The sequence below is a fragment of the Metopolophium dirhodum genome, chromosome 8 (assembly GCF_019925205.1).
Source record: "Metopolophium dirhodum isolate CAU chromosome 8, ASM1992520v1, whole genome shotgun sequence".
In the NCBI taxonomy this organism is placed as follows: Eukaryota; Metazoa; Arthropoda; class Insecta; order Hemiptera; family Aphididae; genus Metopolophium; species Metopolophium dirhodum.
The window spans coordinates 25,845,850-26,134,207 of record NC_083567.1 but is presented as its reverse complement, the minus strand read 5'-3'; the positions used below and the strand labels follow the sequence as shown (position 1 = coordinate 26,134,207).

At 30.7% G+C, this 288,358-nt stretch overlaps 14 protein-coding genes, 1 long non-coding RNA gene and 1 pseudogene across 19 annotated transcripts in view; 9 read left to right on the top strand and 7 right to left on the bottom strand.

Moving 5' to 3' along the window:
- Positions 1-6,263, bottom strand: part of LOC132951272 (uncharacterized) — a 6,976-nt gene extending 713 nt beyond the window's left edge. The window contains exons 1-2 of the long non-coding RNA XR_009665317.1: positions 5,888-6,263; positions 5,038-5,111 (exon numbers count right to left, since the gene is read on the bottom strand). This is a non-coding gene — a long non-coding RNA (uncharacterized LOC132951272). The remainder of the gene's footprint in view (positions 1-5,037; positions 5,112-5,887) is intronic.
- Positions 6,264-29,884: 23,621 nt separating this feature from the next.
- Positions 29,885-30,202, top strand: LOC132951389 (tigger transposable element-derived protein 4-like). Its single transcript, XM_061023201.1, has one exon. The coding sequence runs from the start codon at positions 29,885-29,887 to the stop codon at positions 30,200-30,202; it is 318 nt and encodes a 105-aa protein (XP_060879184.1).
- A 20,316-nt stretch (positions 30,203-50,518) lies between these two features.
- Positions 50,519-57,806, bottom strand: LOC132951224 (uncharacterized). Of its 3 annotated transcripts, XR_009665310.1 has the most exons (3): positions 57,492-57,806; positions 52,828-53,130; positions 50,519-52,753 (listed from the first exon to the last, which is right to left on the bottom strand). XR_009665310.1 is itself a non-coding variant. In XM_061023004.1 (2 exons), the coding sequence occupies exons 1-2, from the start codon at positions 57,058-57,060 to the stop codon at positions 55,426-55,428; spliced, it is 1,434 nt and encodes a 477-aa protein (XP_060878987.1). In that variant the 5' UTR covers positions 57,061-57,806; the 3' UTR covers positions 55,279-55,425. The 3 variants fall into 3 exon arrangements, 2 of the variants coding, with proteins under 2 accessions (XP_060878987.1, XP_060878988.1); XM_061023004.1 differs by lacking the exons at positions 50,519-52,753; positions 52,828-53,130 and adding an exon at positions 55,279-56,748 and having other exon boundaries at positions 56,950-57,806; XM_061023005.1 differs by lacking the exons at positions 50,519-52,753; positions 52,828-53,130 and adding an exon at positions 55,279-56,748.
- A 23,315-nt stretch (positions 57,807-81,121) lies between these two features.
- On the bottom strand, positions 81,122-224,216 carry LOC132951180 (uncharacterized). Of its 2 annotated transcripts, none has more exons than XM_061022940.1 (5): positions 223,973-224,216; positions 178,735-178,767; positions 116,421-116,617; positions 100,276-100,787; positions 81,122-83,721 (listed from the first exon to the last, which is right to left on the bottom strand). In XM_061022940.1, exons 3-5 carry the CDS (start codon positions 116,567-116,569, stop codon positions 82,838-82,840), a joined length of 1,545 nt encoding a protein of 514 aa, XP_060878923.1. In that variant the 5' UTR covers positions 116,570-116,617; positions 178,735-178,767; positions 223,973-224,216; the 3' UTR covers positions 81,122-82,837. The 2 variants fall into 2 exon arrangements, with proteins under 2 accessions (XP_060878923.1, XP_060878922.1); XM_061022939.1 differs by lacking the exon at positions 223,973-224,216 and adding an exon at positions 194,222-194,890.
- Positions 135,709-147,798, top strand: LOC132951388 (uncharacterized). Its single transcript, XM_061023199.1, has 9 exons — positions 135,709-135,714; positions 135,805-135,883; positions 135,957-136,049; positions 136,706-136,851; positions 137,050-137,239; positions 138,963-139,349; positions 142,670-142,872; positions 144,538-144,663; positions 147,637-147,798. Exons 1-9 carry the CDS (start codon positions 135,709-135,711, stop codon positions 147,793-147,795), a joined length of 1,389 nt encoding a protein of 462 aa, XP_060879182.1. The 3' UTR covers positions 147,796-147,798.
- Positions 150,881-160,614, top strand: LOC132951123 (uncharacterized; annotated as a pseudogene).
- On the top strand, positions 160,917-178,548 carry LOC132951124 (uncharacterized). Its single transcript, XM_061022840.1, has 12 exons — positions 160,917-161,199; positions 161,756-161,906; positions 161,992-162,093; positions 166,368-166,638; positions 168,210-168,420; positions 169,629-169,783; positions 170,468-170,588; positions 170,784-170,987; positions 171,155-171,289; positions 175,022-175,148; positions 175,311-175,419; positions 177,461-178,548. Exons 2-12 carry the CDS (start codon positions 161,876-161,878, stop codon positions 177,552-177,554), a joined length of 1,560 nt encoding a protein of 519 aa, XP_060878823.1. The 5' UTR covers positions 160,917-161,199; positions 161,756-161,875; the 3' UTR covers positions 177,555-178,548.
- Positions 215,473-218,449, bottom strand: LOC132951001 (uncharacterized). Its single transcript, XM_061022657.1, has 2 exons — positions 216,239-218,449; positions 215,473-215,935 (listed from the first exon to the last, which is right to left on the bottom strand). Exons 1-2 carry the CDS (start codon positions 218,364-218,366, stop codon positions 215,793-215,795), a joined length of 2,271 nt encoding a protein of 756 aa, XP_060878640.1. The 5' UTR covers positions 218,367-218,449; the 3' UTR covers positions 215,473-215,792.
- Positions 224,217-233,164: 8,948 nt separating the features above from the next.
- LOC132950142 (oxysterol-binding protein 1) lies at positions 233,165-254,389 on the bottom strand. Its single transcript, XM_061021383.1, has 13 exons — positions 253,928-254,389; positions 243,925-244,130; positions 243,481-243,722; positions 241,142-241,301; positions 239,046-239,194; positions 238,852-238,983; positions 238,574-238,774; positions 238,265-238,510; positions 238,057-238,204; positions 237,804-237,973; positions 237,575-237,741; positions 237,262-237,491; positions 233,165-235,657 (listed from the first exon to the last, which is right to left on the bottom strand). Exons 1-13 carry the CDS (start codon positions 254,086-254,088, stop codon positions 235,488-235,490), a joined length of 2,382 nt encoding a protein of 793 aa, XP_060877366.1. The 5' UTR covers positions 254,089-254,389; the 3' UTR covers positions 233,165-235,487.
- LOC132950144 (alpha-N-acetylgalactosaminidase-like) lies at positions 245,407-248,619 on the top strand. Its single transcript, XM_061021384.1, has 9 exons — positions 245,407-245,790; positions 245,862-246,036; positions 246,489-246,663; positions 246,770-246,864; positions 247,085-247,246; positions 247,335-247,532; positions 247,695-247,859; positions 248,224-248,299; positions 248,400-248,619. Exons 1-9 carry the CDS (start codon positions 245,621-245,623, stop codon positions 248,462-248,464), a joined length of 1,281 nt encoding a protein of 426 aa, XP_060877367.1. The 5' UTR covers positions 245,407-245,620; the 3' UTR covers positions 248,465-248,619.
- Positions 254,390-257,655: 3,266 nt separating the features above from the next.
- LOC132951387 (uncharacterized) lies at positions 257,656-262,536 on the top strand. The gene is made up of 10 exons (XM_061023198.1): positions 257,656-257,695; positions 257,892-257,951; positions 258,009-258,074; positions 258,128-258,184; positions 258,242-258,307; positions 258,381-258,440; positions 258,497-258,571; positions 258,819-261,129; positions 261,175-262,076; positions 262,523-262,536. Exons 1-10 carry the CDS (start codon positions 257,656-257,658, stop codon positions 262,534-262,536), a joined length of 3,651 nt encoding a protein of 1,216 aa, XP_060879181.1.
- A 3,490-nt stretch (positions 262,537-266,026) lies between these two features.
- Positions 266,027-266,922, top strand: LOC132951385 (uncharacterized). The gene is made up of 3 exons (XM_061023197.1): positions 266,027-266,207; positions 266,261-266,581; positions 266,678-266,922. The coding sequence occupies exons 1-3, from the start codon at positions 266,117-266,119 to the stop codon at positions 266,920-266,922; spliced, it is 657 nt and encodes a 218-aa protein (XP_060879180.1). The 5' UTR covers positions 266,027-266,116.
- A 1,192-nt stretch (positions 266,923-268,114) lies between these two features.
- Positions 268,115-268,860, top strand: LOC132951384 (uncharacterized). The gene is made up of 2 exons (XM_061023196.1): positions 268,115-268,753; positions 268,825-268,860. Exons 1-2 carry the CDS (start codon positions 268,115-268,117, stop codon positions 268,858-268,860), a joined length of 675 nt encoding a protein of 224 aa, XP_060879179.1.
- A 699-nt stretch (positions 268,861-269,559) lies between these two features.
- LOC132950033 (uncharacterized) lies at positions 269,560-270,306 on the bottom strand. The gene is made up of 2 exons (XM_061021223.1): positions 269,701-270,306; positions 269,560-269,643 (listed from the first exon to the last, which is right to left on the bottom strand). The coding sequence occupies exons 1-2, from the start codon at positions 270,304-270,306 to the stop codon at positions 269,560-269,562; spliced, it is 690 nt and encodes a 229-aa protein (XP_060877206.1).
- A 194-nt stretch (positions 270,307-270,500) lies between these two features.
- LOC132951132 (uncharacterized) lies at positions 270,501-272,283 on the bottom strand. The gene is made up of 4 exons (XM_061022851.1): positions 271,024-272,283; positions 270,875-270,967; positions 270,761-270,817; positions 270,501-270,698 (listed from the first exon to the last, which is right to left on the bottom strand). Exons 1-4 carry the CDS (start codon positions 271,708-271,710, stop codon positions 270,606-270,608), a joined length of 930 nt encoding a protein of 309 aa, XP_060878834.1. The 5' UTR covers positions 271,711-272,283; the 3' UTR covers positions 270,501-270,605.
- A 1,805-nt stretch (positions 272,284-274,088) lies between these two features.
- LOC132951432 (lysosomal acid phosphatase-like) lies at positions 274,089-286,312 on the top strand. 2 transcript variants are annotated; one of them, XM_061023240.1, is made up of 8 exons: positions 274,089-274,346; positions 274,453-274,549; positions 278,561-278,653; positions 279,367-279,609; positions 280,236-280,412; positions 280,520-280,643; positions 284,340-284,545; positions 286,000-286,312. In XM_061023240.1, the coding sequence occupies exons 3-8, from the start codon at positions 278,588-278,590 to the stop codon at positions 286,144-286,146; spliced, it is 963 nt and encodes a 320-aa protein (XP_060879223.1). In that variant the 5' UTR covers positions 274,089-274,346; positions 274,453-274,549; positions 278,561-278,587; the 3' UTR covers positions 286,147-286,312. The 2 variants fall into 2 exon arrangements, with proteins under 2 accessions (XP_060879223.1, XP_060879222.1); XM_061023239.1 differs by having other exon boundaries at positions 274,089-274,549.
- The last annotated feature ends 2,046 nt before the right edge of the window (positions 286,313-288,358 follow it).

Here is a 288,358-nt window from a genome sequence, read left to right as displayed (position 1 = left end):
ATACGTCATACATTCTAAATCTAAAATGTAAAATAAACTATAGATACCTGAAGCCTACCTAAACATTAACAACATGAAGGAAAATTTATAATATTTCGTGTTTTATTAATTAGTATTAATATTGTACAAAAACGATAATGTGGCAGCTTCAGACGATCCGGAGGTGCAGGGATCGAAATTAAGCCCCTATCCTCTCCCTCCACCAAATTGTCACACTGGTTGTGGTAAAAACCACGATTTTAGAGTTCACCAATTGGTGATGTTCAGATTAGTTATGCCAACTGCAGATTCAGAATTTTGTTACCTCTTGGCAAATTGTGTACCAGCTCTGGTTATTTGACACATGTTGCCGATGGTGGGCGTCAATAAACTTGTCTCATATACATAGACAATATTTAGAGAGAAACCACACATAAACACAAAAATCTCAAGCACAAAAAACAACAATGCACCACTTGTTATCACATATAAAAAACACTTAAAATACTATTTGTTATGACTATTTCTAGGTTTATTAAATTGCATACATACTGTTTTTACATTTTTACCCTCAAGTGAGGTACCACTCCGAGTACCAGTAGTATCACTAATATCAATTCACATTTATCGACATATCTGACTAAGTATCAATGACATGTTTGTTGTTTTCGAAATAGTATAGCTTGATATACTTGTGCAAGGACAAAGGTTTTTTAATAAAAATGATTTATAGGAATATACCTATAATGATATTATTTTGTATTCTACGAATCGAACAAATATTTTCATATTATACGATAGGTACGTTTTACGTGCGATATAATATTATTATTTATTAGTGTTTTTCTGCAATGTTTTTACCCGGCATTATAGAAGTATTCTGCAGCTCACTGTTTGTCTTCCTATCATAATATTATTATTTTCAGTGATGTGTTGTTTTCAATCAGGGACTGCACAATAGAAGAAAATTTACAAAACGAAAAACTACATTGGCCATTAATACGTTATACAATATTAATTATTGGTTCAGACGCTCGGGAGCTAATAATACATCAGTTTCTACTTTCTACAAACAAAGCCATTTCAGAAAAGTTTCCACCCGTGGAATGGGATTATCACAAAAGAAACGGCAGCTTGTTCGCCGAAAGTCGGAATGGTGTCAGCCATCAACACACGTCATTGCAGTATATCACAAAAGTAAACGGTTGCCGGTAAACAGTATATTTATGCCCTTAAAAATCAAAAATATAACCTACAAATCCAAAAATAACAAAATAGGTAGGTAGATATTATGCAAAAAAAATTACTAAAAATTATGATAATTTTATCACAAACTTTGTGATTATCATTTTGTACTTACTAAGTATACGATCATATTAATCATACAAATCTGCAAATGCATGAAAGTGTTTGCTCTACTCATAATCTATAAAGCCATAATTATTTATGGTTTTCAAATCCTAGAACGTTTCAGGCGTTGAAGTCCATTTGTCTTCCTAAAATTGTTTTCCGTATACCTATTTCAAATAATAATCGAAAATTCACTACCTCTCGCTTCACAATAAGAATTAAAAATTAACCTATCGGATGACACCAATCGGTGCAAATAGTGAAAATAAGAGGGGGTAGCCAAGTGTCCCCCAAACATTTCCCACATTTTTTGTAAGTTCATTCATAGGGCTTCAGACCCACCCTCCAAATTTCAAACGCTATTTGCGCCTATGACTGAATAATTAATGATTATCTATCTTATATTATTCTGCTATTGAAAATTCGTTGTCGCCAAAACTAAGTATTATACATAAACTTTTAGATTATAATTTATTATTAGGTAATAACAAAATTAATAAGAATCATATACTTCGTTTATAAAAACTTATTTTAAATGTGAAATTAATATATCGAATTAATTTATGACGTTATTTAATATAATATTCGTTGCATTTACATAATTTAGTTTATTATTGTGATTAAGATTTTGTATTATTTTAAATTATATTATATATGAATGCACTAAGGGCGGAATTGTGGTAAGTATGTACTTATTTTCAACCCAGAACGGGATCGGTTCATGTATGTTCGTATGTTCTTGGGACGGAATTGGTATTAAAAAAAGGTCACTGTGACGAAACTCGGGTGCAGCCCCGACGAGACCGTGATCAGGACGACCAAGCACGCAGGTAAAAATGAAAAGTTTTCATTTGAAGTTGCGAGTTATACACACGAGTATTTGACCGGCATGACTGCACGAATCATTAGATAATTCAAATAGATTTACGACCTTATATGTTATAGGTTTTCTTATATTGATATACTATACGCAATTCACAATATCAAACTTGATTCTGTACTCAGAATTGAGAATTTGCATGTGTGTGTGTGCACAGCTCAAAGCTATACCAAATACGTTTCGAAATGGTCTTCATCTCGATGAATATTGTGACTATATCTGTGCATACTTAAATTTACTAGTATTATATACATGAGAAGAATTCAATAATAAGTATAAACATAAAAGCTCTACCACTACACAAAACCTATTAATTATTAACGTTTATTAAGTTGCCATTGCTTAGTGCGTGTTATTTTATTTTGTCTGAGAGGTGGGGGAATGAAAAAATAAGAGTATCACGAGTAAGGAAAAACTTATGACACATACCTTATAAAATGTCGTAACTGTCAAAAAATGTTTCAAACGTTAGTGCCATCACCGTAATAATTAACGAGTAATAATCGGCCCAAAACATTATACTACATAATTTTGTTTTCTCCACGACTATAACCGTCATATACTATATAATAAGTACTTATATGATAATGATATAGCAGCTGTCGTCTCGAAAACTTATGACAATTATCGGAAAAAGAAAACTGATCAAATTCAATATACCACCAGCTAGAGTTCCAAATATCACGATTTTCTATCGGGTCGGAACGCGAAAAAATAACAAAAACGAAATTACAATTTCGTTCGGGAACGCGAAAGTATATAATAATATAGTGCAGACGGTCGCGTAGGGCTGCGAACGTGTCGACGACGGACGCACACTATAAAACCGAAATAAACGTATCGAAAAATTGGAAACCGATAATAAACGCCATTAAGACGGTGCCGCCCGATTTCCCGTACCGCCCCCGCTTTGCCTGGGCGAACAACAACATAAATATTTATATACGGACCGTTAGTGTTATATAAGGTTTGGCCGTAGTCTGTGTTACTTTTTGGACGAGAAAACCGTTTTCTAGGTACAGTCGCCTTTCACGACGATTTACGGCCAGATATTCGGAACCGTCCGGTTTTAATTGCGTATAGGAAAATTCCGGGTCGGCGGCTGCGCAGCAATGCTTAATAGCTATCTCCCGAAAAGTTTCAACATAAAATGTCCGAAGAAAATTTTGGTTCACGGCCATTTATAGGAAGAGTGACATACATTTTGACGGCAACCGTATTATACGTGGTCACAAATCAACACATAATATTATACATATAAACATTTATCAAAATTACACGTCTTTTAAAAAGATTAAAATCGAATGACTTTCTATAGTTAGTTAGTTCATTGTTCGCACATGGAAACTACACTAAACCTTTTTTTCGTGAAATTTGTTTGTGTTTGCAAAATTCTCAATGTGTATGCGTGAAATATGCTTTCAGAATGTGGTTGTATAATTCGTGGAAGGCTTACAAAATTACAAATATATAGCAAATAGTTTAAAATTTTAAAATATTAATTACCCATACGATAATTGTATACACCAATTTATTGGATTTAATATGTTTTTATATCCGGTAGGTACCTTATTTAAGTTATAATACACTGTCCTTTTTTAAACGGAAACTTTTTACCGAAGTAATATACTAATGTTCCATCCTTTTACCGTGTATAAATCCATCTATTCGTTTATTTTTGAAAACAATGGGTTTACCTCCTTTGAAAGTATAAATAGTTGTTAAAGGGGACAATTTAAATCTAGTGTTGTATAAACTGTAAAACAATATGGTGGTTTCGCTATTACACTTGTCCTCGAGGTTGAGAGTCGTCGCGGTGTACATTGAAAACATTTTTCGAACACAGTAAAACACTTAACCCCCCCCCCCCCCAAAAAAAAAAAAAAAAATAATACAAAAAACATAAAAATAATATTTGAAGTATTCTAAATCTTACCGCGGCAGAAAAACTACGCATTTTCATTATTGCATCAGTATATTACCTATATTATACATAGAAATAAAACGTTTAACCATACGAGCCGTGTACCCAAAGTAATGAATATTCGATTTATAATATAAAACAAAATTATTTAGAATGTATTTTTACGAATACTTAACGATAATAGTATACTATATTGTTGTAATATGCTTTAATAATATATTACATATTTATTTGAATATAAAAAGTTGTCACTAGTAAATTTAAATTGCATTAAAATCAAATCCAATAAGTTTATATTTACCTATACGTACTTTATAATATAACGTAGGTAGGTACTTAAAATGTGAGCTCTTATCCCCTTACGCATACTTCTTTAAGTACCCAATAATACATTTTTTTTTTTTTTTACTTCACTATACCCACTTATAATGTATTGTTCGGAAGGTACTTACAGACTACATATTAAATTTATTCTCCTATTTTTATTTAGTATTACCTACTATCTATATTATAATAGTATTATAAAAACCTTTGATAAAACGGTAGAACAATATTTCAGTTGAATTGTTTGTATTACATTCGATGTGTTTTACTTGTTTTATTGCAATAACAATTATATTAATGCATAATGCAGGTTATTATTGTTAATATTATTGTTATTATACAACATGAAACTAAAACTGAATGAATCCAATATCAAAACCATAAGTATATGATATAAATATTTTAATAAATAAATGAACACAAAATCCTTTTAACTTTTCCATCTTATTTATTATTATTTTTTAGTACTTTCGTACATTTCCCTAGCATCGTCCACTGGAACTTATGTTATCAGGGCAAGTTCTTCGGTCACATAATTTACTACAGAGGACCTATATATGAAACTATATATGTTAATTACCTATTTGTGAAGTTCACAAGACACTCCTTCCAAATCAAAATGATGATTTCAATATTCAAACGTTTACCCAGTCCCTGAAAATAAATACAAAGTTATTATGGCGATTTTTTCGAAAATATTGACAAATTATCACACAAGTTTCGTAAATAAATATTTGTAAGTTTAAACATTTTAAATATACTTATGGTATGTAGGGTATCGTACTTTTTTTTTATTTGGTTAGTGTTTGACAAAATCCATTCTTTTCAAAGGCATACAATACTTAAAAAATACATCCCTATCTAATAAATATTCAAAATATTACTATCAGAGTACAATTTAGTATTTGTATAATATTCTCGGACAAGGTTAGGTACTGTGGTATTTTTTTGTCTCACAACGCTCGTCTCGTCAGTGTGACTTTAGCGACGGCCACCTCTCCCACCACTTATCGGAATAAAAATAATTATATCATTCATAATGTACAGAGTAAAATATTTTAACACAAGACACTCATTATTTCGAAAACTATTCGTGTTTTTAAAAATATATAATGTACCTACCTATTTATATCATACATTTTAGCGCCATTACAAAACAATATTTTTACTATTTTTATCGTTGTCGTTCTTTTTTTAAGCTAAAGCTTTTTTGAACAACAACAGCATACATTTTTAATTTCACACTCCGAATAATGTTTTCCTGAGAATTTCGATGCATAAAATAAACGTTGTACGACGACTTCGACTTCGACGGTGTAGGTAGTGTAAAAAATAAAAATATACCTATTCGAAAAAACTCGTAAATAATAAATAAAGGAATATCGGTGAGTGTCTTGCGTTAAAATAAAACAATATCACCCTGTATGTACCTGTGATAAACGTCGATAACATTCCGGCGGACTACAGTGCGCTCGTCGTGACTCGTCGTCGTCGTCGATGGTGGCGGCGGTGGTGGTGTTAAAAGACGTTCGGCCGGCAGTTGCACCGGTGGCGGGTTTTTTCGTTTGTTCGTGATTGATTGCGTATAAGTGTCGGCTCGGCGTCTCGTTCGGTACCGGAACCGGTGCAATTCGCAAATGATAAAACGGATTATTATCGTGTCGTACGCATTACATATAGGTACCCACCACGTGTATTCGCCTGCAGAGCTCACAATCGGCCAGGTGACACGCGTTCAACGAGATAGTGGCGGTGGTGGCGTGAAATGCGCTCGGTGTTTCGTCCGTATCGCCACCGCCGCGCTTACTATCGTCTCACCGACTGCAGCGGAGTCGAGCCTACGACTTTAGGCTTCGGCAGTCGGCACCCGACTTCAAAGAGAGAGAGAGAGAGATAAAGTGTGTATATTGTACATATTATATTGTTATTGTACCGCAGAGTCACACACGTTTTATACCTACATTATACGCATATACAATACGCGTCGCGTAGTTATAATAATATGATGCAATTATAATAATTATATTAAATTATTATAATATCGTCGGGTGAAATAATTTTCGCGTGTGGTGTGTACTATTATATGTCATGCCAGGTCTCGAGTTTGCGCGCGCCCCTTTTCCCGCTCCGCTCCCGTTGCGCCGCTAATGAAAAGTACTAAAACTTCTCCCCGCGGGCCCGCCAAAAGTTACTTCGCCACCGACGCCGCGGCCGCTCCTAAGGTCACGGCGGCGAGGCGGAGGCAGACGCATAAAATAATAAAGTAGATTTCTCCACCGACAGTGGCGGCAACGACTCCGGCGGCGAGATGTGCTCGGAAACTGTAAAACGGACGCTTAATATTTTGCACTTTACTCCGGAGCCGCCCGTAAACTTTTGCCCAGTACGACGTTAAGCTCGCTCACTCGCCCTCTCCCGCTCTATATTTTCCGTTCCTTATCTACGTGTACTCGCTACTATTCGTATCTCTCTCTATATATATATATATGTGTGTGTGTGTGTGTGTGTGTGTGTGCCCTTCGTGGTATAATCTCGCGCAGCCGTAAATGATGTATTACTATATAGAAATGGACGGACCCGTACTGTTTATCAATGATTCCGGACACGGTGATCCCGTGTTCTCGACTACCACTACCACTCGCTACCCCAATTATAATCCTTTGTAGACTTATAATATAACATTATAACAATGATATGATTGGTCTGCGCACATTTTCTTTGAAGATCAGCAGTAGATTTTTCCGGCTTCGTAGAACACGTCATCTCGAAGTAGGTACCTTATGGCTTGTATAATCATGACGTGTATTATGTGTCCGTTTTCTCAGTCAGAGAAGCGTGTTGCTTGAATTTAATTTTTGTTTACCGTACCAAAAAACTCGTTTTGTTTAGAATATAAATACTTATATAAGATATCGATATGATATACGAACAAAAGTGTTATAATAAACATAAAAGTTAATACTTTTGTCTATTACCTCGATATTTACAGACAAGACAATTGGCCATAAACATAATTATTAGGCGACAACAACCGTTCAAGTCACAAAGTTATATTATTACGTTATAAAATAAAGAATGAATTGATCATAAAATAATTATTGTATATATATATTATACTGCAATAATAAATTTCAACGATCCATTAAACCAAAGTCGATAGATTTCGTACACTACCTAACGCAAGGGTTCCCAACCTTAGGGGGGAGTACATCCCTAAAGAGGGGTGACAATATGTCAGGGGAGTCGTGGAATTCGTAAAACAATGAAATATGAAAATGTTATTTCTGATTATTTATACATAATTTTCTTCGTTCACATAATCGTATCGAATAACAGCTAAAAATAACGAGGATAATACTGATAATTTTTTATATATTATGCGTGTTTTACATATTACACAGAATATTATTCGCAGTAAAAAGTTTAATAATTCTACGTGGTTTTGTCATGACGAGGGTGTGAATTGAACATCGGCGCGGTTTGTGCGTGTGGTTAACACACACGAGTGAGAAGAAAAACGTTTCGTGGTCATCGGTCAATACTAGGCCGAACAAACGACTGTAACGCCCATAAATACGATTGTTTTGTTTTAGAAAAATTGTGCCAATATCAATACGTATAAATGTATAGTGTAGGTAGGTTGTAGGTACAATATACCTATATAAGCTTGGATTTTAAATGCACATTTAAATACGAGACAGGGATTAAACAGAAGAGCTTAGGCGGAGTATGCAAAAACATTTTAAGACCAGGATTTTAACTATTTTGGATAAACATGATATAGTTTCTTCTTTTATTTTTTTACTTAACATTTTATTTACAATCTATACAAAAAAATTAGTACAATAGTTAAATTTGATACATGGTTATTAAATAAAGGAGGTTGCGTTTATGGGCAGGTACTCAGCAGTGCCACCCAACCAGGTACTTTTTATGAATTAGCTACCTATTTTTTTTCATAATTTTTATTTTATTAAGTCTCCTTTATACTGTCTTTTGAGTCTTCTGCGTACATTACTGAGAAGTGAGAGGGAGTATAGTTGTTTAAATAATGAGTTACATTGAGAGTTTAAGTTAGTATGAAATTTAAAGTAATATAATTTTGCTAATTGATTAAGGGTAGGAATTGTTAGGTCTTTGTGAAGATTATTGTTTGTGTAATACCAAGAGAAGACGTCACTATAGTCGTAAGCAGATAGATTGAAACGCTCGAAGCGTGTTTATTGGATAGGTAGGGAGAGTTTTGTTAGATTTCAGGAGTGGTCGTAGGAGGTGAAGTCTAGAGTTAACAGTTTTACGCTTAAGTTTTATGTGTGAGCTTCAGGTGAGATGTTTAGTAACGTAGCATATTATAGTATATGATCTAAGATGGTATCTGTGATTATTAACATGATAAAACAGATAAAATAACATTATAATTTATCATGATTACTTAGTTTGTTTTTAACATATTTAATAAATGTTGATTAATACATTTTTTAAGAATTACATGCAAAAAGGGTGTTTTATATATTTTGTTTAATTGTTATTTGCTATTTATTATAAGATTAAGAGTGGTTAAGTGCTTAGTTAAACTAAAATTTACCAAAAATCATGATAATGTAGTCGTTCTCGCAATTTATTTAAAGTTCCCGTAAATTCCCACGTGTTCCCGAGAATTTCCGTCGAATAACTTCCCAGGAATTGCCCATCCCTAGACCTGAATAATCATTTAGCAATATATTATTTCCGAAAATGGTTGTTTTTTGGTTAAAGTAATAAAAAAATTTGAAATATCAAATCTAAAAATAATTGAAAGTCTTACGTTACCTGAAAATGCAGCAAACAAATTAAATAAAGTTCAATTAAAATCCGGAGTTATAACAAAAAATAAATTAAACTACATACTCATTAAAAACGTTGCTTTACGAAAAAAACAAATAAAACTATTAGAGATATTCTTCTGAATGAAAAGGAAAATACGTCAATATATTTTGAACTAACACCATCTGATGTATCAAGTATGAAATATTTCTCATTATCCTCGGTCAAAGTTGAACGCTCCTTCAGCCACTACAAGTCAATTTTGAGGCCTAACCATCGAACATTTAATTGAAAATCTCCATATGTACGTTGTATCCAATTGTTTTCAAGAAGACAACAATGAAGATGATTTGATGTAAAATCATTAATTAATAATAATTACAAAAAAAAATCTATACATATAATAAACCTATAATAGGTATGGCTCTATCTACAACAGATACTTTTTGACTTTGATCACTGATAAATAATTGAAAATTAAATTAAATCAACTAATCTATTTTTTTGTAAAATAATTATGTAGGTATTTAATAAGTACATATTTTGGCAAAAATAAGAACATAAATATTTACATATTATGTTGACTTTTTTATTACATAAAAATCCGTGCCCTGTTGATATACAATTAGGTACCTACATGCAGTTAAAAATTCCCAGGGGGGGGTGGGAGGTGAAATGGCTTAATATGCCCCCCTCTGCGGGCGCCATTGCAAGCAATGAGTGTATGGAAAGCGTAACAAAATGGAGGGCGCTTCTAGATTACTCGATTACTCAATATGATGGTACTGCGGTGTAGTAAGGTAATATAATATATAGATATAATATATAATATTGTATTTTGTCGTCAAGACAGGCTACATCAGTGCGAGATGTTGTTGCGCCTCTCGTAATGCCGTTGTAATTCTTGTTTAATAGTATAAGGCCTATGATTGTTTCCCATCTTAAAGTTGTATTTTGATTTTTAACCAATACAATATTGTTATCGTGGTCATTAACAATTAAAAAAAGTCCGTTTGTATTCGTTTGTATATCTTTTATCAAGACCTTTGCGTGTTTCAATTACATTTTTCGGTAAATCAGGATGAATTATTGACCGGACATTTCGAATATTTTTTTTAATAAGAGCCGTGTCTGACTCGGAATGTTACCATTTAGAATGTGTGGATGGTCTACTTGAAATATCTCCGAAAGCATTTCTTTTTAAGCGTTAGCCTTTTTTTTTGCCGTTTCTAAGTTTTGTTGCAATCTTTTATTTTTATATACCTACCACTTACGTTATACACGCGTATTGAAGGTGCAAGTCCAACGCTGGTTTTTATTTTTTAACGTTTTATAGAACCGAAACGTGTAACCACTAAGATATATAAAATTGTTTTGTTGCATTTCTTTTTCGTAACGACCATTTTATAAATGGTATAATTTAAGTACAGTCGTAGGAATATGTTTAAACTATAAGCGACACACTTAACGACTATAACAATTGGCAATTATTATATAATATAATAGGTATTACAATAAATTATTCCACTTTTGGTTTAAAATTGTTGACGATTGTTATAGAGCAAATTTCTTCGATTACAGTACATAAATAATATATATTCATTAATATTATTCGTTCATCATGAATAATATTAATTATGACGTCATTATTTATGGTACCCATCTATAATATACGCAGGATAAATTTACCACTACGGGGTGTAGAAATAATCTGCAGGGGACTCAATTTACCATATTATTTTTAAAACGATAAATTTATTTTTGACTCTACTTACATACACCCATAATATATTTTTAGAGCTATCTCGCTGCTTATATTTTTTTCCTGCTGGTCATGTCTCTAAAATCGGTCCGCTTTTTTCTGATTTCGCGTTTCGCAAACCACTCGGTGCGATCGGTCGGCCCAAGGAAATCGCCGCGGAACCTAGTAGTAATAATAATGAGAAATATTAAAATATAGATGGACCCCCGGTAGGTAGGTAGGTACCTATTATTATCAGGACTATTACAAAAAAGGTGGGTAAGTGGATGTCGCTCTGCTGTACAGTAGGTTCCAAGTGGGTCACTGTAATGGATGGTGTTAAATTTGAATTCAATGATATAATATCATTGTATAAGAAAAACGATTCTGAGCGAAAACGGTCAATCAGCCTATGATATTACCAAGCATATTTGATGATATTATTCTGAATAAAGTAATTTATATATAACCTAATACGTGGAGCATAAGAGCCTTGTTTTCAATTTTCAATCCTTAGCTATAAAAGTTGAACATTTTATAAATTTTTATCTACAAAATAATTATTAAATTATAAATTTGATAAATTTTGTCAAAATTTGAACTTTAAATGCTTATAAAAAAAAAATTGTGCCTATGTATTCTTAATATTTTTCAACTGCTATTAGAACGATATATCTGGAGCCCTATATTAAATGTTCACGCTTTTTTACCCAACAAATAAAATTGTATTGATATTTATAGAAAGAGAATTAAAAAAATTGAAAACTGACAATGTCCGTTAACACCTCAAAAAGAGTCAAATTATTTTTAAAATTTTATCGTGTATAGAAAATGCTAATAATATAAACATTCAATGAAATTTTCAAGTATCTACAGTCATACGTTTTTTAATTACAACAAAATAAGAAAATCGTTACATGAGATAGCGAGTGAATATCAAATGTTGTAAAAATATGAATTTCAAACGCTCATGAAAATTTAATTTTACTTTCTCGTAGACATTTTTTTTTTTGATAAAGGTAGACAAACTTATGGATAATCTTGTATTACATTTTCAAATCTTAGATTTAAAAAGAAAAATTTTTATGAATTCTCAACTCAAAATAATTTGCTAATTTTCGTGGTTCTTCCGTATTTTGATTAAGGATTTTTAATTTTTTTCATCTGCCTTTGAAACAATAACCTAGGAGTCTTCTATTAAATTTTTAAACTTTTTTTACCCAACAGATAAAATTGTATTGATATTTATAGGAAAAAAAAACTAAAATGGAAACTGAAAATGTCCGTAAACAGCTCAAAATAAGTCAAAATATTTGGAAAATGTTACGGTGTATAGAAAATGCTAATATAAACGTTCAGTCAAAATTGCATGTACCTACGGTAATTTATTTTAGAGTTACACCAAAAACCAAAATCGATTTTCTCGAAAACAGATTTTGCGTAAAAATTCCCGATTTTCCTTAATTTTTTTTTTGTTTTTCAAGTTTTGTTTGAAAACTACTGAGAAATTTTTACTTTTGACCCCCCAAAGTACCAACTAGATTCACTTTCCTATCAGAAAAAATACTGTTGAAGAAAATCCAAGCACTTTGACTGTCCTAAAAGGTGATGATAGACATAAAAAAAAAAAATAAAAAAAACACACACCATTGTAAAATCAATACATTCATCGCTTCGCTCAGAATCTAAAAATAAACCATTACGTGGTGAGCTAGATGCTGCATCACGTGCATTTTCCGTTCGTGAAATCGTATTGAATTATTATTTAAAATAAATAAATTTATGCAAATATATTTTTTTAATTTTTTTTTTTTTGTTTCGGGTTTTCTGTTGCAATTGTAGTACACACAAATGTTGTATGTAGACTTCGCAGAACGAGCTGGAAACCGCACAAAGAGAACCCGGGAAAAATGGCGTGTTCACGCGTCTGTAAATCCGAACAAATGTAGCTCGCTCACGAAACGGAAACATACCCCTATGGCCCTATTATACATATTATGTATATTTATAAAAAAAAAAAAAGAAAGAGACACGACAATCTGAAACGCGCACGCGACACGGTCATTATTAATATTATCATTTTTATTTGGATGTGTAGAATATTATAATGCTTGCGCGCAGGTTTTCGCAGACGGTTTTTTTTTCTTTCAATATAATAATATGTAAACCAACGGACATGCGCAGATTATTTTTTACCATCGAAATGCCCCGGAAATGTTACGCTAAATATTATGAAAAACGTGGACACCGTGTTACAATGATTATTAATTTATTGTTGAAATGCGCGAGAAAAACGTAGTCACAATTATACGTGGCGAAATCTGCTTCGTAGATGATAATATCACACCACTATATACGTACTCGAATCCCATGTAATAATATCTCTAGGAATATTTATTTACTATATAGTCCATGTTTCCTTAGACGTAATATTGGTTTTTGGACACGGCTAATGGGCGGTACACCACAACCACACCACATCGGACTGTCGGAAACGTCACATTACGATAGTTTTCGTTAAAACTAATATAACATAATGTACAAAATATTATAATAAATACATTTCTATGTAACAATTACTATTGTACACGCAATCAAACATTACAGTAGGTTTAATATTATGTACTTACCTACAATATAGTTTTGTATTAAATATTTAAATCCTAAAAATTGTTGCGTCTTAATAAACATTGTACTTTTTCGAAAACGTTTTAGATAAAGTTATTCCGCGAGGCTGGTATATGTTTATTTTTTAATAGTTGACTATTATTTGGTAAAATAATCATATTATTGACTATATGGATATATTATAAGCCTGGTCTGTGGTAAAAATAAGACGGATTCAGTGTACACGAGTCTTTTTCACACATGAATGTATTATCGTCGTTATATTATTAAAACACATTAAGAATATACTTCTAAACTTTGAACGATCACAAAAAATAAACTACTTATATTGGATCAATACAGACACGGAAAATTGTGTTTATAAAATGACGCAACCCTGTTCGCTATTACGGTCAAAATGTAAACGTTTATTTTTTTTTTCTTGCCGAAAATGATTGTTGTTTTGATATTGAATTCTGAATCAAAACAATCTCTTGAAAGTTGTTACGTACAGATATCAAATAACCCACAAATAGTGGTGCACCATTAATTACTGTATAGACGAAAGTTTAACGTTTAATGTATCAAGAAATGACGTGGGCCGGGCGATACTCTGTGAATATTCTCGTTGTACCTACTGCTACGTCACTGCTCGTCTGAACTTCAAGTCTTCAAACGGTAATTAGATAAAACTTATAAACAATTCACAATATTAGTGATAGCCTACCGGACTTCTAAATTTCTGACGACTGCAGGTGTTATCGGGTGTCAATCACACCGTTTTTGTAGTACGCAAGTGCTATGAACATAGTACTAATTAGGTATATCTTATAGATACCAAATAGTACATACATTTCCAAATGAATAATAATATGCAGGGCGTGTGCTCATCATAGATCTTATTTTGCTGTCGTCAGATCGTTCATATAACAATGAACTTACGCAGAAAAATATTTATTTTTTTTTTAGGGGCGAGGGGAGTTAATTTTTAAAAAACACAATTAGTTGACAATTATATAACTTTATAATATATGTATTAAATTTAAATAATAATTGTTAATCGATGATGGGTGTAATTTGTATTCTAATTAAATTCTTGTTAGAGTATTAAACATATTATATTTTAATATTTATTTAGCCAGTGCTATACAAAAATATACATATTATAATAATATATAATATTATGTATATATTTTATTTCTTTAGAGAACAATATTTAAATGAGAAAAGTATAAATTATATAGAAGTGAATCTTTTGATGGAATAAATCACCCAATTGTGACACTAACCATTTTTAACTGTTATTTAGTGGATTAGTATTATACTTGTAGTATTATTTTAGCTATTAACACAAATTTTTCTTTAAGCGTCTTGAAAGATTTTCCAGAATGGAAATGGACGATCATTTTTCAATAAGAAAGTTGGGATGATGCCATGGTGGGATAGTTTATTGTGGAATATTTTATAGAAAAATTTAGTATCGGCGTGTAAGTAGGTACTGGCATTATTTTTAGATCTCTTTTGAGTGTATGGATAGAAATGTAGAGAGGGGCAGAATAGTTAATTTTCTGAGAGTAATATTTTGAAATGATTGAGGTTTATTAACGTTGAATTTTTTTTAGCACATCCCCAAAGCTGGAGGCCATATTATTTTTAAGAGGGTTTATAAATTAATAATTTGATCTTGACGTTTTTATATGTATTTTTATTTAAAAGAATGCTATCCTGCGAACGCAGTTGTTTGAAGTCTCTTTGATTTTATGTGTTGGACCGGGGTTAGTCAACGATCTAATAAAAATTCTGGGTACTTATTTAAATATTTTGGATGGAAGGATTGGGGTTCTACAAAGATTAACGTTTGGACATGGATAATTTTCTCATGAAGTGAATGTATAATGTAGTAGAATTTATCTTGGATGATTTCGAACTTCAAGTTGGTGTGCCATTATTTTTCCTTACAATTAATATAATAAAAAATAATACTGAACCACCCATTATTTGTAAAAGCCATAAAAAAAATACAAACGTTTCGGGGGAGGGGGTTGAGCATTTAAAATACCCAGCTCCTATACGTGCCTGGTTCGCACACCCCACTTGTTATTATTATATTTTTTTACCTATCGTTAACACATTATAAAAAAAGCTAAATGATAATGGTTTATAGTTTGCCCTGAAGGTGATATCCAGGGTAATGTTTTAATCTTTAAATCGTTTCGCTATTAATGAAAAAATACATAGAGGGTAATTTACTAACTGTGCTCACCCCTATTTTATCCTTTAAAATAGTGAATTTATTTCAATGTTGATTTCTGAAACGGTTAAGTATTCTTAAAGACCATATTTTAAAATACTTAGATCTTATACCTATATCATTTATAAAGACTATCTTGTGGTGATACAAAATACTTTTTTTAATTCTTTATTTTATACTCAATCGAGTAGTTACAAGTTTTGATATTATGAAACTTTATGTACTAAAAACAATTTACAGCACTGAGTGGAAATTATTTTTTAAAAAAATAAGTTTGGAACGCCACAGAAAATTTCTTTTATGGTGTATAATAAAGTTACAAAAATCCAAAAATCAGAATTTTAATAAAAAAATTAAAACTGAAGGAAAAATGTAGGTTGTCACTTGTCAAGATTGTTGAATTACCACATATAATAATATTATGTTGTATTGTTGTATGCCTTATTGATAAATCGACGTAAAAGAGAAAACTTATAAAATTGACAATATTGACCACAAATATGTACATATATTTACACACATATGAAATAAATAGTATATAAAAAATGTCTCTTTTAAAAATTAGTTATAGAAGTATTTTTACATCAGATGGATTTTATAGTGTGAACAATAAATTTTGACGTTTATAGAATAATTTAATTTAGAGCCTAAGTTGATAAGGAGATTAAGATCGATTTATTAATAGAACGTTTGTCTAAATCTATCCAGTATTTAAGGAAATTATCGACTTTATAACCACTTTATATAGAAGTAAAGTATAAAAAAGATAACATTTTCAAAAACATTAAAATCTAGAGATTTTCCTAGGGGCTGCGTCTAGTTTGCAAAAAATTGTTAAATTAATAGAAAAAAAATTTAGTATAATGTTTTGTCATCGTGGATCGTGGATTATGCGTTTGTTGAACGCATTGTTTCGTTTGAATAATAAAACTGTGATGCTCATAATATCTACATAGTATTATGTACATTTTTTACACATTAAGCTAAACCTAGAGTTTACATTAAGCTGAGGTTGTTTAATTATCGAAACACATAAAAAATAATTCAATATACTATATAAGGTACCTCTACTGGAAAAATGGTCTCAGTGTGGATGCTTCTACCAATGCCAACACGAAAAAATTTTAAAGTCACGACGAAAGCGTGCGCGCACTGCACCATCTGCTGCACGGGGTGTACCTATTTGTAGAATTCAGCTTTTATTCCGCAGGATTCACTTTTATATATGTTTAAATGGATTATATTATCGTCGCGCCTACAGGTTTCAATCGTATATAAAAGGAGTTTGCGGGGAGAAAAAAAACGTTTCCATACGAATGTACGTGCTGGATATATTAAACATAATATCGTATATTATAATGGTATATAGGGCCGGATCATCTGCTTTACATGCTTCCGTGTCGTCAGCTAGGTGTAAAGAGTGGCTGCGGTTGTAACGGATTTACAAAATGAATGCTTTACAATTCTGTCATATTTTTATGTGATACGTATATTGTGATGGAAAAAAACAGAAAAAAAAAACTCCGTCAGAGCATCAATTATCCACATATCACACCTATTGTTCGCGACAGAAAAATATAAAAACCAACACTTTTCACGCGGTGTTATTTGTTCCGATTACTTTTTTCCCTAGTTAAACGTGCGGTTTTGTTACAGACCATCACCAGTTCAAAATCCGATACCATCAGTAACAATACAATATAATGATAATATAATACAATCATCATCATAGCACTTTTCGACTACAACTTTTTTCAAACGCCCAGATTGAATTTAAATTCAAACAATTTAATCGTCTATGCATGTTCAAACCCTACTTTGTAATAATAATATGTAGACACGCTTACATTAATATTAAACTTCTATAATATCTAGAAATATCTAGTCAAACTTCATATTTGGACGATATACAAACTTTAATATTGTAGGGATAAGTGTGGAAATATGCGTCTGTAATGAGATACATATTTTGAACCTAATCAAAGTACAATAATTTCCAAATGTTTACTTCGGAAAATCAATGAGAGATTTTCTTATTCGTTGAATTATTCACTAAATATAACTACGGATTTAAGTCTTCAAACGATAAACAAAGAAGCCAATATAATAGTTTTATGGAAGGGTTCGCACTCAGCTTCTCAAAAAATTCTCCTATCTGAAATTTGGCTTCCTTTGCATTTATAAATACTTAGTAGGTGGTATTCATCCTAGACGCTTGAAGAGAAAATTTTACGAAAATAAATAAATAATTATGTATGTATTCTAAGGACTCCTCGATAGCTAAATTTTTTTTCTTCCCCTTGAAGATAAATATTATGTTTTATATTATAACCCAAAAAATACATACTTAGATCGAATTTACTTTTTAACTTTGAAATTTGAATTATTAAGACTCAAGTATAATATATACCAATAAATATATGGAATGGGTCATCAACATGTGGCTATACCTACTTTTTAATTGAATTTAGCCAATATTCTTATCGTGCCAAATAATACATGATATTGTGTGAAACATGAACTGAATCTTTAACAATTAAATGTTATTAACATTTTATTAATATCATTAATTTAACGATGTGTAACATTACCTGTTGTGATTTAACATAACCATAGAAAACATAAATGGATTAGCAGCTATTGGCAGTCGATATAAACTTTAAACGATCATAACTAATAAGCTGTATTGGTACAATAAAAAAACTGTGTTATATAATATATCACTTACTATTCTACTATAAAGATGACTTAACAAATATAAAATTACACAGAAAATAAAAATTCAAATATAAAATATTATGTAATTTTATGTGTCATTTGAATTGTTTTTTTAAATTTTTTTTACAAAACACAATATATTTAATAATATAATACAAATTCTTCTAATATAATGAAATAACTAATTGTTAACGAACGTGAGTTAAACAATATACCTAGAAGGTACGCATATAATGAATTATGTTATATATTAATATATCTATCAACTACACTCTAAAGTCAAAGGATAACAAATTTAATAAATTCATCGTTATACCAGTACCTAGTTGTATATATTTTATACTTGATTAAACATTTTTAGGTTACTTTTACATTAATAATTGCGATTTGCAAGCTGAAGTACAATATAGGGCTGTGTGGATTCGTAACTGATGTTATTTTTTTTTTGATTTTATATTACTTAAATTGTTTCATTTTATGTTTGTAACTAAGAAATTTCTAACGCATATATTATTTTATACGTAGTATTATTTTATGGTAGTAATTATTATGGTATACCACCTGTCTTAAGTACTATAAATTTATATTTATTTATTTTTGTTTTTATGTCACCACACGGAAAAAAAAATTTCTATCTATTATAATAATAGATAAACAAATTATAGTAAATATAACTATTTAATGGGTAAAATAACTAAAAAAATGTACTTATTATTACTATATTTTATAGTAAATGCAGTTTTTAATGTTTGAATTAACTAAAAAATATAGTTAAAATAGCATATTCCAGTTCGAATAACTATAATATTTTAGTAAATCTGATTAACCCTATAGCAATTATAATGTACAGTCAATCCTACTATTTTTATAGTACAAACAATTACTGTTTTGTTTTTCCGTGCATATTATAGTGCATTAAATCAACAAGAATCCATCACCTTTAGAATTTAAAAAAACTTGCTGCTTCAAAGGGTTAAGCACTAATTATATTATCATCAGTCAACCGATCGTGCGAATTATCATTTTAAGTCTTTGAAACCAAACTTATAATTTTTATATTTTTTTCAAACGAATGCATTTTATAATTTGCTACCTAGTCATAATACTAAAATCATTCACGATAACATGGCGAATTATACATATACGCACATAATTAGTTATCACAAAATGTCGGGAGATTTATTGACCATCGACCAGGACGGGTCTGCGCAGAACAGCGAATGACGAACGGCGGGAACGTGGTGTCGAGCCTGGTGAAGTTAACAAGTCTGGTGATTGTTGGGGAGGGGGGGCAGTTTCGAATGCAACAGACACCGCTCAACATCTCGCCGCGACATGAAAGAGCGTTCACAAGAGCGTTGCAATGGTGTCCGATCGTCTGCGGACCTATATAGGCTGGAAGACAATAACTCTATAGAATGGTCGACGGTTCACAACAATCCACCGTGGCCTACACACCTCCACGGTTCTCGCCTTGCGAACGAACGGTTCAACGATTCGTCTTGCTTTTTTTTTTTATTAAATTTCCAACGCACAGACGCTAGAAAGAAACAAAAAGGTTTTCATTTAAAAAACGAATCGCAGGAGTATTTTTTTTTAAAATGCATATTTTTAATGTGCGCACTGTTAACAAACGGTCCTAAATTTTAAAATGCATATAAAACAAATCACCTATACGAAATAATTTACAAATCGTGTAATACGCCGAGATCTAATTCCGACAGTTCTAATCCTATTGTCAAAATCGTATGATTATTATGTTCGCTTGGCGGCCTCTTGTATGTTGTCTGACGAAAAAATCGAATGGACATCACGCAGTAGCTAGCACGGATCCAGACACGTGACTATTCGGACCACCCGGCTCGGTTAGGTCCAAAACCAGCTGTGTGCGCGTCCACCGTCCCCCCCCCCCCCCCCGCTGTGCCCGAGAAGTAAACGTCTCGATCGTCGTAACTCGCACGAGACGAGGTGTAGAAATACAAATTAAATATTTAACGCGCCGGTCGCGAACGGCGAGCCGCGAGAGGGGTTACCATGGTATACATAATACGGTATACAACAATACAACGCGAACTACTATACGCAGTCAGTATATATGTACACAATAATAATATTATTATACAGTTGCATGCACGCTCGTTGTTGTAATATTGAATTATCCGTTTGCCGAATATTATTGTGTTAATAATTCATCGACGGCGGCGGCGCGTCCGCCGACTACGTCTCTCCTCCACGCGCGCCGCACACACACTTTCCATTACGATTATATAATATAATATGCGCTTCGAAAACTAGTCGAATATCATATTATAATATTGTAGATCGTTCGCACGAGTTTTCTCGCGAGCAGTCCCAATAATAATATTGTCGCTGCGGAGTCACGACTGAAAAACAAACGGCCGGAAATCCTAGTAATGTATAATATATACGTTATGTGCATACACGTCTTATATTATGTTCTTCTCGCGGCGAAAAACAAAATAAATGCGAGCGGTATTCGCGATCCACGAGCCGAACTAATATAATATTATATACGCGATTTAACCGGTATGTAGGTAGGTGCCTATAGAGGTTATTATTATTATTATTATTATTATTGTTATTACTTATTAGTATACTATGCAGAGCGCTTCGACGCGTCGCTGCAGCTCGTGAAATATATATTATGTCTATATAAAGGTACCCGCGTCATGCGCCTAAACTTTAAGACTTATACACGTAATAAGTAATAATGCTAATAACTTTATTTTAAAACTTAATGGAAATATTTAATAATTAAACTCTTAAAATATGTATTTAACATCTCGCTGTTTATGAACGAAAAAAGATTTATACATAATATTCTGAGATATTCAAGATCATCGAAAAAAAAAAAATAATACTTTTAACAACATTTAATGCCGTCTTATACAACAAAGCTATATGGTATATTGTATTATTATACGTAAACCAATTACGTACTATTTGAAAAAAAAAATGCTTTTTTTAGCGTTATCATTTTTGAAGGTACATATAGCTATTAATCTACTAGTTCAATATTCAATTTTTAAATACTGAGATTCTCAGAAAAAAATCCCTGTTATAAAATATGAAATTAAAAGTATGTGCTGTTATTATTATTATTTATCGTATGGCAAAAACATTACATCGTTAACAACTAATATATAAATACAAACTATAACTCATACCTAACTCATAAGTAACTATATATAAAAACATAAAACATAAATCAGTCACAAGTGAAAATATAGAATAATGAAATAACATAAACAAAGGATAATAATAGTCTTAAAATACATATTTAAGCTTATATTTATAGAATTTGGTGCAGATAGAGATTGTTTTGTCTTAGATTTTGATGTCCAATTTTGAGATCCACTCAATTGCTTCTGGTGTGACCGTATGGAGGTTGTTCATGCCTTTTTCTGAATAGTCTCCTTGGACATTCTTCAACAATTGTTTGTATCGTACTTCCACAGTCACATTCTGATGTAGGTCTGAGACCCCATATACATAACATTAAGTATTTTTAGTATGTGCTGTAATTTAAGTAAAGTAAAAACTTAAAAAATAATTATATATAATTGTTTTTCAAAAGTGTTGCATTGTTATGACATACGATTAGGTAACCGCTCTGCTGTACAGTAGGTACCGATCGAGTGTACCTCATAATTAAGTACCTAACTAAGTCATTATAACAATATTAATATGTTGAATTTGAATCCAATGATAAAACATTGCTGAATATATTTTATTATGCAAATAATAAATCAAGCATTTCTATTTTAAAGGTGTATATTATTATAAATGAAATCATTTATTTTTTTTATTTTTTTAATAAAACTATTGTTAGTAAAAAGTATTATTTATTTAAGAATTATAATTCATCGATATACTTGTAATTTATATTCATTATCAACTAAACACACTTTCCCGTTATTACTTAATATTACTTTTAGCTCTTGATCAGTGCTTATGAACAAAAGAAGATGTAACGATACAGTTGAAACTTGAAATGTGTAGTAAAGTTTAAACCATTTGTGAGTAACTAAATTAGACACACTGATATTATACACAAAAACAATTTTTTTTCGCAGGACTTCTGAGCTACCAAGAATATTTTTTGTTAGCCCAGGATACCAAGCACAAACCAGTGGTGGTCTAAGTTTTGATGATGTAACATAATATTAATATTATTTATTAAAATAATTTATTCTATGGTTATATTACTTATACTTATACACGCACAAATAAAATAAGACTTCGGTTTAAAATTGCAATTGTATTGGTAATGTGGATGATTCTACAACTTCCAAATTGTAAATAATCCAGCATTTTATCATTTAAATGAGCATTGTATATAATATTGGTAACCGTAATTTCTAATGAATTAACAGTAACACGATGAGTGTCTTATATTACAACAAGCGTTTACAACGTGCGTTATTACTTATACGTAAAATGTCAAATGTCTATAAAGAAGTTCTCAAAAAAAGTCAAAATATTTTGAAATTTTTATAAAGTAGGTATATAAAATAATAAAATAAACAATTGGTGAAATTTAAAACTATCTACGGTCTTGTGAATTACAATAAAATAATATCAAAAATCGATTGAGGAGAAATAATTAATTTACGGGTGAACAACAATACAATGCCGAAAAAATTTTAACTACAAACACTCATTAAAAATGTACGTAACTTTCTAGGAAACTTTTAGTTTTAGGAAGAAAAACTTATGACGAAGAATATGTATTAATTTTATAAAATAATAAATATTAGATATAAAAAAGAAAATGTTTATGACTTTTTTAACTACAAAACAATTTGAACATTTTTGATAAATTTCATCAAATGACAAAACTAAAAAAAAATTGAAATTTTCAAATGTCTTTAAAGTGCTAACAAATATTTTAAAGATGTTATCATGTACGGAAATGTTAATAAGACGTTGGTGAAAATTTTAAGGATTTATACGGTTATTCGTTTTCGCGAGTTACACCAAAAAAACAATATTAATTTTGTAAATAACTGGTCTTAAGTAAAAACTTATGTTTTTTTGTTTTTCCTGATTATTCTGAAAAGTACTGAGAACCTTTTACTTTTTACCCCCCCCCCCCCTCGGAAAAAAAATAATCACTAACTAGATCCAATTTTCTACCAAAAACTACCCTTAAAGTTAATATTAATTGAAGCTTTTGTAACGGTTAAAAACTGAACAAAAAGTTGATGACTGCAGATACACCAAACAAATCATGTAAAATCAATTCACTTATCGCTCGTCTCAGAATCTAAAATTATAAATAATAGTTGGAAATATTTTTTGAGAAAATCGGAAACGGAATTTATTAGGTACCTTGTAGTAAATGCTAAAGAAGAATATGTATTGTGTAGTTGTAGTATATAAGTGTATTGTGTGTAATACAGATTAATGAAATGTAATTCAGATTGTGATATAGATTTGTTTTTGTTTTTTGTTGTAAGCAATATACTTTCCACCGGACGATCGGTCATTCGTGGGTACTGTCGCATGATTAAAAAATAAACTAAATAAATCGTCCCTGCCACGGTCAATCAATGTTTGCATGACATTCGCATTAAAAAAAAAATAACAATAATAATAATAATAATATGACTAATGAGCGCCGTGTTTTTCGTTTTCGTTTTACTGCGCGCCGGCCATTTCCGCCGGAAAATCCGATGTAGGTATAATAATTCGTTGGTTTTTGTTTGTTATTGTTAACGATATTATTGTTACGTAGGTAGGTACCTTTGCGTAACATAAACAATGCGCGGACGACTAACTGCAATTTGCGTAAAACTGTTGTATTTCCGATTAATAAAAAACCAACAACGGTAGGGTTTACGCGGGCAATTGCAATAATACCCGCGAGTCCAATGGCAAATATTATCACCCGTTCGCTTATTTCTCTTTCGATCATTTTCACTGGAGATTTTGTACCGAATAAAATTAGTGTAATGGACGATAATATTCGAATAGGTTCCTCACGCTCACGACAACTAAGGAAGATTTTGTTGGTAATCATCTTCGTTTTACGTAGGTAGGTACCCTACTCATGTATGTGTCTGATGTCAACAGTATAATATTGTATTCTGTGACCAAGGATAAATATTTTATTTTTTACTTAAATTGATGATTTTCATTCCAATAACGCACAATTTATTAAGATTTGAATAATTCTGAAAAATATTTGAATTCTTCATAATATTTACCTGGGATGAACACAAAGCACAATATTTTCAAAATTATATTTATTCGATATAATATTTTAGCTTGACATTTTTCAACCTCATTTACCACAATATTATACAGTGCATAAAAATAAAATAAAATGTGGCTCAGACTTTTCCTAGTTCGTACTACGGATGGCTTTAATGTTTTCGAAAGAATATGAATGTCAAGATGGTCGTTTGAATTAGAATGATCGAGTAGTTTTGACTTAAAACACCAAAGTCAAGAGGCCCCAATTGATACCGCCAACGACGTAAATTAAAAATAATATCTAAAAACATGTTTTAAAAAAAAAAACAACAACCACAAAACGTAAGGGAAGGTGCTTAGGTACTTAATATTATCATTCCTATATGAATATTGGGATAGTACGTGAATGTTATATTGCTACGTCCTATCGCGTTCAGAAAATTAATCGGCAAACAGAATAATTGCGTTCATTAATAAAAGGGCGACGCGGTGGCGGCGGCGACGACGGTGGCCTTTATTTGGTCGAACGTTCGAAAATAATATCACATAATAACATGCACACATAATAATAATAATATGAACGCGTGTATTTATGTGTATAATATACAAAGTCGAACCCTTAACCAGGTTTAAACGCTTGCGCGACTTCCACAAAGGTCTCTCGCACAACCCCGAGCAAACACCGCGTGCGGGTTTAGACATAATACCCACCTATATAATATTATATAGGTACATGCGTGAGGATTACGAATAGTTTTTGAATTAGTTCGAGCGTATAATATTATTATAAACGTTGTGGAGGAGGGCAGGGAGAAGCAAAGTGTAGACTATCATGTACAGCACACACACACACACACATTAAGAATGTGAATACCGAGCTAAAGACGAATAATATTTCTACCTACAATCTATACCTATATCAACGATTATAATACCATCATCGTAATAGACTAACGATAAACCGTTGCTCGTTACGGAGGTAAACAGTATTATTTCGGACGGCGGCGATAACCGTTGATTTTATAATAACATTGTTGTTCAAAGGTTTTGTTTTCTCGCTGTCCGCAACCGTATACATAATATATATTATTATTATACAATACAGCGGCGCAGTATTATTGTCGTCGCGGTACATTAAATACGAAAGTGTCCGACGCCGCCGCCGACGACGGTATACCTCTAGAATTTATAATAGTATAATACTGTGCGAAAAAAATGCAAAAGGTTTGCGAAAAAATAAATGAAATAAAAGAACCAATGTGTTAACGACGACGGCGACCACCGCCGCCACCGCAGTTCGGACCTCTGCACTCTGCGCGAAGTCTATTGTGTATTCATCGACCGGGACTGGACTTCCGCTAAAACGAGCGTGTTAACAACACGCGACGCGCCCTTCGGCCCAACGCAGTGTGATATTATGATAAAGTGGCCGTGCCACTCGGAACCAATTATCCGCGATCTAATTGAATATGAGTATATATATACACAGTACTCACACTCACTCCGACACACACACGCACACACACACACACACACACACACACACACACACGCACTTATTAAATGGACATGTGCAGAGAGACCGTTCGACAACTCAAATGTACAGTGGCGTACGCATTCCATCATAACGATGGCTAGCAGAGAAATCGGATCTTTTAAAATATTCGAAATGATGTTCTACACTGAAGAATCGTTGGTATTTTAACGCGATTTAAACATAAACTTTGAAATAAGATAAAATATAATGCATTTTTTACTTTTAATCCCTAGAGTACCTATATACTAACTGCTGGATTAACTTTCCTACCAGAAAAGATATCGTAGTTGAGCATTTTTACAGCACCGATAATAGTGATGACTGATACAAAAAAATAATAACGAAACACACGTCTTCATTGTAAAATCAATACTTTCAGCGTTCCACTGAAAACGTTTTTAAAGTTTTTAAAATCGTGCTAAATCAAGTAGATTTTATAGTTATGCGAGTCATTATACTTAACCTAATAAAGGTTAAGATTTACAAAAAATAAATTGTAGCACATAGTAGAATAAAAGTAATATTGAAGGTAAATGTAAGTTCAACATAAATGTTTATATTATATTATTATACTTTAAAGGTATATATTATTATTATGCTTTTTTTTTTTTTGCATATAAACTGCCTATACAAACCGCACCAAAGACATATTCAGATAAATATCGGGTAATGTACATACGTGCTGACTACATACCTACGGATAATATAATATAATATTATGTCATACTAATATAACAACACTGTATAGGTATACGACGTATATTATTATCCCAACCATCGATCAGAGGCTTTGGATTTGATTATATTTTTTTATTTATTCCCATCGTTTTGACCGTCAGAATGATCTTAATATTGGTAATATATATATATAGGTTGTATATTTCTGCGTGTGTGATACACATAAGCGATGCGATAACGGGTAGGCGCATTTCACGGGACTGATATTTTAAATTCCGGGCTGGAGATCATAATAATTTTATAGGTTCAGTTCGTCAAAATAAAATAAAATAGAATTTGTGTGCCTATATCACGATATTTCTGACTAAACAATTTTAAGAAATAAAAATAAAAAAACACAATTATTTGAATGTCAAATTATAATTAACTATATTATGTGTTTTTCTACAACCAAAACATAATCTATACATACGCGTTTATAGATTTCATAATATAAAGGTATATTTTATTTTGGTTAGTTTAATATATTATGGTACATTGGTACCTACTTATGCCTGTAGTTTACACTATCAGTCATCATATTAGGTATACATCTTGTGAAGTTTAATGTATCATTTATTTCATAACAATTATAATAGTAATTATTAATTGAATGAATAAAGAATAAACCTATTTTGTACTACATTCGATAAATATTATTTAATATAATGAAAACAAACTAACAATGGAGACACCTGAGTACCTGACACATTTAGATTATCGAATATTATGACACCCAAGTTCATTCAACAAAGAAAATAAAAATGCATTTAAAAATATAAAAAGTATTATAATTAATTGGTAATTTATTAGGGCGTGAATATCAATGTTTTAGGAAAATATTATTTAAAAAAAAAGCACTCAATAAACTGATTTAATGCACCACGAAAAATTAATTTAAATTTTATTTATCGACAATAATAAAAAAAATTTATAAAGGTACTGCTATTGACTTGTGATTAATAATAATTAGTTTAGTTTTCAATTGTCTGACATGTTTCGATAATAGAAACAAAACGATATTTGCATTACGCAGTTGGTTATAAAAAAAAAAAGTATGATATGAAACAATTTGTTACTTCAGATAATATTTTAAAACTAAACGTCGAAACTAAAACTATTTCGATAGTAATTATATAATAGTATAAGTTTATTAAATATTACACGTGTACATCAAATCCATAAAGAGTACTAAAAATTTAAAAAAAAAGTGTGAAACAAAATATACATATTATTTTAAGAATGTTGAATGTAAGAATAGCGGAAGATCTGGTGAAGGGTGATAGGAATACAATGTTTTATAGAAAGAGTAAAAAAAAATATTTTGCATTCAAATACGTGGCCTAAATACAATAACCTTGTGGTATGGAATTGTTTAGTACGAATCGTCTGCATGTATAATACGACATAATGGTGTATAGTGGTCGGTAAAAAAAACTGGTCTAATGATGGGGGTGGTAGCGAAATAATAAATCGTTTGTTTTGGCAGAAGAAAAAACAACTAACGAAATTGTCGTTTTGCAGCAGAACGACGAAATATAATATATTATGCGTTTTTGTTTTATACGAGTTTACGTAATATTGTACTACAAGCAGTGAGTGCATACTACCTTATAGTATACGACGGGTGTCACGGACTTTCCGCACGTGTCTTAGTGACATATTTCTTTCAGAAAGCAAGACAAAAGATTTGGATTTCTGTGATTATCGAACGGAAAGAAGAGCGCGCCGTCACATAAACACACTAAAATAGTAAAATGTCGACAGACGCTGGCTAGGTGGTTTTTATCGGCCCATCGAACTCCGACCAAGTCTCAACGGGACAAGAAATAAAAAAAACCCCCCAAGAAAAACCACGGAGAACGAACGACGTTTGTGCGGTCCAAAATTTAAATTCATGACTATCAAATTTTTCATTTTGAAGTTGGCATGAGTGGTGGGTAGAAGGAGCTGACGGTGACAGGCCGTTGAGATAAGTCTATGGAAATTTATTTATTCACTGCGAACATTTTGAATAACGTCACACGTGAAAAATAGTACGTGTACCTTGTACCTCCTATAAGTTGGCTGTCAAAAACGTCACACGTGATAAGTATAATCTTTAGGGAGTAAAAAAAATATAATCATATTTAAGACGATATTGAGACAATATTGATTATTACAAAATATATAATACCTCCACCTCTCCAAAAGTTGAAATTCTTATAACATCACGTCTTGTTAATTTTCGATAATTTAATACAATATCTTATAATTACGTAAACAAAAATATATTGGCTTAGTAAAAATTTTGGAAACAACTATGTTAGATACGCAGATTGGTGTTGTATTGTCCCCCATGGTCTTAAATATCACACCTTAACTAGAAGCATAATATATAAATATAAAAGTTAGCATGCAAACATAATATTATGGTTATTACACATGCTAAATATTTACCAATATTTTATAAAAATTCTTTGTTGGGGGGGGGGGGCGACACTAGCATAATATAATCAATAATACAGTGGGTTCCGCTTAATGTGATCACTGGTTTATAGAATCAACCGTTTATTAGAATCAAAAATAAAAATCCCGAACCAAATTGTATGTTCCTAATGTTAAATTGACCTTTTATTAGAATCACTAGGTACCGGATAATTGAATCACTTTTATGAACAATCTTATAGTGTTTGTGGTATTTCAAATTGATTAATTTATAAAACCCATTTTATTTTTGAACTTATCAGTATGGCAGTATATCGTTGTACGTTGAATTATGTCATTCAATTTGTGCGTCGTGTACTTGTGTCATTTAGTTTATTCAGTTCATGATCAGACGTGTTTTTTGAATGTCGACCAAACGAAAAGATTTGACAATAAAAGAAAAAAAAAAGTTGGATAAATGTTCTCAAAGAGAAGCTGCATTAGCTCTAAAAATTCCCCAACCAACGTTAAACAACATTTTAAAAAATCGTGAGGAAATTGTTATACACGAAGAACAAAATTTACACATTCCTCGAAAACGAAAACGAAATGAACAAAATGCCGATGTAGAAGAATCTTTGTTACGATGGTTTCAACAAGCTAGACATTTAAACGTACCGGTCAGTAATTCTATTTCATTTGAAAAATCTATAAATTTAGCTTTACAATTAGGCGAATTTTAGTCCAACGATCGGGTGGCTGATTCGTTGGAAAAACAGAAACAATATTGTTTTCAAAAAAACATGTGGAGAAAAAAAGATGCAGATTTTCAAGCTGCAGAGATTACTTAAAGAATTTTATTGCATCGTCTAATTATGCACCTGATGACGTATATAATGTAGACGAAACTGGTCTGTATTATCGAGCTCTACCAGATTATACTTTTGATTTTAAAGGAAATACGGCCAATGGATGTAAAAAACAAATGCAAAGACTTACAATTATGCTGGCAAATACGGATAAACGACGTCCTTTAATTATTCGTAAAAGTAAAAATCCACGCTGTTTTCAGGGCGTTGAGACATTGCTCGTCGATTATTACGCTAATTCAAATGCTTGGATGACTTGTCTAATTTTTACCGAATTTTTACGAAAATGGGATAGAGAAATAAAAAAACCAAGACGTATTTTACTATTTCTTAACAACTGTACGGCTCATCCGAATTTACAAAATTTACAAAACATCGATTTGAAATTTTTACCACCAAACACTACGTCACTCATTCAGACTCTTGACCAGGGAATTATAAAAACAATGAAAACTTACTATCGAAAAGCAATGTGGAATTTTATTGATGAAACTATAGACGTATGTGAAATTCCTGCGTCACAAATAGCTCGTAAAATAACTGTGCTAGAAGCTATACATATAGTGATGACTTCAAAATGCATTTTAAATTGTTTTCGAAAAGCTGGAATTTCACAAATTGAATCAGACGAAGAAGAATTACAGGAGGTTGAATTCATAGATACAAACTTTGAAAATTGGATTTCAATTGATCGCGATTTGCCTACTTTTGGAGCATTATCTGATAAAGAATTAACTGATTTGTAAAAAAAAAAATCAAAAAGAAATTAATATTGATGATGATGATGATGATGATGACGATAACGAAGAGACCACTCAAAAAGATACGAGAATTATTTTGAAAAGTTAAAAGGAGCTGTTCAAAAATACGACGATAACGATACTTTTCACTTGTTTCAAAAGTTACAGGTATGTATAATGTATATATTGTAAACAAATAAACAAAAAAACATGAATATTAATTTAAATTTGATTTTATTTAATTTCAGGCTAATATGGAAATGAAATTGGTAGACTGTCAAGTACAATCAAATGTAGATAGCTTCTTTAATTTGTTTTAAATGTATTTATTTAATTTTAATTGTAATTTAAGCATAAATGTATACCTAAATATAGAACCATTAAATAAAAAAAATGTAAAAATAAATAATTTTATGTGTTTTAAATTATTTAATATGTATGTAAATTTAAATAAAAATGTAATTGTATTAAAAGATTGAATTATGAAAAAAATGTTGTAAATGTTTTATAGAATCGACCGGTTAACAGAATCAAAATGACCTGCACCAAAGTGATCACATTAAGCGGAACCCACTCCTGTATTATGATGTACCTACTTAAAACGACATGAATATAATAAATTATTCTAAATATTAAATTTTAAGTACCTATAGGTTATATTATACATATTATTATATAAGGTATATTTTTTTAGATTTAATCTACATTTATTTGTTATTCATTTTATTTTGTTTTAAAAATAAGATTTCGATATAATATAATTCATCGTTCTATTTAATATTATAATATCGAGCAAAACACATTAATTATCTTTTACAATAATTACATAACACGTGAATAAATGTGATGTCTTGCGTGTACCATTATTTTCTATTATTTTTTATAATATGCTTCAAAGAGTATTTAATTAAGATTTTCATAAGTACAATTATCAAACCTGATACACACATCAGTTAGAACGAATAACTATTCCGTTTTATGTAACTGTCGCGTCGGCGGGACAAAAACTAATAGACCACGCGAGGTCGACGTATCTCTATTGTTTATGTACATTTTTTGTTATTGTTGTTGTTGTAAATAAGTCCCGTTTCTATTTGCAGTGGTTTTTTTCTTCTCTGCTTGACCTTACAACATTACATTATACAAAATATTTTGTCAACGTTAAAATCGCTTTGGGTCTTTTCCGAAAAAAAAAAGACCCCGAAAAAACTATCTGAAAATCAATAACTTATAACGTTGACTTCTGTTAATGTCTCGCAGAAGCTCTAGTCGAATAATGATAATAACAATAGTAGTAATAATAATGAAAAAGAAAACGAACAAAAGGAACGAAAATAGATTTAACAGTATTATTTTTTTCTGTCGTCCTTATGATATTGAAAGATTTACGAGTACGGCAAACCTGTCGAAAATGTTAAAATGAAAATAAAATTAATATTCAGTGAATCGCGTATAAAACATATTACACACCTATATAATCATTGTAAATACAGCCGAAAATGCGAGAACTTATTCCTGGACGAGATCGTATTTATATTTCATTAGGTAATGTAAATTTAGTAGAAAAAATAAAAATTAGTACATACCTCCTATATATTATTATCAGGTCTCGGGACTTATTGCACTTAAAATCATTAAAATAAGCGCTTAAAAACATAATTATAAGCATTTAAATATGCATTTTAAAAACTAAAATTTCAGCAAAAATATTTAATCAAAAAAAAAAAATAAATCTTTATATTATAAAAAATATCAAACTTTACTTTCCAGACATTTTGCATTATTGTTTATGGATTTTTCGAGGGATTATCTAAAAAATAAAATGTAAACGATATTTACAAATAGTTGAATAATTAAACAATTAAATCTTACCGACATTGTTGCATTGAATGATTTAATTTTAATTCTATCAAAAACAACTTTGCATGAGAAAACCATGAAAAAGTAGAAAAACTGGTCAAAAAGCAAAAAAACCCAAAAAAAACTGGAAATAAGGATTTTTTTTTTTTGAAAAATCAAAAAAACCTTTTCAAATTTCATAATATTGAACGTGTTGTAACACGACATACACTTCCATAGCACTCTGCTACATTTATCGTCAGTCCATAAAAATAAGCAAATGCTTTAAGTCCTGAGCCCTGATTATTATATATATTATAAAAAACATAATATTTTCAGAACCAGAAAAAAAAGGAAGCTGGAATATTAACTATAACTTATTTTACGGAAACACATAATCATGTAAATATTGGAAAATAAATTGTGTTCGTAATTAACTGAATATCGTACCTTAGTCAGAAACAGATGGCTTTCTCATCCTCTCCACAAAGTTTAGGGTCGTTTTTCCTGCGCCTGCATATGCAATGAAAAATAATCGGTTTGCATTTTTCTCCCGTGCTCTCCACTCTCTTTTAGCTCATACTCGCAGGTACACACCTCTACGCACAACAAAATGAACCGTCGAAAATCACAATATATAATTAATGGATAGAACATTACATTTGTTCTTGTTAATTTACGATATTTTATATATCATGACAACTGTGGTCGGACAAGAGTTTAAGATAACAAAATGCCGTCGCAGAGTGTCATATTTCCAAGAGTATCAATACAATATTATTATACATTTGTACTTTTTACTTACATAGAGGTACCTAGAAATATAACGTTACGCGCAGTATACTAAATTTAGTAATTTATAGTTTGTTAATATTAATTTAACTATATTAATATTATTTATTAAGTAAGTATTACTTGTTCGCTGTTAAAGACAATATGCAGTAAAGAAAAACTATTATAATATTATTACATTATTACGACATATTATACGGTGGTCTAAAAACTATCCGTATTTACACCCAAAAGTAAAATATCGATTCATCCTAAAACCCCGAACAGGGTGAAAACATTAAATTATACTACTCACAGCTATTCATCATACACTTACCTATATATACTTCACGTTCACTTCTGTGAAGTAATCGATATTTTCACTAACCATACGCGCTGAGGCTATGTTTCGTAGACGGTGTTCTTTAATTTTTTTTCTCTCGTCATATTATGGTATTTTCTACTTATAAATAAGTAAATTTATATAATTATTTTAACATGATTTATTACGCTTGCACCGCAGAAACCAATCATATTCATATAAATTTTAAAAGTGAAATCGTTTAAATAAATTATTATTTGAAAAATGCATTCAAATATCAGCTGTCTGTATGTGTATACCTACCTTCAATACCAGTAGCTCGTCGGGTGAGGCAAGTGAGGCGTAACCTCACATGCAATTTTCCTTTATAATATAATTTATTATACGTATATTATCAGTATCATGGTAATTTTCTTTCTAAAATATATTCAAATTAATTTTATAGAAAATTTAATTAAACAAAAAAACAAAATATATTGATTCAACATCAATATATACCTGAGTAATCTATTGGCTATAATTGAAAGTCATGCGATTCCGTTACACGCTCTCGGTAGAGTTGAACTTTGATACCTACCCAACAAAATCTAATAAGTTTTCGAACTGAAGTCCAAAATAATAATATATAATCCAGTTTATACTGTACCCTGGCTTAGAGATATCACATTATAACATCCGCGAATATGCTCTAGGGTTGTATCGCACGCTTACAGCTGTTGTCGACGAATTCAATTTGGTCATTACTGATTTAGCACAAACGCAATGAGCAAATAATTAAATCTTGAAATATTAGGCTGGAGCTTATATTTAGTGGGTATCTTATGAAATTTTAAAATTCTGTAGCCTATTTTTTGACTGTATTTATTATATAGGTACGACGTATTAACCATGTTTACGTTCGTCAACAATAATTATCCCGACGAATAAACGTAGGTACCCACTATACATGACTACAAAAACATATAATAATATGTAGACGAGCAGAGTCTAAGTAATTTTTGAAAAACCACGAAAAGATCTTCTCGAGTGAATTCTGGCATTATCGTCCAAGTTTTGTGCTTTTTTTTTATCTCCGCGTGTACCCGTCTTACTACGTAATGATATATATATATATACGACCCGGTGGCGCCTTAACGACGTTTCACGGGTTCGACACTCGGATTCTCCGGCCCCCTCTCCACACAATGTGCTCGTGTACAATATTATTCTAGAGATAACGTTATTATAATAACAATGTATAGGTACGACCCGCGTAGGACGTAATACTCGACGAGCCATTTGACTGAATATAGTCTGAACTTTTTGAACGGGACGATGTGCCGGAGAAAATGGCCCGCGTTAACTGTATTATGCGTCGTTATAAGATATTGTACGCATGTTTTTTTTATTATTATTACTATTACTCGTCGTGTAGATAATAATAATATTATAAGGTATATCAGTTCCGGCGGCGCGAGGGCGACGCTGAGCCGAGCAGAAAATAGTTAAGCACGGTTCACTCTCCGTATTTATTTGTAACAATATTATAGGTCACGTCATCTCGGCGATGCCACCCCATCCGAATGGATGGATTTTTTTTTTCCCAAGAATTATGTTATATTTGAAGATATCGCGTCGATACTCGGTGCGGTTTTATGACATCGCTCGTGTAATAATAATAGTATACGAACATATAAAACTATTAATAAGAATACAACTAGATATTTAAATGAATCATTATGCAGTCAAGATAAGACAATGGCTTCAATGTCGGCGACTTAGGCGAGGTGTTCAACAGTTATTATTGAGGCTCGGATTTATATGTATTTATATAACAAAAGTATGTATTTATACATTAAAAATACGTCCGGTGGACCCCGCCGACCACACGATAGTATATACTACACAAGTCGTGAACTATTAAGTATTGGCTAATGGCTTACTCATGATAACCTTTCAATCATTGAAAAGACGTTAAAACAGAAAAATTGTCTAAATATGTGAGAAAAAAATGAACAATAATTGTGAAATATGTAAAAACATGTATTTATGACAAAATATGTAAAAATATGTAAAATCAATTATAGCTCATTTTATCAAAAATCTTGTGAAACGAATTTATCACTTGCCGGAATTAGTTTATCATGTCACAAACAAAAAAATATGTATTTACATATAAATCCGAGCCCTAGTTATTATATTGTACCTACCTATAACCACATACAGGCAGATACTTTTGGGGGTGCACAAATTTTGAAGAGTTCAAAGACTCGTGAGAGCTTTTTCCTCATCCCCGACCCTTTTCACATTCCTTATAATAACATAATATGCATTCAAATCTATATCTATGCGTAGGTACCTACTGTATTTAAACAAAAATAATACAATAGTTAAACAATTTTAGCTTAGCAAAATAAAATGTTAACAACTTACTATTTTACTTGATTTTAAATGATATTTGATTTAACTTGTTGGCATTTTAAAATATTATTTGTAAGATAACTTTTAATATTAATGCATTGGTGTATCGTTATTGTAGCACACTTGTTCGTAGCCAATTTTTTATTCAGCATACAAGTACTGGAAAAACTGAGTTTTTGCGGTACACGAGCTCATTTGAATACAATAGTTTATATGATCATATAAGACATATTGTCTAATCAGTGTTAAAAAAATGAGGTTAAAAATAGCGATAATCTAATTCCTTCTGGTAGTTAAATTAAGTATCAAGTATCTACCGAAATCATAATAATATTTATTAATATTTTAAGTATTATCATAATATCGGATAAATAAATGCCTGCAACATTAATAACATATCAATTCATATCAACATTTTAATTAACATTAACATTTTTATCTCGTCTTTAAATATTACAATACAAAATCTGTCGGTTTTGATTAAAAAATTGTAAAAAACCGTCCACCTATTTATTTGAAATTAATTATTTCCATCTGACCGTTCATCGTTTATGTTTTAAAGTGTTCCACTGTAATAAATAATAATTATTATGAAGAAAAGATCGGCCACTGATACAGCAATACACCATATCGTTGTCACTTCTTCGCTAAGAATAATATTTATCTATGTTATAAGTCTATAGGTATAATTATTATAATATATTATATAAGATTTATACATATTGACATATTATTATTGTATTCATTTTTTACTGGATATTGTTGATATAAGCTAAAACGGAAACTGTATGACTATATTTTACATAATACATGATATACAATATACATATTACATAATATCAACTTAAATATTAATTGTATTATGTTACAAAATATAAACGAGAGATTTTTTTTAAATAATTTTTTTCAAATGGTTATTGTTACAACATAAATCTATAAACTTTTTCCGTTCAAAATGCACTGAATTTTGAATGTTTTGTCTACGGAGAAAAAATAAATTGAAATCGAACTATTAAAAATTAAAAGCTACAATGTCGTGAATTCCATTGCCATTTATCAAATTTGTCGTGGACAAGGCAAAATAACAACTACCTGCGTTCCTACGGCCATCGCGAGTCCAGCGCATATTTTAGTAGGTACCCGGACGGTTACGATCTGAAGTGCTTGTTCGTGTTTTTTCAGTAGTGTTTCGGTACCGTCAACCCTATGTAACCTTCCTAAAAAATGTATGTTTGGTACATATATTATACCTATACATGTTATATACCCACTAGGTGTAACGCGTGTACGTGGATTTTGGACGATATTGTGTGTTTTAGAAGTAGCGGATATAATATATACCTAGGTAGCCTTATAGACTGAAGCTGCGTCCTTTTTTCTACTCGACATTATATATCTTAATATGTATGTAAATAATATAATCGTGTCGAATGTCAAATCAACTACCTATACGTAACTTATACGTAATCAGAAAAATGCTATTACACTGCTATATTGTGTACATAACCTCGCCGAATGTTTTTCGTGTATAGGTAAAATTCAAGTGCACAAAAAATCACGAATCGACTTAATAAAATATAATTATTATAATTCGACGGTTTTTATATTGTTATTATGGGTACCTATTTATGAATTATAATATTATAACGTGTTGGGTGAGGTATATAATACGAGGTAAAATTATTTTTACGATAGTATTTTCGAAATAACAGTCGTCGTATGCATTATTGTTGTTCCCCGTTTTTTTTTTCAGTTTTTCGCAATTTTTTTTTTAAATCATGTTTCAATAGCATATACTACACGGACATAATAAATTACTACGAAATTCGGTATGCATATTATATAGGTATGCACACAACGGTTCTACGCGTATATATAATATTATATTCGCGTACTTTTTTTCCCCGTTTAAGACTCGTCCCGTTTTTTATTTGCTGAACATTATTATTATATCAATACGAGCGTGCATGTTGTATAATAAATGTATATTCCTATGTATATATATACGCACACAAAATGTACCTACCTACACATAAATGCGTATACCTAGGTATATAAAACAATATATTATTATGCTGTATAACGGTATTCGCCATATTTTATATCCTTTTTAGAAATATCTTCAAATGTACATACAAATGTATTGCAATTAAAATTAAACACAACGATATACACTATAGGACATCATATACTCAGTTTTCTGTAAAACGGTGTACAGTTAAATGTTATATTATTATTTCTCGAGAGGATAATGAATGAAAACTTACTGACTTCGAACGTATATTAATGTTTGTAAAATTTAATACCAGCCGCTTATAGGTGCCTAATAAAGATATTGTTGTTTTAAGTCTTTGAGAAATATAATTTAGCGTGATAACATCGTTTCCGACGGCTATTATAATTTCTTTTTTCAATCGCTGCAATTTTGAAATTTTATGAATTTTATACCGCATTCCGAGAAACTTGACGTACATTTTTTTTCGTAATAACTAATAACTATTTGAATCGACTTTGTATGTGGATAAAAAAAGTTGTAATAATGTGCATAAGGCCGAGCAAAATGTCGAGTAATGAAAACGAAAGGCTTGCGAGAAAAAGGGGCAACTCAGCCAATCGAGACACGTTAAGTCTAATTGGAACATTTCATAGAAAAGAGTCTTATTATAACGAATTTGAATCGAAAAAAGTCTTGGGACCATTCCAACGTTTCCGTAAAGCACGTCGTTTCATTAAAACCTTACGCAAGATTTTAAAGGTCGTTTTTTTTTTTTGGTTATTTGGATATCAGATGAAGTACTTAGACTTTTAACGCTTTTGCCATTACCGTTAGAAATAATAGAAAACCGTTTTGAATTAAAGGGTCTTACATAAAAAAAAACTTACCCTTAAAGTATATATAATAAAGTTATAGGACATTTAATGCCCTATTTCAAACACTGCACTCACCAATATCACTTAAGTCGGTTATAAATAGATTTTAATTATATTATTTTATTTTTCAATTAAATAAAAATGTAATAGACGCATTTTGCAAAAAAAAGTGTTCGTTTATTTTGAAAATATAGATACACTATTTCAGCGTTATTTGGTTACACAAATAATAATATTTATTCTCAAATAATTAATAATAATTGTTCATGTAACATATAGTCTGTTGTATCTATATTTTAATATTATATAGTTAACGGGCGGTAGTGAAGTACTCTATACACTTCATTGATTTTTTTCTAATTCTATGAAAATGCAAACGTTTAAACTAGATGACATTATGATATTTTAAAGAAATACAGTAACGAAGTCATTTTTTGTCACTGTTTTTTGCTACTACAATAGTTGATCGTCAATCGTCAATCCTGATATTCAGTAAAACTGTGAAAATTGCAGAAACACATTAATTTTGACTATAATATTTTACCACCCCAAAAATATAAGCTCTTCACAATTTGAGAATTGGAATTCACAGTACCTACCACGCAGTTATATTTTTTAATAGATACATACAAATTTAATTTTAGATTTTGAGCGTATAGTGATCAACGTATAATAATACATTATATTGTATTTACAATGATGTGTGTCTTTTTCTGTCATCAACATTTGTGGTACTTAAAATGCTCCGATTTTCGATATCACCATCTTGTCTGATGGAAAAGTGAATCTAGTTGGTGCATTTGGTAGGGCAAAATTTTAACTCTCAGTAGTTTTTAAAACCATCGGGAAAAACAAAAACGAAATGAAGGAATAATGATGATTCTTACTATTTTGAAAATAACCTGTATATTTCAACCATGGTATAACTCAAAAGCTAATAACTGTAGACACTATTGAAATTTTCACCAAATATATATATTAGCATTTTCTAAATATGGTGACAAAAATATATTTTTACTCTTTTTAAGCTATTTATAGCCTTCAGACATTTTTCAAATTTTGTAATTTTTTTTGAACTATTGCCTATGAAATCTTTTTCACTTAGTAAAGAAGCTTAAAAATTTAATTTAAGGGTCATCGTGAGTTTTTTTAATAGCAGTTCAAAACTATTAAAGATACATAAGCATGATTATTTTTTATATGTATTATTAAAGTTCAAATGTTGACAAAATTCATTAAAATCCCTAAAATTTGCAATTTATTTTTCAGATAGAAATTCATAAAAGTTTTTCTTTTCATAACTAACATTAGAAATTTTAATAGAAGATTCTCTAAAAGTGTTCCTACCTTCAACGAAAAAAAAAGTTTACTGCACCGTAACATTAATTTTTTATGAGGGTTTCATTTTTAATGATACTTGATATTTAGTGATTTTTAATTATTAAATTTGATTATTTATATATGTATGCTAGGATGACATACCGTCTCCGCTCAAAATCATTTTTTGTATGCAATGATTTGTCATTGAATTCAAATCTATAACACATAAATTATAATTATAAAACATAATATTATACATATTCGACCACTTATGTACAGTGTACAGCATAGCGGACCCACTTGTTCACCTTTTTTATTTTGCTTTTACGAATATAGTACCACATGTTAATAATATTGCATCATGTCGTTTAAGCACCTATTCAATGCAAAAAATGAAAATCGTGGGTCTTTGAAAAAACGTCCATCACTATAATATTGCAAGGTCGAGTATAATCATTAAATTCAGTCGGCTTTCACGTGTGGGAATATTGCTGGAGCCTAGAAAAACTATGAGTATAGTATATATCCTTTGCACGTAAACTCATTTAAAGAATTTGTCGCTGCTAGCCAAAAGGTATTATGTTATTAGGGTGATTACAGTCGGTCTACTTCTTGTAATTGAAGGTTTTTAGTTACAACGATTTCTTATACTTATCCGTCAGATTGTGCATCGTTTTATTGAATATATCCTCATCTGCTGCTTCTCTAGTATTTCTACTGTTGCTATTTGATAAGAAAAATAATCATAAACGGGAAGTTAAACAATAATGCTCTGTTCATTTATTATTATTTATTATATTATTATGTCTCCGTATGGATTGTCAAATTTCAATAATTGAAGAGCTACAAGAAATGAAAGGCGTCTTACATGAAAACCACGATGCTCGGTAAAGACATCTGATGACAATAATAATTGTACTTAAGGTTTTTGGTTTATGGGTAGAGCGAACTATTTCACCATAATAATATCTTGACCGATTGATGAGATTTACTTTGTATGCGTATCATCTAGACCAGTGATTCCCAACCTTTTTTACTCAACGCCCCTTTTAGATTTTCAAAAATCTCACACCGCCCCCACCCCGGATTTTTATGTACTAAATTCTTAATCTAATAAAATTAAACGACCCCCTCAAAATTAAAAAATCCCACAAGAGGGTGGTACCGCCCACGCTGGGAATCACTGGTATAGGCTCTAGTGAACCTTTTGATTTCACTGTGTAGTCTGTACACACGCAAAACCCGCTATACTTTTGCAATTAAAAGTTGTTCAAAATAAGTCAAATCTTGAAGTTCAATCGGTACAATCCCTGGATTCATTCTATTTGCTGCAGTAAATTTAGTTGGGTTTTTTATTTGCATTATTTACGCAAATCAAGACTATTGATCGCTGTGTAGATTTGGCAGTATAGATAAATCTAAAGTGTAGTAGCAACAAACAAGTAAATATTGTGCACAGCCACAGAACTCACAAATTGCTATTTTGTTATTATTATAACTAATTTCAATAATAAACATTAATCTTTATTTGAAGGATAATATTTTTAAATAATATATTTAAATAATTATGTAGTATATATAGCTATTTTTTTTTCTATTTGTAAGTTGTATTTAATTTAGCCAAAAACATCCCACATTTTATTGTTATTAACTTTTAACTTATAAGTTAGTACTACACCGTCGTGCATAGGCACGTATAAAAAATAATTCGTTGGAAAAAGGTGAATGTGAATGGGTGGGTTCTCGATGATACAAAAATGTGTAATTGAATAACCAATATTTTACAAACCGTTAGGAACTATTATATTTACATAAGTAAATACAATTAATGACTGAAATCTTTTTATTTTTTAAATGTACTATCCAATTATTGTTTCTATCTCGTTTTTAAAAGATAGATTTTAGAATGTTTCGTGATTATGAATGTGGTCGATTAAAGTCGTAAATACAGTAAAATGACGTAAAATGTCTCACCTCACAATACCATCCACTTCGGGATCTCTAACAGTCCGAATAGACTTCGATTAGGCCGAATGTGATGCTTCCGACTCCGACTGATACATACATCAATCATCAATGTGACATGAATTTATAACGTTTTAGGCACGTCATATTCCTTATATTATAAAAAAAATATAATAATATGACCTAATACTTAACCATTTTTAGACAAACATTAACGATGTTTTTGTGGTAAGCAAGCAAACAATTGAATGGTATAAATTATTTTTGTTATTAATTATTTATAAAATGTGTTTGCTTTCTTTGCTATAATGGTTTTTTTGTTTATATAATATTAAATACGACCACAATACATCACTATTCAGTTTATAATATTACGTCTTCTTATTTAATAACCGATACATCATTGAATTCGTTTAACAATTCCTAGTAGAATATAAAAAAAAAACTGTATTGTGACGTCTTGTTATTAGATCGAGTTTGTGGCTTCAATAACAAAAATGATGTATATTGTTGTTCTATATAATATTGTAAACATCAAAAAACAACATTTCTTTTGCAACTAAAGCTGTATACATTTTTTTTAAAAATAAAAAGAGCGATATCTTGGTACTTTTATCTTGTAAGCTAGCCGTTAGTGATGTATGTTTTTATCTAGATAAGTCTCAACACTGAGATGATGAGCCACAAGTATTTTATACTGCCGAATTCAAGGAATCGTGCTTGGTTAATAAAATATTACAATACAATTTGACTACAATAAAATATATAAGTAGGTGTGGTATGGGTATCATGACTTTTATGATCTATAAAAAAGCAAGTTTGAATTCAATAACCATACAATAATTATAATAGGACGGCAGCACACAGTATACGCACGCAACACATTTCACGGTGGGCTTAGGATCGACATTTGTATGAGTGTCAGCTGTAGACGTGTTTACGGGAGGGGCCGGGTGGGCACTGCCCCCCCCCCCGGCAGACTGTGCCTCCAACAGAATCATGCCAGGATAAAAAAAAAAGTCGTGCGGTGTATACCCTGAAGTACCTATAGATTTTGATTAATTGTAATTTTTTAGCTACACATTTATTAACTAGTGATTATATTATCATATAATATTAATATGTTCATCATATTATGGTTTTATCAGCTGAAAATATCCAATTACCGGTTATAATTTCAAAAATGTTTTTAGATATTTTGCGACTTGTTAAAATAATTTAAATTTCGTCAGGTACTCAAAATATTTATTACCTACTGATTAGTTAATAGTTTTACAATTTGTATGTTGTTTACCTTGTATAATGGATGGGAAAAAAGTATTTTATTGTTTTGACAATAGTTATACTTTTTGATCATAATTAAAAAATACTCCCACCAAGTGAATTTTGTAACATAAAAAATGAATGTTTTTTCATTTCTAAAAAAAAAATATGTCTCACAATTTAAAATTTGTTATGCCCTCTCGGCCACTAAAGTTTGAACACGCCTATGGTGTCAGCTGGATTATTGTAAACGATTATTTACGAAGTGCACCGTAAGCAGATTTTGGAAACTTGAGCATAAATAAAATGATTAATATTTGTAAAAAAAAAAAAATATTTCTCGTTTATATTAATACAATACACAGTTGGCTATAAAAAGCGATAGGCTACCGACACCCAGCCGGCTGCATGCCCGGCGGTGGTGATTAAAACCCATCATTGTGGCGATTCGCCTTTGTCTCTAGGACCCCAGCATAACAGCCAGGCACGTATAAAGGGGGGGTTTTGGGAGTTCAACCCCCCCCCCCCGTTTTTTTGTGCACGTGCCTGATAACAGCAGTATCAACAGTACAGGCGTTATTTGAATAACATAATAATATAATACCTATTAGCTATTACCTATTACCTATGTTTGATCACGTCATATTCGCGACATGTAGAATTGGCATGGTGCAGAATAAATACCGGTTTAATGACCGGTTAGGTTAGATTAAATGACCAATTTAACGTTAAGAGAAAAATACAAAACGCAATATTATAATATTATTTACCAATTTTTAACGTTATCATTTTTACTTTTTTTAATGACAACATGCATTCCTTATTCCAAAGTCAAATGTTTTTCGTAGTACTTCTATTGATAAAAATGTAATTTTTCACGAGTAGTTTATGGTGTTTTAAGTATTTAAATTTTAGTTGAGCGGAATAGAGTGGTACGGGGGTATGTAACACGCAAAATGTTTGTCCACTACTCCGTTCAGCTTAACTTTAAATACTAATTCTAAGTTATAACTTACTAATAATACCTACTTATCCGAAATTTTATTTGTATAGATAAAAATAATATTCTACTTCGGAATATGAAAAATAAATGTATATTCATTCAAAAGAGTAATAAACTTAGAAAATATTTTTTACCAAAAATGTTTTTTTGTAACAGCTTAAAATTACGAAAAACAAATTATTAGTATTTTCTGAAATGGCGAGTGCCATACGTAAAATGAACCAACCAATATTAAATAAAAATGTTGTTAGAAATAAAATGTAATGCAAAAATCAATTACTATACTATTGGCTAGGTTTTAAATTATTTACAGAAGAAAATTAATTAAATTAAATTAATAAATACATATAATTATAATTATAATAGTAGCCCGTGTGGGCGTCCTCGCTTGAGACGGCGTACAGAAGGTGGATCACTTAATTTATAAAATTTCGCACTGTGAGCAGAATTGATGTGGTCGAAGAAATTGATTGATAATTTTTTTATGTACTCGGTTATTGTGGGTAGTTGGAAGTCTTTGTGAAGTGTATCATTATGTACGAACCATGGAGCATTGGAAATGGTTCTCAACACTTTTGATTGGAAAACTTGTATTTTGTGTATGTGGGTTTTTGCACATTTTCCCCACACAGGGACTGCGTATAGAAGTAACGGTCGTAGGATTTGCTTATAAAGCATAAGAGAACATCTCCAGCTTAATGCAGTTTGCCGGTTGATCAATGGGTATAGAACTTTTAGCCTTTGGTAGCCTTGTTGTAGTTTGGAGGTGATATGTGGATTCCATGTTAGTTTTCTGTCCAAAATTACTCCAAGGTATCAGGTATTTGATATTGGGTGACCAAGGAATACTATTACCGTACAATTTTAAGTTACCAGGCGTTTTGGGGCGCCGGTTGGTGAAGAGTACCGCTGTACTCTTTTGAGGGTTTAGTGTTATTTTCCATTTTTCTCACCATTTTTGAAAGTGAGCTTGAATATTTTGGGTTATTGTTTCGGCGTCTTTAGCGCTTGAGTATATAGCACTGTCATCAGCGTATAGAGCTACTTCAGTATTGTTCGTTGTAGGGAAATCCGAGACGTATAAGTTAAAAAGTAGAGGTGAAATTTTTGAACCTTGTGGTACTCCTGCGTTAATTTGTTTTGTTTCTGATGTAGTATCGTTGATTCGAACTTTAAAGCAGCGATCGGAAAGGTAGGATTTAATAAGACTGAATATTGCAGTTGGAGTGTTTAATGTTTTTAATTTATATAAAAGTCCGTCGTGCCAGACCCGATCAAAGGCTTGCAAAAATCAATTAGGTACCTATTACAAATTGTATTTACTGCATACCTACGTACGTGGTTTTATTATTTTTTCATCAGACCCGCGTGACGGCACCGCCGTCGATGAATATTTACTTCCGTTTTCAGATATTATTATGGACTTTTAAGTCGAAACGCGTTTACTGTCGTAGTTGAACGATGTGAAGCGACTACCTAGAATACAGTACAAACTACAAATTACACGCAAAGTCGCAAACAAATCGTGTACTTGGTGTACGTTGTGAATCAAATAAATTATACGTCAGAGATGTGTTTTGTTAGATTATATCATTATCTAAATAAAACGAAAATCGGTGTACCCATATCATGATAACAATATAATATAATATCATACAAAGTGTTCGATCGCAAGAATAACGAAGTATTGACGCATACGGCAAATGTGGCAATAGGTGTTTCAAAGTCCACGTTCTTAAAATTATTATTGTTATTTTTTTTTTTTCGATTGTATAATATTATACCTACATTATTTTATTATTATTATTATTATTATTATAGCGGTTTCGAATTATTCACGGTGCAAAGGTGGTGAAAATGACGAATAAGAAACGTCGACGACGTGGCCGTAACAGCATTTTTCGTATACCCTACAGAGAAATCAATACTTCGTTTGCGTATATATAAATATATAAATATATGACGCGTATTAAGTATAATATATTTATTTTTTCCATCGCTTTAATGGCGAATAAATATTTACACTGTACAAAAGCCGCCGGCAGTATAGTTTTTCTAATTTAAATAATTCGGTTATAAACATTAAGGTACTTACTTAATAATTTGATTATAATATATTAATATTATACGAATATTCTATTAAAATACATTATCGTAGGTACGGTTCTTACTTGGAAAATGTTAAATTAATGATTATTTTGAAAGATCTGTGTATGACGAAAACGAATTATTAATCCAAAAATATCGGGTTAGTATGAAGTCATGCTTCGTGAGCCATTTCACACTACCTCTCATAACAAAATAAAAAAAAAAATAGAAAGTACCGGTTAAGACTGCGTTCGAGATTTACAAAACGATTTTAGTGCGTTTTTTTTCAAATTCCCACGAGAACTAATCAAAAAAAAACATAACGACTGATTATAATAATAATAATCGAAACGCTTATCCGCACGACGGTTTTTGGGTATTTTTTACAAGTTTAAAACGAGGCATACTCATAGTGGTCGAAGGGTGGTGGCTCGTTTACGACCCAAACGACACGCAATATTGTCGCTTTTATGCTCATGTTTCTGTATACCACGGTTGTTGCCACAGGAAGTCGTAATCTCGCAAAGTCGTATTTACGCACGCGTCGGGCAAAATGTTTCCGGTATAGTGTGGAAAATAAACCACGATCGCGTAAAAAATATATAATATCATAATATATTATGCGTATGTATTAACAGGCACTATATTATTATATGTATTGGCTCCTCGGCGGTCTGCCATCCGGAAGTCATATTCTACGGTAGTGGTATTGATATCATGTTTCCGGTTGATCACGAAAACGGTCGACGAAACGCAGATCGCGAATTCGCCGACAAACCATCTAAATCCACGCCATCTCTCGGGTGCCCTCAGAGTATTAAAATCCCGTGGTCTAACTTATCAGCCCTAACCTTACGATGTACATAAAGATTTTTATGGCTAAGCCATTGAGAAACGCTACCACCTCATTTCGGAACTTGGCATAGAACTATTTTCCACCTCAACACTGGTTTTACAACCTTAATCTTCTTAGGAAATGCTTAGTATAATCTCGTTCTCCCGTTTCCGATTTGGCCACACCTCACATCCTTTTCGTTCCCTGCTTACACTTTCGATGAATGCTTACCACCCTAGCTAGCTCTGAACACTCCGTAACAACCTCTCGAACTTTGACATCCCAGCCCCTCGCCACTTCAGCTGCTCTGTAATATTGACACCACAATTCCACTTTTGTCCTTTTATAAATACCCCCCTTCAATATTGAAAATATTATTTCCACTCAAACAAAAGAACATAATATATTCTTTTTTTCATCGTTTTTCAAATAAATAGCCTTAATCATATAATTTCTATATTAATTATTCGTGTTTAAATAAAAATACGAGTAGCTTAAAAAAAGGTAATAGGTATAAAAAAAATATTTAGAAGATATATTTATTTCATTCATCCGGACATTAGAATTGATTGTATTATATTCCGTATCCGGGATATTACCTGTCCGCGCATTAGTTATTATTAATAAATTTAATAGGTATTAACTATTATCACTATTCTAAATAACGATAAACGCACAACTTTTATAACGTTTTAATTCTGAATAAAGATAAACGCAAAACTTATATAACGTTTTAATTCTAAATAACGATAAACCCAAAAATTGTGTAACGTTTTAATCGTAAATAACATACAACAGAATTTTGTTTTCAAATGCAAGCCCTGCTTAATAGTGTTAACAAGATCAAGTTTTTTTTTACCGGAAACCACCCTTGAAATTAATGTATGAAGCATTTTTTTATTTTTATTTTTTTATCAAATATTGTATTGTATTTTTATTTAATTTTATATACAAAGTGATAAATTGAGGATACCCTTTATTTGGACTAATACCTAATTCAGTTTGTCAAAATCTGATTTTTGGAATTTTTTTAATACAGAAAGGTAGGTATTTATTCCAAGAAAACCATATTTTCGAATTCTTGAAATTGTTTGTACCTACTACCTACCACTTAAGAAGTGTCCTGTGGCAATGCAAACTTTTACATTTCTAAAAAGAACCGTCCCTTTTTACTGTAAGCTACTTAGCAAATATTAGATTCTAAGTGGAACGATGAATGTATTAATTTTACAATGAAGTGTGTTTTTTTTTAATTTTTAAAAATTTTTTTTTTGTGTCGGTCATCACGGTTTGTGGCAGTAAAACTGCTTCGATTTTCTTCAACAGTAACTTGTTCGATGAGAGAGTGAATCTAGTTAGTGCGTTCGGGAAGTCAAATTTTAAAGTTCTCAATAGTTTTCAAAAGCACCGTAAAAAACAAAAAAAAAATAAGGAAAAACGGGAATTTTTACGCAAAATCGGTTTTGGTTTTTGGTGTAACTCTAAAACAGATGGACATATATACATGCAATTTTCACTGGTCGTTTATATTTGCATTTTCTATACACGATAAAATGTTCAAAATATTTTGATTTGTTTTGAACTGTTTAGGAACATTTTCAGTTTCCAATTTTATTAGTATTTTTTTCTATGAATGTCAATAAAATTTTGTTTGCTGAATAAAAATACTTGAAAATTGAATACAAGGCTCCTACTATATTGTTACATTGACATTTGAAAAATATTAAAAATCCTTAGACACAGTTTTTTTTATGAGCATTTAAAATTCAAAAATTGACAAAATATTAAAAAATCACGAAAATTAGCAAATTATTTTGAGTTAAGAATTCATAAAAATTTTTCTTTTCAAATCTAAGATTTTAAAATGTAATACAAAATTCCTTATAAGATTATCTACCTTTATCATCAAAAAAAAAATGTCGATAAGAAAGTCAAATTAAAATTTTATGAGCGTTTGAAATTCAAATTTTCACCACATTTGATATTCACTCGATTTCTCATGTAACGATTTTCTTATTTTGTTGTAATTAAAAAACGAATGACTGTAGATACTTGAAAATGTCACTGAATGTTTATATTAGCATTTTCTATACCCGATAATATGACTCTTTTTGAGCTGTTTACGGACATGGTCAGCTTTCAATTTTAGATTCTGAGCGAAGCGATGAATGTATTGATTCTACAATGATGTGTGTTTTTTTTTTTATTTTTTTTTTATTCATTTTTTTTTTTTATTTTTGTGACTGTCGTCACTTTTTAGGACAGTAAAAGTGCTTGGATTTTCTTCAATAGTAACTTTTCTGATAGGAAAGTGAATCTAGTTGGTACTTTAGGGCGTCAAAAGTAAAAATTTCCCAGTAATTTTCACAAGTGACGTGAAAAACGAAAGAAAAATTAAGGAAAAAACGGGAATTTTTACGCAAAATCTGTTTTCGAGAAAATATTTTGACTCTTTTTGAGCTGTTAACGGCCATTGTCAGTTTTCAATTTTTTTAGTTTTTTTTTCTATAAATATCAATAAAATTTTATCTGTTGAGTAAAAAAGCTTGAAAATTTAATAGAAGGCTCCTAGGTTATTGTTACAAAGGCAGATGAAAAAAATTAAAAATCCTTAGTCACTTTAATTATAAGCATTTAAAATTCAAATTTTGACAAAATACGGAAAAATCACGAAAAATAGCAAATTATTTTGATGAGAATTCATAAAAATTTTTCTTTTTAAATCTAAGATTTGAAAATGTAATATAAAATTACTCATAAGTTTGTCTACCTTTATCAAAAAAAAAATGTCTAGAAGAAACTTAAATTAAATTTTTATGAGCGTCTGAAATTTATATTTTTACAACATTTGATATTTATTCGATTTCTCATGTAACAATTTTCTTATTTTATTGTAATTAAAAAACGAATGACTGTAGATACTTGAAAATTTCACTGAATGTTTATATTAGCATTTTCTATACACCATAAAATGTTGAAAATATTTTGACTCTTTTTGAGCTGTTTACGGACATTGTCAGTTTTCAATTTTTTTAGTTTTTTTTTCTATAAATATCAATGAATTTTTATTTGTTGGGTAAAAAAGCGTGAAAATTAAGGCTCCTGATATATCGTTCTAATAGCAGTTGAAAAATATTAAAAATACATAGGCACAATTTTTTTTTATAAGCATTTAAAGTTCAAATTTTGACAACATTTATCAAATTTATAATTTATTAATTATTTTGTGGTTAAAAATTTATAAATTTTTAACTTTTATGGCTAAGGATTGAAAATTTAAAACAAGGCTCCACGTAAATAGGTTATATATAAATTACTTTATTCACAATAATATCATCAAATATACTTGGTAAAATCATAGGCTGACTGACCGTTTTCGCTCAGAATCGTTTTTCTTATACAATGATATTATATCATTGAATTCAAATTTAACACCATCCATTACTAAGGATAATATAAATGTGCTTATATTACCTATATACGTATAACATAAAATATATTATTATGTAAAATTTAGTTGGTCGAGCACTTATTAGGTACTGGTAAAATGTATATGAAATGTTAACTGTTAATATATTAATATAATATCCTTTTTGATGTATTGAACAAGTGATTGGACGGTTATAAATTTGTTTGTAATCAAAATGTATTCATGAATTGGATTTTAGTAGGTATCACATTTACACATTTTAGATTTTAAGATTGGTAACTGTTTAGTTTTTAACTAGGTAACATTAAGAAAACCAAATTACTATTAATTATATTAGTTTATTTGAAAAAATAAGTGAAATCCTAGTGATTGAACACAGAATGCTAGTCTATGAACACTCAATACCCAGTGTATGAACGCCTAAAAATATTTGATAAGACAATTTGTATTTAAATAATTTATGAATAATATGTAGTACCTTAATTAAAAACTAACAAATAACTCAAATATATACATATATACCTTATAACAAACTTTGTAACAGGATTAGAATACAAATTTTAAACAAACATAACTTATGACTTGAGTAAATAAATTAATAAAAACCAACTTGGTAACCATTAAAATATATATCTGTGTAGGAAAGTAACAATTTTACAACTAGACCTAACAGTAGCTGTATATTTAGTATTTAAAAATTAACAATTGTAAGTAAAATAAAAAATTTAACGACAGAAATCACAAATTTTAACATCCGTATTTTCAGAACCAACATAGAGTTCATGGGCCCACTCACAACATTTGATCCATGAAGTGTAAGGTTCTTTAAAGTATATACATCATCTTCAGACCCCGCAGTTAGACTCAATCCTGGTTTAATTTTTTTTGTACATTTTGATTTTCTTGGTTACTGTTTTTGTGGTTTTTTTTAGCAACTTTAAGACATTTTTCTTTTTATATTTCCTCTCTACGTTTTCGTTTTTGTGTAAGTTCTTATTCTTTTCTTAGTTTTTCCTGTTCTTTATTGACATGATATTTCCTTTACTCAATTGCTGTAACAGCAAATGATAACTTTACTTGACTTCTATTTGGTTTCTGTTTAGTGTCATGTTTTGGTCAAAACAAGTGTTTGCTTCACGATTCATCAATTGTTGGAGGACTCAAATTAGATTTATTTACTCTTGATGCTATTTTGCTGGTTTCACTTAAACATTTATCAACTATATTAATTTCTATAACTCCCTCACGTATTATACAATCAGTATCTTCAACATTACAATCTATTATATTTTTAGTTTCTATATCACATAAATCAGTTTCTTTCATATTATGTTCAGTCTTATCAACAGTTTCACATATATTATCAGATCCACACATATTTTCAGTCTCATTTATAGTTTCACATAGGTAATACATTTGCATCTACTGTATATTCAGTTTTGTTTACAGTTTCAAATATAATACTACCAGTCTCATTTTCTTTAAAAACTTTATCTAAATTATTAATTTCCACATCTTCAGTTGTTAAATTAATATTATTTTCAGTGCATGTACTTCCAGTACTAGGTTGTTCAGATTCTAAAACAGAAATTTAATAATTAATTATTAATCTTTAGAATATTAAAAACATTATTCTATTGAAAAATAGTTACCCAAGATAATGTTACAATGCTCCAAAACTTCCAAATCACATTCATACAACTAATAATTACTATTATTATATGCGAGATCATATGTCATTTCAACCATCATATCTTCAATGTTAAGATGTTCAGTATTTGTTTTAGTGTTAACCCAAAAATCAAACAAAGAAGGCATATTTTCAACTTCAAGAAGAGGGTCTTGCATTTTTTTTTCAAATACTTCAGTTTTGGCTCTCCCAATATAATTTTCCAAGAATTTTAATGCAGCTTTATATTCTTCTGATGTAGCCTGTATAGTATTTTGCAAGTATTCTGAAAGTAAAAACGATAAAAATATATTTGACCATCTTTGGTAATATTTAAATAAACTGTATTTAATCCTGTGTAATATTTTTTGTAAGTCCACGCTTAAATATTGTCAGTATTTGTAGAATATATTAATTATTAATATGCCTATATAATTATTAGGTAGGATACCTAGGTACCTAACTAACACAGTAAAAAAGTGTATTATATTAATTTTAATATTAATAAACCTGTCCAATCACTGGATTAAATTATATTCAAGCAATGCTAATAATAATTACTAATTGCTAAAATTTAACAAAACCTAGCAATTTAACACCTAAATAAGTAGATATGATAAGCAACTGTTTTAAATTTTTAAGCAAGAAAATGATACAAAATTAGGTACTTATCATAATAAAATAAATAATTACATTAAATAATGAATATTATATAAGTGATTAAGTTCCCACAAAAAGTAATTCATAGTACTTACAATCACATGTTAACTATCAAACTGAGTTCATACATATGACCACTATATCTAATATTGAAAACAAAAATTATTTATTAAATTAGATACCTAGTACATTGTTGACGCTGTTAAATTACTGGAAGGCGTTCAATAACATCTTAGGGCCGTTCTTGCAATGTCCAGTTGAAGTTAACCGATACTTAACCGGCCGAATTTTGCCGGTAATAAAATCTGGTATCAGTCTGTTAGCGTTAACTGACAGTTTACCGGACACTATAAGAACGGCCCTTAAGTCATAACGGTAACCAAAATTTATGACAACTTCACATATCGTTAATTATAAATTATTACCTACTGTTAACGATGTTTCGAAAAGTTAGTTTATATTAATTACAATATAATCATTATATTCTTATAATATTATCATTACTAAATATTAATTAGGTACAGTCGTACAGACTCGTACAGTACATTATACTTATACGTCTATCGAGACATCGAGCAGATAAGATCTTCACAATAGAATTGTAACCAAATTCAAAGCCAGCTTTTTTTTATATATAACTAGCAAATTTTACGAGGGACCTGTATTACGAAATACAGAGTCATACAAGACGTGTGATACTTTAATAGTAATATTATGTTATTATCCTATATTATTCAGGTTAAGATTGAACCCCTTCGCGCACGTAGACTTTGACGGTGTCTGACCCCCAGGCGGACTCTGTGCTCTCTGTCATTAGTTGACACAATCATCGTCATTGTTCATCGGGACTAACCGTCATTGTCGTCCGTGCTGCCGCCGTGAATAATACAGTGAATAATACAGAAAATATAATTGTGCCGCACACTGGTTCATTAGCGGTTATTAATAGACACCTCATCTTTTAACCTATGATCAGACTGGAATAATATAATATTTATCGAATACGCCAACATAATAATATATGGTCAGTATCATATCTATACCAACAGACCTTAAAAAATACGTCTTTATACCTAACAACATATTTTTATGAAGAAATGGAATTTTGCCGAGACCTTGAAATATTAACGTCGTCGTTATAGATGGTTACTGACGGTATAAAGTATAAACATTATGTGAAGCGTTCCTTTTTTGGGTACCTACCAACTTGTTACTTACTATCACAGATAAAATTATGGAAGTGACACTCGATCGGGTCTCTGTATCCCTACGGTATGAAGTATTGGACTCTAAAGTTGTACCGTATCTGTAATCTGATAGAACGTTGGCAACTTTTCTGTTTTTTTTACGAAATTATATAATCGGAAACAATCCATTGAGCACGGACGACGACCGTTTTAATTTATTCAAAGTTTTTTTATGCATGTATGGTCAGTTTCAGTATAATAATTCTATACATTTTGCTATGAAATATGAATTAAATATTATAATAATGTTATTTGACATTTTTAAAATAATTTATAAAATTGATATGAAGTATTTAATTAATATAAAGTATATCACGTCACCCCTCCCGAGACCGTCTTCAAGAACACAGTTTCCCCGATTGGCCATAACACACAGTGACTATCTACTCGCAGTGGTTAGGTTGTAGGTATATTGAAATCTTCTGCCGTATATAATAATATTGTGAATTGAAATCGATAAATAATTTAATGGTAGGTACTAGGTATAGGTAGACCCTTACATGCAACTGAATAATAAGACATATAAATTATAAATCATGGTTTTTTATTGCTTACATATCAATCTATTCATATTATACAATATACAAACAATACAATTTTTTTTTTAAATATATACAATCTAGGTACAAAACTTTTTTAAAAATGTACCTACCTAAAATAATAAAATAAAACAATTAGTCAGATGTAATGCTGGAGTCGTCTGATGATGTATCTCCGTTTGTCGTCGTTAAAGTTCCTACTTCTGCGGATAAAACGTAATCTACAATGAAGTCAATTTTCCAAAGTTTGTCTTCTTCAGCCTTCGTCTGACTGATTAAATTCTTCCAGATGGTTGGCTTTACACGTTCGGCGCCCTCAATTAATAATTGTTTGACATCGGCTAATTTAAAAGTTGTATTGTTCATACTCACATAATTTTTAACCAATGGCCAAGCCAATTCAATTGCGTTAAGCTCGCAATGATATGGCGGTAGTCTTAATATAATACAATCATATTGTTTTGCTAGTTCGTCGATTACATATTTATCATGGCGAGGTCTAATTTCATTTACCATGTCAAGTAATCGAAATTTTACCATTGGTTTGTCTAAAACCACACCTTTCGACTTCAACCAATTTTGAATGTCCTCTTTTTTCCATGTAGTTGTGGGTACCGGGTCTTTTTTGACAGAATGGTAAGAAGCATTATCCATTACTATCACGCAATTGTCCTTCAATCGGGGCAAAACTCCACAAAACCAGTCGTAAAATGTGTCCCCGTTCATTTCGTCGTGGTAGTCTGCTGTGTTCTTTTTCGACTCAAAACACAATAGACCCCCCTCGACGAAACCATCTGCTGAACCGATATGGACAACTATTAACCGCTTGCCTTCACCTGACGGGTTTTTTGGGCCTGTTGTCAGTCCTTTCAGGAATGCATCAGTATGCGATTTCACAGAAGTATCAATCGATACTTTACTGCTACACTGGCCTGCGTTTACCCATGTCTCGTCTAGAAAATATATTGTACGACCTTCATCCCGATAACGCCTTATGTCCTCGATATACTTTTGTCGCCACACCACAAGATCTGCCCTTTCAGTTAAAGCGCTATTGCGGTTTATTTTTGTAAATTCAAAATTTAATTCTTTTAATACTCGCCGCAAAGAAGTAGAAGGCAAATTCGGAAGATCTGGATCGTCATTTATGGCTTGAACAATTTTTTTGGTTGTGGGAATTTCATTTCTTAACCAAAATCCGTGAATTTTTTGTCGAATCGCATTTTTATTGAAATCGTCAATTTTATCAATGATTGTAGGACGGATTTTGGTTTTATTTGGTGACTTGCATTCACCCGTGTTTTTGTACTCACTTATTGTCTGAATAACTTTACGCATTCCAATCCCAGAATCAGCTGAAATAGACGCCATCAGTTCTTTGTATTTCATGCCCGGCTGTTGTTGCTTTTTCGCCTTGTACAGATTGACAATCATCAATTTTTGCCGTTTTCCAACAAACTGAAACAATAGTTATTAAATTATTTTAAAACTATACGACGTTCAAAGATGAAAATTATTTGATGCGTTCATAATTTAGAATTTACGAATAAAGTAACACATAAATATAAGAAGGTTTTTCTACGAATAAAGTATTAATTATTAAGAATAAAATATTTAAAATTATAATTATTATAATTATCATAATTAAAAAATTCTTACCCGTCCTTTTTCATTTTTTTTAATGGGTGAAGATATTTTTTTTAAGTCGACGTTTGGCTCAGCAGATGTGGTAGGATGATTGGTTGATGGAAATTCGTTTGAAGTATTCATTTTAAAAAAATAACGTGATAAAGTAACGGTAGTAAAAAAATTAAACAGTCAACGGAGTGATCAAAGTAATCGCATAAACGTAGTGACACAAACGTATTGACACCCTGTATCAAGTGCACGGAATAACAAATGATACATACTATACAGCGTTCCCGACCGTTAACGATTGTGATCGAGCAACGACGATATTTCAAATAAGTGGGGATGCGCAGAGTCGGTTGCTATTTGGTCGGGACACGGGTTCCGTGGCGTGGAGTATATATATTATTATATTATAGCATATTGTCCAGGACAATAAATACAAATATATTTTTGTCTAGTGGGGAGTGTGTTTTCCTGTATTTTTTTTTTCAATTACCTACCTATTATTATCAAGTTTGTTTATTGTCCAAGTATTATTAAATAAATTACAAAACTAATTTTTCACTGACCTTTCCCTTTGGGTTTTTTTTTTACGGGAGACGTGGAGCGGCTGGAGTATACAGCTTGCATTTGTTTAATGATCGTCGAACAATTACAAGACGTCATGGTCACACAAATTATGTCATACAAATTTAAACAAAATATAATATTATATAATGTGGAATGTAAATGACAGAAATCGCAAAAGTGAACGTACACGCGGGAGCACGGCGGGAACACGGCTGAACACGGTGACGGTAAGAATGCGCTACACAAGTACACAACACAGCTCACTACGTAGGTATAATATGACTATAAACGCAGCTGCAGTTGTCCCATAGTGGTTACCAACACAGGCACACAATATCACTGTAATAATACAATGCACAGCTGCAGGTTAGTGGCAGCCGATACTATGACCACGCTCGAAGTGGGGCCCTAGTGTCTAGTGGTGGGGATGCGCCGATACTATGAGTTTTGGTCGACCGAGTGGTTCAATCTTTACGGTTCTTAACCTGTATGTCATAATATAATAGTTGGAATAAAATAATACAATGTAGTATAGTATTAATCTTATGTTGTACGTAATATTTTTATCCACTGTATGTCCACGGCCTTATTTACACAAACGCGATTTAAGATAATGTAGTACATGATGGGCAAAATTCGATGTATCGATACATCGAAACTTAAAACATCGATGTGGTCGATACATCGGATTTTCTAGAAAAACATCGATGTTTTTCGATGTTTTAACATAAAACTTTTTCAGAACATGAAAAAATTTAAATAAGCGAAAAAAATCTCAGAATTCAGTATATTATTTGTAATAATAACTTTCATAGACAAAAGTCTACAAAAGAACCTATTTTAGAGATGGGAATCATGGTTCATCTAGGTGATCCGATTACAAAAATTTTGAAACATCGATAAAACATCGAAGCAAAACATCGATATTGTCTTCGATGTATCGATGACTAAACACCGATGTTAAGACATCGATGTATCGACCAAAAACATCGATGTTTTTTGCCCACCTCTAAATGTACGAATAGTACGTACGATTTAACACGTTCACACGTCCGCGTGTATTTATAGAGGTCACGGCCATAGATAAACAATAATATGTTATATAAGGTCTATGGGTCTATGGGTCTATGGGTCTATGGGTCTGCCTGGCCGCGTAAACGTTTATAGTCATAGTCGAGACGTCCGCGGGTCTCACTCGTGTTGATAACACGTTCATAATAAACATAAAAATGCCGGGAAACCGAAATCAGGTGTTTGCCGTTTTTCTCACACAGGCAGGGGCGGATCTTGGATATTTTGATAGGGGGGGCACATATAAATTATATAATGATTCTTTGATGATATAATTAATAATACATACTCTTATTTTTAAACAAAATTGGTAATAATAATAATAATGATAATAATAATGTTGATTACATAATATCACATACCATATAATAATAATTTATACATATATGTAGTCATTAATAAGTAAATAAGTAAAAATATTTTTATAGGTTCTCATATTGCCTCATAGGTCGAATTGAAGTTTTCGTTTATGTTTTTTAGCAAACACATCTAGTACTTTTCCTGGTTTTACTTGAATATCTTTATTTATATGCAACATTGCTAAGCCGTTAAGTCTTTCCTGGCTCATTGTCGATTGTAGGTAAGTTTTAATTCTTTTTAAAGAACTAAATGACCTTTCAGCACTTGCTGTTGTTATAGGTATCACACTAAGAATTGTTAAAAGACATTTAATGTTAGGAAACATAGATGCATATTTAAAAGCTTCCATTGAAGAATCAGCCTTTTCTGGTTTATTTTTCCAAAATTGTTTCCATAAATTTAACTCACCGCGTAGTGCTTTAATACTATGAGGTAAATCTGCTTCATATGTCTTGGCCGCATTCAATATTTTGTCATAGCAGTGTCTAATGTTGTTTCTATATTTTGTATTTTTCCATTCATAACACTTATGAAATTATCAGATTTAAAAACACAATTCTTATGGTAGTCATTATTTTGATGGGCCTTAAAATTTTCTTTTGCTTTTTTGTAAAGAGATAATGGTATTGTAACTAATTTTCCTAGTTTTACACGACTACGACCTCCCTCATCGCTTCCAAATAAAACACATATTCTACAAAAAGCTCCTCCGAGTTTTTGGCTTTAAGACAACCAGGGATACTCATTTATCCAGTGAAGTTTAAAGGAACGATTTTTATCTCCTTGAGAAATTAGAGGAAAAATAAAATTTTCATGTGGAATCCACGGATCACGTAGAATATCATAAAGTTCGTCGTCTTTTATTTTATTAAATTTAAAACCTACATAGTTGCCAATATCTCTTGTATTTGAAATTTCAGTAGCAGTGGAATGAATTGAGTTGGATTGATCGTCTTCATTTTGGGGCATAATTTCATTTTCAGACTTTTTGTGTACAATATTATCATCTAATTTTGTTTTTTTAAAAAACGTTAATATATTTGTATTCTGACGTTTCTTCTCCATGATTTGGATTTATACGTATTATAAGTTTTAATCCCAAAATAAAAATAAATCTAAAAAATACAAATAAAGTTCTATTAAAGAATGTATGAAAGAAAATTACAATTTGGTTAAGCTATTTTTAAATTAATAACTCGATAGTTTTCTATAGGTATGATTAACGATTAGCAGCCGACAATGACGAGCGTACACGCAGTTAATTTTAAAAAATAGAAATAAACTACCCAATATATTAGTATATTTTACCGTATGGACGACGCTGCCTGTCGTCCAAAACTTGAATACATATAAGATGTATAAGCGTCAATAGACAATAAATATAAACATATAATGAAATTAAAAATATAAACTTACATTTAGCGTTGAAGCGTAGCCCTTCGTCTGTAGCAATTTCACAATTACACTATTATTTTATAAAAATTATAGTGTTATAACTTATAACAGTGCTGTGTGCTTGTGTGCAGTACGGCCAGTACGAAATTAAATTGTAAGTACCTATACCACGTCGTTGTCGCGGCGTCGCAGCGGTGTCGCGTGTTAAGATAACGCAAGACGTGTGCTCCGGGCCTAATGGTTATAAATAGAGATCGATAAGATACTAAGCTGTAACTCCTTTTATCAGTTTAAATGTACCTAATTAATGATTTTACTAGTAGGTAAAAGGTAGTATTATTTTTATTTACAACTGTATTTTTATTTATATGATACTCGTAGTAACATAAAAAAAATGTTGATAGAAAATTGACAGGGGGGGCACGTGCCCCTGTGCCCCTCCCCTGGATCCGCCACTGCACACAGGCCATGCCATAATGTATAAATCTATTTTTTCTAAATTTCTAATGCACATACACATACTGATTACTGATCGTTCACCGTCCAGCCAACCATTTTAGATAACATACAAAAATAATTGTGCTATGTCGATTACCTATGGGTCGTCATCGGCTGGTCCGCGCCCGATATCGACTGACGACTACGCGTCGTCATCGGCTTTGGACGTTTGTATTATACGATAATCGGAATAATAAACGGAATCCTCAGGAAAAAAAATCCCTAGACTACAATATTACACACAAGTACACAACCACATGCAAATTGGTTGAACAAATGTTTTTTTAAAACGTTAATTAGTATCTATAATTACCACGTTATTAATATTTAATTACAAATAAGTATATTATATCATTCAAAAAAATTATATATAGTGATAATAGAATATTAATGATAATATAAATAATATTTTGTTTTAAATTACGATAATATATAATGTGTAATTCAACTTAGCGACAAAAATTTGCAAATTATAATATTGTATAAAATTGAAATTTTAGAAAACTATTTATAATATTATATATGTGTATTAATTTTTTGAATGATATAACATAGTATAATATAATATAATATACGTATTTGTATTTAATATTAATAATGTGGTAATTATAGATACTAATTAACGTTTAAAAAACATTTGTTCAACCATTTGCAATGGTTGTGAGTATAATATTGTAGTCTGGAGATTTTTTTTTCCTAGGATCGGGGATTTTTTTCCGGGAATTTTTATTCAGCAATTTATATTATACACATTGTATAAAATTATTTTATGCATTTTACAGACAGCATAAAAAAAAAGTTTATATTATTAGAAAATTAATTTTATATTTAAGAATATAATTTATTATGAATTACTTATTATTACTTGTAATTACTTATTATTTTTAAAGAGTTAGATTAGATTATTTTACACATTAAATTCAACTAGTTAAGTTAGAAAATTAATATGGATTAAAACTAACTAGTTACTGCCAAGCTTTGTCCAATTTATTACAAAGACATTTATTTATTTCCAATTTATATAGCTACTATAGGTTTTATAATATGATGGTAATAATTATTATTTATTACCTGTATATAATAATCATAAGCATGTTTAAGAAAAAAATATAGGTACATAAATTATTATATTATTATATTAATATAATATTACGATATATATTTTTATTCAGAAAAATGTATACAAATGCGCATAAGTAAATGATTGATTAACTTATAGGTTATGATCACTCTGTATATAAATAAAAATATTAGTTAAATTATAAATACAAATATTATTATTATTAAGTAACAATAATCACAGATATAGATTATATATAAGATTATACTATATAAGTACCTAATACAATAAAGGAAAAAGATATTATATCGCAAAAATATTGATTATAATAATTATTATCATTTTGGTTTTTTTCCGTGGTTTTTAATTCCTTGGCTCATGCTAGGTTATACTCCCTTTATACGGTATATTATACGGTTTATAATACGGTGTTATATAAACAAAATAACATAAGGATTATAACTTTAAACTATAACCAATAACTATAGGATTATTTATTAGTAAATTAAAATTAAAATAGTGTAATATATCATATTATACTATGATATGATATGATTGTCATTTAAAATGTAATAATACACAATTCATAAAAAATAATAATAGTACCTACATTGTTTTTCAACAATAATATTAAGAAATTAATTTTCTTTTAACACTGAGAATGATCGTCAGCGATAAAATTTAAAACATCACTTGTAGGAAGGGAGTCAAAACAGGCTAAAATATTTCGGGTTTCGGGTTTCGTGTTAAAAACCGGTTACATTTTTTTGCGTGTTTTGGGTTTCGTGAGCAAACCCGGTACATTTTTTGCGGGTTTCGAGTTCAAAACCAGGTTAAATTTTTGTGGGTTTTGAATTTTGAGTAGGCGTAGCTAATAACTGAAAAAAAGTCCTTTACACCAAAGGCCGTATTTTTTAAGACCCCCCCCCCCCTCACCAATGAAATATTTACATGGTTAAAAAAAAAGTCAGAATTATCTATTTATAATTAATAATCTATAAGATATAAGTACAGTAATTGCAGTAATTTAACTTTAGAAATATCCATATGCAGCCCTGGATTCAGGGAGTCAAAACCGGTTAAAATATTTTGGGTTTCGGGTTTCGTGTTCAAAACCGGGGAAAATTGTTTGCGTGTTTCGGGTTTCGTGTTAAAAACCAGGTAAAATTTTTTGCGGGTTTCGGGTTTCGTGTTAAATACCGAGTAAAATTTTTTGCGGGTAACTCGGGTTCAAACCCGTTTTGACGCCCTACAGTTGTAGGTACTAGTAGGTACTATTTGTCTGTTAAGTAAGGATTTTCTTATCATATATTACCGTTTTAAATGACGATCATAATAATATTATATTATTATATTATGTAGGCATTAAACTAATTTACTTTAGTCTTTAAATAATATTAATGTTGAAAAATTATGTACTATTATTTTTATTATGAATTGTAGGTATATTATTAAATTTAAGATGACGATTGACGATCATAATATACATAATATACTAAACTATTTTACTTTAAATAATATTATTGTTCTGTGTATTATTAAATTTTAAATGACAATCATATTATGTGTGTTAAATTGTTTTACTTTATATGTACTAATAAAAATTAAGAGTATCAAGTATTGATATCAAAAAAGTGTTGGACCACCCAACACCGAAAATTGTATTCGTCTTTGATCTTAGATGATATTATATAAACATAGAGTAGGTACTAGGTAGGTATATACCTATTTGAGATTTAGTTATTACCTGTACCACAGTCGATACACTAAACATGACGTAGTTTTTTTTAAAATTATAATGTCAAAAAAAAAAATTCGTTCAAGCAAAAAAAACAAATATATTGTAATACAAGGTTCATCATAAGTTGTTGTTGGAAACTAAAAAAATGTTGAGTATAAACCTATGATATTTTTTATGAGCCATGAGCGTCTGAATTTAGAATTTTGACAAAATTCGTAAACATCACGAAAATGTGTAAATTATTTTGAGTTAAAAAATTTATAAAATGTTTCTTTTAATATCTAACATTTGAAAAAGTAATACAAAAACCTAAAAGCTTGAAAATAAAATACATGGTTCACATAATGTTTCAAAATTAGTTGAAAAATATTAAAAATACATAGTTAAGATTTTTTTTAATAAGCATTTAAAGTTCAAATGTTGACAAAATTCATCAAATTGAAAATGTATACAAATTATTTTGTAATTGAAAAAGTATCAAATTTGTATCTTCGTGCACGATTCATGACACCCGTCACCCGATAATCAATTATATTCAGGGCTTAGCACCCGAATCATTGTTTCGGGTTTCGGGTGCTGGATGTTTTCGGGTGTTCAAACACCAGAATAAAAAATTTAAACAAACGTTCGAGTTTTAATAACCGTTATTATTCGGGTTAATATTGTTTAATACGGGTGTTAAGTAGTCTAGAAACAACATAACTTTTGAAGGCTGATCCCCTCCAAAAATAATTGTGTGTCTTGAGTTCGTTTTGTATCTGTTGGTAGAGTTGGATTGGTTGGTAAGGTTGGAACGGTTTGTACAGTTGGTTGGCAACACGTGTATGTGTGGCAAGGTTTTTGTCACTATGATAAGTGATAACCTGGGTGGTCACCCATCCGGGAACTAGTGGAAGCAGGTGGTACGTACTCTCAATCACATTGCATGACTGATTGCAGCCATCGCGCCAAACGACAGTTTTTTTTTTTATAGTTATTTTAAGTTCAAATTTAGATGAAATTATATAAAAAACCTAGAATAACGATTTTAGTTTTGTGTTGTAATTTAAAAATATTATTCGTGGGTACTTGAAACATCTAAAAAATATCTAATATATACAAATGTCAAATATGGTAATATGCAAATAATATTAAATTTTCTAAACGGTTTCCGTATATTAATAATAATAATATAAATATGATATAAAATATCCTAGGCTGACAAACCACCTCCACTCAGAATTGTTTATCGTACCTATATTTTATCGTTGAATTAAAAATTTAACACCATCCGTTACAGTGATCCACTTGTAACCTACTGTAGTAGAACCGAGCATAACCCAATTTTTTTGTTGTGCTTTTGATAGTTAAAACAAAAAATATGAAGACCAAACTGCGACATGTGAATGACTGTATATTTTGTTCTGTTGAATCCCGTGGCAACTGCAAGCTGACTGTCGCCGTTCGAAGTTACAGAACTCGACAAAATAAAATATAATATACTATTGGTAATATGATAATTTTTTTAGTATAATCCCTGAAAGTCTGTAATTTTTTTAGTATTTCTATATACGGGTTTAGATTCGTCAAAAGCGTTAATGTCGAATTTTCACGACGTTTCGATTTGGCAAATCGACAACCCAATTCTGAAGAGTAAAGACGCGTATCCACAGCGTCCAGAATAAATATTTCCGCTTTACACTGAATACGCGATTATAAGTAAATCAGTTGGCAGTGAACACGTATATTATATAATATAATATTAATGCGACAATATTATAATATAGTAAATCCCATCTCTGATTATCGATCGCGTAGTGGTTTGTCGGTGACATAATAATAATAGTAATATATTATGTGATATTATAGTACATATTATTAATATTGTTATTCTGTATTATTATACGAATATGACGCATTATTGGCTTGCCCATGTTACAGTGCTTAGCAAAAACAACCGCAGACAACTATAACGCCGCCGCAGAATCAATAAGCCTGCGACAACACACTCCGACGGAAATTTCGATTTTTTTTTCCCATACCCATAAAAACGGTTTCAGGAAGTGTCGTGTGAGTGTATATGTATAGTACACAAATATTTGCGAGTTTGCGTTTATCGTCGGTTTTTATTTATTTGTTATTTTTTTTCGCCGAGACCGTCGTATGCGACGTGGAATTAAAACAAATAATAATAAATTATAACGAGGTCCGTTTGGCAATACCCTATTACAGAAATCGCATTATTTCACCCGGTACCGGTGCTGTGCCCGGTGGTTTTATTTTTCTCATTTTTACTCCGATCATATTATTTATCAGCGAACGCACGACAGTCGTCGGCAATATTAATAAATACAACACACGTGTTTTGGAACGAGTACAAGTATTACTGCAGCAGTGATACCGTCCCGACGAACGAATAACGTTTAATTTAAGACATCGTGCTGGCGGCCATCTCGTATATAGAGCTGGTACCTAGGTCGTAAACTTTGCGGGGGAAAAAAAGCAAAACAATCGACGAAATCGGTATAAAAACAACAACGACGACGACGACGTAACTTTCAGAGCACAACAATTTAGAACTATCGAAATATTACAGTCACCACTCACCACGAGTATAGGGTTAGGTTAGGTTTCAGTGATGAGTCGGATTGGGAGGGCGAATTGAATCCTGCGTGTACGTCCTGTGTATTGCGTGAGTGATTTTATTCGTCCCAAAGTGTTATTAAGTTTTCCGTTTTTAGTGCGAACACTACTTCGGCGAAGTAAAACAGATTTCAAATCATTGTCGTCTGACAAAAAAAGAATTACATATAATAATATTATCTCGACATCAATATATTTCTAGTTTCTACTTTCATATAAAAAAGAATATATGTATATTTCGTTCTCATTTTATTCGATTGCGCATTATTTTTCACTTTCAAAATCCTATTCCGGCAAAATATGTAGATACCTGCGCGTGAAATATTGTATAGTTTTACATAATATTTGTCGTCGTGATCCACACCATTGTCGTGTTTAAATTGAAAATTACATTTAATCGTTTACGTCGATAATAATATTGTCGTACCGTAAATATTCGATCAGACGCACGATACCGGATGAAACAATAGAAATATATTTTTTAAAACAAACCCTGAAAGCCTTATCTCCCGGCTCTGATTTATATTTATTTAATTATAGCAGATAGCACAAGAACAAACCGTTAGACGTTTTTCCCGAGCGTTCTATTTCTACTAATATTAGAATTTCTTATGTAATGAAAATCGAAGATCACGTTGATTATATCTTGGAAATTGTTATGATTCCGCTCATCGTGACAGGGAGGCTTTTCAATACGAAATGTGTCGTAACATTGTACGAAACCCCACGCGGAAAACGAGACCAATTCATATAGGTACCGAAATGTACGTAATCTAATATTAAATTATTATGCAACAAAATTTATAACTTACCTATAAAATAACATACTGAGCTATAAATAATATTATACCGGGTAATTAATAATATAACGATAACATTTTTCCAAAAAAAATATATTTTAACTATTTTAATTTTTTTAACTTTTATTTAGTGACAGAACATAACGTTTTTAATTCCTTATCCCAAAGCTGAGTAACTACTTCAATATACTATAAAAACTAAATTTCAGACGAGTAGTAAATTTATATGAGCTGTATAGATTTAAAGTTTGGTCTGTAAGATAAAGCGGTGTAACAAGGTACCCCACAAAATGTTGGTATAATATTACCTCCTCCAACTCCGCTCATTTGAACTTAAAACTTCAAATAATTATAAACTACTATTGTCTGGAATTCGATTTTTCTAGGTATAAATACTCTAAATAATATTCTGCTTAGGAAAATGAAACGAAAAATGTATATAATATTTTCATACAAAAGTGTTTACAAGTTTGTTAAAGTGTTTATAAACGATAAAAAATATTTTTTTTTCAAAAATGTTGTTTTGTATCAACTTAAAGTTATTTAATGAAATATTTTCAAAATCGTTACTGTTTCCTGGATTTATAACGAGTGTCTTACGTTAAATGGACCACTCCGTATATGGTAATAACACGGTATACGTAGATAATATATGGTATTATCGTGGTACGATGATGGCGTATAATTAATTAATAATTATGATTATCGGCGGACGGAGAAAAACGATTGCCTAATGACAATTATCACACTGTATTACAATATATTATATTACGGTACAGTTATATTATATACCCTATAGTGCACGTGCAGCCGAAGCGTTGGAAGTTTATATTGTTCTGCACAGAGGTAGACACATCTTAACTTTTGAAAACAATTGCGTTCGATTTGATTGAAACCGACGGATTTACATTGTGTGGCGCCTACGACGTGCTCCGAGTCGTAATCATTATGATCGCTCAGGTAGGTCGTAGGTACCAATATTATTATTATAACAATACACTACGTCGTAATATACGGTTACGTCCGCGATATTTTGCGCACATTAAGCATACCATTTTAATTCGATTTTCTCTATTGTCGTAGATAACCGTTTACCGCTGGTTTTCCAGGAAAATCGGCCGAGATCGCTGCGATTCAGACTGGCTGGGATCTATTTATTAAGGGCCGAAAGTTCCGTAAATTTCTAGTCTGCATAATATGTAGGATGGTGGCCGTATATCAATAAGCCGTACGGAAAAATAAAATCAAACCATTTCGACGACGATCAAAAATTACTATAAGGCAAAAAGACCACTGTTCGTATCGATAGTTTATGTTTTTTTTATTTAAAAGAGGAAAACTTTCTTCAGGCCGTGCATCAAACTTTGATTTTTGAATTAACTCAATTAACTTCAGGAAAATATACGCTGCTTACGAATAGCGTCCCGTATAAAAAGGTATAAAACTAATTGCGTCCCGGGCTTTTTTTGAGCACGTCTGAATTGCATCCCCATTACTTGTGATATCTTAAAAGGCGAAATTATTGGTTATTATCAATTTATTATAGATTTAATAAAAACGATTACGTTAAAACTTAGATAATTTTCTAGTGAGTTACGTTCTGTAGACAAACACAATTATTGTCGTAGTGCAGTGTAAACGGTTCACTTATTCACACGTGTTACTTTTTAGAAAAAACCAAATTTTTAACTTTGAATAACTATGGCGAGTGAAATAAAAACTATGTTTAGCGAAAAACAACGGGATTTATTTGTGATTGGTGTGTACAAATTTCGCTCACAAGTATACTTAAAAAACAATTTAGAACGGTGGTGTTGTTGTAAAAAAACTTGTACAGCTTATATTCATTTGAATTCCGATAGTGAAGTAGTCAAAAACGTTATTGATCATATAATCATGATGAAGAAAACGAAATATTGAACCGTCAAATCGTGAGTAATAAATTAAAACGAAAAACTATCGACGATATTTGTGAAAAACCAAGTAAAATCGTTAGTCGTGAATTACTTACACACGATGTAGATACTTTAACTACATATGATTTACAATTGATCAGAAAAAATATGCATTATGCACAATCGTCTATTTTTCCCAAATTACCAAAAAATTTGGACGTATTGCATACTTTATTAGACAATATGAGCGATTTCTTATTAATCAATCGTAGTGAAAACTTTTTGTTGGTAAATGATAAGAAATCGAATATTTTATTATTTTCTTGTAAAAGTAAGTTAATGTTTTTAAGTAATGTTGATACAATTTTTGTTGATAGAACTTTTAAGAGTTGCTCAAGCCTTTTTACTCAAATCTTCACAGTTCATGGCTTGCTAAATGGTAAATATATAGGTACCACTATTATTTTTTCTACTTCCTGATAAGGAATTAAAAACCTACGAAAAGACATTTTTCCACATTTTGTCTGAATGTAATAAAATCAATATTATATTTTCTCCAAAAAGAGTGTTTGCATATTTTAAAAAGCAATACATTTGGCTATTTTATCAGTTCGGCCTTCAATAACACTGAATGGATGCCGATTTCATTTGAGTCAAAGCTGGTATAGGAAAATACAATCAATTGGCCTAAGTTCTGAATATAAAATTGACAGCGATTCAAATAAAAACTTGAATTATTATTTTTGGATTACCGTTTCTTCATCCTGACGAAGTGATCAACTGTTTCACAGACGAGTTAATATCTATTAAACCGTTAGATGAAAAAATTGATATATTCTGATTATATATTAAAAACATATATACTACCAGAATCTAATTTACCGCCTTCATAATGGGCAGAATACTCGGCTACTACTATGAGAACTCCAAACATTTTTCAATTTATCGATACTATGAAGAGGTTACAAACTAATATTTATATAAAACAACGTAGTATTCACTTAAACAACCGCACAACCTCGATAATTAATAGAGAACAATTTTTAAAACAAGCAATGGTAGATTTTAATCAAAAAAAATAAGTAGGTTTGAATTCATTAAAAAGTTATCTTTTACATTTTTACCGGTACTATAATGTTTTTATAAAATTAAAATTCCAAAAAAAAAAAAACAAAAACAATATATTTTTCATCAATAACAATAATATTTTTTATACAGTTACAATTTTATGACAAAATAAAAAAACAAAAATAATATATTAAGCAAAAACAATATTTTTAACCTACCTGTATAGTAGTAACTATTACTACAGCCAGTCCTAAATCTGTATAAAAATGGGAAGGGAAATATTGTTTAGTTTTTATAATATATGAGACTCAATTGGTACCTATAAAAGTTAAAAAAATTCGGGACGCAATTAGTATGACCCCCAGAAAAACCTGGGGCGCATTTCGGAAGGAATTTTTGCCACAGGACGCAATTCGTATGCAGCCAAAATATAGGTACCTATTTAAAAATACTCGGAAATATATGGTATGAATATATATTATGCGATTATTATACGGCACATTGCGATGAAAATACACTTTTTTTTAAATCGTAGTCCAATCCGACCTGCACAAAATCTTCACATCTTTCAAATAAAAACAAAAATGATCAAAATCTGATCATTTCACGTGATGCGATAGTTTTTCCTGTGAGGTAAGAATATATTATAGTTTTTGTACTAAAAAAGGGTCGACTCTGACACCCTTGATTGTCTAAGACCATCGAATAGTCTTTTTCGATGATTCGAAACGAATTGCTATCGGGATTTAATTCTCGAACATTTTAATATTGTCGTCAACGACGGCCGATATTGCAGTGCGCATCTGGTGTTACCGCCAAACGGAGACATCTTTTCAAACGGCCGGACGCGACGAAAATGTGATAGCGGGTGTGTACGATGGACATTATAAAGGTTGGGTTCAAAAGGAAGATAAAAAAAAAAAGAACCGTATAATATAGTATCATCCCACGTATTGGCTATAAACGTATATAGTATAGACCATGTATACCTCACATACGCCTATGCCGTCCATATGTACCGCGTGCGAGTTTGATGCTCAAATAATATCTTTTATTTCGCCGGAAAAAAATGTATACATAAACAAGTGAGAATATCCCACTCGGACGGAATGATAATATATAAATATTTAGGAAAGTTGCCAGATGGATTTTGATTCGGGACATTTCACTATCGTCTCGCGACTGATAAGAACGAGTTACTGCAGGTGGGTGTCGAGAGATGATAATAATATTATTATCAGGCATGATAAAATGTAATGTTTAATGTTTACGCGTGCGAGTTAGCCAAAACTCACAAATCATAGTTTACCGATTAGTATTTAAAAATATTGGTTACCACATTATTGAATGAATAATTTGTATGTTATTATTATTATACGTCGGTACCTACTTGAATTTATATTGGCCAACTTCGAAGAAAAATCTCGAAACGTAAAAGTTTTAAAGTCTTTTAGGAAATGACATTGAAAACGGATGTCCAATATCACCTCCTTATGTAACGTACAAATCATATAAGGTTGATCTTGAAATATAAATCTTATAGTTATTAGAGAACGGAAAGTCATATACAGCTTAAAAACAATTGTCTCTCTATTTTGGGATATTGAAAGCATGTTCCTGTTTTAATGTACAAAAATATTAAAAACTTTGAGGGAAAATTATTATTAATTTTTAAATCGATTTGTTATTCATGTGAATCACTGTATTTAATAACGAAAATAACTAAGGACGTTGGAGCTTATGCGTTTTTAGTACGAAAACATGTCTTACAGGAAAACAATAGGATTTCGATAATTTTGTTTTTATTTAAATTAAGCGAATATTTTGTAAGTCGAATCAAAGCCCAATTTCTAAATTATAATAATTTTAGAACCTAAAATATGCATTCGAATTATGCACAATTTTTTCTTAAACGTATTTTGCTAGCACTATTTAAAATAAAATGTAAATTCAGGCTTTGATACGACATGAAAAAGCTCTCATCTTTCAGATTAAAAAAATAATGAACATTTGACATATCAATAACTATAATGACTAATGAGACATGAGATTTTTTCTGTGAAGTCATTTTTGTTGATATAATACCTAAATAGGTATCGGGCGTTGATTAGTGGAAAAGTATTTTAATTAAGGTACCCAAAATATAAAATATAATTTTCAAATTTTATAGAATTGAAAAAACCAGCACCGACATCGTCAAGTCGAAATATCGTTTAAATTTAAATGACGGCATCTCATAGAATTACTCAGAACTCCTCTTACGTCAATGCAACCGATCTTAATAAGCTCACGAAACAAAAATATTTAACGTATCTAAAAACATTCATGCGTACAATTTAATATTTATATATTATGTAATAGTACTTACTCATATTTGTTCCATTTATCTATACATTAAAAATATTTTTGGTGTCTGGTGTGGCGCGGTGGTTGTCCGCAGTCACTCAGATATTGTGTGCTGCGGTCAAGCATGGTCTGGAAGCGCTGACTCCAGGATGGGCGATGTGTGACCATAACCTGGGTAAGATTGGTGACAAATCCTTGCCCCATAGAAAAAACAAACACGTTTTCCGACCGTACCAACCACAATCCTCCCTCTCCCCTCACACACACACACCCAAAGGCCCATGTCAACGAGAATCAAGAGAACAAAAATTGTATTTTATAAAATGTATACCAAAAACTAAATTAATTCATAATAATAATAATAATAATGCCTCTCTGAGCCTCCGTGGTGTGGACCTAAATAAATAAGTGTAAAGTAGATGTATATGAATTGCGTCCTTATAAAGTGGTGAGTCGGAAATGAACAAGTTACCACCGCAACAGCATTATACAATATTATTGTAATATAATATACTAAAATATGTCAATAAACCACACAGGTATTTACTCGGGGGTACGGATGAAAAACTCAGAGGGACGTACCAACGTATTTACACGTATAACCGTGTGTGATTGCGACCATTACTCGATTAGTACCTCCACACGCCTTTTTGCATTAAATATTTATTTAGACCATGTACGCATTCGAAGCACAGCTTTTTATTGTGCCCGTCAATATTTTCGTATGACTCTCACTCACTCTTCTCCTCTCTCACCAGTCACCACTCTCTATCTCTCTCTCTCTCTGTGTGTGGTCGTTTTCGATCTCTTTCCGAATATTTTTACCTCGCTTCCCATCGAGAGAAAAACGTTCCATCATGTACACACACGTTTGCCGTGCCGCCGGCGGCGGGTTTCAAAAGGAAAAAATCATATTATGAAAAATGCATAGAAAACGACTGGTTGGGAACTTTTTTTTATTTCGTCAACTATCTTTCCTTAATATTGCGGGTAATAGGCAACGCACAGCCCTCGAAGTATATTATAATATTATACAAACAAAATAACACTACAAAAAACGCAACGAAACACACCAAACGACAACTGCAGATCTATATAGTCTCGGTGTATATAATATAATATTATTGTTATGCTGAATAAATGAGGGGATTTTTATTCTTTCAATTCAAGACACTTGCTTCTCCCTTCGGTTTAGTGGAGTTTAAGATGTTATCGGTTTTCAAATTATTTAAGAAACGACCAACCGATATATATTTTATTTAACTATTCGTATTGTGCAGATGTTTTACTATTTTGTTTTAACTGTAAGTCTCATTTTTGATTTAACACACTAAAGCCACAGGTTTTTTTTTTCAACAAGATGAAAATGTGGCTACGTAAATATCAAACTTAAAAAACTAGTAGTTTATTATTTATAAGTATTAGATCAAGACGAACTGAGTATAGTGAAACATCAACAACTCTTATTTAAACTCGCTTAGGTACTTATCTAATCTTGTTGAATCTTTATATTTAAGTGTTTATAAAATAATATAGAGACTATATGAAAATCACAATATATTAATATTATAAACAAGTGCCATTTTAATACGAATCTGCTTTTTACATAAAAGTAATATGCTCAAGGACCTCAATGTAAAATAAAAGTCGTACACAAAACCAAAAAACCACCGTGATGGTAAAAAATATCAAAACATTTAGTGTGCTTAAACTATTATTCATATAAGAAAAACACATCATTTTATCGATAAAATGAGCGTCTCGTGTTAAAAAAAAGTCCTCGGTACAGTTTATCGCTCTCTTTCGCTTCTTCTCTCTCTCGCTCTCTCTCACACTCTCTCTCTTTTTCACTCACTTTCTGTCGCTCTATCTCTTTCTCACTCACTTTCTGTCGCTCTATCTCTTTCTATCTCGGTTCGGCTGAAGTTTGCTTCCGGCGGTCGTTTTCATGGATAATTTAATAATATTTTCACGCGACCTATCGTGCCATCCTCTCTGCAGTCTCTCTGTCCGTCTGTCTATCTCTGTCGTGTGCGCGGCGGTTATCGTACACGACCACACTGCTGCAAAACGACAAAACTGTTTTCGCCGGCGATCGATAGTCTTCCGAGAGCTGCTGCTGTCCTCGCAAACCATGTCCCCTTCCTCTCCACCCACCGAAAACCCACCGAACGGACCGAAACGATGTGGGTGCGCGCGGGCCCTCGGCGATGGTCCCGGCTGATTTTCACACGCGTTATATCACGCTGGTTCCACGCGCGGTTACTCGCCTTCGTGTATAGTAATATGTAATATTTCGAATATGGTCGTGGTAATCGGGTGCCACGGCGACGACGGTTTGGACGAGATAACCGACCTGCATGCGATTCCCTCGTTCGGAAATCATCGATCCGCACGGGGGACCCAAAACACCGCCACTCTGCCGGAAAACTCCCATAAATTAAGTGCTATTATCATCGTCATCATCATCGACATCGACGGACATGGACGCGGCGATGAAATATACCCGTAGGTATGTATACCTATAATACGCGTATAGCACACTTACTCGATCGGACGTTGACCGTAGTCGATGTCAGTTACATCATATAATAATATTGTACATTATATTGCGCACACGGAGTGCCCCGTGTACACGTCCGGACGACATAGTTGTTCGCAAAATATATTATTATTATTATACTGCTGCTGTAGTTGTCGGACATGTATTTTCCGAAGCCCCGTCGCCCGCCCTAATGGAATTCCGTCTACTGCGCGCGTTTTCAAACGCACTGCGTCTACAGCGTATAATAATATAATGTTGTGTATTATTATATAGTATACAATATAATACTACGGTATCGAGACATTATGTGCTGGGACAGACGACGAGGAACGTTAAATATAATAATATTAATGTCGTTCGCACCATTCGGATTTATCGCGACGACTCTGCTGCGATTTATGGTCGTCGTTTTCGTCGAAATATTTGAGTTCTAACCGTCGACGCGTGCTATATATACGGCGGCGGCAGCAGTCGTAAATCTTTCCGAAATCCACTGACCGAGTTTCAATAGTAAAAACGTGCCACCGTAGTTTAGGGTTCGCGTTTTCGGTGTGTGCGCGTGATTTTATGGAAACGCGAAAATTGCGTATATCTCGTCGCGCCACAACATAGCTAGCCGATCGCCACCGGATACTCCCGTGGACTTGTTATTAATATTAATATATATTGTCATTTCAACCGCTTGTCATTCGGACGCATCGTCGTCGTCACAGTATAATTATTATAATAATAATGAGTCTCCGACGACGACGGTTTTGCCGAAGACGCGGTTATCCGTCATCCGAGCCCCCGAAAACTCGAATTTCACCATCATCGTTATGAATAATTATTATATTACTATTGTGTGTCGCCGCCGAGGCCTGTTTGCTGCAGGTAGCACTCTAGACGATTGGGGGTGCAAGAACTACCCACGATACTGCTCCTCGGCGACGGTGGCCGCGAACACAAAAACCGGAAACGTTTGTTATTGTAAACGTCAGTGTACGAATTCGCATTATTATAATAGTGTATGATGATTATTATTCGCAATATGGTTTTATCCAAGTTATTATAATATTATATCGTAACGTATTATTATCATTATTATATTGCACCCGACGACTGTGTAGACGCAAGATGAGCCCGGCGAATTTTCGTATTATTTTTTAACTGTTTTATTTTTTTTACGACATTCGACTACCGTTCAAACAAATTGCACAAACACACGCACAAAACATCCACCGGATGCGGGGCGCCGACTGCGACGATTTTAATGAAACGTTCGATTGACGTTTGATTAGAAACAAAAAAAAAAAAAACTAATTCGTCCTTTATTTTGCACCGCAAACTGCTGCTGCTGCTGGATTCACGAGGGAATAACGTCGTAACGATAAACATCACTATACCTGTGAGTTCTTATACACATATAGTAATATACTCTGCAGTAATAGGTCGGTACACACTTACGTGTTTTTACGCTCTGGTCGGTTTGACGGGAAACGAGAATTCAAAAAGGAAACACGTCTCATGGACCTGACGGTGATCTTATTACATGAATTACTCAAGAGGAAATAAGATCGGACCACGATCAGACTACGTCATCTCGCGTATACCATACAAGTATTTAAACGTAACAAAACTGCACAGGGCTATTGGCTGAGCACGCTCACTGCGATGGAATCCTTTAATTATTATCCATTGTTCATTCAAATTCAAAATGTTGGAATTTTTAAGTACCTGTTTATATTTTTTAATCAAAATACAAATTAATATAATATGCATTATGCACTGAAATTATTTAATACATAATGTGGAATGTGTGGATTAGGACGTATGATATTTAGGTTGAAAAGTATGATTGAAGAAGTCCTTAATTTGTAACCCCTCCCAAGGTCGCCTACATCACAGTGAATCACGTTTATATAGCTATGTTTAAGCCCGCGAAGAGGCTTGTCAGGTGTATTGTAATTTGAAGTCATGTTTAAATAAGGCGTTGTCTATTTGAATATTGAGTTTTGTATGAAATAATTACTAATAGGTGACATGAAAACGTCAGTGTATAAAATATTATATAGGTCAGGTGATCAACATGGCGGTGCTGGGGTAACAGACCTGACAGGTTGGGTTAGGGGCACGTGGACTCCTACTTGATATTATTGAAGGGTGAAGTGGCATAGTTTTATATTTTAATGTTTTACCTATTTTCTTAAATATGATTTGAGAATCATATTTTGTATAGTGATACTGATTTTTACGAGTAGACCCTAGAACTATAAACTATATGGAAACCACATTCCACTCAAACCTGCCATCAACGCGTGGCGAGTATATAACTGAGAGGCAAGTAATATAAGTCATAATGTAACGAATCATGGAGAAAATACTACATTTTTTTTTCTGTTTTCTTTAAATCAGTAATCAGTTATCATCAATAATCACAATTTATCACGTTTTCGATAAAATATAACGATCAACGAAATTAGTATTGTAACTCAATTTTTTTTTTTGGTAGTACACTCTGTATTTCACTACTTTGTTTCTTTTGTCACTCATTGTATATCATCGCCTGACTTCTCTCTCTAAGCGTTGTCCATACCTTATAAATTAAAGGTCCATGGAGTAGACCGTATATAGCAGACCCGTGTGCTTTACTCTATAAAACGCTTGTGCAATTTTAAGAAACAGTCCGGTGCAGTTTTTTTTTCTAGTTAAAAGGCTATCGTATGATCAATTAATCACTATGGTCTTGAGGTATTCCTAATGATTATAGATCTAAATTCAAACTGTGAATTATGAGGACGTGCTACCACCATAAATCTATAAAATAAATATTATAATTACAATATTTTATAGGTCTATGGATACCACGTGCTACCCACATGTGTTGTCTCCGTCTTACAAATGTACAACATACCAAAAACTGTTTTTTCACATAACATTTTTACTTCTTCTGTATTTATAGTAGAATTACCGAAATTCCACAACGCATAGGGAAGAACTTTGTCTGCGACGTAGCGTTATTATTTTTTAAATAACACAAATACAATTAAAGTTATCAGTTTGAGAACATTAGGGTTTTTTTTGTTTTTTTCATTTAATTATTAAAATTTATTATCAAAAAAATTAAATCAATACGTCACAGATAAAGTTCTTTCCTATGCGTTGTGGAATTTTGGTAATAATTCTACTATAAATACAGAGGGAGTAAAGTTGTTACGCGCAAAACAGTTTTCGGCTATGTTGTACCTTGTACACTTGTAAGACAGAGACAACACATGCGGGTAGCACGTGCTAGCACGTCCTCTTAAGTAAAGTATATGTTGTGTGGTGACATAAATTCTTTTTTCCAAACGAGTACCACTTTTTATACTGTACATAAGTAGATGTCTTTTTTTTAAAGTTGCATTGTGTATAAATCGAAAGTTTTGAGGAACTTTATGTATACAAAGGATAACTGTTATTTACAGTAAAAAAGGTGGTTCTCGTTTGAAAAAAAAGAAGTTCGTATATGGTCACAGCAAACTTTAAATAATATACAAAATACATAGAATTCAAAATTATTAATTTGTAATGTTATTTTTCCACGTGTTGATTCTAAAGATATCGTATACGGTCGCACGCCTTAAATTTTAAAGCACAGATTAAAATGTCAAATGTATTAATTGGAAATTGATGAAAAAAAACCAAACACTTAGGGTTTATGTAATATTATGCAGATTCCGGGATTCTCCGCATGACATGCAATTTTGGATTTCAATCGTTTCAAAAACGTAACTACATTCCAAATTCTAACGCGTTAAAAACAAATGTTGGTAAGATACGCCTTCTGCGTTTTTTTACATACACACTGAAAAGAGGTATTCTAATATAAAACTCACTGGATCAGAGACAAAACAAATCGAAACGAACAATCCGAACGTCCAAACAAAAATGTATGCAAAACCACGTTTTTGGTGTGGGGACGAGTGGTTTTTTTCGTTGGTTTCGAGTGGGTGTTCAAATCGTAAACACTCGAGTGGCAAACGCGATATCGCTTTAAGTCCATGTGATAGGCGAGCGCAGACTTTCGAAGATACAGAATACAGTGGCCCATTTTTTTTAGCGACGGCCAAATAAATTTTGAACAGCCAAAATTGATACACAGCCAGCAGGCTGTAATTTTGACTATATTGTACGTACAATATTTGTACTAAGTATAAATTTTATCTAATGGAAAAATTGGTTTAGATCTAATTTATCGACCATATTATAATATATTGAATAATTAGACCTCCGTCTGTGTGGCTATGCGGTTATAACTTGCTCCGCCGCGAGCCCGCTGGCCAATCACTTGCCCCAAAAAATGTTGCACATGCACCACATGAATGTTCTGCTGCACCAGCACTGCACGTCCGTATGAACTTCTATATAATCAATACGATAGTTTTCTAGCAAAACGCGCTTTGCTGCTGTAATCTATGTATTGTACATTATTATTTTAATTGTATTTTCTAAATTAACTATTTAACAACGCGTTTCAAAATGTCAGTGTTCATTTGAAATGTGTTGGGGCCACACTGTGGTGGTCCGAACGGTTTTTTATACCACCGTGCTTTATCATTTCATGGTTATTAGGTTACCGTACAAACAGCTTTTTTTTAATCAACTGAGCTGTACAACGCGGTGGTATCACTGTTCACTACGTCCACCGCGTAAAACCCCGTTCGGACTCTGCGGCAAAATACCGCAGCGTGGCCGTAAACTTAACTAGCTTACAATATTTAAGAACGATTTTTCTAAATTTCCAAATTTGGATATGCTTTGGTGTGGCTATTTAGTCCGTACGTATTTTACTTTTTTCTTAGATAGTTTGACCGATTACCGCTATCGGTATACGCGTTACTATATCGGCGAATATCATCTCGTTTCTGTCGGTTTTCGATACGCTCGTGCGCGCCCCGACACATGCATCTCAGGCCTCAGCCGCCGTGCACCCCATTTTCGTATTACCATATTACTGTGTGTACAATAACAACATTATATTATATGTTCTTATATTCGATTTCACGGACGATCACACACGCGTTCCGTTCAATCGGTTGCGGCGTTTTCACTTTCCCGCCACTTACAATATCTATAGTTTTACCGGTCGTCGAATATCGCGGGGTAGGAAAATAATGATATCCGATAGTACGATATCGCGTTGTACGTCAATGTGCTTTTGTGAAGTAAAATGAAAACACACGAACCGGATCGACCACGGGGCTTATGAAATATTATGCGACATAATATTATACGTCTTACTTTGTATTTTTGTCGTGCGTCAATATTCAACAAGCAATCTGTCCATGCACGCATCGCGTAGCTGCTGGTGCAGCATAATATTATGACGATGATAATATGGGCTCGTCGGACCAATTGATTTATGAGCGTGCATTGTCCATACCATATTGCACACGACGATCTATAAGGTATATTTACGTAATTCGGGTGAATATTAATAAATATACTATTTAAAAATAAGTATTTCATGCTCGATTTTATTGGTTACGTCATCTTATCTTGACAACATTAATTTTCAGCTCAATTTGTTGATTGAAATCAAATCTAATAACCAACATTGGTATACCGTATGTACAACCATGACGCGATAATCGTAAACATGAGTCACGATGCTTGACTTCGACCTAATCTGACAGCAGACGAACTTGGGGAAATCTGACCGCTCTGCGGTCAACTATAAGTCCTCTGAGGGTCCCTAGATAGGGCCTGAACAAGACGTCACGGGAGCAACGGAGAGCTGCGCCGCTTCGACTTTCTATAGTCGATGTATCGGTACCTATTGTTCATTTGTTTTGTTGCCAGCTCAGCACCGCACCTGGTGCAGGACTTGCGTTGTTTTATACCAAGGGTTCCCAAACTTTTGGAATCACGGTAACCCTTAGGAAAAAGTTTCGTGGAACCCCATCCCAATGTCTGTGAAACGAATATTTTATAGTAATATTATACTAGTAACTATTATTTAGGTGAACTTTTGTTCCAAGTAAAATATAAAATAATGTTCTCGATATTTACATACATCTGGCGGAACCCTTGAGATCGACCCACGGAGCCCTTTAGGTTCCGCAGAACACACTTTGGCAATCGCTGCTTTTAAATGATCATAGCCAGAGTCGTCGACCAAAAGATTTGATCGTGCCGCTCGTATTGTAGCGGGAAAACTCGAAAAGGAATAGAAACAGCGAGAGCTTATCACGCATGATGGTTGGTAAAAAAAAAAAATAAAAACAACTCGTCGAATACGTTTTGGATTCAAATGTTATATTATTATTATTATTATTATTCCCAATAACACTAATGTATCAATAAACAGTTTGTAACATTAAAAAAAAAAAAAAAAACAAACGGAAATCCGAACAAATGAATTTCCAAACGGTGCCGACTAAAATCGGCGTACGTATAGTTTTTATGTATATTATAATATTATTCGCGTTTAACAATTTATAGTATACAATATAAAATATTATACTTATAATTTATTACATATTATGGTTCATGGAGTCCCGCGACCGCCGCCTCAAAATATCACACACGTCATGATCTACACGTAATATCGTATAGTATCATATCATTAAACTAACAGTCGGCCCAACCGTGCTGATAAGTAGGTTTTATCATAGGCTAAGAACCCGAAAAAAATATGATTCAGTATAATCTTCAAAAAAATACGGTTACTGCCGTATAATTTTGAGTTGGTGGGTTTGTCTTCTGTATACAGTATATACCTAGGTAATTTCGATTTCAAAGACGCTATAATTATAACGGTTTGGGGGTAGGTTATTATCCGTCGGCCAAACTGTGCTGATAGTTCTATTTTATCATAGGTAATTATAGCTACAAACCTGAATAAAAACTTGATTCTGCTGCCCTTGGATTAACAAACAACATATGGTTTCTGCACAATGTCGAGTTCGTTGGCAAGTCTGCTGCAGTATAGCATATAGGTATAATCTTGGTTCAGAAACGCGGTATAGGTTATAACGTTTGTTGGGGATCTGACACGACCTACCATCACGCAGAGGCGGACGGAACATTATTTGTATACAATAATAATATTAATGTCATAATAATAATATATCAATAATAATAATAATATAATGAGCGACGCGTCACGGCGAGTATTACAAAACTTACTTTACGACAATTAATTATAATAATAATAATAATAATAATAGGTAGATAATAATATATTGTTATAATATTATAATAATATAGTTACATTAACGTTCATATATATATAAATAATTATGTATAAAACGATAACTGTACACGCCGCCTCGAGAAGAAGAGACCACTTACACGATCAAATCTCCACTGGACCTGTGATGTTGCTGTTGCTGCTGCTGATCCTGCTGGTTGTGCGGGTTGTGATGGTTCTGGCGGCGGTGCTGCAGCTGCGATTGGTGGTGGTCGAACGCCGCCCGTTTTTCGTCCTCGAACGTGACCATCTTGTCGCGGCACGTGGCCGGCTGGCGGGGGTGGCCGGGCGAGCGTGGCCGCGGCCGTCCGTAACGCGGACGGCGGCAGCGGCGGCGGGATCTTCTGCATCTCGATGGCCGAGCACAGGTCATGCGCGCTGGCGCTGCGCGGTATGAAGTACTCGGACACGACGCCGCCCGAATAGTGGGCCGTGGTCCGGTGGTGGCCCATCATGGGCTGCTGCACGGAACACCGGCCGGCCGACTGCCGTTGGAACGGTGGCGGGGGGCGCGGGGGAGCGGCAGGCCACCTTCGTCGCCTCCACTGCCACCACCGCCACCGCAACCTCCGTCACAGCTACCGCCGTCGCAGTCGTCGAACGCGGGCGGCGGCAATAACGGCAGTTTAGGGGGCGGAGGTAGAGGCGGCGACGGTGGCGGGGGCAAACGGTTTCAGGTCGATCGCCGCGGCTGTCGCGTCCGACGGCGGTGGCCCAAAGTCCCCGTGTCAGGAACCGGCGGCCACGCCGTTGTTTCGGTTGTGCGGGTGGGGCGGCTGCCGTCCACGGTTCTGCGTGTGAGGCGCTGCGGACGAAATTGCGCCGCCACAGTCGTCGTCGTCGCAGCCACCGCCGCCGTCTACGGCACCGGCCACCGTGCACACGACCATGTTGATGTCCTTGTGCTGCAGTTGCTGCTGGTGCTGCTGCTGCGACCACATCCACCACCAACAGCAGCACCACCGGCAGTTACGCGACATGGCAGCCAGTTCGTCCTGCAACAGCTGGAAACACATGGCCACCACGGCCATGCCGACCAGTATGTAACCGGACGACACGAACACGGATACATCCTTGGTGGACTCGACGCCGCCCGGCACCAGCTCGCCGAACCCGATGGTGCCCAGGCTGGTAAAACAGAAGTACGAGCCCTCCAGCAGCGTCCACCGTTCGAGCTTCTGGTAGATGAACGCACCCAGCGCCACATACGCGGCGACCACGGACAGCGACAGCAGCACGGGGACACGTTTCTGTCCACCACCACCCGACAGGCCTACGTTTGCGACGTCCGAATATGCGGCCGCCCCCGAGACGGTTTCGAACTCGTACGGATGACGGTAATAGTCGCCGCCGCCCACGTGGTTGCTGGACACCGTGTTGGGCGGCGCTCGCTTGCCACCGCCCGGCCTGCCTCGTCCACCACCGCCGCCTCCGTCGTCCCTGTCTTCCCGGTTTCCGGGGGAACACAGTCTCGAGTAGACGCGCCGAAAGTTCTTGGCCAACGTCTCGCCCATCGTGGACAGGTACAGCAACATAAGTGGAATGCCGATCAGCGCGTACACGATGGTGATCACTCGGCCCCAAGGTGTCTGCGGTGTCACGCTGCCGTAACCTGAAAAACAAACAGACCGTTGGTGATCAGAAACGTATATTTAGGGGAGAGAGTTTGGTCGTTATATAATTCCACATTTATGAAATTTTTTTTTAAAAAACTCGTTAACAACATGGCATAAACATCATTGCGTATAGATTTTTCGTCGTCAAAATAATAATATAGGTATGACGCGTATTATTAAGAATATCATAAACTATAATATTACGGTAAAAATGTATGGCTGACTATTATGTTACTCTATTATCATAATAATTCCAACAACATATTTTATAGTTATACTATAGCCTATATAGAATAGCTAAAATGTTAGTATATTATAATATTGTAGTTATAATGCCATGGATAAATATTATGCTAACTATAATTTATAGTATTGTGACAACAGTGACTTTAGAGTAGTGAATACTAAACGTTTTAACTCATCAATCAGACAATCTAACTTTTATATTAGCTTCTACCAGTGGCACCGAATTATGTTTTTTTTTTATTCTGGAAAATAAAAAAAATATAGAACCTACCTATACACTTTTCACTAACGTAAATCGAAAATAGTGGGGGCTTAGCATCTCACACCCTCTTTTAAAATAACTATTTCAATTTTACAATGTTAATACTTATAGTGTATACATATTTTCTAGTATAGAAATCTTTTAATACACGATTCAGTTAGGAACACTTAATATTTAAAGGTCTAAGTAGAAACTACTACCTATAAATGTTTTGATTGATCAATCTATATTTTATATGGCTTCTATTATATTTGTAATTATGTCGTACGTACATTACCACAGCATCTGCACATAATACACTAAATACTAATTTTAGTCGTCGTCAGAATTTTTTTTTCTTTTCATGTATCTAAATCTAAAAAATATGATCTTGTGGTGATGTTCTTGCGGGACAACGGCCGTCGTCCGTCAGCTATAAATATAATATATAATATAAACTACTTAAATTACCGATCTACCCAACTACACTGTAAGTTGTAGTCGTGTTGGGCATTTACAAGAATAAATCGAGTGGCAAAATATTGTTAAGTGTACATGTGAGTGAATATTTTGTATTACATATAATCATATTCATATATTTTCACGAAGCACTCGTCAGCCGGTCGCCCTGATCGGAAATACATAAAGTGTCTCTTGTGGAATTACCAACTTTCTTTACATTTTATAAAATAAAATCGTATATTATAGAGTATTGTAAGTGGTTATCGTTTGATGAAAAAATTATCTTATAACGTTAAACTTTTTAAGGATATTATCAACGCTTTAATTGGCCGCCATCTTAAAAACGTACAATACCTAAAAATAAAAACAGGATATTTTTACTGAAGTTGAGTATACTTTGAACTTTGTTCCTTGAAAACTATAACAACTGAAAATTGAAATATTTTATCAAATTATAGAATCTAAACTCTTCGGAGTTACAGAAATTAGTCAATTCACGTGGCTCATAAAACCGAGAGTGTATTAAAAATGTTAATTATGATATATAACACCACGGCAAATGTCAATAAACGAAAATTGGGTAAAGTATTTAATTTTTTTTAGTAAACGTGGGTTATCTCGGACACGGTGCGTTTTCAATCAATATTTACGGTATTTTTTTTTTTTTAATTCATTACATATTTAGTTCTTCACCGAAGTAATTTAAGTACCCGAACCGCAGTGTCTATAATTACGTTAAGGGCACACACACACACACGTGCGCAATCACATTTATAATATATATGTACTATATACTACCCAATACTGGAAATTGTACCCTGACCGCCATTTTAATTTCGTTATCGATATAGTTTCGTCGTTCACGGTTTTTGTCACGATCGAAAAAATAATATGTTATAATGTCAATATAATATACAATGAGTACTTATATAATATATGTCTACGTGTATTATTAATATTATTATTTACATTGGACGACATCAATATCGCACTGTTCTGTGGCTCAGAATATTATTCTGGTCCCGTGTAGCGCGTGTTCGAGGTATTGTTATATATAATATTATGTATACTAAACACACGATCGTATCATAATTATTACATTTCAATACAACAATAATAAATAGTAACCTATATGATATATAACGACAATAATTATGCACTCTGACCCAGTTTAAAGGTTGTAAAGCCGTGAGTCCTGTTTGCGGACATAGGGATATGATATGTTATAACTATAATATATATTTGTACGAATGTTTAGTGATTATTCGGTGGACGTATTAATTATTATTTACTATATGTATAGAGCTGCGTGCGTATAGGTGACTGTGGGGTGTATAAATTATTATAATTTCCTAAAAAATTATATATTGATGCAATAATAACAAAATTGTGGAATATTTCAATGTATTATTATTATCCCTACGTCATATATTATATAATATAGTTATACCGTTTTAATGTTTAGAGTTTAGAATTTTAGATCATACAAGTTCATTCACTAGCCTCAAAAACACATTCAACCATTCAAATCCCCTAATTTCAAACCTCTCATCCATTACACTTCGTGATAATCCATCATGCCATCTTAAGCGAAATTGGCCCAGAGACCTTCTCAACAAAAAAAACAAAACATGTTCCAACAACATTAAGAATGAAAATCGCAACTCTAAATAATATTTACTAAACAGGATGTTTTCAACCCACACCTGTGCTTTTAGACCTAACTATACATAATATTATTATATAAATAATATTATGTCATATAAACCAATACACACCCGACGACTTTTTAAATGTAAACGGACGTGACTATACTACCCTAACGGACGTATATAACCAAAGCTATGCGAACAAAAAGAGAATATAATATTATACTTAAAATCTTTACTGACTCGACAAGAATGAGCAACCTAATTAATTAAAATTTGATCTTTTTCTTTTTAAACTCTATATACAATATACCATAGTCACAAATACTTGGTATCGCCATAATAATATTATACTATACGCCAGTATATAAATAAAATAGTATTGTACAACTGCATAATATATTATAGTACATAAGAAGCGCACCGACGCCGGTTCGTACCCGGCCACAGGTGACATTTTTCTTCGGACAAGTCACGATGTCCGGAGAGAGATGCCGTCATCCCCCACACGGGCATGGCAGAAACCTACGGGTGCCCAAATTGAAATTCTGTCAAACCTAAAAACACGTGTTTCAAATTTCAATCAACCGTTCCAACCGCCCCCCCCTCCTCCCCCACTACAAAAACGACAATACAGCTATAGTTGCCGGGCTTAAATTTCAATGAAAAAAAAAAAAAAAAATTTAGTACATTTTAGGTATATAATATTATTATATCTATAGTAGTATATACTATTATTATACATAATAATATACTCGAGAGAGAATCGACCACGTCGTCGGGTACCACGGTTTATAATAGAATATTATTATTAAATATTATATTGTGTACAAATGGATGTAGTGTATATCGTGGTCGTGGAAAACGTGTATCGAAATATATGGGGGGGGGGGGGGGATAAAAAAGCAAAAAAATATCAACGAAACGAAGCCCTAAATTTTTTTTTGTATTTACTCCCTACTCACGTATCGAACCGTAAACACGACGTTAATAATGGCATTACATTTATATAATAATAATAAATACGGTGCGTGCCATCGAAGTCATAATATAATATATATAACGAAATTGTTTCACTTGTGCAGTGTAAAACATCGAACGATTCAACAACAAATACACTGCGAAAATGCGTACAAATTTATCGAAACTCTTAAATTAACGATGACGGGGAAAAAAAATTATTGATCATCGAAGAGAACAATGAGAAAAATTAATAAATATAATACAGGCAAGCCTGAGCATTAACGAGTTAAAAAGTTAAAGTTAAGTTAAAAAGTTAATTTTGTTTTAACTTTTTAACTTAACTAGTTACTTTTGGCTTTTCATTAATTTAACTGTAAACTTACTAAATTTCTTTCTTAATTAACGTGAAATTAACGAGTTAATTTTTCATTTTAAGAAGTAAGTTAAGTTAATTTATTGTGTTTTTTAATTTTATAATATTTCACTATTTCAGTCTATATCGTTTTCATGTCAAAAAATATGTATCATAAATTGTTTAAAGTTAAAAATTTATATCATTCGAATCTAACTTATATGGAAATACTGTATGAAGTATTAACATTATATCCTATTATTTAGTTTTGGGTTGAGCAAAAATTAAATACGCTAGCGTTGTATAAACAAATTAACTTTTTTTTAACTTAATAAAAAGTTAACAAAAAGTGTGAATTAACTTTTAACTTAACTGAGTTAACCTATATTTAAATTAACATTTAACTTTTAACTTTTTATTATTGGTGCATATTAACTTAACTTAACTGAGTTAAAAAAAATCATTAACTTGCCCAGCATTGAATATAGGTACCTATATAATAAACATAGTTAACATTTTTCACCAGAAAATTGGTAAATTTTATAATATCGATTTATCATCGTCGTCTCTTTTATAAATTTTATTATTATCATCAGTTATCAGTTATTACCGCCCCTTACCACTTCTTTGCAGCAATTTTCGCTCGCGCCAATTTTCCGAAGAAAGTAGTCGAATTACTACGCTCATCTCCACTTCTTAAAACTAAACCCATACCAATATATGGATAGTATCAAACTTGGACAGTATCTAGTTAGAAAGTTAATGTTGAGCTGAAAAGTTACTTTTAATGTAACGTTCTAACTTAACACCTAGTTGGTATTAATTCGTAATACACTTCTAACCTAACGAGTTTAATTGAATGCATGAAATTATATAATCTATAACTGGTTAAAAACAATAATTAACTCATTTTTGTAATCACTGGATAAATTGTAATCTCCCGTAATACAGATGATTGTCGACTGAATAATACTTAATATACATTTAGTATATGTTCCGGTAGTAAAGATATTTCAAATATTCAAAATTCAATGACTAATAGAAAATGCTAATACCTATAAACTATGATAAAAATCTCATAGTATCTTCAATTATTCGTTTTTATACGTTACACCATAAAAACAAAATCATCGATATTTTCAAAAACTGGTAATGCATAAAAATTCCTTATTTTTCTTAATTGGTTGGGAATTTCAAATTTTCATCCCCTCCTTCTATGTGTCGACTAAATCTAATTTTCTACCAGAAACCATTATCTGCAAAGTTGAATAAAATCTAAGCATTTTTACTTCTGTAAAATAGGTGATGAAAGAAACCAAAAAAACCATTATAGCACCCTACTTGATATTTTTCCTCTACAAGATAAATCTTTGAATCATAAAGATGTTTTTGTTAATAAATAATCCATTAACAACAAAAACATTACGAAAAATCGGCCTGCAGAAAAAAGTTATCGTGTATCCAGCTCAAAAATATTTTATGTTAAGCAATTTAAAAAAACACATTGTAAAACAAATGCATTCATCATCGTTCCGCTTAGAATCTAAAATGTATAACATTCTGTTATGATAAACATTAAGAACAGAGTATTCATAGATGGACACGACTTGCCATTTATATCGGTCATCAACTCCAGCGAGAAAACGGTAGCCTCATTTTTTGAGTTACTTAAGTGCACCGAATTCAATCATCCCTAAACCTATAGGTATGTGGAAAATAGTTGATCACAACAGAAGCCCAATGATCCACGTCACTAAGTACATCAATAATATTATGTATCTAACTTATAATATTCTCCTAATGGTAAAATGCACGTCTATTTTAATTGTAATATTATGTTAGATTGCTGCATAATATAATCTCGAGACGGACATATTTTTAAATAGGCCGATTTTCGGTCACGGATTTCTTATATTATGCCGCTATATAAATCGACTTGGGCGTTTTTTTATTATAATACTATTATCGTACGCCCATACCATATAACACGCGTACAACACCACATTCAACTCTGCAGGTATTCGTAAAAATTATGTTTCTTTACATCGCACATTTGCACATATTATGTATCTATAGACTATAATATAATATAATCTAATAATAGAGTATACATATCCATACATTTTATACCCATGATTGTAGTATGTACGCTGCTGAATCGTATTGAAAAGCTATTCATTCCGCATTCGTATGTATTAGATTTTCCTCTCAGTTTTCTTAGTAAACGACCATTATTTTTGAAATCCGAGATGAATATTATTATATTTATATAATACACGGACGTTTCTCGCACACGCCCTTATAACGTACCACTTAGCTGTCTACTGCTGCAGATGGTACTTATTGGTACCTATATCGAATATGTAGGTTTGATGATAATAATAATATACAAGCCGAATATTATACGCATCTATTATAGTATTGATAAATCCGACGAGTCTATTGTTGCCTACCTTTTTTATAGGCCGTTAGCGCATAACTATTCCAGCTGTTATATTAAGAATTGAAAAATAATTAAAATAATACATAACGTGATTATATTTTAAGTTTGACCAGATCTGTTGAGTGTCTTTATTTAAAAAAAAAAGTAAAATATATAGGCAACTTACCTATATAATATTATGTTAAGTTACTCGTATATAGTCGTATTCATAGATCTATAAACTAAGTTTATAGTTTATGGTCATATTACACTATCGGTTCAGTGTCGTCCTTTCATGACGCCAAAACTAATATATCTACTCATTACAGGTACCGTAAATTGTCATTATTATATTATATTGTTAAAACATGCGGTGCACTAACGTCCGACTGCATTTTTTACCTGGAGGATGCGCAAACGACCGGCTTCGGTTTTCAACGCAGATTGATCTCGTCACTTATTGTGTATGTATGTGAATACGAGACCATCTGTTCGTCTGTGCTATGAACCGTTCTCCGTGGTATATTTTTTTCACTCTGATTTTTTTATAACTGTTATAAGTAATAATATATTCACCCATGTGACTTCTGCAACTTTGTTAGTTTGGGACTTCTTCTATATTTCGGAGAAGATACGTAGTATTTATAAAAAAGTTCACCGCATTAATTAAACACTCGTGTCTCGTATAGTCTTTCTCGAAACCGGAACTCTATTCTCCACGAATCTCCTGACAAAAAAACCATCGCGTATAAATAAATATATGTTTATGTTGCACGATCTGTCGTTTATTTTCCGATAATAAACTTCTGCACACCGAAATTCCTAGTTTGAATGTTAATTTGATTTTTTTCGTACGAAATTATTATTATTGTTATTTTGGTTGCCAATATTTGCGTCCATGTTCTGAAATATTATACAAACATAACTCTCGCACGTCATATTTGTATGACTAAAAAATATTATTATTACACCGGGTGGTTTTATTAACTAAACCCGGCGATAAAAAAATCAAACCCAGACGATTACAATAATAGGTACTTGCTTAAAAATCCATTTTGTTTTGTAATTTTGAGAATTGATTTCTGTTGAAGACAGATAATTTTTGTATCTAATTCAAATAAAATACGAATAATAACGGCGGTTATTCGCAATGAATAACTCTCAGCCAAACACATTCGCAAACAACCACTAAGCTAACTCTTAATGAAAAATTACTAGCCTCCAATAAATAACCAACACAAACCAACAAAACTAATTCCACCACCTCAACTCAAGACAACTCTCAAACCACCTCAAATTCTCCAATAAACCACCTCCAAGGCAAAAACTTCGCAGAAACAACAGCAAACTCCGTTACGTATCGATAATATTGAGATTCCATGTATCTGTATGGAAAAAAGAGTACTAACAATACTCCACTCATGGAAAATAAATGGTAACCTCCTCAACTTAATAAAAAATTTCTTAACAGACCGAACATTTTGCGTCAAAATCTACAACAAGATAATATCATCACCACACACCATTGAAAACGGACTCCCCGAAGGGTCTGTACTTAGTGTCACTCTCTTCCTAGTAGCAATAAACTACATATGCATAAACCTACCCAAACCAGTTAAATTTATACTCATATAATGAGAACATGTGAGAATATATAATCATAAATTGCGCCAAATACACGGAAGCCCGCAAGACCCTCAAAAACCCCATCACACTCCACCAAGCACTCAACGAGGACAATATGGACGCAATCAATTCATTTTTCCATAATATAAACATAAGCCATAAATTGTAATCTATCTAATGTACATTTATGTTTATATTAATTTAATGTAAGCTAAAAACCTTTGTTGTTGAAGCCCTAATAATTTTATAGAAAAAAAAAACATCTATTATTATATAGGTATGAGATTCATGTGACCAAATGTCAACATTCAAGATTTGACGTTAAACTTTATTTATTTATAGCATTATAAATAATTCAGGAAACAATTATTTAGTAAAGTCGAAATGATTATACAATTTATAATATGTATAATATACACAATTCCCACGATAATTTACTATTTTACATTACTTCTACGACAGTCGAAAATCACGTGGGACATTGTCTAATGTCTATTATAGGTACCCCTAACCAAAATATATTATGTAGGTATTTATTTATTTATTCAACTGTACTTATTTACGTGTTATGATAAATATTATATTTTAATATATGTACCTATAGTTATTGTATACATTATTTATTATTGCTTCTTTATTTAGAAAATAGAAAATAAAATCCCATTGTATAATGTATATATTAATGATTTTTTAAGTCTTATAGGTCAGAAACTCGTTGTCTTTAAAAAAACATGTCTGTTATATTCGTGAAAATAATTATATCTACGCATGGTTTTACGGTATAAAAATAACTATCAGTAAACATTAAAAATTATTAGTTTTAAATATGGTTTTCGATGTCATACCTAGTTTAACAATAATATATGTACTTTGTTAAATTAAAATTATGATATTATAATACTTTTTTTGTATTACACACATATAAATTATTATAAACGGGGGCAGCTATATTAAAATATTATGACGGTTCTATAAAATAAACATACATAATATATGTAGGTACTATATAAATAAAGAGGGTAAAAAACAATAGCGTGTATTAAATTGTACAGCTCAGTTAGTATATGTATAATATATATATATATATCACTCATCTACAAATCCAATCTGACCATTAAATTGAAAAAAAAAAGGTTAGTACCGGCGAATTACAAAGAGGGGATACGATAAATGCCAATCATGTGAGAACAAGGCGTGGCCTATGGACATATAAATAACATGCTATACGACAATAGCGATTTTATTATTATTAGACGTAAACTTTGATCCAACCACATAAATTATCGTTATATGTTATTGTTATGAATTGTGGTGATCGATATTATATTATATTGCAGGTCGACAATGAAACAATTTTTTTAGTTTTTGTACGATTCTATCATATAACATTTATATTGTTGTTTATAACCTTTTTTATTTCCAGATCATGATTCGTCTAGATTCGTAATATTATATTCAATAATATATTTTTTAGTTCTAATAATAATAATAATAATAATAAAAAAAACGCAATGAACTCTACGAAAATATCAAAATTGAATGCGTGTATGGGAGAAAACGATGTTTTATTTTTGTTCAGTTTTGAATATAACCGTTTTAATCCAAACGGTGGAACCGTGATAGAATAATAGTCTATGAAAAATAAAACTGGTAATATAATAGTATACAGAACATAATATTATGTCAAATGGCTATAGATTATTTATGAGGGGCTAGCGCGAAGCGTGTTGCTTTATTATAGTTTCCAAGCATATAATATAGACACCTATAGTGCAGTGTAGACGCCCAAAAGGCGTATATAAATTATACTAGCGCGTATTTTTCGGAAATATAAAAACAACAACCTTACACGGAAAAAGTCGCAACAAATTAAGATGAATTATTAAGGGTCGCACCGTCAGGGGGTTGCTTATCCTATATTATATTATAGTATAATATTTATTTATTTTTTCCGACAAAAATATATATTTATTTAAAGAGAGAGAGAGCGAGAGAGAGAGAGAGAAATCCATTCGGCAACTTATGCGCGAGTTTAACTTTCAGAACCGTTTTCACTGAATATAATATTACAACGATAAACTCTCTACCTACCTATACATAATATACATGTGAAGTCTCCAGGTTAGCAGTGTTGTACGCCTACACTCGTTTTAAAAAGACAAACAGTTTGTCTTTTTAAAACGAGTGTAAGTGTATACTGTATAGGTACTTATATAAGCATTATACGCGTGCGTGTGCAGTGTTCTGCTACAACTATTATTATAGATATACCTATATAATAGTACCTATACATTTACACGGCGATACTGAATTATATTAAATATTGCATTTGAAACAAGTTAGGACGCGTTATTATACGTATAATACGCAAAACGTACCATTTTATTAGAATAAATACATTTCCACCGTCGTGTGCCGTTGTGCCAAGAAGTACGCGCGTATATTATATCGGCCAAACACGATCCATATAATATATTATTATAATTATTATTATTTTACGCGTTTGAATTTCGTAGTTAATTAAAAGTCACCGCTACAGCGTCGGGTACGGAATGCACGCGTGGACAAAGGTGGCGGCGTGGTATTCACAATATTTTATACAGTCGAGCATATTGTATTATCGCCATATATATTAAATTATACTATTAAGGAAAACCAAAAAAAATGAATATATTGAAGCGAATTCCGATGGTCACGTTCCGGTGACGGCGTAATGGATACAGAATATTATGTTATGTATTTTCGACGATCGTAATAATAATATACAATATTTAACGATTATAACGATACCACCTTATAGAATTAACCAATTTCCTAATTTTTTTTTTAATTGTTAGAGGGAAATATTCTACAGCCCGCATCGATCTCTGTTTTTCAATAATTTATTCTCAAACTTCATAATATGTCTAAAAAAACACAAGATAAAAAGCATATTTTACAATTTTTTAAAAACAATTATTTGAAATAAAAGACAAAATCAGAGCTCGATGCGGACAGTAGAAAGTTTACTTCTTTCAGATGAAAAAATAGTCATTAAAATCCGACAATTCTACAAAGCCTGAAAGTTATTCCCGTGAAGTATTTTTTTTTGATATAATACACCTTATGAAACCTCCCTAAATAGATATCGGGTAGTGGATTGGTGGAAAAGTATTATAATTGAGGTGGCAACTAAAATATAAAATTTTATTGAATTTCGGAAAATTTGAAAAACTGGCACCGGGCCCTGTATATTGTACGAAAGCGTCGTATAATATAATATAGTAACTATATACCTACGTATACGTATATTATACGATTAGCATACCAACGACGTAGATCAGTCGTACGCAAACGTATACACTACACAATATATACGTTGGTACCTACAACACTGCAGCACGCAGTCGCTCGTCGGGTAATTTATTATTTCCAAATCGATGCTCGTGCGAATGAAAAACGCACAGCAATGCGACGACGAGTTTCATGGAAATTCTTCGGCTTGGTGCAGTTTCAAGAGATTCGTTTGGGGTGTACACAATATAATATATTATCAGGGAGCCAATGGTAACATATTAATATTATTATGGTAAACACGAGGTGATATTCGAGGACTGCGGCTGTCCAAAAACATAACACAGTACAACTACCTACCTACCACTTTTAATATTTTGCAGGAGAACCAGTTTACTAAACTGATAGTTTTTGATAACACGGTCTACGTATATTATACGATTAGCATACCAACGACGTAGATCAGTCGTACGCAAATGTATACACTATATATATACGTTGGTACCTTCAGCTTACACTGCAGCACGGTAGCTGGCCGGGTAATTTATTATTTCCAAATCGATGCTCGTGCGAATGAAAAACGCACAGACATAATACGACGACGAGAACCGTTGAAATTCTACGACTTGGTGCGTTTCGAGAGATTCGTTCGGGGTGTACACAATATAATAAATTATCAGCGCTACAGTGATAACATAATATTATTATGGTAAACATGAGGCGATATTCAAGGACTGCTGCAGTCGTGTACAACAGTGGTGGGTTACTCACCCGAAAGTCGATTATATTGCGAAATACAACAGACGGTGTTTGCCCATCAGCTACGGCGCAGGTTTTGTGGACGGTGTTAGCGCGGGGCGACCCGTATCATAGGGTAGGCATATTATATTATTATTATCGTTTTAAAGTTATTAGCAAATTATTCGTTTCGCGACGAATGCGACGTCTCACGTTTCACGCCAACGTGGCTAGAATTTTAATTTTTATCTAATTTAATTTTGACTTTAATATATTGAACTGTATATTAAATATTATCGCCACTCGAACTGCGAACAAAAAAAAAAAAATACCTGCCCTCTATATTATATTATTATTATGAGCTTGGTTATCGCCATAGTAATTTGTCCGTCGATATACACATATTATGGATACCTACTTATATAATGTATACTGCACTTTGAATACACACGAGTTTGAGAGAGAGAGAAAAATGTAGAAAACATAGAAAAGCATCGTCTCACTGTGGAGATATCCGAATGATATATATACGTGCGTACATTTCCATAAGGTCGAGTAACGTTTTTCTTTTCTCCGCCACCGCCGAACAAATAAACGAGAAAAAAATGTGTTTTTTTCAGCATCACAATATTATTTAAACATACATCGCTGAGTTCGACAGTACGCTGAGTTCATATATACGAATCGAAATTACTGGTTAAACGATCTGAATAATTTTGGGCGGGTAATAATAATATATATTATTATATTCGAGAGAAAATAATTATTACAGCGTTTGCAGGGACTGCATAAATATTATGTTTGACGATTGTTTATTTCTTGAGCTGAAATCATTTTAAAGTGCATAATGTTCCGAGGTTGTTTTGATTTAGTGATCTATATCTAACTTCGATTTCTAAACCGAATAATGTATAGCCATATAGGTGATAGTATCATAATATCAGGGTTGCACTGCACTAGAAATTATAGTTATCACATTGTCTGGAGAAGAGTGTTTTGAAAGTTTCAAAATAGTGTATTACACAATATAATATTATAATCCTACATCTAAATATCATAAATTGGAAACGAATGAATTGTGATGTAGAGTTTTCGGAGGTTTCCTTTAGTTATTATGATATTATAGCTATAGCGATAAGACAGGGCAAAAACTTAAACCTTTTCTGATGGGTCCTTTATAATAAAAACGATTTAGTAACTTAGTTAATTATGTAAGTAAAACCATAATAATACTTGAAACTTAATATTTTTCTGACTAATTAGTGGATCATTTTTCTCTTTACCCTGTATATCAGTCTATTTAAACATTAAAGAGTAATAAATAAAATTCATACGATTTAATATATTATCTATTGATAGTATAGACAATTCGTACACAATATTATAGTATAAAATTGAAGTCTCAGTTTCTTTAAAAGTATTAACTGAAACCTTATTGATACAATAGTTTAAGTCAGTAATAATTCCTCTAACTTAGGCAAAGAAATATTGGTAGGTTACGTTATACTTTGAAGCCATTTTAATTTAATTATACTAAAGACAGTAACAATTTATTACAAACCTATAAAGTTATAATATTTTTATTGAATATGACAGAACAAATTTGTTCTGTCGAAAGATAACGGTATAATATATTATAATATAGTATAATAATTATAAATTCTAGATAATAATAAATTACTTCTACAAACAAAGCGGGATAAAGGGGTCATGAGGTAACTGATTTTATTTTAACCTATATTTTTGGTATTCGCGATGCTAAAGAGGTTTGAGAAATGCTGATCTAGATACAGGCAACGATAAATATTATGCATACCTCGAGATTATGATTGGAAATGAAGCATTTTAAGCACAACCGTAAAACCGTGTCAATACGAATAGCCATTTTTAATATATATTTCTGTATTTTGCACGCCAATGTGGTCTACTTAGTAGCAGTTATGATATGATGACCATTTGTTAATAAATCTAATCAATATCAAGACATTAATTGGCGCTGATAAGTATATAATATTAAAATATCTGTGGTATTCCTTTGATTAAAATTGTACTTTGTTTGATAAATTATTTTTACTTCGTCGTGGTATTTCCATTCAGATCGCGATACAATGCAGTTGTTTGAAAACCTTGCGAGTTGTGACCAATCCAAACGGTATAATTGATAATTAAAATTATGTATTGTAAGGGACGACAGTTTGTCTGACAAACACACGCTTATTCCATTTCATAATTGCCAATAACCGTGCATGCAAGATGGTATGCAATTCCATCACGTAATTAAATCTTTAATATACATATATTATATTTTATAATACGTGTATGTGTATTTTATATTGTCCTACTCGTCTAATATTACCAAGACTGTTTATATGAGCAATTGTTTTCGACATTTTATAACGAAGATGCTCGTAATATTATGATTTACATTAGTGGTGATGGAGGTGATAGGCCCTCACCCACCCTCTTGGTACAAACTATATAGTATTTTATATAAATATAGAAATTATGTCTTAGCCATAGATGGTATAAACTATATTATGTAAAATTATGGTGCCAGTTTTTAATTCATACCATCAAATTTAATTAAATTTTTTAATGACTATCCGGCACCATAATTTTACATAATATAGTTTATAACATCTATGGCTAAGACATAATTTCTATATTTAAATAAAATACTATCTATACTATAGATGATTGAAACTATTAAATAATTGATTTATTTCTACCACAATAACAAGTGCTTACATATAAGGGTATATTAGGTCATTATTTTTCTATGTAAAAAATAAGTCTTGAGTAATATAATTTTTACAAATACATAATATGTACTTAGCTAAATATGTATAATTTAATATTTATGAGTGATACCTAAAACATTTTTTTTTTTTATTATTTCTTAAAATTCAAATTGAAAAAACATATTTTATGGATAACAATTATTGTGGACGTTGGATATAAAATTTTAATTAGCCCAGTTTTTGAATCTGAGTTTATCCCCCTTTTATCACTTGTGAGGTAAAACCCGCCCCTTATTTACGTACACAGAGGTATACTCGAAATGATCAATAAACACATGCGATTTAGTTTGTCTAATATTGTTCCTTCTCCATTAAAATATTTTAATTCGTAGCACACTACAGTGAAAGGGGACATCTTTCAGTTTAATTAATAATTTATCAACGGCGAGCTGACACCGAAAAAGCTTACAAAGATTTGACACGTGTCGGTGAAAGTAAAACGCGCGCGTATACCTTCATAATAATATTTCAAAACAGTCGCAAAATATGGTAAAAAACGTAAAGCATAAAATAATTTACACATTTACGTACAATATCACTTCTATATAATTATTATAAATGTACATAATATGTAAACCACGTTTTATGTAGGTACCCACTCTTTTACAAACGAGTCACTTGACATTGTTTTGAATAAACGTTAAAATGTTACTTTACCTCGGCAACTTGTTCGGCATAATTATGACGAAAAACACGTTGTTGCTGACATAACTCGTTACCGAAAGATTAAGTTTTAATAGCAAATTTAACGCACGGAATATTTAATTTTAATTGGTTTTCGTCTGCCTTATATACACTAAGATATGCTTTGAAATGCACGACGAAAAATTTCAAGATTTGACGTCAAAACAAATAATACCTTATCGTTTGGCGCTTGTAGGTTTCGAAGTGTAAAAAAAATTACGAAAACCGTATTAAAACGACTAACGTAAGAGGTATATTATGGCATTCATCTGAAAAAAACCAATTCCATTTTCCTTCGTGAAATAACATGATATTTTTCAATTATTTTGTTCTATGTCAGTACTAGCGAATATAGTGATATAATTAATATTCGGTCGATCGATACATGAATACAATTATATTTGAATAACATCATAATTACTACATCATTGTGACTGTGTGCAACTCAATTTTCAGATATATGTATATTTATTTTTCAATAACTATAATATTTTGTTCACGGTGTACTACCCGACCAACCTTTTATAATAATATGTTTATACTTCAGACCTTTATTGTATTATACATATATACATGAAACGTACAAATATGTTTCTACGTATTTATATGTTATCTAATTTGATTAAATAATAATCATGCCAAGTTGTATTAAAAAAAATTGATTAGTTTAATGGTGCACTACACGATATTTAATCATGGTCCACTATTCAGGGTGTATCCGAAAGTCTTCATCCGATTGAAAAATGTTTATTTATTTTAAAAATGAAGATATAAGGGTGGAATAAATTAAAATAGATTTTTAAAATTGTCAAATTTATTAATCAGTCAACCATTAATACAAGGGTCGCTAACCTGCGATTAACCGTTGCCGAACTTTTCAGTTCGTAATTAGATGAAGACTTTTGAAAGACTTTTTAGGTCAATATTTATTCGTTAGACTTTAATTTTTCGTATGTAAGTGAAGTAGAATTTTTTCTGTTCGAGGAGAGTACATTTTTTTTGTGGATACACTGTGGTGGTTAGCAGAGGCGGTGTACTTAGATTACATAAATATTTTTGTCATGGTTTTTATGTCACACGATATTGGACTTACCGATAGTGGTGATCAACGTCAACGAGTACAGGAACGACGACGCGAAGTTCCACCGGTGTCTCCGGTCGGTCTGGTTGGGACCCCCGTATTTCCTGATCAACGAGTCCTGGAACTTGAGGATTTCCTCTTCGGCCAGCCTGGTCCAGTTGTCCCGGTATAGGATGTTCAGGTCTTCGGTGATCTTCCACAGCTTCTCGACCGTCTGCGCCCTGAGCTTGTCGTTCCGGGCCAGCTGGTACTGCGACTGCGACTGTTGCTGTTGCTGGTGCTGCTGTTGCTGTTGCTGATGCTGCTGCGGTTGGTTGTGCTGCTGTTGCTGTTGCTGCTGTTGCTGGGTCTGTGGCTGGGGCTGTGGGTGCTGCTGCTGACCACCCCGGATCGATTGCACGCTGTCCCGGCCGCCGTTTTCCAACGTCATGAATGTGAAAGCGCCGAACATCGTATAGCCCAATACTATCAGACATATGCCGGCGCCCGAGAGCACGGTCGGAGCGGGGTCACAACAACTGTGCCTGGAAACAAAACGAAAAAAATGTTTTTGTAATCGTTCGTTTTTATAATATGTTGAAATAAACTTAAGTACCTATTTTACCAGTGCCGTGATAACTTTCATTGGTACCCCAGGGCAATAATATTTGGCACCCCTATTAAACATATAACCATTTAAACATTTGCCGCCCTAAGGCACTTAACCGATTTGCCACCCCTTTGGCATGGCTCTGTATTTGAAAGTTTTTAAATTGTAAGCGTTATAGAGCGGGTCACAGCAAAAATAAAATTATAAGATAACAACTGTCATATTAAAGTCTTAAAATAAAAAAACAATCCTTTTCAAACGTTTTGCATATACCTACCTACGGTTCTTGGTGTCCGCACCTTTGTGTTATTAGATGTTGGCACTTTTTCGAGTGGTCGAAACCATATACATTTTATATACGATGAACAAACATTTCGAAAGAAAAGTATTGCATACCGCCGTGGGACATACGTAGAAACTCGAAAGTATGTATAGTAGTACATGCATGTATTTGTTGGACTTTTTTAGATTTATTAATGGGAAATGTGAAATAATAATATTTATGTGCGTAAACTTTTTTACGGAAAACAAAAAGGAACTTTCATTGAGTCATGTTTTGTTGGAGAGCGGAGATTACATACCTACTGTAAATCCCAGCACATTCGAACAATATATTTCAATTGTGTTTCAGTGTTTGGTGTCAAAAGAAACATAGGCCACAGCCTATGGATAAGCTTTGTCCCTTAACCTCGCGAAGACTGTATACTATACTCAAAATAACTAATAATATTAAGAGTATCACAATAGCATCTGCGCATACGAACGGTTTTAAAAAGTATTGTTATTCTATGTTTATTCAAAATATAAATATAAATATTTTTCTCGTAATTATTTTGAGTCGCCACCGCGGTTTATTATGTATTATTGTACTTAGCCATCTATATACCAGCTGTACATCACGATAAAAATACAATTGTATTTAATAAAATTATAACGTTTCAGATCTATACATATTTACATGCAGGCGTTCAATCGTAGGGCTGTGCGATTATTTTGATTAAGGGTCCCGGTGCCAGTTTTTCAAATTTTCCACAATTCTATAAAATTTTATAATTTAGTATATTTTAGTAGTGCCACTTCAATTTTAAGACTATTCCACTTATCTACTACCCGATACCTATTTAGAGGGGGGGGGGGGGGTTTATAGGGAGTGTTATATTGAAAAAATTACTTTACGGGAATAACTCTCAAGCTTTGAAGAATTGTCTGATTTTGATGACTATTTTTTTATCTGAAAGAAGAAGACTTCCTACAGTCCGCATCCATCTCTGATTTTGTATTTTTATTTCAAATAATTGTATTAAAAAAATTGTAAAAAAATGCTTTTTATCTTGTATTTTTTTAGAGATATTATAAAGTTTGAGAATAAAATATTAAAAAACAGAGATCGATTCGGGCTGCAAAATATTTCCCTCTAGCTATTAAAAACAAAATATGAAATTTAGTTGATTTTACAAGGCCGTATCGTTATTCTCGCAGACTGTATTTTTGAGGACAAAATGGTATCGTCACCGGGCGCCTTAATCGAAAATTTTAATCGATTATTCGACTATTTTAAAGAATAATAAATAATAGCACAGTCCTATTCAAGCATTCAATCGAATATCTTATTGCCTTAACACGATGTGAAATCGTATAATTTAATACGTATTAAACACGATAAATAATAATGGTCATTATTTAAAATCAAAATCACTTTCTGAACCGAACAGTTCACAAAACTCACAAATCATATAAGCAAGTATGAAAAATAATTTAACTCTTATGACACTGTTATTCGATTGAATAACTCATTGAACTTTTAGGAATCGTTTTGCCACCCATTAATTTGGTTTGCCAATTAAACAAATAAAATGTATTTAATAACCATGACAAATTCCAAAAATATTATTCAATATGATTACGCACTAAATACATTTGCTCGATACAGAAATGATATTATGAAAAATTACATTGATGCTCTCCAAACGGCTGGTGGAATGGTGGTGGCGGTGGTGGTGGTGGTGATATGTATCGATGTATTACAACTGTTGTACTCGAGCACGGAAAATTGTTATCAATACGCAAATACGCTTCAAACTGTCATTTCGCACCATTAAAATTGTAAATGGATTTTTCGGGAATGTTCAAATGGAACGACGTGACACTATTCCAATCTCCGATCGCAGTACGAAACGGTTATATTTTAAATCACTTCTGCGCAGAAATGCGTCACAGTGGTGAATGCAGGCGAACATTATACGAAGTTAGACAATATGAGATTTGTTTAACATTTTAAATGAAAAACAAACTTCACATGCAAATGGTACGAAGGGACCAAAAGTGCTAGAACTGTAGGAAAATTAAAAAGATAAATAACAAGGACGAGAAAAATATATATAATAAGAAGCGGAATGTTGAAAGGTGAGTTACGAAATGTGGAATCGTGGAAAGGCACGCAAAAACGAAAAATGACATTTTGCCCATTGCAGGGTTGACGTTCCTACGCGTTCTTGCTTTTAGTCAAGAACTTTGACAAAACGTAGAGTGATACAAAATTCTACTGGTTAACAAACGGAATCCAGTTATAATGGCCTCTCTTCAGTTGGAGTCATTACCAAAAATATATAGAAATGTATTTTTAATCAAATCTCATTGTGCAGCTGGTTCATAGAACGCATTAGGTATAATCATAGGTTGTAATTGGTTGCTTTATTATTTTTAATACTAACGAAAGTGATGTACCTACCATAATATTTGGAAAATGAACATATTGACATCAAATATATTACAACGTTGTAGCTGGACTCTGGAGCATAAGGCGATGCAAAGTGTTTTGGGTTTTGATAAAGCAATATTAATATATTAATTATTGTGTGTAAAATATAATTAAATGTTTAAATTCGTTTTGAAATTAATAATATGTTAACGCAATGTTAAGGTTGTTACTTAACGTATGTATGCGATCGTCGCTAAAATGTAATTGTTAAACACAAACCGTTATTCGAAAAACAATGTGTAGTTAAGTATGTCTATATAACTTTCTAAAACACAATGTTACTACAACAGTATTAGTATAATTGCTTTTACTCCCCTCGTAGGAGGTATCGGAATCTTATTAGTGCATACTTCGATACTCGTATCACAACGAACGTCCGAAGTTTAACAATACGGTCATGCAAGAAGAAGAAACCTACAAACTTTAAATGGTATACGATGAAGACGATACGACGAAATCCAAATGAAAATATGTTGGTCTGGCAAATATTTGCGTGACATTAATCATACACGTTTTAGTTTAAACGAAATAAAAATCATCGGTTCTTACTGGAATATTGCTAAAATGTTGAAATAAAATCCCCGACGAGTAATGCAATCACATTTTCCGACGGATGTTAATGTAAATGTATATGGAAATTAATCAGACTATTAAATGTTAGAGTTAATAACAAAATATGCCCAACGAATGTAATTATATTGATATCTACGCGTTACCTACAATACGTCATAGTACCTTTATAATATGCGCTGCAGTATAATAATATCTAATATACAGTCTGGGTCTGATGCTTTTCAATATAATACTGTAAACATCAATACGGAAAACATTCGCTGTGTTATTTGCTGTGTACATATATGATTCGCCGTGTTATTCAAATTCAGTGCTCCGAGATTAATTGAAAAAGAAACAAATAATTAATCAACCGACCCGTCGTAAAACGTAGGTAGATATCAAATGATTTATACAGTTGTAGTATACAACCGACTGCAGACCGTATCTCGTGGAAGCCTTACTTAATATAATCTGTTAATCTGTTTGTGTGTGTGCGTGTGTGTGTGGGTGGGTGGGTGGGTGGGTGTGTGTGTCCTATATAGCTTGCCGTGTACAAGGAATACGGGCAGACTATAAAATCTCATTTTGGTTTTTCTTAAAACAAACGAGTAATAAAATTATTTTGGTCACGTCCCGCGTACGACTACAACCACACGAAACCGTCGAAACTGCGTGTATACTACCCCAAACCTTAACCGCCGATCCCGTACTGCGGGCTACTTCTACGTTCTGCTGTAGTAGTAGTCGTAGTATATAAGGTAATTGAAAAACATCAAATTATAGAAGTACGGCCATTAGCTAATTTGTGGCGGTCGGTGTATGTTCCGAGGGCGTCGCCAAATTTATAGCGGCGCACACCAAAGCTCGCGGTGACCACCATATTATTATTTTTTGATTTGATATAGGTATAATGTACATATACAAATATAATATGTTTACGAGAGCTGTGCCCTAGTGTTCTCGCGGTGCCCATTTTCCCGTGTTTGGCCAAGAGAAGGTGTAGGAGGGTGCACATTGTATATTATTTTAGTTTTCCAACCTTTCTAGCGAAACTTTCGAATAACTTCACGATTTTTTCCATTCAGTTGTCACCACCTTCCCTCAATTGTCACATCGTCAACTTTTTTTTTTTCATTTCTGTAAGGACAGGGGAGGGAAGGGCACGTTGTATTACAATGTTCATTTTTCCGGAGAGGCATTTGAATAATTCGACGAATTTTTTAACACAGATCGCGAGTTGTTGCAAACACTCCCTCTTCCTTCTCCAGATATCACATCATCACTGCGTTTCCCATATTTGGCCAGGTGTGAGGAGGGGAGGGGATAACACACATTGTATTTCAATGTTCATGTTTTTCGGCGAGGGTATATGTATAATTCCACGATTTTTTTTTTACAGATTGTTGCTGCAAACACCCCTCCCCCACAATCCTTCCACGAGTTCCATGGATGTCATATCATTGCTCTATTTGGCTATTAGGAGAGATGGAACACATGTTTTTTAATGTAGGTATCTACCGATTCTTAGGCGGGACATTTTAATAATTAATCCTTTTTTTTTTGTTTTATTGCCTACGTTGACGGGTTATTCAGCTAGCATACAGGCGTGAAAACTGAATATTAGTTTTTCAGCATGCAAATTAGCATAATATTCTCAAATGTCAAACGTTATACCTTCTCCATTTTATGCAGTTATCTAGAACATCCCATTGTACATAATACGAAATATTCTATTTGCACTTGAAAATAATGGTTATTGGTTATAGTATATAATATAAGTATTTGACATTTTTAGATCAATACTTTATTTTATATTTCATAGTTTTTGACAGGACATCTTGCGATTTGCTATTTAATAGGTATTCATCGCTTAAGAAAAAAATGCGAAATCACACAGGATGTATAAGATGTATAGGATGTATGAATAATTTGACATGTTTAAGCACGGTTTAATAAGTGACAAATAATTAAACGACCACGACGACACGACGACGAAGACATTCATAATTTAATTATTTAGGTAAACCTATTATTTATTTATTTTTTGTCACCCGCACGTAACGTATAGTCACAATAATAATATTGTGTTCATAACGATTTCTATTATTAATTATTCAACCCATTCCGTTGACCGCTCGTGTATAGGTACAAGGACCTATATTTATGCATCTAAACAGAAGTTTAACTCTTTCAAAAATATTTTTTGACATAATTTGAATCTGTTACATAACACATTTTTTATAATTCTTTAAGTTGTGTAGGTACTTAATTGAATGACAACATACATTTTTTTATTTCATACTTCGAAGTAAAATATTTTATAAAGTACTTCGATATATAGATAAGCATCACATTTTTAACGAGTACCTATAGTAAATGTCCAAGTCAGAATCATAACTAATACAATAAGAAAGAATATAGAACATTTAATCTAAATAGTTAAATAATTTAAAGGGATAATTATTTGACTTCCTACCTTGTTGTGGTACCCACTCCGCTTCCCTTAACTTTAAATGCTTATAAGTGATTAAGTGTATAAGAAATTTTAAACTCGAAATTTGATTTTTATGTATGTATTGAAATAGGTACTATGAAAAATATTCTGTTTCTCAATATTAAATTACAAAATTTGCGTTATAGTTGAAAAAAAAGGAAAATACTTTAAAATAAAAAACTATAACGATAATAAATATTACATTTTTTTTCAAATGATTTTAACATAGGTATAAACATGTAATAAAAAAATATTTTCGAAAGAGTTAAAACTTTTTGAAATGGCAAATGTAGACACTTGAATGGATCACCTTGTAGATACGAGTACGTGTGTACGTAAGAGTGTGTGTGTGTGTACGCGCGCACAGGCTCTTAAGTAAGTTATAATATACTATTACTGTGTATATAATATCCCTCTGCCGTTCCGTATTGCGTTTTGAAAACTAATTAATAGAGCTGAACCACTTAAATGGCTCGGGTGAAACACCTGAACCGGAATGAATTCCAAACTACCTCTATATATATATTATATTATTATAATGGTATTTCATATTTACTCGGCGAGCTCCATTATTACCATAATAAATATTTTCGGATTCAAAACGTTTGTCGATTCTGCTGTATTACTACAAAAAAAAAAAATTATAATAATAACGAACTACCCTGTTGCGAATATATATATCGCTATGTGAACAGATTTTATTTTATAGTATACTGTTTTCGACATTGACTAATAATTCAATACATTATAATATTCTTGAACATTATAGTGTTAACATATTGTCTACTGGTCGTTATAAATTACTATGAGTTAGTTAAAAACACTTTGACATTATAATATAGTTTTTTAGAACTCAACACAATCCCGATTAGTTTTACAAGATCATAATAATACAGGCTTTAGACTATATCTTGAATTAATCATCTATATTCTATGCTATGCATACCTACAAACGATTTAACTGATTTACATTTTAAGCATTAGATTTTATATTATTATTATAAATGAACAAAAATAGGTAGATACACAATTAAAAATACAATAGTTGAAGCAATCATCACTACAATGACGTTTTGACAGATTTGATATTGTGTTTAATAATATTTATGGATGTTAAAAAAAAAACTAATATAAAGTTAGATGTTAATACATTTTTAATATCATTCAGCGTGTGTGGCGTGGGCATCAATTATTATTGTAAAAGGTAGATATTTATTTTATTCAAGATATTATGGCGTAAAGTATTTTTCAAAAAAAATGAAAAAGACTATTTGAGCGAGGATACTGAATAAGTACAATATTTATCAGCAAAAATTTAGCAAAAATTTTCTCGTCGAATGAAGTGCTGCGATTATCGGGTTTAGCCCCGTAATCGGGAAGTTTTTCGTAAAACGATGAGTTCGATCTCATAATAATATAGCATTATCTCTGACTACCTACCTAGCTATAGCCATAATCACCGTGTAAATATCAAATTAAATTTAATGTATACTGCTCAAAGTCGTCTATCACAAACTGTTATCAGTAATCGTTTGCGTTATCGTCATTATCCGTACATTAATCTTGTCATAAGCTTAGCATTAATTTACTATAATTATTATGCTAGATGTTTACTGTATGCTAATATAAATAAACACTATGTGAATAAAAAAGTATTATCAATAAACTATATAGTACGCGTATTCCTCGTTTATATTGTTACATTCTGTATAATATAAATTACGCACCAAATAAGTACTGTTTAGATAATTATGGGTGGGGTATGTATGGTACATGTACACGTATTTATTATTTGTATTTTAAATAATTTTCTTTTAATTATTGTTCAATAAACGATGCAATTGAGGTAACTCCGTTGCGATACCGCAAGCCAAAGAAAAGGTATACTAGGTGTATTTGTTATTAAATTTCAAATATTTCGATAACAGTTTTTTGTTTTATTTCTACTCACATATTATCATCCATATTATAAGTAACATCTACAATCAACCTTTTTTGTATTTTGCCATTTTGACCAATTTACAAGTCATTTTTCCACAATTTATCGTCACGTAAATTTTCCATCTCTACTAAATACGCTCTAAAGAACTGACCAACATTAAAATATGTGCTTACTCGAAACGTTTCGCCTCCGCCCAAATATCATTATATTACCCAATATAATAATAAAACGGCAGTTTAGTTCGATATTCACCATCAATATTTGAGTACCTATTGTATTTGACATTTAGCTATAGGGTACCTATGTATTATTACCTGCTATATTGTTCTTTTAAAATATAATATCATGTTTATAAAATGATATTTTTTTTATTATTATTAATAAAATACCCATTAGGCCATTGAAAAACAAGTTATCTTACATAGTAGACTTAGTTCTAAAAAATAACAATAAATTTTATAATAAGTGCCTAAATTGAGACTGTAATATGCAGATATACGTAGGTACTGAGTCTAGATCCTTAGGGTTTGTGCTCCCCCCCCCCCCCCATCGGGTTTCCGTTAAAATGTGTATGGGGACGGCGCACCTGTAATATTATCATTCGTATGGTAACAATATAATACTATGCACATGTTGGCGGGTAAGACAATAAGACCGGTCGTGGTATATAGGAGACATATCTTTGGTCAAACGACGCCGTGGGGTGGCACTGCTTCGGTGCAGATCTGTGTACGATCAGCATGCACACCGCACATAATATAATATGATACTAAACGCGGTGCTTACATATTAATATTATTATTATTCAAATGTATCGATGTTTGTCGCATATAAAACAGTTATCTATAATACGTGTCCTTTGCGCGCAGTATAGGTACCTATAAAAGTACAGGTGAAACGCGTGTAACCACTGCACAGACTATAAATTACTTATGACTACCTATAAATTTTCATATTATAGTCTGCAGTGGTATACAACTGCACACGACTTTGAACTTCACCCCCGCCGCGGTACCGGATATATGGTTAGGGTCGTTTTTGTCCGACGCGGGTCGCCTTTCACGGTGTTGTTGTTGTTATTATTATAGACTCGCGGCTTGCGCCGTTTCCACGCGTTGCAAAAGTCCGGGGGACTTCAGGTCGCATGTAAATCTGCTCATTGTGTGCGCCAAAACGGGTACGGTGCAGAGTGTGTCGGATAACCTGGGCCCGGAGGTGCAGGGCGTGGTGTATATTATTATATTATGCACAATATAGAGTGCTGTACATAATATTATATTATATATAATATATAATTTATTACATCGTTATTGTTATTACAGCGTGCCCATTACGTCGCGCGCTCGAAATGACAAATTTTTCGGCACGTCTCGACATCTGCCGCCACCGCCGCCGCGCCGACGACGACGAACCTCCATTAATTCCGCCTCGAGCGACTGGCGCGGACGTGTATCGCCGTCGTGGGGATCACGGAGTCGCCGGGGGGGGGGGGGGGGGGGCAAAGACTGTTTGTTGACTACCGGATTTCCGCTCACGCGCGCCCGCACGTATTTTTCACGCGCAAAACGATAGCTGCTAGTCTGTTGTAGTTGTACGCGACGACGGCTTTAAAATACGAAACTAGGTCGGTCCAAAGAAAATAAATAAATAAATAAGAGACGAAGACGCGTAGAAACAGCCGAACCGGCCGTAACCCCCTGGCACGAGTCGTCGCGGCCGGTCAGTCGCAGCAGCTGCAGGGCCGGTTGCCAAACGATTTTTCTCGTATTGTGTGTCCGTTATATTTTATGTATTATTATTTTTTTTTCGTTTCTTTTCGTTTTTGTTTCGACCGAAACCGTTTTCATTACGTAAATAGCCTAGATGTGCGTCTCGACGTTATTTGGCATACGCGTACATATCCCTACAAAACGGCGTAGATACAGGTCGTATTGTTACCTCACGGCCCCAGCCTATATACAAATATTATTATAGTATATTCAGTGCAGGTACTGTCTGTAGTACGCCATACGTTGTAAAGAACATATTTAATTTATAAGTAACTTTTTTCCCTTTACAAGGTGTACGGCAGAGACGAATCGATGCGTTAGTCATAATATCATATACATATATAATACAATTTTTCCTGATTAATAATAATTTTTAAACGTGATGTTGAAAGGTTATAAGGGTATTATATTATGTGAGTAGGTATTTTGTATCTTGAGAGCTTTTACTAAACGTTTTCAATCATGTAATTTTATTTTACGTAAAAATTCAATAACACTACGCAAAGTTCTTTGATCATGCTTAGTATGATATTATATGTATGGATATACAATATTTAATAGGTAGGTAACCATAAGTCATAACTATATTACTTGAACATTTTTAATTCAGATCACATTTTATTTAATATAATTATTATAATAAAGTCCTTGAATACGTTTTATAGATTGTTGATTGAAATATACACATATTTTTTGTTTTTCTCATTTTGGTGCACACAAATTCTCACCTACTAGCAACGCAAAAACCTATTACTTTTTGTAATAATTGGAAAAAAATAACCAAAAACTGCGTGTGAACAGGAATATTTATGCAACACCAGTTTTAAAAAAATTCAAAAATTTAATTCCCCATTTTATTTTTTTGTTTGAGGTTGACATTTTGATGAAATTGTGTATTAAAATGTAAATTAATAACAATTTAAGTTAGTTTATTGTAATTCAATAAATATTATTTGTAGAGACTTCATAAATATTCCGCTCAAACTTATGTTACAATTTTCTATACACACGAAAAATGTATTAAAATGATTAAACTAATTTAAGCTATTAATACCACAAACGTTCGAGTAGATAAGTACGCCGATATACCTAATATATTGACAGTAAATTTACTGCGATATTTTAATTTTTATACAAATATTAGTTCTAAATACCGATTTAATAGTATAAAATATATAATTTAACGATAAGTCATCAACTCCCATTAAGATATACAACGAAACCTCTAAATAACGGACACTCTCGGTCATAAACCTACTGTAAATCTCCAGTTTTTTTAATAAATGTATTTAATATTTAAACTTTAGATTTAATATTTTGTTTTAATCTCAAAATGTTTTGTAAATTATGTTTCACACAATACCAAAAATAGTTAAATCATTTTAAGTTCAAATATTATTCCGACGATTGAAAATAAATTACCTAGATTATTTTGAAAAATGGACAAACTCAATCCAAAATGCTGAAACTTTACTTTATTTAACTATATTTAAATCATTTAATCCAAACTGAACAACTTGTTAACCCGGAATTTAATTTTGGACGTTACATCCTATAATATATGCGTTATAATCTTACGAAAACGGGATTACAACTTTTTAAGTATTTTTTGTATTTCTCTCGGTGTTAGTTTGTATTCAGTACGGTTCTCCTTGAGAACGTGCCATAAAAAAACTACCTACACAGTATATAAGCGCTTTTATTTTTTTAAACTAATATTTCGCTGCGCTATTATCCTTTTCATTGTAACCGTATCAACCGCCCTCCGGCCACCCCCAAAACATATCGATACAACCGTAGATTTCTATTTTTTTTACGAGTTCTCATTAAATTTTATGTCCGTGTAACTCTGACATAACGTACCTACACCGTATATAATAATATAGTTGTATACCCACCATACGCTTGTTGTTGTTCTCGTGTCGGTCATTAAATTTTATTATTTTTCATAGTTTAATACAAAACATATAGACGTACACATACATAATATGTATATAAAAAAACCAAACCGAACGATTTGGTTGAGGGTTTCGTGATATCATATTGTGCGTTATTACGATTTTGGTTTTGATACCTTTTGTCCTGTATAAATGGTGGAGATGTCGGGCACGACGCGGCAATATGATGTTATTATTATTATATTTTCGCCCGGTGTTTAAGTCGCATAAATAAAACATAATCGTCGTTTAAGCTCCGCTCGCGTTTTAGTGCAGAAACGCAGCGCAGATATATTTAGTATTGTGCGTGCAAAAGTCTACTGCGTTTATCGGCTTATGCGGTGTAGCGGATACGGTGTTTAAACATGGAGGGAAAAAGATTCGAAAACGTATTCGTTACGATACTTTATACATTATGACTGCGCGTTCACCACTGACGGCTATAATATAATAGCAGGTATTGTAATATAAACGGTCCGGCATAAAGCTCGAGATTTATTCGCCAACCGGCCAACTACAAATGCCGTGTCACGTATAATCGGGAATTTACGGCGCGTGTATATTATTATAATGATAAACTGAAGAAAATAAAATAACAAACGAGGTAACCGCGCAAGAATTCGAGCGGTAAATAAATTATGTTACTATATTATTATATGGCCTCGCGAAGTTGCCAGAGTCACGAGCATTGTCAGATGAAGAATGAAAAACAGCTGTCCCTGCAGATATGGCCAGTTATAATAATGCGTATAATGGGCTAAGACTGGGTCGCTAAGAAAAATTTACCGAAATAAGTTCAATATATTTTAAAGAAAAGTTGTGCAGAGATTGTATGGCCCGGTCAAGGTTAATACTATAACGGGAGAGTGGAGATTAAAAAACAATATATAGAGCTTAGATCATTAGTGAAATATTGAAAGTTATCTGCAGGGGAACATTCTGGCCATTCTCGGAGAAACCACAATTCGCCAAGCGTTTAAACCGAAGTCTGCGTGGAAAAAACCTTTGGGAAGACCAAAAATGCGATGAAAGATGTCTTAAAAAGGATGTCGAACATTTGGGGGTAGCTATAATTGGAGGAACCTATCTTAGGACAGATATGGATGGAGGGTTGGTTATGAGAAGGGATGGTCCTTTTTTTTCTTTTTTTGTTAAATCGAGGACCGGAGGGGGAACCGCGTTAGCATTACTTCCCCTCCGGACCCCAAGAAGGGATGGTCCTAAGCGTTCTTTACCCTCGATAAGAAGAAGAATAAGATATGAGAAAGTATAAGAACGTCGGCAATCATTGTATTTAAAGCGGAACTGTAGCATACACATCGTATTAATGATATCGCAGTGATGCGTTTAATCGCTTCCAGCTTAGCTTCATCAAACAATCATAATATTATTATATTTTCGCTTCGAGTTAAACACCTAACCTGTGTAGTACACATCAAATACATAGCTCAAACCAAACCACCGCTACATCTCCGTTGTTTTCCGATATTATATTATGCGTGACTTGAACAACCCGAGACGTCTCATAATGATTTTTTTTTTCGCTGTTGTTATTAAATAAACATAATAAAACAGGGTCGTTCGGCGTAAAAAACACACCTCAGACATGACAGAGGAATCCACGTCTCCAACCCGCAGCTCCTCAAACGCCTGTAGTGTGGCTTTCATACCGGTCTCGGGGACCCAACTCTGCTGTTCCACCAGCAATATATACGCAATACGCATACACACGTGTTCGGCCGTCACGAGAATATAGTCTTTGAAGAGGGTCGACGTGGAAAACAAAAATAAAGTTTATCCAAAACCACAGACGTTAATGTATATAAATAAAAGGGATGGGAAACAACAACAAAAACAATTTTGCGACTTAATAATAATTTTAAATTGTTGTACGTAGACGGTACGCTATTATTAATATATCCGTATGGGTATGTAGGTACGTGTAGGCGTATGGGAGCTGACGGGTAGGGGTCGAACCGAGTGAGTGCAAAAGATCTTGATTGTCATCGCGGATTTATGTAGGATGGTCATAAGCTTATATATTGTTATGATAATAATATATAATCATTAAATGCCACCAACGGTAAATTATTTTTAAATTAGTTTCGATTTATATTTAATGTATCGAGATAGTGTCCCGTGCAAGCACAGTAAGTTCACGTTGTCCATTTGAGTTCACCTCTTCCGCGTTATTCCCGTCACCGTTAGTCTTCTGGACTTGGTAAAGAAATTTTTTTCCATTGTGCCTTTATATCCGCTCTTTGATTCAATGTCGATTCCTGAGGATATATGTTTATGTATATTGAAAATACACACGATAATGTCTATTACGATTTACAACGAGCACCACATTCCGAATACATTTTTTTTTTAGAGTGGGAGGGACGCTTGCGCAGTAGTACTATAGGAAACATCTCTCTGTTCTTCCGCTCGATCGAGTAATATTATGATCAAATCGCTGCGTTCGTCCACGCGTAAACGGCGTTCGCTTCAAACGTTAACTATATAAACGGTTCACAATTTCCGCATTTCATGTGTGTTAACCTATCTATCTCCCATTTGAGTCCCACGGCTAACATTTACCTACTACATGGCCGGGGCACGTTTTTGGTCGATTTCTTGGCGTAGTTTTACGAAACTCTTACCACCTTGCCGGTCGGACGAAAACCAAGTAAAAATGTTTCACTATTAATTAATTAATTACGGTATGGAGAAAGTAGATTACAGGTAGGGTGAACAAAAATCATCCTTCAGCAAAATAACCATACACGGCAACTTCATGAAACTTGCTCGGGATTCCATGAACACACACAAACTATAATATATTATAGACACTGATCCGCTACATGTATATGTCGTATACGTATATTTATTATAATATGAAGGTATTCTAAATCTAGGGAGGGCCGGAGTCGTAAATAATATTCGATGTCGAATAAACCCAGTGGCGGATCCAGTGGGGGGAGGGGGCAAAAAGAGCACTCCCCTCCAATCACAGTATTTTTCCTTTGTTTTACACTGTATTTAGCCAATTTTTTACTTTTGCCCCCCCCAAAAAAAAAATTAAGCCCTGATTAAACCGTCAGACCTTCTATAATTGGTTTATTTTACAATTCGTTATTTTTTATTTACTTAAATTCATAGAGTTTTGGTTTTATCGTTATATTCATTTTTTAGGTGGGTTGAACAAAAATTGATTTTGAATAATGAAAATAATAACTCCACTGTGATTTACTGCAGTGGTTCCTAATTGGTGGTCCACGAACCCCCAAGGGACCAGGTGTTGATGTTAGGGAGTCCATGGTTGTGTAGCACTGTAGTGATTTTTGATTTTAATTTAGTTTTAGTAAAATTATTAAATTCGAAGTAATTGGAAATTCCGGAATTTTTGGACTATTAAAACTCGATTATCGCGAAAAAGATAGATAGGTAATACATTTATTCAAATTGAAAAGTAAGTATTTACAAAAAAGGCGTCCATGGACCAATTTAAGATTTAGCTAAGGCCTAGGGGTCTGTGGCTGCATACTAATTGGGAACCACTGATCTACTGAATGGTTGACCATTACTACCCAACTCCCATCACCCATCTTAACCTACAATATAAAACTCTCCAATTCTATCAGAAGCAGATACGACCCGTTTCAGGTCGATGGTAATGACGAGAACAGTAAGAGCGGATCTATGCCTAATATAATAGTAGACTAGACATTACTTGTAATAAAATAATTACTTGATTAAATTATGATAAAAATTTAAAATATGTAAAGTTGTTTTATCACACAATGTTATTAGATATTTGTGAAGACAACACAAATATTATTCCTCTATACCTTCCCGTTTAGTATTACCGTATTCTGCATCACATGATATAATATTATGTAGGTTATCAGGTAGGCAATGTTATATCAATTTAACGACGACCTCACTAGACTTTTGTTTCTGATCGCCATAAATATTTTTTTTTCTTACGTTTTAAATTTATGAAAATAATATTATGTTTACGTTATTGTCCCCACGGAAATAAAAAAAAAAACGACACACGACTACGTGACGCGCGAGGGTGTGGTAAAAAAAAAATAAAAATAACGATGTAACAAAAAAAGGTCTTACGGGTCCGCTGGCATGATGTAGTGAGAAGCGTCGGCCTGACTGCGGCGTCCCTGCGCTGTCGTCGACGTAGACGTCGCAGCTGCGTGACCGATGTTACGGTTGTTTTCGGCGGCGGCGGCGGCATGGTAGGCCCCAGGGCTGTTTGTCATTCCGGCACCGCACCGCCGCTACGGCATCGCTCGCAACGACCTCGTGACCTGCAAAACACCAACCGACAAACGGACGTTGAATATCATTAATGTCATTATTATTAATATCGTATATATTATACAGGGCGATCGTGCACATATCTGCACACAGGCCAACTACGGTTATCCGTCGAGATTTCGAATATAAATTCGATTTATCATTTTGTTTTTCTCCTATTCGGTCTATCTGCAATTATGCTGCAGGCGTATGTGCACACAGTCATTTCGTGGAGTATCCCCGGCGCTTTGGTAAGTTCCGCCCACCCGTAATACCTATTTTATCTAAACTCGATTGACTCGAGAATGTTGTTGAAAACACGGATCACCGGGATAAAGTTAAACTGTTGTTTTAAAAATATAATAATAAATAGTGAAATAATAATACGTCTGAACGGTGTAAAGTATGACAGCAATATACTTTATCGGATGTTTCCACATCGAATATTTTCAAAACCTTCGCTGCGGACAATCGATGTTTACAGACGAAACTGGCACGCGTCGTAGGTGTACAATTGTTATGAGATAAAATACCACGTCGATATCTATCGCATCGCGATACTAGACTGCATGACGCGGTAACAACTGCATCAGTCGTCACTCGTGTAAGTATACCGCAGTTAGCTATACGTCATAGAAGTAAAGGACTAGTTTCAAGGGCTGTAATACGCACGCACGACGAACCCTCGATGTACAACTGTCCAGACCTTGATTACGACTAAAAACAGCATAATTGTGGAATTCAAAATATACCACTAATAAAGGCATGCATTTATCTTATCTTAGACTAATGATCCCCATAAACTTGTCAGTTGGGTCTGCCGCACACTAAAATCGCACCTGCGAGATCGTCTACAACAATATATCGATTCTGACGGCCGCCATCTTGAAGATATAATTTTCAAAAAGCAATTTCAAAAATGGGATTTTCTACTTATTTCAATAAAACAAACTGTTTTTCTCTAGTTTTAACTGTTCGTAATTTATAGCCCTTCAAAACGCTTCAGTCGGCTCTGTCGCATCCTGTATAACATAATAATCCTGACCGGTATGCTCTTTATAGTATTATGCTTCACGAATTACGACTGCTTCTCGCACACTTGAATTTATTATTGATCGTATTCTATTGAATACATTTAAATTATAATATAGGTACGATGATTAATGATTTGATAACGATATACCTAGTAACATTATAAAATGTTTGTCTTATTTTTACGAGAATACTCTAATATTATAGTGTATATGTAATACGACGTAGGTGCGAGGGCGCTAACCATTTTATTTTTTCATTATTTATAGTTGTACGAAATAGGTACAATTTAATACTACATTTTAAAATATTTTTCTTTGATCTCACTCGCTCACCGGAATACATTCCTACATTCCTTGGAGGTAGGTAAAATAGTGATTATAATAATTTATATGAATATTATGACCAAACAGCACTAGCCTCGCCCTGTAATGTGCCTATAAAATTTTAAATGTTTGAAATCAATTTTATAAGGTAACAATATGTCACGTTGTCGAAAACGAAAACAAAAAAGATTCAATTAGTTTTATTGACACGTATGCGCATAATATATTTCTATACCTACAACTTATCCTAACACGCGTTGCATAAAACAAAAACAAAAATTTGCTTTGAAATTGATTGCCGATCGCATGCACCGATTGGAACAGTAATTACCATTAAACCATGTGCTATATTATGTAACGGTCTATTGTTCGGATTACATTATGTTATACATTTTCCCGTCCCGTAGACATTAAAAGTAACGATAGTTTAATTAAATTAAAATATACAACATTACAATTGCAGCTATATATTCATTTGAAAATATTATGTTGTTCTAATTAAAAATAATTATTTTGAGTTTTCACTGTTGGTTTTCAAATTACATCATTAAATAATAACGACACGTGAAATTCGTTTGTTTGTAGTTTTGGTACGTGCTATATTGTTATGATATAACATATTATTATGCCTATTATGATATAGGTGGGTAGTTATTATTCAGCCAGAGAAACAAATAACAAGTGATTAATGTTAGTTAATAATATCTATTAATATGTGGGAGAGAGTAACCAATCGTGGTATACTTACGATATTCTATACGATAATATGAAATCAGTTTTACATACTCTTGACTTTTTTACAAAGCTATAACATCGTCTTGCATAATGATAATATAATATCGAGTATTACTCGCGGGATATGATCATTAGTAAATTTTTTTTTTTTTTTTCGTTTGAACCGACAGCAGAGGAGGATCTGTGTGAACACTACTACTCCTCCATTAGTAAATTTAGAATGTCGACTTATTCGCATTACAATATTACAATATATACCTATAATATAGGTACCAAAAGAAAATTGACCTTTTTGCACGTCCTATTATAGTAACGATAATATTGTACAATATTTTTATTTTTTTTTTTATTGATCTTTAAGCCCGTCGACTATGGCCATTAGCTGATTGTAGGTAATAGGGTTTGTAACGGTAGGGTTTTTACACGTGTGTGTTGGGTTTGGCAAAATTTCTAATGGGGCACCCGTAGGTTTTTGCCATGCCCCGGGAGGGGGATGGCGGCACTTGTTCTCTGGACACCGTGACTTGCCCGAAGAAAAATGCCGTTTGCGGCCGAGGTATCGGACCAGCGTCGGCTGCGTCGCAGCCGACGCCTTAGTCCGCTCGGCCACTTCGTCCCCCTAATGTACAATATTATATGCACATTTAACACCATTATAAGAACCCATTCATAGACACTGAATGCGTTCGTATAGCAAACTAATAACAATGATTACATTTACTGCTACTATATATAAGCACAATATGCGTCGAAAACGATTTAGACTAACGCGTTGCAGACGCGTGAATTTGAAATTTTCTCGTGTTCGTATGGACACGCAGTCACACTCGTATATAGGTACATAATAAATTAATACATGCATATAATACATTTACAAGTCGTTTTGAAGTCAATCGGAAGTAAATTTTGACGTCGACGCCGTCAATTTTCGTGTCTCACGGAACGCATCTGATAGATATCACATATCTCAACGCTACCACATTTCCACGAAATTACACAAAATTTCTACAATTTTTCGGTATATAGTTAAAAAGTTAAATAATAATAATATACCACAAGCAGTGCGAATAATCATGGTAACTTCGGTATCCTAACCGAAAGATCAAAATCCCAGAACAAATGTATATTTTATGTATGCGTTTCACGGTATTGTTTGAAAATTATTAAAAAAATAGTTCGAAGAATTTTTTTTTATCTGCCATAATATTATTATGGCGCACTTCGCGGTATCTCGTTTATAGGTGTTCCTATTATACCGGGTGTTATAGGTTGAGTATAAATTGTACTCGAGTGTTTCAGGAAAAGTTATAACTACTTTTTTTAGTAACGCCTACAATGAAATTTGTCGTTGCTTTCGGATCAATTACCAGCGATATATTTAGACCAGAGTAGATTGTTTTCACAGGAAAAACAGAAGTGTTTCACATTGAATAGGGAAAAATTAAAAACAGAATGCCCGTAGACTGTTTGTCTATATTTTATAAAATATATAATACATGCATAACGCCATGCCTACATCAAACATTAAAATATGCTAATAATTGCCAATTTTTTATTAGGTAGTTTAAAACACTACCAATCAAATTCAATAGTCTAGCTGTAAATATAGCGTGTACGAAAAAAAATGCTTATTAATTATTTTACTCGATAACCACAGCTAATATACGTAGGTATATACCTAATAATATGTAAACTGAAGTGTAAAAATAGAAATTTTTTGTATGAAATAAAAAATTAAAAACAAGGAATAAATTCATTTTTGGAATATAATATTATTATGTTAAAATGTCATACTGAACTAAAAAGTTTTTGATTTACGAACAAAAGTACTCGCAAAGTGGGTATATCATTTAAATAAAAACTATTATTTTAGTATTTACAGGAATTCATTGTTACCGAGATTCCAAAAACTTTCATAACTGCAGTATAATAAAATATCAGTCAATGGTAATGGATTATGCGACACGGTGTCATTATAAAAATTTATTTTTCCGGTTAATTGAAATACGATTTATTATCGTACTATTGACAGCAGTTGTTACGAATGTATAGTAATCGTATACACTGTTTTCCGCAGTTTAATTTTTGAATATATTTTACGAGTATGAAATAAATATTTTTTAACGACACTTCATAAGATATATACAAAACGATTTGTGACTTTCATAACTATATTTTATTCGTAATAAATTATGGCAAAACAATATCTAAATATGTTTTATACACACAAATGCACAATATTACTAAATTAAGTCACGATGCTGAATAAAACTTGAGCATAATATTATATCAAAATCGGACACAAATGTGTTAAACAATGTTGATACAAAATCGAATCTTAACGTGACTTAAATTAATTCATCTTTATGGCGTACTGCGCAAATACGTTTTCATATTATAATTGGTAATGCAGTATCTACTGTACGCCAAGTGATGTTGGTTGTTGTGAGTAATGAATTCATTGTAAAAAGCGGGTATACCGAACAAATTTTAAACAACGATTTTCTTTTATTACTCTTAAACTTTCGGTTTATCGGTTCTAAACATATTTAACGACCATACCTCGACCAAAAGATTTTCATCGTAACTTATAAATTAGCGGCAAAGTTCGGTGCTCGATGAATTTTTCGCATCATCCTAGGTACCTATAATGATGATTTAAAACTAATTGATGGGCATATCGCATACGTATATTATGGTATGAAACTTTTATCGTATATATAATGGCTAATATTGATGAAAATCGAAACAAAAACCAGTAATATTTTCCATTAGAATCATAAAAAATAACTGTGCGTGCATTCAAAAACGTAGTTTGGTGTATATTATTATAATTATTATTATTATTACCATATATCTATCCGTTATGGTCGGTTGGACTCAAACACTTTAGGTACTTTCAAACAGATACAGCCCGATCTGCAGTGTTTTTTGTTTTTGTTTTTTATGTACATAGTAATTCACGAAGTATGATCACGTTCCGGTTACCCATTAATAATCTAAACATTAAAACTCTGATTTTTAGAATTTTTAAATACCCATTAAAACCATATTTTCAAACACTTATACTTTAAAGCCATTTAAAGAGTGTATTATGAAGATACAAATTACTTTTTTTTCAATAAAAACTACCTTTTTAGTATGAATTGTTAATCAAAATCTAAGTATTTGAAATTGAAAAATGCATTATTAATGGACAAAAGGCTGTGAGCCCACTTGGTGAATTACTTTTTATAAAATACGTATAAATGTGTAATCACAATATTATGTTTAAAAATGGATTGATGCATTAAAAATAACACTAAGAAAAAACTTGCTAGTGTACCTAATTTGCCTACTCATAGCGCCGTGTTATAAAATAAATGTTACTTTTGAAATATTTGTTAGTATCAAGTTCTAATGAGATACCTTATAGCTACTTAAATAAATAACAGTAAGAGATCTTGGGATTATTGAAGGATAGAGAGCTTAGACTACAAAATATAATTTAATACGTATAACAAATAAAATGCGCTGTCGATAAGAATAAGTACCTCAAAACCGATTATTATTTACCAAGCGTTAAATAATGTAGGTACATTTAGGGATACGTACAACATGACGTGTTAAATGTAAATATTTTAATATTTATTTTGTCGTATAATTTGGTTTTACGAATCAAGTACAAAACACTCAAAAGTAGCAGTTAGAAATCTTAATAATTCAGTTATTAATTGTATGGAAGTAATGATCATATAGTAAAGTTGTCAAAATTATGGCTTTTTTTATTCTGTCGTCCAAGTATGAAAATATTTGGTCATAAAACAGGCGTGGTCGTGACGTACTTTATTTCCAAACTACAGACAACATTTTTCATGCGATTACTCACATAACAATGTTGATAACATCGTGATCGTTTCGTTTTTATTGTTGTTCTTATCTAAATGATAAGGAGATAGCATGACCCGCGTCGAGTGCGAAATACGGAAAATAATAATAATTTATTAGATGTTTAAAAATAGAACGGGGTTGAGTAATTACCCTGGGCACGTCACTGCGAAGGTCGAGTACAAGGATATTATCATACAATTGATAAGACTATATATTATATTTTATTATCGCATAAGATTATTTATGAGGAAATTGTACGTAAAAAAATAAATAAATAAAACCAATGGTTAGTATTATGTACACATATATAGTAGTTTATCAACATGGAACGAGAAAAAAAACGGATAGTAATAATCGCTATTCGGTCTTTTGATTCTCTCTTACAGGACGAGGCTGCAGTGGAAATTGCCATGCACAATCGGCTCAGTCATGTGGAAAATGTTTCAATATCAAACGCGCTCCGCTTATATTCGATTTGTCCGTAATAAATTCTAATGCAGCGGAAATAATTTTACCGGCTTAAAGGTTATTCTGATCGCTACACGTCGTTAAATTTCCATGTATTCATCGGCAATCCGTATGGGAAAAAAGTCGACGGAAAACGCGACGTTCTGCATTTTTTTTTTTTTGTACTAGGCCGTCGATCAATTCCCGTTGAAAAATGTCAGTATTTATAAAATATACCAACCAAGATACTGACGGCGATTGAAAAAGGAAAAATGCTAATGAGAGACATATAATAAGACGTGTGATTCAATGTCTATAAAAATGTGTATAATAATTGATATACAAAATGTGGTTCTCCAATTACTACAGCATTACAAACATTATTTTGCGTTAATAAATCAATGTTACAGGTTTGAAGTACACAATACCTACATTGTATTACAAAATATAAAAAGAACTCATATTATACAACGGCAACAACAAATCAGTAAATGTTTTGGAATGGATAATAGTCTTGGGAACCATTTTAATATTAAATTCATTCTGGTGATTTCTTGGGTTTGTGAGGATGAAATAAAAAACAATATAGCAGGTACCTAGGTAGTAAAGATAAATTTGAAAAGTGCCTAATTTATTTATATAATTTCAAAATAATGCTATGGCCTTATAGCTGTACTAAACTACAATGAATGATAGTATGATAAATAATAAATATTCACGTGTAAAATCCTATTCTAAAAATATATAAATAATTTTTTTTTTTTGTTTTACATACGGTAACTATATTTTAATTTCTTGTCTTAAAAATAAATATATTATATAACAATTAATTGTATACCAAGGAGTTACTGACTTTAAAAACAAAACACAATGCACTAGAATATTTTGTGAATAGTTAACATTAGGTCGAAAATAATGGTCGTTGAGTGGACGTCACTAGCCGCGGAAAGGGTAAAATACTGTAGGTATAGTAAAACACAAAATACAATCTAACAGGATTACGCAGAATGGAAAGGTGTCACGGAGATTATATAATTAGGGCTTTCTGAGCTGCGAAAAACGATTACTAAGTACGGTCGGGACTGCGATTTATAGATGCCCAATGGGATAAACGGTATGGAAGAAAAAGGTGAAGGATAGATCTGTTCCTGGCGTCATCTTAGTTAATGTTCAAAGGGAGGGAGAGAGCGGAGATAAGATGACAAAATAGTGAAGTAGTGGGAAATTTCATAAAAAGGATTTAGCGGGTAAAGGTATCATATGGATAAGCAAAGAATTAAGTATACTGTAAAGCGATCTTTATGATCCGTAGCGAAATCTTAACTCGTCAAAAGAGTGTAAGAAAACATTTTTGAAACATATACTAAAGCAGATTTCCAACCAGAAAATAATCATGAGCCTAAGTTACAAAACCGAACTAAAAATACAATTTACACTCAGGAAGCGTACTAAATTTTTAATTGTGTAGGTATTTTAATACAAAGCAATAAACTATAATTTAATTTACGATTTATTTACAGTAACTACGGACAATAAAGAAATATCTTAATATCGACAATTGTTACTATATTTATCTACTGATATAACTAACAGACAGACTCAATGGGTATATAAGGTGTTCTAAACTTGTGTTGAGTAACCTAAAACGAAACAGCGTAATGATTATTTAGAAACTATAATAGAAAGTAGGAACTAATATTTTTTTTTTTAATAATTTAAAATAATACCTAAAATTATGTAGGTATTAATTGTATAATATAATATGATATATAATTGAGTATATAGTATTAAAGACAGGTTATCAATAAATGATTTATAAAAGAAATCAAATTGTATAAATTATAAAAATTAATAAAGTTAATAAGGCAAATAGTTTTAATACTAATACTAGTTGAACAACTGCATTATAATAAAATACACGCTTTAAAATAAAGTTTTTATATTAACTTATCCCTAGCATGTAACCATAATAAATAACATCAAGATTTGGTTCGTGTATATTAGTAAATTTACTGTCAAATTGATTTTTATTCAACACATGATTTAATTTGATTTTTAATATCATCTATTGTAAAAATGGTTTTTTTCAATTTTAAATACCAATATTTAAAGAAAAAAAAATTATCCACCAATATTTTATTAATTGGCATAATTTACATGTTATTACGATATTTTTGATATTTAGGTACATGGTGATTATAATAATTATCAAAAATCAATTTCAAATGTACACTTGACAACAATCAAATCCTAATCGTATATTTTTTAAAAATCATATTACTTAAATATACAATTGGTATAAAAACATTACTCAAAGAGTTTCTAAATACCCTTAATAGGTTACAAATTGTGTGTGGACGTTACTTTTAAAGGTAATTCTCGATATTATCAAAGTAGTTTTAAAAAGTGTAAAGAAAAACGACTGAGGGTTCAACGTTGTTCATTTTTTAACTAACGGCATTGACACCATCACTACCACACGGTTATTAACCGAAATTCTTATCTTCCGAACATTTTGTTGTAATAAAACAATTTATTATTGCTTATAGATTTATTATCACAACACTTTACACTTTCATTCGCCGAGGTGAGTGAAGCGAAACAATTACACAACACCCGCTCTAGTTGAACCCTGTACGGCAATTGAACAATGAAATCGTTAATTTGAACAATAGAAAAATATTGCGTCGGTTTTTCTCCTTATAAAAATTTTACCGTAGTACAATGACTTGACCCATGAAAGTGTAAATCGTACTGAGAAAAATCGTAACGGATCGTTATTTCTGTACTAGTATATTATTGTCTCGACATAAATAATAAATAAACTAACCCTTGATAGGTATCTTTTACCTTTTATTCAACGAATATCAGATTATTATATTGTGGACACCTTTCCATTCAAGCATTCAGACGATTAACGTTTATCACAAATTCACAATTATATTATATTATATCCAAAAATATTCAAACAAAATATATCAGCGAGGAATGTGACCGAGGCTCTCATTTGAACTAAAAGGCGTATATAATACAACAAATGAGTCAAAAATAATTGTCAACGAAATCGGTTAGTATTGAACGACAGTTCGACATGGGGATGGACAAACAAAAATTTGTTCTGTGCGTCGTCAATATGAAACCCATTTGGGCGTGCAAAACTATGCGAGTCTTTCAACGATGTCGAAACGTCTCCCTCCGGACCACCTTGGCTTAAAAATAACGATAATAATATGCTATTCACCGTGGTACCAATAGATATATCGCGGTATGAAATAGAAAAGCTGCAGTCGTACTCGAGACCATTCGACCGTTCCAAGGGCATCAGACGACCAAAACGACTGAAACCGTATTATACAATCACTGGAGAGCGTTTTTTTACGAATGAAGTTCCGTGAAACACTTCGATGGGAGCGGTCTACTCCATAAAAATATTATATTATCATGTTCTTTTGTATGTGTGCATGTCTATTGATACGTTTCAATATAGTTCGTACGGAAAACCATGCTTTATATAGCTGTACTGATATTATAAAGACCCCTCTCGTTTGGTCATCTATTAATAAAATTATTTTACGGCAATTCGGAAAAATAAAATAAAATGATTCCCGACTACTCTATGCGCGCATACATCCGAATGTTTTTTAATATTATGTACACTGCAGCATAATATTATATATGTATACCGTATATATAGTGTATTATATGCGTTATGAAATATAATATTATGTGATATTGTTATTATTATTTTTTCTTTGAAATATCAAGAGTAATAATGTCGACGTATAAAAGCAGCGGTGGCGCAACGTTGGCGAAGAAATAGGCGTGGTAGGTAGTATACGCTAAGGACGTATGGCTGGGGGTAAGTATGTGTGTGCGTGCACGAGCAATAACCGATGTTTTGCATATTTACACCGTCGGGAACTCGATAATATAAAACTTGATGCCTTCTCTTCCCGGTCCTCTGAAATCCAACCCCGGCACTCCTGCTGCAGACGGGTCGGCGAGCGTGAGGCGCAGATGGTCCGCGAACTCGGCAATTGGATAGTTTACAGTTTTTCCGACGCCATATGTGCTCACCGTTATGCAAACGTATTATTGTTACTTTCGAGGCGAGATCGGCCGATCGGGCGATTTCGACCGACAGGTCTGTCGCGGTCGAGATGATAATAAAGGAGAGTGGAAAAATCGAAGAGAAGTAAAAAAAAAAGGGCTGAGTACTCAAAATCAAAATCAAACATTTTTTTAGTTATTTTTTCAAAAGTTTTTTTTCATACATTTACACTCTAAATGGGTACCTTATACACTGTTTTCGCGATGTGGTTCTCCGCCTTTATATTTTTCCGTGCGAAGATTTCCAATGCGACGCTAATAACAGATATTTATTATTAAACTGGGTAGGTATATAATATGTATATTTATTATGCGTCAAGTCTGCGAAAGGGATATCAGCTGGTCCATCAGTCATAATAAGAGAAATCAGATATTCACCGAAGGGTTAGGGTAGTTACTTTATATTACGCCTGTCAACTCTCTTTTATTATTTTTCAAATAAGTTCGTTCAATCTCGTGCTACTCCCAGGCGGCAGAGTAACAAACGAAAACGTAAAAAAAAAATAAAATAAAATTATACGTAATTTTTGCGTCATAATATATTATATAATATAACGACTAAAGAAGTTAAGTAATATTTAAAAAAAACTGACGGCGTTCAGAGAAGAAATATGTTAACTGAAAAATAAAAATGTGTCTCTTATATGATAGGTAGTCGATTAAATTGTTTTATTATTGTATTATAATATAATATCTCGCAATATATATACCAACTTGAAATTAATTTACCGCTTTTATTGCCGGGAAATGAACAGATAAAAGTCCAAAGTCGATATAGTATTATCGTTTTATTTGCCGACGTGACGTATGTTTAGAAACAAGAAGCCTAAGTGAGGGGGAGCTAATGATATAATAAATTAAATTAAATACTTTGCGACGTACCGCTTGTTAACTACGAACCGCCTAAAACTGTAATTTAATCAAATCGATATAAATACGTATTATTACTATTATGTAGAATACCCTTATCAATTTTATCGTTATAATATTTTTGTGTTCCACCGATTCATGATTATAAGGTTACTCGCTCGCCCATAAATTATATATTACATAAAACACGGAATACCGATATGGCCGTAAACAAATCGAAACACAAACAAATAATATAGGTACAATATAAACAATCATATACATAACTGCGACTCGAGGCGACCGCTTAAGATTTTGGTGGTCCACGGCATGCTGTAAATAATAATAGGAGGGTATAGGTACCATCGCTGGATGATTTCCCTCATTTTATGCTTCATGTGTTGTTTTTATTATGTTTACATATAGTGTTATGTCACATTTTTCCTTTTTGTGTTATGAAATACAGATTGTAAATTTTCAGAAATTAAAAAAATAATAATAATAAACTGTGTGGGTGTGAAAATATATAAACGAGTGCGGCGGATAACGAACGTAGACGGTAACGTAGTCTGCGAAACGTCTCGTGCGATAATAATAATAACAATAATAATAATAAAAATAATAATATTAATTCAAATTGGTTCGTCACACATAAATCACATGATTTGCCGAGACGTTTAGTAGGTAGTTCGTAACGAAAAATACGCCTGCGATGGTTTTGGGTCTTGCCATATTATTATAACGAAGTGTTGGTACTCTCGTAAAAATTAATTTTAAGTAACGTGCTCGGGTGTTGTCGGGTGTCATTAACAATTCACGCGCAATAATGGGATGAGGTACCTCCCCACTGTAGCCTTTAATTATTACGAGATGGTATTACCGCCAGCGACCGCCGTAAATTTATTATTCGTGTAATTCTATAATATAATAATAATAATACGTGTGCGATATTATGACGTGCGCAGAGTGACGGGTACGTTGACAGTAATAATATAATGACACGTTTTGTTGTAATATTAATATAATGTACTGCGTGGGTACTACTTTAATATTGCAGAGTAGGTTGCACACCCAAAATCCTTGGATTGTTACACTATATTATATATTATTAGCACACGATAAAACCAATAGTTCGGAAATGATTTTTTTTCTCTCTTGCGCAATTCACTTTTCGTCTCGCGAACAGGCGTCGAAATGTGTACGACATTTCCGTTGAAAGAACTGATAACAAACTGAAACGTGGCTTATTTAATAATTAATTTTTTTTGATCCTTTAGAAGATGTTATGGACGGTGCCTATATAGTATTATTATATGGGTACGCCCTTCGAGTGCGCTTTGTGCTGGTTACGTTAGTTCCGCCAACGTTCACACGTCTGTATCACGCGTCAAGTGTATTAATTATTATTCTTTGTACGCTATGATATTTTCTGGAATTTTCCTATACCGTACCTATATAATATTATAGTAGTAGTAGTGCCACGGTATGAATCCACTTAAAAAGCCTTTCGAATCGATTTAATTAAAATCAACCATATACACGATTGTACTGACGTCGGTGTCTGCGCAGTGTTTTATATAAGAGGGCCGTCCAGGGCGTTCCACAAACCGATTATATTAATATTATGCATTATACATTATATTATACTATTAAACAGCATCACAAAATTATAAGTCTTAAATCTTAAGCGTATTAAATTTGATTTTATGATATAATATAAAGCGTCTATTTAGTTGAACTCTGCACACCGTTTTCGTATTACAAATTTAACATAAACGAAAAAATCAATAAATTAAATAGACCAGGACGAAAATGAAAATGCACATAAATTATTTATTTTATTTTCAACCCTTCGCCTTTATGTAGTAACAAAACAAAAAAATAAAGTATAACGCAGCAAATTTTTTATAGGTACCGTAATATTTTATTACGTTTACATATTTTTGTTCCGCGCCTTGAATTGTTCGTATTAAAGTTTCAAGAGTTGATATGAACGTACCAAAATGTAGAAAGTGTTTGATAATTATTTTTCACTGAAAAGAAAAATTGGTCAAACACGAGCAATTTAACACGAACAAAATGTTATACCGTTCATAAAAAAGAATATATTATTACGTTGTTCACTGATAAACATACAATTTTCCCATATAAACTACTTTATTTATACAACATATTTATAGTGCTTTAATAGCAGCGCAGACATCCCACGGGAACGTCCTATTTGATTCCTCTGGAAGAGAAGATTAGAAAGGAAGTTACAAGAGAGGTTTTTGATTACCCAGTGGGTTACTTCAAAGCTCGACTTCCCAGTGAAATGTTCCAGTTCACAGTAGTAAAGTTGTATTAATCGAAATAATTCGTCTTAAATTACATTCACCGTACCTTGCATTTGCATTTATAAATAACTGTATGCGCTGATCAAATAGGTTACTGAAATCGTTATGGTGAGATTTGAATAATACGTAAGTACGTACTCATTTCAGAAAAGAGTAAACCCGTAGAATACCATAATAATTAATACTCAAAATGTGTGCAAGTCACCCAAGTTTGTCGTCGGTAGAGCACACATGAAACGGCAATCGACCAATTGGTGTTAGTACGATAAGACTAAATAAGAACAATATAAGGTCACGAACATAATACACTGCAGTCAACCGTGGTATGATAAAGTATGTTAAATCCACTTATAATATTAAGGTACATAATATTCGTTTAGGTATACAAAATAAAAGCTGATAATAGCATATTACGATCTTTAAACGATCTACATAATCTAACTTGACGTACACCAGAAAGTGTATTCGTCGGATAAATGTATTACAAATTACAATCAACGTATAAAATCGTCAAAATGCTTTTAACGTTTCAAATAAAGTCGCGAAAACCGTTTCGGATATCGTCGCGGTTCGGTGCTGCTGTGGCGGTGACGTCAGCGGAGCAGAAGAAAAAATCCCCAACTTCGCGTCACTTAACCCACGATAAGTAGCATGGTATAATGATGTGGGTGCGTTGTCGCATATTTTGTGTACCGTGTGGGTTTGAATAACTAAAGGAAACCGACGACAACGCTCAGTATAATATTTATGCTCCTCCACAAACATCGAAAATGTCGAAACGTTTCATAACACATTTTTTCTCCGTACGAATCAATGAAAACCATAAAAGAGCGAATTCATAGACAGTACTATTATACCATTATTACGGTAAAAAATTGTAAATATAATTATCTGCTGAGAATTTCTTTGTATGGAATTGGTGTTGACATTTTGTTATTTCTGAACGGTGTGTTCTTACTTATGTTCAGCGATAGTTGTGTTGGGAGTTTTGTTTGATTAGGTACGACACTATATTGTCATTATATAATATTATCTTTTACGCATACCTATCTCAAAAATACTTGGAGCATTCGTTGAACGTCTTAAAATTTCTAATAGACATACTTATCGACATAATATTATTATATTAACGTTTCATCTTATCATAGGTACCTACATCTAAGTCACAAGTTACAATTATAGTGTATTAGCATAAATTTTAGCATAAGCCGTATACTCAAGTACCTATAAGTAAACAATACAATCATAAAGTCCTAAAGTTCGATACATCATATTTAATATTTACGGAAAAAAAATCTAACCGCATGTTAAATTTAATTCATAGCAAGACACAGCTGGTGGTCAGAGTGGTGAATCAAAATAAACCCAGATAACCCTGTATATATTAATTTAATATATTTCCGTTTACGTTAAATAGATCCGACCCTCCGTCTTTACACAATTCCAACCTCTTCGTAAAGCAAATATTACCTTCGATTAAAAGCTGACTTAGGACCCACGACTTAAATTGAAAAGAAAAGCGCTCAAGAGCCAATTACATTTACCACGTCCATTTATAAAACCAATACTCACAATCCACACAAAACTCATTATGTACAAATCTCTTTTAAGGCTTATATGATGAGAAGTTATTCGAATTGGAGGTTGTACAAAGCTTTATCAAAAACTATACGGAAGTATTCATTTTAAATTCTCTTTATAGAGTTTAATATTGTAATAATAATATATTAAATACGGCTTGTACCAGGTATGATTTATAATTTGTGTTTGAAGCTTTTTCAGAAGTTAGTATTTGCGAACCTTCTACCCCTTTAATACGTTTCCACTATTAGGAAAAGCTAATGGAATAAAAGAGGCCGACTGCTGCGGGTTAACATACCTACCAACACAGTGTCATTTGATTTTATTTAATTACCATAACTCAGCTCGACATAACGCAGACGGAACGTATAATAATAATAAAATATATTGCTATATATTAAATACGAGATAATGCGAGCGATATAGTGTTAGATGTTGAAAACTAACTATTGCTCATAATAATATTATCTTTAGGTAATAATATTATGTTATTATTTTCTAATAAATTAATTTCTCCGCGTCTCTCGACATAGGTATTCGCCATTTATAATTTCACGCCATTTTTATCGGACGATACGCGCGTATGCACTACAATACAACTACACTATGCACAGCCGAGAAATTAAGCCTAACCGCACATTTTCCCCGTCGTCCGGAAATATTAACCGGAATGTTAGCACGGGGCGCGGTTAGCGAGTGGTAATCGGTTACCGGTCCGGACGCGCACAAAAGCCACCAGCTCGGGTGGGTGGCGTATAGGGGTTGGTGGCGTCCGGTGGGGGCTAAGTACGGTGACGCGTATATTACTGCTGCTGGTAATGGTGGCAAATGTAAAAACCGTGTTTGCGTCGCGGGCCAAGAAGGTTTGCCGCCACGGGTTAATGTCGAATCGATACGGCGCGCCGGCGTCGGTGTCGTGTGTGCCACGACGGTGTGTAGGACGGCTTAAGCCCTACACGCACTCGCTAAGCTGTCGCCATACATATTATTATGATTATATTATTATAATAATATTATAATGGTATTACGGAAATGTGGAATGTGACTTGGACCGCCACCTGACGATTTTCGAACCATCGGGTCCGGCCGATCCGGTGCGATAGGTGTATAATAACTACGTCATTAATATCTATATTTCACGAGTCTCTCTGCACGGCCACTTCGTCCGGTTTCCGGAAAAAACCTCGTTTCCGACCCGCTCGGTCGCGTTTGAACACTACCATACCTACCTATCTATATTTTGTATAACATACCAGTATAATAGTCGTGGTCGTGGTCGTTCGACTAACAACATTTTTTTATGGCGATGTTCTGAGTGCACCTCGCTTTTGATTTTTGTATTTTTATAGCATGGTTACGTCCGTAACGTTATTGAAGTGTGTCGTTTGGTCCTCAGCCAAGGACTTTTAAGAAACAGAACTAACGTTCAACAATAATGATGGTACAATTTATTAATATACAATTTATTATAGAAGTAATTTTTACAATGGTGGCTGTGGAAATGGTGGGGAAACTGCATATTATTTTAACTTCAATAATATGAGAACACAACTACAACTCATTTATAAGTCACTACGTTAGTACATAATAAAAAAAAAACTATAATACATGATTACTCTCGTCCAAACTTAAAATGTGTAAACCAAAATAGTAAAATAAATAATAACAATCCCCTCGTGGTCCACCCTGGGTAACTGTGACGCATTTGGAGTACGTCAAAAATATGATATTTTTTATTGGTTTACTCTCAGGTTATAATTTATTCCGAACAACTCGGATATTAAATAAGGTTCATTTCGGGACCAATCGAGAAATTCCTTTTTTTTATAATTTTCATCCGTACACAAATCGAGTCGAATCAGAGGATAGGTCGACTCGTCATTTATTTTTGTCAATTTCGATTCTACACGAGTATTATAAGTATTACAGCTCGATATTTTTTTTGTCGTTTCTTTTCTATTTCTTTTTGACACTAGGACATCGAATTCTTAATCGGTGCACGAATCGAGCGCGACCAGGCGAACCGATGCGACCCGTCCCCAAAATTGATCGTACTGAAATGGGCACCGACTCAGCACGCGATGCTGTCAAAACGAATCGAGTCAGACGCCATATTATTATTATTATTATTATTATTAAGAGGACCGAAGGAATGAGTTCGGGGAAATATAATCTCCGAAGACAATCGGAAACGTGTGTACAATAATAAATAGCGACAACACGCCGTCCCGTACGGCTCAGACGCACATACAACAATAGTGTGTAATATATTATATCATATAGGTAGTATCATTGGTCCAATGGGAATAATAATATCATAACATTATAATATGGTGTGAATGGCGGTGACTGGGGGTAGGGGTGAGGGTGATGATATATATGGTTCCCCGGGTTGTATATTATATGATTATATAGGAACTCGCAGACAAACGACGCGTATTGCGTATAACTGCACCTAATCAACTCGTTCACAGTGTACTTCCAGTCCTATGTGTGTCGAAAAACGCAATGTTTTTAAGTAGGTAGTTTATAAATACACAACGGTACATATAACGTGTGTAATGTGCCAGAATTTTAAGAGAAACAAAAATATTAACAATATTCGTATTGCTGTTAAATAAACTATATGAAATAAATAATTAAACGGTGTTCGTGTTTAGATAGGTACCTACGTACATTTCATGACCAGCGGCAAATTAATTGAGGCATTAACTAATCTACTATATGCAGTTAAAAAATAAAAACTAAAATGCTTTAATTTTTAATAATTTACATATTAATTAATTTTCTTATTCACTTTAAAGTGTATCTGAAGTAAGGTATCCATTATAATAAGTTTTAACGATTTTTCAGTTAATTCGTTAAATTATACGTCAAGTTAAGTATTCGTATAGGTTGTAGGTATAATTAATACAGCAGTAGGTCATTTAGTACATCATCGGCTGACACGCACAAAGTCGTAAGTCCCAGTTGAATTTCCTATTTTTGTTTGTATCGTTTCACACATCTGTTAACGCGACCGGATTACGTGGTCCCTTTAATGTCACATTAAGCAACTTCTACTGTAGTTAAAGCTAATTAATTAATGGTTCGTCTGATCACGCTGAATACAATGATTTTAAATACCTAGTAAACAAATTCGAGCCCATTCATTTGATAATTTAGACAAAAGCTTTTAATTGCCTTAAGTTAGGGCGTTTATTAAACTAGTAAACACTACCGTGAAGTCCGAACAACTAACGATAGAGAACAATAATAAGGAATAGTAAGAGCATTTTTAACAAAATATTTAGTTATTATTTGAACATTATCTATGCCTGCGACCGGCCAGACGGTAATTATATTAGTAGTTGATCCCGAAAGTTCTTTTAACTGAGTTAAGTTTATATCATAATATTTCCACATTAACATATTTAAACTTTTATAAGAATTAAATAATATTTTCTGTTAACTATGAACTTCTAACTTAACGTGCACAGTGTTGATTTAGATAACTACCTAACTCAAGTTAAATTTTTCATTTTCCATTCTAACTATATAATATGTAGATACACAACATTTTAATTTTACGATTAAAACAATATAGTTGGCCACTGCACATTTACCATATAATATTACATCATCGTACAACAAAACGGTAGCGTTCGACAACTTTAATTCGCTAGGTAATCAAATAAAAAACCATCACATGGCGTAACCTTGGTATTGTGATTTTTTTTTTGACAGTTTTTTCACGTAAAATAGTTGTTTTTTGTACCTACGTCAATAAATTAGTTTTCACTCCTTTCAGTTGTTTTCCACTGATGCCCGTTAAACATGAAGGTAAACATAATCAGTGTTTGATTTTTAGTCATACAAATTCTGTTTGGAACTTTCTATCATTATTATTATTATTATTAATATTTATTTTAGAAAAAATCCAATTCAGAAACATCTGATAAACGACAACGAGACACGGATCAAAGTTCTGTGTTAGATTCTATTTCAAATGGTGACGTTTTTTTTTACATTTAACATAATATTTTAATGAATGACTTAATGACTGTTATTTTGATTATGTTCAGATATCAAAGAGAGTGTTGCAAATTCGTTGAAAGGCGTGCCAGAAGTGAAAGCGTACGTTACAACTTTGAATAAATACAAACAACATATGTCAGGTGAAAATCTTATGTTATTATACTGCAGACGGTTGATGGAAATTGTTTAAAATATGTGTGTCTATCATTAAAATTTAAAATAGTTATGATTGAAAACATTATTGGAACCGTAAACTCTTCGCAAGAAGAAATATGGACGGACGTACTTACCTGGAAAAAAACATCGGGTAGGTTTCGTAAATGGATGAAAAATTTAATAATTATAAGCACGTGTGTTGAGTACAACCCACGAACTTTAGAAAACGTCGGTATGAAATATCACCATAAGAAATTTGTGTTCATTGTAAGAATCAAGTATAATAATTTTAACATTATTTTACTGAACACAAGTACCAATCAATTTTAGAATTAAAATTTCTCATTATAACAGAATAACATCTAAAATGTAATATTTGATTATTAAATGTTAATAGTGCTCACGTTCTAAGTTTTCTAATATTTTAATTTTAACCAAATTATTGAATTAAAATTTTTAAAAGACATGTTAAAAATGATTAAGTTATTGACAAGAAAAAAATCGGAACATTTAATCTGTTTTTTTTTTATAACAATGTTTATAATTCGGCAACCTATCTCTAGTCCCGCTGTTTTATTTTTTTACATTCTCAGCCAGTGCTTATAATTAGTTGATATTTTCGTTTCCAAAATAATAAAAGGGAAACCATCAAAATTGGAGTATGGAGTTCCACTTATCGTTGAACCTCTAACAATGCATGACGTTGGTCATATTGTAAATGATGCGTTTAGAGATTATTTGTGTCGTGAACTTCCTGGGAACAAGAGAAAACTATTTAACTCACTGGTAAGTATATACTTGAAATGAATATATACATACATAACATACTGGTAATAGTATATAATATAAATATGTATATTAGATAAATAATAATATTACTGACAGTAATTTATTGTGATAAAATACTAAGGGAATTGAAAATAACCACTTACAAAAAAGTTATAATTGGCTGAACAGTTAAACGGCATGATAAATGTATTGTAGGAGCTCAAAGAACATTTGTCGTTGATTGAAGACATCCGGTGTGCGGAAAAAGACGTGATGGAAGTTCAAGAGCGTCTTTTAAGGGTTGACGACAAAGGTGATTGGATCGAACTGAAGCCAAGGAACGTTGAAAATTACTCGCTTCTGTGTCCACGGATGTTCGTCTTCAATGCGAACGGAAAAAAAGGAGGTGTGTACTTGCGTTTTTTATTTTTGAAATGTCTTTTGTTACGAGGCTAGCATGTGCATTTTAAATTAGGTGCTTCAAATGACGATATTGTTGTTAAGAAAAAAGTGTACGGCATACATAGTGAAATGAGGCGACTCAGGCTAAGTCTAAATAAAGAACGACGCATGTTAGTGAACTAAGGAGACATGTGTAGGTATAATCCAGAAGATTAACATGACGTCTTGTTTAGGTTGAACTTACATTGTCAACCCAAAATAGCGCGAAAATTACCTATTTTGAATAAAACTACAAAGAGTGACTTGGTCGTAAATACCAATATTGTAAAGTTTGATCGTTTCATACCTGGTGGCATTTACAAGGTAAACATATTAATATAATTTTGTACTAAACCATTAAATGTATTCATTTTTAGGTAAAATATAAATCGTGCATAATATGTATAGCGAAACTCTAGAGTAAAAACATAAACATTTTAATTAACGAAATGTACAAAGAAAAATCACCGTAATATTGCAAATTAAGTAACAATTATTAACAAGTTGTAAAAAAGTTACTTGGATAAGTAGTTTGAGGTTATAATGTAATGGATGTGTTTGAATGCGATTTTAATAGTACAATACTTTTAACTGAAAGTCACAAAATAAACAAAATGTGAATTAGCATTAAAAAAGAGGCTTATACAAACATTTTTTGTGATTCAGTTTCGAATGTATAATTTAAGAATATTTCTTAAAAATATACAAAAGCCATTTTCATTTGAATTATATAACATTATTTGAGCATGAATAACTTATTTAAGTTTTTGGTTAGCGGTAGAAGTTATAAAGTATCAATTTAAGGGAGTAATATTAATGAAAAAACTTGACTTAAATGGTATAAATAGAAAAAAGTTGCCGGTCTGTGGAACTTCAGTTTCAGAATTACCACTTAGGTACCAAGTTACATTCAAATAATAAATGCAAAATGTAGAAATGTAGATGAACTTTTAGTACATTACTTTAATAGTTTTTAACTAAATCAGCATATTATTACACTGAAATTATAAATCCTTCTTGATTTAACTACGTAATATTTTTAAAATAAATTTGAGGAGTGGTTTTATATTAAACTGCTATCATAATATCTATTATATAACACACATTAATATTATTATGCGAGATTAATAACAATAAAACTATTACAATAAATCTGTATAATCTATATCATCATTGAATAATAATACCCAATATATTAAATATTAAAGTACTTATAACTTATAAGTACTATTACAATAGGTACCTACTCCAAATTTAAATGAAAATTTATTTATTTGACATATTGTATTAACTGTGTAGGTAGTAGTTACTAGTCATCTAGATAATAATACTTAAGCTATTACGTCGTAGTCGCTTAATATGTTGTCTCCGTCTTACTAATGCATAATATACCAAAATTAACATCCAGCAGTTCCAATTTTGTATTATAAGCTTAAATATTAAAGTGAATTTGACCTACTATCTAAATGTAAGAGCATTTTATCTGTGTTCTCTCGTAGGTTTCTTACGATATTTTAATTTTTGAGTGAATTATGAACATTTTAAAATATTAATATTTTACATACCCACATAACTCACTTAAAAATTAAAATATACTTTAAAAAAAACCGACGAAAGAACACAACAGATAATGCTCTTACATTTAAGAATTGAGTTTGATAATAGGCCAATTCACTATAATATTTAAGTTAACAACACAAAATTGAACCACTGGACGTACATTTTGAAACTTATATTAATCGTTTGGAAAACGGAGACGATACGTCAATACATAATATTGTGTGGATACGACGTCCTCTTAATATTGTATAAAAATTCTTTTTTTCAGAAAACAGTTATCATTACAAATGCAGGGAAAAAAACGATACCATTCAAATTATTAACAAGCAACTTATGGTTACACTACGATTACAACCCTAGATGTCCGCTTGCACCAGGTATGAACGCCAAACTCATTATAACATTTAAATGTACGTCGATGGAAGATAAATACGAACTGATATCACTAATGACGGCAGATAATAAAAAAACTAACATTCTCGTCGGCGCGGTAAACGCGTCACCGATACTTCACTGTGAGTATAATATTATACTGAAAACCACGCATTTTCTACGACGATATTTCGTCATTTTTTTTAACCATCCTCGGTTTTCTGCCACTGCTGCAGTGCTCTTATTTTAATATTGCAAAATAACTTGTAAATTTTAACATTATTATGCCCGAGGAAAAATAAATCACCGCTATCGCAAAGCGCGCGCACACACAAACACATAATAACAAAAAAAAAATGTTTTTACTTAGCAACAAACAACGATAACTCCGAATCTGCGAGCGAATATATATATTATTGTTTTATAGCCTTAATATTATAATGTTTTATTTAAGTGTTGTTTTTATTGTTTTTTTTTTTTGTGCGATTAAAAATATAGAATATTATTGTGATGTATATAATAATATATTATTATGGTAAATTACGAGAAATAATTATTTACGAAATTTACCGGTAAATGTCATAAACATCCATTTTTAATTCACATGAGAAGGTTCTTAGTAGGAATTACCGGGAAATTTTAAGATCAACAATATTGTACAAATGGTTATTGATGTATCTATTTGTGTCTACTATTTATTTTCACATTTTAAAGACACATGATATTTCAGATTATAAAAAGTACCTGAAGAAGAACATTTCCACAAATTACTTGTATCTTAGTAGGTACTCTTTGTCTTGCGCGAAACCATATTTACATAGGTATATAAGATAAAAACGTGCCACGCTAGCCGTTTGGTGCGCAAAATATAAAAAAAACTTAAGAGCTTATATTATAATAATTCATTAATCAGGTATGAATCTAAATAAGTTTTCACTTATTAAAACATTAAAAATTTAAACATCCTAAACCATTTATTGTTAAAACACACAAATATATTTTCGATATAGTCGTCGGTAGATTACGAATTTTTATAAATTTGGTAATTTACCGTAACGTAATAATATGCGTTAAACGAGTTATCATCGGAATTCGTAACTTGTCAACCTCCTCCCTCCCGCGCTCTCACCAAAACGGGGTTCACGTGACCGCTAGACTACTATTCACTTGGTTATACACGTATAACGGTTAATAATATCGTCATGATATCATTCAAAAATTCGACCGTTTTTCATTTGCGCGTGGACCGCGGTTTTCGGACCGCATCGCATTGAAACCGTATTCTGCAATAATTTCTCCCGGCCCTTGGACGATGGACGATGATATACGCCATAGGCGCAGGTAGGACTAACCGTTCACGCGCACCCTATCGCATTTAACCACGATTCGGGTAAAGCGGCGAGAATTCGCGTTTTAAGCGCGTTGGCCGACAAACTCTTTGGGGGAGGTGCAGGTGACGGAGACTGACGCGCGGGAAATCGCAACCGCGGGCCGAACATACCGTTTTGGACTTGACGCGGTCCCACAGCGATCGCCGAGACGGGATTGTTATAAATAGTCGTCGATATCCCTATACTGCACTATACCTATATACCACATCTACGGTAATGAACACTATTGGACAGCAGAAACTACCCCACGCCGACCCCACCGCCATACCCCCCCCCCTCGTACGGGCCGTGCACGTTAACAGCGGCAGTTTGTCAATATATTTCCGTTAGGTACACAAGTCATAAGTATTCGGACTAGTCATTTCAGACAGTTTCCTATATAATAGTTATTCATAATATATAAGACCCGAGGTGCCAAATACCGACACGGCCACAAACAAACAGCTTGTCCGTGTGTAGGCTGTATTGTTAGATGGAAATTGTAATTAAATTAGAACGTATATTATATATTATTTGTATTATAATACTGTCATTTGGATGAAACCCTGCTCTTAGGTATCCCCAGCCCTTCCCTGCACATTGGAAAAATTCTTGGTGCCACGCCTAAATAAAAATCGTACAAATATTACAAAAGTTAGCACGCAAATATTTTCCGAAAAAAATGTTTAAATTCCAATAAAGTTGGGGGGATTGGGGACGACACGTACGTGATAAATCTGTAAGAATCAGAACGCGGTAATATACTGCACTATAGAAATAGTCTATGGATAATAATATTATAGTAAATTGTACTCAATAGTGTGACTTTCGGGCGACACGTATTTGAAATTATTTAATATAATATAACAATCAAACAGCTGTTGTTACGTTAGGACGGATGAAACAAATTTCATTTTATCGCTTCCACTCAACGGCATGCGCCTATAATATTTCTTATAATATGTACTTAATATTTACTGAAAGCTACAAAAGAAAAAAAACACAATACCCTGCATCCCTATTCAAAAATCGCCATATTTTTCGTTATTACTTTTAAGTTTTAAACGTTATTAAATTTTATTTTTATAATTAATATTTATTAATAACTAGTGGTATTCCACGTTAGGTTAGCTGAGGAATAAATACAACTGAGATGGGCGGATAGTAACAATATCGTGCCAATTGGTTGAAAACTGTAGATTTGCATATGCATCATTTAGGTATAAACCGACTAAAAATATAATATTCTGTATTAGCCTGTTATCTATTATAATCTTTCTAGATCACGTTTTCGTTTTGCTTCAATTTAAATATTCTCAATTGGTTTTTGCCAAGATCGGTCGAATATATTGCCATACACTTTTCCTCCAATATATAATAACTGATACTCAATTTTACATTTATATAGAATAGCATTATTAGCCTAAATGACAAAATATAAAACAATACATAAAATCATATTCAATTAAAATAAATATTTTATTATATGCATCTATTGCGGCAACCCTAAAAATAAACAAATAAAATATTTGATTTTCGTGAGCTAAAACAAAACTCATATGTGAGCATATAGACTATAGTGACCTACATGCGGGTTCAAATACAAACCGTTCTTGAATAATATTGATGTGGGTAACTTTTATTGAAAACTGTGTTAGGTATATATAGTTTTTGAGTCTATAGATAACAAAGAAAGAAACATTCATATGTATATATTCATATGTATATACCTATTGATAAAACGTGAACAAAACCAAAACAAGTTTTAAATAAAAATTAGTGCTTTTCTGTGTGTAATGAGCACTATTAAGAGGATTTAAAAACTTTTGAAGACTTAATTCCAGACATATTGAGTTTTATCTAAACCATTCTGAAAACTGGTGTGTATTTATTAGCCATTGTCACATTTGTAATCAGCATGTCAACAATACATTGATAACTATTTTTAATTGTGTAATACCTACATACCTATTATTTTTTTTTTAAATAATAATTTCTATAGACAAAATTATTATTATCGCATTATATTCACAATGACATAATACAATAAAAAGTGTAATCAAACCACTAAAACACAACTCGCGTATTTCTAGATTTTCTAGAGTGTTATGATGACATGAAAACCAAGGACTGTAAAAAACTATCTCTTCGAAAACCATCAAGTGTCTGCTTGTTCGAGTGCAACGCTTGTCTGGTGGGTGCTCGTAAGACCATGATCATCAAGATAAAAAACGTTGGACGATCATCCAAATTTATTTTAGTTTCCGAAAACGTATGGTACACAAAATCAGTTGAAGTAAGTACAATATTTTTGTAATATTCAGCCCGGGTATGAAAAAGTGAAACCTTTAATTTTAAATGTCGACTTTAATAAACATATTGTTAATAAGTATTAGACAAATGCCTATGCATAACTTTAAATATCCCAACAACGATATAAATGAGATTATATTATGAATATGTAGGTATATGTATACATATTATATATACATTCATTTAATTCAACTTTATCAATTAAATATTAAAATGTGGTATTATTAAACAAATATTATTATGAAAAAAGGCATAGGTTAGGTTAGGTTAGATTTATTGTATTCTTGATATTTGATATATATACTTTTTTTTTCAACAGTTACTGCTAATATACTAGCTTTAAAATATAAAACGTTGATTATGCTAAATTAATAGAAGAAATTGCTTTTACTCCTTAAAACGGTTTTATATTATATTCGGTATTGGAATTGCATTACTTAGTTTAAAAATGTAAATAGTTTAGTGTTACACGATAAGCTTCAAGAGTAATTGACTGTATAAGTGAAGGAATCCAAAGAAACAAGTAAAACTATTTATCAAAATAGTCCTTCTATTTAAATACTGAATAATTAATGTGGTAGTAAATACGTTTGACGCATAGTCAAATATAATATACACTTAGTCGAATATCGCCTTTGCTTTTACGAAGTTCAGCCGTGATGTATACAAAATTATTCACTCAACTAATGGGATTTATTTATCCGCCAAATTTAAATAAGGCACATTAGAAAGTCATACTGCATAAAAAAAAAATAAGCAATTTAAATCACTCAATTAACTTGAGTTTATAATGTAACGTAGCTACATAAATTCAATTCACAGTATACAAATATAAATTAAACATTAAAATGGCCGATATGGATCAATATTATATGAAATAAATCATACTCAAAAATTGTAATAGGATGTTATATGATTACAATAATAAATTAATGTACCGTCACAACATTTAATGGATTGGATTTTCAACTACATATTATGTATAAAATGAACAAAAAGGGTGGCTAACATAAGAGCTCAAGGGAAAGAGCAAAAGAGAAATGTTAAATATAATATAATTATTATAGATTTGTTTAGTTTTCGGTGAAATACATATTAATTCATGTATATAAAACCATGTTGAACATTAGTGTCAAACAGTTTCAATTTGAAAAATGACTAAAAAATATGTAATATTATAAATATCAATAATCATTAATATGAATATTAAGCAATAAATTATTACTCAAATATGAAATTTTCAAAAACCTGAGTGAAATAAAATCATAATTAAATTATTCAAAATTACTCGTCGATTTCGTGCATATTATATATTTTTGTCTGATGTTATGATATCACAAGGGTCATAATTAGCAAAATTGTATTTAATATTTAACTTCTATAAAATATTAATTTTTATAAGGTAGATCAAGGATGAGGAAACCAGTGTTTCATCCCTAGGTTTAATATTTTCTTAACTATTTTGGGCGTACATTGTATACTGCGATGTAAGTATTTATGGTTTATCAGTACCAGACTGCTAATTATAATCCCCAAGCTTAAAAATTCTTAAATCCAGCCCTGAATTTTTATATATCCATAAACAATTTATAAAATGTCAAATGTCTATACGTGTATTATATTATATAATATAATATGTATGTTTTAGGACGTTGAATGGAAACGAACATTGATTTTAGGTGCATTTACAATCACACCGTCAATATTCGAGATTGATTTTGATCAGACAATAGAACTCACTGTTGTATTCGAGCCACGTTTGTCGTCATTTTACGTATGTTTCTACTTTCTTTTAGTATTAAAGTTTAAACTTTCAAAATTGGACAGAAACTTTAACGATTTAAATAATAATAATTAATAATACTAATAACAATAATAATAACTACTCATACAACTGCTTATTCACTTTTGAAACAAATATAAACGTGGAACAAGGTGAAACATTTTGTCAATATTTAACGAAACTGCTAGGCGGGTACCTATATTGTAAATAGCTTAGTAAAAATTGTAGTCAGGTGGGGACTGCGCCGGGCGATGTTTGATTTATATAACTTATATATAATATTATTAACTGAAGTAGTGTGCTTGTCAAAGAGTCGTCAGCGCTGCACTTAAAAAAATATATAATGCAGTCCATTTTACGGAATCAAATCGGAGCGTATTTTATACATGTATTCCTTTTTTGTCCATATAAAGTAAGCCGATCAACCTTTTTAAAATTAATAGCAAGACAAACAAGGTATTTTCGTTAAAATAAAAATAAATGATAACGTTTGTATTCCAGAAGTCTTACAACTCCGAAATGTCCAAGCCTTGTAGGCGCTATTATAAATTTGTATGTGTTTGTCTTAAACGAACTTACTAACACAAAGATATAAAATAAAAAAAACTTTGTAAACAAACTTAAAATTTAAGAAGGTGTTACACCTGCATGCATTATCTCTCTCTAACAAACGCATAACATAGGTTAGTAAATTGTAAGTTCTGAATAATCTGTTATATCTAATATTGGAGCGAATTGACTAATTATCAAATTTAGAAGTAAGAATGTTTTCTAATGAACCTCGTAGGTTTTTTTTTATTTTAATTTTAAAGCAATTTGTGAGTATTTTAAAATGAACAATTTACAGTTTTTAAGTAGAGTTAAATGGATTATCCAGAACGTACAATATTTGCCACGTTACGCATTTGTAAGACGGAGACAGCGCATGCGTAGCGTTCTCTTAACATAAATTTATTCCCAATCAGAAACAAGTAATCAGCTTTCACAAAATAAGACCGATCTTAATATATTGATAATTATTTATAAAAAAAAAAGATTTCCATCAGAATCTTAAGTAGGGTATTCATAATGAAAATATGTCACAATCAAATGTTATAAACTAACAAGTTTTAAAATAAAAACAATCGTTTGTTTCAAATCTCGTATTTTTTGTGATGGTTAAATCGATTTTGTAGTTAATTATGGTGGCCTGAAAAAAGTTGAGATTTTTTTTAATAGTATTTAATAATATTCGCTTGAAAAAAACACACAAATATAATTTGAAATTAACAGATTTAATGTCTAACAAAAAAAGCCACAAAAAAATTAAAACTTTACGAATCTAAGATTTAGTAAAAATACCTTACACTGTGTAAACACTAACAATCAAACAAACGGGGGTTTTTTTTTTTGCAAGAAGTTAAAGGTTTCCATAGATAACATGATCGTGCTTAATTAGTTTTTAGAGTCATAAATCTTAAGTTCAGTCGGTAATTCAATTTAGTTGAAACATTTCACAGTGCGTATCTCTTGAGATGAACTACAAGCATACAATTTATGTTCAAATTCCATTTCATTTTACAATTAATTCAATACTGCCAGTTTGAAAATTAGTATCATTATTTTTTTTGATTATATATTTTAATATTCAAATTACATCAGCCATTTTCAGTTAATCACCGTAATCATTTGATAAGTATTTGGGTTTTATTTTCAAATCTTATACCTATAGCATCAACTATAACTTCAAACTATAATATTAGTACTTTTAAGTTTAGTAAGTTCTCGATAAAATGACAATACAAGTCCCGTAAAAATGTTCTTTTTGCCTAAATATAATAAGTTATTACTTGTTTTTCAATAACTCAAATTTTGTTTGTCCCCATAGACTTTCTACTTTTGGGATTCGAAGGCATATTGACTATTAGAATATGCTTTTTCCCCAAAAGTTACGGTTAGAAACTTGTTATTATTACTATTATTATTACTACTATTCCTATTGGGTTGATACTATTATTCTTCCCTTATTTCGTTTCTATTCAGATCAATGTCGTATGTTGTACGTGTCTATTTTATGAAATATATCCTCATTACATTACAAATATACACATTGTTTCGCCGGTCTTACATGTAGAAGCTATTTACATTTGGCACATGTTCAAAAGCCATTGAGATGTTTCTATCTACTTTGACTTTGTTTACACGTCGAGTGCTTACATAATAATAGTAATATCTACATGCGCTTACCGCCCGTTCCGTTACATAACTTTTCCAAAGATGATCTTTCATCTCGAACCTGAGTCGACTGTATTGTTACATATGAATAATAAAAATAAAAGTTTCCTCGGTTATCCGGTCGAGATTAATCCCAGTATTCGTTCTATATTTGTCTTTGCACACGCTTCACGGCAGTGACGGCCCTATCTGTGCTCCCAGGTGTGCCGGGAAATTATTTGAAACTTTGAGACGTCTGATTTTTGTAATACGCTGTGGTATGGTCTATATTAAAGACGGTCCTTTGCGCACGTATTACACCTGCGTCGTTCTGTTTCAGTGTGAACCCAGCCACTATAAAATCAAAACTCCACACGCACACACACACATTTAGACAAAGAGGGATGGATACTATACTAAGTTGTAAAACGTTTACCGCTTACGTTCGCCTCGAGTTATACGGAAACGTTTTGTCGTCGCACTCGGGTTCGAAGACATAATTCGCCCACGTGAATCCGTAGCGATAAATGTACATAATAACCTACGTATTATATAGACTATAGTAATAAAGTTATACCGATCGTCGGGAGGGACGTCACGTTCAACGCGACGTGGCGTGCCGATTATCTCGGTCGAAGATGCGACGCGCCCTGCCCTGCGATAAACCGCGCCGCCTCCCCCCCCCCCCCCACACACACCATCGACCCACTCAACCAACCAAAAATCGATAACCGACCGTCGTATTCGACGTTGTGTTTTTTGGGTTTGCAGTGTACCAGATTTATAATCGTGTCGGACAATTCGTGCGCGCAAGAAGTGAACGTGTTTGGCGATGGTCAGATGTTTGGCGCTCGGAGCATACGACTCACGGTAAGAAGTCGGACGGGCTGCGGCGGGCAGGGAAAACGAAACAGCTACAAAACTACCTAACCATATACCGTCCACCGGCGTGTGTGTGTGTGTGTATATAATATACATTTTTACCTTTACTGCCTTGTAGGGACCGGGTTTGCTGTGCACCGAGGCAAAGGCAGGAAGTTACGTGCTCGACATGGGAAAAATTGGCGAGGTCGTCCGGTACGTGTACGCGAAAAACACGAGGTACAGCCAAACGCGCTAACGGATAACCCCACGCGACCGGCACGACGACGGTCATTTAGCGATATGTATGTGTGTGCATGTTTGTTGTGTGTAGGTATGTGTGCTGCGTGTGCATATAATCGTTGTAACATTTCGGTTATTATGATACAGTTGTTATAATATTATGATTATCTAGAACCGATTCCCGTGCAGTTGTGAGCTGGGGGGGGGGGGGGGGGGGGGGCGTTAGGATCTAGTGGACGGATGCGTGTGTGCGTGTGTGTTTGACTCGAGAAAATGGATGGGACGCACGTGATAAAGTTAAAACATCGCACGGCGTGTATAGGTATATTGTGCACCGCGGTATACCACTTGCGTGTTCCCTGCAGGCGGACCACACTAAATTTTAAAGCGATCGCTAATCGCAATCGCAAACAAGACTGTATAATAATAACAACGGGGCACTGTACATATACGACACGAAAACCAAAACGGCAGGTAGGTAGGTACGCTGTACGCACACATCATAGGTAGGTATTGTTATATTATAATGTCGCGCAATGAGAAATAGGTGTGTTGTTCGAAAACGTGGTTTTAATCAATCCAACACGATCGCCGTTTAGCAAACTTGATACGTGTAAGCGACGTTTATAACATCGGACAATTACCCATTTATTATATATTTATACATCCCTACGCGTTTAAATTTTTAATGAAGCATCAATTTTTTTTTTTTTTTATCCCGTATATTGGTTTAATTTTTTACGTTCAATGCCATCCAAAGTTATAGCGGACGACGCACAATATTTACCATGATAATTTTGTTGTATACCTATAATACCCCTAACGCCCGCAATTTAATTATATAAACGCAGGACCGCAGTACCGACAAATACAATTGTATCACGTGTATAAATATGGATATTATTAGGTGTGCATTATATAATGCACAAATATGTCAACTCTGAATCGTTAATATTTGCTGTTGCTTTGTAAGCCGAAGTCACAAAAGCCAGCATTGAAAATACTATCTTGTGCGTATAAAATATCGGCATCGATTTTGAGCCACTTACAAAATATATTTTTTGTTATTGTTCGAGATGAGAAAAAATTAAATCTTGTGGACTGTAGATAAATTGTACGTAGTAGAAATCGAAACGATGTTCTGTTTTTGACATGACGAAAAAAAATAACGGCTGTGATATATTTTAAAAAGGAAACTGAATAGATAAAATATAAATACAATGTCAAAACAAGACGAAGTTTTCCTGGTTTTTTCTTCCTCAGTCGTCGTCATAATATTATCTTAATCAATAAATTGCCATATTTAATAATTGGAGAACCAATATGATAAAAAAAACATTATTATTACATTTTTCACCAAGTCAAATATTATAATCCTTCATCGAATACACCAAAACTATACAAATATTTTCTTATTGTACTTTATCAGTATATTAATATTAATACTATTAATACCTACCTCCTAATTTATCCAAATATTTGTTATAATATGCAGTATAGGTATTAGTATAAGACATATTGTCACGGTTTTTCAAGGTTTTAATTTAAATTGTCTGTTACTGAGTTACAGCATCAAAGTTCAGAAATTCTTCCTTGCACTTGAATTATTTTAAAACATTATTCAAACTGAACTTAGATAATTTATACTTTATAGTTCACATGAATATTAAAAACTTTAAAATTTAAGAGATACAATAAGTAAAAAAAAACTATTTTTCCAGTTATACTCATACACTTATTTCAATAATATTATTATTCCACAGCAAGTTGCCCAATTATTTAGTTCAAATAATGTTTCGTGATACGACTAAAAAAGCACACAATGTAATTTAAACATATTTCTTGTACTCTATTAACTATGTCTAATAATTTATTATTTAACACAAATTAATTAAAACAACATTTTCTAAAATTATTTGTACCTGAATGACTGAAATCGAGCTATGATGAGTTTCACATAATCATGTTTAATTAATTATTTTAATAATGATTTTCCAGACAACCATTTTTATAATTATAACCAAGTTTAATGTTATGATTATCGACAATTTTTTTTTTTTAAGACATAATATATTATTTCATTTCTTTTTTTAAAATAAGAGTATTGATCTAACCTCCGATACTGATAATTTAAAAACCGAAATAGATACCCACTAAACTGATAAATATTCGAATAATCAAATAAGAAAATCACATTGCATTGGTATAAGAAGAAACTATCATTAGATTAAAATTGAAAGATATTTATGAAATAAGACTGAATATTACATGCTTATGACCCAATGAATTAGGATTTTTAATTAGTATTTCACTTTAAGTTAAATCGCTTAAAATGTATAAAAACAAAATTGTGTTCTACAAAATAATATTATTAAAATAAAAATATGCATTTAAAGGATTTACGAAAAAAGTTTTGTCTGTCGCTATACGACGTCAATCATGGTAACCATTGAGTTATTTCCATTTTAAACGTGATTTATGATTTTTATGATAAATATTTAAAGAACAAGTACATTAATGAATACGGTCATTACAGTCGTTAACAATAAACTAATAGCGCTTACAAGTTTTTCTTTTTTAATGATTTCTCGCATTGGTCTATATTAATGCTTTGTGCATGGACCGGCTTTAACGTCTCGTTTTTCTTTTTAATCACGTCATTTTTCGAACGTCGGGCTAGTGTATGTAAAAAAAAAAATTATAAAAATATATATTATTAAAAAATGAATTATGAAGTTTTACAACACTTAAATACACGCGGGTGAGAGGAAAATGTGCGATATAAAACGTATCAATTATTAGCTTGTTCGATATAAAATACCATAAATCTCTTTTTTTCGTTGTTGTTCTTTTTTCTTTCGTTTTTTGTCCTCTCAAATAGTCGTATCAGATATCCGTATCGCTGGATCATTAATCATGCAATCGACAATCCAGGTTCAAAAAAACGCCAAAGTAAATTTCAACATTCATCCGTCAACTGGGTTATTAGACAAGTTCTCGGAAACGATGTTTCGAGTAGAATGCGGCGTCTCCGACGAGATAGTCAATGGACAACTTACGGGCAAGTATCATGTAACTGCCACGTAAGTATTACGTGTTTTTACATTGTTTTATACTAGTATCATAAATGCGCACACAACAAAAATTGTTACTAAAAACGAAATAATAAGTCAATCGATAACGTTGAAATGCATACAAATGAAAACGTGTAAAGAGCGTAGTATTGTACAGTTTATACACTGACTGCAAAATGTCGATAGTTAATTATATTATTATTTAGGCTATCGAAAATGTTATTAAATCGCAATTTTTAACCGTCAAAAGCGCCAAGTTAAACCAATATAATGTGTAATGAGTTTGCAAAAATTGTCTTTAGACAATACGTTTCTATATTTTCACAAACTAAATCAAGTTTATATTTAATTACATATTTTAACTACAATAGTAGATTTATCAACCAAACAAAATTAATATATTGTATACGCGTTACTCGATTATTTTTTTGATTCACTGAATCACAAATTCCTAAAAACATGTTAAGGTTTTCAAAATAATATAAAATATATACTTAAATATTGTTCTCAGTTGTGTTACGGTTAACAAAATAATTACTATCGCAGTTAATATAGTTACTATAGATAACATACATTTTTTAACCAAACAAAATGGTTGTTGTTATTATAATATAATGTTACATAGTTTTGGACAACACTGTGTTCAGACAAAATTTAAAAATAAATGTTAATTAAAAACAGGTTAATGAAATTAATTAATTTTTTTTTAGTGTGATAACTAATAAAATGAACAAGGTGCTCTTAATCAGTATTCAGTTAAATCGTTTAGTTGAAAAAACATTTTACCAATGAAAACCATTAAACGCTATTTACATTTACATTCTATTGATCAAACGCATAAATTTATTAAAATGGTTTTAAAAAAAATCCACATAATAAAAACAAAACGCGTATACGTATACCAGGCACGTATACAGGGTGAGATGGGGGTTGATTCACACCAGAAATGTTTTTCTGTTTACGTTTCTGACCTATATTATATAATTCAGTAAAATGATTTGGTGTTTTTATATGTCTTAAATGTCTTATACAATAGTATCAGTGACATCTTCGCCGGTTGAAGATAGTGAGTTACTATCGTGGTACAAATCTCATTTTTAATAAGAGAGAAGGCAAAAATATATAAATATTTAATACATAATATTATTATTAATTTAAATATTACTTCATATTTGAATATTGATTTATATAATTTTTAGTTAACTATAATTATTTGTGTTTTTTTAATTTTTGGACTTTTCAACTAATAAATAAATAATATTAATCCAGACAATTTTAAATAGTATGATAACACAGTGACACTGCTACAGTCGTACAGACCTTAACGTTTACATTCCACCACTAATGAGTCGAAGATAATATATTGTCTAAGAGAATGAATACAAAATAAGTATAAGATAATGGAAAGACCCAACAAATGTATAGTAAAAACAGACAGAAAAAATAATAAATTACTGTTAGCTTGCCTATCAGTTAGTAATACCAAACGACAACATTTCATCTAAAATAAATTGGTGTAATGTCACAATTATTCCAACAATAACTTCTATTACATCGGCCTATTTTGATAGCTCTTCTGATTACATAGTTTTTAGTTGATGGTTTTAGAAACATTGTTTTTTCTCCAACGAATTTTGAAAATAATATCTACTTCATCACTTATTAGGTTGTTAGGTTCACCGCGAACAGTCACTGAATAGTGATGATAAAAATAAATTTAAAAAATTATTTTTGATGCATGTAAATATAATAAATCAGAGTGCCTATACTCTATAGTATACTCAATAGCAATTGAGTGGATTGAATTAATGTTTCTAAAAATTGAAAAATAAAACTATTAAATAAAATAGGGACTTATTATGTTAATTGTGACGTGTGCGGTAAATGTCGACCAATAATAGATTTATAAGATTTATACTAGTACCTTCTATACAAAGATGTTTTAATAGGTATCATTATAAATAGATATGTCATTAATAAGATTCATAGCGTTCTTTATAATGAAAAAAACAGTATTATGGTGAATGTCATAGTCGTTTAACTTAAAACAAAAATAGTTTGAAATTAGAACGTTTAAATGAGAACTCTATATTGTATTTTTATGCTAATTTTGGGTTTGGTACATTAATTTTGATATGTACCATAAATAAAGGTAACTCGCAATTTACATTACACCCCAGTTGTATTAAAACTTATCATAAAAGTTTTATAAATCTCCCTAGAATTTGGTTATGAATGCTTATTTTTTCCAAACAAGCAATAAGAACAATATCAATAAAAATCGCGTAAATCATTATAAAAAATAATTGAAATAAATACCAATATTGGAATTTTATAGGCTGTAGAAATTTTACATCAGCTGTTATCAGGTCAGTTGAAGACTATATTATTTCATTTAAAATATTGATATTGGAACCAGATAAAATTACCGCTGATCTACTTTTAATGTATAATCTAATATTATTATAAATCTCCTACAATACAAATATATTTAGTTTTTAATATGTAAATGAAAATAGTTAGTCAAATGAAAAAATAAATCTTGATCAAATAATCCAATAATTTACAGAGTGCATTTTTAAAAACACAATATGATAAGAATATAATATTATGTATATTTTCTAAAATATAAATCATGCAATTATAAACAATATGTATTAATGCATTTACAAAGATTAATTTTTATCTCGGATGAATTAATTATAAAAATATTTATCTTTCATTTCTGATTTTTAATATATATTTTCGAATGGCAATAATAATTTATTTTTTATTATTATTTATTTGCTCAACACTTTTTTTAAAGTATTATACTAAAGTTTATTTGAAATATTAATATTATATTATAGTGAAAAGTATTGAATATTTTACTGAAAAATTTATTTTGAGTAGTTGCATAAAACTTCCAATCAGTTCCATAAACGTAATGAAAAACTTATACATTTAAGATTAACATTTGAAATATTAGGTACTCATTATAATAAATAATAACAATAATTTTTGTTAAATATAATAAGATAGTTAACTCTTTTCAAAAAAAAGGACTACCTAGGTAGTCCACACAAAATACAATTCGTTGACATTACTTAACATTAATATAATAAAAGCTATAAGATTATTATAATTGACTATGAATTGCGAGGTACCTACATCGGCTGTAGAATATTTACAATAAACTGTGATTTTGGATTCGATATTTTGGAAATCACTTTGGGTAATGTACAAAGAGTTCAATAAGTTGTATTTTACTATATTCTTATGGATTATAAATTAAACACAAATTGAATTTAATGAATGTTAATTTTCAAAATCTTCATTAATTTACGGGATAATAGCAAAAAACATCAAAGATACACTAACCTAACACCAGTTTTTATGAACTTAACCATTTCCCAATAACTCCTTGACTCAATCGCCTATAGGGAGTAGGGACTCTGTCTCGTTAATTGATTAGGTACAATAATTATTGATCGTCATGTACCTCACACAATATTCAAGATACCCTACTCAGTGACTAGTTCGATATATTCTAGTATATTTTTTTATAGTAAGTGCTAGTGTGTTACACATACCAAATACGGCAGTCCGAAATATTATAATAACAAAATATAACTAATTCGTAAATTGTAAATCGTATTAGTAACTATATTAAATTATATTTAACACATAATATATTACATATGCAATTACTATTAATACACAATGTTTAATAATGTTTTTAACGTAAAAAGTTTAAATAGTTAAAAGTAATTTAACTTAACACATTATTTAGTTTATAAGGGGTACACTGGTACACCGTATTAATAAGTTTATTTATGTACATGACATATTATACTCGTTTTATAACGAAATCCACTAGTGCAAATGTAGGTTAGTTACTCGAATTATAATTGACTAATTTCCATTCAATTAGTCTACTCTTGTTTATGTAAATTGAGTTAATATAATTAATTCAGTTATTATTGATTTGTATTTATAAACTGTTTAAAAATTTAATGTGGACAATTCAATAGTTCCCTTTGGGTTAATGAGTTGGAAAAATTTAAAGAGTATTATTTTATAGTTTATTAATAATTATAGTTCATGATCACCAATGATTATTGTTAAAATGTATTTATATAACATTATTCAACTTGATAAACTACGAACAGACAGTAAGAACAGATTAGTCCTGATTAGACAAATGTCATCAAATTAATAATTAAACTTCATAACTTTCTTCGAATAATATAAAATAACGGAATGAAAGCTTATATAGTACCACCAATAAATAATAAATAGTACATAAAACGTTAAAGCATCAGAACTTGTGTAACATTTATCTTTATTTCTTATAAGTTCGTTACACATTATATGGTTACATTTTATGAGTTCCGGTTTACAAAATTATTAGTTTAAAAATATTTTTGGATCAATATTTTGTTAACACTCTACATTATTCGTTTTCACAAAAATATGTTTTATATAAACTCACTAAACCAAAGTATAATTTGGTTTGAATATAAATTTATACCTACGTGTTTGGTTATTTATTTATTATTTTTTTTTATGAAAACAAAAAGCATGATGATTGATGATATCCCCAAAAAAAGTATCGACGATCCAAATATATTTTTCGAAGAACAAGAGGACAACCCAGAGGTAAAATATCCAAGTATAATTAATTAAAAATTAATTAATTATCTAAGATTAATAAGAGTTTATCCATCACATTGTATAATCTCCATCTAGATTAGTGATAAAAATATAAGAAATATAATATAATAATATATAGAGTATATAGTCTATATAATAACATCATAATACGGAAGAGTGAAGGAAAAAAAACATTATTTACTCTTATAATAATATTTGAAAACAGTTAATAATAAACTCACGTGGGTAAAACAAAAAAAAGTTTTAGATAAGAATGATAAAGTTGCATTAATTTATTATCGTTTACTACTTACCTGTAACCTAATCTATAGTAGGTACTTATTATAATTATTACAAAATAAAAAATATCTGTAGCACTTCAAACGAGATTCTTCTTTGATAATTTTTTTCCGAATTTTGGCTAAACAATGCCTAATCTTGGGCTGTGAGAATAAGAATAAAACTAATTCAATTTGACAATTTACTCTGAGCCGAATGAATAAGGACACAACGGTGAGAAATGGCAGTTAATGAATGTATATTATTATGTAGATCGTAGTGTAATTATACTATATTGTAGTATACACAGAATCGTACTAAAACGACAGTGTGCTAGTTTAATATTAGATAGGTTTCCTAGTCGTTTTATCATTTCACCGACGACTTGGACACGGTCATTTCAGTAACTTTGAACATAATATTACTCAATAAAATATAACACGGCAGTAAACCCGTACATAATACATATAATGTCTCCACGCTATACGGAACTACGTGTAGTTAAATTTATGGCGATTGTTCTCTCGTAGAACGAGGACAGTTTTATGAGATGACCGTCTGCATCAAACGCCATTAATAACAATAACTTCAACGTGTAAATAATTAGAGGATGTAATTTTATTTCAAATGTTTTGATTAAAAACGTAGGTATTACAAAATATTATAAATAGTAAGTAATAGCCAATAGGAATAAGAATTATACCTACGTCATGTAACAACATAGTATGCATAATAGATTCTAAGTCAATCTCATTTTTTAAATATGAATAGGTTAAGCCTATTTAAGCCGAACGAATGTTTAATATCTATCAAGTATTAAAATATAATCAATAAAAATAAAAAAATTAAAATTGTATTAAATATAAGTACGGAGGTAAAACTGACATTATTTTTGAAACAGAAATCAGAATAACTAAGATCATTAAATAATTTTTTTTTACTTTCCCATTTACTAGTTATTATCGTAAGTCAATTAATCATTTTAACATAAATAAATGAGTGCGTTCTTTTTCCTAACCTTATAAATAGGTACATATTCTGTTGAACACCAAACATCATAAAACATGAATCTATATCATCAATGAAAATCGTAGAACCTAAATATTACAACAGTTTTTGAATGTTCTTTGCTTAAATGATATTAAAATATTGAAAAATCCATATTTTCATTGAATACCATTAAATAATATAATAGCGATTGGATTATTATGCTTTACCCATACCGAACAAAAACTAAATTAAAACAATATCTCGTCTGATTAAACATTATACAAGCCGATTTTTGTTTCGATATTTCATATGTATGGTATTAGATTTCTGTTATTAGTTTTCTGGTTGTTGTTTGACCAGGATAAAAAAGTAAAGTAAGTTCCGGGTATTTGCAATCAGCTTTGAAATAATAAATGAGAAAAAGTTATCGATATACCTGTTTACAGTTGTAGTCTTTCAAAACTATAACGTTTCCAAACGGCCCTAACGTAATAATCTGTTTTACAGTCGCTGTCAATAGAAATGGCTGAAATCGAAGTGATAGCCGAGTACAATGGCAAAGAACGGATATCATTATGTACCGACCGCATAATAGTGGACCTGAATTGGCACCAGCTAAGGTAGGTAATACCTCTAAATAAAATAATATATACCTACGGACATAGCTTCAATGGCGCACATTAATAATTGTCGCTCACTAAATTTCTTCAAAATGTCTTATTTTCAACCCTCCCCCCCCCCCCCCCCCCCCGAAAACAATTCTGGATACGGCCTTGCGCATATATTATTATTATTGTTGTAGGACCGATCAGTGCGTAAAAGAAACGGTGACCTTTACCAACAACGGGTCATGTCCCGTGCGCGTCTCGTGGATGCCCAGCGCCGATAACGCCAGCGCGGCCGTGGGGGTGGCCCCCCGAGTCGTTCGAAGTCGTGGATCGGGCCAAGATCAGCGTGCAGGTCGAACCCCTGCGTCCGGGTCCCAGTTGCGGGAGACGTTGAGGTTCTCGGCCCAAAACCGGGACGGGTCCACCGGCGAGACGGTGCTATACGTGCGCGGCGCGGTCGAACAGGTGCCCAGAGTGAGCGGCCGGCCGGCGATGGCACCGCTGGGCCACGTCTGCGCCGGTACGCTGGAGTCGTACCACGTTGAATTCGAGGTGACCTCCGACGGGCCGTTTCTAGTGCAAAGGCGTCTGTACGCGTTCGACAGTGCAGGGTTGAGTCCTGCGCGGTGACGCCAAGTCGTTCGGACCGTACGGAAACGGAAGTACGACGCAGATGCAGCATATGGCGACGTTGAACTTTAAGACACCGGTCGACACCGAGGTAAGAGGAAAATGCTAAGGTGGCTCGGTCGGGGAATGGGTTAAACGCGTAGCTGGTAGGAAATTATACTACGCAATTGCAGAATTCTAATGCTATTAAGACATTAAACTTGTCGTCCACCGACGATGAGGATAAAAATAAAAGTAGTAGTGCGATATTCACGACCCCGACTACGTTTCGACCGTATTACCTACTTATTATTTCGTTAGAACGTTTTGAATCCAACACGAAAATATGTTATTATTGAAGGTGTAGACAATTTTACCGTGTAATTTTAGGACGAATTTGAGGTATCTTTCAACACATTTATGCTACAATATTTAGATACTACTGCCATCCAATATTTTTTTTCTAACGTTTTTAACTAGATACATTTATCACACATTATTATGATTACTATACGATTTTAAGATCTGAGAATGATTAACACAATTTTTTTGCTAAACATGTAGTATTCATTTACTATTTCACCATGAAATATTCTCATAATTTAGACAGTTAAATTACTCGAACTCTACTCGTATGAGTAGTAAATATAAGTAAGTATGCTATATAGTATATATATGCATGTTTTTATATAAAAATATAATAACCAGTATAATGCTTATAACTCGAATGGAATACATTTTGAAAAAAGTAATTTATTGGTAATTATTTATAGAAATTTAGTGACGTTAAATAACGCTGTTTCACTTTGTATAGTCAACAATAATCATATTTTTATTTAATTTCCTCAATACAGTTACTTTTTCATGTCGTGAAATATTCTTTAATAAATTAAAGAACTACTCGGTTAGAAGTAAATTCAAGTAATATTCAAAGAGGGAAATTGTACAAATAGAATAACTTATAATTTATCTACCGACATACATAATGTGTTTGCAATAAAATCCAAAACATAATATCAAAAAATAATCTATAATCTGTAATAATTATCAACCCGTCATCGAATAAATACCATACAGTATAATTTTATTGTTGTTGGTTATCAATTTAATACAGGGCAAATTAAATTGTATTAAAATAAAAAGCCTATCGTTTTTGTATAAGACTGAATTTGTAAACCTAAACAACAACAAAAAAAAAACTTAAAAATATTAAATTATATTTTGAAACTTGGTATGCATAAAGTGAAAATCACTTCCAGACTAATGTTTTAATTAAATGGTGTGGAATATCTCAAGTGTTCGTATCTAGTCAAGCGAATAAGTCATTATACGAGCCTGCTTAATTTAGTTTATAGGGACGAGGCGTTTCTTTATTAATTTATAATCACCTACTGCCTGGTGGTAAGGTCGTCCACAATAATATCTTGTCAACCTTCAGGCAACTGGAATCTCGTGTCAATTAGTCGAATGGTCGTTCGCCGGGTCAAAGACGGTCCATACCCAGTCCATGACTTACGCGACACTCCCAGATGTGCGTTTGAACGTTAACACTATTACCATTGCCGAGTCCCTTTACAGGGGCATACCTCACAGCCACAAAGGAATTCGGTTGCTCAATAATACACATTGTGATTTTGTCTACTCTTGGGGCAACCCAATGGGATCGGATGCGGATAAAATAGATTGCGTGTTTAAGCCCAGTAGTGGGACCGTTAATGGTGACGCGGACGTTGAATTTGAATTTATTGTGACGCCGAAAAAAAGCGTAAGGGCTGCTATACACTATGAAACTCTAACGAAGGACACGTTGATCCAAAGGCGTATTGATTTTGTTTAGGGCCATTTAAACAAATGCCATATACCATTCTTTGTACAGTGCAACGCACTTGCACCACAGCAGATAACTGTCGAATGTTGGATATATGAATTCAGTGCTACAGTGACGTATGTCGACGAATGGGACACGGAATGCAGCATTGTATGGCAAGACAAGTACGCATAATAACTTCTTGATATTTTTTTTATCGGTAATCCAATCAATAAATTTAAATATTGCATAAGAGTTTAACGAAACTACACTATTCGTTCTGATTTCCATGATATTGTTTTTTTTTTAATTTGGTATACATTTAATAGGTACCTAGGTATTGTTTTATAATCACATAATAAGATATATCTATAGGCATAGTGGCAGATGCATCAATAATCATTTAATTGTATGAATAAGTAGGTTTGATAATTTAGTTTAGTAAATATTCAAATTTCAATAGTAATTTATTTAATTTTTATCTATACCTTAAATTAACCTTGTTTGACGAAAGTTACTGCACGGTACCTATACTGTCAACGGAAACTTTGAATACAATAAGCATTAACTGAAATCCAACAAAGTTTTCGGAATTTGACTATAATGTACAAACTATGTAACAGTGAGTCCGTGATCATCATTGTTTCCCTTTTATTATGATTAAAATTTCCAATGATTCTTTGTTCAGACAATATACTTTTATTATTTTATTTGAGTATATGAGCCCACGTATTTCTACAACACAATAATTAATTCAGTTTTAATGTTGCAACCACATTAGTTATTACTTCTTACATCTTAACGTTCACATAATTTTATTTAATATATTTTTATCGTGTTTTACTATAATTAGCCATTAGGTATCTAATACCTAAGTTAGTTATCCAACTTAATATGACTTAATTTAAAATATAATTATTTGAAATAAAAGCAGTGGGTATTTTTTTAAATGTATGTACTAAAGACATTGGATATTATGATTTAATTAACACGTCTATAATATACGTCTTTAACTCAAAATCTAATAATAATTTTCAAAAGATTTTATTATTTTAACTTTCTAGCCATCATTGTTTAATTTATCATTTACGTTTGTTAGTAAAAAACAATGATCGTCGATACAGACCAATCGGAATTTGAATTATTAGAATCCCGAAAGCAATCAAACTTCGATAACCAAAAATTTAAATAATTTTGATACAGAAAATGCAGAAGAATATGAAATCGAGTAAAGTTATAATATTAAAAATATGTGTTATATATCAGAAGAGTCATAAAGTTTTAGTTATATAACACCAAAACATCACTGAACCAATATTATATTTCTATAAAACTTACAAATCCTTATAAGATTTTGTAGTCAATTTCAACAGTGAGTTCCTTAACAGCAATAAGTATTATGTACCCTATATTATTATTATGATACTTCATTATCCTTTCTCGGTTTTTAATATTACTTGTTAATTTTAAATGTTTCAACAATGTAATTAAGTACTTCATTAAGCTAATTTTTCAATTCACTTTAGTAGAAAAAAATGAAGGACCTTTATCGTGTGTGTATACTACGCACATTTAAATCAGAAAGTTTGTTTTGCGCTTACATAGTCAAATTGTATGGTATCTTTATTGTATTATAAAAAAATCTTCACATAATAATTATATAACCACGGTAAACAACTAAGCGAGTACGCATAAAAGTTTCTAGCTCGTTGAGCATAAAAGGTCTGATAAAAGCTAACAGGGAAACCATAAAATGACCGGATGCGATTGCCGTGTATATATAGGCCGGAAGACCAGGAACCGACCAAATGGCGTTTTGGAGAATGGCCGAGACGTGACACACACCGTTAAGCGCACCGTTGGTCCAACAAATTGAACAAGATCTGGACTACTACCACCCCGTAATGGCGTTTAAAGACATCGAATGCAATACAGGTACAGAAATTTATAATAATTATATTAAATACAGTTTGGAGACAATCTATATTTTCTGACTGTGTTTTTAAAATAATATGTTTAGCTGTAGAACAGAGCATAACTATTCGAAACCCTACGAAAATTCCTTGTCAAGTCAAAACGAAAGCTAGATATCACGGCTATTCCGTGCCGGGCAAAATAGACAGTAAGTACAAAGCCACGTGGGTATTCATTATAAACCAAACGTATGATCAAATATCTTATCGATTATTGTATCGGTTAAATCGCTATAAAACGTAATAATGGACATTAATGAGAACTACAACAGGCATTAATCAGTGTACGAAGATATCTATAGTTTTGGATTCTAGTCTTATCTAGCGTTTAGAGAAGGGTGCGCGAGGGAGACTATAATAATAACTCCGTACCAAATAAAATGTTATTAAACATGTAAGTGGGACAGACAAAAAATACTGACAAGTTTTTTTATCAGTGGCCAAAAACTGTGTGTCATTCAATATGATTGATGAGAAAGGGTAAATAACATTTTGCGTAAATCGCACCTATATTTTAGACTTACGTCTTAAACATGTATTATATTATAATCACTAAATTATCGGTTATTTAAAATTCCAAACACTTTGTTTTATATTAAATAAATAATATATATAATATATATATATATATATATTTATATTTTTTATTATTATTTTGCGTGTTATGAACGATCGGTATTTAATGTTGGAAAATGTTCGAGTGCCATATTTATGGACCAGGAATCCATATAATGATGTGTAGCTTTTAAGAGAAGTTATATTGTTCGGTAACTTATAAAACCGTAAAAAATTTTGGCAATAAATTATAATTTACCCCAGTTGTAAACTAAATGCATGTAGTTTATTTTGTCGTTATACAGAATATAATAATTTTAAACTTGACATTTGGGGTGGTGATTCGTTTAAGCATAATTATGAATATAGACGTGATTTTTCCATAGTATTTTAAAATACCATAGAATTTTGAAATTTGTTTGTTTGAAAATTGAATATATGGTTATCAATAACTATGTATACGTTGTTTTGTCAATAATTTGAAACTTCAAAAATAGATTTATTAGATTACATTTAATTTCATAAAATATGTACTTACATACATTTAAAATTCATGTCACAATGTAGTATATGTTATTGAATAATAGCTTATTATAATGGGTTTATTATGGCTGATTCATTATTCTCTTTCCATAATATCTTGAAAGTACAATAATAATATAATAAGTAGGTATAACTATCTTAATAATTCAAACTGGGTATGACATTAAGGATTAAGATACAGCCCGTGTAACCATCTTACATGTTCCAGAGCCCACAGAGCCTTACTAATCCAACAGATTACCTTAGGTACCTACAATAACAATTAATTAAATATAAGAACTAACGACCATATTTTTTCGGAAAATATTCTCAAATATGTTAGTTTTTTTAATTTACAATTGATAAAAATATTACAAATGGAAATTTTGAATTTAAAATAAAAGTTTGAGATTTAGATATTATATAAAATAAAATTGTAATATAATCATTATTAGTGGTGTCATAAATCGATAGTAAGTTAGACTAATGGTATATTTTTGTATTCTCTGCACAAGATAGACATTTAAATTTTAAAAATAAGTTAACTAAAATGCACTTTTTTCATTCTTGATCCCAAATGACAACTGTACTAATGAAGATTTAAAATAAAGATGTCAGAAGGTGAAGGGGTTTTAAAGTTAAGAACAAGATGGGTAAAATAATTTGTCGCAGGGGTTTTTGATCAGTAGGTACAGTGGTACACATTGTGTTTCTAACGAAGAAACATAATATTTTTTCCACGGGACAAGTTAAATTTATACTTTGTACTCTATATTTCGAACAGAATAACAAAAAAAAACCTAATGTTCATCAATTTACGCTAATCAAATTCTGTAATATTTCATACACTTACCAAGATTTAAGTATATTTGATATATGTATATAATGTTATTATTCGCAGTAATAATGTTTGGTAATTTTGGGAGAGAGTAATCACCCATGATCCATCATTAACGACTACACTGAATGATATAAATATAATAGTATAATATGATGTATAATCAATACTAAATATAATATTATGTTGAATATAGTTTCACACCTCAAACTAAACAATTTTTATTCCCGCTGTGTTTTATTTACAGAGACACATCATTTCTATGCCATTTTCTGTGAGGGATAAATAATTGCTGTAATTTACCATATCACATGTATTTAAAAATTACATAATGGACTTTAATCATTATTCAAACCACACCACGCAATGACTATGCCCGTCAAGGGTTTTTTTTTTATTGAAAAATTCTACAAATAAACATGGGTCAGAACACTTATATTGTTTATAAAGTATAATACCTGGCACGTTAATATAAATTCTTATTGGATACAATTGAGGAATTTGATTTTGATTTTATATATTTGAGACTTGTATTAAATTACACATTATAATATATTTTTATGGAAAAAATAATTGAAAATTGTACACTGGCTATTAAAACAATATGTCATATTGCTTCATCATAATATAAACTGAGCTATGGGTAAGAGAAGATACACTAATAGAAAAAAATATTATGATAAAAACTCTAAAATTAATTGCTAATGGCTATGAAATAAACAGAGTTCGTTGAATGGACGAAGTTTAGTATCGTTGGATCAAAAAAATTAAGTATCAACGATAAAAATTACACAAAAAAGTTAATTATTAGTATGGTTTACTATTAAATGTTTAAACAATGATAATATTAGTTGCAGCTAAACACACCGTTTAAAGAACTGATAATAAATTGTTAATTTTTTTGATTATCATAATATGTTTAATTTAAAAATATTTTTTTATCTGTTAATATAATAGGGATATTTATAGTAGTTTTGATTGTTATTTTTACTTAAACGTGACAATTATGTAAACGTATTTGTCCACTACCTACGTTTATCATCACAAAAAGAGATGTATAAATATTTAGTACTTATATGAAAATAAAATAGGCATTTCCTTCACCTAATGATAAATTATTTAAATGTATCGTTTATTACAATGCTTAGAAAATATAATTGTTTAGCTGCTCAGAAAAAAATATATACCTATGAGTTGATTCAATTATAGGTAGTGTTTAGTATTCATTAAATTGTGATACTTCTCATTGGGTTTAACATTGTGCAAATTAATTATTGCAGTGATGAACTTTAAAAATATAATTAAATAGGTATATTTAATAAATACAATATTATAATATAATATATTGTATTGTGATGGTTATGTTAGTTTAATAAAATTACTAAGCTCTAGTGTATCTGCTTTTAATATTTAAATAACAAAACTGTAATTTTTAAGATATAATTTTAATTAAGGGCCTGATTATAAGTAAACTTCTAAGAACTAAATCAATAAAGTTACGACTAGGTAACGAGTTTATCTGATTGACTTTATAAAACAAAACAATTAAAGTTGAATAACATTTCCATACCTACTATACGATTTATTAATATATCATCTTTAGTTAGGGATGTTATTATGAGTTTTGATTGTAAATTATAATATATTATTAATAATTGCTTATTTTATTAGTACATTATTACATGTCTACATAAATCTCGTATTTTAACTACCTATATATAAAATTATGTTAATTCATAATATTAATGGAGAAACAAATATTTATAGGTTAGATGAGCAAATAAAATATGAGTGTAACAAATCTTTGCAGTTATTAGTGTTTATGCATAATACTTTATGAATTTGTATTTTCTATTATTGTGTACTTAAACGTATATAGTAACAATGCATAAACAAGAAACAATATGAAAGTTAATTTCGACAACTGTTGTTACAACAAATTAATGTAATTCTCTATTGTGTATTGTTGTGAATAATAATAATATTTCAACTTCAAAGATTCCAATCATATTTACATGTATATAACTATTGTCTATTACTTAGGTTTGAATTTAAATTTGAAAGCTCTTATAACATTTGATAGAATCATAAAACTAAAAAAAAACTATTAATCTTTAAATCATGTTACTATCTATTATTTTGTTTATCCATCTAATTTATATTATTTAATTATTATTCGCTGTACAGTTAGTTTTAAAATTAACAAACAAAATTAAAATATGTCTATTGACATTTTGCTTTTTTGAATTACATAATTTTCTTTAATTTAACTATGTCCACAAAGTTATGTCATTTAGTTATATAAATGTAATTTTACTCTTAGTCTCATCATTATAATTAACACAGATGGTCTCTCTTAATTTCGTGAATACAATTTAGCGAGCTATTTATTTAGACTTTGTCGTGTAGATCTATACCTACAATCTACATATAGCGTATGTAATTATATACGTTTTACTGGGTAGTAAAATAAGCAATTTCAAAATTATAATCTTATTTACTTTGTAGACGCCTATGGAGATGGCACGGAAATTGCATCGATAAAACGTTGTTCGATATGGATAGAAAGAGATGACGAGATTTTGTACGGGCAGGATGAATTCAAAGTGTCCGTATGGGTGTTAGCCACGACTTGGGGTCGGTATGAGGACGTGGTGACTATTGAATTACACGTAGGACTCGATATTCTACCGGCCATCCACATACCACTCATCATCAAAGCTATTACGTTCCCTATAGAATACCCTTTAGCTAAAGACGTTCACAAACCAACCATCAAGTAAGTCACTATACATCGTAATTCAATTTGTAGTCAACTGGGACAACAAACATAGGCCATCGACTACTTATGTGAAATATCTCATAAAAATAAGTAAATCATTAGTCTGTCATATTTCTTTTTTCAAAACTGTGTAGGTTGGTACAGCATCTAAATCACAAATACCGTTATTTTTATTTTTTTTTTAGAAAACACTTTTTTCTACTTACCGTACTATCATTTTTTTTTTTATTAATTTACCTGCGGCAACTTAGGACATTGGGTGGTTTTTAACTGTGTGGGTGTTGTAGGTTTAAATACGTTTACACAGTTTGGCAGATTTTTTAGTGGGTACCCGTAGGTATCTGCCATGCCCAGGTGGGGGATGGCGGCACTTCTTTCAGGACACCATGACTTGCCCGAAGAAAAATGCCGCCCACGGCCGAGGTTTTGAACCGGCATCAGTGCGCGTCACAACCGACGCCTTAATCCGCTCGGCAACTCCATCCCCCGTATATTATAAATTGTTCGACACTAAAAAGTATATCAACCTTATTCAGTTATCCCATGTGAAAACTGTTAAATAATAACCTATTCTTCATCCGATTCATTTTTAACAGTACCTAGGTATAATATGTTGTTAGTTATTGCAACTCTAATGTATATAAACACCATAACTAATGCACATAAAATTGTTAAAATTTACCCAAGACAGTATTGAGTTCAATTAGGGAAACAATTTCGAGATTATCGCAGTATACTCTGGTATTTATAGAACATTTTTCTAGCTTCGAAAAGCCTTTTTTTATTGAAAAGGTGAATATTATATCATTTAGGAGAGTACTTGACTTTTTGAATTCTAAATGTATAGTGTAGTTGAAACGATGATAAAATTTAATATGAATAACAGTTTGATTTTATACAAATTATGTAATGTACAGTTGTTATAAACTTCAATTGTTTGAAGTGCGTTAAATCGACTAACTGATAAATTTCATCAAAATTGTTAAAATATTAAATTGAATAAGTCCTCTTAATTAGGGTTACCTACCTATATTAAATTTAATTTTAAACAATTTAAAGTAGATACAATAGTCATTTCTAGTCTACTGAATTTTCTTACTAAGTAACCAGTAAAAGAAACAATCAAAATACATGTTAGGTAAAGATGGTTGGCCATAAATTTCAAAGTATTTCTACGATTTATTAAAATTTTTTGAATTTCTCTGAAAACTAACACAAAATATAAATAATGACCATTCTAAAGTACCATCTGTGTTCAATACGAACCTATAAAGGGATTATATAAAGGGTTACACAAAGTGTTACACACTCCTACTAAATAAAAAAAAAAAAAATTTTTATTGATATGTATTTTTATTTTACCTATGTATTGACAAAAATACACAAAATCAAAGAAAAAAATGTAAAATTATTATGCTTATTGAGGAAAGTGTGATAAAAAAATGTTTTTTTATATACACGAGTATAATATTGTATAGAAACTTAATGTATTTTATGACAAATATTTCAAGCCACTGTACATGTATTAAGTTGGTAACACATCTGACTTAAGTGAATTGTTTGTTAAGCTTCAGCCTCTACTCGATGGAGTCAGAAAACCGATTACAAATATTGAATAATAGTGAAATTCCGATCAAAATATCTTGGCGCATATATAACGAAAGTAAAGAAAATAAACCGTTTGGAGTATTAATTGACACATTAACTCCCGACTATCCAGACCATTGGTCTTTGAGAATTACCAGTTACGACGGGTTAGAAAATCCTCGATATTTTATAGTAAGTTAATTGACCCCACTTCATCATTCTATAGAATTTAGTACCTAATAAGTTATAAGATATTATGACTTTCTAAATATTATTGACATCACCGACGTGATAGTTTATAAATTTTAATGCGTATATTGAGTTGTTTTCATCAGACAAGATCTATTTGACTGTGTGCTGATTAAATAAATTATAATCGGAATAATGAGCAATTTAAAATGTATCTAATAAAATATGTTTTTTCCTATTGTTAACCTATACGTGTAGTTTACTTTAAAAACCATTCGACTCGAGTTGGAAAACCAATACTGTATTCATATCAGTCATATACTCGATAAATATTTCTAATATTTAATGACGAAACACAACTATATTCGTTCATTTCACCTGTATATTTGTTGAAAATTTAATGTATCTAAAAATAAGAATTTGTTTATCAGTATTATAATAAATTATATTGCTCATAAGTCATAAACAATGTTTATGATACAACTACCCTATTTAAAATAATACTATAGGCGTTTAGCCAAAAAGTACCTAATTAAAATCACGTAAAATGTAATCCATGTTTTAAAAATACAAAAATATTAAATAGAAGAGAACTCAATATACCTACAATATATTATCATTGTATCCAAATAAATAAATACAATTGAGACATTGAGATGATAATTTAACTAGATTTTTAGAGAAAACTGTCCACCAGAATTTAATAGATGAAATTATACGGAACATCCGTTACACGTGATATAAACGTAATATAAAAATACCCAACGTCAAACCTCTTACGCTATAATCATTAAATCCTAATGGCACACATGATTAATCTATTTTCAGAAAATTAAGAACGCTTCACAATACCACAGTTTCCGGCTGAATACGTTAACCTACATTATTTTTTCTTTAAAAGAGCAACGCTTGCCATTATGCAAAATCGCGTGTGTGACGCGAGTGTGTGTGTGTGTATAATAAATAGTAACAATTATTTATAGTATTATAACCAATATTAATATTCCATAATATTTTATGAACAAACTTCAATGCATTTTTCCCAAGCTGTTAAGGATCACACACCAGGATATAAAATATAAAGAATCAACATTGCTTAATGCTGTGATGATGAATATTATATTATATACATAAATTAATTATAACTACTATTTGTATATTTTGATTGAACAATTAACTTTCATTTTCAAAAATGAACTGTTTGTTTTCAGGTCAAGCCTATTATTTTGAAATTAGAACCAAAAACACTAGGATATGTAACGTTTTCTTTAGATCGGACGAAAGAACTAACCATAAACCGAAATGAAAAAAATAATATAGTAAATGGAAAAGCGGTTGGAATAGTGACTGCTCTTGAACCATCTGGGTACATTTAGGATTTTACTTCAATTATAATTTATATTTGACTGTGTAAATTGTTAACACAAAAGTTTAATAAAATTAACGAAGTTTATTATGAACCACAGATTTTATCTAGAAAACAAAACAAATTATTTTGTTGATAGTAATAATTATGATGTCATGCACATTGCACATCACTATAAATAATCTAATTTACCAGAGCGCATACTTAAAAATGTATCACATCAACCTATTTCCATCACTTAGAACTTTTGGGTGTGAAAGTGTAAAAAATTAATTTTTTAATTATAGAAATATCAACATCCAAAATTACAAATATGGTTACCTACAAATAACAATAATATTGTATTATTATAAACGTTCAACATGTATATTATATTTCACTATAAGTTCTATGACGTTCCTCGAGTACAGCTAAATAGAAAGATAAAACATTACAATTTAGCTACCTACCAGTTCATACTTATATTTACTATTATATTCATCTTAAATAATAATAACATTATATTATGCTTATGAGTTTCAAATACTGAAATGTATCAGTCAAATATGATATAATGATATATTTATAAACATTTTCAAATATTTAGATAAGTTGATTGAAATAGGTCCTAACTAAAAAACCTAATAATGGTATTATCTAAGTCATATTTATAGTAGTAAAATAATGTTTCTGTAATTATTTCAGAAAATATTGCATAAGAAGAGACGGATTTAAAATGAAATCCACAGTTGTTAAACTTTACTCGGAAACAAGACATTCGATACAACCAAACTTAGTCATACGAGAGTCGGATAATATTTTCCAAGTAATAAAATATGTTACGTGTCATTAAAAAATAACATAAGAATGATTTTAATGGGATAGAAGGAAACAATCTTGGAGGCATTTGTTATATTGTTTTTTATTGCACGAACGCGTCATTTATTATTTTGCTATTGTTCCTTCCAAGAAAATACATCTTGGTCGATACGTCTGTGGATATAATTATGATAATTTTTAGGTCTCAGCATCGGAAATGTATAACTCTCGATCAGAGAATTATACGGTAACTCGGTTGTTTACCATGTGTAATGATTTACGATATCCTGAAAACATTTCGTTCGAAATCGGTAGTCCGTTCTTCATAAAGAGTTTGAGATCACTAAGATGTGGTATTCGTGCCGGAAAAGATCATATTCATTTGTTTCATAAGGATTTGGTCGAAGTATACAATTTTATTACATAATATTATTATGTTTTATGTTGTTATTATTTATAATATATAATTATTGAATATTATAATATTTTACTACACATATTTGAATAATAATAATATCACTATTATTAGTGTTCCTTCGCATAACATGTTCACTGTTTATGATATGCCTTTAGATCGAACTGCAAGCTATTATAAATATAAAACAAGTTCATCCGCCAAAAATGCCTGCTGAATTAATATCACCCAGAAAATTCGAGAAAACAGGATACTTAAACGCTGTTTATGAAAACAGTTATTTTAAACCTAAGGTATCTAAATTTAAAAAAAAACTAAATCTTAAGTACCAAAAAATAATTTTTGTATTTATTTTAAGTCTTAACATTTATTTCATAGTTAAATTAAAGAAATCAACAAAATAAATGCATTAGTCTGTGCATTAAGTCTGTATAAAAACATTTAAGTTAAATATTATAAGGAGTAACATGATTCATAATTGTATTTTAAATGTTTAATATTTAACTTATTTATAAAATATTTAAAATATTTAGTGCAAAATGTAATAAATATTATATATGATTTATATATGGTTACTAGGGACTCTAAAAAAAATGCCACTCGTTAAATTTAACCCATATCAAGTATTCTTTATGTATTTTGATCTCTGGGGTATACAAATTATTACAAAATATCAGTAGGTTTAGCAGTATACAATTTATGTATTCGATTCTATTGAAGGTTTAAACTTTAGACTTTTTATAGAAACATTTACGTTCAATCCTGGACTATATTATATTTATAATAAAATGATATTATTATAATATTTGGTCCAAAATTCAATTTAAAGCTACTATGACTTTTTCCCAAAACAATCGGTTGTTTTCCAGATTGTCATCCTTTATATCTGCATAAAAAGCATCTGGTCATGGTTGAATTGACCTATGTGGTTTCAAAAAATAATCGTTTACCATAATATGGTATTATATTAATATACATGAGCACATTTAATTTATACGAACGTGTAATAAATTATTATTCCTTAGCAACTATTTTTGAAGGTGTATTATTTATTTTATACTATATAGCATGAAATTACTAAAGACGCCTTATTAAAATTTATGAATTAATTAATAAAAATAATAAAACAAGATCGTTTATAGTTTATAGAATATTACCTATTTTGTTTAATAATTTTAAACTTTTTTTTATTTAAGAAAATTTACAACCTAAATACAAATTTATATAATAAGTAAATATGATGAGATGAATGTTACAAGACATGGAAATCTTGAGGGAAGGGAGTGTCCAGTGACACTACTTCCAATTTAAACTTAGTGGGGAGGTAACTTTATAATAATAGCACTAGGCATTATTTAATAAATCACGCGGCCATTTGCGTTTGAGGCGACGAGGGGGGTTATCAGGTATTGTGCAAGAAGAAAGTTTAGATATGAGTGGGTTTTGATGGTTAAAAGTATTTTTATGAAATTTGTTATAATGATAAGAGGCAAGAGTGGATATTGATGGTATGTTAAGATCATGATGTAGGGTGCGGTTGCTAACGTACCAGGGAGCATTAGAGAGGACACGCAGAGATATTGATTGGAACGCTTGGAATTTGATTAGGTTTGAATTTTTAGTGGTACCCCACAGTTGAATTCCGTAAGTCATTGCTGGACGTAATATTTGTTTATATATTAGTGTTTTGTTATTTAAAGAGATTTTGGATCGAAGAAGTGGTCTTAATTTGTGAAACCTGAGGTTAAGGGAAGTTCTTTTAGCTTTGATGTGATTAGCCCAAGTTAGTCTTTTGTCGAGAAGGAGTCCTAGGTATTTAACGGAATCGACAATGGGAATTATTTGGTTATTTATGTAAACTGGAGGAATTGTTGTAGAGTAAAAGTGATGTGAGAGGATTTATTTTCATTAACTTTAATTTTCCATAAGCTGAACCAATCTTGTAGTTGGGTTAGGTGGTCTTGGAGGTTGTTTGTAATGGTGGCTATTTCGGAGTTGGTTGATATTATGACTGTGTCATCGGCGAAGGTAGCTAGAGTAGTGTTGATAGATTGTGGTAGATCTGCTGTATATATATTATAGAGAGTCGGGGAAAGAATACTGCCTTGAGGGACGCCTGCTTTAATAGGATGTGGGTCAGAAGTTTCGTTTTCACATCTTACTGAAAAAGTACGGTTTGATAGGAAGGATTTGAGTAAGAGGAATAACGGAGTGGGTAAAAATAATAATTTGAACAGTAGTCCTTCATGCCAGACCCGATCAAACGCCTGAGCAACATCAAGAAAGACCCCAGAACAAAATTTTTTTGTTCAAGAGATGAGGCAATAGTGACGACTAGTCTGTGTAGTTGGTGGAGAGAGGAGTGCTTACTCCTAAAGCCGAATTGAGCGTTTGGAATACTTTGTTTCTCGTTAAGTATCGAATAAATTCTTTTTAATATGATTTTTTCTAAAATGTTTGAGAAGGTAGGAAGTAAGCTAATAGGCCTATATGAGGAGGGTTGGTCAGTAGGTTTTCCTGGCTTGTAGATTAGAATGATAACTGAGTGTTTCCAGGTGAGAGGGATATAGGATAGACGAAGAATGCTATTGTAAATATAAGTGAGAAGTAAGATTGCTTTCTTAGGCAGGTATTTAACAATAGTACTGGTTAGGTTAGGTCGTGGCCTGGGGATTTATTATTTTTTAAGTTTTTAATGATATTTAGGACTTCAGAAGGGGAGGTATGTTTTGTAGGGAGACACATTGGGAGAGTGTTTAGAAGTGATGCTTCAATACTAGAGTAGTGGCTTCTAGTGAGAAAGTTTGGATGTGGTGAGAATCTATTTTCAAGATCTGATGCGAATAAGTTTGCTTTGTCAAGATTTGACGAAGCTAGGGAGTTGTCGGGGTACCGTAGGGGAGGTATTTTACTTTTTTCCTTTAGGATATTTTTAGTGGCTTTCCAAAGAGAGTTGTCTGTATTAGAGAGAGATTCCAAGTAGTTGTGAAATTTGTCAGAATTGTATTTTCGAAGAATATTTTTTAAGGAGTTATTGAGAGTGTTGAAATGCTTTTTATCACTCGGCAAGTGTGTTCTTTGCCATATACGGCGGGCTCGACGCTTTTCTGTAATGAGTTGTATTATGTGTGAGGGTAAAACATTGGTTGTGTGAGTGGTGGAAGAGTTGTTTTTAGAAGCATCAAGTTAGGTTAGGTTGTAACCTAACCTAACCTAACCTTGTGAAAGAGTGTACTGCAGTATCTAAGTCAGGTGGGTTCTTTAAGGAGATGTTGAGAGTGATGTCATTTTCTATAGTTTGACTAAATTTTTTCCAGTTTGTTTTGCCCGGAGTGATAGTTGGGTAGTTTTTTGTAGCAGTTGAAGTATCGTTTAGAGTGAGTAATATTGGTGTATGGTCAGAAGAGAGGTCTGGGGAATTGGTAATAGTGTACTTTATGTGGCTATGGAGCGTAGTGATATAAAAGTCTAGAACGTCGGGACGTCTATTGGCATGTGAGGGCCAATATGTAGGGTAAGAAGGAGATATTATTTTAAGATTGTGATCGAGGATTAATCTGTTGAAAGTTCGACCTCTAGTATTAGGTTGACTAAAACCCCACTGGGGATGTTTGGCGTTGAAGTCGGCGTTGAAGTCCCCACCTACCAGGAAGTGAGTACCGAGGGAATTAAAGAATATTTCTACTTAAAAACATTAACTGAACATATTTTAGCACTCAAGGATCATATTATTATCAATATGATTAAAAGCTGATTTATATTTTATATACTATACTATTTATTATATTTTTCTCATAATTCACTAATTTTTTGATGATAACAAAAATCTATCTTTAACAACTATACACATTTCTTCTAGGAATTATTAATCATTGAACGTCCCTTGTGTATTAAAAATAACTATAGATAGATACTATGTATGTATTATATTATTAACGTAAATATCGCTATCCATCCATCAAATTAGCTATTATTATTATTATTATTATTATTCATGGTACATGATATTATGGTATTTTATTTAGACGGTTGCTACGTTCAAAATGCACATATACTTCCCCGTACTAAAGCTGTCGACGAGCTACATAAATTTTGGTCAAGTGGTCGTAGCAGAGACTAAAACCATAAACGTGATGTTATCTTCTTATCCAGGTACATGCATATACATTCACACCACAGACTCACAAGTGAAATAATAAACGTATAGATTAACTTTTGCCGACCCGATTTCCACCTTGTTGGGCATCAAATCGTCTATGAGCTCATCGCTCGACGGTATTCATCGCGTATACGATTTTTTGATTTTGTCTATAGGTCCTGAACGGTTTTTTGCGCGATCCGCAGACGAAGTGTTCACAGTATCACCACCAGATGGTGTTGCATCGACCAGGCCAACCCCAATCGCAATCACGTTTAAACCCAAGTGAGTCCTTTTAACTGAATTCCAAATTTAAAAAAAAAAATAGTTAAATCATATTGATTTAAAATATTTAAGAACATACAATTTAAAAATGAATGCGTATGCTCAAATAATATATTTCAACTAAAAACAGTAAATAAAAATGGTATTGTTTGCACAATTTTTTTAGTGTTTTCAAACCAAAATATCTTAAATATTTTAATTATAAATAAAAATTCAAGAAATAAGCATTTTGTAATTTAATACTTTTATTATTTTATTATATTTGATCATCGTCTTAAGCAAATAACTTTCAGACATCTCGAAATATTTTTGTACTCAAAGTGACTAATATCCATCATCATTCACATGTTTAAAGGAAAATTTAATGACTTGTAAAAAGATTTAATGCTGATTGAATTTATCGAGGGACTCGTGAACAAAGTTTTTATGATTTTCTAAAAAACGTAATTTGTTTTTGACATTTTAGCGTTAAAAAAGTTGCGGAAAAAACTTAAAAGCTTTTTCCAGATCACTCTTTTTCATAAGATTAAAAAGAAAAAGCTATTAGTCAGTATACAAATTTACAGTTACAAACTGGTGTTAATATCTACAAAAATACAATGTAGAATGTCTACTTTAAAGTTTTAATGAATAGTAATTACAAATTCAAACTACCACATATTATGCATTAGTTGAACCGTAAAATGTTTAAATTCATTACATTCACGACTGTCGGACACATATAGAATTAAATAATTTTTAGTGCAACAGATATTTTTATTTAAACTATATCATAATATTATATTTATCTTAATTTGAATCCTTATCAAGTTTAATTCTGAACAATAAAATTTAAGAGAGTTGGAGCGGACCACTTTTAATGAGCTAAACATAGGCTATACTATTATTTGTTTACATGTACGTGCGTGTGAAATATAAATGATCATTAGAGTGTGTGCAATACAGAAGTCCTACATACCATTACTACAACTCTCGCACGCTTTTGCTAAAGTTACCATGGTGGGTGAATTATTATTTGTTGTAGCACGAAAATGATCAAATGTGGAAAAGAATCCGGTTGTTGGTATAAAATCCCAAAAACATAACCTTGTTTCCGTCCAACTTCAATAGAATAATGTTTTCCCCGCGACTGCTTCAAATAAAACTTAATATTATTCTCAGCACGCTCTCACTCTATTATGATGACATTTTGAATAACCTACTATTGTTTTAATCATTGCAAATGGATATATTTTACATCAAAGTATTGTTCAGAAATAAATAATTCAATTCATTATAATACTTCATGATTCTATCATGATTTGAAACTAGAAATTAATCGCAGATAAATTTCCTAAAAATATTATGCCATATAGATTTTTGCGAGAATGGCAAAACATTTCCCACTATCAATTTCAATGATGTTAGCATGTGAAGCTCTAAGGCTAGACTAAAAGAGTGATCAAAACATTTTAATATTTATGATATTCCAATTCTTTTGAATTGTAAAGTTGAAAGAACCTAGGCATAAAATTGAACAGCGATACAAATATTGACGTACCTATCTTTCTTCCGGAATCAGTTAAAAATTTAAAATATTTATGAAATATCAAACTGTGTTAAGCATTCCTGTTAATTGGTTTTCATACTTAAATATATTTTACTTCAAAACTCTTTGGACATAGAGAATTGATTTATAAAAAAAAAAAGTTTATAAAAGACTGACCATATTTCATGTGCATTTGATTTGCTACAATTGTAATGATGTCTACATCATTGTGCCAAATGAAAAAAAAATATTAACAGGGTTTTCTTTAGAGTTGAACAATATATTTTCATACAACGTGTTGTTAAATCAGTATAAGATATAAAGTATAAATATACGTATATATCATGTTAAACACTTATAAAAAAAAATTTCACTGTTTGTAAACAATAGTTTTATAGTCGGATAAGATATTATGTATTATATTAATTACTCTAACAACTCCTGTTCTAACCATTGTAAAATATATTAAGTATATCTTATTTTTACTAAAATAATTAATGTTTTATGTTCAAGAGCTGATGAACTGTACTTTAAAAAGATTGACATTTTGACAACAATACCCAAGGATGTCATTTTTGTCGAAGTATCTGGATTGGGGATCAAATAATTTCAGTGTAATACTAGCTTGTGCAGTATAATAAAATATTTTATTCTTACTATTTACACTTTTGTATTTGACCTAAAAACTTTTAAATGGATATATCTCTGAAGTTTAACAAACATAAAATATAGGGTAATGCAGTTTACTAAAGTTTTTTTTTTCAAATTGTAAGTGCTCGTAGAAAAAAACATAATCAAATCATACGTCACACGAATCTTTTAAAATTCGTTTAATATTTTCTTAATAAAATGTTCTTAAATAAATAAAAAAATTAATTTACCATAATTATCAACGTATTTTGTTTCTAGATAATTTTATCTTGGTTTTTTCGAAAACTAAAAAACTCATTAAAAATGCTTTTAATTAAAATTATTCCTATTGTATATTTGTATTACTTTATATCTTTCAAATCATACATTAAATGCCTCTTATACAATGCATAATATATAATATTATGATTTGTTATTATTATTAAGATAAATATTTTTATGGACCAACCAACTCGGTGTTACACTCAGAATCTAAATCTTGCACTTTACAAACAATTATTTTAACCTATTTTATTTAGAAATGTATACAATTAAAATTCTCTAAATACACATATTATACAATAAGGGTTATTCATTTCAAAAGTTTTTTTTTTTTTTACTATGACTTAATGAAGCCTTAATCCAGTGGTGTTATTTTGGCTTGTATTTAAGAATATAGAAGATATTATGTAGCATTTTGGATTACATTTTGTATTGTTTATACATACGATGATGATGTTACATACCATATATTTTGGTTATAATTTTATTAAAATATTATGCAAATGATAATAAAGTCGTCACCTGATGAGTTGTAACTTGTTTGTAATCACGTAATCATATTATTGGCAACTAAAATTAAATTGTACTAAATTGATAGTATTCAAACAATTGAACTAAATCCCAAATTGTAGTGTCTATAGTTAGACTACTTAATCAATTACTTTAATTAATATAATATTAAACATTCAAACGTGTACTAAAATGTTGTATCTGATAATTTAATGAGTATACGGTATAGGTAACTTATATATATATTGACATGATTAATTTATCGTTGGCATCCAATTAAATCTTAACGGAATTCTGATTCCAAAAAAATTCAAAATCTACTTTCTAAAAATATGAAAAGCTGTGTATTATTACAATGTACTTACCAACCGAAGAGTAGATATCAAAGTAAAAACCACCTAAAACATAATTCAAAATTATTAATATTATTATTTGAGTTATAAAGTTGAATCAACACTTTAATCAACGGGTGGCAGATTGGACAAAGGTGGAACTTACGAACCCAGTCGTGGCATGTCCCTTATTAGTTATTTGGCAGGAAACTGTCTATAGAGTAAAATTTGCATTCACCTAAACCAGACATGGCATAAAATCTACCGAATCCTCTTCAAATATAAATGTTGCCATACAGGTGACCAAGCTAAGACTTTATGCCTACACTACCAGTATTAAGGCGTTATATGAAAAATAAATCAACTAATTATATTATTATACTTTAATACTATAATATAGTATAATTATCATTATTCAATCGGAAATACAAAAATTAATTATTATAAGACTTGTTGATAAAATTTTATTTTAATAAAATTTAAATAATTTATGAAATTTTCACTACCAATTAGGTACAATAATTTAAAATAAATGCTTATCATTCGACTATGATATGATCTTATATTCAAGTCCTCATACATTTCTTTCACATCATTTTTTACCAATCATAAAACATATATTACTTACAAATTTATAAAGTGCACATAACATAATATTATATAAAATGTTTTTCGATAGCTTTATAAATTTATATATTATGCAGTATGCATAGTTATTATTTAAAATATACATTAAGTTCATTAATTATATAAATTATCTACTTGAAACCCTATTTAGTAATTTTAATGGTTTCACAAAATACTTTTCTGCCAACTATTGCTAACCATTGCCAAAAATATTTTGATTGTATAGTTTTTCAGATGTCCGTAAGTTAAAAATGGTATAAAGATAGTTCATGTTATTGGCATTTATTCAATACTCGTAATAACAAATGTGGATGAGTATTAACGGTTATGCGATAGTTATATTATTCAGTTAAAGTTATGAATAAGTATAAATCGAATAAATGCACAATCCAGTGAATATCATCCTTTAGACGTTTTCACACGTAGGTACTGCCATTTATTTGATGATAAAACATTTTTCAAATTAAGTGACAGGCGGATAAGATAATTACCATAAAAGTGACTAATTTTTAAAACTCCGTTCATTAACTATCATTAAAATATGTCATTAATTTAACTTCGATAATTAAGTTTACAGTTTCTTAATTAATTAAATGTACCCACCTAAAAAATCCTTTTCTAAGACATAACCATCATGATAAATAATTTAACCAACTTGTTGAAATAGTGTTTTTTTAATAATAACTGTATTCATAATATTCGCGTTTGTTGTTTTAAAGAATTTTAGGTACCTACCTACGTCTTACTTATTAGTAAAACTAAATTTTAAAAATCAGAATTTTAGTTTATGCGTAACATAAAATCTGAGATCTAAAAAATCGAAATATTTGTATTTTTATATTTTATTCATGTCCTATTATGTGACAGATAAATTAAAAACATTAGTATTTAAACAGTTATGTAAGGTTTAAAGCATTAGAGCAGGTAAATTAAGAGTTGGTAAAAGAAAAAAACAACGTAAGAAATTGGGTATGTACAATTACAAACTCGGAAAGACACCATCATATTGTACATTCCTGTACCTAAAGCTTTATTTACGAGAATCTGTTTCTTCATACATACATTATAACGACTAATATTAACTACGGTTTACACAAAATGTTTCTTTAAATAGGTAGGTATATCAAATATTTTAATGTGAATGGATATATGATACACAAATATAGTTAATTGTGTATTTAATAAATTACTCATGGTCATGAGTAATTTATTATAATCATAAATAGTAGATAGTTACCTTACTATTTAAAAAAAATATACGAAATATGAAAACTGTAAATTTATACTTATTTTTATAAACTGACATAGATACGTCTTGATAATTTAAAAGATAATTCGTTTTTAAATTATAGAATATAATGACTATATAATGGGTGGTATTAAATTTGAATTCAATGATATAATATCATTGTATACGAAAAACGATTCTGAGCGGTGACGGTTTGTCAGTGGGGATATTTTATATTATATTTATATTGTTATTACTATTATTATTAATACGGTAGCTAGTAAGTTGAATTAATATTATAAAATAATATAAAGTATAGGAATTGATAATATAAACATATTATGATATAAATTTCAAGTGACTACGGTTATTCGTGTTTGAATTACAATAAGAATAAATATCCAATGTTATGAACATTTGAACTTCAAACGCTCATAAAAATTTAATTTGACTTTCTTATAGACATTTATTTTTTTGATAAAAGTAGATAACCTTATTTTCAGGATTTTTTACCCAACAAATACAATTTTATTGACATTTATAAAAAAAAAAACTAAAAAAATTGAAATCTGAAAATGTCCGCAAACAGTTCATCACAGATCAATATGACGTTTTAAATATTTTATCGTGTATAGAAAATGTTATTATAAACAACCAGTGAAAATGTCATGTCATGTCATGTACGGTCATTTGTTTTAGAGTTATACCTAAAACCAAAATCGATTTTGTTAAAAACCGATTTTATGTAAAAATCCCCGTTTTTCCTTAATTTTATTTTCTTTTTTCCGGTGCCTTTAAAAACTATTGGGAATTTAAAATTTTGAACAAAATCTAACCATTTTTAGTGTCCTAAAAGGTACGACGGACACAAAACAAAAAAAACGCACTCCATTGTAAAATCAATACATTCATCACTCCGCTGAGAATCTAATATATTATACTATAACCTATAATAGGTACGCTAATGTATATATTTCATGTTATGACCATAATACTATTTAGTACTCAAATTAAAAACAATTATTTTTTATCGAGAAATATTTAAGTGTAATAAAACACATATTCAGTGATAAAATAATATGAAAAACGCACAACAGCAAACAAACGTGTTTTGAATACTAATAAACACCGCGAATGTATGCAAATCAACTTGTTCAAAAAAACAAAATCCCTTATATAAAAGTATTCCATTCCCGAGCTCGTCAGTATCTTATGTAATAACTGGAATATCTGTTTACTGATTCGAATTCTGCCTACGTGTATTGTTGGGGGTAGGTAATTCATAAGACGCAACGTTCTGGGTCATGAATCCTGCATTGTAAATCATCATACAAATATTCACCACTATCGTTCATCTGGATAAATAATTTTTCTGCTTTCCTCCGTGATTTGTAGTCTTATTATGCATTACAAGAACTGAATATGATTATAATATCATGTTTAAAATAAACTCAATTACACGATGAATTGGCAGTTTCAAAATGTACACAATGAATGTATCGAAGAATAATACCGCAAAGACTTTCCACAAACGATATTAAGCAAACAATCGATTCTAAATATTATACAATATATATTAATATTATTTAATACGTTCAGTTTATCAATGTGATTTTATTGTATTGCACATCAGAAAACATTTGTTTTGGATTTAAAAGAATTGATTTAAATATTAAACAATATATTGTATCTCCCCACAAACAAAATGGTTTGTTTGAACCTTTTTTTATTTCAGCCATTTGACAAAAAGTAAACTTTATAGCGTTGCCGAACTCGTGTACAATGTGTGCACGTTAGTAACGTTTGTAATACCTAATTAATCTGCAATTTATCATAGCAAAAAAAAACCAATGCATTGGTCATGACCAAAAAATAAGAAAAACGATTTTCTTAAAAATAAAAGAAAAAGAATTTTAAAAAAACCCGGTTGTATAGTATTTATCTTAGTGGTATTGTGTTTTTAACTTTTCAAGTAGATTTTTGTACTTACATAATATGACATAATATTATAGTATATACCTACCCTAGAATTTAATTCTGTAATAGGGGGGACGGAGTGGCCGAGCGGACTTTATCTTCGGGCAAGTCATGGTGTCCGGAGAACAAGTGCCGCCATTCCCCCCCCACCTGGGGCACTGCAGAAACCTACGGGTGCCCCATTATAAATTCTGCCAAAACACAACACACACGTGTACCAACCTACCCAATTTAAAAACCTACAGTGCCCTCCCCCACACCCAATGGTCTATGTTGCCGCGGGTTACCAATAAAAAAAAAAAAAAAAAATTCTGTAATAATTCAGAATATTTTATTAGTAGAGGAATAAACATTTAAATAATTTCTCAATAACAATTTTGTATTAAAACTAGCGTTTAAAGTTTAAATATTTAAATTTTTTCAACCACTTTCAAATATAATAGGTACTACATTGATATGTGATATACACATTTATGTTGTCACGTCTATATAATATAAGTACCTACCTTGACATTATTAATTAACTATCCTTAGTTTAATTCTACCAAAATGTATTATTAACACAAAGTTTTATGTGAAGTAATGAAATAATGTTTAACCGCATGTCCGCATAATATTAAATAAATGTATGCTATTACATCATTTTATTTTCACTACCTACAAACACATAATATGTTTGTGTTAATCTTTTTAAGTCCAACTCTCACTTACATTGTACTTAAACAACCGTGTTTAATGTATTTTTAAGTAAAGAATAATACGACACTGATATTATATTTTGGTTTTAATAAAGTACAAGTGCAAAATCAATAAACTTAAGTTAAATGTGTAATTATAAATAATGAATTTAAATTTGACATAGAATTACATATTAGTAATCTATTCGTATTTTTAATAAAAATAACTATTGGAATTGTATCCAGTACTCGATGACTGCATTTTATTGAAAATTAATAAAGTATAAGATAATTTAAGCAGTATAATTAAGGTCAACAAAACTTTTATAACCAAATTTTGATAAACTACAGTTTAGAACAAATAAATTATTATTGTTTGAGAATGTTCATCTAGACTATTAATTATATAATTTATAAACTATTATCTAAGATTCATCAAACTTCTATTCAAAAAAAAATTCATTACTATTTTATCGCGCATAAAAGTTGTTGAAATACCAAAAACAAAATATAAAGATAATAATGTAGACGTAAAATAAAATAATTTTCTTCTTAAAGTTTAAAATGTTTAAAATGGTATCAGGCAAAGAATTTATTTTCAACCTTCTTGTTTTAAGTAAGTTTATTTTATAATCATGCATGGCTAGGAATGGATTAATGTGTTATATAAATATTTTATACCTCAGTCTTAGTAAAAGCTAAATTTTAAGTACCCATATATTATGTTAAAATATAAAATTGACACTTTTTTATTATTTATATGTCATCCAAATACAATAGTTATAAGGTCACCGGAAATTAAATAACGTGCTAAATAAATTATTACGATATTGATCCGTATACTAAATATGACTTAGTTAGAATTAACTACATATTTGAAAAATGTATACTGTTATTCATATATGATTGTATTAGCATATTTTCTATACTATAGTGTATAAAGGTATTTTTGCATAGTTAATAATTAGGACAAATGTATTTAGTAGTTTTTACCAATCATCAGCATTTGTTTTGTATGGCTTTAATAATAATCAAAAACATATGAAGTTCCAGAGAAACTTAGGTTTAAAATATCTTTCAGCTTGTTTTTTTTAAATAATTCTGATTTACAACCATATATTTAGACATTTAGTATGGAGTTTATAACAATTTGTACAACAAATTTCTAAATTTTATAAATATTCCTAAATAAAATTTGTATTCATTTGAAGATTGATTTGATTTTAATACATTTATACCGTACAGACTACAATAATTGACAAGAAAATTTTTATAAATATCCTACTCAAAATAAATTTGAAATTCATGGGAAGAATAATATACGTTAATATACGTTCATAATGTTGTTCGTCAAATACTAAGAAATATAGGTACATTTATGAGTAAGTAAAAATGATTAAATTCTAAGAAATCATAAAGTCAGTCAACAATTATATATTCAACACTTGTTTAAAGAACCAATAAACAATATAGTTTTAATAAATGTTTATATCAAATTCCTACTTTCTTTATTTTTTTAAAATAAGCAAGAAACATCCAATTACCATATTAGGTTTTTTTTATATTTCAAAAAATGACGTACTATGTAATATATATGGTTGCTGTTCAATTTATTAAAACAAAATATTATTAATATTTTAGTAAGTTTTAAATTACATAATTGCATTTCGTCGTTTTAAATCGTATTTTTTTATGCTACAATGAATAGTAAATAATTTACTTAACTGCTATACGTTTTAAACATTGTATTCAGACAAATATGGGAGTCAATAGTGGAAATAAATTAAAATCATGCTGGTATTGTTTCAATTTTTAAATAATGTATTAATTATTTAATTATCTTTAATGTATCAACAACATAACAAAATAACCTCGTCCAAACACACAAATTATTATAAAATTCTGTACAGTGACGCTTTCATTGTCGTTTCAACGGATAGTTATCAGAATTTCCTAGCACAGGCGGTAAATAAAAATTAATATCGGTTTATCTTTTACTGCCATAGCCACCGGGTCATAATGGCAAAACTTTTTTCCTCATACTCCTGTCCGATCCATTCCTCCTATCATCGGTTTTCCTATTACTCGATAAAAGGTCGAAGGCTGAAATGAAATAAATGTGGACGGTGGTGACAACGAGGCCAACTTTTTCTTGTCGAAAATAATAGCCTTACACTATCCACACGAGGTGGACGTTTCAAAATCGAATTTATCCTCACGGACCGCTCTATACAACTAACGCGACGACTACGGAAATATAGGTACGGCCATAAACATATAGATTACTTTTAAGATTAAACGAATCAAAAGTTTTACCTAAAGTTTGGATATATTAGTTTACATATCAACTCGTTATAAGTTACGTAATTCTGTAAACCGCTTTTTCAATTTTATAACTTTGTATTATAATATAAAGTTAAAAATATATTATTATACAGATAACTCATCATGTTATTCTACATTTATTCAAATGTATTTTCCATAAACATAATTTTTCCATTTATGTCAATTGATATAACTTTTTGTATAAAATTAAATTTATAAATGCATAACTATCAATTATCATGGTAGTAAGTAGGTATTAAAGGGATATATTTATTTTAACATAATATAGGTATAGACATAATTTTGTCATATTTGTTTGAAAATATATGATTATAAAAATAAGAAATAACATATATTTCAACTGTGATTGTATTAAGTAACAGTGATTATGTCACAAACAATTTAATTTTACATAAATATATTTATATAGTAATGTTTATTATTTTACATAACTCTGTTAATAACACGACTGTTATACCTACCTAATGTTACATTTTACAATTATTATTTGTTAGTAACCTAACCTAACCTACTGTTATCGTATTTCTATAAATTATAATAATATAATCTAATAATATACTTATATTAATTCTTACTTCTTGATTTATACATATTTATAGATATGATTTCATGTTTTTTACGTGAAAAATATAAAATTCTTAGCTATTTTAATAAAACTTAACTAAAATATAATAAATAATAAATAATCTAAACCATGATAATATTCAATGTACCTTAAGTTTGATTATTATAATTAATATTTTCATAATCTTGTATATTTGAATTAGTTTTTAAAGTAAATTATTATTTTTGACAATTCTTAACTGAAATCTCATGCATTTACATTGTATAGTGTTCATTTACCTCCATACCTAATATTGAGATATAAAAACAAAACTTTTCTTGAAAAACACTTTAGAGTTTAAAATGCTGACATAACCTTACATTATTGTTTAGTTTATACAATGAATATGTGCAACGAGCCGTTAGACTTTTATTGGCATTTTCACACGGTTTTTTCATTTGTAAAGAATAAAAACGACATTCCCTAACAAACAAACAAAAACAGAATAAAAATAATATTAAATCTTTTCCATGATCTGTATTTTGCACCCTACAAAACACATATTAGTTTAAGGAAGATATATGTTTATGAGGGAAAAACTTGGCAAGTGGAGACATGCTTTTGCCTGGAACATTTACCTTATCGATAATTCAACCACACGGTGTAATTTTTAACAACTGTTAGATTACATTTTCTTATCAAGTTAAACTAAATGGCCTTTGATAACTCAAAATATAATACATAATTCATCGCCTTATACAATTCAATAACTTACTAATAAAATGTATGAAGTAATGTTGAATTTAGACAAAGAAACTATTTAATTGTTTAATACAAATCATAAAAAAGTATTCAAGTTGGCCATGTGAAAAATAATATTTTGTTTTGGTAGATACTTTCAACATTATGTTTTACAGACATTTTTATTAAAAATGTTAACAAAAAATATACAAATAAAGTATTTTATTTCATAATATTGTTAGTTATTTAAATGTTTAAGAAAAATATGGAATATCTTTTGTTATTACAGCTAAATGAAAAATGTATAAAATATTCTTCGTTTAAACAACGAAATAAGCACAAAATTAAAATTAAATAAGTTGTTAAGAACAAAGATACCATTTTTTTTACCACTAAACTCATGAATGTAGTTTAAAAAACGAAAGACCCAGATTTTAAAATCTACATACAAATCAAATTTAAATTAAAAATATATAAAAAATAATTGTAAATCTAATTTGCATGTATCACAGACAATTTGTACAACGCGGATGTGAAGGACTTATGAAGTTTTACATTTGAAATCCCGAAGGGAATAAACACGAAGAAAATAACTCTCTCCCTTACATAGCTCTTGACTATATCATATTTCAAAATCTTTTGTGACAGGTTATATGACTGTCTGCCAAAACCATGTATTTAAATCGTATTTTGGTATAAAAAACCTGAAACAATTATAACCAAATTGCATAACCCATTTTGGTTATTTATAATAAGTTTAACTTGTGCTGGAATGATAATTTGTTGTAAGAATATTTAAAGTTTTTAATGAAATAAAAAATTGCAATAATAATATAATATACAAAATATACGGTTATACAAACCTAACATAACAAAGAAAACACAGCTTATTAAAAACGTCTGTTTGAGCTTAATGATCGTTGATAAATATTTAAAAATATCTCACTTATTTCTAATATAGCACTAGAACATGGTGTTTTGGAGAGTCAAGTTACAATTTACTCGGCAAATATTTATGTTTTTGATTTTAAAAAAATGTTTGAGTATTTATCTCGTACAATTATTAAATTATATTGTTATACAGAAGTTACTAACTAAACTATCAAAACAATTTACATCTAATGTTATATAAATATGTCTGTCGTTGGTGCACACGTTTGATCAAAAATACATTTACGTAAACTTCAACATCTACTAGAACAACTATTCAAACTAAAAATTTCTAGAGGCATTCAAATTAGAACTTACTCGAGTAAATTATAATTAGAAATCATTGTAATTCTACAGTGAATGTTCTAACAATGCATGTTCTCATTAAACGTTTACTTAACAGTAAATTATGAACACATAAATTCCATAAATATATTTTTGTTATGTTACGCAATACACTAAAATGTATTTCTAACATTCTCGTCACTTACTAATAGTAACATAATTAAGGTATTGTTTTTTCTGTAAAGTAAAACAAATTGATTAAAACCTTTTTAATCTATGTTTTAACTATTTATTTATTTGATTCGTAGTGTGATAAATGGTATATACTAACTTCTGTACTATATTTAAGTTGAAAATTACATTTTTATTTAAAATAAACATATTCTTTACTTAATTTCTTTACATGATTACGATATCATAAATTTAATTTTAGTTATTGAAAAACAATACTCCATAAAAATAAATACTTTTTTATATACCTATCAAAGTTTAGTTATCAAACCATCATATTACCATTATCTAACAAACCCAAATGTATAAAATATTATTCCTTGTGGAATATAATGTTAATAGTACACAATAGTATGGAAGTCTAATTCATTTTTATTTTTTTTTTTTAATACTCTGTGGAAATGGATTACTTTGTAGTTACTTACTGTATATTAAAAATTAAACCTATTGTTATTCCATAAATGTATTAAAATCGTTCAATATTTTAGCATAAACCTTTTTGGTAATTATTTAGATTTGTTAAAATTTACCTATTATTAAAGTTTTATAGTTGAACATGTTTGTATATTATTTTGTAACAAATGTCAAAAATATAAAGCACAGGATGTTGTAAAAACCCGTTTTAATCGTACCGATATCATAAGTTTATATAATATTATGATTTATGAGTTATGACAAACTGATAAAGTTCAAATTAAAAAAAAGTATTGCCATTTATGAATGTAGACTATTATAGTTTTAACAAATGTATAATAACAATTTAGATTATTTAACGTAAGCTAAAAAACATAATATTATTGTACTTTAAAATAATTTTTCTCTCATCTCGTTAAATAAAAATCAATTATTTATACACAATTTTAAATTTTTTAATATCATTCTTGAAATATTTGTGTATTATTATGATATGAATTGTATATTATTGAAAATATTTCATAAATATCAAAAAATAATTTAAACTTTATAAATAACAAATTACAATTTGTTGACGTCTTACTTTTGACTTTTATTAAATAAACAATATTACCTATTTTAACATTATATTATGTGTAATGTGTATTAAATAAAACATTTAATTTTACATACACGAAAGTTTACAGAAAATACAAACGCACCAATACCAAACGTCTGTAGGCAATAAATATTTTATCGCTATTTTTTATCACCAGATTTCAAGAAGAACCACTCCAAACGACCAAATGCCCTCATCTATATCTTCCTAAATGGTAAAACAATGTCGAAAAAAAGAGAAATCCGAAGAATAGATTGGGTGAATAGCCAGAAAAAGAAATATCAGGCCCTATTGTTTATCCAGGCTATTCGTGTGTGACTGTCCTCTCTCTTTGCAATGGCATACACATCTAAATGGTAAGCGAAATTCCAGGGCGATACAAACAGTCGTTGGCTTTAAATTACACCCCCATAACTTCTCCACTCCCTACCATGAAAACAAACGCATACGAAATATTCGGTTCGTAAGTATTTGGTGTTTACGGGTCAAAGAGCAGCTGTTCTGATTTATCGCATTAGTTCGTTTAGAACACGCGTCTAACTCACGGAAATAATAAAATTGTGTACCACATTAAAGTTTAAATGTCACCCGAAGTTTCTTTCGGAAATAAAATATGTAAAATTCGTACACCATACATTCCAAGAGACGAAATATGAACATTTCTGGTCAGAATTCTACGCTTTCCATATTTCGTGGTATAAAAGCTAAACAAAAATCATTAGAACAACTTTTCGAAAAGAATCATTGGTTTTCACAGTAAAAACATTTGTTTGGACTTTTGGAGTTTTTTAATAGTTGTATAGGTGCCTTCATTCTACTTTAACCGTAAGAATGGAATATTCCTCTTAGCGAATTATTGTAAAAAAATAAATCAAACATAGTAATATACGAATATATAACATAATAGTTAAAACAGATTTGAATTTAGATAATAAAAAAAATAATGTTATATCATTAAGTTAAGTTAATAACAAAATCAATCAAAATTAACACTGCACTAAAGGACTATAATAATGTATGATAATAATAATTTTTTCACATTAATTATTATAATTTCTTTTAAGTTCAAACAAATTGTCAAATGTGTGTACTGTTCCATTTATTACTTACAAGCCATAAGAGATTAATTTGAAAAATATAATTAATTTTCATATTATATCCACCTAATGTTAATAATAACTGATCAGTAATTATACTTAAATTATTCATGTTTTGATTGATTAAGTAAATTTCCAGTATAATGTTAATTTATTTAAAACAATAAATTGATAATAGAGAATCGTATTTTAATTATATTATTAGAAATTATAAGCATAGTTTGTACTTTGTACCCACAGGCCGTTAAATAAATATATTATACACAACTACAATTATATAGGTAGATACGTTAAACCAGGGCTTGAAACCGTTTTCAAAACCGATTTCAAAAACCGGTATAAACCGTTTTAAAACCGAAACCGAAACCGTAATCAAAAACGAAACCGAAAAAAAATGGATATTAAAATACTTTAATACTACCGGTATTAAAGTCAAAACCGAAACAGGAAAAAATTGGATACCGGTATTATAAATTAAAACCAAAACCGAAAAAAATTAGATATCAGTATTAAATTCAAAATCAAAACCGTCAGAAATTGGAAACCGGTATTAAATTCAAAACCGAAATCTGAAAAAATTGAATTTTTTTATTTTTTTTTTTTTAATTCACATGTTCTTAAATACGTAAATTTCATTAATACGCATAATTAATACTCATAATAAAATTGAGATCATGATTAAAATGTTGATAACCATTTCATTATTCGCAAAAGAAAATTGGAAACCGGTATACAAAACCAAAACCGAAACTGAAATTTCTTAATACCGGTATTGCTAAGTTGAAACCGAAAAATTTAGAAACCGGTATTCAAAACCGAAACCGAAACCGAAATTTCTTAATACCGGTATTGCTAAGTTGAAACCGAAATCGTAAAATTTCAAAACCAGTATACAAAATCGAAACTGAAACCGAAATTATTTCAATCGGTTTCAAACCCTGCGTTAAACAGTGTTTACATAATATTAACACGTATAAAGATTGTACCTCTAAATATTATAAGATTCTTAAAATAAATTTTACAATGGCAGTTATCAGTGATAAATTAAGTTATCTTACTATAAGGTAGAAGTATATTCCTATATAGGTTTTATTACAAGAATAGGAAAGAATAGTGAACAACTTTATATTATGCAGTACGCGTTTTACGCTCAGGTATTAGACTATATTATAGCAACAAGTGGTAATAGAATTGTGGTTTATGACATTGTGTTACATACTTTTTCGTCAACAAATATAGAAAATGATTTAATATAACTGTTTTAATTTCTTTAAGCATCTAAGTTGTGTTATCTGTTGAATCAAATTAATTTAATGGCCAAATAATGTTTTAGGATAACAATTACATGTTCTCAAATTTTCAATAACTATATTTTTCTCATAGTACCTAACCCAATAAGTTTCATTAAATATAATATATTTTATAATAATAGTTGTTTAAAAATATAATGCATTTAAGCTTATTAAGTTGGGTAAACAGTTATTAAACTATGTCATAATATTTAATTTTTTTGTTTTTATTTATACCTAAAATGTAATAACTCGTAATGCGATAACTATCGTAATGAGATCTTGGGTTAAATACATTCCATGAAAAATTAAAATTTCGTTTCATTATACATATTTTAAAGCATTAGATAAATTGTTTTCTTAAATATAAAAGTATAAACTCAAAAATAGCATCGTAAAATACAGTATTATTCAAAAAATAGAAGTTTTTATATAATATTACAATTTATTGATAAAAAAAAAATGATGAACAGTGATAGAAGGTCGTAACAAGTTTTACGAGGACATTTATTAAGTTGTCAAGAGCTTAAACATCTCGACTACGCCTCCTTTTAACCACTTTATACCCTTTTGGAACACGTAATTGTAATGAATAGAGAAGCACCAGATCAACTTAGGTTTAAAATATCTTTCAGCTTGTTTTTTTTAAATAATTCTGATTTTTCATATAATATTTATAATTACTAGTTTTTTTTTTCATTTTTAATAATATACAATAGAGTTAAAAGATTATTTAGTAATTTATTTTCTCATCACTAAAAAATATTTTTTCAATTGTGGCTCTATAATCTATACATACGATCAGAGAAAGAAACATACAGTGTCATTCAAAATCCCATTTAGGCACCTAATCTAGATCGAATGTCATATAAATATATAATAAATTGTCATATTTGCAAGCAAACTGCTATACTGTTAAAAAGTTATTTTTTAATGAAGTCTTACAGTAGAATAAGACCAAACACGGTGAGTAAATTGATTAATTGAAAATGTGTAGGGTTCTAGGGTTGAGGAATAATAGTTTAACTTGATTTAAATCTTACCAGATAAGAGACAAACACATTTTGGTTTTTGTTTATATGATAAAATAATATATTATATTCCATACATGTACCTACTTACTCTCTATTAATTATTATTTATTATTATTGTACAATTTTGACTTTTAAATAATTATTATACGTATTACTTTATTAGAATATTATATAATATTTATATTTATAATCTATCAATATTATTGTTTCTTCGAAATATTGTCAAATTTGGTGCATTAATAATTACCACGAAAAATAATTATTATTAATTCATAATTGGACACGTATATACGTATAGTGACTCTATCACAATGGTTTTAAAAACTTCTGTCGATTGTGTTTAAAGTTACATATAAATTTACTTGTAAATGTAACGGTACCAAGATAAATTCGATATGGAACAGGCATTCATGCGAAACATTTTCATTGATTCCCATTTTACACACTATTAGCGATTTCCCGATCCGCAATTAAATAGTTACTCGAAAGCTTTATACTGCAGTATACCGCGTATTCGTCTCTGTCACACTAAGTTCACTGCAGACGCGTATTACCGATACTTTTACTTCTGCCTCGTCGAGTCCGTATCCAGAAAACGTTCCCTCTTTTTCTTTTTAAGTCCCCCGGTCCGGGCTTAAACCATAATCGTAGTACATTATTATAAGTGCAGTTGTCTATAATACTTACTATAGTTTTAAACCAAAAGTATATACAATATATAATATATATTTATATACTACACATACACAAACGGTTTTGTCAACGTTATATTAATAATACGGTGGTAGTGGCAACGGCCACCGATGGAGATTGACTATAAACCAATGTTATGCGCGCAACATTGCGATAAAACCGGACAGACGATTTTTTTTTTAATGTACCTATTATATTATAATAAATTTGAACCATACTTAATTGAACCGACCGCGACGTTAGCAATTAGCATTTTTTGGAGTTTTCGTAGATTAAAATGTAACATTCTTTGGCTGGCTATGATAATAACCGAGCACATAACACTTTCCATTGATATAATATGACAGATATAATAATACCAATTAGTAGTACGGTCGTCTCCGTTACTCACAGAACCTAAATACAATGATTTTCGGAACTTAACGATTTCGAAAAGACATCAATTATCGTGATATATATGCATGTAGGCGTCACACGGCACGTCGTCCAACTGATTAATGAATCGGCCCGAAGAGGGGGAAAAGAAACGATAAGACACGGTCGGATGAACGGAGATATCGCAAAGAAACGAATTCCTTTGTGCCCAGACAATCAAACCCGCGAAGACGACCGGCACGAGCACATAGAAAATATTATAATAATATAGTAATATAGTTATGACGTTGTTAAAATTTTAGTCGTTAATAAGAGTGAGTCCTGTTGATTCATGTGCACTCTCAAACCTCGAAGGTCCACGTGATTGGTCACTTTATCTCTCGATCAGGTATATAGGTACTATAATAATATTATTATCGTATGTATTTACTCACATGTCATCGGAAAACGGAAGTGCTCTGCGATGACGTTGCTGTAACACGCTTATGTAGGAGCACACAAAACTTGAAATCGCAAAAACGAACTGATCGTGTGAATCGTACGAGGTCGGTAGGTCAGGGGAGGGTGACGATAATATGTCTTATAATATTATAATTTTTAACGATACGGCTCGCAACGCGTCACGGGGAAGGAACAGTGCACCAAAAAACTTTTTGAAGATCACGATGGACCGCTGGAAACGGTCGCGACGGAGGCGGAATCGGGTGAGGCGGTCGGAAGACTCGGGGCGCAGTGGCGGACCGGTCGACGTTTGAGGCGTCGCAGAACGGGAAAACCGACAGAGTATGCATAAAACGGTCAAATGAGGAACACGTCGCGTTGCGTTTTCGGCGAACAGGTGGGAAGGGGATGAGGGGCGGCCAGCGACGATGGCGAGACCGAGAAAATTCAAATGCGACGGCGGCGGCGACGAGAATGGAAAAAAAAACTATTTGTAACTACACGACGACGGACACTGGATGGCTGGTGGACGCGGCGTGGATGGACGGACGGACGAACAGACGAACGGACAACCACGGCCACGGAGACGTGTGGACACACAGACGGACACGACAGACGGACCGGCCGCCGGCGTACGTACGCGACTGACTGACACACTGCGTGCGTTTTTTGTGGCTGCGGCCGCGGTGGCGGTGCCGGTGGCGGCGGCGGCGTCGTCGTCATCGGTGGCGGCGGCGGCGGCGGTAGCGCATGGCAAGTGGCCACCAGTATCGACCCCCATCGATTGTGCGGCACAGCATCCACTGCCACCGCCACCGCCACCACCACCACCACTGCTATCACCGCAGCAGTGGCGGTAACAGCCGCAGCTGACTTCGCTGACGGACGATGACGATGGACTTGGTCAGAAGACTTGCCGAGCGGCTCATTGGCCCGACACGTCTCAGAGTACCAAGCCGGCTAAATGACGACTCTGATTACCCAGAGATTCACACCATGGCTTAAGGACACTTCACACGGCATCGTGATTTCCAGAAAAAAAATCATATTTAGTTTTTTGGTATTTTTTTTAATGTGATGATAAGTTGTTCAAGTTTTTTCATTTATGTAAATAAATGGAAAGTGGTAACTGGTATAACGTATTGCCGTGAGTAGAATTGGATTCATCTCTCGAGTGTATGAAAGTATATACGTCATTAATAATTATATTTCATACACAGTTACATTGTATGGTATACTAACCACTAGATTCAGCCAATCACAGCAATGATTTTGCTTCCGGAAATATCGGTTCACTGTTCACGAAGCATTTTGAAATCACCTCGTCAGTTACGTCTCGTCTGACGACGTGTAATGTACCTATTATCGTAGTATAATTGCAGGCTATAGTAATATTGTAGTATAGTTCACTGTCACTCCGATCCATCGAGAAATGTCCAGAGTTAGGCCAAGCTCAACTTTCAGATATGACCCTATGACAGACAAAAAACCCGGCTTTATGCGGTCCTTGCTCAGTGCTGCAGCTCCACTTTTCTCAGCGATATAATAAAGACAATACACACGGTTAACCGACATTCCAGTTATGCATTATCATTTGGACACGATAAACACTGCAAATTTCATACCACTACTCTCCCACAATCATTGTACTGGAGCACTTGAATCACCGAGTTTGGTCTGGTTATATATTATAGACTTTATAATATGGATTTATATGACCGGGTCACATACGTATATTTTAATATCATAATTCATAAATCAGGGTGGCGAGATAACTACTCCAAAGAATTGTATTGTTTTTCTATAATAACATTGTATTTGCGCAATATATATAATTTAAGTAATTCCAATTGTCTTTTTAAAATTGTGAAATTCTTTTAATATGATAATATTACCAATGAATGGAGAAAACTAAAACGAATTAATTTTCCCGCGAATTTTGTATGTCTGCGTGTATAATATTATATAAGACCAAGTTGCGGAACAAGAAAAAAAATCCGATTTTAAAACAATTACTTAATTTATTATTTGAATAGTTGTTGAACTAAGATTTTAAATTAATATGATAAAAATTTAAATAAGTTTAATGAAACCATTATAGGGTTGAAGGTTGTTATATATACATGAAATGGTATAAAATGCCACAATAAATGATTAAAAATCTTTAAAAATAATTCATCAATAAAATAATAAGCTCTTTAGTTTTTAATACTGAACCTTAAACCTAACACATTTTAAAATATTTAAAATATTATAAGATTCAAGCATCATAAAATTACCTATTTAATTTAATGTTACGTATTCACTTTTCAGTATATAACTTAATTAAAAGTCTTAACAACTTTTTCTAATTTTAGTGCTTGTAAATTTTTATTTCTAAGAATTTTCTTGTTTTATTTGCAACCCTCTTAGATGTTATCAAATCGGTGACCTTTCCGACATTACAGACACAAAATAATATGTATTGTGACAATAAACCCAGACTACAAATTGAAGTTTTTTTTTAATGAAAAGTCAAGACGAATGTACAAAACACGGACGTGTTTCTTTTATAACGAGAATCGATGCAATAGTTTTGTACACTTTGTTGACGTTATTTAAACAGCATAAATAAATATTAATATATTTAGAAATCAAATTATACTCAAACATTATAAATAACTTTTTATAAGTAAAATTGTTAATAAATAAGTGCGGATGGTCGCTAAATAATGGATCAATTATACTTAAGGCAAACTTATTTAATTGTATTAGGTATTTAATGTAAAATTATTTATATTTTATAACTAATTATTATTTAAGCACCACTACTAACTTTATGTTCTTGTTATTATATTTTATGTTTATACTTTTATATTAGTTTTTAGATTATTAAAGGTTTTTATTTAACTTCAAATCTTGTCTGTTTGTCCGAATGTTTGTCAGCGCGATTTCTCGACAACGGCTAAACGTACAGGGGTAAACTTGGTATATTCTGAACCCGGTTGATCTCTAGTTTTGCATGACGAAGAGCTATTTCTAAAATTTTGATTTAGTTGAATTTTAAAAGACAACCACGTTAACCGTATATTATACCACGTGCAACCATAGCAACCGAGTCAGTATTATTATTGTAAATTAAATTAATTAAAATATAACATGAATTATAATTATAGTTAAATTAAAAAAAATTTTTAGTTTTTTTATAACTATTTTTTTTAGATTCTGAGCGGAGCGAGAAAGCTAGTGGTTTACAATGGTGTTTATTTTTTTTTTATCCTGTATACAAAATCTCTACCAGAAGAAGTGCTTCGATTTCAACATATAGTACATTATATTTTAGCAAATTTGATCAAGATGGTACTTTAGACAGGTCATTTTTCTCAATTGTTATTTAATGCCACCGGAAAAACCACCGAAAAATTACGAATCCATTATACATTGACCCACTTGTAACCTACTGTACAGAAGAGCGACATACTTACCCGCTGTATTTATTCTCTACTTAATAATTTTAACAAAATATGATAGTGGAAAAATTCATCTAAAACATGATGTACCTATATTGCCTATCCAAGACGCCGTGTTACTATATATTTTGTTTTTGTTTTTATAGGATTATTATATAATAATAATAATAATAATAATAATAATAATTACTACACTAATATGAGGTATATAATAAGTATGTTGACTAGATATTTAAATGTGTGCAAATAACTATACTATATTATGACATATGTATATTGTATAATATACTAAATAGTAAATACTTCAATTAGATTTTACATAATAATACATAATACTTTTAGAATTGAAGATCATCTTGAAAAAAATTAAACTATAATAATACATTTATAACTGGACTTGAAATATCTATTTTAGATTTTGAGTGAAACGATGAATGTATTGATTTACAATAATGTGTTTGTTTTTTTTTTAAATTTATTTTTGTGTCTGTCATCACGGTTTGGGGCAGTTAAACTTTTTTGATTTTCTTTAACAGTATATGGTTCGATGTGAAAGTGAATCTAGTTGGTGCATTTGAGAAGTCAAATCTTAAAATTCCCAATAGTTTTCAAAAGCGCCGGGAAAAACAACATAAAAATTAAAAAAAAGCAAAAACAGGAATTTTTATGCAAAATCGGTTTACAACAAAATGGATTTTGCATTTTGGTGTAACTCTTAAACAAATGAACGTATTTACATGAAATTTTCACTGGTTGTTTATATTGACATTTTCTATGCACAATAAAATTTTCAAAATATTTTGATTTGTTTTGAACTGTTTAGGAACATTTTCAGTTTCCAATTGTATTAGTCTTTTAGATTCTGAGCGAAGCGATGAATGTATTGATTTTACAATGATGTGTGTTATTTTTTTATTTTTATTTTTTTTTTTAATTTTTTTCACTTTTAATTTTTTTTTTTGTGTCTGTCATCACCTTTTAGGACAGTAAAAGTGCTTGGATTTTCTTCAGCAGTAACTTTTCTGATAGGAAAGTGAATCTAGTTGGTACTTTGGGGGGTCAAAATTTCCCAGTAATTTTCAAAAGCGACGTGAAAAACAAAAGAAAAATTAAAGAAAAACGGGAATTTTTACGCAAAATCTGTTTTCGAGAAAATCGATTTTGGTTTTTGGTGTAACTCTAAAACAAATGACCGCAGGGACATGAAATTTTGACTGAATATTTATATTAGCATTTTCTATACACTATAAAATTTTAAAAATATTTTGACTCTTTTTGAGCTGTTTTCTATAAATATCAATATAATTTTATCTCTTGAGTAAAAAAGCTTGAAAATGTAATAGAAGGCTCCTAGGTTATTGTTACAAAGGCAGATGAAAAAAATTAAAAATCCTTAGTCACATTTTTTATTGAAAAGCATTTAAAGTTCAAATTTTGACAAAATACGGAAAAATCACGAAAATTAGCAAATTATTTTGAGTTGAGAATTCATAAAAATTTTTCTTTTTAAATCTAAGATTTGAAAATGTAATATAAGATTACTCATAAGTTTGTCTACCTTTATCAAAAAAAAAATGTCTACAAGAAACTTAAATTAAATTTTTATGAGCGTCTGAAATTTATATTTTTACAACATTTGATATTCACTTGATTTCTCATGTAACAATTTTCTTATTTTATTGTAATTGAAAAACGAATGACTGTAGATACTTGAAAATTTCACTGAATGTTTATATTAGCATTTTCTATACACCTAAAATTTTGAAAATATTTTGACTCTTTTTGAGCGGTTTACGGACATTGTCAGTTTTAAATTTTTTTAGTTTTTTTTTCTATAAATATCAATAAAAAAATTTTTGTTGGGTAAAAAAGCGTGAAAATTCAATATAAGGCTCCTGATATATCGTTCTAATAGCAGTTGAAAAATATTAAAAATACATAGGCACAATTTTTTTTTATAAGTATTTCAAGTTCAAATGTTGACAACATTTATCAAATTTATAATTTATTAATTATTTTGTGGTTAAAAATTTATAAATTTATAAATTTATAAATATTTATAAATTTTTAACTTTTATGGCTAAGGATTGAAAATTTAAAACAAGGCTCCACGTAAATAGGTTATATATAAATTACTTTATTCACAATAATATCATCAAATATACTTGGTAAAATCATAGGCTGACTGACCGTTTTCGCTCAGAATCGTTTTTCTTATACAATGATATTCTATCATTGAATTCAAATTTAACACCATCCATTACAGTGACCCACTTGTAACCTACTGTACAGCAGAGCGACATCCACTTATCCACCTTTTTTTCTATGAATGTCAATAAAACTTTATTGTTTGAGTAAAAATACTTGAAAATTTAACACAAGGCTTCTCTACATTGTTACAATGACATTTGAAAAATCCTTAGTCACAGTTTTTTTTTATAAGCATTTAATGTTCAAAAGTTGACATAACATGGAAAAATCACGAAAATTACCGAATTATTTTGAGTTCAAGAATTTTATTTTTCAGAATTCATAACAATTTTTCTTTTTAAATCTAAGATTTGAAAATGATGTAATACAAGATTATTCATAAGTTTGTCTATCTTTTTCAAAAAAAAATGTCTACAAGAAAATCAAATTACATTTTTATGAGCGTTTGAAGTTCATATTTTTACAATATTAGATATTCACTCGATTTCTCTTTTAGCGGTTTTGTTATTTTATTGTTATTCAAAAACGAATAACTGTAAATACATGAAAACTTTACTGAATATTTATATTTTCATTTTCTATACACCATAAAATTTTGAAAATATTTTGACTTTTTTTGAGTTGTTTACGGACATGGTCAGTTTTCAATTTTTTTTAGTTTTTTTCTCTATAAATATCAATAAAATTTTTTTTTTTGGGTAAATAAGCATGAAAATTGTATGGATGGCTCTTGATATATTGTTACAATACATAGGCACAATTTTTTTTTTATAAGCATTTAAAGTTCAAATTTATCACATTTTAAATTTAATAATTATTTTCTAGTTAAAAATTTATAAAATGTTCATCTTTTATAGCTAAGGATTGAAAATTTAAAACAAGATTCCACGTAAATAGGTTAAATATTAATTACTTTATTCACCTTAATATCATAAAATATACTTAGTATTATACTAATATCATAGGCTGACTGACCGTTTTCGCTCAGAATCGTTTTTCTTATACAATATTATATTATTGAATTCAAATTTAACAACATCCATTACAGTGACCCACTATTATAACCTACTGTACGGTAGAGCGACATCCACTTACCCACTTTTTAAATTTACATTATATAGTTACGTTTATATTTGAAGCCAAGAAAAATTAAAATATGATAATTATTTCCGTATCACTAAAACCCTACTAGGTGACTTTCTTTGTGTGACAATTTCACTTAATATTTATTACGTTATTTAATTATTTTACTGTAAATTAAAATTGATGAATGAAAACTTTTCCAACGGCACCCTCAAACTTTTGCTATTGTTTAACCTCACTAAACTTTAAAATCAAGCGATTAATAAAATTGATCGAACAAGTTTTAAAATGTATGAAATAGTTTTCTACATTTAGAAATTTTATTATATTTGTATTATTTCATTATTTTGCTATTTTATTTATTATTCTAAAATTACAACTTAAAAATCCATAAAGCAAAAAATATTTAATCTACCTAATAATAATAAATATTTTTATTTATTCTAATTCAATTGTTTTGTTTTATTTAATAAACTTATCATGTGTATTTGCTTGAAAATCTGACTTAAATGATATAATATTAATTGTTTTATGTTAAAATGAATTTATTTATCAAAACGTGTTAATATACACAGTATCTATCTATCATAGTATCAATCAATATGCATAGTTAACAGTTATATACATAAACTATAATATCATAAATAATATTACAATCGTAAAACCTAAATAGTGTACCTACATTATAAATGTATTATAAATTGTAATAAATAAAACAATTGTACTCAATTTAGAATATTGTATTTCATTATATAATATAATGGGTACTAATTAAAATAGTTCAGATGTATTTGACTAAATACTTAACACAATTCTTAACACTTCGTGTATCCGAACTACGTATAACTATGTATTCCAGTGTTTATCAATGCCCAAATACCAAAACACCAATTTGACATCTCTAATATCTAGCTTAATTCACATAAGCGCGCATATTGTCACATTATTAGCTCAGATTCCATACAATTTATAGTGCTTAACATAATGCCTGTCATATGGAGACAAACATTTTGAGAACGCAATACCAAATATTTAAAGTGGATTGACGTATAATCAATAATGATTAATCACCTATTTTCTATACCTGTTAATTTTAATCAACATTATTACATTTTGAACTACAAAAATATGTAATAAACGTAATAGACATAATAGTCATATCCAGATAAATGTTGAAAATCTATTCATTATGAGTACCGTATTTAAGCGGCTTTTTGTGTTTTTTGAAATTTATAAAATACATATTTTGTTATAATATGTCTCATTCAATTAGTTATGTACTGCACACTTTCATACATAGGCATATAGTACCTACTATACATATAAATACACACATGACTAATATATAAGTATAAAACTTGCCCTAAAACAGGTAACAGTGTTATCTTATGTCCTGCTTTATTAAATCAGTGCTTCTCAACATTTTTTTTTACGACGATACACCTAATTTAGATTTATACAAATGGCGACACGCTTAAAACATTTGATGCATTTATGAAAAAGTAACAATTGTAAACTTACATGTAAATTGAAAATTATACAATATTCACAAATTATTGTTTTATTTATCTGTAGTTTTTACCACAATTTAAAAAAGGTGGAAAAGTGGGTACCGCTCTGCTGTACAGTAGTTGTCAAGTATGTCGTTGTAATGGATGTGTTATATTTGAATTAAATGATAAATCATTTTGACTCGTTTTTATCCATAATAATTTTTTAAAAATGTACACAATTCGAAATATTTTTCAGAGCTAGCTTAAAACGAGTCAAAATATTTCTAAAATGTTACCATTTATTATGGAAAATGCTAATACAAATATTTGGTGAAAACTTTAAGGGTGTAGGATTATTAATTTTTGAGTAAGATACACCAAAAAAATAAAATGTATTTTATTCAAAAATTTTTTTTGCGTAAAAATTACCACTTTTTCACCTTTTTTTCTGTTTTCTTGACGCTTTCTATAACGACTTAGAATTTTCTATTTTTATCTCCCAAAAGTACCAATAAAATTCACTTTTCTATTAGAAAAGATGCGTTTATCTCAAAAATCGGAGCATTTTACTACCCAAAATATTCCTGACAGACAGAAAAAAACCACACATCATTGTAAAATCAATACATTCTTTCACTCCACTCAAAATCTCAAAAGTTAATCCTACATAAAAACACTTCGACCACCGACCACATTGGTTGTTCGAGAATAGTGTTGGTGTAAAATCATCATAGTTATAATCAGCAGTCCACGTTCAAATTAAATACCAAATCAAGTATTATTCACGCACATCCATGATACAAGTAAAAACTCTATAAATAATATGCACACATATATAATATGTAGATTTCACATCAGTCAAATCATAATTTACCCGTACATGTTTTTCTATATTTAAAATTGTATAAAACACTATTTTAATGACTTATATATTAAAAATATTTGTATTATATCATCAAGCTCTGTATGTAGTATAAAGTTATCAATTACTTACCTACTTATTTCAATCAAAGATTATAGCAATTGCATATAGACTCAATATACTGGTAACTTAAACACACGCGCAAGCAGCGGGAAAAAAGTATTTTCCAATTTAAACTGAGAAAAACTGTATATATATATTGTTTTATTATTGGTGAGTTGGGTACATTGAAAATCGATTGGGCCTTTAACACTATACAGATAACACTATACGAACGAAATGATAAATCAGGCGTTAGATTTTTCTCCATCTGAAGTTTTGGTGGTTTTGACGGAAACAAATTTGTTTTGAAAATGTTCGAAATTGAGTTTAGAAAGTCACGAGTGAAAAAACTTTGTGCTTATCTTATTTTGCGGAATACAATACTATACGTAGTAGTTCAATGTTATGGACCCTTGAAGGAAAAATTACCCGGGAAAACTTTGATTATTTTCTAGCCCGCTGTCAACGAGTCTTATAAATGTATAATATATTATATTTACAATATACATGGATATATATGATAATTATTTAATATAATAGATCTATTTAAATATTCACAAGTGTACACAATATAATTTATAAGTACTATGATAAAAAACAACTTAACAGTGTCTAACATTTTAAGTTTTTATGTTAAATTTAAAATTATTACTATAGAGTATAGAGTACAGATATTCACATTTTTTTAAGCTACCCCATCGTGCGTAGTGTTCATAGATAGGTTAATTATTTGGTAAGTATTATGAAACTATAGGAATTTTAAAGAAATATTTCTAGCTTACAAAATATCTCAGTGTAAAAATAAAAACCGACCAACTAATAGGTAAGCAGCTAATATCCATTATACACTATTCATGTTACAAACAATACACATTACACATTTGCATATGAAAACCCAATTGAATAATCAAAATAATATTTTAAAATCGTATACAAAAAATGGACGAAACTTTTCACGAGTTTTCTAGTTATTATTGAAACATGAGGTGTCATACAATATTGTATATAATAGTAAAACAACTTTTAAAGACCTATGTGTGCTATAGTTATTTCCGAGGTTATTTCGGATATTTCTCTTCTCTGTTACAAATAAGTGTAATAATAATAAATATTTATTTAAAAAAAACATTCATTGTTAAAATTTAGTAATTATGTATATTATAAATTCATACATTCTAAAAATCAAAAATGAATCACAAATAAAAAATAATATTACTAATTCCTGTTAAAAATTGCTCTGATATCTTGTTCTTTAGTTTCAAACAGTCACTAATCACGCATAGTGTACATAAAATGTAATAATGAATTAATAAAACTGTTTATTTAATATATCGATATTTGTTACGATAATATTTTTAAATCTTAAGCCATAATAGTGCCTATAATGTTTTCTTATTGTATAATTGTATACTGTAAACTTATATGCAAGTATTTAATGAATAACCTATGGACATTTTACATACATATTGAATGTACATACTTTAAAATGTAATAAAATATGTATTATTTATTTATTTATTTATTTATTTTTATTACTACACGGAGTATATCCAAATCATACAAGATTGTAAATACTAAATATACATACAAAATAATTAAAGTAATAGAGTTGATGGATCCTCATTCGCTATACTCGGCATTCTATTTAATGGTTTATTTTTTAAATAGTCGGTGTTGCATTTAGGTAAAGCAAACATTAACATTATATACCATAATATGTTTGCCTCTATTATAATATAGGCAGTCTAATATATTTATTTAAAATAAAAATTCTATTCCTATCCTTGTACTATTTGTATTACGTTCGTTAATTACAAAACACCTCGTGTTAATAACTGTCTCAAATTTCAATAATTTATAAAATTACGTTTTAATATTAAAAAAAAAGTGAGCCGTCGCGGGATGCCTGGCTGATGGTGAAACAACAAAATTATTTTGTATAGAAAATATGCATGAAGATTGAAAGAATGGTTTATTAAAGGAAATAAATATGACATAATCGAAACATAAATATTCAAATTTTTTTAAGAAAAATCATTCTTTATTTTAAAGGTGAATTCGATGTTTTGAGTGCTTTCCGACCATGCGCGCGTAGAGAGCGTGGCGACGTCACCGCGTCAACATACGGTGTCACATGCCACGTTAGATGTTTCACATCAAAAACATGTAATTTAATTTAAATTAACCATAGACAGTTACAGACCTTTCCGACAGGTCTAGTAATATTACGATTGTTGCCATTCATTTAATTTAACAAGCCATATTATAACATTAGGTAAGTACCTATATGTTTATAACACACATATGAATATTCATAAGAATATAAAGACAGATAAAACATATAAAATGGCTCTTTTATAAATAAAAACGATTTGCTATTCCCAAATGAAAAATAAATTTCACGTTTAAAACCACTTACATCTTCTTTGAATATTATTGTTGTTTTTTTTTTAATTCTTTGTTTGAAAATGTGCAGTACCTAATATGTTATAAAATATAAAAACACAAAATAACGTTTAAACTTAGATAACTATTGTAGCGCATTCGCAAATTCTATTTACCTATTTGTGTAACAAAAATCAGAGGTCGGTTTTATATGATCTATTTTATTTTCCCTATCTATTTATCTCTCTCTCTCTCTTTTTCTTTCGAAATTCGAATACACTGCATGCATACACACCATTAGTCGGAATATGGGTTATGCGACAGTAGCAAAAGGCGTTTACATTTGTATAAATAAATTGATGTTCTACTACAATCCTCTGCCACCGTTGTTTAAAGAAGACGTGGTTAACGGTGGCGGTCTGTTTGATAAATGAATAGGGTAGGTCCGAACACCGGCTGTGCTGCCTAAAACACGTCGTTACGGAGATAAACGCGATAGCGTCGAGTCGGCGAGGGCGATTGCAGTCGTCACGATTTTGTTGTGTACAGAACGCTCGCAGTTTTTGTAACAACTAATATATTTGAAGCCTCCAACTCTCAAAAGAAATTGAAAATATGTCAATGTAACAGTTAAATTTCTCCAATTTTTACAGTTCACTATATTATTATAAAAGCCAGTAAATGTGAAATACCAAATATAGAATGGTACATATTGTATAATATCGTAAATACTATAGACTATTGAGTAATACGCATGGGTGACAATCGAGACTGCAGTTTGAGCTTAGATAGGTACCTGTAATATAATGTTAATGTATAAATGTATAATATAAGCGTTAGTTCATAAAAAATTATAAAATGTCTGACTTAATTTAAACGAAAACAATTCTTCACAATTTCCATTTCCCATACTCAGCTCTACCTGGTTAGGTTATCGTCTGGTCTGGCATCGTGTTTTATATTTCTATCGTTATATTATAAGTCTATTTTTAGTCAAATGTAAGCATTTACGTCACCCGTCGAATGTAATCCACAAAAATATATACATATTAAAGTATAAAATTATTTAAAGTTCAAGCCGCTCGTTTACGACGAATTCCCATACTATATTCACTTAGGCAGAGGGGTGAAAAATTGTCTCGGATATATATATATAATATAAAGGGTAAAATGGTTGTTTTTCAATTCCTATTTGGTCTCTATCGCCACCGCGTGTATTGTTCGTATTGATTGTAATGTCACGTCCTATGCGACGCGTGCTCGCGTTAATTCGCGTTTTTAATGTTTCGATGATGCCACCTCGTATCAAGCGATAATATAAGAAAGTGTTCATCTTGAAATTTTCAGGATGTACTGGAACGGTTAACTACTTTATAATCAAAAACGATAATAATCAATTGTGCACCATTATACATTCGAAAATCAATATTGCGAGGCGTTTTGTTATCCAGTAACTAGTCCGCTTACTAATCACTGCTAGTTTAGTAGTATAGGCTCACCTGTCTATATTATGTGGTATAAAGAAAATGTTGTGACTTATGGATCAAATTATTATTACTTCTATATATACGTAATTATATCTAGTGTTAAATAACATTTTGAGACGCTCAGTAAGCAACAACGGTGACTACTGATTAGTTTTAAAATTGTTATATGGACGTATCGATTTTACTAATGGTGATATGGCGTTACCACGTGGTACCACAACAACGAGAGAACGTACATAATATCATATCAAAATTTAAACTAAAAATTGAGACAGTTTCAAATTCAATTCGAAATATTTTAAAAATTATATCATTTTAAGAATATGCTAATATATAGGTAAATATTTGATGAAAATTTCAAGTACTTACGGTTATTCATTTTTTAATTACATTAAAATAACTAAATACAATTCGTCAAAAGCTGGTTTTCCGTAAAGATTCCAGTTTTTCAGTATTTTATTTTTAGTGATTACTTTGAAAAGTACTGGGTATTTTCTACCTTACACTTCACTAAGTACCAACTAGATCCGATTTTCAACCAGAAACTTCTACCTTCAATGATAAAGTATTATTTTTGCTCCAAAAGGTGATGACAGACAGAAAAATATGGATAAATAAATTAAAAACAGACATAGAGTGAGTTATCATATATATTGATTTCACATATTAGTCGATCCGCTCTGAATCAATCCAAATACATAAACTATAAAAAAAACAATATTTATCGCTCTTAATCTTTAAATCTAAAATTACTCACTCGTAATCATAAAGATCTTATTTTTTTGCTCTCACAAAGATGTAAATCTAAGCATTTTTACTGCTCCAAAAAGTGATGGCAGATACAAGAAAAAAAACACACACTTCATTGTAATAAAATCAATTCATTTATCGCTCGTCATCATAAAGATATTATTTTGTTTTCGTGTTACAAAATTAAATCGAAAAATAATATCGTCGAAACATGTAAAAAAGTTGTAAAATGGGTAATCCAAATACAATTTTTTTCCCCGGTGAACCACTGCTGTCTCCCATGTGACAAAAACTTCGCCGTTTTTTCACAATTTTCTCGAAAACTATTGGGAAATCTTAAAAATGACCTAGCTGGTATCTTAAGTACAACATCTGTGCCCAATGTACAATCTATAAGAAACTTTCAAAGCACTCCTCTGCTCCAAAAAAAAAAAAAAATGATCACCTACCTAAAACAAAAACATCCCAAGGTTTTGCTTGGAATCTAAAATGTAAAATGCGAACACGATAACAAAAATGTTGGCCAAGACGACGAACTCAGCGACCCGACACACGCGGTAAAGGTTGTGCGGCGGAATTCCCGGTATCCCAGTCATTACACACCGGTAGCACACGGTGAAAGCCAGTAGCGTATGGTAACTGCAAGTAGAATAACTTAATATTTACCATCACTGAACCATTACCGTGCCATGCCAGGAAAACTATTCACATACGTGATTTAGAAAGTTTAGAAAGTGTAGAAAATAAAATATTATCTGGACTATATGGTATTATTGTATTCCGTTTTCATAATATATTCGTATACCTATGTACGTAATATAAATATGTTATTTTTACACGGTATTATTCTTCGATGAAATTAACTGCTCCAGAGATTATACTCATATTTTATGAATATATTTAAAAAACGCCCATACACACTGAACTATAGTGTTTAAAATTAATTTTTTGAGTAAAAAAAAAAATTCTGAATACAAATTAGATCAAGAACATTTTAAACAGAATAATATATTAAGTAATGTATTCACATAGTTTATCCAAGAATCAACAATCCTATTGCAGATTTCAGATTTGAAAGAGTTACAAAATCCAGAGAAACGTTGCTTTCAGAATTGAAACAGACATTCTTAGACCTCCATTAAATTGATAAGGATACTAAAAGATTCAAGAATCAAAGTAAGAATTTAAAAATAAATAACACTTAAATTCATTTCAATAATATACAACTTTGTAACTTATAATAATCCTGGAAAAAATTAATGTATTTTTCGAGGTATTTTTTGTCTAACATAAAAATGTACATTACTTCAGATCAAAAATACATGGTACATATAAATGTATTTAAGTATTAAATAATTGCGTAACTTTTATGCATTTATGACCAACCTATATAATATGTTGAGTTGCTATAATTTATATCTGATTAAGAAAAACCTACTTTAACTTATGCATTTGTAACTAAATAATAATGTATACAAGAATATCTTATTTAACTATTATTTTTAATTGTTTTGTACCTATTTACAATTCATTATTACGATGTAAATATATATATTTTTTTTTTTAGGTTTTAGGTCTTAGGGTTTGACGGCTGCAGAAGTCATTAGCTTGTACGTTGGTAGGGTTGGTATAGTAGGGTTGGTATAGTAGGGTTGATATAATAGGGTTGGTACGGTCGGTATGATCGATTAGAGGAACACGTGTATGTGTGGCAAGGTTTTTGCGCACTATGAACCCCGGGTCACCCATCTGAGAACTAGTGGGAGCGGCTGTTGCTTACTCTCAATAACGTTAAGTGATTGATTTTAGCCACTGCACCACGCAGATGGTATATTTGTTTAACTATTCTGTCAAAGTTCAAACAATTTTCATGTTATTTATAAATTGTATGGTAAACGGACAGTAATTGGTCCCCGTATAAAAATGCCTTATTCGACAATCGGTCCCCGTCATAATTTTATACACTTACAATATTAGTCCCTGGTCAACTTTATTTTTGAATAATTTTTTTTTGCAGCAGCAGCAGTAGCATTACAATTCGTTAATTTAAGTTATGTATCATTAAGTATGGATTAGATAGCAATACAACCACAGAATTTGAAACAACGAATTATTGAGACGCAAACTGGTAAACCACCAATTTTTCCACCATTTATCATAATTTTTTTTAAAAATAATTTTATAAAACCAATAAGCGATAAAAAAAAATATATATTCTATTTGAATTAGTTTTAATATTGACTTTTCAGAAGATACGTTTTTAAATATTATTTTTATAGTTGAAGTATTACTATATTAAACATTTTTTTTTTTTTTTTTTTTATAATTTTAACAAGATATATACAATCTGTACCCATTAGGCACAATAAGAATATGTGATATAATATGTTGTACATGAAATCGTGAGGGAAGAAGCCAACCAGTGAAGGCACTACCTAATTGTATTTATATAATATTATAATATAATAATATTATTTATATATATTTTTTTTTTTTTTTTTTTTATTAATTATTTGGATTATTCATTTAGTAAATCACGACACCAATTTCTTTTTAGTCGTCGTGAGGGGTTGCCTGGAATTGTGCGAGAAGCTAAATTGGATATAAGGGGATTAGGATGATGTGGAAGTCTGTTATGAAATCTTTTGTAATAAGTTATGGCTTCAGCATGAACAGTTTTTATGTTTAGATCTGTGTGGAGAGAGTAGTTGGAGACATATGGTGGGGCTTTAGTGATTAATCTTAAAATTTTATTTTGAACGGTTTGGATTTTATTTACATTAGATACTTTCGCATTGCCCCACAATTGTAGGCCATAAGTCCACATGGGCTTGATTAATGACTTATATATGAGAAGTTTGGTGTTTAATTTAGTGTGTTTGTTAGATATTAGTGGTTTAACTGAGCGTAGTCGTTCGTTTAGGGCAAGTTTTTTAGCTTTGATATGGGGTCCCCAGGTCAGGCGACGGTCAAAGATTAGGCCTAAGTACTTAACGGATTGGGATGAAGGGATTGGCATGTTATTAAGAAAGACTTTTGGGCAGGGAGGGAGACGAAGAGTGAATGTAGAATGTATGGATTTTGATTGGTTGACTTTAACTCGCCATTTATCATACCAGACAGACATTAGGTCAAGGTGGTTTTGAAGGTTTAAAGAAGCAATGTGAGGGTCTTCATGTACTGATATAATTGCCTTATCATCCGCAAATTCAGCTACAGATGTTGTTGGAGAGGTAGGTTGGTCTGCTGCATATACATTGTATAGTATAGGTGAAAGAATGCCACCTTGAGGGACTCCTGCGCTAATTTTTTCAATATTTGAAAAGGAAGAGCCAAACTTGACTTGGAAGTGACGATCCGCAAGGTAAGATTTAATGAGCAAGAAATATGCTGTGGGAAGAAAAGCTTTTAGCTTAACTAGTAGCCCTTCATGCCAAACCCTGTCAAAGGCTTGTGAGACATCAAGGAACACGCACGTGCAGTATTTTTTCTTTTCAAGAGAGAACGAAATGGCGTCGACTAGTCTATGCAATTGATGAGTTGTAGCATGAGAGGCACGAAAGCCAAATTGCGTGTTCGGAATTATGTTGTTTGAAAAAATGTATGGCAAAATTCTTTTAAGAATAAGCCTTTCAAAAATTTTTGCGAAAAAGGGCAAAAGACTTATAGGACGATATGAAGAGAGAATATCAGGTGGTTTTTTTGGTTTTGGAAATACAATTATTATTGAAAATTTCCAAAGTTGCGGGAAGTAAGCTAATCTTAGGGAGGCATTTATCAGAACTGTTAGCAGGACAATTGCTCTTTTTGGGAGGCATTTGGCAACTTCCGCAGTTATTAAATCATAACCAGGGGATTTCTTAAGGCTGTAGTTTTGAATTGCATTTTTGATATCATTGGGAGTAAAATATTTCGATGGAAGGGTAGGTGGAAGAGGGCTGTCAAGAAATCTGTTAACTAAAGCTGTGTGATGGGGAATTTGTATATCAGAATGTGGTGTGAAGATTTTTGCTAGGTGATTTTTCAACAATTCAGCTTTATCAGCGTCTGTAGTAGCTAATCCACCGGATGGATTTATTAGTGGAGTATTCGGGGCTTGATGTCGCAGGGACTTTTTTGTGGCTTGCCAGAGGCTACCGTCTTTCGATGACAAATTTGTAAGGTAGTTGGCTTGTGCTTGATTTTTGTGGCTCGAAAGAATTTTTTTTAGAGAGTTTGCCGGGTTGTTGAAATTACGCTTGAGGGATGGGAGGCGATATCGTTGGTATAGGGCCCTTGCTCTGCGTTTGTTAGCTATTAATATGCGAATATATTCAGGGATTGAAGGGGAGTGGTTAAAGTGTTGTCCGTGTGAAGTGCTAGCATCCCATGCTGCGGTTTGAATAACATTCGTGAAATTATTAATGGCATCATCAATTTCTTGGGTGGTTTTAAGACTAATTTTAAGGTTAATGTTTCGATCAACCAAGTCATGGAATTTTTGCTTATCAGTGGTCGAGTGGAAAAGCTTTGGTGGACAGGAACGAATTGGGGGAGCAGCACTAACAGTTAAAAGGACAGCGGAATGGTCCGAACTAGGTTCAAGCAGGTTACTAGTTGTATAGTAAATGTTGCTCGGTGTGTTGGAAACAAAAATGTCAAGTATATCGGGTTTTTTGCGAAGTGAGGTTGGCCAATAAGTTGGTCCAGGGGGAGCAAGAGCTTTGAAGCCTTTCTGAGTTATGAAATTGTGAAGTACATTACCTCTAGGGTTGTTTGCGCGGCAGCCCCAGCTGTGATGTTTGGCGTTATAATCGCCGCCTATTATAAAATTATGGCCAAGTGTGCTAAAGTAGTCAGCGTAATTTTGAAAGTTCATATTATGTCGGGGTGGAGAATATATTGCTGCTATTGTGGTCGGTATGTTGTTGAGGTATATTAATATGGCACAAGACTGTAAATTTGGTTGACAGAAGTTAGGAAGGGCTTGGTATACCAGGGAGGTTTTGATATAAATTGCAGCACCTCCATGGGCAGTATTATCTGGATGGTTGGTTTTTAGCAGATTATACCCAGCTATGGGAATATGGGAATATTTTGTGAAGTGCGTTTCAGATATTAGAGCAATATCAATACGTTTTTCTTGTAGTACTACCTGTAATTCATTTTGGTGATTTTTGAGGCCGTTAGCATTAAAAAGGAGAATTAGAAGTGAGTTACTTGTAGGAGATGACATGTTTTTTAATCTAGAAGTTTTGTGATTACTTTGGTTAGTAGGGCGATTAGAGGATTAATTAATTGTTTAAACTCGTCAATGAAGGTTGACATTATTTTGTTTATGTCTGGAGCAGGTGAAGGTACCGTATGATTGGTATGAGAATTGGAAGTAGCTTGGGCGTAGGTAGGAGTCGACTCTGAAGGGTGTGTTGTGGAGGCTTTCACTGTGTGGGTATCTTGTACATTGGTATTATTATAGCTAAACTTATTAGATAAGTGATTACTTGATTTTGGATTTTTTCTTCGTTGTAGATCTTTATAGATGGTGCAGCCTTTGTAATTGGAAGGATGATCGCCAGAGCAGAGAGCGCACTTGGGTGGGGCATCGCGGGTGTTCGGACAGTCTGATGATAAATGATGACCACCGCAGCGAACGCAACGAGCTGGATAGCCACAATAAGATTTAGTATGTCCGTATACTTGACAATTGGTGCATTGGCTAATAGTTTTAGGCTTGTAAGGTTCCTCCACCTTTATTTTTGTGTGGAGAAGAGACGTGAGTTGAAAGATGTCGTTGGATTGGCTGGTTGGTTCGAGGTCCACAAAGAACAGTGGTAGTGGATTTTTATTTACTTTGTGTAGGACGGCTGAGACCTGCCTGACTTCAAAGAGACGTTGTTCGAGCTCTGATTTGATTAACTCCGGCGGAGTAGTCGGATGAAGATTGCGAATGACAACACGAGTTGGTTTATCTTCTTTAAGCTGATAGGTATGAAATTCAGCTTTTTCTTCTCTTAAGAAGCGGACCAGCGTTCTGTATGAGTTTGGATTGGTTGTTATTATTTTGAGGCGGTCTGCCAGAGCTTTGCAGTGAAAATTGTCGACACCAATTATCTCAATGAGCTTAGTGCACAGATCAGTAAAAGTAACATGTAGTAGTCTTAAGAATATTGGTGGGGGTAAGGCGGTCTTAGGTTCAACGTTAAGGGTAGCCTCAGGTTTTGTATTATTATTATTAGTTGAATCAGTCATTGGGAGTGTTGACTCGTGATCATTTGGTGATAAAACTTCGTAACGATTTGCGGAAAAAAAAAACTTTTTATTTTTATTCACCGAAGTTTGTGGGGAGTTTTGTTCGGAAGAACTAGAATGATTACGTTTACCATCCTTTGTTGATTGGACCATAGTCCAATTCGTCGGATTGTCGTCTATGTTGTCGACGTTGTCTTCAAGATCATTAGTTGTGTTTAAATGTGTAGATTGTGTATTATTATTATTTTTACTTTTGTTTTTCTGTTTCAATAGCAGATTAGGAGGCCGCGACATATTATCTTGAGACTAAAGGTCGTCGTGCACGTTGGAGCGATACGCGATGAATGTTCTTGAATTAACGGTAATTGATTGGTTTTAAACGCACAATTTTTATTTTAACATTTTGAAAACGAAGCGCATTGAGCGCACTTGCACTTTTATAAGTTATATATTATTATAAACTAGGCGATTTTGAATTTTTTGGTAGTAAACTTGTCGAATTCGAACGCGAAATGATAACGGGATCGCAAAAATTATAGGAGCGTACAACATACGTGTGTACCGGGCAAGGTGCAAATCGCAACTGATATTAAACATTGAAGAATATTTTAATATTTATTATTATAATTATTATTTGAACTAAGAATATTAAAATATAGGCGCGTTTAATAACATTAAAAACGTTAAAAAAAAATATTTTGTATTTAACTTTAACCCTGGGGGCTGGGACCAATTATTTTCGGTGAACAAAATTATGACGGGGGCCAATAATTTGTCCTCAGACAGAATTTTTTTGTGAGGACCGATTGTCTTAAATCCATATTTCCAATATCGAATAGATAGGTATATAATATTAGTATAGACGTATTATAGAAGGTACCTATATTATTAATAAATAAATAAATATTAGGTATAATAAATTATTGCTGTACTATACAACTATGTAGTTTGTCATATTTACGTCATTCTTACCAGTGAAATCGGCCGTGAAGCAATATTGTAGTTAAGGCGGGTCTTAGTGGCTATTATTTAAGGGGAACAATTTAGGCAATTTCTTATCTTGTCGTCGCCGCCCGTAATCTTTGTGTTAGTCGTAAATGATTATTAGTGTGAGTGCGGTACTATATATGTACCACCACCTTCCGCCCTATCATACAGGTAGTACTGATACTGCGGGCGTATTTGCGAGTTGGGTCCGCGGTCGCTATCGCGTCTTTATCGTAAAACCATTGTGGGGATTTTAATGTTTTTATAATTACAATATTTACCGATAATAATTTATATTAGGGTTAATTATGATTTATGACTGTACTTGCCACTTGGATTTAGTTTTAATACATTACAATAATATAATATATAGTATAAGAAATAGGAATAGGTAGTATTTAAACATTTTAAAATTTTTTACATTTAATATAATTTATTTTTTATCAAATACTTAATAATACATAATAATATTGAAGTCGTTATTTTAATTAAATATATTACATTATAACTACGAAAAAAGCTAAAAATTAATCTCTAATGGGTAAACCACGATTAAAACGGGAATCTAATATTTCATGTAACAAATGGTCATGGTAAAATGAAATCAACTGTTGCTGCATTCGTAGTTCGAAAAAAACGTCATCTCGTACAATCTTTTGGTACAACATACCTGAAAACGTAAATGAGAACGATATATGAAATATTTAGTGAATCAAGTAATATTGTAAAATGTATGTGTATAACACTGGATCCTCGTCAAAATGTGGCGGCAATAATGTAAGAATTATGTTGTAAATTGTAAATAAAAAATGAATAACTACTGAAGCTGTACATTTTTCACGTAGTTATTAGCTTATTTAGAATACTTAGTACAAAATATTATTTTACTTGGTATCGCAAGTTATTCCACGATATTTTTACCATGACATTTTGACAGGATACCTATAAAACTATATAAGTATAATTTACGTACCTTTGGATGACCACACGACGAAATAACAGTAAGCTCTTTGTGTTATGTGTAGTTGTCCTTGTATTTGATAATAGTAATTATCATTTGTTTTTAAATTTAATTTTCCATCGATGACTGTCGCAAATTTCAATTTTCCATTTTGGATAGCATCTTCAGGTGTGAGATCTTTAATAGTGTATGGACATTTAATTTCTATGATACCATCGTCTTCGATTAGCCCGTCAGGACTTGCAGCCAAAAAATGATATGTTTTATCAACAAATAAACCAGCCGGTTTAATTTTTAAGTTGATCACTTTTTCGAAGGAAATTCTTGCTATAGGTTCATTTTCGATGCCATAGTTTGTCGATAAATTACCGGAAAATGTATTATATAATATACTTTTAACAGTATTTTTCCTTGACGTTGTTAATCGTAGTTTACAAACCTTTCCAAAATTTGAGGCTGTCAGTCGTATACTTCTCTCTACTTTCCATAGTTCGCTTTCAGACTGATTTTTCGTTGACTCTTCTAATGTTTTAATTTCTTCATTAGTCTTTGATACACGCTCTAAAAATTTTATTTTTTTAATATTAAATTCTTTTGGATCCATATCCAATATTTGAGGTTCTTCTTGAATACATCCATAGTCTCGGTCTGGGCCATTATAAACTTTTTTAGTAGACTTGGAATTTCCAAATAGTTGTCGTCTTTTTAATTTATTTTTATTTTTGTTCGAACGTTGTTCTATAAAACGTTTAGTAAATACACCTGGACTTGCCTTTGTAATTTTTTTGTGTAGTACACTTATATGCGACGGACCTGCATTTAAGGACGTTAGAGCAATATGACATCGTGTTTGGTAAGACCCTTTTAAAGAAAAATTAATACGCTTTCCACCTACGTATTTGGCGACTACACTATTATAATTTTCGACACAGTTATTATTAACATTGTGAATTAAACTTGAAGAATGGTGTGCTAATAAATTTCTTGCAGCTAAAATGTCATTCCAAAGACCGGATTTTTCTAAATCGGGCACTAAATTATATTCACCGTCTTTTAGGCCATCACAAAAATACTGATCACAATGTGTATGGTATCCAAATACATGATAAGGTCCATTCAAAATATCCGACTTAAGTAGTTTTACTTTTTCTGTAGCATTTATTTTCATATTACTACGAAACTTTATGGCTTCAGTAACAGCATATCGAAGACGGAGTACATTATTTTTTAAAAAAGTTCTTTGAACACCTGGAACAATATTCCCATTTGTACACTTGCGTCGACTAGCTGTTTCACGTAGTCTGTTTATATAGTTCCTAAGCAAATGATTTGTACACTCTATTTTCTTTATATTCAAATCCGGTCCATATGGTTTAGTTAAACTCAAGTTCTTCATCACACTACTATCACCGTCTCCGATTAACTTATCATAAATAAGGTTATGCATTGGAATACTCTCTTTGAATCCTTCAACTATTATACTTGATTCCATAGAAGTAGAGGTACTATCCCAATTCTTATAACACACGTGAGATCTGGTTGGTTCATTTTGTTGGGAAGCTCGATGACAAATAATGCAATATTTATTTTTAACGCCAACAAATAAACATTTTTTTGTATTCCATCCAAATATGGAAGCGACACCAGATAAAGCATTATAATTGCTTTTATATGATCTTTTTGACCATGCCCCATCTGCAATCACGGTTATCAAGGGACGTCCTTGTTCATCTACGTCTCCGTTTTCAATTGCAATTTTTGATTCCTCTTGTCCCGCTTTTATCATCTCATCCAAACTTACACTAAATATACTTTGACTAACTTGTTCGTGAATATTTTGATAAGTAGGAAGTGACATGCAATACATATCAAGTATACCACAGAACTCTTCCAATTGGGAATATCCTTGTCCCGTGTTTAATATGGCAGATGTAACTGCTGTATTTATACTGAAACCTTTTCGTTCAGGATCTTCTGAATAAATATTTTCTATCGTACCACATATTTTACATTTAAAAACAAATGTGCTAAAAAATCCATTTTTTTTTTCTTTTATAATTTTTAAGTCAGAAAATGTACAGTCAAACGTATTGTGTCGAATACTTTGAATTGCCTTGAATAAAAATGCTATATCAACCATCCTTCTGCCTTGTAATATATATCTAATAAAAAAAAATATGGGTAAAAAAGCTTGAAAATTGAATAAAAACCTCCTAATATATTGTTACAATGATATTTGAAAAATATTTAAAATCCATAGTCACAATTTTTTTATAAGCATATAAATTCAAATATTGACAAAATACGTAAAAATGACAAAAATTTGCAAATTATTTTGCGCTGTTTACGGACAATTTCATATTTCAATATTTTTAGTTTTTTTTTTCTATAAATATCAATAAAATTTTATTTAATGGGCCGAAAATCTTGAAAATTTAATACAAGGCTCCTGATATATTGTTACAATAGTAGTTGAAAAATATTAAAATACATAGGCAAATTTTTGTTTTACAAGCATTTAAACTTAAATTTTTGACTAAATTTTTTTTTTTTTATTTTTTATCTAGAAACTGTACAATCTGTACATAAAAAAAAAAAGTACAATAAGCATAAGTGATGGTTATTTTTTAGTTATAATTTATGATCTTGAATATCTTGAGCGAAGAACCAACCAGCGAAGGCACTTCGGCTTGACTAAATTTAAAACTATTTTTTAGTTAAAAATGTATAAAATGTTCAACTTTTATAGCTAAGGATCGAAAATTGAAAAGAAGGTTCCACGTAAATAGGTTATAATATATAAATTACTTAATTCACAAAGAAACCAATTTATAAAAACTTAACACATTGCACCTATAATGTATATTGTAGTTATACTAATAAAAACATTAATCACTTACTCTTCTGCGTTTATTTTATGTCTGTCTGATACTACTAATCTGTATGTGGATTGAAATATGTTATTATTTATAGTATGCGTCATTGTGGCATCATTTGTATTTCTTTTAAAAAATAATAGAAAATTAAAAATTAATAATTATAATAGAACAATAAAATAGAAATTACCTGCTATCAGACAAATCAATGTTTTCATCATTATTTTCATTTGAATTATTAGAATGATCCAAAATCTATTACAAAAATCAAAGAATAATAATCAGTGACGAATTTACCATTAGGCATTGTAGGAAGCTACCTAGGGCGGAAAATTTATTATAACACTTATTTTTTACAGCGTATGGCCTATTTTAAAATATGTTGAAAATTGTAAATAAATGTAAATATATAAATGCCTATGCAAAATAATGGTAAAAAAATCTGCCTCTAGTTATTTATATCTATAACATTACAAGGTATTATTTTAATTTATTATACAAAATAAACACATAGATACCTGAATATCGTTGTTCTCTAAGGTTTTAGTAATTTTGGAATGCAGATTTTTCAAATTATGCCTTGATTTTTTCCGTGGCGCAGATAATTTTGCACGAGTTTTTTTACTGAATCGCCAATCACTCATTTTTATAAATGTATTATTATTTGCAAATGCATAAAATGAACACAAACGTTAAATGTAGTGAAACACGACGTCACTAAATACAAACTAGTGGTAACAACTTACTATTTTCATTGATTATAAATATTATAGTATTATTATTAGTAGTACCTATTATTATTACTACTAAAGTATTTTAATCAATGGTATTATTAATAATATAATAAGTAAAATATATCAATTTAATTTCGAAGAAATTCAAACTCGATAACAATAGATTTTATATCGCCCGGCTGTGGGCACACGGTTCAATAGCACACGTACGCGCATGCACAAGTCAACGTAATCACACTCGATTTTTGCACACTCGCAACAGTGAAAATGCTAATAATAATAAGCTGGCGAAAAATACACATACTTCTAATAGTCTAATTTCAATTTTGAAAAATTATTTGAATTCGTCAGCCTCTTTTCTATGATTTGTAGGAAACCGATTTTGAATATTTTGGATAATTTACATATATAACGGTTCCAAATGACTGCTTGATTTCTCAAATTTAACTTGCACTTTTAAGTGCTAACAAGACAAAAAGATGAAAAAGTTTTTCCTACAGATCATAGAAAAGAGGCTAACGAATTCAAATAAGTATTCAAAATTAAAATTTGACTACTAGAAGTATGTGTATTTTTCGCCAGCTTATTGGTCTAAATGAATGAAAAATCCAATCGTTTAGAGCAGCCTTAATAGATAATCGTTTTATTAGCTCTCTTATTATAATTTTTGGATCTAGGACAAAATTTGTACCCGGAGTTCCGAACTACACACTATAGTACAGCAATTATACATTTTTACCTAATACTTTTTTATTTATTAATAATAATATACCTACTATACGGCTATAATACTACTACCATTGACTATAGTATTTATAATAATCAATGCTACTATCTATTATAGTATTATAGTTGTGTTATACCAACCTATTCGACATTGGCATTATGCCATAATGATAATTGTGATTATTTTTTTACGGTAACGATAGATATTACAACGGATATACAGTGTAAGTTTTTTTTTCTATCAGCGTTTCAATAATTATATTATACTTTTTATAATTTTTTAGATTCTGAGCGAAGCGATGAATGTATTGATTCTACAATGATGTGTGTTTTTTTTTTTATTTTTTTTTATTTTTTTATTTTTTTTTTATTTTTGTGTCTGTCATCACCTTTTAGGACAGTAAAAGTGCTTGGATTTTCTTCAATAGTAACTTTTCTGATAGGAAAGTGAATCTAGTTGGTACTTTGGGGGGTCAAAAGTAAAAATTTCCCAGTAGTTTTCACAAGCGACGTGAAAAACAAAAGAAAAATTAAGGAAAAACGGGAATTTTTACGCAAAATCTGTTTTCGAGAAAATCGATTTTGGTTTTTGGTGTAACTCTAAAACAAATGACCGTAGGGACATGCAATTTTGACTGAATGTTTATATTAGCATTTTCTATGCACCATAAAATTTACAAAATATTTTGACTCTTTTTGAGCTGTTTACGGCCATTGTCAGTTTTCAATTTTTTTAGTTTTTTTTTCTATAAATATCAATAAAATTTTATCTGTTGAGTAAAAAAGCTTGAAAATTTAATAGAAGGCTCCCAGGTTATTGTTTCAAAGGCAGATGAAAAAAATTAAAAATCCTTAGTCACAGTTTTTAATTATAAGCATTTAAAGTTCAAATTTTGACAAAATACGGAAAAATCACGAAAATTAGCAAATTATTTTGATGAGAATTCATAAAAATTTTTCTTTTTAAATCTAAGATTTGAAAATGTAATATAAGATTACTCATAAGTTTGTCTACCTTTATCAAAAAAAAAAATGTCTAGAAGAAACTTAAATTAAATTTTTATGAGCGTCTGAAATTTATATTTTTACAACATTTGATATTTACTCGATTTCTCATGTAACAATTTTCTTATTTTATTGTAATTAAAAAACGAATGACTGTAGATACTTGAAAATTTCACTGAATGTTTATATTAGCATTTTCTATACACCATAAAATGTTGAAAATATTTTGACTCTTTTTGAGCTGTTTACGGCCATTGTCAGTTTTCAATTTTTTTAGTTTTTTTTTCTATAAATATCAATAAAATTTTATCTGTTGAGTAAAAAAGCTTGAAAATTTAATAGAGGCTCCCAGGTTATTGTTTCAAAGGCAGATGAAAAAAATTAAAAATTCTTAGTCACAGTTTTTAATTATAAGCATTTAAAGTTCAAATTTTGACAAAATACGGAAAAATCACGAAAAATAGCAAATTATTTTGATGAGAATTCATAAAAATTTTTCTTTTTAAATCTAAGATTTGAAAATGTAATATAAGATTACTCATAAGTTTGTCTACCTTTATCAAAAAAAAAAATGTCTAGAAGAAACTTAAATTAAATTTTTATGAGCGTCTGAAATTTATATTTTTACAACATTTGATATTTACTTGATTTCTCATGTAACAATTTTCTTATTTTATTGTAATTAAAAAACAAATTACCGTAGGGACATGAAATTTTGACTGAATGTTTATATTAGCATTTTCTATGCACCATAAAATTTACAAAATATTTTGACTCTTTTTGAGCTGTTTACGGCCATTGTCAGTTTTCAATTTTTTTAGTTTTTTTTTCTATAAATATCAATAAAATTTTATCTGTTGAGTAAAAAAGCTTGAAAATTTAATAGAAGGCTCCCAGGTTATTGTTTCAAAGGCAGATGAAAAAAATTAAAAATCCTTAGTCACAGTTTTTAATTATAAGCATTTAAAGTTCAAATTTTGACAAAATACGGAAAAATCACGAAAATTAGCAAATTATTTTGATGAGAATTCATAAAAATTTTTCTTTTTAAATCTAAGATTTGAAAATGTAATATAAGATTACTCATAAGTTTGTCTACCTTTATCAAAAAAAAAAATGTCTAGAAGAAACTTAAATTAAATTTTTATGAGCGTCTGAAATTTATATTTTTACAACATTTGATATTTACTCGATTTCTCATGTAACAATTTTCTTATTTTATTGTAATTAAAAAACGAATGACTGTAGATACTTGAAAATTTCACTGAATGTTTATATTAGCATTTTCTATACACCATAAAATGTTGAAAATATTTTGACTCTTTTTGAGCTGTTTACGGACATTGTCAGTATTCAATTTTTTTAGTTTTTTTTCTATAAATATCAATAAATTTTTATTTGTTGGGTAAAAAAGCGTGAAAATTTAATATAATGCTCCTGATATATCGTTCTAATAGCAGTTGAAAAATATTAAAAATACATAGGCACAATTTTTTTTTATAAACATTTAAAGTTCAAATTTTGACAACATTTATCAAATTTATAATTTATTAATTATTTTGTAGTTAAAAATTTATAAATTTATAAATTTTTAACTTTTATGGCTAAGGATTGAAAATTTAAAACAAGGCTCCACGTAAATAGGTTATATATAAATTACTTTATTCACAATCATCAAATATACTTGGTAAAATCATAGGCTGACCGTTTTCGCTCAGAATCGTTTTTCTTATACAATGATATTATATCATTGAATTCAAATTTAATACCATCCATTACAGTGACCCACTTGTAACCTACCGTACAGCAGAGCGACATCCACTTATCCACCTTTTTTAAACTTACCTATTCAATATTATCCAAGTTAAAGCCCCCCCCCCCAAATCCCAAACGCTATTTGCTGACGGCGACTATTTCCCCATAGCATAACTTTGATTTTACAAACTCGTATATTATAGGTGTACTATAGCTATCGATAACATAACATTATAATATACTCGTTATAAATATTGTTATGTAAAAAATAAAAATAAACGAACTGTGATGCGATGATCATCCACAATAACACTTCATGTTGAATGTTGATAATATAATATTGTATGATATTCTATTACTTATACTTTAAAAATCGACATAAAACGATGAAACGCGTTACAACTTAGGTACAATGTATTTTACCTGCAAGGGCCAAGGTTTTACTTTGACTCTACAAGATCATATTTTATTCATTTAGGTGACACTGTACCTACACATGTTTTAATGTACCTACAATAAATTCTAAATAACTCCAATAACGGTCGTTAATTCAAATTAAGTGCATACACAATATGTATAACTATACACCTAGATGGGTATCCATATTCAATAGTGACATGTAAATAATAAATATATATTATGTGACATACCTATGACGTGCGTCTTATCTTGCACCGTCCTCGGCTATATTAATCCCCGGTCGGCGAGATCCCTTACTTATATCGTCTGACCGAGACTCGTAAATAATAAACATACATAAGTACAATTGTAGGTACAAAACTCATTTCGTCAGAATTTCGTTGCTATACTATAACACGCACTCACGGACCAAACGCGAAAACTATTTGATCGAGAATCGAACGGCACGACGGACGTGGGGAAAAACCATGAGGGCAACTCTGTTTTCGTAAGGACCAATGGCCTATAATGGAAAACATCGCATTCACCCGCTCTCGAGTGTAACGTATTACACTATATATATATGGGTATATATGTATACATATATATATATATATATATATACACTATATATATAAGGGTCCGGACGGTCCGGTGCAAGAACTGGGTATCTCCACTTTTAGAAATTTCTCAGGGCGACCATTTGAAAATTCATTATCTCATTTACAACTGGCATAGAAAATAATTAACGATATTTCATGATAACTCCGAAAATAATAATCGGATTTATATTATGGTTGTTGTACCTGGTTGTAACTATTTCGTCCATGAATACGATTTCATGGAAAAGTCACATTCGAAAAAAAGTGGAGATACCCAGTACTTGTACCGGACCGGAATCTAAAATTTAATAAATAAAATATAAAAATAAATATATACATTATTTATTTATTATATTGTCTTACCTATACGGTCATTTATTATCCAGTCCTCGAAAGTATTTATGTTGTAAATGTTCTAATTTCAATTATCTTTTTTTCACTCATTCAGTCGCGGGATCCCGTATGGACCCCGGTTTAAAAAAAATATTTGCCACCATCACTAATCACTATAGTATAATTTACTGTGTGATAAAAAATTTACCTACCTATTGTATATGGGTGCCATGAATGTCAAGCCTGGTGGAGCAAAATACGTCTAAATACGGCCCACTATACTTCACATTATTATTACACGTAGGTCAAGGAAATTGTCTACGTTTTTGATCCTATAAGGTATTTTCTAGACGTTTTGTGAAAATATTTGTTTGGTCTCGTTTGGATGTAGCCCGCCTACCGTCGTCGTTAGGCAAGGTGGGTGGTAGATTGTGGATACTAAGGAGTTTTCTAGTAGCTTTCCAGAGGACGTCATCTTTAATTTTTCAATATTTAATTAAAATAATTTATTCAACTATTATACCGAATCAAAATGTGACGAAGTACAATAATGGGCACAATACTAGTTCAATAACAGCATTAAATAATGATACTGTCCATGTTTATTAAACACCTGATACTTTTTTTAATATAAGTATATTCCATTGAATAGAATGAATATACAATGCCAATTAAATAAATAATAAGCTTATATTATATTATATTATATTATATTTAACAGATTTTTGTTGGCGCGTCGATCGCCGGTACAGACCCTGATAATTTATATTTTAATTTAAAATATGATAAAAAGAACTGGAGGGGCTACATATAAGACTGGGGGGCTTAGTCCCTCCCCCCTAACCCCCCTAATTGCGTATATGAATTCAACAGTAGTATATATAGGCATATAGCATATATATAATAATATTATATTATATCGTGGTAAAAAGAAGTCTGAATATTAGTCATAAATGCATAATAAGTATATTACGTTAAAAATAAATTTAATTTAAATACTTGCACTACATCCTGAACCAAGATTGGATATACAAACCTTTCAATTAATTAACACACTGTTGTAGGTATACCTAAACCGAAAACCGTATTAAAAACCTCTCGCTAAGCCGATTTGCGGTCTGGAATTCAAAACGAGTAGGTATATCTATATGTTTAGTATATACCAAGTGTATATACTGTTATTCAATTAAGTGTAACTATTCCAACATCGAGTTAACCTCCCACCCGTAAATCGTTCACAAAATAAAATCTTCGTAGTATCTTATCGTCATGGTATAAGTTAGGTTAGGTACTTGTATTGTATACCCACGGTGTACAAAAGGTACTACCAATGTATTATAATAATATCAATATGTATATGGACTTTATTTTACAGAGTGATAAATTTTAACAGTAAACACTCGATATTTCAAAACGTACATAAACTAACTGCTTTAGGCATTTTCTTTTCGGAAAATTCAAGTCTGGTACCAAAATAAAAAAATCTAAATTATTGATAGTGTGTTCGTATACAGGAAATTTAAGATGTAATTTTAATAACCATGTGTATCATCGTATAGACTATAGAGCAGGGTAGGATCCAGATAGGGCAATTAAGGAAAATTGCCACCACGCCAGTTCTCAAAAAAAATTTACAGAAATTACAGGTACGGAAATTATTTCTGTGATGCTTGTTGCAAAAAAACATGAACAAAAACATAACTTTCGATGGTTGAAAAAAAAAATTATAATAAATATTTTTTTCTACCTAATATATTATTAATGCAACTAAAATGAAATAATAATAAAAAAAAAATTCCAAATTAAATATCAAAATTAATAAATTATTTAGGTACAAAATGTATGTTTTGTTACAAATATTGCGATAAACCTTACGAAAATAATTTCTGTACGCAATAATTCCCCTTGGACACCTAAAGGAAATAATATTAAATTTTAAATTTTAAAAAATAATTATATTTCCCTGATAAATAAAATATTAAGTTTCATTAAAAATAACGAAAAAAAAACGTCCAAGACGTACAATTTCCATGTGCAAATGGTTATTAGCAAGGTAAAAATAAATGTATGATTGTGAAATTTTATATTTGAGCCAAGGAACATATGATTATGTAGTTTTGAAATTTTTTTTTTTAACACATTTTGAAATAGGACTTTTGAGCGCCTAAAATAACGTTTTAGACCACTGTGCGGCGGGACCTCACAGATCACTGGGCGAAAAAGAGAGCGCCGCTGTCCTGGAAACTCTCCGCGGTTTTCGCCCTATAGTCTGGCAACCCGTCGGCGCCGTGTCTGCAGCCGCATCCGATGGCCTCGCCGTGGAGTCACGCACCTCCGAATCCTGACACTTTTCGTTTCCGTGGATCCGGCATTGCTGACGTCTGTATTCCTAGCCATCATAATATAATAATTATACTTTATTATAGTCATCCGTCACTCACCCGACGTGTGCTCGGTGGATCCCGTCGCCACCGTCGCGAGTCGTCTCCGTACAACGCTGCAGCAGTCGTCAGTGGTACCTTTGGGACGGCGTCGTTGTCCGCGCCGGTACCGCTAGCCAGCTCCGTTGTCATGTCGTCATCGTCGTTCCACGCCTCCTCCTTTTCTAACCTTTAAGTTTTTAAGATGGGAAAATTGTCTATTATTTCACTTATATTTAATTTTTCAGTTTTATTTTTTTCGATATTCAAAATAGCAATGTTTGATAGCCGGTCTTAACTCATTGAATTTCTTAGGTAATTTTTAATAAGTTTCCGTTTGGAAAACGATCTTTTCGCTGATGCAACTGTTACAGGTAATGTGCATGAGATAAATTAAGGTTGCACTTAAAATATTACTATACGATGTACTTTAGTCATTTTTTAAAATATATAATGTTAATTGTTCAATACTTTTGACTTCAGAAATATTAATTAACCCTCTTATTGACAGTAACTGCTGGGTTAAATCTGATAGCTTCTGTAATTTTTGTATAATTGAGTAAAATCATATGAAGCTTTTATTAGTCATCTTCAGAACCAACTAATGTAGTTGGTTGTAAAAAATCAAAGATTTCAGTTACTTTTTTTAATCTTTGAAATTTATTGGAAAGTTGAAAAATAACTGTATCAATTACTGGTAAGAAAACTCGAACTTTAAAGTTCTCTTCCGTAACATTTAATCTTCTATCACCGTCAACTTCTTCAAAATGTTAAATTGTATATTTAGAACGAATTTCATGATAATCTTTTGAATGAAAGATCCGTTGTCGGCATCCATGATAGCTGATAATATTACAAATATGACAATTTTTGTTCTAATTTTAGATGTTATAGGTACTCATTTTCCGTCTATTAGCGTCTTCGTAACATACGACAATACGTGAAATATTTCAACCATGAGAAAACCGTATTTAATATAGATGGATTATAGCTGTACTATAATATAATGTACCAATGCGGTGATTATACGCTTTTATAGTTTTCAAAATGTGTGGTTTTTAACGCTTATTTAAAAACTGTCTGAATTTTTTTGCGGAAACCATTATTTTGGAAGTTATAGTTATCCAAAGCTTGCGATTTTACGTTCATATGCATGTGCGCAATACTACTTGAATGTTGAATGCTGCGCGGAGGAACTCGTGTTTGGTGTTTTTTCGATTTTTTTGTCCGAGCGCAGCGCAGCGAGCTAGTGGCAACATTAGCCGATTATGTTCTTTTTAACAACTATGTTTAATTCCGAGGCCTACTCAAGGAAGTTTTACACAGCAGATCGGGGGATATTTTCGACTTTTTTGTCCGAGCGATATTTAATTCTAAGTATTTTTATTTTTTTTAAATGTGCAGCGTTATACGAAAAAAATTTAGTTTTTAAGTTTTTCATCAATAACTTCAAAACGAAGTTTGCCCGGGCTTTTTTTTACGTTCTTACAAAGCACTCTAAGACAAACATTTTTGAAAAAATTCAATACTAATAAGTATTTTTTTTTAAAAAATGCACGTTACGAAAAAAGTTTAGTTTTTGAAGTTTTTCATCAATAACTTCCAAACGAATTTTATCCAGCCTTTTTTTTTTACATTCTTAAAAAGCACCCTTAAATACCTACACATTAAAAAAAAAAAAATTTTAAAAATCGAAAAGTTGCTAAATCAGAATCGTTTCCAAATCTTTACTAAGAGTATCCATATTACTTATTATAATATAGTTTTGTATTGTATTGTTATATTAAAATAAAATGTCCCACGCGTCTTATTTTTTTATTTTTATATTCAGATTACTTCCCGGTAAGAAATATAAGCCTATCCGCCACTTGGGGGGAGGCAGATGCCCGCCCTTCCCCCCCCCAAACATCACAACAACAGTATATTATTAAGACCTACATGTAGGATAGTGTACAATGAAAATAATATATTATACTGGGTGACACAACCCGAAACTCACAAAAACTCCGGTATTTTCCATTTGGCAAGAAAACAATTCTATTCAGGTGGATCGAAATGCTGGTATAAAAAGTGTAACAGAATGACCTGACAAATAATAAGTGATTCTGCGGAGCGAAGCGAAAGAATGACGTATTGATTTTACAATAGTATGGTTTTTTTTCTGTCTGCTAAAATATTTTTAGGCAGTAAAAATGCTCTGATTTTCTACTTCAGTATCATCCTTTCTGCGAGAGAAAAGTGCATCTAGTTAATAGGTACTTTGGGGGGTGAAAAATAAAAAAATTCCCATTAGCTTTCAAAAAAAAACTAAGGGAAAATCAATTTTTTCAAAATCGATTTTATGTTTTTGGTGTAACACAAATTGTACCACTATTTACCATATATGTATATATATTATACTATATTGTATAATTTGTAAGTATTAATAATTAGTATGTATACATAGGTATTTTGATACCTAGCATCTATCAGCATCGGCGTAACAAGGAGGGGGGCTTATGGGGGGGATTAGCCCCTCCGTACTTCTATTTAGCCCCTCTATGAGATTTTACTTTTTAGCCCCTCCTTAGAATTGTAGTTAAAACACAAATCGTTACGAAAAAAAAAATGTGTAAAATAATAAATTTGATTTAATATAATTGAAATTGTGTGCAGTGTAGGAATTTATCGTAATTGGTCATAGTTTTCGCGGAAGAAATGTGTTTATGCGTTTATGTGTTTATGTGTTTAAGGTAATAGAGTAATAGCTTATCTGCTTATTGCATATTAGCTTCAAGCTTACCTATATAACGCCCCTATCTATATATATAAAAATAAGTGTACATTTTGAATAAATTTTATAACTCAAGATCCACCAAATCAATTTCGATAAAAATTTCAGGACATATTAAAATTGATATGTAGATGGTTTCTGTGAAGTTTGTACGCTGTGGGATAAGTGGTTACGGAATTATGGCCTCTTAAATGCACACCTGGCGACATGGCCAAAAACAACAACAACGTCTATACAATTATTTGTATCTATATATATAACCCATAACAACCATTAAAAAACAAAAATGTTGATTGTGATCACTTCCCTTTTTAAATTAGCCTATGACACTCACAAAGAATGTGGCTTTGTATTGGTGAAAGAATTTTCGAAATCGGTTCTGTAGTTTCGGAGTTTATCCCGAACATACAAACAAACGCTATCATTTTATATATTATTAGTATAGATATAGATAAAAATGAATGTTTGTGTGTAGATTAGACCTCTGGGAAGAAGATAGGCTAATTTAAAAAGTGTTAAATTTGTTTTTTTTTATTCGTCGGATTTTAGTACGGTTGCGTTAGGCTTTTGTATTAATTGATTATATTAATCCTCCGTAGGTGGAATTAAGTAAAAATGACAAACTTGGTACAATTTTGATACTTTAGAGTTAAATTATACACTTACGTACAAACAGCACGGGGTTCGCGATCTTCCGCAGGTAGATTGCCTACCTGATAATATACTGCTACGAATCAGAATTTTTATTCCGGGCAGCAGAAAAGTTAAGATACATTTTGAACACCATACACCGAATATTAAATAACGAATTGAACAAAGTTTGAGTCATGTAGAATTGGTACATATGACGGGTAACGAAGTGCCAGCGGGATCAGCTAGTTATATATAATATTAATATATTATTTTATTACCTTTAAATAGCTGGTGCCCCGTATTCGTATTACCTATATTATTATAGGTTATTATATTACCTTCCGTACAGTGGTTGAATACTATTATATAATCATTTTATTTTTCAATCATCAGTTCTCAATTTACTGTGCGTCAGTGACACTATCTGTGTAGACTGCAAAGTAGGTAGGTATTATTACAGACTGTCACAACCGTTATTTTTATTTTTGAGTAGGTACGGTATACATTAAATTTTATTGTATACAATTATCAAAATGTTCAGTATATTCAGATTAAAAAAAAGTGGGTAAGTGGATGTCGCTCTGCTGTACAGTAGGTTACAAGTGGGTCACTGTAATGGATGGTGTTAAATTTGAAATCAATGATCTAATATCATTGTATAAGAAAAACGATTCTGAGCGAAAACGGTCAGTCAGCCTATCGCCTATGGTATTACTAATATATTTGATGATTTTATTGTAAATAAAGCAATTTATTTAAAACCTATTTACGCGGAACCTTGTTTTCAATTTTCAATTCTTAGCTATAATAGTTGAACATTTTATATATTTTTAACTACAAAATAATTATTACATTTTAAATATGATAAATTTTGTCAAAATTTGAACTTGAAATACTTATAAAAAGAAATTGTGCCTATGTATTTTTAATATTATTCCACTGCTATTGCAACAATATATCAGAAGCCTTGCATTAAATTTTCACGCTTTTTTACCCAAAAAATAAAATTTTATTGATATTTATAGAAAAAAAACTAAAAAAATTGAAAACTGACAATGTCCGTAAACAGCTCAAAAAGAGTCAAAATATTTTCAAAATTGTATAGTGTATCGAAAATGAAAATATAAACATTCAGTAAAATGTTCATGTATCTACAGTTATTCGTTTTTGAATAACAACAAAATAGCAAAATCGTTACATGAAAAATAAATATATGAGATATAATATAGGTAGCTATGTACCTACTTAGTACTTACCTACAGTGCAGCAATAATTAAAATAGGTACCTGTTTCTTCTGCAGAATGTGATTGTGAATGAAAACACACTTGACAAATTCTGCGTCCCACAATATTCTATCTAGCTTATGAATAATTGCTGCCTATAGAAAAGTCGGAAGCAAAACTGTTAAATATTGACAATATTATAAATCATTTTTTTTGAATGTGTTAACAATAGAAGAATATTGTTAAAATAAATAAGGTATATATTTAGTTACCTAGATTATTGTAAAAATAACTAATAGGTTAGGCAACCTACCTACCTGGTTTTAAACTGTTAGTAAACTTTATTCTTAAAGTTAATGGTTATTACTTATTATTTATATAGTGTTATATTATTAAACAAATTAACATACACCTAAGTGAACAATAGCAATCCCCACTGGACACCAGGTCTCATGGTTGAAACGGAAAAAAAAGGTAGAATTAGGATCAGATATGACTTAGGTACCTATTATTCACTATAGCAATAAAAAATACAATAGGAAGGTTCGACTATTTTTTTTTAAATATTGGATTATTCAATGTTTATTAGTAGGTAGGTACTTGCCTAATAACTGTGCAACAAATATTTTTGATTGTGGTATTTAAAAATTTGATGGTTAATTTAAAAAAAAATTATGTTAGGTACCTATTGGTAAGTTTTTTTACTTCAATGGAATATCTTAATAGGGCATTATGTACGCAAATCTGGGCTCAATTTTTTACTATTATGATGAATATTGAAAATATTGTATCAATAATTTTCAAGAAACACATTTCTAAATTATGATTTATCATTATTCTGTGCTGAGGACAGAAAAGTGGTCTATTTATTGTCCATCTAGGTACCAATATTTTTAAATTTAAACATGATTTTTTTTTTTTAATTTATTGTAAAGAAAACATTTATAATACAAGTAAAATGATGATTAATTGTTTTTAATAAATAAAAAGTGATTAAAGTTTATTATAAATTTAAATAATATTCATACCGAGTTGTGATGTCTTCTTCCTGGACTATCTGGGTGCCCTCCAACACACTATCCTTCCACACATGACCAGATATTCGGCGCTCACTCTAGCCTGGTTCATTAAAACTACTTCCTCAATCCCTATCATTAATTCAACATAATATTTCCACCATAACTAATGCATATTATCTGCTACTGGAGAACAACATAACGAGCCATTACAATGACAAATAAGCAATGCATGTATTCTGTCTTGTTTCAAAAATAAAAGTCCTAGAATGTAAAGGAGGTAATTTTTATAGCAATATAAACACATTAACAAATCTTGGCCATAGATCGAAAATTTTAGAAATTGAATTTGTTTTCTACTTGCTTGTGTAAAATTTTAGATGAGCTAGTAGGTAAAACGGTAATATTACTAAACCCATTTTAACAATAATTAAACAATACATCTTGCAATGATTTCATAGATATATTTCTCATAAATATATAATATATATTATATTATCATACCATACTATAGGTTCTTATTGAGTTATATAATAAATTGTAAACACAAATAAATAAAACAAAAAAAACTATAAGTATGTATTATTATCTTATATTAATATTAATAACATTTTTAAAACAAACTGTAATATAAACGAAATGGTATTCCCACACCCGTTTTTTTTGCTTAGATACTAACTCATTTGAACTAAAAAAAATGTATTTCTGTTGATCCGTACAATAATATTGTACATGCATAATAATTAAATTTACATTTTAGTGTTGACAAGGAGTAATGCAGATACACAAACATCAAAATATAATATATATCAAATAATACGTTGACATTTGTTTATAATACTGATAGCCTATGCTATGCTTATAGCATTTATTCTTGATTTTTATTCACAGCCCTTAAGTTTAATTAAATTAAATAAAACTGTTGACTAACTATTTACTATTACACAGGGTTACAAGAACATTATATGGTAACGTAGATTGACTAATTTAAACAAAATAAATTGTATATCAAGTTGTACGACTCACTAGAATATATATATTTAAACTGTGATAATTTTTTATGAATTTTACTTTGAAATTTAAACTAGTGTTTTTTAGGTTGAGTCCTTTCACAGATAGATTTTTATAAAATTAATATAAAAAAATTACAAAAAAAAAAAAGTTACTAAATAGTATATCACCAATAATAACATTGCGACATGTTTACATATTTTAAAAATAAAAATATTCAATAACTATTAATAACTAGATAAAATAGATGTAGTGAACAGTTGCATGCCGAATTTAAAATTTAAATTTAAACAAAAAGAATTATGAATTCTAGTCAGTTGTACAAGTTGTATGAATATTTCAACAAAACAAAACAAAAACAAAACATATATATATATATTATAGAGCTATACTTTACACATGCCAATTTAAGTATAACAAATAATATCTGAATAATATATTTTTATAACGAGAATATAGATGAATTAATAGTATGAAAATGAGAACTAGAGCCATTGCATAAGTACCCAATCTTTTTATGTATGTCTAACAAGATAAAATAAAATTATAAATATATGAGATTTTTAACAAAAATAACCTTTTGAATAGAAAAAAAAATACAAATACATCAATGGAATGCTATAAATTAAAAATACTTGTCAAATAAGATTATATTTTTTTTATCCCGGTCATTCTTTTTATCCTTATGCTTATAAACAGATTACCTAATAACTACAGTTGATTATTTTGCCACACATAAATATTAATTATATAATTTAAAGCTAAACAGTGATTTACACACATAACGTCTTTGTTGATGAATTATAAGACAAGTTATTGTCATTTTTAAAAACTTTTTTTATAAAAACAATTTTAAACAATATCTATTTAACTTCTTAGAACCTATATTGTTTTATGTTAGTGGAAACAATAACTTCAAAATAAAAGTATAGAAACATTAATAAATATGATAATTATTAAAAACTGATTGAGTTACAAAAAATAATTATTGTTATTTGTTATCACCTTTTAAAATAATTTATATCAATAATTTTTTTTAAATTTTTTCTTCAAAATATAAACATTTTTACTCAATTTTTTTTTTAATTGATAGTGTTGAAACTTATGTTTTAAGAATACAACTAACGCCAATTAATGTGCGAGTAGTATTCAATTAATTTTTTTACAAAACACATTAAAAATTGTATTTTAAATAAAGATTCATATTTTAAAAGTTTAATAATTTTCACAGATTTTGTCATTTCAATAATTTAAATATTACATTATTTTTAAAAGGAAATTTTTTAAATTAATAAATCAATCGTGCCATGATTGAATAGAACAAACAGAAATAATTGGAAATAAATTGACAATAAATAAATTAAAAATAATACAAGGACAACTTTGTTGTAAATAATTTAGGTAACAAAACATATAAAAGATTAAAAATATAATATGTAAGAACAAGAGGATAAAACAATGATTTGAAAATTTATAAATTAACTGAAATATTTCCTTAGGCTAATTTTGTCTACAAGATTAATGCAGTGCAATAGATTCAGAGTTCAAATTGTGGGGAAAATACTCAAAGTTAGAAGTCATAAAATAGTTAAGAGATAATATAAACATGAAAAGATTTCCGTGCATTTTGGAGTTTTTTGTATTATACTTAAATTCTGAGATACTTCTGTTCACAATAAATCTAAGGTTTCAACATAATATGGCCACATACAATGTTGCTTAAGCTTAAAAAATAAACAAATTATCACATGTATTTAAAATAAAGATGGACATCTACTCCAGTCTGCTTTTTGTTTGCACTCCCAATATTCATGCGTAAAAGTAAAACAAGGCTTTTTTGTCCATTTGCACACATCTCGCTTAAACCATAATGGTTTGATAGCACTGTTATCATTTTCTTGGACTGTCTCATCATCTTCTTCTTCTATAAAATAAAATTTTAAATATTATCTACTGATCCACTTGAAAAGGACGCCGCACCAGCTATTTAAGGGGTTTAAATATAAGCAATTAATCTTAAACATATTTAAAAAGTAGTTCCAAGTCAGATCAACAATAGTCGTTGCATAACAATTTAATTATATAGAAAAACGGTTTTGCATGATACAAACTTACAGCTACATTTACCTAATGTTTGCAGTACATAGAAAAGATTTTTATCTGTGTCAAAACTCAATAATTTAATAGACAAATAAAAAAAGGTGGGTAAGTGGATATTGCTCTGCTGTACAGTAGGTTACACCACTTGTAAAGTGGGTCACTGTAATGGATGGTGTTAAATTTGAATTCATTGATATAATATCATTGTATAAGAAAAAACGATTCTGAGTGAAAACGATCAGTCAGCCTATGATATTATTAAGTATATCTGATGATTTTATTGTAAATAAAGCAATTTATTTATAACCTATTTACGTGGAACTTTGTTTTCAATTTTCAATCCTTAGCTATAATAGTTGAACATTTTATATATTTTTAACTACAAAATAATTATTAAATTTTATCAAAATTTGAACTTGAAATGCTTATAAAAAGAAATTGTGTCTATGTATTTTTAATATTATTCCACTGCTATTGCAGCAATATATCAGGAGCCTTGCATTAAATTTTCACTCTTTTTTACCCAAAAAATAAAATTTTATTGATATTTATAGAAAAAAAAACTAAAAAAATTGAAAACTGACAATGTCCGTAAACAGCTCAAAAAGAGTCAAAATATTTTCAAAATTGTATAGTGTATCGAAAATGAAAATATAAACATTCAGTAAAATGTTCATGTATCTACAGTTATTCGTTTTTGAATAACAACAAAATAGCAAAATCGTTACATGAGAAATCGAGTGAATACCCAATATTGTGAAAATATAAACTTCAAACGCCCGTAAAAATTTAATTTGACTTTCTTGTGTACATTTTTTTATTTTTGATAAAGGTAGACAAACTTATGGATACTCTTGTATTACATTTTCAAATATTAATTTTAAAAAGAAAAATTTTTATGAATTCTCAATTCAAAATAATTTTCTAATTTTCGTGATTTTTCAATATTTTGTCAATTTTTAAACTTTAAATGCTTATAAAAAAAAACTGTGACTAATTTTTTATATTTTTCAAATGTCATTGTAACAATGTAGTAGAAGCCTTGTATTAAATTTTCTAGTATTTTTACTCAACAAATAAAATTTTATTGACATCCATAGACAAAAGACTAATAAAATTGGAAACTGAAAATGTTCCTCAACAGTTCATCAAAACAAATCAAAATATTTTGAAAATGTTATCGTGTATAGAAAATACCAGTATAAACAACCAGTGAAAATTTCATGTATATGTATGGGTAAAAATAGGTAAGGCTACAGTGTATTCTATCTCCATAAGTTTGTCTCTAACACAAATCCATTTTCATGGATAAATTATAGGTGATATGGTGTCCTCTTAGAATTTAGATAATTATTTACTAAGAACTAGTCAAGAATCTAATGCTTAGAAAATATTAAAAATATTCATCATAGAATTTAAATGTTATACCATTTTCATTGATTTGATTAGAATCTGCTACTCCAGCATTTGCTTTGCGATTTCTGACTCTCTGAAATTCCTCTAACCTCAATTTCTCAATATTAGCTTCATCCCAAAGACCAAACTCCATTAAACGTTGATCTGGCCGTAACCTTGAATCTGTTGGTGCTACACCTTCTTCAATTTCATTCAATTGGCTTGCTAATACAGTGAAATAGTAGTATTTTTCATTGTCAGATCTTCGTATAATCCAATAATAATAATGAAACAAAAATACATGACCATATAATTTACATATTTTTTTGCATTCTACAAAACTTACGGAGGTGCTTGTCTTTGCCAGGCCATAATATAATTTCCTGTTTGACATGTAGGACTCTCAATAGGACCTTCAAATTTGGTAACAGGCGCTATTTCAACTTTATTGTCCCACGTACCATTTATAACCCATTTAATTTCATTATCTTTATCCATAACATATCCTTTTACCTAAAATCAAAAATTTATATAAATTATAATACACATACTGATTTGTAACATTTTTAACGTACCTTTCTCTGCTGATCCCTAGTAAAATAACTATAGGGTATATAACTCAAGCGACATTTAGAACCATCTTTATGATTTGTTATTGTCATATCACCTGTTTGATCAACCCACAATTTTCCAACTATTATATTATGAACAGTAGTTGTGACTTTGGTCCAAGTATAATGATTCCCTATAAATAAAGAACACTCAGAAAATTAAAATCTATAAATAGTTCAAATTTAATTTTAAATAAATTAAATATTCACAACTAACCAGATGCTGGGAAATCAAGATGAGCAATACCATTAGGAATTGCTTGTAAGTATTTACCGCGGAATTTTGAGGACATTGAAAATTCTTGCCAACAAGACCATTCTTTACCCGAACAATACTGAGCCGAAATTGGAGGATGATGTGAAACCTATATTACAATTTTAAATTAAACAGTTATATATAATAAATTTACAAACAGCATTTTTACTTGTTCGTTAAATGCTTTCCAACCAAGGTCTGACATTCGATCACATTCATATGTTTCACCTAACAATGGATTAAAAGGTTTACTTGTCCGATTGACAGTTGTTGAATATGATGAAATCGTAAATGCAGCAACATATGCCATCTGCTCAAATGAATCCTTACATTGAGCTGCTGTATCTAGAATATTTGAATATTCAAAATCCTCAGTAATTCTTTGTAACATTGATAGAGGTTCAGAAAAATTGACCTGTAACAAAAATTGCAATAGGTAAAACTAAAAATTTGATCAAAAAAATTAACTAAATAATACCGGCATTGGTATTTTAGACAAATCTTTTCCAATGCAATTTTTCAAAATACTCCAAATGTGTAACGGGTGATTTGGCTTGTCAGTCACTCTACACCTTCGTTTGTCTTTTTGTTTTAAAGGGTGTTTAATCACATCCTCTAGCATTTTTTTTGCATGTTCAGAAAGTTGAGGGAACATTCTAGAAGATTTATTATTTTCATCCTAAAAATAATTTATAATAACAATAATATAATTTTCGATTTATAGAATAATATTGATAATATAATATATAAACATACACGATCAGTATTTAAGCCAGTTGATGAACAAATTGCAGCTGTTAATATAGCTGATGACTCAGCAGGATCGTCAATATCACTACTAGATCCACCACTACAATCTAGTTCTTCATTCACCAATTTTTCAAGTACCTTAAATAATTTTTATTTTAGTTAATAACAATTTTAAATTTTAATAAGTTCTACAGAAATACCTGTGAGCTTGAAAGAGATTTGTGTTGGATAATATTTTGAGTCTGACAGTTAACTAGATAATTATTTGTGGTTACATCAAAGGAATCACCACCTTGAGCATCAAAAAATTCACAACTGTCTGAAGCATCATCTTCGTCGGTAGAATCACCTAATAAAATATGAAACTTTACAATAACACAGTATTCAAATATTAAATGAGAAAATGATTACTACAATAGATAATACTATTACATGATAAATACAATACAATAAATATAATTATACATCACTGTAATGTTATTGTATATTCAAGTGTATAAATCAAAAAATATATATAAAATATATGATTAACACTAATCTAATCAATATAATTATAATAAAAAATCATACAAATTAAATATAGTTGAATAGCAAGAGAAGTCGACAAAAAATCAAGTAAATTTATAAGTTTAAAAATATATAGGTAGGTCAAGTAAAAATAAAGCTATCATAAGCTTAACATATATTAATATAAAAATTGTATGTATAGGTTTACCATATAAATATTTAAGAATAATATAATTACATAGATTTAAGTTGAAAATATAAAAATATTATGGTATCTACAATTAATATTATGTTATATTTTTTATAATTGATCATAAGGTTATCTCTTATCACAAGGCACAAAAAATGAAACATAGTATGCAAATATAACCTTTGAATCATTATTATAAACAAATAAAATAATATTAATAATAAATTAATAAGTATATAGTATAACAAGATATTGTTAAAAAATATTCAAGGCAAAAATAATTAATGAACTTAGTGAAATGTTTGTCTTTTGTTACATCCTAGAAAATCAAAAAGAGCACTTGTGTATATAAAGGTAATTTTATCTCATGTATTAGAACTTAGCAGATATTAATGTAACATACATAATTAGTATTTATACATAATATTATAAATTATATTATTACAGGTACAGAATACTTTTTTGTATTGAATCAGTGATAACATAATGAATAATGATTATTGATTATAAATCATAACATCTTATTGGTACAACATGGGTAATATAAATGCTTTATATTTTAAATAATTCCAATATTTTAAAAGTTTATTTTTATTATACTGTAATAAATAATTTTAGTAAAAGTATTTAAAATTAGTTAAAAGTATGTCTCTCTTATTCGCTTAATCTAAAAATTAATATGGAATCATTAATATTTTATTCTAAATGGTAACAACAATTTAATTTAAGGTTTGAATTGTGAATAATTTTTAATAACTTTATAATTAAAAAATAAATAATGTTATCAACATTCTAATAATATAATGATAATAATAATAATAATAATGATAATAACTATTAATTATATTATGTCATCAATAATTATCTATTATCTACCTATTATATTATATTATATATCTAATTTTACGTAAAAATTTGTGTTGAATTTCCAAACATACAAAAATATTGAATGTTTGATTATGTTGATTTTACAATTTTAAACAGATAATAATATTTTATTGATAGCTGATTGTGGTTGATGTTATAAAAATAAATTTTAACATTGAAAATATAGTATTAAAATTTAAAACTTAGATTTCCTGTTTAAGTTCTAATTGTGTACAAAAAAAATATATATATAGGAACAAAATCAAACTGGTAAAAGGCTATTTTATTTTTAAATGATGATTCAGTGACCATTATAATTATTTGACTATAATGTATTAACAGATTATTATACAATTATAAATTATATTATTATTAATTTAAATAGATATTAAAATAATATTTTGCATTTTAATTTAATCTATATTTGTTATGTATAAAAGACACAAATTAGTAAATAAAAAACCAAGTAAAATATTAACAACAAATAAAATAGTAAATTAAAAAAAAAATGTTATCAGGTCTTCAATTTACTCATGCAAGTTAATAGTTATTGGTTTATAAACATAAGATAATATTAGTTTATATAATCACATAAAGGTTTAAATGATTATTTAATTCAAATTTTACCATAACCAAATCCAATACTAAAATGTATCTATCTGTAAATAGATACCTATGTATAAGATAAAATATCTTTGTTTGTACAAGTAAATATTATTGATACTTAATTACCTTGTTTGTCATTATTAGCTACATGCTCCAATACGGTCTGTTCTCTAGCAATTTGATCTACCATTTCTACCAACTGTATACGCTGTCGCCGTTCATTATACAACATCTTTTGCCATTTATTACCCTGACTTTGAGCCAAATCTAAATATTCTGAACAATTCTAAAATACATAATATATTTTTAAATTACTTTATGAATCTATAGGCATCTTTTTACAGCAATAATTATAAATATTTTCAAATAAATTATAATGATTATGAACAAATTATATTTTACATACAAGATGACCTTCATGATGATTTATCACTAACTTTAAAAATATTATAAATACATTTTAATTCATACAATTTCACTTTGGAAATTTGATTCAACATTCAACTAATAATGTAGTTTTTTTTTGTAATTCAGATAGAAATATTTACGAGACTTGAAATTTCACTAAATATTTATGTTAACTTTTTTTATAATATAATATAATATATTTTCAAAATATTAAGCCTAATTTTATATTATTATTATACATTTTAAATGTCTGTTTTTAGTTTTTATTTGATTTATATTTATTTAATTTTTGTCTCTGGATCAAAAAGCTTGAAAATATAATACAAGGTTCTTCATACGTTTTTATGGAAATTAATAATGCGTGGGCACAATATTTTTTATATTTTAATGTGCTTAATGTTTTTTTTGTTCAATTCAAAAAATATAAATTACAGGAACTTGAAATTTTTTGTCGTTACATATTATATATTATTGTTTTCTACATATAATGCAATTTTCAAAATATTTAGTAAATTATAAAATATGTATAACATAAACTTATTTGCACCATCCTATGGAATGACTTATAAGTTAAATGTAAAATTGTTGTTAAAAATAAGTTAAATCTAGAAAATTAAGAAAATACTAATAACATAACATGAAGTATCCTTAAAAATAAATGCTGAACCACCTAACTCCTTCACTCAGAATTGTTTTATAATTTAATTTAAATTTAACACATCCATTATAGTGACCAACTCAATAACAAAGTATACTTGAAACCAACAAATCAATAAAAGGAGTTCCACAATTTGTTTTCAGTTACTAATACAACTTATCACTTAAAAGTAGGAATGCGTTCTCATAATCTTCTAACTCCCTGAACTATAAGAAATTAATATAGTTAAAATAGTTTGAAGATAATCAAAATGTTCAAGTATGACTGCAGATTAAATTAATATTTTATTTTAGGTTAGGTATTAAACACTGTATTATTACTATTATATTTTAAACTTTGTTATGGTTAAATTTTTATAAGTTGACAAAGTTTGGAAAAAAATTTAAACAAGATTCAAATTTAAGTTTAAAGTAGTTTAACAGTTTAAGAAAAAAATAAGTTTGTTTATAAGAACTTAATTTTAACACATCTTTACTTAGGTTCAAATGTCAAAAGTATTGATTCACAATTGTTTTGAACAAACAAAACAACAAAGAAATAAACAAATAATAACCTTAACATTTCAATTACTATAAACCTTATTTTAAAAGATTGTAAATATACTAAATCAAGAAATAAAATTAAAACAAAAGTTTCTAATTTATAATAAAAAAAACCCAAGTTTATAATATTTTTAAGAAATAGAAACTTTATCCTATATTATTATTTACTAATAATTAGTAGTTAGAATATTAAACTATATATATAAAATAATTTCAGCAAGGCGATGAATCCTTTTAAGATATCTTGGATCAAGGCATTAGCTGGAACAAATTTTTGAAAGGGGTTTAAAACCAATAAAACCAATTATATTTAGACAAATTTCAGTATTACATATTTTAGTAAGCTGCAATATCCGAATTTGTGTAAAAAAAAAAACAATACGGGTCAGTTTTAAATGAGTTATTGTCATCTGTCGATAAAATATCGTTGGTGACATATTTATTAAACATAGCAAAATAAAGGCCAACAAAGTTTCTATATGTATGATTATAAATTTATATAATTATATATAATATAATGTGTAAGAGGTATTAGTGTTAATATAGGCATCCGCGTAATATGGGCATAATAGTCTGGTCCCAATTTCAATGTATACTAACTAACTAATATCGGTTTACATGGGCAACCACTTAATGTAGGCAAATGAGTTTGTCCCAACGTTTCCACATTAAGCGGAATCCACTGTGTACAGTTATCATATTATTAGGGAAACACGGAAAATTATTATAGTTAATTTAGTTTCATGAATAAGTTTTTTTTTGGGGGGGGGAGCCCCCAAACCTCCCCTCCTTTATTTTACAATTATTGTATACAAGATAACAATGAACTACTGATCTGATCATACTTGAATACTTACAGTTACCATGCCAACTGACGCAATACGTATCAAATTTGCACGTTCCATCCATGCTTTTATTTTTGTAGAGACATCAGGAGGTATGTCTATGGTTTCTAGTTCAGTTAAGCACCGTTGGAGAGCTTTGCTATGTTTAGATATAATTTCGCTTTGTGATCTGAGTTCAGATAATTTGGTATTTAACGATGACACTACGGATGAAACTTCTAAATTTGCACTCAATTCTTTTTCCTTGCTTCTATCTAAAAATAGTTATACATAAATATATTTCATGAGCAATTCAAATATATCATTATATTACTTTAAATAAATTATAAGAAAATGCAAGATTATAAAGTTAATTAGTTAATTATTCTACATAGAAGTTAGTTAGTTGAGTTTGTTTAACTATTTTAAAAAAAATTATCAATTAAAAATATATTTTAATATCTTAACTACATTTACCAGTATTTGTATGTCCAATTTCACGAGCCTTGGCCAACTCTAATTCAGTTACCCATCTTTGCCGTTCTACTTCACTAGTGGCACGGAGGTGAAAAGTTTGAGTGCCACCATTAGATATAACGATTGTGCATGAATCTTCAGTATGTATTGTAGCCCCATTCAAACTAATTGTACCACGGCATAATTGTGATATTTCAGCTTGAGTTCTGAAATAGGAATAGTTATTATAAAAAAAAAATATATATATATATATATATATAATATGTATAGGTAGTTATAAAAGACAATTGTTTCTCATCCTAAGATAACACAAAGTAAATACTAATATGTAATACTATACATATATACCGCACTAAGAGCACACATATTTATGAACAATGGACTCACATAAATAATTTATAAAACATTAGTATTCAATCAAGTAATCTTCAATAATATTTTAAAATACATAAAATACCTAGCATTAATTTTAAGATTTTTGTGAAAAATAATAAATAAATACATAGTCATTTTTAGAAAATAACAATATAATTTTGCTATTATATAAAAAATTATAATTATTGTTTTTTTAATAATTAAGTGCTTACAAAATATATATATTACACATAAAATTTAAGTTAAAAACACATTAAACACAAATTCTAATATTTTTATTGAAAAAACAACAAAAATATGTTTACTGTAATGAGAAAATTAACTCTCAAGGTCGTATAAAATGTTGGTACATTGTTAAAATAGTTAAGGATATATAAATATGATTCAGAACAACAGAATAAACTTAAAAATTTGAAAGCTCTGACATTTTATTTAAACGTGCCAACATATAGTATTATGATAAATTAAATATATATATATATATATATAATCTAATGTGAGCCCTGAATAAAACAGAGGCTAACATCACGATTCAGCAACAATGTTGGCTGTAGAAGCAAAGATTTTATGAGATTTCTTCAGGATAGTTGATTTTTTTTAAATCTATAGAATGTATGTTTCCTGCCTGAAATAAGACATTTGATCTCCTTCCCCCCCCCCAACTAAATTACTTTTACTATTCATATAAATAACACATAGTTTACAACTAAAAACCAAAGGTAGACCTAAAGGTAGGTAAAGTTAATCTTCTAGAAGTATTATTTTTATCCAATTTTTCTAGATGCTTTAAAATGTAGGTACAAAATAATAACTATATATAAAAACCATTAGGTTGTACACTAATACAATTAACATTGATTATATATTTAAGAGTAATGATTTGTAATTGTCTGACTAAAAATGTAAAAAGCAGGTGAAGAAATAGTGTTAATTGTTAATGAAGAGAATATTCATTAGTTTTGTTTTAACATTCATAGCTAGTGTAACCATGATAACACTCAGCAATCAACACAAAATATGATTCATTATCTGTGCATTCATAAGGTTATCTGATATATTAGATATATATATATTAGACTAAAAACCATGAATATTATATAGTAAATGTTCATACAAAAAACACTGCCAGTTAAAAGTGAGGTTCTTGGCATGAACAATTTAAACAATAACAGTTTAATATAACACATTTTTAAATAACAATGTTAAATTAATTAAAAAAGTTTATTTTATTATACAGTTTAATTTTTTTTTGATTATTTATATCATTATTAATACAACTATTAGATCAATTAAATACTTGCAGTTATTATTCTGATTAAAAATGTTGTCATATATGACTAAAATTAGAGTATGGTTGTGTGTACTAGTTGCCTGCAAAATTACATTGGCACTTAATAATGGATTAGCTTTAACGCCACCAATGGGTTGGCTTGCTTGGCAACGATTCAGGTGTACTATAGATTGTGATACTTTTCCAGACGAATGTGTCAGGTAAAATTAAAATACAAATTTACAGTTAAAACTAAAACACACAATCATTATGAAAAACATTTCTTGAATAGTGAACAATTATTTATGACTACAGCTGATTTGTTAGTAAGTGAAGGCTATGATAAAGTTGGATACAAATATGTTGTAATTGATGATTGTTGGATGACGCACAATCGAACAGCAGATGGAAAATTACAAGCTGATGAAAAACGATTTCCACATGGGATTAAAGCTCTTGCTGATTATGTAAGTAAATAAGCTAATAGTGGTACCATAGAAACTTTAAAAACGGAATGTTATAATATTATTAATTGATAGTGGATTTTTAGTAGGTATATTCAGATTATTTATAATTAATTAAATAATATATTTATCATATAATACCTTACTACCTATTATGCATCTTTATAAATTAGAACCAAAATATTTTTTAAATACCTACTTTTCTTAATTAATTACTATTTATTAAGTTGCTATTTTTAGTATGTATTTAATATTTGAAAATAATAAAATTAATCCCGCATAACAAAAAAAAAATATAAAATATACTTGAGATATAAGGTATTATTTATTATTAGCTATTAAACGAGTAAATTTAAAATAACAAATATATTAATTAATGTGAAAAAAAAATATTCCTTCCACAAATACAAATGTATACAAATGTAATTAGTTATAGATAATTTCAATATTTTTAGGTCCATTCAAAAGGGTTAAAATTTGGAATTTATGAAAGTGTTGGAACAAAATCTTGTGAAGGATATGCTGGTATTAAAGGTTATGAAAAAATTGATGCTCAGACATTTGCAGAATGGGGAGTTGATTATGTGAAACTAGATGGATGCTACACAGATGAACGAAATATGGACACAAGTAATTTTATGCTTTAATTAAATCATTTAAATCTATAATAATAATTACAGATTTAATTACTTACATAAAAAACAAATCTAATTCATAAACCTAATAATTTTAATAGATTTTCCACAGTTTGGAAAATATTTGAATGAAACAGGAAGACCGATGATTTACTCTTGTTGTTGGCCATTTTATCAAGAAGGTAAAGGAATGCAGGTATGTGCAGTTAAATCATTTTCAAATAAAAAATAAATAAATTTTACTTACATATTATGTACAATGTTAACTATTAATAAGTGCATGAACCACATTATTCGTTTTTACCAGTTCTAGATGGACCATTAAACAGGTGAACACCAGGTTCTGATACCGGATGAAACAGATGGTATGGCTGACACTTAATGTTAAATTTATTACTTTATTTTTGTCAAAATAGGTTAACTATACACTAGTATCTCAATCCTGTAATTTATGGAGAAACTATGGGGATATACAAGAATCGTATGCTTCTTTATTTGATGTACTTGATAATTTTGCGGTGAAACAAGATATTTGGGCTCAATATGCAGGTCCAGGACAATGGAATGACCCAGATATGGTAAGATTTATAGATACTTATACATTTTAAAACAGTTTGTCTTAAAATTTTAAGCAATAAAAATATTAATACAGAATTTTTTTTTAAGTTATTGATTGGAAATTTTGCATTAAGTCACGAGCAAAGCCAAACACAAATGGCTCTATGGGCTATATTAGCTGCACCTTTATTTATGTCAAACAAATTGTCTACTGTCCAACCAAATTTCAAGAAAATACTACAAAATATTGAAGTAATTGGAGTAAATCAAGATAAACTTGGGATACAAGGCAAAAGGATCTATAAGGTTGCATATAATTTTACATATTTATAAATGTTGAAATGTACAAAATATCAAAACCATTAAATTAAGAAATAAAAATATTTAACACTTTAACACAAAAAAATATTTTTAAGATTAATTTCATATTAATAAAACTACATATTACATCAATTAAAAATTTTTCAGGACCAAGGAATTGAGATATGGACAAAACCAGTCGAACCAAAAGAGATAAAACACTATTCGTATGCAATTGCTTTTGTTAGTCGTCGGACAATGGGAACGCCATTTTCATACAATATTACATTAAATAATTTAGGATTAAATAACCCAAATGGATACAAAATTAAGGTATACCTAATGATTTATTTAGTATAATAATCCATAAATACATACCTTGGTACATACAAAACAAACACTAACAATTTATAAAAGACAAAGTAAAAGACCCTTCATACTTAAAAAAAATTATTATTGACTTTCTATTATTATGGGTTAAAAACCAGTTTTATTTTTTGATCATGTTACCTAACTAAAATATTTAAGCCCCTATTTCCAATCACAAAATAATGTTCACAGAAGCAGAAGAAACATTTGAAATTAATTATTAGTATTTAGGTATAATATGCAAAATAATAATTTTATACAATTATAATCTAACAATTAATAATTAATTTTTTTTTCATTGTTTTATGTACCTTCCACAACTCATAAGAATTTATTTGACGATAATACTACAGTAAAGGTTTTAAAACCAAATTCACTGCTCAAAGTTAAAGTAAACCCATCAGGTAAATCAACTAGATTATTATTTTGAACAAAAATAATAAATATTTAAATTAAATATAAATTATTGTTTCTATAATTTTTATTAACTTATTATTTTTTCAGGGGTGGTCTTAATAAGAGCTAATATTATTTCAAAATATGATTACATACATGGTCCATACTTTTGATGACTTCTTCATATCAGGTATATGAATACCTGTACTGGAACAGTGTACATTATAGATATGAGTTAAATAGTTAGTAAAATAATCAATATTACCTACTAGTAAGTAATTAGAAAATCTAAAAATTGGAAAAATTGAATAAATATTTTTGAACACAAAAAGAACTATTATTTTTTAATTTATAGACTTTTTATACCTATATTAAGCTAAACATTTTGCAATAAAAATTTAAATGAATGACCAAAATTGGTAGCGCATAATTTTCAGGAAAGCTTTTGTGGTGGGAACTAATATTAACTGAAAATCACTTCTTAGTTAAACTAAATTCTGGAAATTATATTTTAGAGGACAATTATGTTTAGGAATTTATAATTGATGAAAATGTTAATCAGGAAAATAATACACAAGAATTCAAAATCAAGAAACTTACAAGTTATAACAAAAGAAAATATTACATGGTAAAATAAAAACCAGGAAAATATTACCCAAGAAAACAATATACAAGAATTTAAATATTAGGAAATATTTACGCAGGAAAGTAATGTTCAGGAATAATGTAAAATATTTTCACGGTTTTGAAATTCCTGTGTATTATTTTAAAAATTGTATTTTCCTGATTTTTGATTTCTTATGAATTATTGGGTACCTATTCACTCGTATTATTTTCCTATATTTTACTATTTTGTTTTTGTCAGTCCTCTATATCTAAATAACTTTCCTGGATTTTATGCTCCTCATCAAAATTTCCAATTTGAGACTCAACATAAATCATTTTTGGATAACATAAATTATTATGTCTTTTTCTCAATGACTCTAGATAGTTGTATGGTTTTTAGTTGTAGCCTGTAGATAGTAGGTACTCTACTTTAAACACTATGCCTACAATCTACACACTAACATATTATCTGAGCGCACGGCAGTGCGCTAGGCCAAGTTACAGCAATGCCAGTGTATCTTTACACGAACCAATTCGCCCTTTTTTTCTAACCCATATATCTCTATTTCCTCTTATTTATTTATTTATTAGAATTAAACGGGCGAGCCCAGTTACAATATACATGTGAACAAAAATGAAAAAATGTTACATATATAAACTAGATAAGGGTTGTTGTATACAATAAGTTGATTAATTAAATTACTAAGATATAAATTAAAAAGAACAATAGAATTACAAAAAAACATATCAATGTTGAAATCATTCACATACTGCATAGATCTAATTAAAGGAGATTAACTTTATCTTAAGATAAACTTTTGAAATTTAAAACACAAATCAACCTCTAGTAGCTTAGGACGCTGTAATATTGTGCCATTTCAAAATGGTAGGATTTCAAAACTTGCAATATTGTTACTGACTCACTCACTGACTGATCATCAAAATTATAAGACACTTCCCGCATAGGTAGAAACGTGAAATTTGGCAAAAAGTAGATTTTACAGTGTAACTAAAGGAAAAAATCTAAAAATTGAATTTTTTTCAAAATGAATGCCTCTCCAGAGTGTGTATTTCTAAACGTATGAAGTGGCGCGCTTAGCACGCATAAACGTTTACTTTCAAGCGTATGTGGCCCTCTCCAGAGTGATGAGCCTCCAGGGAGTTCACTTAATTAATTTTGATCCCTGTCAGGTGAAAGCCAAGAATAGTGCCATTGTTTAATATAACCGTCTAAGAACTTTGTATAGGCCAGACTTAACAGACATTCCATCTAAAAAGTCTCGACGACGAAAAATAAAAGACCATACTTGGGTATCTTTGCCTGGTATTGACAACGCTCAAGAGTCCAATTTCTCAGCTCCTCAACAGAAACCCAAACGGTCTTACAAGAGATTTCTACGACGTATAAAAAAATAAATAAAAAATAAAAAATTAATAAATAATAACAACAAGTCGTCCACGACGCTGAAGCCCGAAAAAATAAATGATATCCCCAACAAAAACATAACAGTGAAAAAAGGCCAAGTTCCAAACTCCCTCCCAAAAAAGTCGGCCTATCAAAGTAGTGAAATCTACATTGTGGCCAAGTCTGCTATTTTTTAATTCATAACCTCAATGCACTCCTACATTAAAGAGCAACACTTCTCTTTTATTTGTATTGTTTAACACTTGGTCAGTTTCTGAATGAGGAATAAAACATCATTATCGAATGTGCTCACTTATGACTTACGAGGGTGATGGGGAGAAGAAGATTCAGAAAAAAGTAAAAGGCTTTGAATTCTTCTCAAAAAACACAGCAAAGTAGTGGTATCTACATTGCGGCCAAGTCTAGTTTATTCCTCATTCAGAAACTGACCAAGTGTTAAACAATACAAATAAAAGAGAAGTGTTGCTCTTTAATATAGGAGTGCATTGAGGTTATGAATTAAAAAATAGCAGACTTGGCCACAATGTAGATTTCACTACTTTGATAGGCTGACTTTTTTGGGAGGGAGTTTGGAACTTGGCCTTTTTTCACTGTTATGTTTTTGTTGGGGATATAGGATTACAATTTATAACATAGACACAACTTTCAAGTTTGGTTTTCCAAAAAAAATTTTAGGTTCTGTATTTATTTTGTTAACTCATACTGGTAGAATATTAGTAACCTTAGTCGAGACCTTAGTAGTACATTCCATTAATAAAATTCTATAGGTATTTTATGTAATATCTTGAGTCTTTTTTAGGATCATTTTCTAGATTATGAGCTGAGCATAGCTTTTTTGTCTGTCAAAAAGGTATGATTTGTTTTTAAAACAATTTTAAGTTCTAGTTTTAACAAAATTGAATGTCTGTACAACAATTTTAGTAATCATGTTGAAATTTAAAAATTATTAATTATAAAGACATTAAAATTTTCATTTTTCTTCATAGTACATTTTATATTATTACTTACAACTTCACGTAACATTTTCAAAATTATTAGACCTATTTTAAATTATTCAATAGTACTTATATCATACAACTTATCATCCCCATTCTACTGTACCTACGTCCGCATTTACCCTTGTATTTACTTATAAGTTAATAACAATAATAATATATGATAAAATAATGTAACAATTATTAAATTATATTTATGATTATTTTGGCAAAAGTTAGTTCAACATACTATATTACTAATAAATTATAAAATATCCTTAAAAATAAGAGGTAACACAGAATCGATTTCATATACAATGATATATAACACCTCGTATAACACTGAATTCAAATTTAACACATTTATTACAGTATCCTATTCTTCGACAACAAAGCACTCTTGAAACCTATTATACAGCAGAACAACTTCTCAGGCTTTAATATTCTACTTTATAACTGAGTCCATAGTTGTTTCTTAATTCAAAAGTTCCTCACCATGTATAGAAATTAGAAATAGAATAATTAATTATAAATTACCTAACTATCTATAAGTATTTGGTATTAATGGTTAATACTCTACTCTAAGTTTCTGAAAATGTTAGATATTAGCTACATTTTTTAAAGCAGATATTAAATTTCTTAATTTATTTGTTCCTAATATGGTTATTAGATTTTAAATGATGACATATTTTCCTTATGTAAATATTTATAGATTTAAATATTATTTTTAATGTTTGACACTATACATATAATTATATTACCTATATTTTGAATTTAACACATTATGCACCAAAATTTTCTACTTCTTTGAATGTTTAAAGTGTTAACTATAGAAGAACAGCAATTATAAAAACTATTTACTACATAGACTTTATTTACTTATTTTAATATTATGAACGTGGAACTGAACAAATTCGTATTTATACTAAAAGAACGAGGAATTGAACATATTCCTACATAAAAGGAAAATTAACAACACTGCTATAGGGCATGTCTAAAATAAAACTATAATAGGTACTGCAGGAACACATTATTCTAATATCATACAATTCATACCTATTGTATTTTAAATATTTACCTCTAATAATTATTCATTCATAACAATGCTTTGAAATTAAATAATTGTTTTTACTTAACAAAAGTATATAAATAAGGTACCAACCCAATTTCCTGTAAATTTCCAACCAGTCAAAAATATAGACAAATATAAACATTTTTTTTAGAATATATAGGTACCTACCATAAAAATGTTAACTTGTAATAATACAATGATTGATAAAATGTAAGTTTTATTACTACCAATGTTTACTAAGTAGGTACATAATATACCTACGTCATACATATGACATATCATAAACATGGACTCTACTAGAATAAAATATAGGTAGTTATTATATCAATTAGCATGAACTTGGGTATAATATATCAGTTGTATATGCCACTTGAAATTGTATGTGCAATATTAAATATATAAGGTATGAAAATTACATTTGACATCCAATGGTATTATAACAAAAAACCTAGGTACTATAAAATGATTGAATGATAATTTGTAACTTATTAATTAACAAAGTGACAAACCTAAGATGTTTTATAATTTATAAGATAATAGTTTATTACCTATAGCATAGGTATAAGTAGGTATATTTGTGTTTAATGGTTGAACTAAAACATTAATTGTTTATAAAATGTTACTATTTAATTATATTTTTATTTCTACAAGATTTTGTTTAATACATACCTACTAAATAATTTCATTATTTAATAAGTAGGTCAATATTAATTTTTGGCTATTTTTTAATAATAAATCTAGTATTTAGATATTAATTCCTACAAAAATTGTAATTGAACTAAATATAATGTTGAATACAATTACAATATGAAGTAATTTGTTAATCTTCTTTATAAAAGTTATTAAAACTTTAAATATGTTTTGGATTGTTAAGATATATTTTGAGTCATTAATTTGAAATTGATTAAGTTAGGAGAGACTTCTACTTATTGTATTTGTGTATAGTTTACTTAGGTAGGTACCTAAATTGTACATTTTACATGCCATGGTCTAGATCTGCAATGTAGGTACCCTACTTCAACAAATATATTGATACATGTAAGGTAGTTATTGTAATTCATTTTTTCAAGATCTTTGAATAAAATAAAAAACTACCTATTAAGATAAATTTAATTAAGGCTAAGGGTTGAAAAGTCTTTAACTCTTAAATAACAGAAGAGGGATCAACATTTTAATTAGTAGTAATTTAAATAGCTGGGGAGTACCCATGTACAAAGCCACGTAGGAATATACGGTTGTGTGAAATTTGAATGTAACTCAATACAACTGTCAAGTGTAAACTGATCAAAAAAAAGGCAATCTGATACTGACTTTTGTAATAAAGTGATGATGAAATAATGAAATAATGTCAGGCCAAAGTATTGAACACCTTCAAAGACATAAAAGAGATACCTATACCAGAGATGTATATCAATCTAATAGCAAAAAGATAATCAGAAATATCAGTCTAGGTATAACGTGTCTAACATGAAACAACGATGATCAATCCGATCACAGTGAGATACCATACTGAAGGGCACACAGCCACAATCGTAACATACCTAGTTGTGAAATTTACCTGTAGTAGGATAGTACACCGTTGGACAGGACGAACCACCGTTTCTGGTAGCCTTTAATATAATTTGTCCACTTAAACAGCCATCCTTTCATATCCTCGTCGACAATCGACAGCGGGGGCGGGGGCGGCGGCGTCGAGCTTTTCGAGTCTGATGCGGCCATCGCTAGGAGGCTCGACTACTACCAATAAAAATTATGGCAGAAGCGGTGGTAACGGCCGTGGTCGTCCGACATTTCTCTACTTTCAACCAGCAAACTACATGCACACAAGTGAAACAGGAACGAGTACGAACACCACGAACGGGATCGGCAGCGACACGTACAGATATACACCTTTCGTAATAATATTAATAATAAATAATATTTTCAGTTTTCGCTAAAAGATAATTGTTAACCCTTTGCCCCGTACCCACCCCGTCTACCGTCGCATCAGTTGACGATAACGAACGAACAGCTGACAGTGCGACAACGACGACAACACTCGGAAATCGGAATCGTCGAAGTGCCGAACTGAGCACTGCAGCAGCTGCAGCAGCTGCTAGCTAGGTCCGGCATCAGTGCGACAGTGCGGCCAACGGTCTTATCTGTAAACGTCGCTCGCTAAGAGAATCCATGATTGCATGATTTAAGACACAGTTCACAGATTTCATTATAGTGTAGACGTGTATTAGGTATAGGAGTCTGATAATAATAAATAACTATCTTAAGTCGTGAGAGAATCTAATACTATAAAATATATTGTAATATCGTATTTTATTTTTATATTTTTAGTCCACGATTAAATTAGTAGGTATATCTAGTTAAAGTCCGTGGTTTCCGTGAACGATTGACAAAATATGACAGTATGAATATTTATTATCTTCACGACTCCTTTTTTAAGCATAAAAAAACTACATAAACAAGTTATCGAAATACCGTAAACTGGTGAATTTTCTATTATATCTATTTTCGGCAGCCGATAAAATGCATTGTTTTGCCGATAGCGTTTAGGCCGTGTTCGTTTTTATAGGTCACCGTCAAAAAGCTAATAGCCTATTAGCTTACATAGTATGTACAAATTTTTTTATCAGACTTGGGCTGCAATTTTATTTAAGATGCCCCCCCCCCCCCCGTAAATTTATTCTAGATCCGCGCCTGTATAGTTGCCAATTAGCACCTCAGATTACGTGTACGATATTGTGAATCACTAATCACTTGTATTCGATATTTTTCTTACACTAAAGCAACGTGCGGGATCAACGTCTAGGACCTAAGTGGCTACTGGCTATAAGTACATCATAAACATTGAAAATTGATCCTCGACCTCAATCTGTGTTAATCTTACAACCCCATTGCACTCCCACTTGTACTCTTTATTGTATTAAAAAAAATTAGTGGACACTGTTAGGCCTACAGATCTATTTACAATACCGGTATCTGGATCCAGTGCTTCCGGGCGGCCGCGGGCCGGTTGCTAGTACCTACCACTGGACACTGGTACTAGTGAGTAGTAGCCCAGCAACTTAACTTTAAGCACCCACATGTTCCATGTCTTTGGAATTTCAAATATCTATAATTTTAATAATTTAATTTTACTTTTATGATTTTTTTTTCTTACCTTGCATTCTGATTAGATATTATTGTAGGTATTATAATCTTAAATAATAAAATGCAAATTTATAATAAAACTGTAGTAATTGTTTTAAGAGATTTGTTAGGAGTTAAAGACATAGGTGGTACTCAGTACAGTACCTAGCTATTACAAATTACAATCCAAAACGGCTACATTCGAGGAATGGTACAAATAGTGAATAATAATCTAAATATTGGTATAATAGAAAATATTGTGTGTATGTCTGAACATATAATATAGGAGCGTCATCATCGCCGATATCGTTTTGAAAATTTCAACAAATGCACGAAAAACCTTAGATTGATGGAAGATCTGACCAAAGAATAGAATTTATTTATTCTGTGATCTGACAGCAACTGTCGTTCACTTCACACTTGACCGCAAAATAATAGTGCAATATATCTACGATTTTTGTATTAATTTAATTTTCGGATAATATCCAAATGCGTGTTTTTTTTATTTTTATTTTTTTTTTGTGTCTATGTATACGATAAGTAGTCGAAATAATGCTTTGATTTTCAACTTCAGTATCTTGTTCAATGGGAAAGTAATTTTAATTGGTGCATTAGGGAGGTCAAAATCCTATATTCCCATTAAAGTGTTCAAAAGCACTGAGAAAAAAAGGTGGGCAAGTGGTTGTCGCTCTGCTGTACAGTAGGTTACAAGTGGGTCATTGTAATGGTTAGTTTGAAATTTGAATTCAATGATATAATATCAATTGTAACAATATATCAGGAGCCTTGCATTGAATTTTCACGCTTTTTTACCCAACAAATAAAATTTTATTGATATTTATACAAAAAAAAACGAAAAAAATATCAAGTATTAAATATCAGTAGTAAGTGGGTCCATAGAGGCGACACTCCACTCCACACAAACTCCACCGCCACACATACTCCACCCGTACCGACCGTCACTCCACCCGTGGCGACCATCACCACCACTCCACCGTCACACACACTCCACCCGGACCGACCAACACCACCCCACCTGGCAGTTCACCACTCCACCCCGGCAGACCGCCACTCCACCCGGCAGACCACCACCACCACTCCACCCGGACCGACCGCCACTCCACCCGGACCGACCACCACCACTCCACCGTCACACACACTCCACCCGGACCGACCACCACCACCCCACCTGGCAGTTCACCACTCCACCCAGGCAGACCACCACTCCACCCGCCATACCACACAGCACAACCCTATCACGCGTTATCACAATACAATTAATATGTGTACGTCAGAAAGTAATTATTTAAAAAATATTCGTGTATAATGTTCGGCTGTCCACCCCCCCACTACCCCGGCAGACCACCACCGCCACTCCACCCATGCCGACACCACTCCACCCCGGCAGACCACACAGCACAACCCTATCCTGCGTTATCACAATACAATTATACAATTAATCTATTAATATGTGTACGTCAGAAAGTAATTATTTAAAAAATATTCGTGTATAATGTTGTACGTATATGATAATATAACGCAAAAATTTGTCCACCGACTGTTTACCTGCAAGGTCGCCGCTAAATGACCACTCCTTTCAGTCTTCACCCTGTTTTTGTATAATGTTTAATATAACGTAAACACACACATACTTTTGTCCGACGACTGTACCCTAACCTACAAGATCACCGCTGAATGACTATTGTTAAACCAAACATTTTAACACACAAGCGTATAACGTGTTACAGTCGTACTGACCTACATAATATTGTTCGTCTTAAAAAATGATCGCATTAGACAAGTGAGTAGAATCGGTAAACACCCTGAGTCTTTTGTAATACTCAGTGCAGACCAAGGACGATACGGTCATTTGATTACATGTGTCAACCCCTACCAGGGATGTTTACCCCTTCCAGGGTAAAAGAGTCTTTTTTATAATAATAATCACTAAAGACCCAGGACAAGTCAGTCTGTCAACTTGTACACTACCATTCAGACGTTATATTTTTAAAAATGTTTAAATGCAACGAGTGTTTATCCGTTTTCTCTCGGAAAGATAATTTAACTAGGCATTTAAAGAGTCATATAAAAAAAAAATTCAAATGTTCGGTTTGTGGTGTTTTATTTGTTCGAAATGACAGTCTTAAAAGACACACGAAAAATATGCATGGTAATCTACGAAAACATATGAAAAAAAATCATGGTAAGTACATGGTTATAACTTAAAAATATTTTGTACCCCATCGATCATTTTTAAGGAGTTTTGTTTAGGCAATACGTAGTTATTCAACCTGTATCATTTTTAAGGAGCTTAGAAAAATATTTGTAAACATTTACGTAGTAGTAGTGTTAGGGGTGTGTATATTTTCTTTTTATTAATATTATTATTATTTTGCTAGATGATAATATAACGTTTGAAGACGACGAATTGTGCACTAATGTCGAAAATAATGAAACAAGTACGAAAAATTATCTATACTTAGTGTCAAATATGATTATAATTATTATTTTCCCAGATACAACGTTTCAAGACGACGAATATTGCGCTAAAGTGATGGATACGTTCGAAAATAATGAAACAAGTATGAAATGTACCTATATTTAGTGTAAAATATTAATATTATTATTTTCCTAGATGATATAATGTTTGAAGACGACGAATTGTGCACTAATGTCGAAAATAATGAAACAAGTACGAAAAATTATCTATACTTAGTGTTAAATATGATTATAATTATTATTTTCCTAGATACAACGTTTCAAGACGACGAATATTGCGCTAAAGTGATGGATAAGTTCGAAAATAATGAAATAAGTATGAAAATAATGAAATAAGTATGAAATGTACCTATATTTAGTGTAAAATATTAATATTATTATTTTCCTAGATGATATAATGTTTGAAGACGACGAATATTGCACTAAAGTGTTGGATAATTTCGAAAAAAGTATGATAAACTATTTATATTTATATTTATATATCAACATATTTTTTTTTCTATAGGTAAGCATAAGAATATGATTGAAGTAGCCCCCGATATTTTCGTTGAGAATATACCAGCTGGACCTTCTAATCAAAGTATTTATTTAGTATTTTTATATTAGTGTATATTTTTATATGAGTGCAAATTTTTTTTTAGGTAAACGTATACACATAGACACACCGCTCGGAGCAAAAAAAGCAAAACTAGCATACAACGTTGAAACGCTCATCTTAGAGTCTGACTTGTTGAAAATTAACAATAAGAAAACTAAATTTATAAAAAAGTATAATGCTTATATGATTGATTATAATATCACATTAAAACCTATGTCGGGGGATTTAGATATAGTTAGTTTAAATACGTTATTGGAGGAAGGATTACAAAATATGATTGAAAATATTAAAAAAATTACAAATTTCACTGATGGTGACATCGTTAATATGCACGCCAACAATCCGAAGTTTTTTACACCAATATCCACTGGCAATATGACGTGTAATGTGTCAGGAGAGAAAATTTTAAATAAAATCAGTGATATATTAACGTCGGATCAATCAGTGAACATCAACGATACGGTGTTCGGTTTTCAAGTTATCATAATGCCTAAAGGTGGAAAACCTAAACCAACCTGGGAGTACTTGGACCTATTTAGCAAAAACAAAAGATGTATAGCACAAATTAAAAATCAGGATGAACTATGTTGCCCCCGTGCTATTATAGTGGGACTATCTTACAAGACCTCGGTTATATTAGGACACAAATTAAACAATTACCAAATCAAAAACCTGCGACTTGGTAAATACGATATTCAAACACGTTTGACAAAAGAACTATGCCAGCAATTAGAAATAAATGACAGCAGGCCGTTTACGTATCGTGACATATCAAAGGTTGAAAAACTACTCAAAATTCAAGTTAAAGTCGTAAACGCAGATAATTGTTGTGAAATCGACTACACAGGAACTGAAAATAGATATAAAGTTTACCTTTTGAAAAAAAATGATCATTTTCATTGTATTTTTTCTATGTCAGCGTTCAGAGAACGTGTATACTACTGCGAGTTATGCGATACGGGGTATAACAATAAAAAGAAGCACGCCTGTAAAAATGGACCTGGGCAAAAGTGTAGGCTGTGTAACGAAAAATATCACATACAAAACTTTACATGTAAAAAAATTTTTTGTCACGAGTGTAACCGTTATTGTGTTAATAATGAGTGTTTAAGAAAACATAAAAACGTTTGTGATAAAGAATATAAATGTAACGGTTGTAATTTTGTCGTACAGAGGAATGACCGCACGCACACCAGTGTTTGCGGTTATGGACAATGTCATAATTGCAAGCAAGAAAACATTCGAATTAGTGACCATAAATGTTATATGCAACGGAGAACCGGTAAAGGAGGATATTGTGTAGAATCATGTATCTGTAACGAAAAATCAACAGAAAAACAGAAAAACTGTACGTTTTCGACAAATTATGTATTTTTTGACTATGAAGCTCAGCAAAATACCGGTACGCACATACCAAATATGGTTATTGCTCACGATTTTGAAGGCCGAAAATATGTATTTTCTACAGACGACGCTGGTTCGGCCAATGATAAATTTTGTAAATGGGCGCTGAGCAAAGTAATGAAAGGAACAACTTACATAGCACATAATTCGAAAGCGTACGACACCTATTTCATTATACAGTACATTTTAAAAAATATGCCGACCGTCAAGTACGAAGTAATTCGTAACGGGACCAAAATTATGATGCTCGAAATAAAATATGGGGGCTTAAACATTAAATTCATAGATAGTCATAATTTTATACAGTCAAAATTATCTGAATTTCCGAAAACGTTTGGACTTAAAGAAGCAAAAAAAGGGTACTTTCCACATTTTTTTAATACGCCGGAAAATCAAAGATATGTAGGACCTTTGCCGGACAAAACGCATTACGGTTATAATTCTATGACGACAAAACACCGTGCAGCATTTATAAATTGGCACGACGAATTGATAAATAAGAATTATGTATTCGATTTCCAATTGGAGTTGGAAGAATATTGCAATTCGGATGTCGACATATTACGAAGAGGGTGTTTGGAGCTGAGAAAACAATTTTTGGACGTGTGTAATATTGATCCTTTTAAATATATAACGATCGCTAGTGTTTGTATGGCCATTTATCGACAGAGCGACTTGTCCGGTGGTACTATAGCAGTCGTTCAAAATGTTAAAAAAGACAATTTTTCAGACGATTCGATAAAGTGGCTGAAAAGCAAAATATTGAACGAAAATAAAAATATAAAACACGCGTTAAACGGTGGAGAAGTTACTATATGCGGTGCTAGAGTAGACGGTTACGACGAGACAGAGAAAAAAGTATACCAATATCATGGCTGTTTCTGGCACGGTTGTCCGGAGTGTTTTAATCCTAACGATATTAACCCCGTTAATAATAACACTATGACTGATTTATACAATGATACGATAAGACGGACAATTAATTTGAAACAAAAAGGGTACCAAGTTGAAGAGATGTGGAGTTGTAAATGGAAAAAGCACAAAAATTACAAACAAATGTTGCAGTATCAAAATGATGTAATTGAACCACTAAACCCCAGAGACGCATTTTTCGGAGGAAGGACCAATGCCACAAAGTTAATGGTTAAAAATAAAAAAATTAAATACATTGATGTGTGTAGTTTATACCCAACAGTAATGTACTATGACAATTACCCCGTAGGTCATCCTAAACAATTTTTTAATCCATCAATAAAAAAATACTCGGAATCAAATTGGTATGGTTTCATCAAATGCAAAATACTACCGCCGACCGATTTATATCATCCCGTACTTCCGGTGAAAACTAATAAATTAATATTTACACTTTGTAAACAGTGCCAGCTAGATAAAATTAGACAATGTACACACAACGATGAGCAGAAAGCACTTATAGGAACTTGGACAACGGACGAAGTACAAAAAGCTTTAGAAAAAGGATATAAAATCATGAAAATTTATGAAGTGCAACATTTTGAAAAAAAATCCAACACATTATTTAAGGAGTATATTAAGCGATTTTTAAAAATTAAGTTAGAAACAAGCTCGTGGAAAAATGACTATCGGACGGTTAATGATTATATTTCAGCAGTAAAAAATGCAGTAGGAATCGATATGGACATTGAAAATATAAAAGAAAATCCTGGATTAAGAGCACTTGCTAAAATATGTCTAAATTCGTTTTGGGGTAAGTTTGGACAAAGGCCTAATCAGACGAAAACCGAAATAATATCAAAACCGGACAGGTGGTACCAAGTATTGTTGGACAGTAAATTGGAAACTGAAAACATAGTTTTTTTGACTGACGATTTAGTGGAAGTGTCGTATAAAAAAATTAACGAATACGTCGGGCACGAATATAATACTAGTATATACGTAGCTGCTTTCACAACATCGAATGCTAGATTAAGATTATATACCATGTTAGATAATCTCGGCGAGAAAGTCGTATATTACGATACAGATAGTGTGTTTTATATTTACGATGATGTCGAAGTGAAGACGGGGTGTATGCTAGGCGAGTGGACGGATGAATTAGGACCAGGTATACATATAACCGACTGGGTATCTACAGGCCCTAAAAGTATAGCGCACACAGATATTGAAAATCGAACAACGACAAAAATAAAAGGATTCACTCTTAGTTTCGAAAATATTCAAAAATTAAATATGGACAGTATGAAAAAAATAATGAACGATGAAATAAGGGACATAAAACTGCGATTTCAACAAATAATACGAAATTCAAAAACTAAGGAATTAGCGACAATAATAACAGCAAAGACGTTTAAAATGGAATACGATAAACGTATGGTTATGTATTCGACCGGTGACGTAATAGAAACGTTACCATGGGGGGTACTTGTAAAACTAAATATTATTGTGTAATATATCTGTGATTTTTTAAATTATACCTTATAAATTAACCAATGTTTAAATATTATTGTATATATCTGTGATTTTTTTTAAATTAAACCTTCTTAAACATAGGAAAAAATAAATAAACCAATGTTCAAATATTATTGTATATATCTGTGATTTTTTTTAAATTTTACCTTATAAATAAACCAATGTTTAAATATTATTGTATATATCTGTGATTTTTTTAAAATTATACCTTATAAATAAACCAATGTTTAAATATTATTGTATATATCTGTGATTTTTTTTTTAAATTTTACCTTATAAATAAACCAATGTTTAAATATTATTGTATATATCTGTGATTTTTTTAAAATTATACCTTATAAATAAACCAATGTTTAAATATTATTGTATATATCTGTGATTTTTTTTTTAAATTAAACCTTCTTAAACATAGGAAAAAATAAATAAACCAATGTTCAAATATTATTATTGTTTATTAAATAAAAAAATATTGTTATAATCTTAAACATTATCAAGATACCATTTTTTTAATGCAAATACTTTATACGATGTACATTGTTTTGGATTAAACTCCATATGAAAAATACAACATGGCAGTGTTTCTTCGTTCAATTCACGAAGCCGAGGACAATTTTCCCAGTTTTCCATGTCAAAGACGGTGGCGTGCGGCATAAACTCGTTGATAATCCGTTGTTTGTGCAAACCTTTGACGTAAATTCTACTGAATTTGAACGAATCAAATATTTTTTGTATCTCTGTATACTCCACATCTCCGTATTCCAATGATAAACCGTGATACAAACGTTGTAACCAACTGTTTACACTCCTACTTTTTGCGTCTTGTGTCAAAGAAGTGTGTTTAAAGATCCAGTGTTGAGTTGCGAAAGTTTCCGTGTCTAAAATAGACATCTCTTTAATCACGTATTTGATGTGGACTCCGCGAAGACAATGAATATCCAAAATGGCCGAAGACATTATAGTTTGTTTATAATATCGACAGCCTTGATTATTTTTTTCAACTGTTCTGTGATATCTTGTAATGGTTTTTCAAGTTTACTTACACGCTCAGCTATATCTGAACACGTTATTTGTAACGTTTCCGTTTGTTCTTCTTGTATTTGAATGGATTTTTGATTTTCTTCGAGTAAACGCTCAAATTTAACCAATTTGGACGAATACGTTTTGAGCGAATGTTCGAGATTTGAAATAAATTTTTTTGTTTCACTATCCCGAGAACTACCAAACACGTTCATGTCTGTAGAGCGACTGAAATTATTTTTTAACATCACGGGTATAAATCCAGCTATTGTGCGTATTGTCAAACCCCACCCATTTTACCAATATCTGTTTCCCCTTCCTACGAATTATTTTCTCTATTAAAAAATCGTTTGGATAATTTGTTTTTAATATTTCTTCAGAGTAAAAACAACCAGCGATCGGTTTTCCATTATAATCTTGTAATTGATATGTAACGGGTAACGTTTTATTAATTTTTATAATTTTAAATATTTCCGTGGACCAGTTCGGTAAATATCCTTTTGTAAATACGCCTTTATATGTACTAACGCGAACATAATCGCCAACGTTGAATTTAATTTTTACGTTAATAATTTTGCGCTGTTTTAATTCCACTGATGAAGGATTTGCATCGGCCTGTATTGGTGTCATAGATATTGTTCTGTGTTTTGAATTATTGTATTCATCAACCAACTTTGGTAAAATAGAAACCCATTCGTGTGAGCCTCGTGCAGTGAATTCCCTATACATTTTTCCCTTAAGAGTTTTGTTGAAGCGTTCTACGATACACCCTTTCGTTGTACTATACGTAGAATATTTGTGTATATTATGTTTCTTCATCAACGCATCGAATGTTGCATTGTAAAATTCTTTGCCGTTATCTACCTGTAATAGTTTTGGTGAGCGCTTGAGTAGTATTTTTGACATTGCATTTGAAACTTCTTTAGCCGATTTACACTTTAAAGGTTTAGAAAATGCTAGCTTCGTGTAACAATCTATGACCGTTAGAAAATATTTATAACCTTTATTTATTTTCGAATATGGTATCATTTCAACCAAATCGGCCTGCCATAGATCGTTTTTACCATACACATTAACTCTTCGCCTCGTATAATTTTTTCTGGCCGGTTTGTGTAGTTCGATTGCTATATCGCGTTTAGACATTTGGAATACGTTTTATTAAGCCTGCTTCAAGCAATTCTTCGTAAATTGAAAGTATTTCGTTGGAAACGCCTGTATTACCAGCAGTTTGAGAGGCCAAAAGTAACCGTAAGCGACTAACCAACTCGTTAGGGTCGTTCCAATAAACTAAATTATGCTTTTGCAGTTTTACAGATATACCACTACCGGATGCGAACAATGGCTTGATTATATCAGTGAATTTATTTCCACCTTTTTTAATTTTTTTCTCGTCTAATGTTAAATGTGCTGATGTTTGAATTAATATAGTTTTATATGTGTTCAAATCGTCTGCGGTGTATGATTTCGGGATTTTCGAAAATATCAAACTGCTAAGACCTCGCGTTAGCGGGTATGAAGTATCTTCAATAGTCAACGTCTTGTCAGTAAGTTTAATTTCTTTTTTACCTAAATGTATAGCACCGCTTGATTGTGCTTTAGGCCCATACTTATTGTCTCTATTGGAAGAATCTAAAAAGTCTAATAAAATTTCAGAATCTAAAGTGTCTCCTGTTTCGTTTATAGTTTTTGAATCGAGTTCTGCGATTTGAGGTTGAAATGTTGGTGGTTTATTTCGCTTAATTTCTTTCAATGGTTCGATAATCGGGTATAATGTTTCTGATACCAATGAATGAATATCGGCTTTACCGTGTTTTAATGCTGTATACTTGCGTTTAATGTTTTCTTTGGCTTTAATCAATTCTCCGAGTACTTCACCATTACCAGCCATGTTTGCAAATGACAAAGTTTTATAAAAACGTTGGTTTATATAACGACAAATGTGTCGAACCCGTGACGATATCGACCGTCGTCGCGTTCGCAGTCTTTATTAATTACGATAAACTCAAATCTCCCCTTACGCCAACATGTCGTGCAAAAGTCTTTAAACTCAGTATACGTCATATCGCCAGAGCAATGCTCCATGTAAACATGTTTTAAATTAGTTTCATCTTGTTTAAATAATACAATAAAATTAGCGTTGTCACGCAAAAGTTGTTTAGGTACTTTTGAATAGCTCTGAGCCAGGTAGCAAATATCCACTAAATTATGTCGACCTCTGGAAAAGTATGTTCTAGCGATTTTTTGGTTTTCTGAAATAATATCGTCGAAAATAAACACAGAGTTTGGTAAGGCTTTCTCGGGTTCAATAACTTGTTCGTTTTCGTAGAACGTAAATAATTGTACTCCATCAATTCCTGATAAAATATCACTCAACATTTTATATTTCGGTTGATCCAATGTTTTAGAATATATGTAAACGTTATGAAATCTTATTCCGTTTATATTGGTTAGTAAAGCGAAAATTAAATTGGTTTTTCCGCAGCCAGAAGGACCGACAATAAGCGCTCGTATCGTATTGGGGAGAAGCGTTCCATGTCTATAGTTCTGAATCGATGTAGGTGGGTCCACGTTTTCAACTGCAAGTTTTAGTTTTTGTTCAATTAATTTCATTTTTATATATAAATATCTTTGTTGCAATGAGAATGTAATCAGTACACAATGTCACTCGTACGAAGAAACAACAAGAATAAGGGAGGAGGCCTCATCAACACGCTTATAAACAAATTACCACTCGAGATTCACGTGCCCGGTAAGTGTTGGTGATTATTTTAAATTCATTTAAACTATGATGTATCTGTGTAGGTTATCAATATTGTGGACCGGGAACAAATTTGAAAAAACGTTTAGCTCACGGAGATAAAGGAATCAACCCCTTGGACTCGGCGTGTAGAGATCACGATATTGCGTACGATCGTAGTAACTCTATCACAGATCGTAACGAGGCCGACTATATATTAGAGCAGCGAGCCTGGGATAGGTTCAAGGCAAAAGATTCTAGTCTAAAAGAAAAAGCAGTGGCTTGGGGCGTGACAACAGCCATGAAAGCAAAACGTAAAATCGGAGCTGGATGTGGGTTTAAAGCGGGCGTCAAAGCAGTTAAAAACGCTATAAAGAAAAATATAGGTGAAAAAAACCTGATGAAATTAAGTAAAAAATGTGTAGCCGTCGCACGAAAAACATTCAAAAATAAAAAGACAAAAGTTCCTAGAATAATAACAGTTCCGAAAAAAGGCGGCGTGTTGCCACTTATTCCGATTTTTGCTGGTTTATCGGCCTTGGGAGCTCTAACTGGCGGCGTTTCCAACGTAGTTAAGCTGGCCAATGAATTTAAAAGAAACACACCGACGCATTTGGGCGGTGGGTTATATCTCGCTCCGTATAAGGGCAACTCGTACAAAATCGGTTCGGGTCTATATCTCGCCCCATATAAAAGAGGTGGAGGCAAAAAAGCGAAAAAAAACTAATATCTACGTTACCCAGAAGAGCACTGTACGATTACGAACTTATAAAAATAGCCCGCTTAATGAAAATACCTCATTTCATCGGCGTGTTTACTAGAGACAGGTTATCTGAATGTCCCAAACGAATAGAATCAGCGATTGTTAACTTGGATTCGGAAAGCGGTACAGGCACTCACTGGGTAGCGTATAAAAAAATCGGAAATCAAGTCTATTATTACGACAGTTTTGGAAATTTACAACCTCCATTAGAAGTACAAAAATATTTTCACGGCTGTGACATTAATTTCAATTATAACAGAGATCAGAAATATAATACTACAAACTGCGGACACTTGTGTTTAAAATTCTTATCATGTACACGTTGACGTTAAACGGGAACTCGAGCGAATTGTCATGCGATATTTTTCCACCACTAGAAGTAGAAAACACAGCACAAATATGTCTTTTGAGCTTACAGACAAATAATTCGATACCAAACATCGAACCCGGTTGCAATACTATCGGTTTCCGAAATATTATCGGTCAAAATGATTACGTTATCATACCTACGGGGTCGTATGAGTTTGATAATTTAGAGTCTTTTATACAAAAAAATGTGCCCGAATATGTCGATTGGTTTGAATTAAAAGCAAACAATACCACATTAAAGTGTACGCTCTCGTGTAGTCATGATGTGGACTTGGGCGTCGAGAATAGCATAGCGAAATTGTTGGGTTTCGGAAATGTTGTATACACCACGGGTCTTAATCATGAATCTGAAAGTACGGTCAAAATAATGAAAATCAATAGTATAAAAGTAGAGTGCAACTTGATTACTGGTTCATTTTGTGACGGAGCACCGAGCCAGATCATACACGAACTCTATCCAACTGTTCCACCAGGCTATAAAATCGTCGAGGTACCTAGACATCCAGTTTTTTATGGTCTCAACACGACTTCAATATCTAGAGTAAATATCGTATTAAAAGATCAGAACGATTGTCTAATAAATCTACGCGGCGAACCAATTACGATTCGCTTGCAAATAACGCGTGGGTATGGCACTCAAATTTAACATCAATATAAAAAGAGCTACAATCAAAACACCCATCAGTATTGTATCTACAGTCAAGAAGTCAACATCCAAACCGAAAAAACCCGAAACCAAACTCACGAAAAATAATTTAAATTTTCTTCGTTCCTTGAAAATTTAATCATGGATGACTCGTATTTAGACGTAGCAGCCGGCTATGTCGACGAGTGTAAAATAACACAAAAGAATTATCATTCGTTCACCCCATATTCAAACATGTCTTTTTCTAATAACGATGAAATTAGGATAAGTGTTTTAAACATGGATTCTTACACTTTTCCGTGTGAGAGTTATCTGTACATCGAGGGAAAAGTAAATAAGCCTACCGATGCTGTTGGAGACGTTAGTTTTTCGAATAATGGATTGGCGTTTTTATTCTCCGAAATGCGATACGAGATAAACGGAGTAGAAGTACAGAAAATAAAATCACCCGGAATTTCGTCTTGTTTGAAAGGTTACTGTTCATATACTCCAAACGACTTGAACGCGCTGGAGAATGCGGCTTGGGGGTCGTCGTTGGGTAGTAACGATAATAATAAAAATTTCATGGCCAACAATGTGTTTACCGGCTGCGTTCCACTGAAACATCTATTTGGATTTTTTGAAGATTACAAAAAAATATTACTTAATTGTAATCAACAATTGATTTTGAATCGCTCGTCAACCGATTTCGACACATTACACGTTACTGATAACTCTGAGAAAAATAAAAAAATTACCGTCGAACTGACTAAGATATTATGGAAGATGCCTATTATCAAAGTTAGTGATAAAGAAAAGTTAAGACTGTTAAAAATATTGGATTCTCGTAAAACGTTATCGTGTGCGTTCAGAACCTGGGATCTCTGCGAATATCCAGTGCTACCTAAAAATACTTCACATTCGTGGACTGTAAAGTCTAGCAATTTACTCGAAAAACCTAGATTTGTATTGATAGGATTTCAAACGGATCGAAAAAATAATATAACACTCGATGCCGGTCGATTTGACCACTGTAGGTTGAAAAATCTTAAGGTATACTTAAATTCTGAAGCGTATCCGTACGAAGATTTCCGAGCAGACTTTCAAAACAAACAAACTTCGATACTGTATAAAGCTTACACAGATTTTCAAAAATCTTACTACGAAAGAGACTACTGCGAGCCGTTATTGTCAAAACATATTTATCAAAACCATGTACCAATCGTCGTTGTCGATCTATCGCATCAAAACGACAATGTGAAGTCGTCAACCGTGGACCTACGTATTGAATTTGAGACTGATATTACCATACCTGAAAAGACTGCAGCCTATTGTCTCATCTTACACGACCAAATTATAACTTATAATCCATTTAATGGTGATGTAAGAAAATTGTAAATAGTTTGTAAAATAAAAATACTTTTTTTTAAATTTCATGTTTTTTCTTTTTATTATATAATAAAATGTCATATTACAATAAAATATTACATTATGTTTTAATACAAAAATAATGATATAATAAAAAAAAAAAATAAAAAAAAAACAATATTGTAAATATAAAGTTTTATAAATTATTGTCAACAATATGAAAATTACATAATAAAATATTATAGATGAAAACTTAATCTGCGGATTGATTTTGCCCTTTTACGTGCTAGGAATGCCCTCGTCGTCAGCCTGTTGACTTCAGGCTAAAAAAATTTGTTTTCTTTAGTATAAAATAATATGTAAAAATAAAATTGTATTACCTTAGTTTCGATCGAAGAAGATAACCAACCCCTTGCCAATTGTTTGACTGCTTTAATCTTCAAATCTGCTATTAAACAAAGACCAGCGAACGGAAGTTGTTCTTTCAATTCTTGGACATCGATACGGGTCAAATAATCTTCAACATCGTTTATTTTTGTATCTTTGGGTAACGGCATTTCCTTTCCAAGATACATTGCAATTTTACTGGCCTGATTTAATGCAGTAGACCGTGTGTATACATTTTTCATCTGAATAACTTCTTCAATGGCATCACTTAATTGCAAGATCCTTAAAACATTCTCTTTAGTTAATTGCACATCTTGATCCTGTTGCAAACACTTTATTGAGAGAACGTTGTCACCGTTGTATTCTTCTATTGATATCAATTTAAACTCCTCCAACAGTAAATGAGATGGTAGTAAAAAATTTATGTTGTTAAGAGCTATATTTAGAGATTTATATAATTCAACACTCATTTTAACACACTGCAAATTATTTGAGACGCATATAACGCAATTTAACAAAAAATCAGGATCTAATCCTATATTTATAAAAATATTGCTATCAACAAAAAATGTAGTACAATCGATCAGATTATTAGCCATTTTTGTTATGTACGTTCACGATTGTCTCGATATAAGTTAGTAATAAGGCACACGCGACTCGTTTGACGGAAGACTCACGACTGTCTTGTGGTGTGATACCGGGGGCGCTAATACCGCTAGTATTAATGGGGTGGGTGTATTTAGATAGGTGAATCTCAAGGTGGTCCCGCCCCTTTTATGGGCGGGAGTAAAAACATATATGATTTAGAGAAAAAAGATTTTTTTATTTTTTAAATATTATACAAACTGTATATCAAAACATATAATGACATAATATGACATAATTATATGATATAATATCAAAACAAATATTGAGAAAAACAACTGTTTTCGTCTGCTATATTGTCGGCTTCTATTGGTGTCATCGCTGAATCATATGTCTCGAAAAAATCCTAAAAAAAAATTAATACAATTATATTCAAGGTTTCAAATGATTATAATATACTTTCTTTACTTTTAAATTTTTTGTTTCGTCTCTGGCGGGGGCGGGTCCATCGTATTCATCGTTCACCTGATTATAAAGTATATTTATTATTATTATTATTATTATTATTATTTATAAGATTACCGTCTTCTTTGACTGTTTGCTTGGCCGAGACATACAACTCTGAGTAAACGGAGGCGAGAAGAAATCTTCCGGACCGTAATTTTCTTCGACACCCTAATTAAATAGATACTTTAATATAATTAAAATAAATAAAAATCACGCATTCATACTTTTAATGATTTATTAAGTTTCTCCATCCAACCGATTGCTAGTTGGTCAGTTGCAAGCAGTTTTATCTGATTTATAAAACTATATTTGTTCTTCGGTACATGTTTAGATATTAATTCAATTTGAATTCCTTTGATTATTGCTACAAATTCTTCGAATGTCGCGTCTTTTTCAATATTATAATCATTTTTAAAATATTCCGTTATCTGATCAAGTTGTAATAGAATCATTGGCCGTACGACCATCGTTTTTCTGCTTACGGTTTCGAAAATAGTCCACTCCATGTTTTGAATTGCCATTAGTTCTTTCGGACTTAATAAAATTCTACATCCATGTTCAACTTTTGATTCTATCACCAACATACACTCCCCTCTATATATCATAGACGTAAGCAAAACAAATTCGTTCTCCAGAAAAATAAATCTTTTGTATTTTACTGTAGTATCCAGTATATGTGATAGAATATGCCCCATCAATGAATATATACGTTTCAAAAAGTCCACGGAAATGTTTACAAAACGCGACGGAGTAATTATGCGTACAGAGACATTGAACTCATGTGTAGGATCGATGCCGACTTGTAAAAACTTGCGATTTACAAAATCGATTGTGTAGTTGGTACAGTCGATGAGTTCGGCCGGTGGTGCAGGCGCAATATATTTGTATACCCGTTCACTGCTTGAAGCCATTTTTATACACTGTGTTACAACTTGTCACTATGAAAGGAAAACTGCGACTGAAGATTGCGCGTGGTTCAGTCGGGGTTACAGCTATACGGGGTAGGGAGGTTGATGGCGGTGGTGGTCTGCCGAGGTAGTGGGGGGTGGACAGCCGAACATTATACACGAATATTTTTTAAATAATTACTTTCTGACGTACACATATTAATTGTATTGTGATAACGCGTGATAGGGTTGTGCTGTGTGGTATGGCGGGTGGAGTGGTGGTCTGCCTGGGTGGAGTGGTGAACTGCCAGGTGGGGTGGTGGTGGTCGGTCCGGGTGGAGTGTGTGTGACGGTGGAGTGGTGGTGGTGGTCGCCCCCGGGTGGAGTGGCGGTCGGTCCGGGTGGAGTGGTGGTGGTGGTCTGCCGGGTGGAGTGGCGGTCTGCCGGGGTGGAGTGGTGAACTGCCAGGTGGGGTGGTGTTGGTCGGTCCGGGTGGAGTGTGTGTGACGGTGGAGTGGTGGTGATGGTCGCCACGGGTGGAGTGACGGTCGGTACGGGTGGAGTATGTGTGGCGGTGGAGTTTGTGTGGAGTGGAGTGTCGCCTCTATGGACCCACTTACTACTAATATCTGTTAACAGTCAAAATATTTTGAAAATTTTATCAAATAAAGGAATTGATAAAAAATTAAACTTGATAAATTTTAAGTGTCTACAGTTATTCATTTTTGAATTACAACAAAATAAGGAAATCTCTACTTGAGAAATACTCAAACGCTCATAAAATTTTATTTGACTTTCTTACACATTATTTTTTCATCAAAATAGAGAAACTTATGAGAAATCTTGTATTACATTTTAAAATCTAAGATTTAAAAAGAAAAATTTTTTATTTAAACTCAAAATAATTTGCACATTGTGTGATTTTTACGTATTTTGGTCAAAATCCGAACTTTAAATGCTTATTAACATAAATTGTGACTATGTATTTTTAATAATTTTAGTTATTTTATTCAACTGCCATTATAACAATATACTAAGAAGTCTTCTATTACATTTTGACACAACGAATACAATTTTATTGACATCTAAAGAAAAAAAACTAAAAAAATTGGGAACTGATAATGTCCGTGAATAGCTCAAAACAAGTTAAAATTGTATCGAGTATATACAATTTAAATAAAAACAACCAGTGAAAATGTTATGTGTCAGTCATTTGTTTTAGAGTTACACCAAAAACCAAAATAAAATTGATTTTGTCAAAATTTTACTGGACTATTTTGACCTCCCCAAGCACCAACTAGATTCACTTTCCTATCGAACAAGATACTGAAGTTGAAAATCGAAGCATATTATTTTCACTACTTATTTCGTAAGAGACACAAAAAAAACACACACATCATTTTAAAATCAATACATTCATTGCTCCGCACATAATCTAATCAAAAACAAAGTTATCAAAAACGTTATTTGGAAACAATATAGAAAAATAAGTAATAACGTTTTTTAAAAAAACAACAAAAATTATATTTTTTAAATCAATAAACAAAAACGAAAAAATTAAAAACGTTTTCTTGGGTCTCATCGAATCCACCGAAATTTTTTTTATAAGTATTTAACTTTTGATTGTTGTCAACATTTATCAAATTGTAAAACGGTTTTGTAGTTAAAAATGTATAAAATGTTCAACTTTTATAGCTAAGGACTGACAATTTAAAACAAGGTTCTACGTAAATAGGAAATAAATTACTTTATTTACAATAACATCATCAAATATACTTGGTAATATTTCATAGGCCAGTGGTCTTTACTCTTTAACCTTTTTGGACTCGGGACCCATTTAAGCTTTGTAGAAAACAAAAAAAAAACTCGATGGAGTTGATAGCCGGCGGATTCAATACGTAAAAAAGCTCGGCGGAGTTGATAAGCGCAATCGATAGATTTCTTACAGGTAAAAAGATCAGTTCGGTCAATTGATATACGCCCATACTAATCTAGACCTACTAGTATAAGGTCTATGACGACAACCGAACACCGTTAAGGAACTTAATTGTAATTTATGAAACATTTTTTGAGATTTTGTCTGGTATGAGCAAAGTTCATTTTACTTATAATTTATATAGATTAGTTGATTTCAATGTAGGTACCTAGTTCAGCATCTATATTTATTTTTCATCCCCTTAAAATAGGTAAAATAAGTAAAATAACTCCAAGTAATGTATTATGCAACCATGATTGGTAGACACCTAAGACGTACCTAATTAACGTATTTATAGTACCTAGGTATAAATAGATTAATCAATAAAAAAATGACCTAGTCGCAGGCGGCAGGCTATTATGCTATACCAATAGTGTTATCAGTATGTACCTATTTAGATACAATGGATAACTTCCATCACCACAGTGTTACACACGTGTGTGATATGTACACAATGAAAGGTTCATTCGGTCCAGTTTACTAATTTACTATAGACACTATAATAGTACAGTTATACAATATATTGTCTATTGTGTATACATAAACTTCGCTTTTTTTCGAAAATGGATGTACTTTTTTCTTACAAAATAAACGCGCAAAGGTCATCTTAATTACGTAATTGGTGCGTGCCGGTTTAAGTAAAAATAATAAACAAGAGCAACTTTTACGCGAATCAGCCCGAAAGGTCATATGTTCTAATCTTTTTGTACCTACTTTAACGGGATGGCACTAAATTTCAAAAAGGTCACTTTTATTGTTGGTTTGTCACTAACTGTCATTGTCATCTGCAGTGTTCTGTACGTGTTCACTGTAGGATGGGAACAACAAAATAACGACGTCGTGGGACCTGGACGATTTTCAGATCCTTCACTCAAATTCGTCACCGTAGTATGTATATAATGTATTAAAATACTCTCAAAAAGACCCAGCATCTGTGGCCATTAATTATTGTAGTTAGGTATTTTAAAGTTATTTACAAATATTTAAATATACAAATATACTTATATGAAAGGTAATATTCTTAAGCTGGTGTTTTAAAGATGTCATTTTTCGATTTTCGAAACGCTACTCGAAAAAAAAAACGGTTAAAGGAGAAAAAACGTACGATTTCACGATTTTATAATATTAAATAATTACGGACGACGTTTTCTACCAGAAATATTGCTTAAAATGACAAGAGATATTTTTGTTGTATTTTGGATTTTGTTCCTTACGGTTCAAAGTTCGGTAAATTTTAGCCATTATCTACCTTTATCAAAAAAAAATGTCTATGAGAAAGTCAAATTAAATTTTTACGAGTTTGAAGTTCATATTTTCACAATATTGGATATTCACTCGATTTCTCATGTAGCGGTTTTGTTATTTTATTTTTATTCAAAAACGAATAACTGTAGATACACGAAAATTTTACTGAATGTTCATATTTTCATTTTCTATACACCATAAAATTTTAAAAATATTTTGACTTTTTTAAGCTTATTATGGACATTGTCAGTTTTTAATTTTTTTTTGTTTTTTTTCCTATAAATATCAATAACATTTTATTTGTTGGGTAAAAAAGCGTGCAAATTTAATTCCCAGGCTCCTGATATATTTTTACAATAGCAGTTGAATATATAGGCACAATTTTTTTTTAAAAGGATTTAAAGTTTGAATTTTGATAAAATGTATCAAATTTAAAATTTAATAATTATCAACTTTTATAGCTAAGGATTTAAAAATTCAAAACAAGGTTCCATATAAATAGGTTATATATAAATTACTTTATTCACAATAATATCATCAAATATATTAGTAATACCATAGGCTGACTGAATGTTTTCGCTCAAAATCGTTTTTCTTATACAATGATATAATATCATTGAATTCAAATTTAACACCATCCATTACAATTTACAGTGACCCACTTGTAACCTACTGTACAGCAGAGCGACATCCACTTACCCACCTTTTTTTATATTGTGTTGTTTTTAAAAAGGCTGTCATCTTGGTGTTGTCCTTGGTTACTGGTCCCAATGTAGTGTTATTGTGTCAAGGATCGGATCTATCCCGATATTTTGTCGATCTCGCTCGACAGTCAAAATAGTTTGATATTATCATACATGATAAAAATAGACTTAAAATACATAAGTTATGTCATCAATAAATATTATTTTATATGGAGGTTATAATAGATATTAACGTGGAGTATCACCTTTCAACTTTTATTAAACGTGTATTCTAAAATTGTAAGATAACTAAAAAAACACGGTGTTGTCCGAATTCAAGCCACATATACGAAGTCACCCTTTTTTACGGTAGTCATTAGTACAAGAATCTTTGGTTCAAACATTTTAAAAGGCCCCCCCCCCCAGCGGACAAAGTCTGCGCACGCCTATGTAACATAACTTGATATATATATATTGGCGCAAATGGGGGACTTAGTCCCCCCAAAATAATTTGGCTATTTGCGTTTATGTATATATATATTATATTATTTATAAAATATAAGTCATCGTCAAATATAGTCGTAACATAGAACAGTGAAAATAGGTTCATGGCATAAATATTTAAAAAAAATGTACCTATCGTATATCTATAGAAAATAATAATATAATATGTAGTTAGGTACCTATAATATTTTTTTTTTTTTTTTAATTGGTCATTAAGCCCGGCAACTATGACCATTAGCTGTTTGTTTGTTTATTTTTGTAAGGGAGGATACTGTAGGTTGGTAAAAACGTGTGTGTAGTTTTTGGCAGATTTTTCAAGTGGGCACCCGTAGATATGTGCCATGCCCGGGTGGGAGATGGCGGCACTTGTTCTCCGGACACCGTGACTTGTCTGAAGAAAAATGCCGCCCATGGCCGAGGAATCGAACTCGGGTCGACTGCGTCGCAGCCGATGCCTTAGTCCGCTCGGCCACTCCGTCCTCCCTATAATATTTGTATCGGCAAAAAATTACAGATTGTTTTACATGATTGAATTTATATTCATATATTATTAGTATTATTATTCTTATTATTGCATGTACTAATTATTGTTATCTATTTAGATATTAAATAATTATGTAATAATAATAATAATTATAAATATCAAAACAATTGCTGGTTTTACTATGATTAAAATTAACGCTAAACTATGTAATTTATTAAGTAAAATCTGTTAATATTCAAAATAAATAGAGTAATAAAATAAATTGAATAAATAAAAAGAATCGAACAAATAAATTAATTTTTGTAACAAGTACTTTTCAGTTCATGCAAGTCCATGCAGCGAGATTGATCGTTTTCAGAAAGGAAGTTTCACTTCATACTCATTTGCACACACACACACGTTTTTACTATTTGTTATTGTTTTTTTTTGCTGTAACTTGTAAGAACCACTTTTGAAAAACTTTGTCCATTTTCAACTTTTACAAAATGTACTGCGCTCCAAAAGGTGATGAATGCAGATGACTAACAAAAAAATAAAAAAACACATACAATCTAATATATAATAATAGGCACCTAACTAAAATCAGCTCAAAATCTAAAATATGTAGGTACCTATTTCAAATCTGGATTACGTTTAGATTAATCAAACAAAAAACAACGTGTACACCGTACACATGTAAATAAGTGTTTCTTGTAAGTTGTAGGTAGTCACTAGTCACTTATTTTTTACAATAACATGACACACATAAGGTATTTGTTATAATAAAATCATAACGATTCTGGTAATCATAGGCGGAACCTGACATTTTTATTAGACTTGCCCAGTTCTCCTGTTAAGTTCAGACATGTACCAACTTATAAATGGTGGAGAAATTCATTGATATCATTTTTTTTTTAAACAGATTTGTATAAATGTATTCTATAATATTATTGTATGTACTTTTGCATGTCTGTATTAAGTATGATTTTTATTTAAAAATTAAAGTAATAATTTTATATAATGTTCAGTTCATGTTGACAATAGTTATGTTTGTTTAATCGAATGCAGTCAAGCGTGTAAAATATTTTATTATTAATAAATAATAGTTTATAATAATGCTGAAGACGATATAGTATTACAGTGTTTAGTTTTATTTCTGCAATATTTAAAATACCTAACCACAACCGAGCGTCGACACGACTTAACAACGAATAACAAAATTATTTTGGGCATAATCATATTAATATTTTTAAATTATACAATTTTAAAAATAAACATCGTATTATAATTGTGATTGTAGTACATTATTTACAATTTCATAAACTTTTTTCCTATTTACAAACCTGCCTTTTTTCATGGTGTTGCTTTAGGTACTTTCGTAGATTGTAGTATTTTTATATCTACCTACTTGAATGTTTAACTCCGTTTTCAAAGACTTTCAGAAATTAAAAAAATCTAATTCAATATGCATTGTATGTAAAAATACTGAAATAGTTACTTATAGTACTTAAAAATTACATGGTATTATCATAATTGATGCCATTTAAGATGGGCGAAAGCAATAACAAAATATAAATAAAATACAATAATATTCGTGCGTTCATTTAAGTTTTCTAAAAATAAATACAATGTTCAGAATTTCAGATACTTCTCATAAAAATGTCGGCTAAATAAAAATGATCATTGATTTACATTTTTACTTATTTTCAAGTTTCAACTATATTTAGTTGTATACGTCCCTGATAATATTATGTGGCATTATGACTATTGCGATTATTGCTCATTGCTTTATTTAATAATTACTAATATGTATAGGTACTGTATACAATAATACGGGGAGCGATAACTGATAAGCATGGGCCAAGGCTCAGAGTTGTCCAAGAGTGTAGTTCACTATAGTTCCGCTTATATGATAGCGATGTCTAATAGACTAAATAACATACCTAATGAATTATACGTTACACTTTAAAAAAAACTACTTAAAATATATTATTATGTTTACAGCTGTTCCGTCATGGAAATCGAGCACCAATGTTAAAATACAAGACAGACCCACACAAGTATGCTTTTCCAGAAGGAAAAATGGAATTAACGAAAGTATGAATAAATTAATCATTAAAACGTTATAAAAATGTTCAAAATGTATCAACTATCATTATAAACTAAAAAATGAAAATACAATCTTAGGTGTATTATCATAATTATTGTCAACGAAACATTATTACATTTTAGATTTTGGTCAAATTCTAGGACTGAATTAATTTTACAATTTTTTTTCACTTTTTTGTTACATACACATTATTTTAATATGCTATACAGCAATAATATTGTATTTATTTTTAATAGACACAAATTTCAAGTTCAAAGTTTTTATTTAAATCAATTGAAATGTATAAGACTCAATTTTAAATTTATATAAATAGAGCGTTATAATTAAACGTAATTATTGGTAAAAGTAGGGGTTTTCAGGCATAGAGTTATATAGGGTTATATAAAATGATTTATTCAGTTTAAAACTGATTGATGCTGTACATTTTTAAGTAACAATGTAAAGTACTTAATTAATAAAACTAAATAAATAAAACTTATTATCGATAAAGAAGATAAGATAAAACATTTGTAGCAGTTTTTCTATTGGAAAGGCTTGAAACAGATAGTATTATTTTTTTTAATGTATAAGATTATACATTTCTACTCTCTTCGGTAAAAATCTAAAAAGAACCAAATAATAAATATACTTACATACCTAAATTAAAAAGGTATGTTTATATTGTATTGTTTTCTAATATTTTGCCGGTGTTAACTAACAGAAAGGAAAGCACAATATGTACAAAAAAGGACAGTTATTTCGACGCTTATATAATGGTTTCTTAAGTGACTTATATTTGGACAGTGAGATTTTAATCAAAACTACCAACACAAGTCGGACATTCATGTCAGCGGCAATGGTTTTGGCAGGAATGTATCCACCAAAGAATTATCAAAAATGGTCAAACTCAGAAACTGTGTGGCAGCCTATTCCCATTTACAGCAATTCACCAGATCTCGCAAATGTATGTATCTAGGTACTAAATGCTTATTGAACATGTTTAACACTTTAAAAATTAAAGATAATAGTTGAAGTGCACTCATCACTGTAGGCCGCCAGGGTACCTAAAAATGTGTGTTAGGTATACTCTCCTATTTTTGATGAACAAAATGTAAATTATTCGTTCAAAATTATAAATTATTCTGTATTTTGAATGTTCAAAAGCAATAAATGGAACAGGATAAGTTCTATATACTTACTCTTCGAAGGTCACTAAATATTATGACTAACAACAATCATGAATTCATGATTGATGCATCTGCAGATTACATTCAGGTATTTTAGGTTTAGCTATACCGATCTACATTATATCATGCATACGTACTGTAACTGCTGCAAATGCAATAGTATTCGAAAAAGAATAAATATAAACACACAGTAGAAAATTTCCTTGGTAATATTTTGCATTGTATAATTAGATATAATATACATTGATTACTCGATCAGTAATCGGCTATAAAGTTAGTTAAGGCCTAAACTACTTTTTATGAGAGCAAAAACCCTGTTTATAATAAAATAGACATAGGTACCTATTACCTACCTAATTACTAATTACTAATCACTTTATATATTTTATACTGTTTTACACAGTTATTCGGTAAAATGGAAATATGTCCGTCTATTGATTCTTTTGTCGCAAATCTCCCACAAATAATAGGTTATTCGGACAAAAATATAACAGCACTGATATCATTTTTGTCGGAAAATTGCGGACAACCGATGACCGGCAAAAATGTTTTTCTACTGTACGACCTTTTTTTGTGTCAAGTAAGTTTATAATGACATACATCTATTTTTTTATTATAATATATACCAATATTATAATTTTACCAATAATATGTAGACATTTACTATTATTATTAATATCTTTGAAGATAGCTGATGGCTTATCAGTGCCAGAATGGATTAAACCTTACCACCTTGCAACAATGGAATCAATTTCTTCAAAAATTTCTAAAAGTATTTTTGAAAATACAAGTTTATTGAAATTACTTGCAGGTAAGCAACATATATTATTTTAACTATGTGGAGTGATTCACCAAGCACGCTTACCCCCATTTTTTCCATAAGTAATGATTTTTTTTAAGTTCTGCATATAGAATTTTTATATTTCTATATTTCTATAGTAGGTACCTACTTTAAGACTATATTATTATTAATTATTTAAAATTTTTATACCAAATATAAGGAGTTTCACGTGGGAATACAAACATCTTTTTTTCAAATTAAAACCAACCTTTTTTCTATTAAATTGTTAATGAGATGACTGTTTTAAAAATATTGATGTAAGCTTTAAAATTAAAACTAAACTAAAGATTATAGTCCTTAAAAATGGTTTTACAAAAAAATAAAATAGATGTAATATTGAAGATAGTACTTATTTATTATTTAATTATACTCGGACAATTTTATAAATTATTAAATGTTAATAGATTAATATTTATAACAAAATGCATCATATATCATCCAACCTCATTAATTATAGACTATACTATAGCGTTTATCCTTGGTACCTAAATAGTACCAGCACACAATTAAATAACTCAAAAAATAATCATTCAAATTTCAATTTAAATACGTCAACGTTTTCAAAATAATCATCTGATTAACATTTTACGGAAAAAAGTGTGTTTCTTATTTGACATGAAATAATTTTCAAAATATGTTAGCTTGATTTGTGCTATATGTACCTACATTGTACACCTCTCTACAAACGTTTAAAATTTTTGTCTTTTCAATTTAGGTATTTGTTATAACATTTTTGTTTTGTAATGAAAGCATAAACAGTCCAAAAAACAAAATGGGGGAGGGGATTAAAACGAGAGACCCCCTTTTTGAAATTTTAAATATTTGTCATATTAATAAATGTTGTTTAGGTACCTAATAAGTTCAATACAATTTTACTATTGCCATGTAAACGTCTAGAAATAGTAGGGCAGTAGGTACATAATAATTTAATATACATTTAAATATTCTATTATAATATCAATATGAATATAGGTAATATATTATGTTTTAAATATTATTTTGTTTGTTAAGTAATATTTGAAAGACACACTGCAAAAAGAAAATAGAACTTAAAGTTTATTTTAATTATAAAACGTCAATAACATAGTTATAGTGTTCAGATAAAAAATAAATAATAATGGATATATTAAAAACCTCTTTATTATTTAAATGTTACAATATAATAAATTATAATAAAAAAATAATATAAAAATATAAAAATCATAATAATATATAACCGAAAACAAATTAAATAGAAAAATAAAAATAACTTCTTAAAAACTTTACTTGTAAATATTATTTACACTACCTATACGTCTATACATATATAGTATAATATTATTAATATAGCTATCATAAGAGCATTATGATCAATCATGAAACCTTTGAAACTGTTCAAATATAAAGAAATACAATTTAAATATAAGAACATGATACAAATGTATGTCTATGCCACAAAGAAAAATCATATAAAAAATTACAGTACAATATAATTTGTAAATTTACTTTGGTGTTTTCATTGACTATCTAAGTAAACTTTTTCTTTCACACCATCATATATTTGCCACGAATTAATGGGGTTCCTAAATGTGTGAGCATGATAATGACTAACTGTTTCATATGAGGTAGTTCGGTAGTCGATTGTTGTACTATGTCTGGTGTTGTTCCCAATCTTCTCAAGTAATATCGAGTCTGCGGTGTGGAAATAGATTTTGGAATGTGATTAATAAGGATACGTATGTCCGTAAATAATGCATCAGTTGTATTATTTAAATAAATTAAATTTAAAAATATATGTTCTCTGAGAATTACTGTTACCTCAATTATACCATTACAAAATTTTAGAATTGTATAGTTGTTTAGTTGTTTTATTTCTTGATTTATTAAAAGATCAAGTTGTTAGTTTAACAATTAATAGAATACTTACTAGAAAAAATACTTTTTAAGAATATTAAAATACAGATACCTGTTTTGAAAAGTATGAAAAATACGCGTATTTAAGTAATTAAAAAGTATTTGAATACTTTTGCTCAAGTAGAGGTACTTTATGAGATTTTATCATAGCTGATCTAAGTTCCAAAAATTGAACTTTAGATTTATAGTTTTTTTAAATAACACTTAAAAACTTAACTTCTTAAATATTAGTCGTATCGACTTAAAGTCTTCAAGATTCAACGCAGCCAAGCCTCGGGATCAAATTTATGTTCCCAAAAAATTATCGCGTATCGATATTAAGATTGACAAAAGAAAATTTCCCGCCAAATTTATTTTTGAACAAATTATTGAATTTGTCATGGATTAAATTTATCAAATTTCTAAAATTGAACTACCCCATCATTTAGCATGAATTTGCACGACTATCGCCGAAATTCCCGTGCAACCTCGTTCACGTGCCACCCATTACGACAGGAATTATTTTTATTATTTTAATTAATCATTATAAGAATTTTTTTTTTAGTTGCTAATGATTAATAATTAAAACTAATAAAAAGAATAAAAAGAAAACAATTAATAAAATGTTCAACTTTTTATTAATTTTATTTATAAATAGATTCAACTAAACTTTTTATTTCAATTAAGATTTTTTTTATTAATATTCGATTTTCATCAATTAACAAATTTTTATTCGACTGATTTTAATATCCTATTTAGGTATTTTAGATTTTTGTTTTTTTAAAAGGGTTTTAAAATTAAACTAACCTTTTTTTATTGAAAATTGTTTTTATTAAATATAAATTTTTTATTCAGCTGCTTTTTTCCCTTTTAGATTTTTTATCCAATATTTTTTTTAAATTTAACTAGGCTCCTTTTATTAATATTTGATTTTTTATTAAATATCATTTTTTTATTAAAATGATTTCCTGGGGTTTTCTTTATTAATTTTCTATTTTTTTATTAAATACCAATTTTTATGTCATGTTAAATAAAGAATATGTAAAATTATAAATAATTCCGCTTTTTTGGTTGGGTAATGGGCGGTGCTGGCGAAATGTTTCGCCAGCACCACCCGTTGATTTTTGCGATTCCGGGGACACCGATATCGTGCATATTGCAAGATTAGTCATGCAAATTCATGCTGATTGCATGCTAATTATTGATGAAATTAAAAATTAAAATTTTTGAATGGGCGGTGCTGACGCAACGCTTGTTATATATCATATTATAATACAATATTTAAATATAATATATTATGAACCTACAGCCCTACTATTTTTAGAGGTTTACATGGCAATAGTAAAATTGTATTAAACCTATTAAGAACCTAAACGACATTTATTAATATGACAAATATTTCAAATTTCGAAAAAGCGGGACTCTTGTTGGGTCCCCCCATTTTGTTTTTTTGGATAGCGCTGGAAGTTTTTGTACACAAGTGTCAGGACCTAGTGCACATTTCTGCACAAACAATTCACAAACGTTTGGCACCTTAAAAAATTCAATTTTCCAAAAAGGGGGTGTCTCGTTGCAATGGCCCCACCACTTTGTTTTTTGGATAGCGCTCAGAGTTTTTGAGCACAAACGTCAGGAGCTGGTGAAAATTTCTGTACAAACGATGCACAAACATTTGGCGTGGTCAAAAGTTCAAATTTCGAAAGTGGGGGGGGGGGGCATTGAAAGGACCTAATTTTTGGTTTAATAAATATAATTTTTGAAACTTGTACATTGGTTTATTATAATATGTTGAAGGACCTCTGCTAAATGAAATTGGTTTGAACATGGAATCAAGTTCAAATAATTATAATACAACGAGAAAAATGTATCTTTATTCGGGGCACGATATTAGCATAGGAATGGCAATGAGCTTTCTTGGCCATACTATTGAATGGCCGGGTTTCGGTGCTTCGTTACATTTCCATATGTATTACGACGTAACAAAAGGATACACAGTTAAGGTATAATGCACTGAAAAATCAATTAATTACATATTTTTGAATGTTTAAAATTAATTTTTAAGATGTTTTTTATTTTTGTTAAGTGGGTACCCATATATTTCAACAGTTGATCTCACACCATTTTTAAATAAGAATTGATAACCTTTTTAAGTTATTGATTTTGTATTATCGTAAAAACAAATTAATGGCTGATATATAAAATATTTTAATACAATATAATAAGACAAATAATAGGTATAATAGTCTTTATAATTATTATATATATGTTCTATAATTTCTTCAACTTAAGTTCCTTACCCATATCGAGGAAAATATTTTAATTTTTAACCAATAGAGGTAATTTAATCCCAATAATCTTAAAGAACTAGAACAAAATATATTTCCCACAAATATTCATAAATTTATGTTTGATGACATAAAAAAAAATTGAATTAGTACTAATTAAATAAGTGTTTTGGTTAAATCGCTAATTGATTTAGATACGGATTACCATTTACTCTACAAGATTACACTGCATGAACAACAAAGCAGCCTAATAATTAATTATTAAATAAAGCAATGAGCAATAATCGCAATAGTCATAATGCCACATAATATTATCAGGGACGCCCGCAAAGATTAAGCTCATTAAGTGCAAGATACTATTGGTGTCGACATAAACCGTAGGGGCTTCGCCCCTCACAACCCCTAACTCTAGCACTATACATTTATATGAAATCTTTACACATTATTACATTAATAATTAGTATAATAAAACAAAACTTATTTTGGATAGTTAAAAATTACACTAATCAGAAATCACCAATTTTATTTATTAACCACAATAAACACTGTTACGAATTTACGACATCAAATATAAAAATATAAAATATTTCGAATACTCAAGTATGACCAGCGACCACGATGTAGATTAAAATAAAAATATAATATTATCTAATTTATTTTGATGTCAGTGTTAATAAAATAAAAAATTTAAATCCCAATTGCATGGTATTTCCGTCCGCATTCATGACTAAACTTACGGCTGCGTCAGTAGCTAAGTGCGACAGTTTCGCAAAATTTCACTATTTTGGACATAATCATGAAAAATAAATAAATTTAATTAACTAACAAAGAAAGAATTTTATATTTTAATATTTATTAGAAAAATTAAAACTAAAAAATTATTTTCCCGCGGCTGTAGCATTTACAATACCAGGCCCCCAGTCACCAGGGTGTGGGTGTCCTTGCATATTATTATGTTTTAATTAATAATATATAGCTCCAACAAAATATCTTTACTTTTAGGATACAATACCTATTATCTAGTTAATTATTATTTTTTATCAAATTTCATAATATTATTCATAAACTGTTTGACGACGATCAAATTTTAACTTATACAAAATTAGGATTGGTACACAATTTTAGCAACAACTAACTACCTAGTAACTGAAATAATTATCAATTTTTAGGTATTCTATTTTGATCGATGGGACAATGAAAAGGGTGAAGAAATCTTAATACCTATTTGTGGTAATCCTTGCAAATTTGAAGACTTCAAAAAACTTTTGACTAATAATTTCTCTGGAAGTTGGGAAGATGAGTGTCAAAAAATATAAAACTACCTTTAAAATATTTTCTTATTTTAGTTTATTCTTTTGTCTACCCAGTGCCCAATGAATTTCATTAAATTAGTAGTTATAAAACATTGTAAAAATAATTATGTTATTATAAACACTGTTTTAAAAGTAAATATTTAAACAATATATACTTACTTAGAAATACTATCATGAAAATCAAAAATATTTTTCCCTACACTAGTTATAAAAAAACACTTGCCAAGTCAGGGATCGGCGTGTAAACTTTCTTGATTTTTAATTTTTAGAAATTTTTTAACTGATATCACACCCAAGCGGTTTAACAATTTGAATCAAGAAAAATATCGGTGTGAACAGCCCCACAAGAAATCATTTTCATTTTCATTTAGTGAGATAGATCTCTGAAACCGGAGAGTGGATTTTGTTATTTGGGGTCTTGTTAGATTCACATTGGTTAGAAGAAGTACTTACAGTGAAGATTTTCAGAATTTTACCTTTAATAGTTAATTCACTACAGAACATTAAAAAAAAATAAAACAAATATTATTGGGCGTTTTTTGATGTTTTTCAGCTTTACAGCTTTGTAGTGAATCAACGATTGGAGATAAAGTTCTGAAAATCTTCACTGCACTTCTCCAAGCCAATGTGAATCTAACAAGACCCCAAACAACAAAATCCGTTCTCCAATTTCAAACTATACCTCGCTAAATGAAAATATAGCGAAAAATAACACTTTTTTTATCTATATAAAATTAAATAATTTTAAAAAAAATTAAAAAATTAAAAAATTTTAATTCCACATTTAGTATTTACTTGATAATTCTTTTTTAATGAGTTATCAACCAACTTTCTAGCTATTATAGTTTAGAAGAAAAGTTAAAAAATAGACATTTTGGGACTGTTTACGCTGATGTTTTTATGAATTCAAGTTGTTATACCGCTTGGTTGTGATATTAAATCACTCTCATTAATATTTTATATTAAAGCTAGCTAAATTACCCATCTACTCATCATTAATGAATTACATTTTTATTATTTTCCTATTTAACAAAAATACTGAAAGTTGTCAAAATTCAGACTTTTTTCATTTCAACTACCACACTTACTTGATTAAAAATCAAGAAAGGAATAATATATTTTTATTCTATAACTACGAAAAGTTGAATGAATTATCGAATCCAATCATAGTCAAAATAAACATATTCTATTTTATCATTTACATAATGTACCTTGTACTAGCTGAGGTTAGTTTTGATATTGTTCTAAACTTTTTTTTTTATTTATTTATGTTTTTACTAGCTATTAATAAGTAGTTATTATAGCTCAACACTTAAAGCTTATAGCATAGGTAGATACATTTGAATATATACCTACATAATAATACTTAAACTTAGTTATAATCACATACTATAAAAATATATAGTCGATATTAATATAATATAATATATAAAAGGTCAATTAAAATGTACCTAATAACGGAATAATTAATAACACAATCTATTAAGATATACATATGCCATTATTATAATAATTAAAGGTAATATGAGATTATGAAAAAGAAATAATAATATTATGGGATATAAGTATATTATAACGTTTGTAATACCGCGATGAGGAGATTAATTAATGCTGAAAACAATTTAGATTACGATACCTATGTAATTGGATATTTGGTTTATGTAATATTATTAGAGTCAGAGACTTAGGAAGGTTTAGTCTATTATGATTTAATTTTACTTATTTAATGATCAAGAATAATTTTTTATCCCATGAAATTTTAAATACTGCAAACATCTTCCACCCGTTTAAATCATTTAAAATAAAACCTCTGTACATACTACATAGATGATATTATAAAACGTTGGGGTAAGAAATAAATAAGGCCAGCCAAATCATATGCATACAAATATTAATTCCAGTAGTCAGTACTCAAGTGTTCAGACAGCACGCGTTCAGATCGTGTTCACTTTCGTATTGAAGAAGGTCGATGTTATACATTTTTATCAAATGTAACGTTAACTTATTAAAACTAAATTAAAATTAACGTATTTTTAATGAGATTCAAAAAAAAAATGGGGATTCAAAAAGCGTTTATTTTTAATATTTGTAAATTAAACATTTTAGATTTTAAAATCTGAGTAGAGCAATAGGTATAGGTTTTACAATAAAAAATATTTGTTTTTTTTTGCCTGGAGAAACTTTTTTTAATAGAAAAAATGTTTCGATCATAAAC

Bases quoted from the DNA above. Each gene is read 5' to 3' on its own strand.
- LOC132951389 (XM_061023201.1), top strand. From the start codon at position 29,885: ATGTCGACCAAACGAAAAGATTTGACAATAAAAGAAAAAAAAAAGTTG.
- LOC132951224 (XM_061023004.1), bottom strand. From the start codon at position 57,060: ATGAATACTTCAAACGAATTTCCATCAACCAATCATCCTACCACATCT. The intron at 56,749-56,949 runs GTAAGAATTTTT...CTATTGTTTCAG, and splicing joins AAAAAAATGAAAAAGGACGG to TTTGTTGGAAAACGGCAAAA.
- LOC132951180 (XM_061022940.1), bottom strand. From the start codon at position 116,569: ATGACAAACAGCCCTGGGGCCTACCATGCCGCCGCCGCCGCCGAAAAC. The intron at 100,788-116,420 runs GTAAGACCTTTT...TTTTGTTTCCAG, and splicing joins TACATCATGCCAGCGGACCC to GCACAGTTGTTGTGACCCCG. The intron at 83,722-100,275 runs GTAAGTCCAATA...TTTGTTTTTCAG, and splicing joins GACGTTGATCACCACTATCG to GTTACGGCAGCGTGACACCG.
- LOC132951388 (XM_061023199.1), top strand. The intron at 139,350-142,669 runs GTGAGTATAATA...GCGTATTTCTAG, and splicing joins CGCGTCACCGATACTTCACT to ATTTTCTAGAGTGTTATGAT. The intron at 142,873-144,537 runs GTAAGTACAATA...TGTATGTTTTAG, and splicing joins GGTACACAAAATCAGTTGAA to GACGTTGAATGGAAACGAAC.
- LOC132951124 (XM_061022840.1), top strand. From the start codon at position 161,876: ATGGCGTTTAAAGACATCGAATGCAATACAG. The intron at 169,784-170,467 runs GTACATTTAGGA...TAATTATTTCAG, and splicing joins ACTGCTCTTGAACCATCTGG to AAAATATTGCATAAGAAGAG. The intron at 170,988-171,154 runs GTATACAATTTT...ATATGCCTTTAG, and splicing joins TTCATAAGGATTTGGTCGAA to ATCGAACTGCAAGCTATTAT.
- LOC132951001 (XM_061022657.1), bottom strand. From the start codon at position 218,366: ATGGTTGATATAGCATTTTTATTCAAGGCAATTCAAAGTATTCGACAC. The intron at 215,936-216,238 runs GTACGTAAATTA...TTACGTTTTCAG, and splicing joins CGTCGTGTGGTCATCCAAAG to GTATGTTGTACCAAAAGATT.
- LOC132950144 (XM_061021384.1), top strand. From the start codon at position 245,621: ATGTTGTCATATATGACTAAAATTAGAGTATGGTTGTGTGTACTAGTT. The intron at 246,037-246,488 runs GTAAGTAAATAA...CAATATTTTTAG, and splicing joins TTAAAGCTCTTGCTGATTAT to GTCCATTCAAAAGGGTTAAA. The intron at 248,300-248,399 runs GTAAATCAACTA...TTATTTTTTCAG, and splicing joins AGTTAAAGTAAACCCATCAG to GGGTGGTCTTAATAAGAGCT.
- LOC132950142 (XM_061021383.1), bottom strand. From the start codon at position 254,088: ATGGCCGCATCAGACTCGAAAAGCTCGACGCCGCCGCCCCCGCCCCCG. The intron at 244,131-253,927 runs GTAAATTTCACA...TTCCTATTTCAG, and splicing joins GGTGTACTATCCTACTACAG to AACTCAAGCTGAAATATCAC. The intron at 237,742-237,803 runs GTACGTTAAAAA...TTTTGATTTTAG, and splicing joins CTAGGGATCAGCAGAGAAAG to GTAAAAGGATATGTTATGGA.
- LOC132951387 (XM_061023198.1), top strand. From the start codon at position 257,656: ATGCATGGTAATCTACGAAAACATATGAAAAAAAATCATG. The intron at 257,952-258,008 runs GTACGAAAAATT...TTATTTTCCCAG, and splicing joins TGTCGAAAATAATGAAACAA to ATACAACGTTTCAAGACGAC. The intron at 258,185-258,241 runs GTACGAAAAATT...TTATTTTCCTAG, and splicing joins TGTCGAAAATAATGAAACAA to ATACAACGTTTCAAGACGAC.
- LOC132951385 (XM_061023197.1), top strand. From the start codon at position 266,117: ATGTCACTCGTACGAAGAAACAACAAGAATAAGGGAGGAGGCCTCATC. The intron at 266,208-266,260 runs GTAAGTGTTGGT...GTATCTGTGTAG, and splicing joins ACTCGAGATTCACGTGCCCG to GTTATCAATATTGTGGACCG. The intron at 266,582-266,677 runs GTGAAAAAAACC...GAATAATAACAG, and splicing joins CGCTATAAAGAAAAATATAG to TTCCGAAAAAAGGCGGCGTG.
- LOC132951384 (XM_061023196.1), top strand. From the start codon at position 268,115: ATGGATGACTCGTATTTAGACGTAGCAGCCGGCTATGTCGACGAGTGT. The intron at 268,754-268,824 runs GTTAGTGATAAA...GTGTGCGTTCAG, and splicing joins GGAAGATGCCTATTATCAAA to AACCTGGGATCTCTGCGAAT.
- LOC132950033 (XM_061021223.1), bottom strand. From the start codon at position 270,306: ATGGCTAATAATCTGATCGATTGTACTACATTTTTTGTTGATAGCAAT. The intron at 269,644-269,700 runs GTAATACAATTT...AAATTTTTTTAG, and splicing joins CTTCTTCGATCGAAACTAAG to CCTGAAGTCAACAGGCTGAC.
- LOC132951132 (XM_061022851.1), bottom strand. From the start codon at position 271,710: ATGGCTTCAAGCAGTGAACGGGTATACAAATATATTGCGCCTGCACCA. The intron at 270,968-271,023 runs GTATGAATGCGT...CTATTTAATTAG, and splicing joins AACTTAATAAATCATTAAAA to GGTGTCGAAGAAAATTACGG. The intron at 270,818-270,874 runs GTAATCTTATAA...CTTTATAATCAG, and splicing joins GCAAACAGTCAAAGAAGACG to GTGAACGATGAATACGATGG.
- LOC132951432 (XM_061023239.1), top strand. From the start codon at position 274,385: ATGGCACTAAATTTCAAAAAGGTCACTTTTATTGTTGGTTTGTCACTA. The intron at 279,610-280,235 runs GTATGTATCTAG...TGTTTTACACAG, and splicing joins ATTCACCAGATCTCGCAAAT to TTATTCGGTAAAATGGAAAT. The intron at 284,546-285,999 runs GTATAATGCACT...ATCAATTTTTAG, and splicing joins CAAAAGGATACACAGTTAAG to GTATTCTATTTTGATCGATG.